This window comes from Tamandua tetradactyla, chromosome 8, assembly GCF_023851605.1.
Source record: "Tamandua tetradactyla isolate mTamTet1 chromosome 8, mTamTet1.pri, whole genome shotgun sequence".
NCBI classification, from domain to species: domain Eukaryota; kingdom Metazoa; phylum Chordata; class Mammalia; order Pilosa; family Myrmecophagidae; genus Tamandua; species Tamandua tetradactyla.
In genome coordinates this window covers 17,559,726-17,814,042 of record NC_135334.1, presented here as the reverse complement: position 1 = coordinate 17,814,042, position 254,317 = coordinate 17,559,726, and the positions used below count along the sequence as shown (strand labels likewise).

The 254,317-nt window shown below is 41.2% G+C and overlaps 3 protein-coding genes, 2 long non-coding RNA genes, 3 other non-coding genes and 2 pseudogenes across 9 annotated transcripts; 5 read left to right on the top strand and 5 right to left on the bottom strand.

Moving 5' to 3' along the window:
• Nucleotides 1-9,450: 9,450 nt before the first annotated feature.
• BSX (brain specific homeobox) lies at nt 9,451-13,340 on the bottom strand. The gene is made up of 3 exons (XM_077112020.1): nt 13,079-13,340; nt 10,935-11,131; nt 9,451-9,690 (listed from the first exon to the last, which is right to left on the bottom strand). The coding sequence occupies exons 1-3, from the start codon at nt 13,338-13,340 to the stop codon at nt 9,451-9,453; spliced, it is 699 nt and encodes a 232-aa protein (XP_076968135.1).
• Nucleotides 13,341-37,780: 24,440 nt separating this feature from the next.
• Nucleotides 37,781-37,884, top strand: LOC143645361 (U6 spliceosomal RNA). Its single transcript, XR_013157081.1, has one exon. It is a non-coding gene; the product is annotated as a U6 spliceosomal RNA (small nuclear RNA).
• A 23,365-nt stretch (nt 37,885-61,249) lies between these two features.
• LOC143643272 (eukaryotic translation initiation factor 1 pseudogene) lies at nt 61,250-61,591 on the top strand (annotated as a pseudogene).
• An 11,884-nt stretch (nt 61,592-73,475) lies between these two features.
• HSPA8 (heat shock protein family A (Hsp70) member 8) lies at nt 73,476-78,039 on the bottom strand. Its single transcript, XM_077112625.1, has 9 exons — nt 77,908-78,039; nt 77,009-77,218; nt 76,452-76,657; nt 76,104-76,256; nt 75,445-76,000; nt 75,023-75,225; nt 74,604-74,802; nt 74,283-74,515; nt 73,476-73,941 (listed from the first exon to the last, which is right to left on the bottom strand). Exons 2-9 carry the CDS (start codon nt 77,211-77,213, stop codon nt 73,756-73,758), a joined length of 1,941 nt encoding a protein of 646 aa, XP_076968740.1. The 5' UTR covers nt 77,214-77,218; nt 77,908-78,039; the 3' UTR covers nt 73,476-73,755.
• Nucleotides 74,887-74,981, bottom strand: LOC143645445 (small nucleolar RNA SNORD14). Its single transcript, XR_013157150.1, has one exon. It is a non-coding gene; the product is annotated as a small nucleolar RNA SNORD14 (small nucleolar RNA).
• On the bottom strand, nt 75,296-75,383 carry LOC143645444 (small nucleolar RNA SNORD14). The gene has a single exon (XR_013157149.1). It is a non-coding gene; the product is annotated as a small nucleolar RNA SNORD14 (small nucleolar RNA).
• A 218-nt stretch (nt 78,040-78,257) lies between the features above and the next one.
• Nucleotides 78,258-89,007, top strand: LOC143644092 (uncharacterized). 2 transcript variants are annotated; one of them, XR_013156503.1, is made up of 5 exons: nt 78,258-78,532; nt 82,958-83,000; nt 83,149-83,305; nt 86,668-87,433; nt 87,916-89,007. It is a non-coding gene; the product is annotated as an uncharacterized LOC143644092 (long non-coding RNA). The 2 variants fall into 2 exon arrangements; XR_013156502.1 differs by lacking the exon at nt 86,668-87,433 and having other exon boundaries at nt 78,329-78,532.
• CLMP (CXADR like cell adhesion molecule) lies at nt 79,583-196,924 on the bottom strand. The gene is made up of 7 exons (XM_077112623.1): nt 196,546-196,924; nt 119,695-119,852; nt 95,892-96,093; nt 94,922-95,089; nt 92,098-92,220; nt 87,854-87,995; nt 79,583-87,246 (listed from the first exon to the last, which is right to left on the bottom strand). Exons 1-7 carry the CDS (start codon nt 196,568-196,570, stop codon nt 86,949-86,951), a joined length of 1,116 nt encoding a protein of 371 aa, XP_076968738.1. The 5' UTR covers nt 196,571-196,924; the 3' UTR covers nt 79,583-86,948.
• On the top strand, nt 115,699-116,323 carry LOC143644091 (spermine synthase pseudogene; annotated as a pseudogene).
• On the top strand, nt 168,483-172,951 carry LOC143644088 (uncharacterized). Its single transcript, XR_013156501.1, has 3 exons — nt 168,483-168,759; nt 169,928-170,028; nt 171,343-172,951. It is a non-coding gene; the product is annotated as an uncharacterized LOC143644088 (long non-coding RNA).
• Nucleotides 196,925-254,317: the final 57,393 nt, after the last annotated feature.

The window sequence follows — 254,317 nt, the reverse complement described above, 5'->3', positions numbered from 1 at the left end:
TTGTTTATGTTATCACGCAAAATAATATTGCATCTATTTTATAAAGGAAAAAATAAACTACATATCCAATAAAATTTTATTTAGATATTTATTTCACTTTTAAAATATGCTCAAGTTAGGTCTCTAGAGTAGCTAAAATTTTTGATATTCAGAATTGTCCCTTCACTTTACTGCTCCCAAACTAAGTACAGTATTGTTTCTATTCTCTCTGGCTTCATTAAGCAAAACCACACATCTTTCTCACTAAGGGACAGACAAAATATGAAAGATCCCAATTTCCTAAACAAATATATGGTAAATGGAAAACAAAAGATTTTGAATGGCAGACTTTTCCGTTTTTTGTTTTTTCTTAACTCCCTGAATGCCTCCCCAGTCTGAAACATCCCCATTCTTCGTGTTTGGTTACCTAGTTTTGGCTCAGTGAAATAACTGGAAAGTTGGGGGCCTCCCAGAAACATTAAGAAAACATCACATTTGCAAGGTACAGTAAGATGCAAAATGAATAGATTTTCCAGCTCTTCCTATCCATTCACATAGGGGCTCTTTGAACAATATGAAGGGAGGGGGAAAAGAACGTGGTGGGTAGGCTTTATCTCCCTTACTGCCTCTCCATTGCCTTTTCATTTTCCCCTTGCAAACCTGGGCAATGTAAGTAATTAATTTTCAATAAGCTGAATAAATGGTCTTCCACTATGAAATAGCTTAAATAGGTTGAGAACATTACCATGAAATGAGCATTTCAGGCAAATGTATTTAGTGGAGTCCTGGAAATTTCTAAGATTTTTAGAAATATTCTTTCCTGAATTGACAGCTGACAACGACAAGCCCTAATACTGAAGCTATTAAATGGGCTTCTCAGAGCACCCTCTGTCTCTAGGGTCCCATATACTCTTGCAAGAAATATTTAAAATAGTAGAGATTCCTATGGTAAAGTTCACCAGTGGGGAAAAGAAACAGTAAAAAGTTAAAACCCAGAAAGTATAATCAGTTCTTTGGGGCACTGCCTACGTAAGAAAAAGTAGAGAGCCAAATGAATATTCAATGAAAAAGACCAATGAAGATCTCTATGCTAAGTACTTTAGGCTACAAAAGTACTCTTTCCTCTGGAGCAAATTTCTTTCCCAAGTTAGTCTTAAATGCTTTCTTTTTGTCAACCAGACAACTATCAAAATCACTGTCAGGAAGGCTGGTTTGGCCTTGCCTCATATCTCCATTCCAGTCACCTGGCAATGATATCTTTTCCCATTTCCCCTGCTTTCACACAATGGTGATACTTTGAAGCAGGGCTGATGAGGTCCCTAAATTTGTTATTTCTACTTAAAATTGATAATCTCCTATGATACAAACCTCAAGCACCTATTTTTAATGAAACCTTTAGATGAATATCAAAGAACTATTTAGCCATGTCTAATATTTTAATTAGATTATATTTTCAATTTAACCCATTAAACCTCCTTTGATGATCCCCATAGTTAGTGTTTAGCCTCAGATGCACGGGACCTTTTGATTTAATGAGAATTTCAGCTCTTCCAGCCTGCGCCTCTTTGTATACCTTTTATTTTGCTTGCTATAGAATTCAGTTAATTGAAGGAGTCTCTTACCATCACACATTAAGGAGTATAAATTAGCATCCCCATTCTGATTGAAAATGCAAGCAGACAGTTTTGCTTTGATCTGAGGATTGAGCTGAAGAAGGCAGCAGCCCTCTGAAAATGAGCTGATGGCCTTGTTATTGGGGCAAAATGCAGATGCGCCCATGTGTCACCAAACACTTAATGTCTTAATTGGTCACCTTCCAATTCTCCCTGTCCTGCCTGCATCATCCTCTTTAGGGTGTATATGTGTGTGCGTGTGCGTGTGCATGTGTGTGTGTGTGTGCGTGTGTGTTTGTGTTTGCTTGTCTGTATTTCTGTCTTGCTCTCTATTTCACCACTATCTAGGATCTAGATTTTAAATTCATATGAGACCGAGGAAAATGAGACAAAATAATCTCCCCCACCTTGGAATTAAAGAACATACTATAGAATTGTTCAGGACCTTCCACAAACAAAGACTCTTAAGGACTAACTGTAACTTCCAATATTCTCAGCCTGGCAGATCCCAAGCCATTGGTATTGTGTCATTTAATGTAACCTAGGAAGGTCTATTCTGGGTCTTAATAATGCAGCCAGACTTTTAGTCTGCTCTAATAATAAAGCAATTCTCCTCTACCCCAAATATGCAGATTTGTAATATAAATATTGAGGTAAAAGTCAAAACCTCAAAAGGGAAACTTGTGACTAAGCTAGGCAGGATGTCAAGGCACCAAATATTATTTCTTTTATGCCATTACAATAGCAGAAAAAAAAAAAAAAAGATAGTCTGGAAAGTAACATTGAGAGACTTGCCCAGAAAGCATTGTAAAAAAGAAAAGAACTTAAAAATAGAAGTAAAAAGGTAAGAAATTTAGAGGATCAACTCAGGAGGGACAAAATCCAAATAATAGGAGCCCCATAAAGAAGAATCAGAAAAAGAGGGATAGAAATCATCCAAGAATCAATTCAAGAAAATTCCACATTCCTGAAAGAAATGGCTCTCCACATGGAAAAAACTTACTGAGTATCCAGAACAGAGGGTGAAAATAGACTGACACCAAGGCATATAATTGCAAATTTTAGTATTTGGTTTCATAGAGACTATTGCACAAACTTCGAAAAAAGTACAATAAATGAATAAAAGGCACACAAAGAATTAAGGATCAAAATGGTTTAAGCTAAAAAAAACAATGGAATAATGCCTTCAAATTATTCAAATGATTCAAAAATTATTTTCAACTTAGAATTCTGTACTTAGCCAAAATACTGATGAAACGTGTGGTTAAAATAAAGATATTTTTATATAGGAATAATCTCAAAACATCTACCTCTCACATGCATATTCTCTAAAAGCTACAGAAGAATATGCTCCATCAAAATAAGAGTGTAATCCAAGAAAGAGGAAGCCATGAGACAAGAGTAAAGAGAAGACACCCCCACCCCAGGATGATAGGGAAGGAAGATGCATCGACAGAAAAGCCAGGATAGAGCAGACCAGAAGGCTCTGGGAGAGATTTCTTCAGGAAAGTGAAATTTTAAGAATAACTGAATATCTTGGGAGGGGAATAAACAGAAATGCTGAAGCATTTGGGATTAAACTTTTAAACAACGTGTGTGGAGATGAAAACCCGAATCTGTAACATTCAAATTAGAGAATTTTGGAAATGAGGGAGGAACAAACAACAGATGGGGCAAAAGCATAGAACACATAAAATATTTCTTTTTAGCTTTTTACTCATAAATTAATTCCTTTTGAAAATCAGCATAATGAATCACTCTTCTGTCCTCATTCCCGTTGCTTTCCACAAGTTACTTCCTATCCCAAGTCAAGCACTGAAGAGAAATAAAGACCATTTGATTCTTAGACTTCTGACTACAATACTGGCAAGTATATGCTGTTACTCTATTATCTGTTGCCATAGAGGCTAGGAAGAGAATGAATATTAGAATTATTCAGATAACCCGCAAGTATTATATTAGTCAATATTTTGAAACAACTCTCTTTCATATTCTTAGAGCAGAGATATATTCATGCAGAGTCATTTTTTTAACTAAAACTTCTCTAAATGTTTCACAAAGAAGCTTCAATCCTGAATTTCCTCTGGTAGATTCCATACCAGAATTAGAGCAATTCTTGTCACTTAAGAGGGTTCCCGCGAGTTTGAATTTTAACTTCCCTCCCTCTATTGCACGATGACTGCACACAACAGAATAATAAATACTCTGGAGTAGAATTGGGGTGGGATAAATAAGGTGGTGGAGGGGAGCATTCTAAATGAAACATCCTAAACGAAACCTTCTAGCTCCTATCATATGCAGAGATCACGAGTCTTCTCTTTGTCCTTGTGGTTGAAGAATAAAGACAGAGGTAGAGAAAATATGATGAAATTACAAAAAATGAAATTCCTTAGAAAGAGGCGTAATAACCCCTTTGTAGTGATGATGGTCAGGCCCAAGACTGAGTTACTTTTAATTACCCATGTTGTAACAGTTTTAGTCCTATGAAGGTTGAAGAACATTAGCACTGATCTGTTTCAATCTATATTGTAATTCGTTATCACTCTCTAATGTTTTTCATCCAAAATCTCAGGAGGTTCTTTCTCTTATCTCACATCCTCTCATCATTCTGAGCTGATTTATAAGGCATCCCCTCCTTTTTCAGATGCCACATAAGAAGAATAGCCAAAGAAAGATTGGGGTAGGTTGCCAAACCCACTTGTAGCTCCCCAATCCTATAAAGAGGATAAGAAGAGCAGGCTTATAGAATTACTGTAATTCCTGAAATGAACAGGCAGATATAAAACAAATGAAGGAGGAACAGTTGTCTGATGTTGGAATTCTTAGAGGGAAGGAGAAAGTGAAATTGAAAAGAAACATGTTTGTCAGGTGCGGGGTGTAGTTTACAAGCAGAAAATACTATGGCGAGAATCTGACTGGAGAGAAAACATAAGAACCACCTCAAATTTTCATCCCATTCCTACATATTTATTGGAATTATCTCTGACCTCAGTTTGTATTAGTACTGGAGCTCACCAAACTTATAGGCTGAATGATACTGAGCAGGTGAATTTCTCTGAATATCAGTGGTCTCATCTGTAATATAAAGAATTTTTAGAAGAGAGGAATGTCTAGAATAAGCAAATGTACAGATTTGCGGTACCTTCAAGATCATCTAGTTTATCACATTGGATGTATGAACCTCATTTAAAACATTCCAGCAAGCGGCTAGTCAACATCAACTGAAAGAAAATCAGGGCTAAGAAACCCAGTACTCCTCAGAAAGCTCATTCAAGTTTCAGAATGTTTTTAATAAGAAGTTTTTCCATAAATTTGATCTACGATTTTGCCAGATTATTTCCAGTTACAATTTTATTAATTTTTTTACACCTGAATTTGCTATACAGAATGCTCTTCTCCACATGCTAAGACAATGCATGAGTTCATGACAATGACAACAGTGGTTTAGCTGTAATATATACTCATTGCAATTGGCAAAGTGATTGTCAATTCTTAGTTCTAGTCTCAATTCTGTCACTGGCTTTGTGACGTTAGCAAGACACCCTTTATACCTGTATCTTAATTTCTCCACTTGTAATGTGACTGACTTAGATGTTATCTGACATTACCTTAGTCCTTGATACATCATGCTTGTTTCCATTTACTTTCTAAAATAAGGTGTTTGGGGCTTCTATAATGAATAAAAGGATATCTTAATTTTTCTTTACTTGCTTCTTTCTCTTAATTCTTAAAATTGTTATGAATATATTTACTTAAATTAGGGTGTATGAACTAAAATTCTATTCTTAATAGGATGACAAATTATTCTAATAGCAGAACTAGTTCCTTTTCTCCTAAAAGAAGATAGAATATAAGGATTGTAAGGATTAGAAGAAAACATACAGGATATTTAGCCCAACCTCCCATAAATTGAGAAATTCATAATAGAACATTCCTTATGTTTACTCTTCCAGTTGCTGCTTAAGCATTTCTGGTGAAAGGTGCTGAGCGTTTGGTGGATACTGCATGTTCTATTGATGGAGAGCAGCTCAGTCCCCAGCCTATGTGTTTGTAGAATAACCAATTAATTGTTTTTAATGTTGTGCTAAAATCTGTTTCTATTTTGCTCCCTTTAGTGTGGCAGAATAGATATACCCCTTGATACATAGTAGCTGTACAACCATTTCAGTACTCTCCCCAAATCTTTGCTTCTCCAAGCTAAAAAGCTCATACTTTTTTGTTGTTGTTCTCTACACACTTTACTATCCTGGTTCCGGCATACTGGATGAATTTTAGTTTGTCAACATCCTCTTTAAAATGTGATGCCAAAAACATAACATAAATATAAAATATTCCAATTAACTCATTATTTTTGTGCCTATATTGAGCCCAAATCAACAAGAGCAGAGAGTGACTGCTTCAAGTTAATATGTTTATTGCACGATTCTCTTAGCACTAGAAAGCATTCTGCTTGCTCTGTCTTCACATTTTTCTATTTTTAGTTATCAACTACATCAACGAGAGCCAGTGCTCTTATCTTTTAAGGAGGTGTCATGGATTCCCATTAATCATTTTTCAATGCCACTGTCAGCCAACACTGGCTGGATGGTGCATTGTCCATTTATTATGTTCCTGTGTCAGGTAGGTAGAAATACAACCAAAAGTCCCACTATGAAATGAAGTCCACCAGAACAAACACAGATCAAATTATTTATTACATTTATTTCCATGTGGGATGATTTACCCACCTTGGTTATTTTTAAGATGGTTTCTGGCCCTTCAGAAAACAACCTGTGTAAGTCTGTCTTTAATATGCCATAACGAGCTTGGTCTTGTTAGATCTTCACCACCAAGTGAAACTGAGTTGAGGCAAAAGCCTGGGTAATTCAGACAAAATAACTTTCCAGCCTATGAAGGCTTTGATCAGTACTGAAGGCTAAAACAAAAAGTGCTATCATGTTACATTAGATTGAGAATAAATTGTATCTATCTCCTACTATCCTCACTAAACCCTGTGTAAAAAAAAGAAATGGAAAACTGGGAGAACTTTGCTATTGAATTGTTTGCCGTCAATTTTGGGAAATATTGTCTGATGAGAAAACGGTCACAGCTGATGTAGCAAGGGACACAGTTCCTTCCCTCCTAATCCAGCCAGGAACAGTCACAAAGGAGGACAGCAAGGAGGGGAAATGAGCAGTTTCTCATGTTTAAACCTCGTAGGACTCATTCTAAAAGCCTCCAATCAGGCAGAGCTGAGCGTATGCTAACAGTGTTTGCTACTTACCTGCTTTTTCCAGAAAAAAAGTCCATGCACTACACCTAGCCTGTTCCTCGTAGGCCCAGAAAAAGCCCTGACATCTTGTGAAGAAAGAGATGAGAAAAGAGACAAAAATACCATGGGTTTGTGTTCACCATGTGAATTAAATGCAAACTGAATTTCTTCAGATGCACAGTGTTTCTACTCACTTAAATGATTCTTCCCAATTACCTTTTAATAGCTGTTCTTCTTGGGACTCTTTTGGCTCCATGGTCATGATCTTGTGTAAAATAAAAAAAAAAAAGTACTTACCCTTCCAGGTTACCAGGAACACTCTCATTCATAAATCACTTCCCTCTCACCCCCATAACCAAGTTTTTTGTCTTACTGTAAAGCCTTTGCCATAAACTCCTCCCTTAAAACTGATACTGTCATTATCTGAACAGGGAGGGAGGGGAGAAATCTGAGTTTAGACTTCCTTTTTTATCTCCAAATTTATACCCTCTAAATAAATGAGAGGGGTGTTCTTATAAGGTGATAGAGGCAAAATGCCAAACCAATACATTGTTAACAGAAGGAAACAAAGTATATTGCGAAAAGAAATGGAGGAGGAGTCAGAAAAGGATTTTTTTTTATACTGCTTCAGCTGTTAGTCCCAACTTCTTGGTAAATCCTTCAGTCTTGCTGAGCTTCAATTTCCTCCTTTATGAAAGAGATTATTTGTAATCCTTGTTCCCCATTCTTCACAAGATTGAAGGCTGATTACAGAGCACTACCAAAAATCTAAAAGGCGATGCAATGCTTATGTTTTTAAATCAACATGTTTGTCTCCTAAATGATACTGGTAAAGGCCCCACTCTGGCACTTTGCCTAAGTTAAATGTCGAAAACTGACTACTGTTACATTTACAGACTCACAGAATTTAGGCCCAGAGAGAGCTTTTGGATTCTTCCCCTTATTCGAGAAAAAAGGGAAAAAAAAAAAAAAAACTGAAAGATTCTGTGTAACCCAAAGAACCCGTGGTCTTTATAATTATCATTATTTTATTAGAACCCAAGGATCACATTGCCACACTCATTTCCTGGGCTCACTTACCTAAAGACACCAGAAGCACAAGGAAAATCAGAGGCTCAGCGCGCCTCTGACACATCTGCTATATTTGATAAGTGTGCTGGGTATGTGGTGTCTGCACAAATTCGTAGCCTAATTTCAACCTCCAAATATCAAGAGACCTCAGTTCCGGCAGCATTTCCCAGACTCAAAGCACTGTTTGCAGTGTCCTTTTCCACATACGTGGAACTCAAGGCCATTTATCAACCGATTAACAACAGAAAAATTGGTCTGGAAGGGACTGGATCTGTTTAATGAGAGGTTATTAGCCGAGTGCATTCCTCCAGGGAACAGGACACCGCCTGGGGCGTCCCGGAGGGGGCGCGCGTAAGTAGGAGGACTCTGTAACAAGCGTTCTTCGGAAATTCGTGCTCATTCCCGGTTTTGCCCGGCGAGCCTTTATTACCTAAAGAAATTGCAAACTCTGGAAGAAAATAGGAGTCCCCAGGGAAAGGAAGAGGGGGTAACGCACAGAGTCAAACAGCACCCCGACCCGCCTCAACAGTCCCCGAACAGGTGTCCACCAGGAGGGGGATGCGTATACACCCCTTCCAACTTAATCTTGCTAAAAACCCCATTCCCTAAAATGCCATGAGATATACGCATTTCCATTCACACTCCGTGGAACACTCATTTTTAAAATATCAGTAGCCCGTGGGACAAGGAAGAGTTGCGGGACAGGCGAGCAATAAGATCGGGAAGCAGAAATTGCTCAACCCAAGTTTCCCGCCACGCTCCGGGCGCCGCTCAGTTTTGAGGGGAAGGGAGAGTGGATAAATGGGTGGTGGCGCAGGTGGGCAGCACGCGCAGGTAAGGGTGCTGGGGTGCAGAACTGTGAGCTCTTGAGAGGAGCAGGGTTGGAAGATGGAAGTGCCGCGCGGAGAACCAGACGCACCGCGGGCGGTGTAGGCTAGTGGGAGGTCAGTGAAGAGAACCGCAGGAATCTGACCCGGGACTGAAAATTTGAAGGACCGGGTGGTGGCTTCTGCCTGGATCCCCGCGGATCAGACAGCCCCCTGATAGCCCGGCCCTTACCTGCAGCCAATCAGTCAGGCGAGGAAGGGCAGGGGGCCGGAGCAGAGAGGCCGCAGAACCCGGTGAACGGAGCTGGGAGCAGGGGATTGCGAAGTGAGGGCTCAGGGGTTCTAGGATAGCGGCGGAGGGAAACGTCCCGCACCCAACTGGAGAGCGGGGAGCCGGGTTTCCAGGTTGGGCGGCGGCACTGGGCATGTTCGCGCGGCTTCGGACGCCGGGAGCAGGACGAGCGAACCCGGGCGCACACTCTCCCCAGTAGGGGACAGGGCGGGCGGGAAGGGAGGGCGAGACGCCGAGTCCAGGGCGGCGCTGCCTCCGCGCGGCTCGGAAGGTTGACGGGTGGGTTTTGTTTGTCTTCTAGGAACCGACCTCCCAGGCCCGCCCAGGCACCCGATCCCCAGTCTTCGGCTCCCCGACGGCACTGCGCGAAGGTTCGGCGGTCTCCCCCCGCGCCGTCGGCCTCCGCGACCTGGCGGCTCAGAGCACGTGCGGCCCCGGGCCGAGCTCCCCCTCGTCCCCGATGTCCACCTCGTCCTCGGGCTCGGTCAGCACAAAGGGGCCGGCGGGCAGGCCCGGCCGAGCCTCGCCGGGGACGGCCTCTGGACCGTGGGGGCTGCTCTCCGGGCTCTCTGGCGGGTCCGGCGCTTTGGGCTCGTCTTGGCTTTTCCGCAGCTGCTTCTTATGCTTCATCCGCCGGTTCTGGAACCACGTCTTCACCTGATTTCGAGGAGGAAAAAAATTAAAACCAAGTCATTCATTCGGACCCGGGGTTACTGAGCTAAACTCTGAACGATTGTTGGGCGTTAGGAAAATGGACCGCAACCGGTTGTCAAATTATCCACCAGCTGTGACGTCCCCCCCCCCACCCCTCCCACCCCCACTTAACCTTGAGTTCTCACACCTGAGCTGCTCAGAAGTTCTTGTCTGGGGCTGAAAAAGAATCAAACATTGTAAGGGACCCAGGAGTAGTTGTCGAGACATAACGATAAGGATTAAAAAGGGGTATTATGTGTAATTATTTATAGTTATTAGTTAGAATTTTTGATACTAGGTGCCAGTGCAGACAAGTCTCTACGCTCAACTCCTGTTCCTCTGACTGGGACATATCTGGTCCGACATAATTTATGGACAGGATTATGAGACTCGAACTTGCAGTTTCTTATCACAGAGAAAATCAGTTCCGGGCCTGGCAGGGCTAATGACCTCAGGGTAAGTCGGGTTTCCAGGTACAAAGAATATGAGCGACAGAGGAAGTGAAGGTGGGAGGTTTGCAGTTGTGGATGAATAGCGTCTGAGGGAAGATGAAATAGTTCTTTCCACTCAGGACAGGGCAATAAGGAGGGGAGTGGAAATGAAGACATGTGGCTGGGAAAGAAATTGATTAACATAGGAAGGGAGAAAATATGAGAGGATCGTATGGAGACCACGACAAACTCTGAGGTCTATCCTGTAACCACTTTTTGAAGAGTGCTTTGAAAATTATTGCTTTTTTATTTCTTTGCGTTGTATATATATTATACTATACAATAAAAAAAAGTTTAAAAATAGGAAGGGGGAAAATAAACCTACCGGTCTGGGCTTCTCTCAAGATCAAAAAAAAAACAAACAAATTGTCGAATCTCTTATCAAATAAGTCTGATTACGGAGTAAAACTCTGATTAGAGAGGAGGGCCAGAAATTATGTCCTGGAGCAGTAATTCTCAAACCTAGCGTGAGAATCAGAATCACCTGAAGACTCCTTCCTTCATAGCCACAGCCCCACTGGAAAGATTTTGTTTCGGTAAGTCTGACTGCGTTGGGGGATCTGTACTTTCACTAAAGGATTTTAGGAGCAGCCTGGGACAAAGGGGGAGCGGAGTCATTTGCATCCCAAAGAAACTCCTCGGTGGATCCAGAGGGTGTTACGAGTTCAGGGAGAGGAGAGCGAGGTAGAGATGGGGCCTCCCTCCTCTCCCGCCCACCTGCGTCTCGGACAGGCTGAGGGCGGTGGCCAGCTCCACCCTCTCCGGTGTGGACAGGTAGCGCTGGATCTCGAACCTCTTCTCCAGGCCGGAGAGCTGCGAGTCAGAGAAAACCGTGCGAGCTTTGCGACGGCGGCAGTGCTTCCCCGGCAGCTCGGCGTGCGGGGGGTGCGGGAATAGCGCTGGCACAGGCACCCCTGCAGAGAGAAGAGCGGCCAGGTGGACAGAAGCCCGATCTGCAGGGAGCAACCTCCAATCACCACTTGGCCCTCAGCGTCTCCCTCTGCCTATCTCTTCCTTGCCCCAAAACCCCTCCAGCCCTTCCGCAAGGAATCCCAGGGCAGAGAAGAAAAACAGGTCGCAAGAGTAGCGCTTGAAGTTCTTCAACGGAAAGGCCATCTAGAAATACAAACCATAAACAGTAAGTAAAATGGAAAAGAAAGTTGGAAAATAGATCCAGGGCCCTTTAAAATGTCCTCTTGTAGAGACTTAAAAGAATTCCATAATTTCTACCAGCGCTGAGCCTCTCGAGCCTCGGGAAGTTTCCAGCAAACATCGGATGATCCAGGAGCTACCCGCACAACCCCCGGGGGTCTGAAGACCCTCGGCCCTGCTCCGGGGCAAGTAAAAGAGTGGATGTGATCTCACCTCCCACTGCACTAAAAAACAAAATAAAAATAAAGCAAAAACACCTTTCTCTTTGCCGAGAGCCTCCCATTTTCCCGTCCGCAGCCAAAGGGGCTAGAGCAAAATTCTCTGCCCGGAGCGGCTGCGAGGCGAGGGGCAATTCCCGCCTCGCACGTTTCCCTCTCGGTTTCCGAGTCGCGGTGAGGACGTTGCTCTTTAATCTTGTCCTCGTTCTTTTTCTTATTCCTTCCCTCCGCCTCCAAGGCCGGTGAAGGTGAAGGCGCTTTCTCCCTGGTCCAGTCTAAGGAAGCGTCTCTTTTCTTTCCTGCACCCCCGCAGTCTTGACTCTGCTCCTGAGCTGCACGGAGCCCGCAGAAGCTGCGACAGGCCGCTACATCCGTCCGTCCCGGGAAGAAACCAAAAGGAAGCCGCTCGGGTCATCGCGGGCTTCGGTCACTGCTATTGGCGGGGCGGGGGGGGGGGGGGGGCGGAAACACGGGTGCAGTCGAGGCTGTCGCGGCCCGGATGGCAAAGGCCGAGATGTGGACCTCCAGGCGGGCTTCATAATTGCCCCAGAGTCTGAATTTTACCGTTTCACAGACACTTCTAACTTTTGTACTCGATTCCAGTGCCCACGTTTCACAAACTCGCTTCACGTCTCTCCGCGGTCCCGGCACAGACCAGGGACGGTTTCCCGCCCAGGCTCTGATATGGCCTTTCGAAGAGAGACGGGAAAAATCAGGATATTTCTTCACACCTCCCTGTCGGAACCAGACTTTACTGGTCCCGCTTCTTTCTCGGCGGTGAAAGTTAGAATACTTTGGTGCCCGGCTCCAGTCGCGGGCAATTGGGGCAGAGGGGGCGCAGCCCAGCTTGAGACTGTGTATTAAATGCTAGAGTGTCAAGAAGTACTGCGTTTCTCCCGCCCTTTTTCCTTACTCTTCCTCCATTATTCGGACCGACCCAAATCTTCCATCCACATAACATCCTAAGCCCTCATTCACTTCTAAGACCCCGCAGGCTGGGCGATTGCTCAGAGCCGGAAAGGAGAAAGCCGGCCAGGCCAGAGCGTCTGGAGCTGGTGGGCTGAAAGGTCGAGCTACTTTCCACTGGGCAGGGATGGTCAGGGATCTCTCTCTGAGCCTGGAGAAGTGGAGGACTGGGATTGACAGAGGGGCGACGATGGCTCAAACAAGCACAAGAAAGGACCACTTTGAGGAAGCAGAGCACTGCCGGCCAAGGGTACCATCAGAACCATTCACACCCAGGCCTCCTGGCCAGGTCCATCTTCTCCGTCATAAAAAAAAAAAAAAAAAAAAAAAGTGCCAAGTGATGACAAGTGTTCCTTGGGCTGGCATTCCTCAAGGGAGCTCCGCCTGCTCTCAGTCCTATCCCAACCTTCCACTGTCACTTAGGAAAGGAGGCCGCTAAGCCAGGCCCAGCCAGCTCTGGCCTTTCCAAAGCTTCATCCTAGGCTTATTAAGGTCTGCGATCTCGCTCTGCATCCTGTTACTTACCCGAGGTGGTGAGGAAATAAGGGTGGTGGTGGTCTCCCTTGTGCAGATGGTGATGAGGGTGAGGAGCCAGGAGGGTGGGTGTGGGCATGAGGGGGTAGCCATAGTCTAGCAGAGGTACCCGGGAGGCCAGCGAGCTGGCGAAATGGTCGGGGGCCACCTCCCTCAGCGGCTTGGGCTTGTGCAGCAGGATGTCCTCGATGAAGAAGGACGTGGGCCTCTGAGAAGACGGCGGGTGCAAAGGGGAAGTGAAGTTGAGATTCATCTTGAACCGAGTGCCTGCCACCGGACAACGGCCAGGGACGAAGTGTGGGAAGCAGGCAGCTTCTCCGCAAGCCTGGTCGACAGCCCACGCTCTCCGAGGCTCGGATCTCCGTCGCTCTCACCCTGGCCTCGCTGCCCTAGGCTCTGGGGAGGCGAAAAGATGAGCTCTTGGGTGGGTTGGCTCTCTGTGTAGAATTGGCAGCTTGGAGAGGGGAGCCAGGAGAGCCAATGGCAAAGCTGTCAGCGGCGGAGGGGAGGGTGCCGCGGGCTCGGGGCGGGGCGGGGATCTGTCCGCGGTGCTGAATGCACCGGCCCTGGCGAGGCGAGAGCGGAGCAGGCGGGGTCCTTGTTCCCGCAGGTTTCTCGACCGCAACTTCTGCCCGGCCAGTGCAGGAGCCGCTTTGCTCTCAGACATTTTTAAAGAGAGCTAAAAGGAAAAAGTCTCTATCGTTGGGCAAACTCCTCTTTAGAAAGCATAAAACTTAAGAAGGATCTCAACGCAACAGGGATGAGGCACTTATTTAGGCCTTTGGGCCTAGGTTTTAAGAGTTTAGAGAGTTGGTACCACAAGCGAGGAAAGAGAGAGACCATATCTACCCGAACCAGCTTTAGTTGAGGAATGACTGGATTATTGAGGTAAATAAATAAAGAAATGATGATGATGGTGATGACAATAGAGATGGCATTCTTTATCTCATTTACATGGTGTACGCAGGAGAGAGTTGTATCTATTTTCATCAAGTAAATTGATCTTTGTAAATATGTGCAGAATCACCTCTTGTTCTACCCTCCACCTCCCCCTCAAATTTCCACTACTTTTTCCTTCACAACACTCACACAGTTTGCTAGTTCTCTTATATTACCCCCCTTTCAACCCAAGTCTCCAAAATAATTGTACAAGGTTTTTGTCTTCCAGTCCCCTTTCCAGCCTCATTGCGTTTCATCTCCTTCCCTCCCAATCTTTTATTTTTCACATTTATTTCCCTGGAGTCAATTTGCTAAAATTAAGGTGATCATCTACAGCACAGCAGGGGTAATTTCAGCTCGCATCTCTGAAAATTGCTCTAATTATTGATGTTAAACTCGGGGAAATTAAAAGAAGCCACTTCTCTTCCATCTCCCCATTTTTAAGCTCTAATTTGTTGAAATCTAGTCATCATCACAATTCCAATCACTACTGCTCATAGCAAAAGTGTTTTAATAGAGACTGAGTCCTCACAACCCATGCTATTAGATAATTAGAGGAGGTGTTAGAAAGCCAAGTGCTAATCCTTGGGTGCACGGGTAGGATTTCCATCTGATCTAGCAGGTAGAACAAATTAATTACCAGAATCAATTAGACCCCAAACTACAGTGCTCTAGGAAGTGGGAGCGTCATATTCCATACGGATGAACTGATAAATGGTAAATAGATGAGAAGAGTGAGAGGAAGGGGAAAGAGGGGGGGAAAACTTGAAAATAAGATCATGGCAAGTAGATGTCTAAATGAAATCAGAACACTGGGTGCTGGAATCTGAGGCATAATTGTTTTTAAGTTTACATTGATAAGAACTAAATAGAGACAGCAGGCAGCCATGGAAGAGAGGGAGGTAGTCGGTTTTCCTGGCGTGGGTCCCCTGATGTTTGTCCTGGACCAGTTATCTCCTGCAAGGCTAGGGGGAGATGGAGTAGATGGGTAAGAGGTGCTAGGAGTGATCGTAAAGCTTATCTTTAAGGTCTCCCACTTCCCTCCCAATGTGTGCTTTTAGGGTATCTGGCGCGCCGAATTCAAGCCCTCTTGTCTCCTAACACTAAAGGCTGAGTGGTCATTGAGGGCCGGGCGGATGTACAACCAGAAAAGAGCCCGCCTGTGCCTCCGCACTTCCTATACTTCATCCTACACGGACAGCGCACAGATTTGAACGCAGCTTTGGGGGCGGGATGTCAGCCTCGCGCTGGAGCGGAAACTAACTTCAGCCCCAGAGGCAGGATCCAAGAGATAACTGAATGTTCATCTGGGAGCAGAGACAATGAAAACGACTTTGGGTGACAGGTACCCTTGAACCAAGTCACTGCAAACCCACTCTCGGCACTTAACTTTGCATATTCCCAGACAGTGTCCAAGGGATGGCAGGATAGAAGGGGCGGGGGAGACCAGCTCTTTAGCCCTTAGAGTCCTTCTTGTTGCAGATACCCTGGATTCGGCGCCCTGTTTTTGCCCAAAACAAAGGCTGCCCCCTCAGATCCAGCTGCTGGCCGAGAGCCCAGTGGGGCGCGGCTCTTCGCGCTCTTGTTTTGCTAGTTCTGCTCACTCCGGAACTCGCGGTCCAGAGAACCAAGCGCAGCCAAGGGAGCCCTGAAGGCGTTTCTCTACGGAGCCAGCTACCCCGCCTTTGCCTAGGCCCCGGAAGGATCCTAAAAAAGGGAGAGAGGAGGAAGGGAACAGGTCTGCTACGAAAAGGGCCAATACCTCGAGGACTGCATGCGTTTTCCTTCTCCTTTCCTTCCTTTACAACATAGCTGGAAAAGCATGCTCCGTGGCTAACAGAGCAGACTCGGTTGTCCAGACCACACCAGATCTCTGGGGGCCGGAACCGGGAAGAGAGGATTCGAAATGGAGGTGGAGGCAAGGATTGCTCAGTCCTCCCCCTTATCCCTGAGGGAGACCCTGTTTTCCCAGGGCCCTCAGATAACGGCCGCGGAGGCTTGTATTTACTAGCTGCGGGACCTGAGCCCCGCCGGTGAATGAGCGGGCCTCGCAGATGGGTCTTTTCCTCGAAAGACATAATTCCTGATCCAGTCCGAGCCTTGCATACCTCTTGGAGCTAGGGCCCAGAAGCTCAGGGAAATCCTGACGCGGGAAAGTCTCTCTACAGTGACCCAGACTGCTAGCGCTCTTCCAAACACCAGTCCACATTTTCCACTGGCCTGGAACATTCAGTTTCCGGTGGGGTAAAGAGAGTCCCCCGCGGTGTGCAGCCCCCACTCGAGTTTCAATTCTGGTATCCTACGGTAAGAGGAAGAAGCATTCCTAAGCCAGCAGTTCCCAAGTAACAACACACCCCCAACCAGCCTCCCTCCCGCAGTCCTGGGGCCTGTTCATTCATTCAAGGGTGGGATATTCAAATTGCAGTGCTCCTGATGAAAGAGAACTAAATCCACCCAACGTGCTCACTCAGGACTATGTCAGTCTGTAATTCCAAAGCCTACATTTCATTTCTCTCTTGAAGTGTTCTATGCTGCCTTTGGCATCCCGATTCAAAACATGCTTCATAAAGTAATAGAAGGACCTAGAGCAAGAAATTAAAACTTTGAATGTGAGATCATGTGCCACTTCTTAATTCCCCAAAAGGTATGTAGTGGAATGAGAATGATCTTTAAATCACTCTCTTATTAGAGTTACAATATTTTCCCCAACAAACCCTGAAAGTGTAGCCAAATATATTTTAAAATCAATGAACTAACAAAATACCTTTTAAGTGCCTATCCTTCCATTCTAAATCATCCAAATTCTATTTCCAGATTCCACATGTAATACCCACTGACACGATGGACTTCAAATACTAGTACCAAATTGAATGCATAGTTTTGAAAATAAAGAAGCCGGTATATGTTGTGAATTTCTGGTGTTACAGATTATAAAGTCCTTTCAAACTATAATATGAGGTAAAAAGATGTGCTTGTAAGCATCTCCCAAATACTTGCAAATGCTAAGTACTGGCATATTTCTGTTGAAATACTGTTTATATTTTGTTTGAAACTACTGTTCATGAAGATAAATTTTTTTAAAAAGGTTCTTCTAATTCCCATTAACAGTAAAGTCAGGTTTATGTACAAAAACAGAAGGTTCAAAGGACCAAGGTGATACATAAACTTGAAAGGAAATAGAAAGAAAAATATTGGAAAGATGTTATTAAATAAACTTGAAATTGGAAAGGTCATTCTGTGCATAACGTAAAAATTTTAAAGCCATAAAAATATTGATAAATTTAACTATATTAAATTTTTAAAAATCCTTCATGGCAAAAATTATCATAAGCGAAGTAAGAAGACAAGCAACAAATTGGGAGAATTAATGGCTCATATTATAGACATAAGGGTAATTTATCTATTGTATGTTAAAAGTTCCTATAAATCAACAAGAAAAAAAATTAAGACCACATTTGATGGGCAGAGGATAGAAAGAAACAGTTCACAAAAAGGAAATATAAGTAGCTCTTAAACATTTGCAAAGATGCTACATCCCACTAATAATAAAACTAATGAAGTTTAACTATACTGAGATTATTCCTTGTATTTATCTGATTAAAAAATCAAAATAACCAACACAAAGAATGTAAATTGGTACAATCTCTATGGAGAATAATTAGATAATTTCTATCAAAATTGCAAAAGCACATTGGAATTTATCCAACAGATGTTATTTATACAACACCACTAAATTACACAAATTCAGAATGAAAGGTGCTCCAAGATATAATAAGTGAAAAGAGCGAAGTGCAGAAGTTTAACATTTCTTTGAAAGGGAGGAGAGGAAACTATACAAATTTGATTATATAACCATGTATAATTCTGGAAAGAGATATAAGAAACTCATAACAGTGAGTGACTCTAGAGACAGAGGTGCTAGGGATTTGGCGAAAGAGATTTTTCCCTTTAGACCCTTTTGTACTTTTTGAGTAAGACTCATATTAGACCCTTTTGTACCTTTTGAGTAAGAATCATATTAATATAATATTTATTCAAAATAAATAATATTAAAATTTCAAAAATTCAAATAGTAAAATATTATTTTATTACATTACATAAAAAATGTTCAAATCAAGTCACTCCACTTTTTTTTTTTTATGATTTTAGCCCTTCTTCCTTAGTTACCGGACCTACATTAGTTCATAGTTGTGTTTAATTGAGATTAGCCTATATGGTACTTTAAACTTTTATTCCTTGTTAAAGGTTCTACAGGATTCACAGGTGGTTCAGTGGGAGAATGCTCACCTGCCATGTGGGATACCCAGGTTAGATTCCTGGGCCATGCACTGCCCCCAACCCTCTCCCCCCCCCAAAAAAAAACACAAAAATTCTACAACCCTTTACTTTTATATAAATTATATGTGGTTTCAAAAAGTTGGTTGTACATCTCTTTCCATCCATAAGTTAGGCTTAATATCTATTAAATCACCTAAAGAATGTCCTTGAACAATGTTTCTTGACTATTACAATGAATGACAGTGCCATTGATAATAAGGGACTCCTTAAATTTATCGTGTGCATCATATATTTTGCTGTGCCTTCTCAGTTGAACCTCACATCTCTTCCTTTTTACAGATAAGGAAATGGAGGGTCACTTAGAGTCATGAGCACATGATCCCTTAGTTTGCATACCAAGATTTAAGTTCAGGTTTATCTCACCCCAGAGTTCACCCTTTCCTCATTCCACCACAATGCTTTGTTTTATTTTTCCCACACATACTATGCTAGTTTTAATTCTTTGAAAATCTAAAATAACTGTTGGTGAGGATGTGGAGAAAATGAAACCTTTTACACTGCTGGTGTGAATGTACAATGGTACCACTGCTGTAGAAAATATGTGGGTAATCCCTAATTAGTTATACAAAATTAGTGATGATCCAGTGATTCTCCTTGATTTATACCCAAAATTGAAAAAAGATATTCAAATAATTTTATACAAATATTCACTATAGTATGAGTCACAATACCCAACAGGTAAAAATAAACAATATCTATCATCTAATGAATGAATAACCAAACTATGTTATATCCATATACTGGATTACAGTTCAGCCATAAAAATGAAAGATGTACTGGTACAACCTATAATATGGGCTTATCTCAAAAACATGATAAGTGGAATAAGCCAGGTTTAAAAAAAGTCATATTTTTTTAAAATATTCTACTTATACGCACAGTCCACGATAGGTAAATGAATAGAGACATAAAGATTAATTGGTGACAGAGGCTGAAGGGGATGGGGAGTGGAGAGTGGCTCCTTTTGTGGATATGAGGTTCCTTTTGGAGAGGAAACTGCTCTGGAACTAGATAAAGCTGATGCACTATATTGCATAGGTACTAAACACCATTGACTATACTGTTTAAAATGGTTGAATTTATGTTATATGAACTTCACCTCCATAAAAATTGTGCAGATAAGTCTAAGCACAGTGATCACATGACTTTATTTAAAGTAATCCAATTCTCTAGAATAAAAAATATGCATTTTAACGTTTGCCTATGAACATGAACATTAATAGTTCTAAATTTTAACAACTATTTACTTTCTAGTATTTCTTTTTCATGCAAAAATGGTGCTTTTTAAAAAATAAAAAATAAAAAGAAACACTTGAATTCCTCTCAAGTGGCCAAATCAATTGTGAATGAAGTGGCAAAAAAATTATATCCTGTACTGTTATTTACTGCAATTTTTATATAATTTCCTAATCTAAAAACAAGTATAAAATTGGCATCCAATTTTGCTTAGGTAATTAAAAACATTTTTAATCTGTTCCAAAGAATTATGTGGCCTCTTAACCTACCACTCCCATCCTCCATTCTTCGTCTGAGTAACCTGATTTATTTTTGTCGTGTCATTAGGCATGTGGGAAAATTCGTTTTTCTTCATCTTCCATTTATTTTTATTTCCAGATTTATTTTCAGATACATTTGTTGGATAATTGTGGAATTCATCTTTTTTTTAGATAATAACAACTTTGATTGTCAAAACAAGACTTACAAATATAACAGATAATAGACTCACAAATGCAATAGATAAGTAGGCTTGAAATGGAGTCCCACGTGCTAAGCCCACGTCAGCAAACCAAAGCCTAACTAAGGTCCAGTCTCTTGTAAGTGCTCCTTCTTCCAGGACCTGAAACCTGAGAACAACTTATCATAACTTGCCAGCTCCATTTTTCTTATGTAGCTTAGGTTCCTCTAAGTAAAGGCAAAGCCAAGGAAAACTATCCTGCACTGATCAATAGTATTATTTTCTTTAATATTACCTTATTTTGTCTTTATAAGCTTTGCTCTTTCTGTCACTCTTCAGAGCTTCCCTCCATTCTCTAGATTGAATACTGCTTAATTCATGAATTTATTAATTAACGAATGTGTGAGATGCAAAATATTAATTTTTCATGGCTTTTTTTGGCTTTTTTTTTTTTCTTCACAGTTTTGATGATAGGATCTGAAGGTAACTGCTGGGGACCCTGGAGGCAAGACAGAGGGCGACCACTGAACTCTTTTGAGTTCTCTGTCCTCCCCACCCTCTCCAAGGGTGAGTCTTCCTCAGGTCTGAGCTCCATTCTTTTGTTGTTGTTGTTGCAGATTTTGAGATATATTCATATATCACATATTCCATGCAGTATATGCAATGTCTCACAGCATCACCGCTTAGCTGTGCAATCATCATCACACTTAATCCCAGACCATTTTTATTGCTCCAAAAAGATAATTATCAGATTTAAAAAAAAGAAAACCCAAACACTTTTTATCCCTATCTCCCCCCATTGCTGACTCCTAGTATTAGTGTGGTCCGCCAGTAACCGTTGATGAAATAAATTTAAGGTATTACTGTTTACTACAGTCTGTATTTGAAAACAGGTATTTTTCCCCATATACCACTCCATTATTAACTCTTTGTACCAGCATCATACATTTATACTAGTCCATGCAAGAACTTATAAATTTAAATTTATAGTGTTAACTGGTGGCATACAACTCCTTTCAACCAAGTTCATCTACAGTATACTAGTTCTTGTGGTACTGATAATCCACCACAGTGTTTTTGATAAGGAAACAAATAAAGCAAGAATGAACTCTGCTTATCCTTCACCTGGGATGGAACTTGAAATTATAGCCATTGATTTAAGAGGCCAGGCTCCCCAATTCTCATAGAGGGTTTGTAAATTCATAAAGTGATCTGCAAGGGCTAGATGCTAAAGCATATACATGCATCATGATCATTTCAAGATGATAAGAGCGGTATATAACCCTGCGGTAAACAAACAGGGCTTGGAGTCAGGCAGACCTAGTTAGAAACCTGGCTGCATCACATACAAGCTGTCTGACCTTGGAACTTTTGCTTAACCCCTCTAAGCACTATTGCTTGCATCTGTAAAATGGGAATAACAACAGTACCAATCTCATAGGACAATTCTGAGGAGTAATTAAGTAAATTAAATTACTTAATTACTTAATTACCGAGCAAAGCATTTTGCTCAGTGTTTGACACATAGCCAATGCTCAATAAGTAGCACTGCTACTGCTGTTGCTGCTGGTGCCGGTACTGGTGGGTATCTCTGGTAATACTGGTGGTGCCTGTACTGGTCCTGCTGGTACTGGTCCTGGTTCTGGTGGTGGTACCAGTGCTGGTCCTGCTGGTAGTGCTGGTGCTGGTGTTGGTGCTTGTGCTGGGCCTGCTGGTGCTGGTCCTGCTGGTGGTGCCGGAGTTGGTCTTGCTGGTGCTGGTGCTGGTCCTGCTGGTGGCGCTGGTGCTGGTCCTGTTGGTGGTGCTGGTTGCTGGTCCTGCTGGTGCTGGTCCTGCTGGTGATGGTGCTGGTGCTGGTGTTTGTCCTGCTGATGGTGCCAGTGCTGGTTCTGCTGGTGGTGCCAGTGCTGGTTCTGCTGGTGGTGCCAGTGCTGGTCCTGGTGGCCTGGCTGACTCATAAAGCAAGTTCAAATGACCAATACTGGAACCATAGGGCCGCCATGGACTCGAGTGATGAATGCATCCAACGTCATGTTTCTACATAAAAGTAAGCTTAAATAATCCCAGAAAGAGTTTCTTGCTGGGGGCAAAAAGAGAGAGAATGTACTAGGAAGGAGGTGAAGAGCACTCTGAAGGTTCTCCTAGTAGGAGTGAGGGATTTCTGTTTAGCTCTGAAGATACTTTAGAGATGATTTTAAACATCTTCCTGTGGGATGATTGCACTATTCTTCATGTCTCCACTTTTCTCCAGCCTGAGTTCAGAAACATTAAATTAGAAAATAACTTCAAGATTAGGCCTAAGTCTGTTTTCTTCTGGGGGTGAAAACTGGATCAAGCAAAGAAAATACATTGAGTGTCGATTATGTGCCTAAACTTTGCTAGATTCTGAGTGATGGGGTTTGGAGAGAAAAGATTAAGAGTGCAAGGAACAAAGTAATGCAGGAAAAACAATAAGCCTCATACTTGCTTCAAACATACACATCCTAAATACATGCAATTGAAAACATGCAACACAAACAAGCAAAAACAAAAAACAAGAACATCTCTGTGAATTTTACTTAATTAATATAATTTTTTTTTTTTTTTTGGTACATGGTCCAGGAATCGAACCCAGGTCTCCTGTGTAAAAAGCGAGCATTCTAACCACTGAACTACCCGTGCACTCTAATATAATATTTTCATCATTAAGGTGATAGAACTCAAATAGGAGGGAAATAATGTTAGGAGACAGTGAATCCAAGAGCTCTGTGATTTATTCAACTTAAATTTGAAATATTTATTGAACACATGCCTTGTAAAATGATAGATATGCATTTGGATGCTTTTTTTCTCAAAAGTATCTTGCCCCCACTTTTAGGCCAAGGATTTAATTTTACCTACTGTATTGATAATATTTTCCAATATACAGTACTGGGCTTTCTGAAAATTGACCTGAAAATACAACCATGATTGACATGAAAATATGTCTATGATTGACAACTATTTGACAGTATACAAGTAAAAGAAAAACATAGAGCTATTGCCCAGGGCCTCCCTATTGTCTGGGAGGTGGGAAGCTTGTCAGGATCATGTCTCTTGGAAATGCAGATGGCTGAATTTGGGGAAACCGCTTCAAGATTGAATTAAAACAGAGCCTCCACCTTCTAGTCTCGGTTCATATTCTCTTAAAGCCCGATTATTAAAAGTTTCTTTCGTATGTTCCTTTCCTGGAAGGATCTTCCCTCTCACTTCTCCATCTACACAGATACTCTCCATCCAAATCTACACCGACCCAGTTCTATTTTCCCCAGGAAACCACTCCCGTTCGTAATACTTTGTCATCATGGTATTAGCAGATAAATCACTCCCTGGGGGTTGGCATAAGCTAAATACCACATTGATGTATTTCATTTCATCTCATGGCCATGTTATTTTTTCCCAATTAAACTATACATCAATATTTCTCTATAGGTAATAATTCAGACAAGTCAAATTTATAAAAGATTATGAAGATTAAATTTTTCTCTATCCCTCTCTTCAAGTTAACCAGTGCCCCCTTTGCAGGTAATCATTATTATCAGTTTTTACGTATCCGTTCGGTGGTATTTGAAGCATATATAGATTAATATATATGCATTATACAGAATAATTTATATATGTGTATATATTCTCCCCATGTACATACATCCTATCCCCTTCTTTTTACACAAAGAGAACATATCATTTATTCTGTTTTGCACCTTGACTTCTTTGCTTAACTATTTTTTTGTTTGTTTTGTTGCATGATATAGCACTGTATGGATGTGCCATTGATTATTTAACCAGTTCCCTGCTGATGGTGAGGAGGAGGATATTCAGGATGTTTTCAATATTTTGCTATTACAAAGAATTCTGCAACAAGTTACCATGTACATACATAATTTTGCTCATGGGAAAGCTTATCTTTAGGGTAAATTCTTAGAACATGAACTGCTGATGAAATTTGTGATTTTGATATGCTTTGCCAAACTGTTCTCCACAGAGGTGGTATTAATTTATACTCCTATTGGTGCTTATTATAGAGCCCCAGGTGATTCTCATGCAAATAATCTATGTGCAATACTCTTTTTTTAGTAAGTCACTTAACTCTTGTGTTAGTTATTCTATCTGCAAAATGGGGACACTGCCACCTACCTCAGAGAAAATGTAATTAGTTTAGTTTTACATTTCAAGAAACTGAAGGTCAGAGAAGGGACTTAAAAACGACATAGCTGGCAGAAGATGTATTCAGGTCCAGGCTAGTACAGGTCCAAAGACTGTGTTCTTTTCGTGGAACCGCACTTCGACTTATATGATCAAATATACTGAATGGGTGAAGGCTTATACAAGACATGGGACTTAGGTTGGACTATCACGGATTGGTAGAATTTGTACAGGTGGAATAAAACTGTCCCATATAAAGAGAATAGCATGTGCCGGGTCAAGATGGCGGCTTAACAACGTGCGCATTTTAGTTTGTCCTCCAGAACAACTACTAAATAACCAGAAACAGTATAGAACAGCTCCTGGGGCCATGTCAGTGACCGGACACACAGCGTACCCCAGTCTGGACCAGCTGGGCCAGCTGAGAGCACCCCCCAGAACCCCAACACAGCAAGAAGACTCACCACCCTCCCCCTGTCTATGTGGGACATGACTCCCAGGGGTGTGGATCTTCCTGGCAGCGTGGGACAGAAATCCTAGAATGAGCTGAGATTCAGCATCAAGGGATTGAGAAAAAAACTCTAGAATGAGCTGAGACCCAGCATCAGGGGATTGAGAAAACCTTCTCGACCAAAAGGGGGAAGAGTGAAATGAGACAAAGTGTCAATGGCTGAGAGATTCCAAACAGAGTGGAGAGGTTATCCTGGAGGTTATTCTTATGCATTAAATAGGTATCACCTTGTTATCCAAGATGTAATGGAGAGGCTGGAGGGAATTGCCTGAAAATGTAGAGCTGTGTTCCAGTAGCCATGTTTCTTGATGATGATTGTATAATGATAGAGCTTTCACAATGTGACTGTGTCATTGTGAAAACCTTTTGTCTGATGCTCCTTTTATCTACCTTGTCAACAGATGAGAGGAACATAAAAAATAAATAAATAAATAAGATTTAAAAAAAAAGAGAATAGCATGTAAAAGTGCTCAGAGTTGATACAGAACAAGGTATATTTGTAGTTTACTGAGATTAACATAATGAGAGGGGAGATTGTGAGTCTAGGATTTGCAAGTGTGCTTAAGATTTTATTAACAGTCAGAAGAGATCACTTTTAATTTTGAGGACAGTGGGGGTGCAGTAGGGTGTCAGTGAAGGCTTATTGAGCTAAGCAATAACCACGGATGGCAATATTTTCATAAATTTTATCTCAAGTCTCTGTGTATGAGGGATTAGAAGAAAGGTATGGAAAAATCCAGACAGTGACTACTTGGTATTTTCAGAAATAAATTCATTCAGCCATTCAGTCAACAAACAACCATTCATTCATTCAATAACTATTTATGAGTCACTTTCTCTGGATGTCAACCATGAAGTAGTAGTTCAAAAGATATAAATATAAGCCCAACATGGTCTGTGTCTTTAAGGCTTTTCAAACCTCATGACAATGGCATGATCTTGACTGCTAACAGTCTCTCTGTTCCTCTTTTGCCTCTCCCTCCAATCCTTTCTCCACCAGCTGAAGTGATCATTTTAAAATGCAAATCTGATCAAGGTCAGTTCATGACTGACAAACCATTTGGTAGATCCCCAACTAAACTGTTTAATATGCCATATTCTCTTTCTTCTCTGTGTCTTAGTGTACGTTACCCTCTCTGCCAGCAACATTAATTGCTCTAGCTATCTCTCACACCCACGCTGGCTAGCTCCTGTAAAGTTCTCAGCTAAAATCTCACTTCCTCTTGGAAGCCTTCCTAGATGCCACGAGTGGGTCACAGCCTTCCTCTGTGCCTCCACACACTTCTGATATCATTGCATTTTTCTCACTGTATTGTAACTACCTGTTTAATTTTTTTTTTTTGGTCTCCATTTCTAAACTGTAAACTCTATGTTAAAGAGGACCAATTATATCCTAAGCATCTAAGGATAATGTCTGATACATGGCAAGGTCTCAATAAGTATTGACTACCTGAGTGAATGAACAGGTTAATAAATAGATGAAATAGTCACTAAAATTATCCAGCCTGGAAGATTATATCTCACTTGGGAAAGAAGCAAGTGTTTTCCACCATTTGTAAGATGGCATGAAGGCTAATTCCTGCTCATCTTTCCAACTCAATATTGAATGGGGCAGAGATCCTGGGTGGGCTTGGGGTTAGAATGACTGGTTATCAGATAAGAAGCTGTGGGGAGGGTGGTTGCTATCACAGCCTTTAAGCTTATTAAATTACACAAGTCTATAGTGCACAGGACTAAAACAGATTCAAGTGGGTTCTAGATCTGCAGGCTCTAACTACCTTGTGTATATAGTTCTTTGTATTTTTTAGAATCCTGGAGTGCCAAGACTGGTTGCACCTTAGAGATTTTTCTTTTTTGTATTCTTGTTGTACAACCAAGTTCCAGGGAGGGAAAGTGATTTGTCCAAAGTCATGGAGCAAATCAGTAGAGCAAAGCTAAGACTGGAAAACCTGTCTCTCTACATCTGGTGAAATGTTCGCAATTCATGGTTCCCAAAGGTACTGGACATTTTTTTAAAGAGCATCAGTCACAGACAGGTTTGCAGCATTTTTCATCATGTTGAATGTTTTTATTTATTAACTCAAAATCTCATCCTTCATTCACTTGCTCCTTCAATCGATATTTACTGAATGTTACTACATATCTTACACGGCCAGGTGCTGTAGAAAGTGGAAAGCTAATTCAGGATCCCTGGTCCTCATTTCATTTTAGCTGCACTGAAAATGTAATGTGTACGCAAAAAGTGTACTTTCAGTAAAATTATCAGGGGTAGGGCACCAAAGGAGTGCTCACTGCTCAGAGTGCTCATCATGCTTACTAAGGTTTTGTTCTCCCTTCAGATTTTCTCAAATTTCTTATTTTCAAATAATAGCATTATTATTTTCACTTAGTAATCAAAGTATTATGCTTTAAAGCCACTGCAGCAAACTTTTCTGCACATTGTTATGTCAAGAAACATCATATAAATGACAAAGATAAACAATATCTTAGAGATTAATCAAGTTGGGATTTATGAAGACAGAGTGATAAAGAACCACTAGGCTACGTGGCAAACTACAACACCCAGCACCCTTCCTGGCTAACCTATAGGCAGGCTTGTTGGAATTTCAAGTAGAAAGAGGGTTGTGGAGTCATCCGGCCTGGATCCAATCCTGCATCCCTGTCATTCACAGTTTATCTTAGGAAAGGGCAATCCATTCTGTTTTGGACAGGTGCTAATTATTTGACAGTCTTTCTAAACAAATTTTAAAATTAAAAAAAAAGTGAAATGGGGTGTGCCAGTCTGAATCTGTGGTGGACCCCAGAAAAGCCATGCCCTTTGATCCTCATTCAGTATTGCTGGGTGGGAGCATTTTGATTGTTTCTAAGAAGATGTGACCCACCCTATTGTGGGTGGTAACTTTTGATTAGATGATTTCCATGGGGGTGTGGCTCCACTCATTGAAGGTGGAGTTGCTTACTGGAATCCTTTAAAAGAGGAAACATTTTGGAGAGAGTACCTTTTGGTAGAGCCACATGAAAGCCAGCAGACGCCGCCGCCATGTTCTCCATGTGCCCTTCCAGCTGAGAGAGAAACGTTGAACGTTGTCGGCCTTCTTGAACCAAGGTATCTTTCCCTGGATGCCTTAAATTGGACATTTCTATAGACTTGTTTCAATTGGGACATTTTCTGGGCCTTAGAACTGTAAACTAGCAACTTATTAAATTCCCCTTGTTAAAAGCCATTCCGTTTCTGGTATATTGCATTCTGGCAGCTAGCAAACTAGAACATGGGGGAAACTGGATATTTGCATAGTGCCAAAGTCTCACCCTACTGTTTTATCTGCTATTCACAAACAGGAACATGCAACTTTATATGGAGGGAGCAGGCTGGCAACACTTTAACCCAGCAACCAACTGTAGTATCACTCATGGTGGGACAAGCAGACGTTATGTGACTGATGCTAACTGAAGCACACAGCATCAACTATCAAATATTCATACCAAAATGACCCACCTGAATCCAACCAGAACTTCAAGTTATAGAAGACCACAAAGGCTAGAAGAGCAAGTGAAATGAGACTGCATGGAAGCAGGCAAAACCAGGAGGTCAGGCACCTGTGGTAATTCCCCATTTCCTTCAATAAAATCATGCTATGAGAAAATGCTCTAAAACAAGGACTGTTCTGGAGAATTAAAGGACATAACCAAATACAGTGTGTGGTCCTTTATCAGATCCTGGTTTCAACAAACCAATCATGAAAGACATTTTTTGAGAAATTAGGAAATTTTAATATGGACTTAGCATTAAATAATTTAAAGGCACCATTGCTAATTTTGTTAGGCACCTAAAAAATTACGCCTTTAAATTATTATGTTATTGTGGATTTTTTTTTAAAAAGGTTGCATTTTGAAGTAATTGGGGTGATCTGTTATGACATCTGAATTTAATTCAAGGAGATGAAATAAATATGGCAAGGGGTCAATAACTGTTAAATTTTAGTGATGGATGCATCCTTACACTGTTTTCTTTATTTCTGAATAAAGAAATATTCATTAACATTTTTTCTCTTTAAAAAAAAAAACAGGAAGAGACGCGGTGCGGATACCAGTCAAACAAAAAGAAATTTAAACAATGATGAATGTTATTTTAAGCTCAGAACTCTGGGTCTAAAAAGCAACACAGACCAAAAGCTTTTAAGAGTCTAGAGAAGACCTTGTAGCCTGAGGTGGACAAGGACAGCTTCACGGAGGAGGCAGAGCTTGGATGAATGAAGCTGAAATGGGCATTGGCAGAACTGAGCACTTGTGAACCATGCAGGGTCCACAACCATAGCGGAGTCCAGACAGTTGCCAAGTTAAAGGCTCGCTCTCCTCCCACTGTGGGCTGCAGGAGGGTTGCTGGTGAAAGTAGCCCTCACATTTGGTACGAAAAGCTTTCTTACTATAGGTCTAGGGAGTGATCCTGGAGCCTGACTTCCCACTGGGCACTGCTCTAAACTCGCAGCCGAATAATCAGAGCTAATTACAAACACAAAGGGATGCTCATTTGCAAAGAGATGACCCCCAGCTACTTGTTGTACAAGTCCGAGGTCAACTCAGTCCGACTCAATTAGTACTTTCCCAATAGATCCAGTGACAGCCTCACCCAGCCCAAAGGCAGCCTCTAGTTCCAACCCCAGCAAAACCACACAGAAGCCTTTAAAAGCCAGGCGTGTGTTTTCTCTCTAGCTCCATGTTGACCATTTTTCCCTTAAGAACAATTTAGTGAGTCTACAGCAAACAAAACAACAGCAGAATGGACGACGTTGCCATTTATATGCTCTGACTAATGCAGCTCCTGATTTCCCTTCCAAATTAAATGCATTTCGCTTAGTACGTTTTCAACAGACGTTACTCATCCTGCGATTAATGAGTTTGCTGTGAAAGCGTACTTTGGTAGCAATTTGAAACAAAAGCGCCTTTACGTGACTGCGGCTTTGCTTCTCCTTCCCTCTCCATCTTGTCCTCTCGTCCTCCCCAGGGCAAATGCACCGCTGATGGCAGGATGGGGAAGCTGGAAGCCGCCGAGGGTTTTCTTCTATGTCACTACACTACATTAGGAATAAAACCTTCCACTTAAACACTTAAATGAAAACATCGAGACACTAATTTACTATTTGCAATCACATGATTTAAGCCAAAGCTGCCTTAATTTCCTTCCCATTTTGCTTCATATTCAGTGTGAGCCCACACTAGATTGGTCTATGAAAAGGCTGTCTTCGAATCACAACACTTAAGACCTCTTTCATTTTCTTTTTGATTAAATAATTGAAATTCCTGTCAGGGCCTGCACTTTACTGATGCACAGATTTGGTGTGTGAGGATAAAGACCACTTTTTGTTTGCTGCCTGGATCTTAAAAGCCAGCAGGCTTTACTTCAATGAGGGACTGATAAAATGGACCCACGCTATTCACCCATTTTACAGAAATTTCCTGTAGCCATTAAGTGATTGTTTGAGACAAATTACAGGAAGCATCTTCTCTCATTTAGCCGTCTTCATTCATCTGGAGGCTTCTGCCTGCTGAAAAGAGCTCAGCCTCTCCATTGCCAACTTCATCCATTAGGAAGAAGGGGGGGAACATGTGCATATGTACACGCAGACACAAACACATGCATACAAAAAACACATGCATACAAAAAAAAAAGTCGCTTAAAACTTCATTTGCTGCAATTAAAACAGCCTGAACATTCCATGATCGGCTATGGCAAGGGTACCCCAGATCAACAGCCCAATCCAACATGGCCATGGACCTCTGGTCTCCTGCAGTTGAGGCTAAGTGAATCCTAAAAAGAGGTGGGAACCCTCCCCAGTCCTACCATCCCATGACCCATTGATTCAGCTCAACAGCAGTAGGTATTTGTGTGGCTCTGCCCTTTGATCCTGGGCCCTGTAATACATGTAGTCTGACTCAGAATGTTTGTCTGTTTAAATTTAAATAATTTCACACATCCTTTTTGGCAAAGGTCTTGCAGGAAGAAAAGGAGCATTGCTTAATGCCTACCCAAGGAATGGTGCAAATGCAGTCCTGCTTGGAAGCCAAAGGAGAGGCATAATGTCCTTTAAAGATCCCAGCCAGCCAGAATTTCCTTTCTCTAAAGCAAAACTAACCACACTCATGTAGAGTAGGGGAACCTGGCATTTATTTCCCAATTGTCAAGTGAGGACAAGGATACTGGTCAACCTGGAGACTAAAACAGTAGCCTCCCAGCCTGACTTTCCAACTCCTACCAGGGCCCTTCCTTCCCCAAGTTGCTCCTACTTCTTTGTGCTCCCCCCAGGTATAATTTTTCAGTGTTTGAATCCCTTTTTTCCACTTCCAAGCCCACTGTTCAGCTCAGGAAGTAAGAAATATTACTCATGCAAGACTATTACCCTGAACTCTCAGGAGCAACAGTTAGAATCAAACAACCCTGTGAGGGTTTGAGGGAAAGGTGGGAGAAGACCAACACTGCTCTTACAATGACCATGGAGAATAGCGTCTGGCCTCTTCCACTCTCAACAAAGATATCACTCTTTCACTAAGCCAATGAATAGATGCATGAAAAGCAGACCTGGGTTTTAAGCCAGGGGACCTCTTCCTGGGGTGCACTTCCCTGTGTATGAAGAGAAGAAAGACCATCTCTCAGTGCTGCTGGTCAGCTACAATGACCTGATAGAAGAAAGAGTGCTTGAGATGTCTGATGGTTAGGTTCTGGTGTCAGCTTGGCCAGGTGATGTGCCCAGTTGTCTGGTCACGTAAGCACTGGCCTGACCTTGCTTGAGGATATTTTGTAGCTGGTTGATAAGCCAGAAAACTGGTGCATTAAATCATCAGTCAGTTGATTGCAGCTGTGCCTTATTACATCTGTGGTCAACTAAGGACATGTCTCCTGCACAACCAGTTGAAGAGTATTAAGGAAAAAAGAGAGACTTTTTCACTGTTACTTTATTCAGCAAGCCTTTCCTGTGGTGGTCATTGAGACCCTCCGTCAGATCTGCCAGCTTCCCAGCCTGCCCTACAGATTTTGGACTCTTCCATTCCTAATGGCTGCGTGAGACACCTTTATAAATCTCATATGTACAGATAGCTGCTGTTGGTTCTGTTTCTTAAGAGAACCCTGACTAATACAAGATGCTTTGAAGAGGTTTCTAGACTTGACAGTGAGGGTATAGAAAAAGTAGGCAAGGTGAGGTCATGTGGAAGATACCACATTACCAGGTGAACTGAAAGACTAGAAGTAGCACTCAGAAATCTGTCTCAGACAACCACATGGTACAAATACCACATTCACTTCCCACCTGTGCGATGAATCCCAATTCCTAGGAGAAGTCAGAATGCATCTGAGTCTTGTTCTGATTTCCTTCCATCTGAAATAACTTCAGTGCTTTGTCCATGGGAGCAGACAAGTGAGCTGGATTTGGAAATCCAGGGTTCCCAAATGCTGATCAGTGGACCATGCTGACACATGACAAAGTTTTATTAATTAAGATGAAATTGGGACAATAAGAATACCATAATGAATATTTCATAGAGATCAATTTATTTCACTTAATATTCTTTCTTTCTGAGACTACATCATTGGAATGAAAAGCTCCAAGACTTTAATCTTGTTCTCTGCTTTTTCTCTAACACCCAGAAGATAGCCTGCTACATGATAAACATTCAATAAATATTTGTTAAACAGATGAAGGAATGAATTATGTCCTTCCTGCTTTCCTGGTATTAAGATATCCTTTTGTCCATGAAATAGTATTGATAGTAAGTGGCAGAGTTTTGTGTTTTTTTAATGTCCTTCCTTGGAAAAATCAAAGTGTATAATTACTTTTCAAAAAATGTGTTGTCTACAATGTCTGAATTTGGGGATCTCTGGATCAGATGATCCATTAGAGATCATTTGCTCCTATGGTCCCTCAGACACTAAGTAGCAATGTGTTCAAGTCCAGAGATGTTTCCCTTCTGAGGTCTTTGAGCCAGAGAAGCCGGGGTTCAGATATTGGAAAACAATATACTGGCCATGCAGTTTTGGCAAATTACTAAAACTATGTTTTCCTCTTTAAAATGGGAAAAATGTTACCTCAAAAGATGGTGATGCCTTCAAATGAGAAAGCAATCTATGAAAGCACCCAGATTCTGGAACAAAATTGGTATACTATATATATATATATATACACACACACACACACACACACACACACACATTCTTTTTTTTTATTATTATAGCAGAACTTGTGCTTTTCCAGGACTGTGAAGGAAGGACTTTAAAAGTTGTCCCAGGGCCTGGCCACCTCAAGATTTTCTCAATCTTCTCTGGGAAAAATGCTCCCAATTCTAGATTAGTACCTGGATCCAGAATCTCTTTAAAGATAGCAAGAAAACATTCACTTCTAAATTGGGCACACTTGTCTGCTAGAGGAGAAATGGGAACACATTTTAATGGGATTAGTTGAGAAAAATAAGTGAGTTTTTTAAAGCTAAATGTATTTCATTTGAAAGATTTATGTAAAGGACTATTCTTTGTCATCTTTGGCATTAAAGCATTTTATTCTGTTACAAAATGATGATGACAGTAGATGATATTTGGTTCATTTTTAAAGTTGGTAATTTAAAGTTGTCAAAATAAAAACTGAGAATCTACCCTATTGTGTTTTGTTTCTTTTTTTCTTTTTTTTTTTTACATGGGCAGGCACTGGGAATCGAATCGAACCCGGGTCCTCTGGCATCACAGGCAAGCATTCCTGCCTGCTGAGCCACCGTGGCCCGCCCTACCCTATTGTTTTAAACTGGCCTAAGCCACTCTGGTCATCACAATTATCAGGCTCTTTTTTGTTTTTTAACTTTTTTTAAATTTCAAAGTACATTTTAACAGATAGTTATAGAACTGATTTCAAAGTTTGGTATGGGTTTCAGTTCCACAATTTCAGGTTTTTCTTTCTAGCTCCTCCAAGACACTGGAGACTAAAAGAAATACCAAGTCAGCAGTCATCCTCCTCTTATCAGGCTCTTTTTTATAGGTATGGGGAGTTTCCAGTAGTTGAGAAGGCTCTAGATTTCTCCCCCCATCACCTCACCACCAGGTAATATATTACAATGAGAGAGAGAGTCACAGACTAAATTCTGTGCACACCCATTAGCAATTAGATATATCCAGTTCTGTGAGCTCAATTATATTAAGACTCTACCCTTTTGCAGGGTTTCTCAACCTCGGCACTATGGACATTTTGGACTAGATAATTCTTTGTTGCATAGAGCTGTCCCACACATTGTAGGATGTTTAGCAGCATCCCTTGCCTTTACCCATTAGATGCCAATAGCACCCCATTTCGGTTTGCTAAAGCTGCCAAGATGCAATACACAGAAATGGGTTGGCTTTTTCAGTGGGGATTTATTAGTTACAGGTTACAATTCTAAGGACATGGAAATGTCCAAATTAAGGCATCAACAAGATACCTTCACTGAAGAAAGACCAATGGCATCCGGGGTTGTTCCTCTGTCACATGGGAAGATATCTTCTGGTCCTTCACTCCCAGGGTCCCTTGCTTTTAGGTTACTTGTATCCTTGCTTGCTTCTCCCGGAACACCTCTCTGAGCTCTCTGTGTCCTAACGGGTCTTCTCTTTACCATCTCCAGGGTGTTTTTCTCTCTCTGTGTCCTTTATGTGGTTTCATCCCTCTGCTCCCTGTCTTTGTCTCTCTGTGTTTTCTGTCTTTATTCTCTTCATAGAGGTCTCCAGTAAGAGGATTAAGACCCATGTAGAATTGGGTGGGTCACATCTCCATAGAAACAACCTAATGGAAAGGTCCCACCTACAATAGGTGTGCACCCACAAGAAGGGATTAAAAGAACATGGCTTCTCTGGGGTACATAACAGCTTCAGATCACTGCATACCCCTCTCCAGTTTTGGCAACCAAAAATGTCCCCAGAGAGTGCCAAATGTCCCTTGGGGTGGGAAGGGGAAACCAACTGAGAACCACTCTCTCCAACAAAGCATCTTATGAACAAGGTTCACTCAAGGTACATTCAAATCACTTCTCAACCAGAGCCAAAAAGCCCAATTGTCTGGAGGCTTCTTAATACATGACTTGGCAAAATTCTAGGAGTAGGGCACAGTTCTCAAATATTTAGGCTCCTCAGCTGCTTGAGGCACATTCCCTGTTCATTCAAGAATATGCCTGATCAATATTTCTAGCCAACCCACACATTTTGAGTAACACTCCTTTCACCAGTAATAAATCACTTCTAACACCAATTGCACAAAACAAAACTCTAGGGTTAATAGGCAGTAAAGACCTTTCAGTGCCATACTTCAGGGGTATAGACTTTTGATTAGAGACTATCGAATGCTAACCACCCCAGAAGAGTAAGGGAGATTATCACACTCTTTACAACTGGAGTAATTTTAAGTAAAGGCAATATGACAGCTCAATATAACAGCTATTTAGGTATCCTAACTCTATCCTGTTGTTGTTGTTATTATTATTATTTTAATGCTATTGATCCAAGAAATCCAAGAGCTGAAACCATTGCCCTATATCAAACCGCTTCTTTGTGAAAAGTATATTCAGATCTTCCAAAGGCACCCTTGCACTCAGAATGTTCCTGCGTGTGATTTGTAGCCAAATTTTTATAAAAACAAGTCCCCAGCCACTTTTCCCAGCTGACAGAAAGGATGGGTTAAAGCAGAAGTCTGCCTGAAGTCCATCTTGGGAGTGAATTGCATGATTGCCAAACAGAGTTTGTTTCTCAGAGAGTTTGTGTGTATAAGAATGCACAAGTTGCAATTAATTCCCAGCGAAATCACTCCTCAAATTAATTAGAAATGCAAAGTGTGAGTCTAAATGTTATGAGATTATAAAATGGCTTAATAATGGGAACAATGAGATTGGAGCATATGCATTCTGGCCATGTAAATATTTCATAACAGTGCCAATCTGATTTCATTTGCCTAATCATGCCATTGATATGCAGCCACCAGCCTGCAGATAGAAAGGCTGAATTGCAGCAGATCACCCTTCTAATGTCATAATTATTAATATTGGAGGGAAATGGAGTTGCTCCGCTCTGGTGGAAGCCGCTGGGCCTTTCGAATTGAGGTGGGGATGGCACTGCTGGGGGAAAAGGAAGAAGGTAATACCCCAGCCCCAACATCCCCATTCTGCTTGTTGGCCAGAAGCATTTAGGTAATTAGGCAGTTAAACAGATTAAAGCGATGGTAATGCTGGAGAGAGGAGTTGCAGGGCATAAATGGCCCAACTTTCAATCAAAATCATGTTGAAATACACACACAATTTGAGAAAAGATAAAAGCAGAGACTTTTGTGGCATTGAAGGATTCTTGTACAGGAGAAAGAGTTGCCATCATGCTGTGTGGGGGTGGGGGACTGAGTAGGGGTGCAGAATCTCCCCTTGTGGCTTCCTCTATTCAGTCAGCAGGTTCCATAGACTTTGTGCACAAATCCCTTCATTAAAGCATAGAAGCTGGCTTTCCCACTGACCTTTGAGAACGACTTCCCTTCATTTCCAATTCTACTGCCTTGGAACATTTATTTTATGTTAGCTCACAATCCTCAGGTGGGTGTTACATCTCCACTCCAAGGGTGAGGAGTGTCTAGTCCAGAGTCCTTTTGTTCTCTGTGCCCTCCTTGGCATTTAGTACAATACAGTAAATACACTGGCTTGGTTGCTCCTCCTGGCAATAGTTCTCACCTTTTAGCTGTCAGAGTTCAGAGAAAGGCTCTTACGTATGAAAAGCTAGACTGTAGCTTTGCATCCCGGTTCTGCAGTTAGCAGTGTGACCTTAGGCAAGTCACCTAACCCCTCCGAGCTTCAGTTTTCCCATTTGCAAAAAGATGATCAAAATGCCTGTCTGTTTTGTTGTGAAAATTATTCATAGAAGACAATGTGATATCATTACTTATTTTGTTATACACTGCCTCATTTTCAAAAGGCTCTGGAGCCACCAAGAACACTTCACGAAATGCAAATGCCATTGTAATGTTTAAAATGAATATTTTCAAGGTTGGAGTTAAAGTAATTCAGAACACAGGGGTAAGGAAGACAGAGTCTCTATTTTAGAACCACACATACTCTTTGAGACCAGTAGAAGAAAGGTTTATTTGGTCTGGAATGGAAGTTTTCTGTAGTGCATAATCTAATTCAACCTATCTGTATAGCTCATTTAAACAAATGAAACATAGGGAGCCCAGGATAAGAAAGAGGTCCCTTAATCCTGTATAGATCAATGCTTGGATACATCCTAGAGTATACTAACTAGATAATATAAAAAGTATTGGCAAAATCCCCTGAGGGGTGGGAGAAAGAATATGAAACTATTAAACCTTACCATCAGGGAATCCCCTGATACTGTGTCAAACTTTAAGGACATTCAAATCAATAGGCCATGCCCTCAATCATAAGACTTACTCTTGTGAAGTTTATACTGTAGGTAGTGGAGAAGATTAGACTACCTATAGGCATGCCTAAGAGTTACTTCTGGAGGACCTCTTTTGTTTCTCAGATGTGGCCTCAGTCACTCTAAGCCCAACTCTAACAGGTGAAATCATTGCCCTCCCCCCTACATGGGACATGACATCCAGGGATGAAAGTCTCCCTGGTGATGTGGGAGATGACTCCAGGGAATGAATCCATGGAATCAACAATTCCATCCTGACCAAAAGAGGGGGAAGAAGTGTAATTAATAAAGTATCAGTGGCAGAGAGAGTTCAAATAGAGTCGAGAGGCTACTCTGTAGGTTGCTCTTATGCCAGCTTCAGGTAGACCTTGCTACCTATGATAACCTGCCAACCCCCAACCAGGACCATTCCAGCCAATCCTAAAGAACACCTAGGGCAAGATATAAGATTCTGCAAGGGTTCCATGCACTAGAGTAACTTTCCAGAAACATACAACCTTCAGATGGGTCCCTGATCCAGATAAGTACTGAAACCTAGCCCAGCCTCTCCAGAACATCAGGTAGTTCCATCTCCCTACCCCATATTAGTGGCAGACCTTTCCAAACATGAAAAATTTAGAATGGCCATAGCCCAAACACCCCTAAAGAGAATATAGAGTGCTCACTTCAGCAGCACATATACTAAGATCGGAACGATACGGAGATTAGCATAGCCCCTGCGCAAGGCTGTCATGCAAATTCGTGAAGCGTTCCATATTTTTTTAAAATACAGAAAAAAAAATGAAAAGAGTTATGGAAAGATCAAAGGTGATGGTGGAGTTATAGAGAGAAGACAGGATTTAACAAATGAATATGAATGCTGAATCATTAAATTGATATCTCTTTTAGTCTCCAGTATTTTAGAATAGCTAGAAGTAAAAACTTAAAATTGTGGAATTGTAACCCATGTCAAACTCTGAATTATGTTCTACAACTAAATGTTGTGCTGTGCTTTGAAATTTATAGTTTTTTTGTATATATGTTATTTTTCAAAAAAAAGAAGGAAAAAAGTTATTTGTGATGATAAAAAAATATTTAAGCCCTCTAGCCTCCTATAATCTGGAGCAGCTAGAAGGAAAAATATGAGAGGATCGTATGGTAGCCCATGACAGACTCTGGGTTCTGTCCTGTAACTACTTGCTGAAGACTGCTTTGAAAACTATTGCTTTTTTATTTCTTTGCTTTGTATATATGTTGTACTATACAATCAAAAAAGGTAAAAATTAAAAAAATCTAAATTAAGGAAAATTTTTAAATTACACAAAATTTATAATAGCTCTAAGAGTTGCAGGGTTATAAAATTAATCTATAAACATTTCAGTTTTGTGGATCTATTTCCTTCTGATACTATTCAAAAGTATTCTCAAATCTCTCCATTTATGTTTATGAACCAAACAAATGCAATGGAAAAAAAAAAGAACATTTTCAACTGTATGTTTCTCTGCTTCCTTTGCCTCCAAATGGTCTCTTCCTTGCCAAAATGGCTATTACCTGGAAGCAAACAATTCCCTTTTAAAGAAAAATCCTTATCTCCAGGAATTCTCATCTTTAAGATCCACAGATTGGCATAGAATTATATTACATCTAGGCAGTGCATTTTTATGTGCTTGTTAAATATTGACTGTGAGGTTCACATAAGGTTCGGAGGCAAACTGACCACAGCCGGAGGAAGTGTTTTCAGGCACCAGCCTGGTGGGGGCCTGAAGTCAGATTTCAGCTCATAGGGGAGAGCAATTAGAAGGTCTTTTATATCTGAGGGACTGGGCAGGAATTGGAGGGATGAGCGAGGTGTGGTTTTGACAGCCACGGGAAGTTGGGGAGTTAGTGGCTCTTCGTTGATGGGACCTAAAATTTAAAAGCTGCTATAGTCTTGGCAGGGTTGTAACTGCTGGGGTTTTGGTGCGTACTGAGCGAGGGAGTTTATCACAAGGATGCAGTTGCCTGAGGGTGGATGCTGAGTCAAAGGGTTATCACAGAAATGCGGTCCAACTGCTATGTGAAGACCTAAGTTAAGACAAGCTGCATCACGGGAGTGGGAGAGGGGTAAGTTTGAGGGTCCCAGGGAATTCTAACATTGACTAAGCAAACTACTTAAAGTCTCTAAAACTCAGTATCCTCATCTGTAAAATGAAGATAATAATAGTCCTACATATAAATATTTAGTATGGTATCTGGCTCACAGAAGCTCTCTCTGTAGGTTGGCTATTACGATTACTGCTCTGATAATAATAATAATTATTATATAATTATCAACTAAGGAATGGATATATAAATTTGAACTCCAGGAAACCCGGAAGTTAGAATTATTACCACAATACAACTCTCAATTACCTTCCTGCTGTCAGACTGCATACATAACTGCAGATTGTTATTATATGTCCACAGCATTCAGAAGTATAAAATGTGTGCTACAGAAATAATAATCACTAACACTCATATGATACTCAATATGTACCAGGCACTGTTCTAAGCACTTTACATGTAGCTCATTTAATTCCTATAGCTACAATAGCTCTAATGAAAAGGGTCCTATCATTATTTCCATCTTACAGATGAAGAAACTGAGGCACAGAGATGCATATAATTGTCTAAAGCCATAGAGCCAATAAATAGTAGAGACAGGATCAAATTCTCATAATAGATGTCCATCTATGACCTCACAAGGTGGATGGACCACACTGTGCTGCCTCCTTACTGTAAATAAATTCACAAGAAAAGAAAAATTCTGGACCACTCCCTCTTTCCCCTTCCTTAGGAGCTAAGAGGCTTGCAGTGATGGACCCAGAGGGATTTTACCTGGCCAGCACGAAAAAAAAAAAATTGATTCCAAAAGGCTTTAGGTAAAATGTATGTATGCTTTAGGGTTTAAAGCAGACTGCCCACGCAGAATCGTGTTATACCTCCTTTATAACAGGGACTGGCCCCCGTCCTTGAGAACTTTCAAATGTGCAACCCTGGGCTCTCAGATATAAAAAGACTGGAGTCTGGCCATTTGGCTTTGAACCCGAGCAGTTCTGCTCCAATGAGGGGGAGTCAACCTTTGCCAATGGGATTGAAATGAGAAGCTGTTACACAGGAGAGGAATTTTCTTCTCCTCAGTCTTCTCCCAGGGCAAGAACCCTAAAGCTTGGGGAGGTTGGCAGAGGCTGCAGGGCGATGGGCCTTGCGTGCTTCTCTAGAGAGTTTGGGCTTTGGGTTATAGGTCGTTTCCCCTAATGGAAGACATTAACTTGCCTTTGCTTACCTGGATCTTTTAATGTCCTGTTTCCCCATTAAGCAGCTTCTTATTCCTGTGCATCTCCCCACTGCAGCCAGGTCAGAGCCTGCTTTCGGGGAACACTCCTTCTTGATGCTTGCCAAGTTTCTCCCAACAGACAAATGAGAGGTCAGGAAGACAGAGGCTTTGTGGTCTCTCAGCAGTAGCAGCTGAACTTCTTGCAGCTGGTGACTTAGCTCTCTGGACAAAGGGACCAGATGAGCGAGAAGGGACACAGTGAGAACCAGAGGTGGGGACGAGAATGTCCAGGCCCAAATCCTGGTTTCCCTTCTATCTAGTTGTGTGACCTGGGGCAAGTCCTTAAACTCTTACTGCCTCCATGTCCACCATTTTTAAATAGGAAATAGTAATAGATTTCTATTTTATGATGATTAAATTGAATAATCCCCGATCTCAAATTAATATTGATAATAATCCATTAATCTCAAAAAAACTTAGTTTTTATTATTTTCATTGCATGTAAATCCACCACTCAGATATCTCGGTAGTTCCTCCATTGCTGACCTCTGACTCCTGTGACCAACCGCCCTCTCCCTTGATTGCTTTCCTTTGGGCTGGAGAAAAAGGAGGGACTAAGCCCTTTCTTCCCCTCCCTACTCTTCTTTTGTGGGGCTATGATTAACAAATAACTAATTAGATTGAATAGGACAAAGATCCTAAAGCAGATGATGCTGTATGCAGAGGATGAAGTAAAAGAATTGGCTGCAGAAGGCTTGGGACCTACTCATAGAGTATGCTAATTGGTTTCTTGCTGATAATTTTTCACCCCTAAATGAACTAGACAGAGGGCAGTGCAGATGTTCATCTGCCTTCCAGGTGATCAGGCAAATGAATATCTGTTCAGGGAGAGGTGAGGATTGTCTTTTTGTTTTTGTCTCTCTCCAGAGGGTAAGTCATCTCATTTGTCCCAGGCAAATATCTAGTCCTTAGCATGTCTGCAGAGCTGGAGGAGATGACCTCTCTGTTTGTACAAGGACTCTGGTTCTTACACACTCTTGGGAAGTACAAGGGTCCTAGATGCTTGGGTAGGGTTGATAGGCTGAGAGTCATTTCATCTCGGAGGAGTCTGGGTAGAGGAAGGGGATAAGGCACTGGCCTTGGAGACAGTGAAAAGAGCTAGGCTGACAGCGAGAGGGGTCAGGCTGAACAATAGAAAAGGTGTCTCCAGGAATTCCTCCCTCCTTAGAACTCTTTCTTCCCTTGTGTCTATTATTGCCATGTCATGCTGGGATTTCTGAATCTGATTACATGATTGTGTCCTTGAGGGGAGGTGCTGCATCATATATAACATTAGCAAATATTTACAAATGGCCTACAATGCACCAGACGCTGTTCTCCATGCTTCCTCAAGTAGACTCATTCAAGTCTCACAGTGACCTGTGAGACAGGTATAATTATTATCCCCATTTGACATTTGAAGAAATTGAAAGGCAAAGAAGTAACTTGCCCAGTGTCATCTACAGATTCAACTGGGAAGCCTAAGTCCTGATCCTCTGTCCTCTTTGTATCTCAAAAACATGGTATGTGCTTAATGTATTTTATTGAACTAAGTGCAGAGTGCAAAAAAAAGGGTGATATGGATGCTGTAAGCATATAATAAGAAGTAGTTGATAAATCTTTGCTAAAGGAGTGACTCCCCCAGGCTCTGCCCAAGATGATTGGTTTAAAGCAGTGATCCTAAAACAGAGGCTACCCACCATGTGGAGAGAACTCTAGGAATGGGAAGGAACGCTGCAGACCTCACCCACTTGCTGCTGTAAATAAATCTCTGAATTTTCTCTTGTTTCCCTGATTTGGGTCACTGGAGTCTACTCTATCATCCTTCCTTTCCTTTCTTACTGTCACAACCTCTGTTCAGTTACTGGTTACCTCCCCCTCAGCTGATGAATGAATGACACCGGTCATCTCCTATCTCTCTGAACTCCAAATCACTACCTACATTGCTGCTAGACTCATTTTCCTAAGGCAGTTTCAGTCAAGTCAAAAATTTGCATTACTGGGTACTTCCAGATCCAAAGTCTTCAGCCTGGCATTCGAGACCTTCCACACCAAAATGTCACCCAACCTCAATCCCTGCACTCCCCCCAGTTCATATCCCCTAGCCATTCCCACTTCTCAAACACACGTCCGAGTATTCATGTCTTATCGCAGAGTTTTTCAAACTAGTGTTCTGCCTGTGGGGGCCTGTGTGGAAGAGTGTAATGGGAGGAGTGCCTTCAAAACAAGACAGATTCGAGATTTAAATCCTTGCCTGTCACTTAGAGTTGCGAGAACTTGGGCAAGCTATTCAATCTCTGTCTGTCTTCCTTATCAGTAAAAGGAAAATAACCACATCTTCCTTGCAGGAGTTTTGAGAGTTTAGAGATAACTCCTTTGGTTTATCTAACAAGTATTTGTTGAACACGTACTATGTGACAAGCGTCTTGGTAGGTACTGGCAATACGGCAATGATCAAGGCTTGGAGCTTGCCTTCCAATGAAGGGGGCTGGGAAACAGGAAACAAATCAGCACACATCTGTAGAGTGTCCAGTTCATGGGATATGACTCCCCGGGGTGTGGACCTTCCTGGCAGCGTGGACAAAAATCCTAGAATGAGCTGGAACTCAGCATCAAGGGATTGAGAGGGCCTTCACAACCAAAAGGGGGAAGAGTGAGATGAAACAAAATGAAGTGTCAATGGCCAAGAGATTCCAAACGGAGTTGAGAGGTTATCCTGGAAGTTATTCTTATGCATTAAATACATATCACCTTGTTAGTCAAGATGTAATGGAGAGGCTGGAGGGAACTGCCTGAAAATGTAGAGCTGTGTTCCAGTAGCCATGTTTCTTAAAGATGATTGTATAATGATATAGCTTTCACAATGTCACTGTGTGATTGTGAAAGCCTTGTGTCTGATGCTCCTTTTATCTGCCTTATCAACACAAGAGTAAAACATATGGAATAAAAATAAATAATAGGGGGAACAAATGTTAAAGTAAATTTAGATTGAAATGCTAATGATCAATGAAAGGGAGGGGTAAGGGGTATGGTGTGTATGAATTTTTTTCTGTTGTCTTTTTATTTCTATTTCTGAATTGATGCAAATGTTCTAAGAAATGATCATGACGATGAATGTACAACTATGTGATAATATTGTGAATTATTGATTATATATGTAGAACACAATGATCATATGTTAAGAGTGTTTGTATTTGTTTGTTGTTACAGTTTTTTTTAAATTTAAAAATTAGTAAAAAAAAAATTATGTGGTTAAGGATGTAGGATCTGAGTCAGCCTAACAAGGCCCCAATTTTAATTCTACATCCATCGCTTACTGAGAGTTTGGACAATTTGTTTTACCTCTCTGGACCCCAGGTTCTTCATCTATAAAGTAGGAACAAGAGCACTTATTTCACAGAGTTGTTGGAAGGATTAAGGGAGACACTAAATGCACAAGGTCTTAGCATGGTGCCTGACATATTATTAGCAAGCATGATTTCAAGGGCTCAAAAGGGCCTCCAACTCCAAATGTCGCTCGCCACCTGCAGGCTAGTGCCTGAGTTCTACACAGTTTAAGAATGGACTGAGGAGCCAGCAGGCTGGGTTTAGTCCTTGATCCCAGGGACTAGCAGTGTAGCTTTAGTTAAGTTCCTTACCCCAGGCCTCATCTTTAAAACGGGCATGGTGCTGATAGACAACGTTAAGGTCAATGTGAAGGGTCAAATAAGTGAATACATTCAAATACTTAGAATAGTGCCTACAATAGAGCAAATGCTCAATAAATATTAGAATGAATGCTTCGACCATCCCAGCTTCATCCCTTTGCCAAAGGTTTTATCCACCTGTTCACATTAGGGGAGAGGAAACCTATTCATCCCTGTTTGTCATTTACCCCGCAGTGAGGATGACTCTTTAATTCCTCCCTATTAAGTGACCGGCCTTCTGAAAGCAAAGGTGGCTAAGATAGGATTCCTGACCTCCAGGAGCCTTCAATTGGTCCAGTGGATAATCACGGCTAATACTTATGCAGCAACCTGCGGTCACAAAGTGCTTTCTCGCTTACTGCTCCACCAGTGTTTACAGCTCTGTAGTATGGATGTTATTGGTTCCACTTTGTAATTGAGGAAACAGGTTTGCTTGGCTGAAGTGACTCACTGGAGGTCACACGGGTGAGTGGCAGAGCGAGGCTGGTGTCTCCCAGAGAACAGGGTTTGGTAGACGGACGAGGACCAAGTACTTGGGATGCCAGCTGGAGCCCAGAGGTCAGTTCAGAAAGTGGAGGAAGGAGAGACCAGTGTCCGAGTAACAAGTTCCCACCAGCAGTGAAAGGCGAGTGGCTGAGTGTTGGTGGAAATGACCTTCAGGCCGACACTGGAGGACTCAGGGGTGGGGTTTTATCCCTCTCTGAGGCCTCCCCTTCCTCTTCCAATCATCTCCACCCCAGTTTTATCAAAGGTCAATTAAGCCTCTCTCTCCCAGCTGTATGAGGAGGCTGCACTTGTCATCCAGGTCTTTTAATTTCAGGCCCCCATTCCCTCCCTTGTTTAGCAGCTAATGAGTCCTCCCCTAAGTAGAGTCTTACAGTCCCTTTTGTGCTTTTAAATGGGATACTTTTAACCTGTTGCACCTTGTAATTAGGGGTATCCACCTAGACATATGCACATAGGAAGCATGTACAGGTGAGGGAGGCCAAAGTGGCTGGATCCCAAGACGATTATCCTTACATACATACATTAGCCATACATTCGTGTGTAACACACACACACATACACACACGGGACCATGTGCTTTTTGGGTGCATCTGTGCATCCTCGGGCTCTGTGCACCCTCAGGTTGGGTGGTCAGTTGTAAGGTAAAGTATTTGGCTGTAGGCTTATGTTCCAGTGCACTTGTGGAAAGAAGGTGTGCGTGCAGAGCTCCAGTTGTGTGTAAGTGTGTTAAAGGAAGGGACAATGGGAAGTAGGAAATAGCTGTGAACATCTACAATGCCTTTTCAAGGAAGTGATTTATTGTTGACACGCAATGCATGTACATGGTTCTAGAATCAAAATGTACCAAAAAATACGGTAAAAAACCCGTCTCCCTCTCACCCCTTCCCCAACCATCCACTTCTCTTCCCAAAAAGCAATCTTTATTACAGAGATATTCTATGTCTATACAGTATATGTTATAAATATTTTTTGTAAAGCAGTGATAGCTAAATGTACACATTGTTCTGAACCTTCTTCTTAGTATTTAAAAATAAATCTGTTCCCTTTTTATTGTCTTCATCATTGTTCAATATCTCTGTATATAGAACTTTTTATCTTTTTAATGACTGTGTAGTGTTTTGTTTTTGTACCATTATTGCTTAATTAACACTACTTTTATGAAATAGGTAGGCCCTTCTCATTTTGCTTTAAAATTTTTATCGCGGTAACATAAACAATGCAAAATTTCCCTTTTTAACCACTTTCATATGCATAATTCAGCGACATTAATTATATTCACAGTATTGTATTATCATCACCACCATCCATTACCAAAACTTTTTCATCACCCCAAACAGAAACTCTTTTGGTACACATTGTGCCTTATATCTTCATATCCTAACCTTCGCCTGTAACCTGTACTCTTCTTTCTGTCTCTAAGTGTTTACATAGTCTAGCTATTTCAATGAGCGGAATGACACATTATCTGTGCTTTTGTGTCTGACTCATCTCACTCAATTTTCTGTCTTCAGGGGTCATCCATGTTGTAGCATCTATCAGAAATTTAATCCTTTATAGGGCTGAATGATATTCTACTGTACAAATATACCACAATTTGCTTATCCATTATCTATCGATAATGCATCCATCTTTTGGAAATTATAATTAAGGCTGCTATGAGCATCAGTGTGCATATATTTGTTCAAGACCCTGCTTTCAGTATTTTGGGGTATATACTTAGAAGTGGAGTTGTCAGGTCATATGTAATTCTACATTTAATTTTCTAAGGAACCACTAATCTGTTTTCCACAGGGGCTGCACTGTTACATTTCCAACAGCAATGCATCAGAGTTCCAATTTCTCTACATCCTCATCAACACTCATTATTTTCCTTTCTTATTAAAAAAATTACAGCTATCCTAGTAGCTCTGAGGTGGTATCTCATTGCAGATTTTAGTTGCTTTTCCCTAATGCTTAATGATGTTGAACATCTTTTCATGTACTAATTGGTTATTTGTATATCTTCTTTGAAGAAATGTTTATTTAACTCCTTAGCCCATTTTTTTTAAAACTTTTTTTATTGTATAACATAACATGTATACAAAGCAAAGAAAGAAAAAAGGAACAGTTTTCAAAGCATTCCTCAACAAGTAGTTGCAGGACAGATTTGTCATGGGCTACCGTACAATCCTCTCAGATTTTTCCTTCTAGCTGCTCCAGAATATAGGAGTGTAGCCCACTTTTTAAATTGGATTGTTTGTCTTTTGTTGTAGAATTGTAAAAGTTCATTATATATTCCGAATATTAAATCTTTATGAAAATATTTCCTCTCATTCTGTAGCTTGTCTTTTCACTTTCTTGATAATGTCACTTGATGCCAAAAGTTTTTAATTATGAAGTCCAATTTATCTGTTTTTCTTTTGTTGCTCACACTTTTGATGTTATATCTAAGAATCCATTGCCTAGTACAAATTATGTAATTCATGAAAATTTTCTCCTATGATTTATTCTAAAAGTTTTAAGGTTTTAGCTCTTTATTTAGGCAATTTACTGAAGAGACTATTTTTTCCCCATTGCATGGACTTAGCACCCTTGTCAAAAATGAACTGGCCACATGTATTGGAGTGGCTAGAGGGAAGCACCTGAAACTGTTGAGCTGTATTCCAGTAGACTTGATTCTTGAACACAATTGTATAAGGATATGGCTTTTACAATGTGATTGTGTGATTGTGAAAACCTTGTGTCTGATGCACCTTTTATCTAGGGTATGGACAAATGAGTTAAAAAAAAAGAAAAGAATAAAAAAATGGAGGTGATAAAGGGTAAAAAAATGGGTAGATTGAAATATTGGTGGTCAATGAGAGAGAGGGGTAAAGGGTATGGGATGTATGTGTTTTTAATTTTTATTTCTTTTGCTGGAGTGATGCAAATGTTCTAAAAATGATCATGGTGATGAACACACAACTATGTGATGATATTGTGAGCCACTGATGGTATATCATGTATAGACTGTATATGTGTGTGAAGATTTATCAATAAAAATATATATTTTTTAATGTTAAAAAAAATGAACTGGCCATAGATGTAAAAGAGTTTATGTCTGAACTCTCAGTTCTATCCCACTTGATCTATTTGTCTGTCCTTTTGCCAGTACCATATTGTTTTGATTACAGTCATAGCTTCATAGTAAGTTTTGAAATTGAGAAATGTGAGTATTCCAAATTAATTCTTGTTCAAGACGGTTTCTTCCCATTTTAAAAATTACACTTTTCTCTCATTTTCCTTCTAAGGAAGCTTAGTTTTCTCTTAAGTATGCTCAGTGGAGGAACTCAGGCAACTCTAGACCCTGAAAATCCTGAAGACTAGGAGATGGGGGTGGTCATCAAAGGATCCAAAGGATCTGCCTTAAGGAGTATAAAGCTGCCCATATGACTGTAATTCTGGATTACCAGAGACTAAATATGCCTGAGATTCCATTATACTTCCTAGCATGGGCAATCAATTTGTAAACATTTATTGAGAACCACTATATTAGTTATCCCTTGCAGCATTAAAGAAAAGCACCCTAAAACTTGGTGGCTTACAACAATGACAGTCATTTATTATCACTCCTGATTTCTGTGAGTCATGAATATGAGAGCAGCTTGGTTGGGAGGTTTCAGCTCAGGGCCTCCCATGAGGCTGTAGTCAAGACACCGGCTGGGACTGCTGTCATCTGAAGGCTTGACTGGGGCTGGCAGGTCCACTTCCAGGGAGATTCACTCACATGGCTGAAAGGTGGTGCTTGCTTTGATGAGAAGGTCTCAGTTCCTCTCTGCATGGATTTCTCCACAGAGCTGTTTCAGTGTCTGTGGTCGGGTTTTTTATTGCCATATAACAAATTCTCACAAATTTAGGAGCTTAAAACAGCCCCCATTTACTATTTGACAATTCCGTAGATGAGAAGTTCAGACAGGCTCAAACGGTTTTTCTGCTTAGGGTCTTCCGAGGCCAAAATCAAGGTGTCAGCTGAGTGTCTCATGCGGAGACACTGGGAAGAATCTGCTTCCCAACATGTTCAGGTTGTTCACAGAATTCTTCCTGTAACTCTAGGACTGCAGTTCCCATCTTCTTGCTGGCCATCAGCTGCAAGCTGCCTTCAGCCACTCTCTAACCCAGACACTCCCTCCATCTTTAAGTCACTGATGATGCATCAAATCCTTCTCATGCTTCAAATCTCTGACTTCTGCCGCTAACAGCTGAAGAAAACTCTGTCTTTAATCACTCATATAATGATTAGGTTAGGCCACTCAAAAAATCACCATATCTGATTAGTAAACTTAATTATATCTAAAGATCTCTCTTTTATGCAACATAAGATAATCGTGGGAATAACACTGGGGAAAGGGGGCAAACATCATGGGGGCCATCTTATAGTTCTGTCTACCGTAAGTGTTCCCACAGCCTGGCATCTGACTACCCCCAGTGTCTCCAATCCAAGAGACCAAAGCAGAAGCTGCAATGCATTTCCTGGCCCAGCCTTTGATGTCAGACTGACACTTTCCCATATTCTATTGGTCACACAGACCAGCATGAACCAGAAGACGAGGAGGTGAGGATCACTGGGAACCACCTTGGAGGCTGACCACAGCCACCTTCCACGTGCCCACGGTCACGCTGGCTCTTACACATTACCCGGTCTCAGCGTAGCCTCACCTGCTCTTACAGTGGTCTTAATCTTTCTGTGTGCCATGAAGCCCTTTGATAGTCTGCAGTCTGATGACATCTATAGACTCTCTTCTCAAAGCAGTGGTTTTTGTTTGTTTGTTTGTCTGACATGGGCAGCTTCCGGGAATCGAACCCGAGTCTCCAGCTTGGCAGGCGAGAACTCTGTCACTGAGCCACCGTTGCCCGCCCTCAAAATAGTGTTTTTAACTGCATAAAATAAGCATATTGAAACATGGATAGTAACATATTTTTTAAAAAGCAGTTTGCCAGAACCCAGCATCACGGGATTGAAAAAGCCTTCTTATCCAAAAGGGGAAAGAGAGAAATGAGACAAAATAAAGTTTCAGTGGTTGAGAGATTTCAGAGTTGGGAAGTTATCCTGGAAGTTATTCTTATGCATTTTATAGATATCCTTTTTTAGCTTATGGTATTGGAGTGGCTAGAGGGAAGTACCTGCACTGTTGAGCTGTGTTCTAGTGCATTATATAACACCATCTAGAGGCAGGTCTACCAACAGTTCTAGCTTCAGTAACAATGCTGAATTTCAGGTAAAGGACTCCTGCCTTAGGAAGTCTTTCCTGAACTACTCTCCCCTTCCTTCCATCACGGCCATCAAGGAAGGTTAAATGCTTATCTATGTACTTCTATAGCACTTAATGTTTTCCCTTTCGTAGTACATATCGCAGGCGATTGTAATTTGTCTAATTCCTTTTTGAAACTCAAGACTCCTTGAGGACAAGATCTGCATATTTTTCATGGCTGCATCTATATTGTCTTCCCAATGAGTGGGACATGGTAGATATTCAATGTTTATTAAATGAAAGAATGAATGAACAAGTGAGAGGGACGGGATCTATGCGCCTCAGAGTCTTCCAGCCTCCTAGTCGGGCTAAGAAATACCTCTAAGTGGCTCCTCTGTGATCCACAGTAGTGTAAGTTTTGTGTCCAAAGAGTGGCTCAGATATTGCAGACAAATGGAATTTAAAAGGCAGAGATAACGTGGTGGACTGGTGTAGCTGGACCAAGGGGCTTGAAATGGACCAGAAAGAAGACCAAGAAGAGAGAAAAAGTGAAGAACATTGAAGCAAAGAGACATATTTCGAAAAAGCCAAGGAAGGGAAACTACTAGAAACATATGAAAGGGAGTATAAGTCTAGCCAGATTAAAACATTTTTCATTGCAGTATAATATACATACAGAGCAGCATAATACCAAAAGAGTACAGCTCAATAAAGGTTCCCAAGCTAAACACACCCCTGGAACTAGTACCCCAGTTAAGAAATAGAATACTTAAAATAAATTTAGCAGATTCGAATGCTGGTGATCAATAAAAGGGAGGGGTAAGGGATATGGTATGTATGAATTCTTTTCTGTTGCCTTTTTATTTCTTTTTCTGAATTGATGCACATGTTCTAAGCAATGATCATGATGATGAAAATATGCAACTATGTGATGATACTGTGAATTACTGATTATATATGTAGAACAGAATGATCATATGCTAAGAATATTTTTGTTGTTATATATTTTTTAATTAATAAAAAAATGATTAAAAAAAAAGAGATATAACACTACCATCCTTACAAAACCCCTCTCATACCCCTTCCAGTCACCCCCCCCCACCAGCAAGGGTACCAGTGTACTGACCTCTAATAGCACTGATTAATTTAGCCTGCTTTTGTACTTTATGTAAATGCAATCATACAGCTGTACTCTTTTGCATCTGACTTGTTCCATTCAACGCTATGTCTGTGGGATATAGCCATAATCTTAGGTATGGTTCTAATCTGTCCATTCCCGTTGCTGTATAATATTCACTCATGTGAATATGCCACAGTTTATTAATACATTCTATTGATGGGCATTGGATGGGTTCCACTTTTTGTTGCTCTGAATAGTTCTGCTGAGACTATTTAATAGATATCTTTGTGTACATATATATCACATTTTTTTCGTGAGTACAAACCTGGGAGTAGTGTTGCTGGCTCACAGGCTATACGGAGACTGAGCTTTTGTAAATACTGCTGAACTTCTCCCATCAACAGAGTACGAGACACCCTGTTGCTTCTCATCTTCACCAACACTTGGTATTGCCTATTTTCATTGTTCTTGTTGACCGTTATCCAATCACCATTCTAGATGTCCTTAATTCAGCAAATATTAATTGTGTCCCCACCACTCTGTGCTGAACGGTGCCTGGAACAATGTCCAGCACAGAGCAGGCATTCAATAAATATGTGGTGACTTCCCACAGGATGGAGATAACACCCACAATTAGACATGGGTTCGCCCTTCAAGGAGCTTAAAATGTCCATGGAGGGAAAGACCGAAGACTAGCACATAAATAACATAACACAGTTGGAAAAAGAAAAAAGTCCATTAGAGTGCTAGGAGAATTTGGATAAGGGAGACATCTTTTTCCCATTTAAAGAAAGACAAATCAAGGGAAACTTCTTGGAGTAGGTGGGTTTTGAAAGAAGAAATTAGGATGTAGAGGTGACGGAGAGCAGTGGTGGTAGCTAATATTCCAAGCAGATCGGACAGCAGGAACAAGTTACAGAGTATGCACACAACCTCAGACCTAGAAAAAACCCTTAGTATCTGGTCCAAGAACGGCAAACAGGTGGCCTTAGGGATATATTTCATGCCAGAAGTATTTTGCTTGGTATACTTGGTGTTTTGAAAACATTTAATTTTGCCTCTGTCAAATTTAGTTTACCCAACACGACTGCCTGCTGTCTTAAGCCCCTCCTCAGCTCCTCATGGATTTGCATTCTCTACCTGGCTTCTGAGAAATTTCTGTTTGAGACCATGGAGTTCAGTCCTTTCATTTTGCAGGTGAGAAAACTGAAGTCCAGAAAAAGCAAAGTGGCCCCTTGAGAAGACACTGAGAGTTTGTAGTGTAGTTTCTACACGAATTGCAGTCTCCTGGCCTCCTGTCTGATAGACCAAGGAGGTCAGGTACAGTTTTGGGGACGACCCCCTTGGCAGGTAAACCCAGTAGTACAGCTATCAGTTCTATGAACCTACATGTTTGTTTTTTCATTGAAAACAAGTTTTAATAAAAGGAAAAGAGAAGGAGCCCAAGATTTCTAAACAAATGCCCTGAGAGAAGCTAAGAGAGAAAGAAACGTCCAGAGACACTTTGGAGATAGCCACTGAAACCAGAAACCAGGAAAGACAGAAGGACCAACAGACATCGCCCTGTGCCTTCCCCTGTAACGGAGGACTCCTAGATGCCATCAGCCTTTCTTCAGAGTTGAGATATCTTTCTCTGAATGCCTTAATTTGGACATTTCCATGGCCTTAGAATTATAAGTTGTAACTTAATAAATAAATCCCAATTGAAAAAGCTAAAAAAAAAAAAAAGGGATTTCTGAGCAAAGAAGACAGAAGTGAAACAGTACTTTCTTTTTCATTTTTCCTAGAGCTGATCTGAGGCAAGAAATGTCTAGAAAGTCTCTCCCTTCTCAGAAATGTGACTGCTAACACAAATTCGAGAAGCCCTCTTTTAAAACGGTACTAAGCAGCCTTTGAAGCGCCACCTGGTGTCCATCTTCAGCACAAGAGAAAAGGAAAAGGGGTTGGTTTGATCCAGGTAGAAAACCTTCCTGCCATCAAAAGGTTTTACTTGGGGGCAGGCTAGTGTGGCTCAGCAGGCAGAGTTCTTGCCTGCCATGCCGGAGACCTGGGTTTGATTCCCAGAATCTGACAATGGCGGGGTGAGGGGAAGGTTTTACTCTGGCTGGGGTCAAGGCAGTGGGAAGTTCATGGAAGTGGGCTAGATTGAAAGCTCAGGACTTTGAAAATACTTGTGAGAATTCCTTCCTAAAGTACTAAAGAAACAGGGAATAGAGGAACATTTTTTGAAAAGTGAAATAGGACTGGAAGAACTCAGGATTTTAATCTGCATACAGGTTCTGGAGGATCTAGCCTGGGACACTTCTGACTGCATACCTTCCACATGCCCACGGTTGTGCTGGGCTCTTACACATTATCCAGTTCTCAGTGTTTCTCACTGTAGCCTCACCTTCTCTCCCAGTTGTCTCAGAAGGAGAAAGAAACAGTTTCATGTACATGGTGTTTTTCAAAATAGTCTTTCAAATATAAGCTGTTGACTTCATTACAAATTAATAATATAATCACAATAAAGGAGGTAGGGTAAAAAAATTAAGCTAAGTAACTTTGGACAATATTTTACCTGTATACTCTAAAGCTAACTACAAAAAGACTATACACAAATATTGTATTCTATTTAGTAAATTTGTTTTCATGGGGCTATAATTTAGCAATTCTGAAAATATATAATTTATAGAGTTGAGCAAATAAGAACTAGATTGTGAATAATCAGTACCAGGTTTTAACTTTTGGAGAAAAGAATTACAAGTAAGAAAGAGAGAGGCAAGAATGATAGTGATAGAAAAGCAATTTGTTACATACAAGGACTCCACAATAAGATGATTTCTCAGCAGAAATCATGGAAGAGAGAAAAAGCATTGGTATGATGTATTTAAGGTACTGAAAGAGAAAAACTCCCAGCCAAAAAACTCTTTACCTAGCAAAACTGTCCTTCAAAAATGAGGGAAAGATGAACATATTCACAGATATGCAGAAACTGAGAGTATTCATCAACAAAAGACCTGCCTTGTGGATATTTAAGGCAAATACTTAGAAATACTACAGAGAGTTCTGCAGGCTGAAAAGGTAAGACAGAGTAGATACTGTCTTATCTTCTTATCTTCAGAGAAGTATGAAGAAATGAATATTATTAGTAAGGGTAACTAAAAAGGGTAAAAAGAGAGACCAAAAAAAGAAGATATGACATGTAAAATCCAAAGGATAAAATGGTTGAACACTTCCTTTACAGAAATAACATTGAATGTTAATGGATTAAACTCTCCAATCAAAAGACACAGATTGGCAGAGTGAATAAAAAAGCATGATCCAACTATATGCTATTAAAAAGAGACTCGCCTTGGACCCAAAGACATAATTGGTTGAAAGTAAAAGGTTGGAGAAAGAGATTCCATGCAAATAGTAGCCAAAAAAGATCTAGGGTGGCTATACTAATACTGGCAAAATAGACTTTAAATGCAAAAATGTCGTAAGAGACAAAGAAGGACACTACACATTAATAAAAGAGGCAATTCACTAAGAAGAAATAACAATCATAAATATTTATGCACCTAATCATACTGGTCCAAAATACATGAGGTAAACACTGGCAAAACTGAAGGGAGAAATAGATATCTCCACAAAAATAGTTGGAAACATCAATAACAACACTCTCATCAATAGATAGAACATCTAGTCAGAGGATCAATAAGGAAATGGAGAACTTGAATAATATGTTAAATGAACTAGACTTAACAGACATATACAGAACATTATACCCCCAAACAGCAGGATGTACATTCTTCTCTAGTGCTAATGGATCACTCTCCAGGATAGAACATATGTTAAGTCACACACACAAAAAAAAGGCTCAATAAATTTTAAAAGATTGAAATTATACAAAGCACTTCTTTGACCATAATGGAATGAGGGTGGAAATTAATAACGTGGAGAACTGGAAAATTTACAAGTGCATGGAGGTTAAACAACATACTCTTAAACAATTAGTGGGTCAAAGAAGAAATTGCAAAGGAAATCAGAAAATATCTCCAGATGAATAAAAACGAGAACACAACTTATGGGATGCAGTGAAGGCAGGGAAATGTATAGCCCAAACACTTACATTTTAAAAGAAGAAAGCTATAAAATCCAAGATTTAATTGCACACTTGGAGTAGCTGGAAAAGGAACTGCAAACTAACCCCAATTCTTGCCAGAGAATTATACAAAAAAAAGAAATAAAATTCATCCAAATTGGAAACAAGGAAGTAATGTGTAGGGATCATGCCGATGACATGATCCTATACATAGCAAGTCCTGAAGAACTGACTATGAAACTATTAAAGCTAATAAACGAGTTCAGCAAAGTTCAGGATATAAGATTTTTAAAAATTAGCATTATACTGGCATAAGGACAGATGTGTTGATCCATGGAATTGAACTGAGAGTTGAGAAATAGACCCTCACATCTACGGCCAATTGTTTTTTGACAAAGCTGCCAAATCAACCTGAAAATAATAGTCTCTTCAACAAATCATGCTGGGAAAACTGGATATCCATATCCAAAAGAATTAAAGAGGACCCCTATCTCACGCCCTATATAAAAATTAACTCAAAATGGACCAAAGACCTAAATATAAGAGCCAGGATTATAAAAAAAAAATGTAGGGAAACACCTTCAAAATCTTGTGATAAGCGGTGATTCCTTCGACCTTACACCCAAAGCACAAAAAACTAAAGAAAAAATAGATAAATGGGCCCTCCTCAAAACTGATGACTTTTGTGCTTCAAAGGACTTTGTCAAAAAGGTGAAAAGACAGCCTACTTAGTGGGAGAAAATATTTGGAAACCATATATCCAATAGGTATTTAATATCCAGACTATATAAAGAAATCCTGCAATTCAACAATAAAAAGGCAAACAACCCAATTAAAATATGGACAAAGGACTCAGATATTTTTCCAAAGAGGAAATACAAATGGCTAAAAAGCACATGAAAAGATCTCAACATCACTAGCTATTAGGAAAATCTATATCAAAACCACAATGATGGGCAGGCCATGGTAACTCAGCAAGCAGAGTTCTCGCCTGCCATGCCAGAGACCCCAGTTCGATTCTCAGTGCCTGTCCACGTAAAAAAAAAAAAAGCTCAAACTGATATATTGCTTTGCACTTACTTGAATGGCCACTATTAAACAAATAGAAAAGAACAAGTGTTGGAAAGGATGTAGAGAAATGGGAACACTTATTCACTACTGGTGGAAATGTATAATGGTATAGCTACTGTGGAAGACAGTTTGGTGATTCCTCAGGAAGCTAAATATAGAACTATATGATCCAGCAATCCCTCTACTAGGTATATACCCAGAAGAACTGGGAGCAGGGATACAAAAAGACATTTGCTTATCTAAAATTGAGAATGTTGATGGGCTGTGGACTTTGGGCACTATACAAGATGCCTGATGAAAGCAGGTGACTGAAGAATGCACTGACTAAGAAATAGATTAGCAAAGGGTGGTGTATACTTTATGATCGAAGGTTGTGCTGCTACAAAAAGGAGCAAAGTCATGAGGCATGCAGCGATGTGAATGCACATGTGGGACATTTGGTGAGGCAAAATAAGCCAGAAACAAAAGAACAACAGTGGTATGGTCACCTTTAGGAAATGCTTATAAGAAAACAGTGGCCTAGATTGTAAGCTTTTCGAGCAGACACATTAAGTCCGCAGTGGTGATTTTTATTTATGGATTCTGAGAGGCTGTTTTATATACATATAAACCTGCCAAACCCCAACCAGGACCATTCCAGCCAATCTTAAATAACACCTGGGGCAATACATAAGCTTCCACAAGGGTTCCATGCACTAGAGTAACTTTCCAGAAACCTACAACCTCCAGATGGGTCCCTGGACCAGATAAGTCTTGAAACCTAGAGGGCCCAGCCTCTCCAGAACATCAGAGAGTTCCATCTCCCTACCCCATATTAGTGACAGACACTTCCAATATGAAAAATTTAAAATAGCCATAGCCCAAACACCCCTGAAGAGAGGGATAGAAAGATCAAAAGTGATGGTGGAGTTATACAGTGAAGATAGGATTTAACAAATGAATATGAATCCTGAATCATTAAATTGATATCTCTTTTAGTCTGCAGTATCTTAGAGCAGCTAGAAGTAAAAACCTAAAATTGTGAAATTGTAACCCATGTTAAACTCTGAACTATGTTCTACAACTAATTGTTGTGCTGTACTTTGAAATTTATTGCTTTTTTGTATATATGTTATTTTTTCACAAAAAAAAAAGAAGGAAAAGGAGGAAAAAAGTCAATTGTGATGATAAAAAAGTTTTTAAGTCCTCTAGCCTCCTATATTCTGGAGGAGCTAGAAGGAAAAAAATCTGAGAGGATCATATGGTAGCCCATGACAAACTCTGGGATCTGTCCTATAACTATTTGTTGAAGAGTGCTTTGAAAACTATTGCTTTTTTTTTTTTATCTTTGCTTTGTATATATGTTATACTATACAATAAAAATTAAAAAAAAAAAAAAAGACATTTGCACACCGATGTCCATAGCGGCATTATCACAATTTTCAAAAGATGGAAACAACCCAAGTGTCCATCAACTGATGAATGGGTAAACAAAATATGGTATCTATATATGTGATGAAATATTATTCTGCTATAAGAAAGAATGAAGTACTGATGTGTGTGACAACATGGATGAGCCTTGAGGACATTATGTTGATTGAAATAAGCCAGACACAAAAGGGCAAATATTCTATGATCTCATTAATATGAACTAAATATTATGAGCAAACTCATGGAGTTAATATCTAGAATATAGGTTACCAGAAGATAGAATGAGGGTAGGGAATGCAGAGCTGATGCTTAATTTGTGTAGGATTTTTAATAAAGTTGTAAATGTTTGGAAATGGATAGAGCATTATTATGAGTATGATTAACAGCACTGAATCATGTGTGATTGTGATTGATAGGGGAAGTTTAGAGCCAGGTATGTTGCTGGAAGGAAAATAAAGGATGAAACATAGGACAGTGTAACATAGTTAATCCTGTTGTGGATGATGAAGGCAGTTAATAGTACAAATACAAGCATGTTCTTCCATGAACTCAAACAAATATATATGTCACTATTACAAAATGTTAATAGGAGGGTGGTATATGGGAAAAAATACATCTAATGCAAACTATGGACTAGAGTTAACAGTAATATTATAATATTCTTCCATCAATTGTAACAAAGATACCACACCAATGCTGTGTCAATAATAGGGGTGTGTGTGTATGTGTGTGTATTTGTTTTCTTCAACTATCTAGTTATGTCAAGACTTGCTATGTCTATAACACTTCCCTGATCAACCAGCTTGATAAAAGGCAAAATGGAAATTATATTTCATTCTAGTGAACTACTGCCTTCTTTAAAAGCTCACAAAACTTTTTTTTTTGTAATTTATTCTAGGGCAGTTTATGTCCAGGATCAATTTTAATATTACTGGTCTATATTTTCCAGAATTTGCTTTTCCATCTTTACCTGTCTGTTGTTTTCTGGCTCCAATTTCATCCATAATTTTTTTTAACTAGAACGGACATTGCTTTCATGATCAAGTGTATCATATCAGAAATACAAACAGTTCTCTATCAGCCTGTTTTAGTTTGTTAATGCTGCTAAATGCAATATACCAGAAATGGTTTGGTTTTTATAAAGAGAATTTATTAAGTTACAAGTTCACAGTTCTAAGGCCATAAAAATGTCCAAACTAAGGAATCCGGGGCAAGATACCTTGACTCAAGAAAGACGGATATCTGTCACATGGGAAGGCACATGACTGGCATCTGCTGGTCCTTGTTCCCAGTTCCATTGTTTCCAGCTTCTTATGCCAGTGGTCTCCTCTCCAAACATCTGAAGGCCTTCACTTGGCTCCTCTGAGACAAAACTCTGGGCTCTGGCTTGCTTTGCATCTCGTGGGAAAGCACATAGCCCTGACCACTAGGTTCTGCATCTCCCAATGTTCATATCTAGACAACTGCTCTCTGTCAGCACTCCAAGCATCTCCGAATGGCTGCACTTCTCTCGGCTCTCATGCAAATGTTCTCCTAGCATCTGAGCTTCCTCCAAAATGTTACCCCTTTTAAAGGACTCCAGCAAACTAATCAATACCCACCTTGAATTGATGAGTCACACCTCCATCTAATCAAAAGGTCACACCCACAACTGGGTATGTCACATCTCCATGGAAACAATCCAATGAAAGTTTCCATCCTAAACAATAGGTCTGCCACAGATAGGATTAGGAAAGAAAACATGCTTTTGGGGGGTACGTAATAATTTCAAACCAACACACAGCCTCAAGTAATGAACAAATGTCCTTTCTTTGTTTTCCACCCTCTGCAGCTCCCAGTACTCCTGCCCTCCATCAGCTCAAAGAACTCAAACATCACCTTGCAGACACTTTCAGAGGCTTCCCAATTTCCTTCCACCATTAAACTCAGCTCTGTTTGAAAACCAAATCAAGAGAAACTGGGAAGATTTCATTACTCAATTTTACCCACCGCCCGTGTCTCCATTTCCTTGAGGCCCACTGCCTGGTTTTTAATGGGACCAACTCAGTTTATTTTTAGGCATATGGGGCCAGGGCTGATTTTCTGAACTGGTTTTCAGCACAATAGGGCAATTCTCATTTCAAATAAAAACCCCATCATGCCTTCTTCACCTGCTCAAAGATTCAGCCCCACCATCCCCATCTCCCTAAAAGCTTTCTGCAGTCCACTAAAAATATCCAATGTTGACAGATGCAAGCTATCAATACAGAGACTCAAGATCCCAGGGTGAGAAGTGGCCAGAGGCAAAGTCTTGATAAACAGCTCAAATTGGCTCTTACTCCACAGGTGACGCCTAGTTTATCTGGGTAATTGTAAAGGGCATTTTACAGCAAATCAATTAAATGAAAATCTTTTAAACCCTTTTTAAATGGGGGTTGGAAGGGGAGGGTGGAGAGGGCCAACCTTTGTAAGCTAACAGGTGATTTTAATTGGAACCAGCAGTGTTACACCATGTTTTTGACCCATTCGGTAAAGGCAGAAAAAGAAATCAATAAATTTCCATCAGCATTTGCCCTCCTGTAGTCTTATAAGTAGAATGGAGACACGAACCCCAGTTAATGGCTTCATCAAGCACCTCACTGATTCTCTAACAGAATTAAATAGGTTGCAGTTCTCACCATTGTCCTCTGCAGTTGAGATTCAAAATGCCCCAGTTGCTGGGTACTACAAAGTGTCATGGCAGTTACCATCCTTCTCTATACAAGCACAGACCCCAAGGCCCAGCCATGGCAGAGCCTCCTGAAGGAGGTCTCTCTCAGAGATACGAATCTGTGCGCTGATCCTTTATTCATAGTAAAATCCAGGAGCTCCAAGTTTGAGCCCTGAGAATTTTTCCATAGAGAATCCACAGACCTAAAATAGTCAGCCTCTTTGACTTCAACCATTTATTAGCTATGTAACCTTGGGTAAGTTACTTAACCTCTCTAAATCACTGTTTCTTCGTCTTAACACTGAAGAGAAATGATTCTAACCCTTGACCTCATTGGGTTGCCGTGAGATTAAAGGAGTCAATCTATTTATGGTCCATGCCAAGATTTGAACAAGTAGTTTGCAGAAGAAAAAAATTGAAATGGTCCTCCAACATGTGAGGAGAGACACTACCTCATTCATAATAAGAGCAATGCAAAATAAAACTATACTGAGATATAACTTCTCACCCATTAGATTGGCAGAAATCTCAAAGTTTGAGAATATATTCTATTGATGAAGCAGTGGGGAAACAAGCACTTGTGGATTCAAAATGACATCACCCTATTGGAAGGGAATTTGTGACTATCCAGAAAAATGACTTTTTTTACCCTAGTAGGTAAAAATCTAGCTAGCAGAAATTTATCCCAAAGATACACTAGCAAAACTACAAAATGATTTGTGCACAAGGGTAATCTCTGCAGCATTATTTGCAATTGCATACGATTGGAAACAATTCAAATGATTATCAGTAACTAGTTGAATAAGGTACAAGTCCATGGAATACTCCGAAGCTGTAAAAATTAATGAGAAAGATCTGTATGTGCTGGTGTGGAATGATCTCCAGGATACATTAAGAGAAAAAAGCAGCTCCGAGTCACTGAGCCACCGCCGAGGACTCAGCAGCCTCCCCCTCTTCATGCCCCTCACGTCCAGACACTCAGTTCCCCCTGCCTGCCTTCTCCCACCGCCGCCTTCCGCAGGCTGTTTCCACCGAGGAAAAGGAACGGTCTCGTATGTCCGCTATCCAGAACCTCCACTCTTTCGACCCCTTTGCTGATGCAAGTAGGGGTGATGACCTGCTTCCTGCTGGAACTGAGGGTTTTATCCATATAAGAATTCAACACAGAAACCGCAGGAAGACCCTTTCCACTGTCCAGGGGATAGATGATGATTACGATAGAAAGAAACTAGTGAAGGCATTTAAGAAGAAATTTGCCGGCAATGGTACTGTAATTGAGCATCCAGAATGTGGAAAGGTGATTCAGCTACAGGGTGACCAGTGCAAGAACATATGTCAGTTCCTTGTAGAGACTGGACTGGCTAAGGACCACAAGCTGAAGGTACGTGGGTTTTAAGTGCTTGTGGCTCACTGAAGCTTACCTGAGGATTTCCTTGCAATGAGTAGAAAATTTCCCTCCTGTCCCTTGTCACAAGTTTTAAAACCTCACAGTTTGTATAATGTAACCATTTGGGGTCTGCTTTTAACTTGGACTAGTGTAACTCCTTCATGCAATGAACTGAAAAGAGCCAAAAAAAAAAAAGAGGAAAAAGCAAGATGCAAAATATATGTGCATATAGAATGCCACCTTTTGTGTACACATACACATGTGCATTTGCTTATGTTTGCAAAAAAGAAACATTGGAAAAAATAAAAAACGAAGAAAGTGAGGGATAATTGGCAGGGACAGAGTTGGAAGCAAGATTTCTTTAAATATACTTTATAGAACTTGTATTTTGGAAACATTTAGGGGTCATATATGCAAAATATTATTAAATTTTAAAAATTACTAAAAATAAAAAAAATCTATTCAATTTGATGACATAAAAACTCAGAAAATAATTCTCTCAAGTAACTTTAGACCACAGTAATAGACTATATATCCTTAAAAGAATAAAGGCAAATAAGGTCTGCAAAGAAATTTAAATTCATTCAGTAGTCTAATCATTAGTAATAATATTAGCGTTATTAGTTTTAAACTATTTTATATACTGTGGAATAATGCCAATAAATAGTTAGAGTAATGTTGTCAGGAACCACGATTTTCTGTAAGAAAAAAGATATAAAGAATAAATTTTAAAAATGTTAAGAAAGATCTTGACAAATAGCTGTTATGCAATGAATCTTAGCACTTGTTTTTTTTTTTCTTTCTTTTTTGGAAAGAGCGTATCCGTCTGTAGAGGGTACAAGAAAAAGGGCCAGAATATTTTGAGTTTCCTTCCTTTGCTTGTGTGGCTTATACTGGGCATTAGTTACAAGCAACCAAAATAAACTCCAGTTGACTTGATTTGAAAAGACGACTTTATAGGGGGAGAGTTAGAATCAAAGGAAGTGCTGGACAATCATACTTTGGAAAGAGCAGAAAGCAGGGCAGTTTGGGGGCTGTTTTGGTTATCTATGGCAGCACAAAACTCAGTGGCTTAAAACAACAATGTAATATGTCTCATAATTCTGTGAGTTGACTGGGAGGCTGTTCTGTTGGTCTCCTCTGGACTCACTGGGGAATTGCATTCAGCTGGTAGGCAGACTGGGGCTGGGCCCAGCTGGCAAGGCTGGGAAGACTGGTCCTCTCTCTCCCTTATGGTCTTTTATCCTCAAGGAGGCTGAACTGGGCTTTCTCACATGGCATTGGGAAGCCTTCCAAGAGGGCGAGAGTGGAAGCTGCAAGGTCTGTCTTGGAAGCTGCACATCACTTCTGTCACATTCAAAGAACATCACGAGGCCAGCCCAGATTCAAGGGTTGAGGGAACTGATTCCACCTCTTAATGGGTAAGGCCACAAATAACTTGTGTCTATTTTTAGTTCACCGAAGTCCAACCTCTGGCCACAATCAAGAAGTAAAATCTGTTTCTATACTTCTTGAATCTGGACTGGCCTGGAGACAGGCTAGGCTCTGAAGAACAGAATGCCATGGAAGTTATGTTTTGCAACATCTGAGCAGGAAGAACTGCCCAACCAACTCGCACAATCAGGAGCAATAAGAAACGGTTTTAAGCCACTACATTTTGAGGTTGTTACACAGAAATAGAAAGCTGCTATAGGGACACATAGCAGCAGGAGTTTTGGAAATATCTGAGTTGTCATTAACAGGACCGCTCTACAGCCTGCTATTTAGGTCTCTTGGCTCCAAGACTGCTAAGTTTGAATCCAGTACTTCTGAACCCACCAGCTATGGCAGGGAGGTGAGAAGCAGAGTCACTCAGCACAGACAGGGTTGTAGGAGACACCCAAGTTGACATCTCCTGTCACCTCTACATTGGAGTTTGCTATCCCTGCTTCTAACCTCCAAAATCCCAGACCAGGTAAGATGACCTCTTGTTCCTCCTCTTCCTTCTTCTTTTTCATTCTTTTACTTTCCCTTTAGCACAACTGAAAAACTTTTCAAAAAATTTACCAAAACATCAAGAAGAAGAAAAGAGCTAAACAAAGAAAAACAAGAAGTATAAAATAAACTAAATAACAGGGTTTGGTGTATTAGCTAGGCAGTGATGCTAGAAAGGATGAATTCTATCAGTCCTCCCACCTCTTTTATCCTGAGAGTAATTTTGTCCTGTTATATATCCAATAGCATTTCAATAACTTGATCGTGCAATACACATGTCTGTTGAACATGGGCTATTCTGGGGACTTTGTATTTACAAATTCTGCTAAAGGAAATTTCATCTGGGGAGACAGCACTGCACAGTGTTAAATATTAAGAATCAAAGAATCAGATACACAAGAGTTTAAATCCTAGCTCTGCCTTTTAGAAACTACATGAGATGGACATTTTTTTTATAAAAAGTCTCTCCTTAAGCCACTGTTTCCTTGTTGGTAAATGGGAATAAAATCTAGTTCCTAACTCACAGGATGATGATGACTAAATGAAAGAAGGATGTGTGGTACTTAACATAATGCAGGCAAACAGTAAGTGCTTTAAAAAGATTTATTATTAAAACAACCCTGAGAACAGCTTCGAGCACAGGGATATGGTTCACTCATTTTAGTAGCCTCAGAATCTGTTACACAGATTCATAATGTGAATTGCCCAAAGTCAACAGGCCACACTGCCACTTCAAGAGCAGAGCACACAAATCTCTACACTGTGGCTTTCCCTTTAAGTCTGTTGCTTCCTAAGTGTTTGGATTGTACCTGACTGAGCATAAAGTCTTGGGAAGAAAGATTCAATCAAAGTTCCAAGACTGATTCTATTCCAGCCAAAGCTGAGTGTCTATCTCTCCTTTTCCCTGGGCCTGTGACAATCTCAACAAATAGGCTTTTAAATTAAGAAGTGATTTGGAATATAAGTGAGTGCATTTAAGATGATAACAGACAGAGAGATCCTAATGGCTGAAATATTTGTCATATCACAAGTAAACGGAGTGTTTCAGGGAGTCACTAATATAACTAATTTTTTCCAAATCCTCCTCTGCTCTGTGCGAGAAGATGAGGTCAGTGCAGGTTGAGCCAGCCTGGAGTGAGCAGCTGTCAGGGGACTGAAAACAATACTGATGGATGTCTGAGGCGGCCCCGTTTGTTTTCCTTGGGAAACCAGAGCCCAATTGTTCAAATTAAGCTGTGGCTGTCCAACAACCGGAGGCTGGTTGCTACAAATGAAAAGGTGGGGAGATGAATGTATAGCACCCACTGTCTCCCCCCAGAGAGGAGAGATATGCCTGTGCTTGGGGTTAGGTCCCTGGGTGGGGTGGGGATGGGTGGGAGGGGGTCTGAAGGGAAGGTGGAAATAATCTAATGTAACCCCTTCCTATTTGCAGACACACACACATAAACACACACACCTGCCATGTTTGACTCTGCAGCAAACCCAAATGGGCTAGTCAGACCACTTCTTGACATGCCCAGAGCCTGGGATTTCAATTAGCATGCTCAGTAGAACCCAGAAGCATCCTCTACTGTGGCCGCAATAACATTATGGGGTGTTGGTCACGAAATGAAAGGTGTGAAATAGGAGGATATCCTGAACTGAACGTCCAACATGACGGTCCTACTCAACTGGGCTTAAAGCACTGAGAGTTTAGGTGTGCAGCCCCAAACCTGACCCCACCATCGAATTTGCTCTACAGTCTGTGATGCAGAACAATTAACGGAGTGCAATAGATGATTTCTCAGGATACTTTGAAGTCTACAAATTCTGAATCCTATGCTTTTAGAGATGAAGTCCCTGTAATCTCCCAAATTGTATGTTTAGTTTTTAACCAGTATAACTGGCTGTTATAAAAACTTTCCTGAGAGTAATGATGCCAGGGTCGGTCCAGTTAGGAAACCAGAATTCACACTAGGAATTTCAGTGGAGGGAATGTCCTTTAAAAACTGGTCGAATAGGTATTGCAATTGTTTGGTAGTACCATCTCCCATCTCTCTCCCTTTTCTCATGCTTCCCTATTCTCTGAGAAACTATATTGAAACTAGGTCAATTAATAACCCTAAAATAGCCTCTAAGTGTTCAAGTGAAAGGAAGAGTCCACATCGCTTACTTTAAACCAAAAACTAGAAATGATTAAACTTGGTGAGAAAGGCATGCTGAAAGCTGACAGGCTGAAAGCTAGGCCTCTTGCATCAAACAACCAAGTTGTGAATGCAGAGGAAAAGTTCCTGAAGGAAATTAAAAGTGCTATTCCAGTGAACACATGAATGATAAGAAAGTGAAACAGTTTTATTGCTGATATGGAGAAGGTTTTAGTGGTCTGGATAAATGATCAAACCAACTGCAACATTCCCTTGAGCCAAAACCTAACCCGGAGCAAAGCCCTAACTCTTTCCAATTTTATGAAGGCTGAGATAGGGAATATTTCAACTAGCTTTTGAAAAATGAATAGATGACCAGGATTCCAGACCCACAAATCCCATCCTGAAAATTTTATTTTCCCTTGGCTCTGTCTAGGCCCATTCTTTGTAGGCTCTCTCTGATGGTTACATCTTGCAACACTTCTTACTACTTCAGTTTCAGGCATTTCCTTTAAACCCATTTATCTCTTTATGTATCCATTCTAATGAATTCAGTTCAATAGATGCTCTTAAAGTAATTACCACATGCAAAAACCCTGAGCTATAGAAGATACCAAGGTAAAACTAATTCAAAGTCTTGAATTTCTATGTTTACTTGCATGAATCCTGCTCTTCCTTCATCCTGTCTTTGCTGGCAGTTTTGTCATGGATAGGTTGGCATTCTCAACAAATACACTTTAATATGCGCATTATACTAAAACTCAAATTTGTTGAAAGGCATTTTGTAAAGACTAAAGCAAAAACATACTTACTGGTGGAATATTAAATGCTTTCCTCCTAAGATTGGAAACAATCAAGGATGTTGACTCTCACCATTGTGTTCACAGAAATGAAATGATGCAAAATGCCACTTGGGACTCTTTTAGAACTTTCTTAAACTCCTGATGAAATGTATCAGCAATGGGAGGGGGGTAAGAAGACACACTTGGAAGGGGCACTTTCCTTACCTCATACAAAGTCTTAGCCTTGCTCAAACACCTGAAACTCCACAAATGTATGTGACTTTTCTCTTTCACCTGCAGGCCTTTTAAATAGGCTGTTCTCTCTGATTAGTTTGCCCTTCCTTTCTTTCATCTGGCTACTGCCTACCCATTCCTCAGGCTCAGCTTAGGCATCTGTTCCTCCAGGTAACCTCCTTGACCCCCAAACCTGAGTCAAGTGGCCCTCCGTGGGGTGCCATAATTCCCTTACTTTGCCCATTCTCAACACTCACCAGTGTCTTGTTGCTATACATTTACTTCTGAATCCCCTTCCCCCTCAGTAGAGTTTAAGTTCTTTGAGAAAGTGCTTTGCACTCCTATGTATCTACAACTCCTAGCCCAATGATGAATGACTTACATGAGGATGGAATATTCCTATGGTAGGACTCAAAGCCACATGAGAAAGTTGCTGTAAGATCTCACACTTCACCCCCAGGCCTCCAGTGTCAGCTCTCAGCACAGAGTAGAACTGGGCACAGCCGCTCTGAGTGATTAGCTAGTCCCTTTGTCTGAAGAGCCAACACTGCCATCTGCTCAACTATAGCCTCTCCTCCAGTCTCCCCAAATTAGCCAATTCCCCTTCCCAAGTCCTCTCTGGGAGTAGATCGACCAGCTTCCCACTAAAACCACAGACGCGATAATAGGAGGAAAAAAATGAGGGTTGAGAGAGGACGGGTGGTGGCAACGAGATGAACGCAGCATAATGATGTGAACCTCGCCCTGGTCACCCCAGCCTGGGCTGGGGAAGGTTCATAGTTGATACCCATTAAAGGGCTTAATGAAATAATTATAATTCACACCCCAGAGCATCAAAGAATCAATACAGGGAACTTTGGGCCACTCTGGGGGCGGCATCCCACTGGCGTCCCAGTTGGGCGCAGCAGGCAGAGCCGGTGGAGTAAATGCAGTTGACATTGAAGTTGCATTAAAGGAGGGCAATAATAGATTAAAAGCTGCCTGGATCCTGGTGACTGACTGTCGATATCCTTTATTCCCTATCTCGCCCCAATTCGGCCCCCTCCATGCACTATTAGCCCAAATCGATGGGCTGTCAATTGACATCGGAGGCTGGAGCATTAATGCGAGCTCACAAAAGAAGCCCAGCTCTATATTACCACTCCTCTCGCCTCTAAATTACTACCTAATGCAGGCCGCAGGCAGCCTGTGACATGTTAACACTATACACGATTTGTTGGGATTGCACTAAACATTTCATAGCTAAAGATTTCATCAGAGACTTGATGACAGGAATAAACTGCTGCCCACGGGGAAATCACTGGGAATAATAGAATTAGACATTGTTTGGGAATCTGGAGGGACCATGAGCTGGTAGAGGGAGAGAGGGAGGGGAGCAGTGCCCACAGCAGGCGGCCTGTGGTGGGTGCGACTGTAATTAGAAGGCCTTGTTGTGGGTCCCACCGAAGAACAGGTATTTGCATTTGGTCTGGGGCTTACTTTCTGGTTTTGTGCAGGAGCAAGAGAGGGTATGCCACCACAGTGATAAGAGGGGATGTGATTAATTATATACTCACTGATCACTTCTATGACTCAGGTACAGAACTAGATGCTTTGCATATACTGGTTCATTAACTGTCAAAGCAAATGGAAAGGTTGAGTATTATCCTCCCTATTTCCCAGGTAAAGATTCTGAACTTCAGACAGACTTATTTGCTTAAGGCTACATACCTGCTAAAGGGCAGAGCAGGTCTCTTAGAGAAATACTAAGTCAACAAACAATGGAAAAGCTTTTGAGGAATTTTTCCAGCAGCTTTTTTAAGTGGTTACTTGCTTGCAGCCTGCGTTCTTTTTAGTCCAGCCTAATTTTTTTTCAATGCCTGGGTGTGGGACTTGCATTCACCTGGTTTGAGAATTCATGATGCCTCTAACTGAAGTCTAGAGATTAGGAAACAACAGTCCAGGCAGGATTTTTTTCAATGCCTGGGTGTGGGACTTGCATTCACCTGGTTTGAGAATTCATGATGCCTCTAACTGAAGTCTAGAGATTAGGAAACAACAGTCCAGGCAGGGTTACTCAATTCCTTCTTAGATTTCTATTGTTCCTCTTGGCCCATCTTCCCAATTACCAGCACACTCATGTGCATGTGCATACACACACACACACACACACACACTCATTGTGGGAAGCCAGATCTGCAACCTCTTTCCATTCCTTAGTTTAAAAAATATAAACAGCTTTACTGAGATACTTATTGAGACACAATTCACATATTGCACAATTCACCCATTAAAAGTGCACAATCAACATTTTCTAGTACATTCACAGAATTGTGTAACCATCACAATCAACTTTAGAACATTTTCATTACCCCCAAACACATCCTTACACCCATTCGCTGTCAGCTCCCTTTCTCCTCCACCAGCCCTAGGCAACCACCAGTCTACTTGCTGTCTGTTCGAAAAGATTTGCCTATACTGAATGTTTCATACAGATGTAATCATACAATATGTGATCTTTTGTGACTGGCTTTTTTTATAAAACATGTTTTCAAGGTTTATTCATGTTGTATCATGAGTCAGTATTTCATTCCTTTTTATTGCTGAATAATGTTCCATTGCATGTATATAGCACATTTCATTCATCCATTTATCAGCAGATGGACATTTGAGTTATAGCCGTTTTTTGGTTATTAATGAGTATTACTGCTATGAATGTTCATATACAAGATTCTGTGAGGGCATATTTTCAGGTCATGTGAATATATATGTATAGAATTGGAATTGCTGTGTCATATTATAAATCCTATGTTTAACTTCCTTAGGAAACACCAAACTCTTTCCCACAACAGGTGTATGAGTTTACATTCTACCCAACATTGAACAAGGGTTTCTATTTCTCCACATCCTCACCAACACTTGTTATTTTTCATTTTTTAAATAATAACTATCCTAGTGGATGTGAAGTGATATTTCATTGTGGTTTTAAGTTGTATTTTGCTGGATGGCTAATGATGGTGAGCATCTTTTCATGTGCTTATTGGCCATTTATAGCTCTTCTTTGGAGAAATACTCATTTAAAAAATTGGGTTATCTGTCCTTTTCAATATTGAATCTAAGAGTTCTTTATATGTCCTACATATGAATTCCTTATCAGACGTAAGGTTTGCAAATATTTTCTCTAATTACTTTTTTTCCACTTTCTTGATGGTGTCCTTTGAAGCACCAAAGTTTTTCATTTTTATGAAGGCCAATTTATCTCATTTTTTGTCGTTTGTGCTTTTTGTATCCTATCTATGTACCCCCTGCCTAACATATACAAGATTTGCAGTCTCATAAGACTCTGGGACTGGCTGCATTCTTGGAATATCCTTTGCTGTGACCTGGCTTCCTAGGACAGGCCTCCATTGCTCCAGACAGGTCCTGTCCCACTGACCTCTCAAGTGCAAAGCTGCACTGCCTTGGCTCACCCCACTAACTTCCAGACCCCAGAGGCAATCCAGAGACATCAGGTGATGATCCTTTAGCCTCATAAAGATTTCAGCAGTGCTGTTATTGCCAAATTATATTTGGCCATAGGTGCTCCAGGAAATCACCTCCTCATCTTATGTAACCCTAATGGCCCCCCAACTCTGCAAGGCCCAACTGTAGCAGAGATCCTGAGATCATCCTGCTAGACACTCTCACCCATCTCTGGAGTCATGATCACGACCATACCCAAAGGGAGCCCATCCTACCACTACCCTTCTTGTGTGCCCGCTCCACCCCTTTTCATTCATTCATCTATTTGGTGACTATGTACTTATAATATGCCAAACATGTGGAAGATACTGGTGTGTGGATGTGCCTGCATTCTCAGGTCAAGCATTCACATGAGTGACATCAGTCTCAGAAGTAGACCCTCAGGGGTGGGTAAGGGAAATGACACTGAGACTTAAAACACAAGTAGGTCAGGAAAGGCTATTTGTCTTTCCATTAATATATTTTTAACCACCTATGTTCCAAAACTCTGGCTGTAGCCCATCTCGCCCCATAAGTACCTTGAGGCTTCTACTCATCATACCCGCCAGTATGGCCTTTGCCCAGCTGGGAATGTTTTGCCTGGAAAATGTGAACGTGGATATTTTGCTGTGTTTCCAGCTAGGCAGTTGCAAAACAAAAAGCCCAGACCTTAACAAAAACATTCCAGCAGCTTCCCCCAGCTACACCAGTAGTCATTTTATAAATAGCTACTGCCATCTAGTGGACAAACATGTCCTTACACCAGTATACAGACAAATGAAAAAACTCAACCTTTTCTATTTATTTCCTACCAATTACTTATTTTTTTTCCTAGAATCGAAAAGTCCACTTTTCTTATGGGAGCACAGGGTCTGAGATATTACAAGCATTCAATAAATTTTGTTTGTGCAAGGGATTGTTTGCAGCCATTCTACTTTTTTTTTTTTTAACATTTTAAGTACATTAAGTGTGACACCTGGGAATAATTTGAATGCTGTGGCTTTGAACAGAAAGCTTATTCCCTTCTTGTACAAAAATGTAATAGTTACTGTTGAGTAAAAACCTGAGAACCACATTAATAAAAGTACATTTTAAGACAATCATATTTAAAACATACACACACCTAATCATGTTGCTGCCTGGTAAATTCAGCAAAAATCAGCACATAACTCAAAATTGGATCAGTAACTGACAAGTGAATTTTTTTGTATCCTTTCCCAAACCACTGCGCAAAATGAGACTGCTGTGTAGGTTATGTCATTTCTTACAACAGCTTCCTTACAATAATTCATGCAAAAATGAGATTGCTTTTGCCACCCTGTTTTTGTTGTTTGCAGACTTATGAATGCACAACCAGGTCATCCGACCATTCTTCTATTATAAAGTTGATGGGGAAGCAAAAGCCATCCATCAACTCCAAATTGAAGTGGTAGACTCTCCCTTTTCTTCTTTTATTTAAGCTAACAAGCAACTAATTTACAATACTTTTTTCAGGGTTTTCCACCACCATCATAAAGCTATTTCACTTTCTAATGTGACTTTGCAATTGTCCTCAATTCATCTCACCTGTGGTTCCTGCAGGCATTTGAGGATGGAACACATCTTACTAGTTTTAGTATCCCCTCAACTTAGTCCTAGCCTGCAGCTGGAACAGAAAAACAAAATTAATATGAGTTGCTGGGATCCCCAACTACCTGACTTCCACTTCCAAATGTAAATACCTAAAAAAAAAAAGTACTAAGGAGGTGACAGTGAACCTAAACAGGGAATTTCAGATGATCTCGTGGGACCAAGTTATTAAGCACATACTGCACGTGTGAGCAGTTTTTACAAAACTTCCAATTTCTAAAAAAAAACTCCAGAGTATGAATTGGAATGGTTTGTATTACTTGCATTATACTGAATGGATTTATCTGTTCACAAAGTACTTAATTTTCCTGTGTAGTAGAAGTCCAGGTTTAAGTTTACCAGAATTTGAATGCCTGGGTTCTCTACGCCGGCTGTGAAGTTTTGGAATTACTCAGCCTTGACATTTTATCCTCACCAGGAGTACTGAAGAAAATCTAGCAAGGTGTAAACGCCCACCCTCCCCATTGCTACACAGGTCCAGCAATGTAGTTTTTCCTATGTGTGTAAGACAGACATTTCAGTCCAAGTTATCCAAGTTTCACTAACTTCATAGATTTGAGAATTCAGTAGCTACCATTGAAACTTTCCATCAGCTAGACTGCTTATTTCTCACTCGTCCTCCAAAGTCCATGCCTGGTGCTATAATTCATGGGAAGACCCCAAATGTTAAAATGTTGACCAAGACAAAGGTACTTACACTGGTGTTATAACCCTTTTCAAGGAAAACCCTTTCAGTGGGAAAAAATTTACGGCCTTCAGGTAACACACTTTCTTGGCAGTGCCCACCAAACGGCGCCACTGTCTTTTTGAGTTACTGGGTAGCGTTGCTATTCAACTATATAATTTCGTCAGGCCACTCAAAAACCAATTCTGCAGGAGGCAGGGTATTCTGCCATGGGGTTTACCAAAACACTGCCACAATTCAGACCACCAGGTGGCAGGCTAACATCAAGCTACTGAACAAATTTAGCAATGAACTCTAATTCAATTCCCTGCCTTCAAGGCAGTGAAAAGGACATTTGCGATTCAGACCTCAGGCTTGAGTTTCGTAGTCAACTCATTTGGTTCTGATCAAATGTCACACCCGTAAGCAAGCCGGCAAAGAACCAAGAAAATGGGCCTTCACTCCTAAAGCAGCCTGGTGCTTTAAACTTATAGGAGCTAGACTGTTAGGTGATTAAATGACCTAACGATGAATGCGCAACATGTAAGATAAATAATGCCATTCTCTTCAAACTGTTAGCTGCCACTGGGTAATGCTACCATTCAGCCTCACTGAATCTGCACTGCTAAAGCTCCTTATGAGGACCATTCTCCATCACATCTCCCAAGTGACAATAGTCCCTTTGAAGAAATGACCTCTGCACTCTCAAAATTTGATTATACTAGCTGACTTGGAAGCCTGCCATATTTTCAGTGAAGTTTGACCAGCTACTTCACATTCTTCAAATTGGTTTGGTGTTCAAGACCCGATTACCTTCTCCTTCCATTTGAATTCACTGAGAGCTACACATTCCAATAACCTTCCACCCAGCTTAACCTTTAACAATGTATTCTTAGGTTAACTGGCTTAGGTTGAGAACAATGTATATGCTACATACCTGTAGCTTTTGTTAATCTCTTCACTGTCCTGTGACTCAGACCAGGCAGGCATTCCAACCCAAAAAAACCAAATGCTGCCTGTTGCTGCCAACCTTTTAAACATAGAATCATACAATTGTATTGTGCCAATTTTAAATAGTTTTATTTAAGACATTGCATTTTCCACTTACAATACAGTACTAATAAAGTGCAATGTTACATCCTTTCCCTGTGCACATATTCCGTAGTCAAGTATTAAGAATGCCCAGGAATTTTGTATAGCAGCTGAACTGCTACAGAATGTGCTGCAAATTTAGGTCCTTCAATTTTTTATTGTGGAACAATGCTGAAGTATGTGTGCCAATTGAATTTAATCAACCTCTTCAATGGTGGGTCCAGAAGACGCACCACCAGAAGGAGGTGCTCCACCACCAGGGAAGCCCCCAGGCATTCCTCCTGGCATGCCTCCTGCACTCTGGTACAGCTTGGTAATTATGGGGTTGCAGACCTTCTCCAGCTCCTTCTGCTGATGTTCAAATTCTTCCTTCTCTGCAGTCTGTGGAAGGAGAAAAATGCTTCATTAATGAGTTTTCCCTGGACATCTGGCAAGTTCCCTAGAAAGCATGCATGAGAGAGCCTTTTTAAGAACTTATATCAAGTGGGTTAAGGTAATAAATAATAGTACCACATTGAAATTCATGGCTACTCTACAGTCTTGGTCACTCAGACATCCAAGGAAGCTAATGTGCCAACACAAGTAAAATTCTGGTGGAAACTGCGAATGTTTGGACAATTCATCATTGTGACCCTTTGAAGTTAATAGTCTAGCTTGAACTTTGCTGATATTCTACCCACCCCTATATCCCTGCCATTATATGTCTGCTAGAAATTACATACCTGATTTTTATCAAGCCAATTAATGATTTCATTACATTTGTCAAGAATCTTCTGTTTGTCTTCATCATTGATCTTGCCTTGAAGTTTCTCATCCTCAACTGTTGCCTTCATGTTAAATGCATAAGATTCAAGTGAATTCTTGGAAGACACCTTGTCCCTCTGCTTCTCATCTTCAGCCTTGTACTTCTCAGCTTCCTGGACCATGCGTTCAATGTCTTCTTTGCTCAAACGACCTACGGAGATAAAAAAAAAAAATCAGTGCCTTAAGTCAAAGTCCTTTAAACCATCAGCCAGATACTTTCTATTCTGGCCAAAGCTTACCCTTGTCATTAGTGATGGTGATCTTGTTCTCTTTTCCTGTGCTCTTATCCACAGCAGACACATTGAGGATGCCATTGGCATCAATGTCAAAAGTGACTTCAATCTGAGGTACACCACGGGGGGCAGGAGGTATTCCAGTGAGTTCAAACTTGCCAAGCAGATTGTTATCCTTGGTCATGGCACGCTCACCTTCATAAACCTTAAGAGGGAACAGCAAAAATTACTACAAATTCCAGGCCTCTATGCCAGTGCCAGCCTTAAGCTCAAAGTTAGGGAATGCTGGTCGCTCAGACATCCAAGGAAAGAAATATGCCAACATAAGTCTTAAAGACTTCTAGTGGAAACTACGAATGGTTTTGGAATCCATCATCACAGCTAAACAAGTCTTCCCCAGTTTTGAGATAATATGGAATAAATACCTGAATGAGCACACCAGGCTGGTTGTCAGAATAGGTAGTGAAGGTCTGCGTCTGCTTCGTGGGAATGGTGGTGTTGCGCTTGATGAGAACAGTCATGACTCCACCAGCAGTTTCAATACCAAGGGAAAGAGGAGTGACATCCAACAGCAGCAAATCTTGAACATTTTCAGATTTGTCTCCAGATAAGATGGCTGCCTGGACAGCTAGATATAAAATACTGAGGTTAGAAAACTGCAGTGCAATAACCCATCTATCTCACTCATTCACCCAAAATCGCTCAGACATCCAAGGAAGTTTGGACCATCATTAGCCAAGCTTTTGGTGGAAACTACGAATGTTTAGGAACAAATCATCACAGCGAGCTGGTTTGCTTTGGGAGTCTGTCAATTCAGTTATTCAAGTTACAAGATTGTAATTGTTACCTGCACCATAAGCAACAGCCTCATCAGGGTTGATGCTCTTGTTTAGTTCTTTCCCATTGAAGAAATCCTGGAGAAGTTTCTGAATTTTAGGAATGCGAGTAGAACCGCCCACAAGGACAATATCATGGATCTGTGACTTGTCGAGCTTGGCATCCCTGAGGGCCTTCTCCACAGGGTCCAAAGTGCCACGGAACAGGTCAGCATTCAATTCTTCAAACCGGGCACGGGTTATAGAGGTATAGAAGTCGATTCCTTCATACAGAGAATCAATCTCAATACTGGCCTGGGTGCTGGAAGAGAGGGTACGCTTAGCTCTTTCACAGGCAGTACGGAGGCGGCGGACAGCTCTCTTATTCTCACTGATGTCTTTCTTATGTTTGCGCTTAAACTCTGCAATAAAATGATTGACCATTCGGTTGTCAAAGTCTTCTCCACCTAAGTGGGTGTCTCCAGCTGTTGATTTGACCTCGAAAATTCCATCTTCAATGGTGAGAATAGACACATCAAAAGTGCCACCTCCTAAATCAAAGATCAGCACGTTTCTTTCAGCACCAACCTGCCATTAGATAAAACTTTAATTAATCTCATTACCTAATCTGCTGAATGCTCATAAAACTAATCTTACAATAACTCCAACTGGCATCACAGCCACTACATACCTTTTTGTCTAAGCCGTAAGCAATAGCAGCAGCAGTTGGTTCGTTGATGATTCTAAGTACATTGAGGCCGGCAATGGTACCGGCATCTTTGGTGGCCTGACGCTGAGAGTCATTAAAATAAGCTGGCACCGTGACAACAGCATTGGTCACAGTCTGGAAATAAACAAAATTTATACTGTTACCTTAACAGCAAGATACAACAGGATTTACAGCACAATTCTGGCCCAGATGACACCAGAGGCGCATAACTGAGTCCTCTTGCCAGCCTTTTATTCAGCCCAAAGCAGGTCTGACCAGGGAACTAGCAGTGCCTGGCGTTGCCTGCCCCCTGCAGTACTGGGTGCTCACCTTCCCAAGATAAGCTTCTGCAATTTCCTTCATTTTTGTGAGAACCATAGACGATACTTCCTCTGGATAGAAACTCTTGGTCTCGCCCTTGTATTCTACTTGGACCTTAGGCCTGCCTGCATCATTCACCACCACAAAAGGCCAATGCTTCATATCAGACTGCACAACAGCATCGTCAAATCTACGTCCAATCAGACGTTTCGCATCTGAAAATCGACCAAATTAGTTACCCTAATTTGTCATATTGCCATCTTCAATAAAACCCAAACCCACAAATTACTCTAAATACCGACTACAGGTACTTACTTATTAACCCCAAGTTCCTATATTAAGGGGATTTGACCGATGGAGGTAAGGCACGATTTTCTACACCTCAAATCGTAATATATTAGGAAAGTCAGAGACCCCATTTATCCATTCAAACGTATTTTTTCCCTAAAGGTATTCATTCACAGGTAACTCATTCCACACATTAAGATACTTCACCAAAACCTACATTACTTAAAACAGATTTCCTACCCTCCCTAAATCCATGCCACGTGATTAAAATAGCTCACCAAAAACCGTGTTCGTGGGGTTCATTGCAACTTGATTCTTCGCGGCGTCACCGATCAATCGTTCGGTATCAGTAAAAGCGACATAGCTCGGAGTTGTTCGGTTCCCCTGATCATTGGCAATGATCTCCACTTTTCCATGCTGGAAGACACCCACACAGGAGTAGGTGGTGCCAAGATCAATGCCAACCGCAGGTCCTTTCGACATGGTTGCTGGAAAAAAAATGGCGGTGCTTTTGAAATCAGTCACTTGGAAGCGTTCGCCTCGCTCGCAGCGCTTTTCACAAAGAACTGTCCAGCCTGGCAAATAAAACTTGCCCTCTTCTACAAGGACTTGGAAGCCGCATTCGGGGTACCGTGCCAAGAAGAGCAGAACCACCCACCACCCAGGGCTAACGAGGTTAAGTCCTGAGGGTCTGCACTGCCGCTGAGCACGTGGTCTCAACTCCGACAGGCCAGAGCCTGCCCCTCCCCACAGCCTACTGTTCCGGGAGCGAAAGCGGCCTGTTTCTAGTTCCCGATCTTGGGCTTCTGCCAGAAAGTTTCTCTTTAAGGTTAAGGCTACCAGTGCGCAGTTTATGATGAAGTCGGGGGCAGGCCGCTGACAAAGGCCCTGCTAGTTGTCCTCCACCCGCGTCCCGCTCGCACGACAAACGGATTCAGCAGCGCTCCCACGACCACCACGCAGCGCCCCAGGAGCCTCTGCCGGCCTGCATTTGCCCTTCCTTCCCCCCCTACTGCAGCGGAAGCCGCAGTCGCCCCCCGCGTCGGGTAAAATTAAGGTACCCAGAAGAATTACCTCATACATCGTAAGCTAAGGGCTCGACTATACACCCAGCTTAGGCCCAGATCTACTTGCTTAATTAGCAATTCTGTAAAGTCATTAAGAACAGAAGACTTACCTTAGCGGAAGCCTGGCACGTAAAACAAAAACCCCAAAAGGTAGCGCCGCGTTCAATGAGACCGGTATCCGCCCGCCACCCTGTCTCTTATACCCGGTCTCAGAACCTTCCAGAAGGGGCCCACCCCTCCCGTTGCCCATCATGGTTCCCCCGACCAATGGGCGCCGGCCTGCCTCTCCAAGCCCCAATGAGTATCCTGGTTCTACTCCTAGGGCCCCGCCCACTCCCGCCCGCTTCCGACCCCGCCTCGCGATGACGCACTCACCGCAGCGTTCTGGAACTTTCATTCTCGCCCCCGCTCTCCGAACGGCCCCGGGAAAAGGGAGGGTGGGGCCAGGAAGAGCCCGCGCGCGGGAGTCCTCAGTCACCCTAGACGGAAGCGGGGTGAGGCGGGCGGCTACCGCGTCTGCGCAAGCGCCTCCAGAACGTGGCGGGAGGGGCCGGAAGGAGGAGGAAAGAGAGAGGAGGGCAAATTCGGAACCGACCAATAACACCAAGACTAGCCGCGATCGTAGCCCGCGCGGAAATTGGGGAGGAAGAGCGCAGGGCCCGAAGGGAGGGGCCGGGGCGCCGGGAGCCGGGTGACAGAAGACGGAAGTGGAGCGAGGACAAAATGGCCTTGAAGGTTCTTGCGCCCCTCCCCCACCCGAGCCCGCATTCTCTCCCCCTACTCTCATCCCTGGATTGAAGACGGTCTCTTCGGTCCTCCCAGGTTCCCCGTACTCACATTCCGTTGCTGGCCTGGCTTTGGCTTAGGACTTACTCAGAAGAGGTGGGATGAGGTTGCCGGCCCTAGGGCGCTTTTAGGGTAATTTGCTCAGGGACATCCAGATTCAGGGTTGGAGAGGGCCGCCGGCTCGCCGTGGCGTCTCGCCTCGGCTTCTGCGCTGGGTGGGGCAGGTCTGCGCCGACTGAGACAGGTTAGTCCAGTGGGCCTCAGCATCCTAGTTTCACTATGGTGGCTGGAGGTCGGTAGCCTCACTCACAGAGAATCGACGTCTCAGAAACCCAGGGCCCGATTCTGTGTCTCGACCCTCGGCGAAATAAATGGCCAAAATGCTTTTCCAAGCCGGGGCCCGTGATCTCTTCCACCTCCCTCGGAGAACAGAGAGCGGCTTCTTGGCCCAGCCCCTCCCCCACTCGCCCACTTTCCAGCTATTTGTAAAAGGAAAAAAATGGAAGCTAGCGAGTTTTTTTCTGTGTAAGTAACTGAAACCATTAGAAATTCCAGTTTCCAGTCGTCCCGTGTTTTCGGTTTAGACTTTCTGCCCCCTCCCAGCATCACGAGGTAATCTTTCGTGTCTCGACTTTTACCAAAAACGTAACGAGCCAACATGCGGAGAAGCTTTGAAAACATTAATGGCCTAGTGTATAAAATATTGGTACCTAAAACTAAATTGTGCCGGCATTTAGGACCTTGTCATTCAGGTAGCCTCTCAGTGCTTTGAACACTTTTCACTGTGTGGCCTTTCAAACAGGCAGGGCAGTAATTCCTATTTAATAGATTAATAGGCGCAGACTGGTGAAAAGATTTCTTAAGCTTATCCTAACAGAACTTTTAATAGTTGGGCTGAAATTAATCTCCAGACAGAAGGAAAGAGACCGTCAGAAAACGGAGGACACCTTGTCCTTGTCAATATGAAGAAAAGCCTGGAAATAGACTTGATGGCTTGTGAAGGGTGAATTTTTTTTTTTTTTTTGTAACTTGTATTTTGGGGGATATGTTGGCTTGGAGTCCTTGAAAGTATTTACTTAGCTTCTCCCCACCTCCCAAGAGTTATTTTTATTTGATGGTTTACAATCCGCAGTGCACAATGTAAAAGTGCTTTCATTTTTTTTTAGCTGATCACAGTTCTCTGAGGTATATGGTATTCATTCCTGTATCAGAAGAAAAATGAGATTCAGAGATATTAAGTTATTTGCTGAAAGATAATCTGTTAAACTAGAGTCAAACCTAACTCTTCTGATTATGCACTCTGGTCCTTTTGCTAATTACACTACAGTGTATTTTCGTTTTTAGAAACCACTTTACTCCAGCTCTGTAATGGGGAAAATGTGGGCTGTAGGAGGCTGTTTTCAGTTTCTGTCCTCTCTGGTCTTTCTTTAACCACCCAAGATCCAGCAGCTTGTTAAATACAATCTCTGAACTACAACCTACATTTTGCTGTTTTGGTACTAAACCCTGAACTACTTGTATTTTAGCTATTAAGGCAGTGAAGAATAGACTTTGTGTTAAATCCTAAAGACTTGGAAACCTTGGTAGCCTTAGTTTGAAGGATACCACCCAATAGCTTTCTGCAACTGTTGTACTTTTTAAAATCTTTACTTAAATTAAAGAAGGCAGAACAGTAATTTCTGATCACTCTCAAAATGTGTTCCAAGACTTGGACTGTTCTTGTTAAATAGAGTGATTCAGAATTTATATGTTTTGTTAAAATGCAGAATATGTCATACATCCTGTCTCCACCCTTTTAAACACACCCATTTGTTCAGAGTCCAAGATTAAAGTTTGGGTGCTTGAGATTGCAGTGGAGGAGTTTTCTGACTAGGGAATAAGGGTAATGACTAACATCTTTGAGAGCCTGTCATGCCAAGCACTCTTCCTATGTATTACCTTATATCATTTTCACCACAGATTTATGAGGTAGCAGCTATGATGGTCTCCATTTTGTAGATAAGGACGCTGAGGCACAGAAAGATTAAATGCCTTATCCAACCGTAGACAGTTTGGGTACAGAGTCTGTTCTTCACACATAGTGTTTTCAGCTATCTCCTATATTGATATTTGTATGAAAATGGAATCAGATTAAAATGAAAATTGGATGGTATGGCTTCTGAAGTCTCATAATGGTTAAACTTCTCTCAAACTGTGGTCTGTCTCTGGAGTCCTTTGATTAATAATGTGTCCATTCTTGTTTTATTTGCCTATTATACACAGTACGGTGGAGTGGAAAGAACATGGGCTTTGTTTAGAATCAGGCCTGAATTGGAATTCAAGCCATTAACCAGCTTTGTGGCCTTGGGCTCATTTCTTCAATTTTCTTTCTGTAAAATAATAGGTTCAGGGTTTTTTGTGAGGATTAAATGAGATAACATGTAAGATACCTAATGCTTTGCCTGGTCTCATGTCCAGTTCCTTCCCTTTTATCTGTAGTTCTTATATCTAGATATCAGAGGGTCCAAAGTTTGTTTTGTTATATCAGATTCTTAACAATATCCAGGGCCTATAAGATATAGATAACTGCTGTTCTAGTCCTTAACATTCAAAGCCAGTGTGATAAGGAAGATAAAATTAGGAGAAACAGGCTGGCACACCCAGTTTATTTGGGGGAAGGTGAAGAGTGGGAGAGTGCAGATAGGATATGATTGGATTTAGAACTAAAGTTTTTTTGGGAATAGCTTCTGGATAGAGCTACCAAAGTCTTCTCCAGAATTCTGGAAGAATAGGAAGAAGTCCAAGCCAGAATAAGAAAGAAAAACTAAAATTTTGTAGATTCATGGGTTTATTATGTCACTTCATGGTAATGATTTTGAAAGGAGTATTAGGGTTAATTGAAGAAACTTCTTTAAAGAGTGAGTTCCTGTCATGCAAATGGCAGGTTAATCAAGAGTAGAGAGCCCTTTGATTGTTTTCTCTCCAAAAAATTTGAGACCTAGATTTCCAAAAGATTACAAATGTAAGATGTATTAGGGTTCTCTAGAGAAACAGAATCAACAGGGAACACTCGCAAATATAAAATTTATAAAAGTATCTCATGTGACCACGGAAACGCAGAGTCCAAAATCCGCAGGGCGGGCTGTGAAGCCAACGATTCCGATGGAGGGTCTGGACGAACTCCACAGGAGAGGCTTACCAGCGGAAGCAGGAAGAACCTGTCTCTTCTGAATCCTCCTTAAAAGGCTTCCAGTGATCAGATTAAGCATTACTCATTGCAGAAGACATTTCCCTTTGGGTGATTACAAATGGAATCAGCTGTAGATGCAGCTGACTTGATCATGATTTAATTCTATGAAATGTCCTCATCTCAACAGACAGGCCAGCACTTGCCCAACCAGACAAACAGCTACCACCACGTGGCCAAGTTGACCAATGAACCTGACCGTGACATAAGATTAATTGAATAATTTGTGTCAGAATTGTAGTGAGATGTCACCAAATATACATTTTTAAAATAATATCAAAGAATTCATTTCTAGATCTTTACTTCAAAATCTAAGATACTACAAATTACCCTTCTTTTGCCCATTACAAGATACTACAAATTACCCTTCTTTGGCCCATTACATGACTAAAAGATGCAATGTGTACCCTGCTTGTCCAGACTTTAGTATTTACCACATTTTGTCAGGGAAATTTGAAACCAGAATGGCTCAAGCTCTTATTAATATTTTGGCTTTCTAACTGCAGCCAGATGTAAATTACTGCTATTGGAAGGATAGGATTCATAAAAATAATCCCCAGATCTTTTTCCTTGTTATGTCTTACTTTCCTAACCAGAGTATATGCTTCAGTGTGTAGTGCCTAATATGGTGTTTTACTGAGAGTAGAGTCCTTGCCATTGCTGTTTTATTACACTTATCCACAGGGCAACATGCTAAGTACTAAACATATCTTTATCTTCACAACAGCTATTTTGGTTGGATCATGTTATCCCCGTTTTCAGATAAGAAAGTTGAGGCTCAGCTAGATTAAGTTATTCAAGAACTCTAAATGAACCCCAGATATTCAGAATCAGAGCTATCTTTTTCCATATCTTGCGCTCTTAACTATGAGACTACTGCCATCTACTTTATGAATTTTTTTTTGGTGGGGGGGGGCAGTGCAGTGGTGCATGGTCTGGAAATCAAACCCAGGTCTCCCGCATGAAAGGTGAGCATTCTACCACTACTTTATGAATTTTAAGCTCTTATTGAAAGTTTTGTTGTTTAACCCCTGTGCTGTGTAAAGGAGAGGCTTTATAAATTGTGCTCTTTTAATTGAAATCTTTATCAGCGCTGTTTATAAGTAGCAAAACTGACTTTTCCTTTTTTTAACAACTTTTCCATCCAGGACTGGTGACAAAAATGAGAATACAAAAACATAGAAGGAGAAAGTAAGTCAGCCCTAAATAATTGTAAACATAATTACTTCTAAATGTGGGGTCCCTGCACTATTTGAGCTCTGTCAACATTTTTAATAAACTGATATGCCCTTAGCATCGTCAGAGAATGAACTCTATTGTGTTTTTTTTTTTTTGGCAGTCTCAACGTGGCTTAAATTTTTGCCTCAGAAGAAAGCCTGAGAAATTGAGCTTCTGAACCTTGATATGTTTGCGGTACTCTGTGCTTAACATTCAGCAGAAATTATATGCATTACATCATCTAGGCTCCATTACTTTACCATATCAGAACATCTCAGGTAATTATAAAGATGGAAATTCTATTGTAAGTTACAGAAGAAAGGAAAACTAAACAATTTGGACTTACTGTGTAAGTGAGCTAAGTGAGTTCCAGGTGTGTTGAAAAGCTTTCAGACAAAGTAGAAAGCAAAGGAAAGGAAGAACTGTAAGATTTGAGGACTTCAGGTAAGAAGATGGTGATTAGTCAGGACCTGGCAGTTCTGGTGGAATTTCCTAACATGGTGGCTAGGTTTGAATTGTGGCAGTGCTACTTAACATCTCAGATCCTTAATTTTCTCATTTGTAAAATGAGTATATGAATATCTCCTTCTAAGGTTGGTGTGAGAATGAAATTGAGGTAAGTTATATAAAGTACTTAGTATGGAGTGCCTGGCCCATGATAACGGTTCAGTAAATGTCCATTACTATTATTGCTGTAATATTATGATAAGACTTTTTTTTCAGATTTATTTGGACCCTTAGTGTGTACTTTTCTGTTGTCACTTATCTTCACCTTGGCACAAAATACTTGCTTGATAAATACTATTTGACTTTGATAAATGCCATAAACTCAGGAATTCTAAGATTCTTGGTATCTCCTGTACTTCTTAGCATCTTGCCATGGGCAAAAAAGTACTTGGCATATTTGTTGGTTTAAATCAATAAATAACAGATCATATTCAGTCTGAGTTCTGTTCGCAGCAAGTTAATAAACAAATTTCCAGTGCAGGTTATATGAGCTTCAGTCTTTCCTACAGAGACATTTTTACTTACTTAGTTTTTAATCGCTGATACAGATGCATCTATAATAAGTATTTGGCCTTTTTGATACTTAAACACAGTCCCAATTACAAAACAACTTAGATGTTAAAATTGAAATATAAGCAGCTTAACATCAGAAATGAAGCAAAATTGTTTAGTCTGCAGCAGCAATTCTGAAATTATTTTTATACAGTGTAACAACAAAGGCATTGACTTCATTACTACAGATTTGTTTGGTTTATATATTTTATTGAAATGGTTATTCTTTAGACATCAACATCATTCCATTTGCATCTTCCTACAAAAATTGTTATTCTACCATTTAGGAGAAATAACATTTATTTTGCTTTTCATTTGATTCATATTGAAGATCAAGTTTATTTTACTTGCAATATTAATTGAATATAGTTTGAACCAATAATGGCTTTAACTTTGTCTTAAGCCCAGAGCCTGTCATATCTGAATCCAAACACTTGACTCAAAGAGAAGGGTGCTATCACTGCTAAGACCCTCAGTACCTTATCTCTCAGAATTTTCAATTCAAATTTCTCAGTTTAGGTAATAATCTTTTTTGTGAATTTGTTGTAGATTGCCATTGTGAATAGATTTCCAAAATAATCTGTATATTCAGCTGGTATTTTAGGCTTTTTATAACTGACATCTTTAAATAATCTAAATGCCTCTCCTTCTCATGCAGAGGGGACTGATTCTTGCTTTCAAAAGCACAGGCAGAAAACCTTATGTTCAAAGATAGTAATGAGAAGAGCAAATTGCTAGGGATGATATAGCTGTAGCCTCCCTAATCCACTTGATTGACTTGGCTTAGGAACTCTAGGAATGAGAATTCTCAGAATTACATAGCAGAAGAAATAGGTTGCCTAGATACCATACTACCAGAAAAATAAAGATGTAGTTAGAGTAATGGGTTTTGTATCTTATAATGAGGCATTGTTAGTAAAAGAAGCTTCCCCAATATTCCAGCCCTCTAAAATGAAACTAGTAGTAGAAATTCTTAATGCTACTTCTCAATGTCTCATTTCCCACCTTTTTTGGAGAAAGATAAAACTCAGACTAAAACTTCATCCAAGAGCAAAAGCCTATATTTTAAAGGACTTTAGAAATACATTTGCACTATGTGTAGGCACTATTGTGATCATTAAATGTGGGAATGAAAAACCAAGGTGATGGGGCAGAATCTCGGATCAACCTTTTCCCATTAGCATATGATTCCGGTTTTAGAAAAAAATGCTTCAATCGTCATACTGAGCATTACTCTTTCTCTCCACTAGCATACTGCCTTTTCATAATAAAAAATATTCTGCCCTACCAATGGTGATCAGTTGACAGTTGAGGTTGGATTCTTAAGGGCTATTTCAGGTTTAGCATCTGTGCCATAGGTAGCAGAGTAGTCAAAATTATTTAAAAAGGCAAGTTATTGTGTTGGAGGCTGCTGCTTTTTTTAAATTTCTCAGACACCTTTCTTCCCCCGTGAATCAACATTTCAGATAGCTATCCTGGTGAATCACTTCTGCTAATTCCTTCCAAGATGCTGACATCTGAAATGTTAGCAGGTGCCAGCCCAGCCCTCCCCTGCCACCCACTGGTTACCCTCACTATCTCTTCCCAGTATGTTAGTATTCCCTTCCCTTCCAGTTCAGGGCTAGACTTTCTTGAAGCCTAGGGCTGGTAAAATACTGAAATCAGCTTCTCAGGAAGGATGAATTATGACATGTACTCACAGTGCTGTTAGGAATCATTGCCAATTCCCGATCTTTTTCCTATCGGAAGTCCCAGATTTACAACCTTCTCCTACAATAACAGAAATGGAGGAAGTTCCAAATATGATGTAGTACTAAATTTCATTATATGACCTCTTGACATAGTAAGAGAAAATTGGTAATCTCCCTTCTAGTTTAGTGTGTCTTGATTTGTGGTTTTACATCTTCTTTGAAAGAAGAGACTCTAATGGTATGTCAGATGATCTTTGTGCATCCCTAAAAGATACTTTTCTCCAGAAGACCTCCTTCTAAGGACATTCTTAAATTAGTATTTTCTTTTTCTACTGATATCCAGCAAGGAAGTCCTTAGAGACATCCGATTTCGATTTGAGGAAAATTCCACAATTATTCTAGTAGATATTACTGATATTTGCCAGTGATCCTCTAAACATCATTAGGATTGGAAGGGTTTTCAAGTCCCTTGTCACATATTTTGGAATCCTTTTTTAGTTTTTCTTTTAGGGTTTAATAAAAGTAGGAAGATGAGTAGTAGACAGAGTGGAAGAAATTCAGTTTTTCTTCTCCATGTCCCACTATTGCAATGTCTTTTGAAATTAAGATCCAAACTTTATCTCAATGAAGTCAAGTCGGAATGTTTCCTTTTAGGAAATTTATCAGAAGTGGTAAGCCTAGTACATGGTGCAGGTAGGTGTAAAAAAAGACTGTGGGTGCTGCTTGACAATCTGATTAGTTGCAGTAATCCAGTTGGTTTGCAGAAATGCATAGAAAATTACAGACAACCCCCCTTTTCTTGATAGTGGTGAATCAAAGTATTGATAGAAAACATTCCAGGTGAGAAGTTTTAAGTGTTTACCTCCTCTTTTCCCACCTTCTCACCACAGGTCCTGGTCAACAAATAGAAAGATTTGGACCCCTGTTTTCCCTCTGGTTAAAAGGCACAATGAGATGCCTCTTTGGAGATGATCCGCTTACATCCTTTTGCTTGTTTGGTGTCATACACGGAAAGTGCTCATCTGAATCCATTGCGTGCAAGGCTCACTGCCATTAAAATGACTTCTCATCTGGTTGGAGGGGCTTGTATGCTGGTGACTGAGCTCTGATGACTAGAAGACTCCTAATTCCCAGACTTATAGGAGAGCATGGGGATCAGATTCACTCAAATTCAGACAGTTTGGAAGGCTCTGCTCTGGCGGGGGATTGTGCTGGGTGTGGTTTCTCCTTTGGTCAGGGTAGCGTGGTGGACTTTCTTTGGTTCAGAGCCTTTCACCTCTGGCCCCACTAGGCTGTATGCGGGAGTGGCCAGCACTGGCTGGGGTGCTTCAGTTGACAGTGTCCGCTGGCTGCGTGAGGCACTATTTGCTGTGGAGTGAGTGGAGGAAGAACCAGACCGTGAGCTCTGAGAGCCTGAGGAAGAGGAGCTAGGTTTCACGAGGCGGGCTTTTGGGGCTTCAGCATCTTCTCTGAAGAGAAAACACAGCAAAGATAAAATTTAATACTGTCAAGCCTAAGATAGCTTCCATTATGGCTGCTTCTTTCTGATGGTTCCCAATAAATTCCTCAAGTTGTAAATCTCAGAAGTAACACTGGAAGGCAGCCATTAGGGAAATAGTCACTTTCCCATTTCTTGAGACTCAATGCTTGGCTTAGGTAAGTGTATGTGTTCTTAGCCCAGAGGTCAACCTTATTACTCTAGGAGGATATGGGTTTACCGTTGAAATGGTCTAGGCAGCACAGCTCGGAACTTGTACTTTGTCTGCCTAAACCCTTTCATGGCTCATAGGCTATGCTCATTCTTTATTGTATGCTGTTTATTAGTGGAAGTGAATGAGAAATGTTGTAGGTTTGATCTTTAAATCTCTTTTAGGTGTAGATAATTTTACAGTAAAGTCAAGGCCAACCAGGTCTTCCTGTCCCTGGGCTGCAGCTCTCTACCTATCAAAATAATCCTCTTAACAAATTCAAGTTTAAGAGGATACTGGGGACACTGACTCATGTGTTTGCTGATCACTATGGAGCTGGCCCTAAAAAGGAAGCCTCATGGAAGTGGGGTTTAAGAGGGAGGTTTACCGAATTTCATTAGGTCTTTCTTCTTCCTCATATCTCTCTTTGTCTTTCCTTCGAATTAACAGCCACACTAAGAGGAAAATCAGCAGAGCTCCAGCCACCATGCCTGTCACTGCTCCTGCAACCATGCCGATGCTTTGTACATCTGTTTTCTCAGAAGCAAAAGCAAAGAAAAACCAGACATAAGTTGGAAAATAGGAGCTCAAAAAACCAGCCCAGCAGGGGCGTGTCATGTCAGTGAAGATGAAAAAAGTGGGTGAAGTTAAGATAAATTTGGGGACTAGAGCTAACAGGACTTAGGCATTGCTTTCATATGGAAGTGAGGAGAAAAGAAAAATTTTAAATAAGTCCTAAGAACTATGTTAAATTGTTTTAGATATGGTGATATTGCAGTTATATGTATTTTTAAGATGCCTATTAAAATATGTATAGATGAAAAACAAAACAAACAACGACAACCAAAAAAAAAAAACCAAGCCTAAGACAGGGTATTTTAGGTTTTTATATCAATCTCCCTGAGTGGTACCCCATTGCCATCTGTGCTGGTTTGAAAGGAAGTATGCCCCCTAAGAAAAGCCATGTTTTAATATAAATCCCATTTCTTTAAAGTAGAATAATCTCTATTCAATGCTGTATATTTGAAACTGTAATGAGATCATCTCCCTGGTTGATGTGATTTAGTTAAGAATGGTTGTTAAACTGGATTAGGGGTTGACATGTCTCCACCCATTTGAGTGGGTCTTGGTTAGTTTCTGAAGTCCTATAAAAGAGGCAACATTCTGGAGAATGAGAGATTCAGAGAGAGCAGAATGACATAGCCATGAGAAGCAGAGTCCACCAGCCAGCGACCTTTGGAGATGAAGAAGGAAAATGCCTCCTGGGGAGCTTCACGAAACAGGAAGCCAGGAGAAGACGCTAGCAGATGATGCCGTGTTTGCCATGTGCCCTTCCAGATGAGAGAGAAACCCCTGACCGTGTTCACCATGTGCCTTTCCAGATGAGAGAGAAACCCTGAACTTCATCGGCCTTCTTGAACCAAGGTATCTTTCCCTGGATGCCTTAGATTGGACTTTTCTGTAGACTTGTTTTAACTGGGACATTTTCTCAGACTTGGAACTGTAATCTAGCAACTCATTAAATTCCCCTTTTAAAAGCCATTCCGTTTCTGGTATATTGCATTCCGGCAGCTAGCAAGCTAGAACACCATCTCTTGGTACATGACTTTATATTTTTTTGCAGTAGGGCTTACTGAATCCCAGATTTCACCAGAACTTGGCTCAAATTTTAGTGAATAAGTCTGGGTTGGTTCCAAAGATAGAACTGAGGCTGGGAGAGTTACTATGATATTTAAAAAATTTCTCAACCTTTATAGGCTAACCTTTGGGTAATCCTCTGGCTCTGCCAACTTCTCTGCTTCCTCTAACTTCCCCCTTCTATCAGTAAAATAAATAAAAGAAATATAAACTATCATGTTAGGCTCTGTGTGGCATAGCCACTGGATGCTAGAAATTTAGAAGTTAAGATAAATGTGATTTGCACATTAGCAACTCACACCTTTTCATTCACATACTAAATATTAAGTGGCTACACTGAGCTAGGGACTGTTCTAGGCATTGTGATGACAAAGTTCTTTCTTTGCTTGAGTTTTCATTCCAGAAGGTGTAAAAATAAACAAGTAAATAAAAATGATTTCAGATAATGGGTAAATTGTGGATGAGTGATATTTTTGAGGGATTGGAAAGGATATTCCTTAAGATTGGGTGATCAGGACTCCAAGGAAGTGACATTTGAGCTAAGAATCAAATAATATAAAAGACTATAATGTGATTATTTAGGGACAGAATATTCCAGGTAGCAGGAATAGCAAGTGTGATAAATGTGAGTGGGTCTGGAGCAAAGTGAACAAGACGTGGGGGTGGGGGGTGTAGGTCCTATAGGCCATGGTGGGGCTTCTCTCCGAAGAGGGGTGGAGAATACTATGATCCAGATTACAAGTGAGAAGACACACAATGGCTGTTACATGGAGAATGGATGTGGAAGAGTGGAGAGGAAGCAGGGAGACCAGTGGGGAGTCTTGGTGATGGTGACTTGGGCAAGGGTGGAAGTAATGGAGATCGAAGCAGGTAGATAGACATGGTCTATATTCTCGAAGTAAAATCAACACAATTTGCCACTTATTCTTGTCCTTGCTTTGTAAGAAAAAAATGACCTCTTAAAATAAATCACTTATTAAAGACATGGAAATTTTGGATCTCCTTGTTAAGGATTTTATCCCAGATCCCAAAGGGCTGAAGTTTATTTCACTTGAACGGTTTCAGTTAAGGAATACTGTTTTTCCTTCTGCCCTTCCTCTACCACACCTCATAATCTAGATGAACTTAATATAATGTCAGTTATTAGAAAAGTCTTTGTTATTCTGATAGTTTAAAATATTTGTCTTCTTATTTATGCTTATTGACTATTTGTTATTTGTTTTCTGTTACGTGCGTATTAAATTTGTAAGAAAAATTATCAGAACCTTGAAAATAGGCAAAAGAAGTTGGTGGGTGTTCTTTTAGTACAGCAGTTGGTTTGAGTTTTTATTTTTTGGGCAGTTTACAACTCTATAGAGGCAACTTGTCCAGTAATTGTCCAGTTGAACAGATGAGCCCAGAGATTGCAGTCTGTGCTTTGTAGTTTGGTATCAAACCCAACAATCTCATCTTAATATTTCTTTTTAAAATTGTCTTTCGTTTCTAAATACCTAATTTCTCAAATGTTTTTTGGGTTAGTTTTAACATCTCATTAGCTCCTTCATTAGTTAGTGGATTAAATAAAACCTTTCATTTTTCTGAGAATCAAGATTTTTACGTGCTTGAAAATGATACTTTAACAGCATTCTGTGGCCACTTCTATTTAGTTGTGTTCTCACTGATTTGAAAGAGTTCTTTATGCATTTTTGTATAGTTTGGTTATTAAACTTTGTATCCTTGGTGGTTTTTAAAATATGTCCACAAATTACTTGCTGCTTCTCCTTTCAGCAGGTAGAGTTTCTTTCCCCTCCTTTGGGTGTGGGCTGATTTAGTGACTCACTTTAATGAAAAGATTATGGCAGAAATGATGATATGTCACATCTGATGCTTGGTCATAAAAAAGCACTATAGCTTCCTGCTCTCTTCTGAGATCACTCACTTTTGGGAAGCCATGGCTATGTCAAAAACCCTGTGGAAATTCCCATGTGGGAGGAACTGAGGCCTCAGCCGTCAGCCACATGTCAGAAGCAGATCCTCCAGCATCTGCGAAGCCTGTGAGAACTCCCAGCTAAGCTGCTCCTGAATTGCCATTTTAAGAAACTAAATTTGGGGGTAAATTGTTACACAGCAATAGATGAACTAATATACACTTATTTTTTGTCTTAGATTTGTTCATATTGTTTTTTTTTTTCAAGATTCAATCCCTAAATTTTAAATCGAGCATGCTATTTATTGCACTTAAATAAATTCTTAACACCACTAGCATGGCATGAGGACACAGGCTTTGGTTCAAAAAGTCTAAAAGTTATCCAGTTGATCAAGGAAAGGAATAATAATAATAGCAAATAACATTGAATACCCTCTCTGTGTTCCTAAGCATTGGTAAGTAAATATGTTAATTTACTTGATTTTCACAACACCTCTGTGAAGTAGTTACTGCTATTATTGCTGTTTTAAGGAAGGGAAAACAAACATGGAAAGGTTAAGTAATATGCCCAATGTGCTGCATAGTTAGTGGTGGAGCTGAGATGAAAGTCCAGGCAGTTATCTGGCTCCCAAACTAATACTTTTAATCACCTTGCTTTTGTCTCATCTGGAACTTGGAACAAATCTAATTCTTGATTATAACGCACACATGCACGTGTGTGAGCAAGCAAGCACTCTGGGGAGGAGAGAAATCTTATATTGGTGCCTAGAACTGTAGGTGTCCTAAAACTAGCTGGGTGGGTTTTGGGTTTGAATTTGTTTTTTTAAGGCAGGTGTTTATTTAGTCCCCCTCTTGGACGTTGTAAATACCTTTTCATGGCTAGTAAGTTCACGCATTTGTAAATATAGAGTCAGATGCAGTTGTTTAATGGTGTTAACTACTACTGAATTTATTTTAGTGATAGCCATACCCTTCTGGAAATAAAGCTTTTGATCTGGACTTGATCCCTGTCAGAAATATCTTACACTGAACCACAATGACCAGATCAAATAAAAACTTCCTTCCCTCCATTGCCCTTGGATACTTACACTGTACCGTCACCCGTACCACACAGCTTTCCTTCCCAGCCTCATTGCCTGCTGTGCACTGGTAGAGTCCTGAGGAGGATACAGTGAGATTCTGCAGCAAAACTCGTCCAGGGTTGTCATAGTCTACACAAGGAGAAGGAAAGACTGTAAATTCCTTATAGGCAGGCTCTATGTTTATGTTTACTTTATTAAAGAATTTATTAGAATCCTGAGATTCTCTTATAAATACAGTTTGATAAGGATGAAATGATAGGAGAGATTCCTTTTAGAAACATGAGAAGGAAGGTGAAAAAAGTTTAAATTGCCATATATCCTCAAAAGTTACAAAAAAAATTGTGAACATTTAACAAATATTGATAGATATATATTCATATATTACATTTCTTCCTAATCTCTTTACCACTTTTTAAAAACAATCATTTTATTGTGAAAAGTAACATTATACCAAAAAGCAGTAAGTTTGAAAGCACACTGCAGCAATTGGTTGTAGAACGGATTTTGAGTTTGGTATAGGTTACAGTTCCACAATTTTAGGTTTTTCCTTTTATCAGCCCTGAGACCCTGGAGACTAAAAGAAATATCAATAAAATGATTCAGCAACCATACTCATGTTTTAAATCCTATCTTCTCTATTATAACTCTACCTACTCCTTTGATCTTTCTCCCAAACTTCAGGATATTTGAGCTAGGCCCGTTGTAATTTTTTCATGTTGTAATGGGCTGTTGATAATGTGTGTGATGGTTAGGTTCTGGTCTCAACTTAGCCAAGTGATGATGCGCAGTTGTCTGGTCAGGCAAGCACTGACCTGACTTGCTGCAAGGATATTTCGTGACTGGTTGATAAACTGGAAGGCTGATATATTAAATCATCAGTCAGTTGACTGCATCTGTGGCTGAGTACAACTGTGATCACTTAAGGCATAGAGTCCACAACAAGATAATCCAGTCAGTTGAAAGCTTTGAAAGAAGAAGAGAGATTTTTTCATGGCTTCTTAAGCCAGTGAGACTTTCCTGTGGAGTTTATCAGGACCTTCCATCAGAGCTGCCAGCTTCACAGCCTGCCCTATGGACTTTGGACTCTTCCATTCCCATGGTTGCATGAGACTCCTTTATAAATCTCATATTTACAGATATCTCCTTTTGGTTCTGTTTCTCTAGAGAACTCTGACTAATGCAGTTTGGGATAGGAGGATGGAACTAGTTATGGTTGTGAGAGATTGGCCCCTCTGGGTTTCAGGACTTACCTGGCCTAGGAACCCATCTGGAAGTTGTAGGTTTCTGGAAAGTAATCATAGTGTATGGAACCCTTGTAGATAAAGCCCACATGTTCTTTAGGGTTGGTAGAAATGATTTCAATTGGGGTTTGGCAAACCATGATAAATAGCAATATCTAGCTGAAGCTTGCATAAGAGTAGGCTCCAGAATAGCCTCTCAACTCTGTTTGAACTCTCTTAGCCACTGATACCTTGTTACAATGCTTTTCCTCTTTTTGGGCAGGAGGGCATTGTTGATCCCATAGTGGTAAGGCCAGGCTCATCCCTGGGAATCATATCCCACGTTAACCAGGGACACTTTGATCCCTGGATGTTGTGTTCCATGTAGCAGGGAGAGTAATGATTTCACTTGCAGAGTTGGACTTAGAAAGAGAGAGAGGCCACATCTGAACAACAAAAGAGATCCTCTGGAAGTAACTGTTAGGCACGCTTATAGGTAGATTAAGCTTCTCTGCTATATATATAAGCTTCACAAGAGCAGTATTGACTTGGGAGTCCATAATGTTTGAGACAGTATCAGAGGTTTCCCTGGTGGAAAAGTTTAATAGTTTGATATTTTTTCTCCTGTTCCTCAAAGAACTTTGCCATTAATTTTTAATTATCTGCTCAGCATACTCTGGGATGTATCTGAGCACTATACTAAGCTGTGCAGAATTACAAGCCCTCATTTCCATTGTTGGTTTCCTGTGTTTTGGTTGTTTAAATAATCTCCCCAAACATGTTGTATTAGATTATGTGCTACAGAAAAATTAGGTTTTGGACAAAATAAACCTCTTTTCTTTTTGTCTCACAGACTAAGTGAAGTTCTAAAATACAGGCAATGTCTTCCTTATGCCTCTATTCTGATTTACCTTAGTCCTGACCCAATTGGCTTCATTCTTATCTCTAATTAAAGCCTGATCTCTTTTTCAGTTTCTTTAACAGTGCTGTATGTGGCAATGCTGGCCTTCAGAAGTGCAGAACTCTTATTCTGAGTCTGAGGTGCCACATAGGTACCCAAAGTTCCAGGGAAATACCAGGTTATTCATATATAGAACAGCCCCTCAAAATCTAGAGATAACAATTACTGCCCCAGACTAAACATGACTGCTATAAGAGCTTACAATCTAGGCCCCAATTTTCTTATATTTTCTAAATGAAACCATAAAATATTTCCCCTTTTGTTCCTGGCTTATTCTGCATCACATAATGTTCCACAGGTTTATTCACAACGTTGCATATTTCACAACTTTGTTCCTTTCTGTAGCAGCACAATATTCAATCATATGTATACACCACGGTTCACCATGCTACTCATTGTTTCCTTCAGCCACCTCCATCTGTTGGGCATCATGTATAATGTCTAAAGTCCACAGTCCATTCTGTTTAGCACTTTTATGTGCCATTTGAGGAAAGAAAAATACAGATTCTTTGCCCCAGTTTCTGGGGGAAAAATGGAAGTTCAGCAGTATATTCAAGGTCACACGATGAGTTGCTGACAAAACCATATTTGAATTCATGGGTAGAACAGTATCCACTTGGTTCAGTAGACTGGTAGAAAAGTGACTTACCAATCCTTGATTTCGGAGGTAGATGTTCATCCTCTCCTTCTTTCTCCCGGATTCGCTTCCAATAGTACACAATGGGTTTTGTGCCAGAGGATGACTCACATTGCAAAGCCAGGTCGCTTCCCTCCGTCAAATCTCCTTCCAACTCACACTTGGGTTTGGATGGTTTCACTGACCAAAACAAACAAACACGATGATTGAAAGATTCCTCAAAACCAGATTCAATATAAGAAATACATCTTTTTGCATTTTCTAGCCAGCCACCTCTTTTAGTTAAATGGGCTGGGGATTCAGTAGTCTTTTGTTCCTTAGCTTCCCTTTATCCTGAGAAATTTGCCCACCTTCATCCCCTATAAACCCATATACCCAATTCCAGCTGCTACCGTGGTGCTGTTACTAATTTTCAGGAACTATTTGAGGAATTGTTCCCCCCCACCCTAGGGAAATATGTTGAACCAAGCGATACACAGGGATGATGTCAGGTGACACAGGAGGCAGAGACTGGAGTGATGCAGCTACAAGCCAAGGAATGCCAAGGATTGTCAGCAGCCACAAGAAGCTAGAAAAGGCAAGGAAGAATTCTCCTCTACAGGCATCAGAAGGAACATAGCCGTACTGACACCTTGATTTCAGATTTCTAGGCTCAAGAACTCTGAAAGAACAAATTTCTGTTGTTTTAAGCCACTCAGTTTGTGGTAATTTGTTACAGGCAGCCCAAGGAAAAGAATACTGCATTCAGTTATTAGAGGATATTTACATATTTTAATGGACTGTTATGACCAATCATGATGCTTTTTTCTTCTTTGACTACAGCTGAAATATGTAACACACACTTATTCCCAGGGAGCTGGACGAGGTAAACTCTGAACACATCAGGCAAAGTGTTGAACTTTATCCCACCATGATGTGATTGATTGTCCCTCCCAGAGATCTTATGAAGAGTTGCAGCATTGTCCTTGGCACCCTACTTTACCTAGTACTTTTAAGATGACATGGCTCCACACGTAGCGCCCTGAATTCTTCACCTTGCAGGTGTACCGGCCCTCATCACTTGGCTTCAGAGGCTCAATCTGCAGGGAGGCATCTCCTGCCAGGAAATTGGAAGCAAAGGCCACTCGGCCCCTCTGCTCCTCAGTCAAATTGTTGTAGACATGACGACTGGAGTAAGTGATCACCTGTGAGACAGACCAAGGCAGGATCAGGCAATGTGGCTCTCTCGCCTTCCTCTCCTGCTGATGCCAGGTGAGGAAAGGGATACTTGAAGGAGGACAGAGTAGTTAAGCCTGTGGCTGATTCTAAGACCCAGGAGACCTCTGTTCTAAATAAAAGTAAAAAGTACAGTATGTTTGTCTAGACCTTGCTTCTTCTAAGAATAACACCACCTCATATTTCTGAAGCACTTTAATTATGAAGCACTGATTATTTCATTAAGTGTTTAGAACCACTCCATTTTAAAAGTAAAGAATTTGAACATTAAATTACCTCTGCAAGGTCACACAACTGAGTTGCAGAATGAAGAAAAAGGTACATGGGAAAGGTTGTACATAGATAGAAGCACAGAATATTTCTGGAGAGACACACAATAGATGTTATCAATAATTGACTTTGAGGAATATTGAGAAGATGGAGAATAAGGGGGTGGGGGAGATTTACTTTTCCCCTGTATACCTTTTTACATTTTCTACCATTTACATGTGATCTTTTCAAGGTACACTACACTTGTCTTAGATGATTTTACATGCCATCTAACTTATTCTCACTTCAGTTTTTCCAAGAAGTTATTCCCATTTCACAGGTGGTAGAACCAGGATTTGAACATGGTATTCTGACCCCATTTAGTTCAGCGTTCTTATACACGTTACTTCTCTCCTGCTTCTTTTCCCGACTTGCATTCATTTAACCACTCTACTTTCAGAAAGTTTGGGTGTGAAGGGGGAAAAATGAAATGGAAAATTTAATTTGGTTGGTTCTTAGAAAAATCTAGAGACAGGGAGAAAGAGTTGGAGGAGTTAAGAAGGAGTAGAAGTTTCTGGTTAAGGATTACTAAGAGTAAACTAGATGGGAAGAACTAAAAATTTTCTTCATCCATCATCTTCCTTCCTCCTTTTAGTCATGAAATCATGCTTTGTTCTCCCTGTCACTCAGCAACCATATTCCTAATCTCATCAAACATCAGCAAACATTTATGGAATGACTTTCCCCTCAGGTCAGGAGGAGGCTCTTCAGATGAGTAAAGCACTCTTTTTGTCTTGAAGTAATTTACAGTCCAAAGGGATTATCAAGGAGAGAAGTATAAACCCAGAAAAAGGAACAATTAACTTGAAACAGTATCAGGGAGAATGTCCCAGAGAAGTTGGCAGCATTTGAATTAGGCCTTGAAACATGAGTAGTAGGAATTAGGAGAAAGAAAGAAGAGGGCTGGAGGGGGACGTTCCAGATGTATCCAACGGCACTGAAAAAAGGCCCACAAGCAGATGGGAGTCTTCCTTGCACATTTCCTTGCAGCTGTTCCAAATTGTTCCACTCTTCTTAAGACCTTAACCCCGTCTTCAATCACATGAAGCTCTGTAACTCGTCAAATGTTTTCCTGAAAAGATTGGGAGCCATCCAATCTAATGTCCCCCAGTTCTCCAGTTACCCTTCCATTATATCAAAACTCTTCAATAGCATCCATCATCCATTCTTCCCTTACCACTTTTCTGAGAAAATTATTTTTCTGTTCTCTGCATATTCTTTTTTTTTCCAGCAAATAGTTATGGAGCTCAAGTTTCAGGTGCTATGTTAGACATAGGGAAAACAAGCAAGAATAAAACACAGTACCAAAGCCTGGTGTGGTGTGCTGGTTGAAAGGATGTATGTCCCCTAGAAAAGCCATGCTTTAATCTAAATCCCATTTCGTAAAGGCAGAATAATTCCTATTCAATACTGTATGTTTGAAACTAATCAGATCATCTCCCTGGAGATGTGATTTAATCAAGAGTGGTTGTTAAGCTGGATTAGGTGACGGCATGTCTCCACCCATTTGGGTGGGTCTTGATAAATTTCTGGAATCCTATAAAAGAGGAAACATTTTGGAAAATGAAGGAGATTTGGAGAGAGCAAAGAATTCTGCAGCACCATGAAGCAGAGTCCACAGCCAGCGACCTTTGGAGATGAAGAAGGAAAATACCTCCCAGGGAGCTTCATGAAACAGGAAGCCAGGAGAGAAAGCTAGCAGATGACGCCGTGCTCGCCATGTGCCCTTCCAGATAAGAGAGAAACTGTGACTGTGTTTGCCATGAGAGAGAAACCCTGAACTTCATCAGCCTTCTTGAACCAAGGTATCTTTTTATGGATGGCTTTGATTGGACATTTCTATAGACTTGCTTTAATTAGGACATTGTCTTGGCCTTAGAACTATAAACTAGCAACTCATTAAATTCCCCTTTTTAAAAGCCGTCCTATTTCTGGTATATTGCATTCTGGCAGCTAGCAAACTAGAACACCTGGGAACTCAGTCTTGTCGGGGGTGGGGGGAATTGGGAGAAATGAGTAAGAGAAAATGAAGGTAAATTCTGTAACTGATAATGTACTTCAGTTACACTGCAGTTACACTTCAGCCACTTCAGTATTTGATTTTTTTGCTTTCTCTTCAGTTCAACCAAGACCACCATTGGGATAATTCTCACAACCTTATCTCTGTCTCCAACGTATTTTTAAGTTCCAGTTTCAAATTTTCAATTGCTTGGCTTCCTGTATATTTCTGCCCACTCCAATCTACCCTACACACTGTTGCCAAGTGAATCTTACTAATATAAAACTCACAGTTGCTCATTTCCAGCTCAGAAGCCCATAATGGCTCTCCACCACCTCTGAATGATGACCAGACTCTTCCTATTTAATCCATTTCACATACCTGGTTGCAGTCAAAATTATATTATCTCCCTTTCTTTAATGAGTTGTGCTTTTTGGTACTCTCATGCCATTGCTTGCTACATTTTTCTATTTATAAACTACCTTTTCAACATCTCTCTACCTAATGAAACCCTGTTAACTATTTGAAGTCTAAAATGAATATTTACTCCTTTTGAACCCTTCTGTCATATGACACTCAAACTGAGAATGATCTCTTTTCTTTGCTCTCACCCCCAGCATTTCTTTGCACTATTTTTATATGAGGAGAAACTGTAAACGACTTTGAATGAGCAGATAAGTTGCTGGGTGCCCATCCTTTGGGGTTAGCTGATTTTATGAGTTGTCTGTTGCCTTTGATTGTCTTTGGCTAGGCTATTTTGCATTCTGAAGAGATGGAAATTAATTTGTGGATGGCCCTGGTGATACAGATGTTTCCTGTCAGTAGCAGTACAGAGATCCCTTTTCATAGAGGTGCAAATGAATTTGGTCCAAAGAAGAATATAAATTCCATTAAGTCCTGTTCTCATTTGAACCAGTTGTAACAGCTTAACTGGTTCCAACATTAATTAATGAGTTAAATAAAATCTTTAATATGAATTTATTTTATATTAAATGAGTCTAATTTTACCTTTTTAAAAAATTATCCATTAACACTGGATACGTAACCAAGCCTTAAGTGTTAACAAATGATTATAGCTACTGAATCATTATATAGACAGTTTCTTATTTTTTAGTGTATTGTAGAATAGCCAAAAGTAAACTACTGAAATTCACAGAACTGAACTGTAACCCTGCCTTGATCTTTGATGATGATGATGCTTTAGTATGTAACTATGAAATTTTTACCTGTAAAGCTTCTTGATAACTCATGATTGGCCCCTTGTCTTATTTTACATCTTTGAAGTTTTGTGCTCATCTAGACAGCCCCTTAATGTTTATTAATGAAGGAACTTGAGTCAGCCCAGAACTAACCCACCCCAATGCTTTTTTTTTTTTTTTTCACATGGGCAGGCACTGGGAATCAAACCCGGGTCCTCTGGCATGGCAGGCAAGCATTCTTGCCTGCTGATCCACCCTGGTCTGCCCCACCCCAATTCTTAAGCCTTCTTAACTAGACAAAGCTAATTCTAACCAGAATTGGCCCTTCTGACATGTGCAGTAGCTTAAACCTAAGCCAGTAGGTGACCTATTATAATACTAAAATTGACGCCCATCATCATGTTAAGGTCCCAATTTTTAACATATGTTCTGTAACTAAGCATGTAATCAATCTGTGCATGCTCAATAATTAGATTATCTCCAACCTTGTCTTCTCAAGCCACTATACTCATTATCTTAAAACTGTCTTTGAGTACTATAAAAGTTTCAGAGTTACAGAATTTGAGAGAGACAGATCTGAGGCCCATTAAGCCTCCTGTTTTTACCTTGTGCTTTGCAAAAAAGCTCTTTTTCGTTTTGAAAACAATCTCAGTATCAAAGGATTGGTCAGTGTATATATTGGGCATAGTACCCATACTTTGGTATCACTTATAATATTCATTCCTTTTTATTTTTATCACCTCTAACACAATATCAAGCACAAAGTATGTTTTAAATAAATGCATTGAACAAGAACTAAAGGTAGGTGGTGTTTTACTCTGAGTTCTCATCTTTGTGTCTAGATACCAGCTACTTGGATTACTTAATTTTCCCTTTTGTTTTCTTACTTTTTTAATATTTTAACTCCCTCAGTGATCTTATCCAGTTTCACGGCTTTAAATACCACCCATATATGTATACAATTCCCAAATGTACAGTTCCAGTCCAAACCTCACTCCTGAATGTCAGATTCATACATATGATAGCACTCACTCAAGGTCTCCTTTGGGTATCTAATATCTCAGATGTAGTAGGTCCAAAACTAAACTCATCCAATTCCCATGCCCCCTCACATACTCTTACCCAAAACCTGCCCTGCCCACAGTCTTCCTCTCCTTGGTTGGTGGTAGTTCCATCCTTTCATATGCTTAGGCCAAAAACCTGGGAATGATTCTTGACTTCTCTCTTTTTCTCATACCCCAAATGCAGTCTACAGGGAAATCCAGTTGAGTCTATCTTCAAAATACATTCAGATCTAATCACTTATCCTGTCTAGTGCTACTATTGTAGAGGCAGTGGCATCTCTTGCCTGGATCTTTACTACACTAGCTTCCTAAACTGTTTTTCCTATTTCTACTCTTGCATTCTTATGGTCTGTTGTCAAAATATAAATCATATCATGTGATAAATAAAATCTAATAGGTCAAAATGGAGGCATCACACTAAGTCCCACATCAGCAAAATGAAAAACTTAAGCTAGTTTCTATTTCCTGTAAATGCTCAGCTTGCCCAGAAAATCAAATTTAAATATCACCAATCAGTTATCACCAGCTAATGTCTACATTTCTAAGCAACCACCTGCTCCCCACTTTGTAAGATCCCTATAACTAAACTGGAAAGTTAGTGTCAGCCAGTCAGAACATTTCCTCACCTGCTTCCATGTTTACCCTACATGAGCTTCTCCTTTGCACTCTCTTCAGTGGAGCTCCCTTCTGTTTTTTGAATGGGATGCTGCTCTATTCATGAATCATGCAATAAAGCTCCAAGCCTCTAAATTGCATGATTCTTTTTTTTTAATCATATCATTCCTCTGCTCAAAATCTTCTAATCCTTCTCCATTTCTTTCAGAGTAGACGTCATAGTCTTTTAATGGCCTGCAAGGCCTTACAATGGTCTGCCACCCCCAACTGTGACCTCAGCTATTATTCTTCTGGCTTATTCCACTCCAGCAACATTCGCTGTTCCTCAAACATGCTAGGCACATTCCCCCTTAGACCTTTGCATTGGCCCTTTCATATGCTGAACTCTCTTCCATCTAGTGAACTTCAGGCTACTTGTGCATCTCCTTCTTGTCTTTGCTCAAATGTCTCCTTCCAGTGAGGTCTACCTTGACCACCTTATTTAAAATTGCAGTCTGTCCCCCTGCCCTAGAATGCCCTATCCCTGCTGTATTATTTTCATAATACTTCATACCGTCAAAATGTATCATCTCATTTTCTCATAAATTATGTCTATCTCCCACCACTAGAATATATACTCCTCCAGGGCAAGGATTTTTTTTTTATCAGTTTTCTTCACTGATACTTCCCAAGCACCTGCAACAGATCTTGGCACTGTGGAAGCACAGTGTGGAATACACGGCTTACCATCCAAGTCCAATCTTTGCTCAGATTTCCAGCCTTATGTCTGGATAACTTTCCTTCTTCCCACCTTCCCTTCCCTCACATAAATATTCTCTAACCTAGTCATACTTAATTATTTGCTAAAACCTTCTTTGAAGAATTCACCTTGGCCTTCTGGAGGAGCTCAAAGATACTGTCCCCCTTCTCTCCCTTCACCCCCATTCCAATCAGAAGGAAATACTCTTCCCTTAGGAAGTCCTTCTTGCACTATTCTAATGTAGAAACTCAGTGAATTGAAACCTGAGACCCTAGCAGAATCCCGGCTAGGCAGGGATAATTCCAAGTAAGGGGATGAGGGTGATGGTGAGGGGAGTAGCCTTCAAGAGAGAATTTCGCTCTTATATCAAGAGAGGATTTTTGTCTACTCCAGCCTGAAGACCTGCTTTTCTTCTCCCTCCTGTTCTACCGGTAGGTGCCTGAGTTCATCTCTTGAACATCACCTTCATGCTAAGTGTATGAAGTACACTTAGTACACTAAAAGTAGAGTATGTATTTTTTCAGTCAAAAGTTCAATCTTTACTCCCAGGCAGATATTACGTCTTGAACTTCTGCATTCTTTTCAACAGAAACTGTACCTTAGGGGAGGATGGAAAGCTGCAGGTTGGGGGTGGGGAGTGAGGGAAGCAGTGGAGGGGAACCTTGGGTTCAAATCCTATCTCAAAAGCCATCTTGGACAAGGGCCTTCACCTTTTAGAGTTTGAAAGATTTAGAGTTCACAGCTTTTGGAAGTGAATTAGGGTCTGCTTTCCTCGTGTTTTAAAAAAAAATTAGGATAACAATGCTTATTGTATGGAACAGTGTTACCAGCTCAAGTAAGTTTTTCAGACATCACGCAGTATGGTAGAAGCTCTTCTTACTTTCTCATAAGAAAGGTAACTGACAAGGACAAGCTGCAAGCGAGTGCAAAGAATGGGAGCAAGCAGGCTCCTTTTATCTTATTCCCTAACTCAAAGGAGTCCCTCCCCCGGTTCACCACTGGCTGGCTACTTAGAAGTTACAATCTAGTCTCAGAAACTAGCTAATCGGAAATTCTGATTATTATCATAACTATCTTTTATCATAATTATTCACTTTAGTTTTTGACCAATCATGAATAAGGGTATCTTGAATCCTCCCTATTTGCATATCCGATTGCCCTTATAGAGAGGGATCAACTGAGTAAGCTTTATGCCCTAAGCAGCAATCATATTCTAGTAAAAATCCTTCAAGTAAACTTAACTCTTCATTAACATATGCTGATGTGGTTTCAGGGAAATGTGGGCCAGATTCGGGGGTTGAGATTTAAATTATTTTAATCAGAGACAAACAAAGGGACTTCCATACTTCCTTATTTGAGTGAGAGGAGTCCACCATCCCTTACACTATCCTCCCGATTTTACAGTTTATTTAAAGAATTCAGAGGGACGATGTGTATGAAATGGCCTAATCCCATCCCTCAATGACTGTCAGTGACTACTCTATGCCAAACTGTGTCTGGCTCAGGTTTACGAAGGTAAATTAGAAGTAGAAATGAGAATCCATCAACACAATGCAATATATTCAGTCTGGGATTTTTGGTCTTTATTTACCAAGACTTACATGGTATTTATTGTGTGCCAACTGTGCTAAAGCTTCACAAACGTAACTTTTTGAATTTCAAAAGAACAGCATGGTACAGTGAAAAGTTTAAGATAAAAATAAGGAAGCAAATCTCTTCAGTGAAACTCTTAGATTTGTTAAGGAAAATAAAATGACTACGTGCATTGGGCATTGCCAAGAGGGGATTCTAAAAGTGTAGCTGAGAAATTAAGAATTAACAAATGATTATGAGTACTGAGTCATCATACAGACTCAGTCATTATATGGAGTTATTATATAGATGTTTTTTATATTTTAGAATAGGCAGAAGTTAATACCTGAAATTACTGAAACTCAACTAGTCTCTCCTTGTTGACTATTGTAATAGTTAGTCTAGCCTGGTCTCAGTCCTGTGTATACTTACTACATGTAATGGTAACAATTCAATCCCCCTTACTTGAATCCATAAAAACACTGGGGGCGGGGGGTGGGGAGGGGGTGGGAGGGTTGCAGAGAACCCTGTGTGTGTTTGATATCAGAAGGGTCTTTTCTAGAAGAAGCTGACCTGCAGGGGCTTTCAGAGGAAATGGAATGCCTTCTCAGAATTTCAGATAAGCAACATGTGTTGATAAACCAGTCTGGGTCCAGGAAAGATAGTTTATCAGATTGGACAAACATTCCATATTAATCAATGAATACCTGCTCCCCATTTGTGAGGCCTCTCTATGTAAAATGGAAGCTTAATATCAGCCAATCAGAATATTTCCTCATAATGGTAGTACTATAGTATTTTTTGTTTGTAATTCCATTTTTTACTTCCTACTAGATCTAAAATGCAAATGCATAACAAGTAATGATAAACCAATGATTTTGGATTCAGTGTATAAATATGTAGTTTGTGACAACAAAAAGCTGGGAGGACTGTGCCATAGTGTCTCAGTAGCAGAATTCTCGCCTGCCATGCTGGAGATCCAGCTTCAGTTCCTGGTGCCTGTCCAAGTAAACAAACAAATTAACAAACAAACAAAAAGATACATAGGAGCATAGCTTGTCTATGCTATAGAAGTTAGATTGGCAGCAAACCAAACCGGATTGTTATACATTTAGAATGTTTAATTTAAGCCCCAGAGTAACCACAAGGAAAATATTAGAAAAATATGCACAGAAGGAAATCAGAAAGGTTTCTAAAGGATTACTGCAAAATATCAACTAAATACAAAAATAGGCAGTAATATAAGAAATGAGGAGTGATGAAAGTTAGAAGCAATCCAAATGTCCATCTACAGTTGACTGGATAAACAAAATTTGTATACCTACTGTGGAACATTTCTTAGCCATAAAAAGAAATAAAGTCCCAAAGTATGCCACTACATGAATGAACCTTGAAGACATCATGTTGAGAGAAAGGTCAAACAGAGAGACAATATATAACTCCAATTATAGCTAGGTATGCAAAGTCATAAAGACAGAAAGTGGAGTACTGATTACCAGGGACAGTGGGGAGGGGATATGGGGAGTTAATGCATAATGGATATAGGTTGTCTGAGGTGGTGGGAAGTTTCTGGTAATGAACGGGTGATTAGGATAGCTCAACATTGTGAATGTGATTAATCTCACTGAATGATATGTTTGGGAGTGGTTGAGATGGGAAATTTTGTCATATATCTGTTTTCACAATATGAAAGAAGAGTAAATAAAAGTATAATGACACTTAAATGTAACACATGATCTGAACTGGATCTAATGGAGAATAATAGGCTCAAAAAGTCACTGGGGCATATGAAAAGTTGAAATATAGACTGTAAGCTTTTTATCAATCTAGATTTCTTGAACTTGGTAACTGTGAAGTGGTTACATAAGTGAATACCCTTGTTCTTAGGAAATGTACAGGGAAGTATTATGTGTTCACAACAACCTACTCTCAGATGTGTAGAAAATAGTTAAGTAGATAAATAGATGATAGTTAGATGGATAGAGGATGTTTTAGTTTGTTAAAGCTACCAGAATGCAATATACCACAAATAGAATGACTTTTAAAAAGGGAATTTATTAAATTGAAAGTATACAGTTCGAAGGCTCTGAAAATGTCCAGATTAACACACCAGCAAGAGATTACCTTCACTCAAAAAAGGCTGATGCTATCCAGGCACCTCTGTCAGCTGGGAAGACACCTGACTGGCTTCTGCTGGGGTCTTTGGCTTCTGGACACCTCTGTCAGCTGGGAAGACATCTGACTGGCATCTGCTAGCTTTCTCTCCTGACTTATTGTTTCATAAGGATTCCCCAGGGGGGTTTCCTTCTTGATCTCCAAAGGTCTCTGGCTGTATGGGCTCTAAAGCTTTTACCAAAATGGTTCCTTCTTAAAGGACTCTAGTAAGCAACCCCACCTAGAATGGGTGGAGAGATATCTCCATGGAAACCACCTAATCAAAAGTTACCACCCAGAATTGGGTGGGTCACATCTCCATGGAAACAATAAAAAAGACCCCATCTAACAATATTGAATGAGGATTAAAGAACATGGCTTTTCTGGGGTACACAACAATTTCTGACTAGCACAGATGGATAATTAGATAGAAAGGAAGGGTGGAGGGAGAGAGGGGAGGGGAGGGGAAGGGAAGGGAGAAGAAGAGTTAAGTTACGGTAAATGTGGCAAAATGTTAAAATTGGGTGGACCAGGGTATCTGGTTGGAAGTAGGTTGGAATTCTCTGTGTGGGTTTTGTATTATTTTTATAACTCTCCTGTGAGTTAAAAAAAACAAAAAAAAAGTATTTCCTCACTTCTTTCTGCATTTGCCCAAATGAGCTCCCCATTTTCATCCCCTCAATGGGAGCTGTCTTCTACTTTCTGAATGTGATGCCACCCAATTCATGAATCACTATATAAACCTGTGAGATCCTAAAAGTACATGAAAAGCTTTTCTTTTTATCAGATTTAAGGCTGGGGCAGTGCAGGTTAAACTTGCTACAACAGGGTAGTTCCTTCTGCTGTTCTCCTGTATTTGGGGTGGGAATCACTAATTAGTCACTGCACCTTCCCATTGTGGCTGCGCATCAAGAGGAGTTTTAGGGGCCAGGGACTGGTTTCTATTTTATTCTTATGTCTTTAAATGCAAACAACCTTATGTACCAGGCTGTAGTCCATCTTACAGCTTTCTGTTTTCCTCCCAATCAGATAAGAACCTATGAACTGAAACCTACAACCTCCAGATGTCCTGAAGCCTAGAAGGCCCAGCTTCTCCAGAACTTCAGCCAGTTCCATCTCCCTACCCCATATTATTGGCAGCCCCTTCCAAATACCCCTAAAGACTGTGATAGAAAGATCAAAGGTGATAATGGAGTTATACAGAGAAGTAGGGTTTAATAAATGAATATGATTGCTGAGTCATTAAATTGATAATTCTTTTGTCTCCAGTATCTCAGAGCAGCTAGAAGTATAAACCTAAAATTGTGGAATTGTAAACCCATACCAAACTTGAAATCTGTTCTACAACTAATTGTGCTGTGCTTTGAAATTTATTGCTTTTGTGTATGTAATATTTTTCACAAAAAAAGAAAAAAAGTTGTGATGATAAAAAAATATTTATTCCTTCTAGCCTCCTATATTCTGGAGCAGCTAGAAGGAAAAATCTGAGATGATGGTGTGGTAGCCCATGACAAACTCTGGGATCTGTCCTGTAACTACTTGTTGAAGAGTGCTTTAAAAACTATTGCTTTTTTTCTTTCTTTGCATTGTATATATGTTATATTATACAATAAAATTAAGGAAAAAAAAGCCTATGAATTCTGTTCCAGAAGAATGCACATGCACAGACTATATTGCTAGTAATATCATAGGGTTCCTCAGGTTCAAAACCATCAGCTTTAGAGTCAGTCTGGAAAGAGCTAGTTTTCACAGCCCTTCTACCAGATACGGTACTTGCCGGTTTTAAAAGTTGGCATGGCATTGTTGGCCAATTTCTTGTTGCACTTAATAGGGAGGGAAGGTTTCTTGGGAGGTGGAAGGAGCTGACATCCAAGTGACAAACTAGTGGGACAATGGGAGAGAAGGAAATGCATCATCACAGGAAAGAACTGGAAGCTTTAGTACTTTATCTCCACTCGAGCTGAAGGGGGAGGCTCCTGATATCTGGATATGAGGAAAGTAAGCTTGGAACACTTAATAATCATTTAATCAATGTTATTTTCCTTTTTCTTGATTAGCCCACATTTTCCCCAGATGTATAATCACCTAGGAGGAAGGTGGTTGATACTTCCCAGGAAAAATGAAGAAATTGTAAGCCTAGAAGACTTGGTAAAGAGCCAAAGAACTTTTGGGTTTTGTGGGCTTTGGGAGGTTGGTGATTTGGAGATTCCAGCCACCCATTTTGGTCTGGGGGCTTTGGGATTCCTTTCTTGTGTATTTTAGTATTTAGGCTAGCATAAGGAGATAACTTTATCTTTAGAGGTATGTTTGACTCTGGGGAGCCTTAGGTGTAGATCAGAGTAGTAACTGGCTGCTTTGGATTGCTGGAAGCAGACTATGGCGGGGGCTTTCATACTTTTTTGATCCCAATTCACATTGTAACCCCCAAATTAAGAATTAACAAATAATTAAAATGACTGAATCTTTTTTTTACTTTTAAATTACTAGTTTTAAATTTGAATTTTAATTTAATTAATTTGTTTTTTTAAATTTTTATTCAAATTTAATATTTTGAATCAAAATATCCCTGAAACATGGAGAAATATATAAGGTGTATGGTAGCCTATTGAATAAAGGACTTGAAATAAACATGAACGTTAGAAAGAAAACAAAGCCAATTACCAGGTTGATAATTAAAGTGAATACAGAGCTACTAACCAAGATAGTTTTGTTTTTACTCTGGAAATCAGCTTTTAAAAAAAATGTTTTTATTATAGACAACGAACATACATTCTTGACATATAAATATTCTTGACATGGCTACAATCAGTGGCTCACAATATGTCACATAGTTGTGTATTCATCACCATGATCATTTTTTTGAACATTTACACCTCTCCAGCAAAAGAAAGAAAAAAGAAAAACACATACATGCCATACCCCTTACCACTCCCTTTCATTGACCACTAGAATTTCAATCTACTCGATTTATTTTAACCTTTGTTCCCCCTATTATTTGTTTATTTCTTATCCATATTTTTTACTCATCTGTCCATACTGTAGATAAAAGGAGCATCAGACACAGGTTTTCACAATCACTCATTCACATTGTGAAAGCTATATCATTATACAATTTTCTTCAAGAAACATGGCTACTAGAACACAGCTCTACAGTTTCAGGCACTTCCCTCTAACCCCTCTAATATACCAGAAACTAAAAGGGCTATCTATATAATGTGTAAGAATAACCTCCAGGATAACTTTTCAACTCTGTTTGAAATCTCTCAGCTATTGACATTTTATTTTCTCTCATTTCTCTCTTCCCCCTTTTGATTGAGGTTTTCTCAATCCCTTGATGCTGAGTCCCAGCCCATTCTAGGATTTCTGTCCCACATTGCCAGGGGGGCTTACACCCCTGGGAGGATGACTGAATCTTTATATAGATGTATTTTCTTACTTTCTAGTCTATTATAGAATAGCCAAAAGGAAATACATGAAATTATTGAAACATCAATGAACTGTAACTTAGATGCCTTGATCTCTGATGGTGATTATATAAATATATAACCTTTATCCAGTTACTATAAAAACCTTGTGACTGGCCCCACTTGTAACCCCTTATCCTGTTTTATAACTCTAGAGTCTTATGATCCCAAAGATAATGCCCTGATGTTTATTTTTAATGCAATTTTATTGAGATCTATTATATATTCACAAACATTAATCAGCCAAATTGTATAATCAGTGGTTTACAGTATCATCATATAACTGCATTTGTCATCATGATTTTTTGAACATTCTCATTACTTTAAAAAAATAAAAAGAATAAAAGTAAAAATAAAAGTGAAAAAGAACATCCAAAAAATCCCATAACCCTGCACCCATTATTTATTTATTTATTTGTTTGTTTATTTTTCTTGCTCATCTCTCCATGTGCTAGTTAAAGATAGTGTCAGTCACAGGGTTTTCACAATCACACGGTCACACCTTAAAAGCTCTATGGTTATTCAATCATCTTCAAGAATCAATGCTATTGGGATTACAATTCAACAGTTTCAGGTATTTTCCTTTAGCTACTCCAATACACCAAAAAAACTGAAAGGGGATATATATATATACTGCATAAGAATAACCTTCATAATGACCTTTTGGCTCTATTTGAAATCTCTCAGCCTCTGAAACTTTATTTTGTTTCATTTCTCCTCCCCCTTTTAGTCAAGAAGGCTTTCTCACTCCCATGATGCCGGGGCTAGGCTCATTCTCTGGAGTCCTGTCCCACATTGCCAGGAAGATTTACATCCCTGGGAATCATGTCCCTTGTAGGGTAGAGGGCAGTAAGCTCACCTGCAGAGTTGGCTTAGAGAGAAAGGCCACATTAGAGCAACAAAAGAGGTTTTCTGGGCGTGACTCTTAGGCATAATCAATTAGTAGGCTTAGCTGCTTCTTTGCAAGAATAAATCTCAGTAAGGGCAAACCCCGAGGTCAAGGGCCTGGCCCATCAAATTGGCAGTCCCCAGTGCTTGCAAGAATATCAGGTCTTCCCCAGGTAGGGAAGTTTAATATTTTCACCTTTTTCCTCAGTCCCTCAAGGGAATATTGTAGATGCTTTTTAATCATATACCCAGATTACTCTGGGGTGTACTGAGGCCTCCCATCAACCGGTACAAACCAACATGGCCTTACTCCTTATATAAGTTTCCATGTAATTATGGTGTCCAAATAAGATGACCATACAAGTTAGATTAGATAGTGTGCTACTGAAAATAAAATTTTGCACCAAATAAACATCTCTACCTTCTCATACACAAGTTGAAGTTTTAAAATACAGTCTATACCACTCTTTACCGTTTAGTCTGCTTTACCTTAGTCCTACCCAGGTCAGCTCCATTCATATCTTTAATTAAAGTCTGATCACTTTTTCAGTGTTTTTAGCAGTTGCTGTGGGGTAATATTGACTTTCATAGCTGCAGAACTCTAGTTCTGAGTCTCAGGTGTCATACAAATACCCGAAGTTCCAGGAAACGACCAGGATATACACAAAGAACTCAGCATCTCAGAATTTAGAAATAATAGTTACAACTCCTGACTGCTGAAAAAGTTTACAATCTAGGAACCTTTACAATAGGCCTTCACCCAATATGGTTTTGAATTCAATTCTCAGAGTTTGTACATTATAGTTAATCCATATTAATGAGGCATAATAGTATTTGTCTTTTCCTTTCTGGCTTATTTCATTCAACATACTGTCCTCAAGATTCATTTATCTAGTTGTATGCTTCATGACTTCAGTCCTTCTTGTAGCAGCCCAGTAGTCCATTGTATGTATACACCAATGTCCCCCCTTCCCTTCTTCAGCTAATGTACCCATAGGTCACTTCCATCCAACACTGCCGCCATAAACACCAATGTGCAAATGCTCATTTGTTGCCCTGCTTTCAGTTCCTCAAGTATGCACTTCATTATGGGGTTGCAGATCATATGGAAACCCCCTAATGTTTATTAATGAAGGAACTGGAGTCAGCCCAGAACTAACCCACCCTAATTCCTAAACTATCTTATTATACAAAGTTAAATCTAACCAAAATTGGCCCATCTGACATGTGCAGTAGCTTAAACTTTAACCTATAAGTGACCTGTAACTCATTATAATTCTAAAAATCATGCCCATCATCATATTAAGGCTGCAATTTTCTTAACATACATTCTGTGACTAAGCATGTAATCAGTCTGTGCATGCTCAATAATTAGATCATCTCTAGCTTCATCATTTAAAACCATTATACTAATTATCCTAAAACCTGCCCATCTTTTGTTTCCATAAAACTACCAGAATCCTGAAATGCAGAGGGACCAGCCTCTTCAGAACGTCAACTAGTTCCATCCCTCTATGCTATATTATTGACACCCCCTTTCAATATGAAAAAGTTAGAATGGCCATAGCCAAATACCGCTTAAGAGTGGGAGAAAAACCATAGGTAATGGTGGAGTTATGCAGAGAAGGTAGGGTTTAACAAATGAGTGTGATTGCTAAATCATTATATTGATATTTCTTTTAGTCTCCAGTATTTTAGAGCAGCTAGAAGTAAAAACCTAAAATTGTGGAATTGTAACCCATACTAAATTCTGAAATCTGTTCTACAACTGATTGTTGTGCTGTGCTTTGAAATTTATTGCTTTTTTAAATATATGTTATTTTTCACAAAAAAGAAAAAAAGTCGATTGTGATGACACATGCACAGTTATATGAAAAAAATAAAAATAAAGGAAAAAAAATTTAATGGAGAAAAAGGAGATAGCATCCAAGTAAGCACTTGACATCTTTGGAAAGATACCCAATTTCAAAATAATCTTAGAGAACAATTAAATAACTGTTAATAATATGGGGATTTCTCCCACACACACCTCTGACACAGATTGAGGCTTAGTTATAGTCCTGCAATTTTGGCTCAGTTTTCTTTTCAGATATATTTTTAATTCCTGATGCTTGCTTTTTTTTTTTTTTTTTAATTCTAAGAAATGTAATACTGAAACTAAGCGTGTACTTGTGGTGTGTTGGGAGAACAATGAACAGAAATCTAACTCTTGCAAAAAACAAAGAAACAAAAACATTGAATATATGAATTGCAGTTGTTGTGGGGCTGTTTGTTTTATGACATTCATAGTGGAGTTGTTCCAGGCCCACTTTTAGCGGGTGGGGATAGGTCAGTTTTTTCAGCCTCGTGTGGAACAGGTGGATCAGCTCAATTTTCAGGCATTTGTCCCACTTTATCATACCTGTCCTGGATTGAGAAACTGCCTGGAATGGAGATGGACACAGGCCCTGCTCTCAGAAGCCAGATAGAAGGGGAAAAGGTGAAGGGGTGGTACAAGAGGCTTGGTATGGAAATTGGAACATCTCTTTCCTAATTTTTCCATTTGAAAAATAAAGGGGAAGGTTTCTGGAGTGTATTCCTGGCTAAGCTTGGGGGCGGTGGTCACTCTTTGGAAATCCAGCTGTATTTCCATTCCTAGCACCAGGAGGAAAGCTCCAGAGTTCCAGTGGTCATGCTGTCAAGGCTGAAATTCGACTATTCCAGAGACTATTTTCCAGCCTAGACTTCTCACCCCCAAATGCTTCCTGCATACTCTAAGCATCCTACAGCAAAGGGGCTCAGATTGAAATGCAAAGCCAAACTTCTGGGTCACCCTAGGCCACCGGAAGTCTATTTTAAGTACATCTATTCCAACTTTCCTGCCTCCTGTATTTTCTCCCTCAACCCTCCTCACCTTCACTCCCAACACTCTGATAATTATAAACTGTTGGCAACTTTACCCCCTATGTATTTCTTATATCTGTCTTGATATCCCTACTGCCGAGGTGACTGTTGTTTAGGCCCTTATTGTATAGCCTTATTGTTGAAAAAATTATCAACACTCTGATAATTATAAACTGCTGGCAACTTTACCCCCTATGTATTTCTTATATCTGTCTTGATAGCCCTACTGCCGAGGTGACTGTTGTTTAGGCCCTTATTGTATAGCCTGAAAATGTTCAATCTTCTTGCTTTTTGAGTTGTCCTTTAAATCAGTGCTCCACAAAGTGCCACAGTAACCACTCTAAAATTCAAATATGTCCCTTTCACTCTTAAAATCTTTCAAGAACTCCAGGAAAAATTCCAAACTCCTAGTATGGTATGGAAGACCTTCCCTTTTTGCCCTTCTATACTAGCTATGCATGATTTTCCAGATTACTCCAGCCTTTGTGCCCATGCTTTTGTCTCCCATCCAAGTACTAACCAGGCCTGACCCTGCTTAGCTTCTGAGATTAGATGAGACTGGGTGCATTCAGGATAGCCTGGCTGTATACTGCCCCATGTTCTTGTGATTTCCCTTCCAGGCAATTCCTTCTATCAAGACTAGGATCAGCTGTGCCTTCTTGAAGAAAGACTTTCTTGACCTCTTCCCTCCTCCCATTATTCTTGGCCAGTGGCCGCTCCTTTGTGTTCATCTAGAGCACTCACTCTTCTCTATCATATTTATCTCTTAGTTCTGAAATTGTCTTTTTATGTATTAATCTATTCAACTAGCTCCTTGAGGATAGGGTGTGCATATAGTAGGAATCTAACAGCTACTTATTAAATTTAACGAGATTGCATTTGGATTTTTTTACAACTTCCAACAAGCTTTTTCCTGTATCATGGCCTTTGCGTAATTAGTTTTGTCTAGAACAATTTTCTCCCATATTTTCCTTAGTTCCTTCATAGTACATATTGCAATTTCAAATTATTTATGAAGATGGGATCTCGAGTGGTTAAGAGTACAGGCACTGCAGCCCCCAGTCTCCCATGGTCGGCTTCCCAGGCATGGCACAGGGCCTCACTGCACCATGGCAGCAGCACGGCACAGCACCCTCAACTTCATGTTCTACACCAAAGCTGATGACGAGATTATTCTAAAAAATCTCCAGTCCATTTTCCAGGAGCAGGGAATGACAGAGTCAGTGTATACCTGGCAGGACCATGGCTATTTAGCAACCTACACAAACAAAAATGACAGCTTTGCCAATTTGAGAATTTACCCACATGGATTGGTGTTGGTGGTTTGAAGCTATTATGTACCCCAGAAAAGCCATGTCTTTTAATCCTCATTCAGTATTGCTGGGTAGGATCTTTTTTATTGTTTCCATGGAAATGTGACCCACCCAATTGTGGGTGATAACATTTGATTAGATGGTTTCCATGGAAATCTGTCTACCCATTTAAGGTGGAGTTGTTTACTGGAGCCTTTTAAGAGGGAACCATTTTGGGAAAAGCTTTAGAACGAACAGAGCCACAATAACCAACAGAATCCACACAGCCAGAGACCTTTGGAGATGAAGAAGGAAAACATCCCCAGGGGAGCTTCATGAAACGAAAAGCCAGGAGAGAAAGCTAGCAGATGTCACCATGTCTCCTCCCAGCTGAGATGGAAACCCTGAACTTCATCAGCCTTTCTTGAGTGAAGTAACCTCTTGTTGGTGCCTTAATTTGGACATTTTTGTGGCCTTAGAATTGTAAACTTAGAACTTCTTAAATTCCCCTTTTTGAAAGATGTTCCAGTTTTGGTATATCACATTCCAGCAGCTTGCAAATTAGAATAGTGGGCCTTCAGAGTTCTGACAATGATGTACAAGACAAAGGAGAAATTGACCATCTTTTCAATAAAGTAAAAGAAAGAATGAAAGAATTGAGTCAGGACAGCTGACTCATTGTAGTGAAGTGATTACCACCCGTCATACTAGGAATTGCCATTGACAGATACTGGCTCACTGCTGATGGTGATGGGCACCTGCTCTTCTTTGCTAGCTGCCCAAATACAATATACCAGAACTGGAACAGCTTTTAAAAAGGGGAATTTAATAAGCTACAAGTTAACAGTTCTTAGACTGCAAAAATGTCCCAATTAGAGCAAAGATATAGAAATGTCCAATCTAAGGCATCCAGGGAAGGAAACCTTGGTTCAAGAAGGCTGATGAAGTTCAGGGTTTCTCTCTCAACAGGAAGGGCACATGGTAAACATGGTGACATCTGCTAGCTTTCTCTCTGGACCTCTTGCTTCGTGAAGCTCCCCTAGGGGCGTTCTCTTCATCTCCAAACGTCGCAGCCTGGTGTACCCTTGGCTTTGTGGCATAGTTCTGCACCTCCCTCCTTGTTCTCTAAAATATCTCCTCTTTTATAGGATTCCAGTAAACTAACCAAGACCCATGTAGAATAGGTGGAAACATGTCTCCATCTAATCAAGTTTAATACCCACAATTGATTAAGTCACATCTCCATGGAGATAGCCCAATCAAGTTTCCAACCTATAATACTGAATAGAGATTAGAAGAAACTGTTGCTTCCACAAGATTGATTAGGATTAAAACATGGCTTTTCTAGGGTACATAAATCCTTTCAAACCAGCACAGGCACCTGGTTGAGTATGACATGGGTGAAGTGGTATATGATAAAGACTCACCTTATGAGAACATAAAATTCTACACTCAAAGCAATCTGGAAATATTCTTATCCTCAATGAGAATGTTAACTTGGCAAAGAGTGAATTTGTGTACACCTAGGTGATCATGCGTAGTGGGAAAGACTTTGTCATTGGCAAAAACACTGATTCTGGGAGGCAGAGATGGGGACATAGTATGTTAAATAGTCAAACTGAAACTAAAGATGGTCACTGTGGTAAAGATTGGCCAAATGGTGATTGATGGGTATAAGAAATATATGCGGAAAGCTTGTGGTAATGTCTTAGACAATCTTAAAGGAGAATGCTATCAGGTTCTGATAAAAGACTGTGTCCCAGTACTGAAGTACACCAAGGAAAGCAGAAAGTTTGACTATTTGATTAATGATTTGACAACTCTTCCAGTCTCCATATCTCTGGAAGAAGGTTCCACGTGGAAGTTTCTCAGACTGATTCTAAAGGATGTTTAGGCTAAAGGATGATTAGGCAGCCTGGTGAAGGCTGTTCAATGCGCTGAACTCCTAGAATGTGGTTTTTATTACTTTTTATTTCTGTGTGGGTTTTTTTGTTTTGGTTTTGGTAGATCTTCAATTTGGATGTTGGGAAGAATGAACACATTGTTTTGTTCCTGAGAGAAGTTCTTGATAGCGTTTCTTGTCAAAAAAAAAATTGACTTAGATGTTAAAATTTGACGCTTATAAGAGAAAGAAAATGAATCACATCACTTCCATTAAAATTACAAAAGAGGAAAAAAAGAGTGCAGGCACAAGGACAAATATTGAATGATCTCACTGATTAGAACCAAAATAAGCAAACTCATAGAGTCAGAATCTAGAACATAGTTCCTCCAGAAGAGGGGGTGGGGATAGGGAGTGGGAAGTTAAAGTTTAAAATGTACAGCGTTCCTATTTGGAAGCATGGAAATGTTTAGGTAATGATGGTGGCAAGGATAACACAACATGTGACTGTAATTAGCAACATTGAAATATATATCTGAATGTGGTTAAAAGGGGAAGTGTTAGCTTGTGTATATGGTAACAGAATAAAATGTTTTAATAATCCATGGAACTACATTACGCAAACAGTGAACCCTAAGTTGAGCCATGGATTGTAATGAATAGCCCAATTATAGGAATGTGCTACCATCAATTGTAACACATGTTCCACACCAATGCAAGGTGTTGTGCTGGGGTGGTTTATGGGAATCCTGTATTTAATGCATATTTTTTTGTCTTGTAAACCCACAGTTTCTCTAATAAAGAAAGAAAAAAAAGTGCAGGCCCTGATGTCAGAATGCCTAATTCAAATGCAAAATGGTGGGTCTGAGGCAAGTTGCTTGTGTGCGCACACATGGATGTCTCAATTCTTTATTTGTGAAATGAGACTAATAATCCTAGTCACAATGATTGAAATAAATGAGCTAATATGTGCTAAACAATTAGAATTGTGCCTGGCATGTAGCTAACATGTATTGCTCTCTACTTATATTTATTTGTTTTCTTGTTTATTTAATGTCTTTTTCACTGTAAGCTCCCAGAAGACAGTTCACAGTTGTATTCCGGGTGCCTAGCACTTTACAAAGCATATAGCAAGTGCTAAATAAATTAGTGTAATCTGATTAACTGAATAAATGACAAACCTTACTTTAGAGTATCACCTGAAGACAAATAGGGACCCGTGACTGTTTAAAGTCTTATAAATGGCCTTTTCTCTATCAGCACATTAACTTCTTAATCCTCCTGTTCACTTGGCTGCTTACCCATGCGACTCTTTTCCTGTTGGTTAAGTGAAAACATTTGAGTGAAAGTTGGATGCGTGGAGTCCCTCTTGGATTGGTATTGGTGGATCATAGGTTCTTATTTACTTTGTTCAGAGCTGAGAGTATCATTTCTAGGCTAGACCAAGAACTTGTAATAAACATGGTCAGGTTAAGGTGACCTTGTTCTACAGAGTACACAAAGAACCTTAGGATAATACACTATGAAAACCTAATGACAAGGCAGCATCAAAATAACAAGGTGGGGCAGGCAGCTGTTTTAGCCAGTTTAGACTCCAACAGTGGTCCTGAAATTGATTTTCCCTGTCAACCTTAGCTTCTCCCACCATGAACATCTTGTGAAATTAGTGGTACAGACAGCAGGGAGGAAAGGACAACTTTTAATTTTTTAGCAGGGAAGGAAGAAAGCTCTGAAAAAGAAGGAAAGCCTAAAGTCAGCTTCCCTAAGGTATAGATTTTTTAGAATTTAAACTTTCTGTTTGGAATAATTTCACATTAGCAGAAAGGGTTGCAAAATAGTTCAAGGAACATCCATATACTCTTTACTCAGATTCACTTATTCTTAGCATTTTTCCTCCAATTGCTTTATTATATTCTCTCTCTCTTTACTTCTACTCACCCCCCCTCAATCTGAGCATAAGTTATAATCATGGCCCTTTATCCCTAAATTCAGTGTGTATGATTTAAGAATAGGGATATTCTTTTACATAACCCCAGTACAGGTAACAATTTCAGTAAATTTAACATTAATGCCATACTGTTATTTAACCTACTCTTTGTATTTCTATCAAATGACCAACTGCTGCTTTAAAAAAATGTTTTGTGGTAACATATGTACAACATAAAATTTCTCATTTTAACCACTTTCAAGTACACAATTCAATGATATTGGTCACATTCACAATGTTGTGCTCCCAACCACCATCCACTACCAAAGCGTTTCGATCACCCTAAACAACAACTCTGTACCATTCAACGTGAAACTCTGATAACCTGTAATCTACTTTCCGTCCGTATGGGTTTGCATATTCTAGATATTTCATTTAAGTAGAACCATACAATATCTGTCCTTCTGTGACTGGCTTATTTCACTCAATTCTAGCATATTTTTTAAAATTATTAAACTATTAACAAAAATATTTTAAAATAATAAATTCATGAATAAAGGGGGTGAAAATAGAACAGAAAACCTACGTGAGGAAAGCTACCTCCCACACCCGAGTGGAGTATGGTGGAAAGAGCATGGGGTTTTAAACCATTGAGTGATATTAGCAACTCATTTGGGTCTGGGGTTCATCATCTGTGAAATGGGGCTAACAGCCACCTCACAGTGTTGAAAGATCAAAGTACAGTGTGGTGTTAGGGGTTAGTAAATCACTGCCTAAAACCTGCTCCCTTCTTCCCTAATCTTGCCTCCACCTGCCACTCCTTCATAAAACCCATATTCCAAATGGCTGAGAAAACAGGGGCCACTACGACAAAAACAGCCGATATCTTAGTTCTCATTATCGGATAAAAGACCAGCCCAGCGGATCTTCAGGACGCAGACCACTACAAGTTCTGTTCACAGTGCCTGAAGCATATAAAAACCCATGGAGTGCCATGGCCCTATGCAACCTCAGTACTGGAGACCCAGGGGCCAGCTCATTTAGTTTCCAACTTTAGTTTTATGTCTTTGGCTGGCCAATTATATATGTGTTAAACATTTTCCTTCATGTCCCATACTTGTTCCTCTGTATCATGTTGTCACGTTCAACAAATCTTATAGGTCACGATGTTGTGCACAGCATAAGCATAGACAGATGGTAGTGGTTTAAGAGGAGCGAGAGACGCAGGCCCCTAGAGTAGCTGTTGGATTCTGGCCCACTCAGACTAGGGAATCAGCCCTGCACCTTAGTCCCCTTCTTAAGTGAGCACACTAATATTGCAGATTCCCACCTTGGGCAAATGCTGGATGGCTTTCCAGTAGGTGTTGCTCCCCAAAGTACATAGAGTCTCTTATCCTCACTACCCAAACACTTTTTCTTCTCTGTAGTTTTGTGTCTAGAACCTTTAAAGTATAAGCCAGAAGAAAAAGGCAATTCTAGCCCTTTCAGACCCAATGAAAAGGACCAGAAGAAGCTCCGAGGAAGACCCAGTGTAGTAAGGAAGGGGAGGAGGGAGTCTTGACTCTAGCCAGGTGTATACTTACCACTTTCTGGTTCCCTTCGTTATCAGTGAGCAGCCATTCGATATCCAGGTTGTCTTTTTCCGGGAGCCCCAATTGATGATGACAGGGCAAAGTGACCGTTTCTTCTGCCACTCTCTTGATCTCAGTGTGAGTCCCCAAGGTTCCAACATAGTAGGAAGCTGGAAGAGGAAACCTCTAATGAGTGACGCAGAAACTGGATAGCAGTGGGTGAGGAGCAAATTTAACAACACATGATTATTGGATGTTCCCATAGGCCAAGCACAATGCAGGGTGTTAGAAGAATCCTAAACCAGATATGTCAAAAGGCCCAGGTCCTCCACTAGCAGAATTCATCCCTTCACCCCACTGGATTACTCTCCTACTGATGTCTGTCTCTCCTGCCTTATTGGAATTCTATAAACCATGAAATCACTTAGGCCAACATTGAGCAGATGTTTCTCAAAGGACAATGCTCACAGAAATCATGCACAAAGTTGCCCAGTTCCTCATGTTCTTGAAGAATCAAAGCCATTTAAAGCCGGAGAAAATCTCGGAGATGGAACGTTCTTATTTTACAAATGAGGATCCTTACAGTCAGCCACAGTTGTTACTGACCAGTGGCATGTATTTAGGAGGATGAAGAGACAACTGTACACATTTTGTAATTTAATGGGAAATTAGTCATGATCAAAGGGCCATGGAAATGTAATGAAGAAAGAAATCATAGGTAATTAACTTTAGGGTTCAGGGAAATACTGTTGTAAATAGTATAAATGGTGCATGTAAATCAGCTATATAATGTTTAGCACTTAGTGCCTCTGAATCAGCTGTTTTTATCATTATCAAGGAGGTGGTATTTGATATGGGCTTTGGGAAATAGAATTCTTGTAGAATTGTACAGAGGGTAAAGAAAGGTGTTGAGATGGCGAGGTGGATGATGTGAATAAAGGCACAGGATTGGGAGGTTTGGGGGGATATTCAGTGACTGATAATAAATAGTTCAGCTTGGCTAGTGTGAAGAATAAATGTGGAAAATTACTGATAGATGAGATTGGAAAGGGAGGGCAGTTTATGTGATGGAGCTGCAATGGGCAAAATATTAGCCTTGTTTTAAGGAAGAAACATTTGGGAGCAGAGTGTAGAATACACAGGACCAAGAAGATGCTGAGAAAAGCCTTTGTGGAAAAGCTGTTAAAATTTTCCAGGTTAAGAGCTATTGTCCCAGGATAATGGCAAGGGTGGTAAAGAACAAAGGACAGATTGGGAAAGGCAATGTGGAAGTCAAAATTATAGAACACGGCGACTGACTGAATATTAGAGAGAGAGAGAAAGAGGATTCAAAATCAAAGATTGCTCTTTCTCTCTAAGCCCAACTCTGCAAGTAAAATCATTACCGTCACCCCCACCTACGTGGGACGTGACATACAGATGCGAGTCTCTCTGGCAACGTGGGGCATGAATCCCGGGGATGAGCCTGGCCCTGACACCATGGGGTCAACAATGCCTTCCTGACCAAAAGGGGGAAAAGAAATGTAACAAAATAAGGTAGCAGTGGCAAAGAGAGTTCAAATAGAGAGCTATTCTGGAGGCTATTCTTATGCAAGTTTACTTTTCAGAAACCTAAAACCTTCAGATGGTTCCTAGGCCAGATAAGTCCTGAAATCCAGAGAGCCCAGTCTCTCCAAGAACATCAACTGGTCCCATTTCCCTATCCCATATTGCTGACACCCCTTTCCAACATGAAAAATGTTAGAATCGGCATAACCCAAGTATCTCTAAAGATTGAGAAAAGTATCAAAGGAGAAGGAGGAGTTATAATAGAGAACTTAGGATTTAACAAATGCATATGACTACTGAATTATTATATTGATATTTCTTTTTAGTCTCTGGTGTCTTGGAGCAGCTAGAAAGAATTATGGAACTGTAACTCATGCCAAACTTTGATATCTGTTCTATAATTACGTGTTACAATGTACTTTGAAATTTATTGCTTTTTTTGTATATATGTTATATTTCACAATAAAAAATATTAAAAAAATATCAAAGATTGTTTTCAAGTATGTGTGACTGGAAGGACGGTGTCTGCATTAGCCATCTGGATTAGCAGTTTGGGTTTAAGTCTATTGAGTTCAGAATGCCAATGGGATGTCCAGGCAGAACTGCCCAATGGGCAGCCCTGTACACTTCCCCAGCCCACAGTGCCTTCTCTGTCACTGCAGATGCTCACACAGCAACCTGACAGTGTATGCCCTCTTTCTGGATAGAGAAAGCCACAGCACCCTGGACTTTGCTGTAACTATTCATTTTCTATTTCTCTCGTGCCTCACAAATAAAACTCTTGGAAGTGTTCCTATTCCATCTGCTCTGCCCACTCACCCACCCCCTCCCTGTGGATTAAACGGTGGCAGGTCCTTGAATTTCCATTAGTCATCGCACAAGACACTATATATGGGAGAAGGTAAGGAAGGGGTTGGCATTGTCCCCAGAACAGGTGCCAGGTCATAGGCTGGGTTTCCACTTCACTTCTAAGCACCTCTTAGAAACAGGTTCCCCTCAGAGACCTCTGAGCAAATGCAGGACTGCCTCCTGGAGAGGTGGGCTCCCACAGATAGTCCCTGCTTCTCTTAGGGACACACATTCTTTTATGCCCCTGTCTTCTTTCTTCCATTCTCTACAGTTTCATAGCACATGGTTTCCAAATATGAAACAGCCCTTTCTATTCAAACGAAAATTTCGAGTTACCCCACTTGGGTCTTCTCCCTCCATCAGCTAATATCCCTTTAGCCAATAGGATTGCAGTTTACTTTTGGCTTTCTTTACCTCTACCTCTCATCTTTTTTCCAGGAATGGTATCCTGTCAGCAACTTTAGATTCCTCCTTCCTATAATCTCTCTCTTAGTGCATGGTTAAGGCTTTGAAAATAGTGATTATTAAATCTACCATATTGATGACTGATGAGCTGATATGATGGGACAGCACCTATTCTAGGAATGATCTGTCTGGCATTCACGGTATACTTTAGCTCTGGATCCTTCTTTATCTCCTTCCCCAGTAATAAAGAAGCTCAGTGAGAAAAATGATCTCTTTCAGTCATTCACAATGAAACAACATATGGCCTCTGTGGCAGTTAGATTCAGTTGTCAACTGGACTAGGTGAAGGCACCTAGTTCTGTTGCTGAGTACATAAGCCAATGGTACGTGAACCTCAACTGTTGTTGATTACATCTGCAGTCGTGCCTGCTGCAATGAATGATGTTTGACTTAATTGGCTGGTGCTTAAATGAGAGAGCGCAACGTAGCACAGCCCAAGCCGCTTGGCATATTTCATCTCAGCCCTTGCAGATCAGCCCAGGCCTTTGGAGATGCAGAAAGAAATCACCCTGGGGAAAGTTGTTGGAACCCAGAGGCCTGGAGAGAAGGCCAGCAGAGATTACCCTGAGCCTTCCCACGTAAGAAAGAACCTCAGACGAAAGTTAGCTGCCTTTCCCCTGAAGAACTAATGAAATAAATCCCCTTTTATTTAAAGCCAATCCATCTCTGGTGTGTTGCATTCTGGCAGCTAGCAAACTAGAACAGCCTCCAAGCTGGACCAGCCCTAAGTGCCAGGGCTTGTGTGAAGTTTCCTCTCCTAGAGAAAATTCATTTGCCACTTCAGAAGGGCTTAGGAGCTGCTGAGCAGGTAGGACAACGAATCAATGCAAATAAGCTACCTCTTTCATCCCCTGTTCATTTCCCTGTATCAACTGATAGCAAACCTGTGAAAGGAAAATGGCTGCAGCTTTGCCCTCAGGGAAATGGAATGAGAAAGAGGGAAGCCGGAGAAGACAGTTCCACTCCACAGCAAGGCTGATTGGGCTGAATCCCTTGGAGGCATCCACCCAAAAAGAGGAGCAGGTGGATTCCCAAGCTCTGGGGCAAAGAAAGAAGCCCAGAGGTATCTGCGGGGCCTAAGAAGTACCCTTTGGGGCCAATGGGAGAAGCACTTTGTAGGGTGTTACCCACATTCTCAAGGCTCTAAAAAATTTCTACTTAGAATTTGAAACTCTAATAGGACCACCATTAAGTGGGCACCTCCTACGGGTTAGCACCACACTGAGCACTTTGTGTTTTCTCTGAATTTTCGTAACAACTCTGTGAAGAAAGTATTCTTACTCTAATTTACTGATGAAGCTTGAAGAGGTTAGCGACTTGCCCAAGATCATTCAGGTAGGAAGTGACAGAGCAGGGACCAGATCCCAGACCTGCCTCACCTGCTTTCACCAGTGTGCTCTGCTGGCCTGGTCCTCTCTGTATATATGACTTCTTAGATGTCTAAGTCTCCTATTAGCCTATAAATTCCTGGAGATTACGCAGTATCTTTCATTCCCATAGCACTTAGATCTGGTTCACATACTGTTCAATAAATAAATATTTGTTGAATTGATTAGAATCTAACCTTTGCTCTCATTTTACCAGTGAGCAAACTGAGGCTCAGGGATAAAAGAGTTGGGTCCAAGGCCCCACAACTCATTGAGTGCCAGGTAATAACTATAACTCACCCATCCTCTCTCAGTCCTTATAAAGGAGCTCCAGAGCAGCTGAGATGTTAGCCAGTTTGCACAGTACTAGGCCAAGCTTAGAAGAAGATCTCCACCTTCTGCCTCTGATTGCTTTCCACTGGACACAGTAAGGCTTAAAAATGAGATGGGAGCCAGGCAGGTGATGGTGGCTCAACAGGCAGAGTTTTTGCCTGCCATGCTGGAAACCCGGGTTCGATTCCCGGTGTCTGCCACACAGAAAAAAATAGAAAAGAAAAAGACAGGAGCCTCGTACTCCAGGCAAAGCTAGAGAGTCCAGCACCACTTTTTTTTTTTTTTCAAAAAGAGAAAAAGTAGTTTTTAATTAGTCGTTTAGCAGAAGATGAATAAATAAATAATAAATCTGCTTCCCCAAACGGCAGTAATTAAATGCAGTTTCATAGAATTAAATGATGGGCAGGTTTAGGATAATGAGCAGTGACCACAGATGATGTAATTATTAAGCACGCAGATTTATTAAATGCTCCATCACAGAATTTAGTTAAGGAGTTGGCAGCTTTAATATGATGCGGGGCACGATTTTTAGTAATATAATGGAGTTTGGGGAACTTGTAGGCTAAAGTCCCCTACAAGTAGTTCAAAGTATTAAACTACTGCACCCATCAGGTGGGCACACTTTGTTTAGATCTACTCTTGGTTATTAATGTAAGTTTTGACTTGGTGTGGTTTAGTTGTGAACTGACCCAAGACCTTTCATTAATAGACACTAGGGGCTGTCTTTACTGATTGCAAGACTCTAAAGTTGGAAAACAGGATAAATGGGGATAAATGAAGGTCAGTCACAAGGTTTTCACAATCCCAGGGGCAGAAGATAAAGGCTCTGCAATGACTGTCAGAGATCAAGACAGTTGTATCACAGTGTAGAAATTTCAGGTATTTCCCTTTCTACTCTAATATATTAGAAAGCAAATAGGAATATCTATATAAAGATTCAGTAATCAAAAGCCCAGCACCACTTTTGTGCAGACAGTAGGCACTTACTACACATTGAATAAATGAATGGGAAGAGTCAGCTAGGAGAGTTGCTGATTTAAGCCACTAGAGGGAATCAAAGGTTCAGATTTGTTTTTTTTTCTGTCCCAACAGTATTAGAAAAGAGCGGTGGGTGGTGGGTGTTAACGGAGAGCCAAGTTCTATTTATGTGATATCCAGAATTGAATACAGCAGGGAGGGGGCCACGCAGTGAATACACGTGTCTTTCGGAGGCAGGGCGCCTCAGGGTCTAAGCGCCTGTACCTCTTGAAATGCTGCATCCTTCCTGAATCTCGGTTCCCCAGTCTCCAGGAGGGCACCAGGATCCCTGTGTGCTTCTAGGGGCCATCGGTGCTTATTAATTCCTCCCCTGCTCCAGAGACTGGACTCTGAGTATAAACTCTCAGGCTTGGCAGTGCTGGGGTGGGGTGGTGGGGGTGGGGGACTGTGGAGCATGTCTGCTGCCTGCCAGCTGGGAGGAAAAGCACCATTCAGCCACCAGTGACTGGTGCTCCCTTAGCATTTAAGGATTCGCCTTCCTTAAGAAAGTCCTTGAAGATCATCATTTAACTTATGAGAAAAATGTGGTGTGGATAATCATATTACCTAAGACACAAAGTGGCAGATCAGCAAAGTAGGGGAATAGTCTCCATTGGGCATCTGGGATTTTGTTGTGGCATTTGACCCTAGCAAGAGGTGCAGGACAGCAGCAGTGGGACAGTGGCTGTTCCCATGTACACAAGCAAAATGAAATGCATTTATGGAAGCTGTGGCTTGTCCTACAGAACTCTGGCACTTAACAAAAGACCTCTGGGAACTCGGGAGAATTACCCTTACTGCACCATGGGAATTAAGCAAAACACTGTAGGTGAAGTGCCCAGCACAGTGACAGCAGCCAGGGTCTGCCCCTGCACTGTTAGCGTCTGTCCCCTACTCTACTCTACTAGAAGAGGAGGCTTTTCTTCAGGTCACTTCTGCCTATGTGCAATTAAGATTAATTTCAGATTTTACACTCTAAAGGGCATTTAGTTTTTATTAAAGTCTCTTGAACCATCAAGGAGCTGATGTAGGGGAAATTTTTAATAGAAACTACATGCTGTGTTTAAAATACCCATTTCTCTCTTGATTCCCTCGCAGAGACTTCTACTTCTCAAATACTTACTGAATGCCAAACATGGCCCAAGGCACCCCGGGCCCACAGCTAAGCTTGCTTGTGCACTCTCCGAAGGAATCACAAACCCAGTGCCTGAACTTTTGGGTAAGCCACAGTGCTTGGTGCAGAGGTGGCAAACAGCTGGATCGTTTTTTTAGAATTGAGTTGTTGTTTGCTAGACTGTGTGGAAATGCAGCTTACAAGTAACCAAATAAGGAGACATGCAGGTTATTGTCCCACGGATGTCAGGGATTGCAGCTATGACTTGAGCCCCCATGCACGGCTAGTGGAGGCGTGGAAACGCCTCCTTCCAGTGTGGGATTGTGCTCTTCTCATGGACCTGCTCTAGCCAACTGTTCACTTACCTGGATGGGAGCAGAATGGTCTTGTGTTTGGCTTTACATATCATTTTCAGGAAAGCCTCAGGTAATTAAAAATCATCGAACGACTGTCAGAAAAAGAAAAGGAACTTCGGAAGTCTTCTAATCAACCCCTCACAGTGTATAGATCAAAAAACTGAGGCCTAGAGAGAAGTGTCTCACCTGAAGGCCTCCTAACTTCTAGACCAATATATATAATAATATTATAATATATAGCTTATATATATGATTCCATAGGTGCACATGCACACGCATACACCTTCCAGACCATTTCTCGAATACTGTGTGCAAGTCAAGAGACAGCATGATGCAATGGAAAGAGTATGAGCTTTGGAGTCAGACAGAGCTAGATTTAAACAATGGCCATAAGACTAATTAGTTACCTGAACACTCTGGTCTTTTTTTTTTTTCTTCTCATCAAAATGAGAATAAAAACAGCAACCTTGAAATGTTGTAAGGATTACACATGATGTGTGAAAAGTGCCTAGCACGGGCAAATGATATATAGTACATAGTCAATAGGTGGTAGGTAATGTATTAATTGTACATGCCGCACTTTGAAAGGCAAGGAAAGCCAGAAAACGTGCTGAGGCAGGGAACCAGGATCGTAAAGAGTATGGAAGTAATTTTGCTTGAGGGAAAAACTTAATATTTGGCCATATTTGCTTTATCTCTCTCTCAGCTTCTTTTTTTTTCATGCACCAGCTGAAAGTAAGGGGCAGGCAGCATGACACTTTACTCTAAATATTTTAGCAGGCTTTTCCTAAACATAAAGGATGTCCTCTGCATAACTGCAACACCATTCTCAAGCCTAGGAAAATTAATTTAATTTATTAATTAAATTAAATGAAAATTAATTAATATTGCATGGAAGATCATTGCTGACAAGAGTGATTCAGGAAGACTCCGATGAAAAAGTAGGATTGAGCTAGTTGTAGAAGAAGGTCATGCTTTTTCTGCACAGAGCTGGGGGAGGATAAAGCATCAAGATGAGCAAATGGTGGGACCTGTCCTCTCCTGTCAGCTATCTTCAAACTAAAGAGCTTCCTTTACCAAGATTGAGAGACCTGTTTCCCTCCTCCCACAACTACCCCAGCTGAGACTAATCCCCCATGTTGATAACTGTGAACTAATGATGTTTTGTGTTATATGTCACATCTTTCCAATCCCAGAATCTCTCCTGCTAGCTGCCTTTATGAGGGACTGTATTGATTTATTAAAGCTGCTGGAATGCAATACACTAGAAATGGAACAGCTTTTATAAAGGGGATTTATTACGTTGCAAACTCACAGCTCTCTAAGGCCATAAAAATATACAAACTAAGACATCCAGGGAAAAATATCTTGACCCAAGAAGGGCCGATATCTGTCACATGGGAAGGCACATGGCTGGTGTCTGTTGGTCCTTGTTCCTGGTTTCGTTGCTTCCAGCTTCTGATGCTAGTGGTTTCCTCTCAAAGCATCTGTGGGCCTTTACTTGACTCCTCAGGGCCACAACTCTGAGTTCTGTCTTGCTTAGCATCTCATGGAGACTGCTGCTGGGCTCCAGACATCCTTGTCTAGGCATCTGCTCTCTCTGTTGGCACTACAAGAATTTCCAAGCATCTCTGTTGGTTCTGAAGCAACTGTTTTCCAAGCGTCTCTGTTGGTTCTTAGCTTTCTCCAAAGTGTTTCCCCCTTTAAAGGACTCCAGTTACTAATCAAGGCTCACCTTGAATGGGTTGAGTCACATTTCCATCTAATCAAAGGCCACACCCACAATTGGGTATGTCACATCTCCATGGAAACAATCCAATCAAAGGTTGTCGCTCTAAACCATAGGTCTGGCCCCACAAAATCGGATTAAGATTAAGTACAGCTTTTCTGGGGTGCATAATAGTTTCAAACCAGCATAGGGAATGAGAAAACCTCATTCACTAAATGATTGAGATGTTTTAATGTCTTCTTAAATGCAATCATATGTTTGACATCAGACAAAGCCTAAAACTTGATGGAATGAAGCTTGTGAGTTATCAGTATTATTTCAGACATCTGGGAATTCAAGTGTCCAGCCCGGTTATTTTTCCCCCTAGGAGGTATTTGTTCCTAGAGTCCCTAAAATGTATGGTGTGTGTCAAAGGATCAATGAGCCTTCAGCCAGCATTGAGCTTCCTCTTGCTTCCCAGATGGTGGGTTCCTTTTAGAGGAGGGGAGGGAGGAGGATAGGGAGGGAGAGGGGCAAAGGAGGCAGGTGAGGATGAAACAGGAAAGATGGAAGGGGAGGAGGAGGAGATGGAGGTGGGAGGATGTTGAGAAAAAGAGGGGACTGATTGGAGGAAGAGGAGAAGAGGAAGGAGAGAAAAGGAGGAGAAAAGAAGGGGGGTTAGAGGTAAGAAGGAGAGGAGAGGGATAAAGGGAGACCCTTGTAATGATGGAAGACACTTGGACATATTTTCAGATTTAACAGAGGCTGATATGAAATTATCAACTCGCCTCTTTTCCTCTCTGTGAAAACTGCCTCAATATAACTTGCATGTATTTATTCGCATTAAAAAGTCCTGTTGAGCTCTTCAACTATCAGATATGGTTCAGGGCAGATGATAGCAGTCTCTCCTCCCACAACCCCCTCAGAAGTTAACATTTAATAATACATTACATATTTCTTAACAAACAACAATCAACTAAGCTCATTCAAATGCAATGTCTCATTTGAGCCTGATGATGATTACTGGAGAGCTAAATTTACCAATGCCTGTTTAGAGAAGAGAAAACTGAGTATCAGAGAAAGAAATCAGTTTGTCCAAGGGCACTGTGGGGACTTGAGCCCACCTCTGATTTTTATCCTTTTCTCTTTCCCACAGTGAGGGTCACTGCCTTTACCTTAAAAGTGGCAGGTTGGAAACAGAGCTCGGGGTGACTCAATGGTGATGGTACAGAGCTAGGTAGCAAAGCTAATCTGATTGGACACACCTAAGATTAAGATTTATAATTATCTTCCTAGCTGGACTCCGGAGCCAAAAGGAAGAAAAAGTTTAATAGAGGCAAATGCTAGGAGTTGCAGCCAGATACAAGGACAGGATGGGAAAGGCCTGAAGGACCAGCAGACTCCATGAAAAATATTCTATCATCCTGATGGGCTGCTGAAAAGGCTGAAGGAGTCTGCAGTGGGGCAGCACTCAGCGAGGCTAGAAGTCCCAAACATGGGGCATAACAGCTTCATCGTTCTTTCTGCAGGCCAAACGAGCCTATCTAGAGCACCTGTGTTCTATTCTAGATGCCGTGAGTGGAGAGGGGCGTTGGCATACATGTTGGCACCCAGTGGGTTGGGACCCGGAGGTGGTGAGGTCTGAAAAACATATCGTATGAGGAACAGTTAACAGAATTGGAGGTTAAATGTTAAGGGGAAGGAAGACTAAGGAGCAGCATGACAGCAATCTTCCAACCTTTAAAAGGCTACAAAAGAAGGAATAGGTGTATTGCTGTTGTTCTGGAAGGCAGGATTAGGTCCAGGTGACATAATAAATTCAGCCATATTCAACATTTCTTTCCACTGAAATTATGTGATTCTCTTCATACAAATGAATTACTCCATTTGGACTTAGTATGTAGATAGTCTTGGCTGACTTGGTTGTATCATTTAGTGAGTTTTCCATTACTGGAGTCATCCAAGCAGGAGTATAGCAGAGGCAGGGAAAGAGATCTTTATATGTAGATGTTGGACTCAATATTTAAAATCCTTCTAACTATATATTCAATGAAAGATTTATTGAGGGCTTATTATATTCAGGGCACAGTCCTAGTGGAAAAGGATGCTAAGTTTAAGATACAAATGTTTTCTATTTTCTTTCATTGTATTTTGTTAACAATTAGCTTTTTTTTGGCGGGGGTGGGAGGATAGTGGGGGGTGAGGCATGGGTTGGGAATTGAATCTGGTCTCTCGCATAGCGAGCAAGAATTCCACCACTGAACTACCTGTGCACCGAATTGATTAGCTTTTACATAGTTTTTACAAGGGTCTAGTTTTGTTCCATTGTCAATACTACTTTTAAAGATTGTTGAAGGGCTCTTCAAAAGAGCTTAAAAGGAACTGGCCCATGCAACTGTAGCATTTCTTTCCTAGCTGTGATGGATGTTTTGTTCCACAAGGGGGCAGAATTGGCTTTTCAAGGTTTAGCTATGCTGAACCTTTAAGAGTTTTCTCATTATTAGTAATGAGGATTATAATTGACAAAGAATTAAAAACTACCTTGGATTTAATTTTGATAAGCACCTTTTTTTTTTTTTTTTTTTGCCATTTGTGGTTATCTGCTACATTTCCAACCATCTGCATTTGATTTTCAAAGTCCATGGAAGAAGTGGACTTTGAAAATCTTAGAAAAGATGAACTTTATCCAGGAAATAGAAACAGGCACATTTTAAGTAACATAACGTCATTGTTTTAACTTTTTCTAAATGAAACAGATGTTTAGTTCATCTTCAAAAGTGTCATCTCTTCCTGCTTACAGCCTAAGACCAGAAAAAAATAAATTTTAAATGCCAGACTTATTATGAAACAAATAAATTTCTAGGATGTTGTGAAGCGTCATCTCTAGGGAGTTGAAAAAAAAAGGCAAAGACAGAAGGAACAAAAATCTGTCCCAGATAGTTTAGGGTTGCTGCTGAGGAATTGGCAAAAGAATTCCTAAGGTCCTTTCAATCTTAAAGTTTCTTCTTTTTCTAGGCCTACAACTGAACTACAAAATCCTGAATTTCTCTGGCTATATGTTATCTATAATCTCCAACTTTGGTTAGCCGGGGAATTATCTCACCTTTAGCCCAACTTAATATTTAAAACTAGACTGCTGAGGCGGGCCGCGGTGGCTCAGCGGGCAAGAGTGCTTGCCTGCCATGCCGGAGGACCTCGGTTCGATTCCCGGCCCCAGCCCATGTAAAAAAAACAAATAAACAAACAAAATATAATAAAACAAGAAAATGTTTAAAGATGTTTCCCTTTCTTCCTCCCTTCCTTCCTTCCATCCTTCCTTCCTTCTCTCTGTCTTTCCTTCCCTTCCTCCCTTTCTCTTTAAAAAAAAAAAAAACTAGACTGCTGAAATATACATCAAATTACTTATAGTCCTTTATTATCGGAGATCTGAAACCACAGCAAAACTCTGCCTTGTGATCTTGATGGATCTTTAAGTATCACATTATTATTACTGTGTATCACAAGATATCCATGGCCACCAGTTTCTACACCTGATCTCTGATACTTCAGATTCTGGGTACCTAACAGGAGCTCCTAACGGGAGCTTTGCCAAAACAGCTGGCACCCAGAGGGAAGTAGCTGGGAGTGTACATTTGCTCAACATCGGTTCACCAGGTGCTACCAGTGATACGGAGATAAATTATTTCATCTTTTGTCTGTGAAGAGGTCACAGCCCAATAGACAAATAACACAAGACCCAGACAAGCCCATCTCAAGGCAGTGCGTGATAAATAGCGACTGAGGGTCAGAAAGTACTGTAAGAATTCGGAGGGTGAGGTCACTAAGGTGATCAGGGATGCTTCATAGAAAAGGAAGTTTTTAACCTGGACCATGATGACTAGGTAGAACTTTAGCAGCGATACAAGATAAGCGAGGACACTCTGGATAGAGGGAAGGGCCGCCTGACTGCTTAGCAGGCCAGTCACCAGGCTGGCCTCAGAGTTTGGCAGGTTGGAGCGTCACTGCGGACCCTGAGCCCTGATGAGTTCTCCAAGACTAATGGAGGGAAGGAGGAAGGCCAGTGGTATCACGTAATCAGCATGTCCCATTGGCCTACAGCCTGGGGGCTGACCATCTGGGAGTGATGTTTTATCCTGACTTCTCCAGTAATGATTGTTAGGGGAAGGACACTGAACTAGTCCATGGGACCACTCTGCCATTCAGATATACAGTGGCTGCCCCTCAGAATTCTGCCCTCATTATGTATTAAATGCATGTTCCATGCATGTGTTCATATTCACAGACACACGCACACACCTGTCCAGAGACCCCTACAAGCACACCCGTGTCAGTACACGGATCAAACAAGAATGTCTGCCTTTGATTCTGAGACTCTCAAAGAACTAGATCAGATGCTTACTTATTTCATTGACATGTCTATTTATAGCCTCTCTCTCATTCCAAACGCCAAGTCACCTTCTAAATCTAAATCTTTTATTACCTTCAGCAGGGAAATTTGAACAGAGGAGAGAAATTAAAAATAGACACAGACTTACTACTGAGAGGGCAAAGACAATTTTTAGGGATGCATGACGATGGAGAACTGGGATTATGTGGATAATTAAAATCCATTGATGAATTAAAACCTCAGTTCAGCCTTTGACTTTATCCTTTCCCCTCCACTATACTGAAGCTAAAAACAAAGAGAAGATGCCTGGATGAACTTCATCCCTCTCACTTCTCAATGAAGTACTGTGGAACATAAAAAAAGAATTGAGGGAGCTGTATTTTCTACTCACAGATGCATCACCTCCTACGTGATTAAAAATGATAGTGAGTACAAATTTGCCATCCCATATATTTTAAACCCCCCATATGGAAACATTTATTAATAATAGTCTAACAATTTTTGAGTGCTTAGTATGTGGAAAGCATTGTGCTATTTGATTTACACTCATTTCCATTTTTCATCTTCTCAACACTCCTTTGAGATAAGCACTATTATTATCCTCAGTCTACAGACAAAGACACTGACACCTGGAGAGATTAATTTGCCTGGGATCACAGTTGGTAAGGAGTAGAGCCAGGATTCTAATCCAGCCATTTTTAACTCTAAGGCCCTTAACATTAATGCTATATTACTGCCTCCCAGTAGATTCATTTAACACAAAATTTATTGATCTAGAGCTATGGTAATATTCTTGTAAGTTTTTTCAAAGCTTTTCATTATTTTCTTGATCATATGTAGAAATGTTTCTCAATTTTTCTTTACTTGCATACATATCTAAGTATATGTATATGCTCTCATATTTATATATAAAATCACACTCTACTATTATTAAGATAGGTTAAATATTGGCGTTATATTAAATAGTGGCATTTTAGGATAGGCTTTTAAAAACTAGACATGATGGACATAATGCTGAAGAAAGAAGGTAGATGCAAAAAAGTGCATTCTACATGACTCCCTGTATGTAAGGTACAGAAACAGAAAAAAGAAGTTGAGTTAGAGGTTAGCCTTAGGGGGAGGAAACCTTGAGGAGGATTTATAAGGTGCTGGTTACAGTCGATTTTTTGATTGGAGTGTGTGCTAGTTTGAAATGATGTATGTACCCTAGAAAAGCCATGTTTTAATCCTAATCCCATTTTGTAAAGGCAGCCGTTTCTTCTGATCCCTATTCAGTATTGTATGTTTAAAACTGTAATTAGATCATCTCCCTGGAGCTGTGACTCAATCAAGGGTGGTTGTTAAACTGGATTAGGTGGAGGCATGTCTCCACCCATGTGGGTGGGTCTTGATTAGTTTACTGGAATCCTATAAAAGAGGAAACATTTTGGAGAATGAGAGATTCAGAGAGAGCAGAACAACATAGCCAGGAGAAGCAGAGAGTCTACTGCCAGCAACCTTTGGAGATGAAGAAGGAAAACGCCTCCCGGGGAGCTTCATGAAATAGGAAGCCAGGAGGAAAAGCTAGCAGATGATGCCATGTTTGCTATGTGCACTTGCAGATGAGAGAGGAACCCTGAACTTCATCGGCCTTCTTGAATCAAGTATCCTTCCCTGGATGCCTTAAACTGTACATTTCTATAGACTTGCTTTAATTGGGACATTTTCACAGCCTTAGAACTGTAAACTAGCAACTTATTAAATTCCCCTTTTTAAAAGCCATGCAATTCTGGTACATTGCATTCCGGCAGCTAGCAAACTAGAACAGAGTGCTTGTTACTTGGGTAAGTTCATTTTGTGAAAATCCAAAAACTGATCAAGCTATCCATTAATGAATGTGCATTTTTCTGTATGTATATTATACTTGGCATTCATCATTTATTGTTGCATAACAAATTACCCCCTAACTTAGCAGCTGAGGACAACAAACATTTATTACTTCAGAAGTTCTGGGTACAGTTTAGCTGGCTGTATCTGGCTCAGGCTCTCTTATGAACTGGCAGTCAAACAGTCATCTGGGACGGTGATCTCATCTGAGGCTCAACCGAAGGTGGGGGCGGGGGCCTGGGGGATATCCACCTCCAAGTCCACTCACATGGTGTGGGGAGGCCTCCATCCCTTGCCACATGGGCATCTCTGCAGGGCTACCTCACATATGGCAGCTGGTCCCTCTCCAGGGCTAGTGCTCCAAGACAGAAAACAAGAAAGCACCCAAGATGGAAACCAGGGTGGTTTTATAATCTCAGAGGGTATATTTCACCACTGCTGTATAATCTCAGAGGGTACATTTCATCACTGCTGTTACGTTCTATTTGTTAGCAGCAATTCAATAATTCCAACCCACACCCAAGGAGAGAGAAATAACAGGAACCAGGAACCACTGAGGGCAATCTTGGAGGCCGCTTACCACATACTCTAATAAAAATTTAAAAACTTTTAACTCCCTTAGCCTCCCTACTTTCATTGATAATCATTGACTCAGAATAAAAAATGCTTTAACAATTTACTAGTTTTATTCATAACAGCAACATCCCTTGAGAGTAGGTTCCGACACTCATTCTTTCCATTTTATAGAAACGTAATAAGCTTGATATCACTGCTTTTGTTTGTATAGCATGTTTTAGATTTTGCAATTCTTTCTCATATTTATTTTATTTGAGTTTTGTTATGCAGAATAAAAAGGAACTATAGTTTAGTATTAGTTATCTGAAAGCCCTCCAAATATTAAATATTCCATAATACTATCTAACATTTATTGAATGATTACTATATGCCAGTAACTGTGCATTCTCTTTGTTTCTTTCTGTCTCACAGAGTCAGAACAACCCTATGAGGCCTGAAGGGTTTTATTACCTCATTTTACACAGCAGAAGCTACAGCTCAGAGAGGCTAACTAATTTGCTAAGATCTCAGAGCAAATAATGGGTAGGTTTATATCCAACAATGCAAACAGTCTGACTTCAGAACGCCTATGCTGTACAAACGTAAGCTATCATGTTGATACGTTTATAATACTATCCATATCACTTTGGTAATACACTTTCCAGCAATAGATAAAGCATCCATATGTCACAGGGAAATATTTACAAAAGCTGTGCCATCCTGTTCTCAGGGAAAAATGAACTATCTTTAAAGATTATGGCAGGTAGTATGTGAAAGACAGTAATCCCCTGATGGCACTTGTATCCAATATTAAAGAATGAGGAATGAGATGGTCTTTCTCCAAGAAACTGCTATTATTAACCTATGATTGCTTTAGAACAGTTTTTGAATAGATTCTTACTATTATGCTCATGAAAAGTTGACCATCTTCATCATACCATTCATTTAATGCAGACATTTTCAAAGGGTTTAAAAAGAGCTAGAGTACAGAAGGGTTCTTCAGAACTACAATATAGTGGGATTTGGGGGAAGAAACAGAGAAAATACCTACGTTCAATCTATTACTGTACAATGAAGAATTAACCTTACCCCCCAAGAGGGCTGGCCTTTGACCCCAGCTCTGTGCTCCTGGAACACCTTGCCTCATATGAATCTCTTTGTTTGCTTGGGGTCTTTGTTCTCTGGACAGTCTAACAATATGTTTTATGGACCACATCATATCAGTTCTGACATCTGGAAAACTGGAGACTAAAGGTATTAGCCTGACCTTTGGGAGGCAATGGAGACTTAAGGTCAGCCACTCAGGCAGAATGTGACCAAGCCCTAATAAAAACTCCGGACACTAAAGGCTTAGGTATGCGTCTCTGGTCGGCAATTTTCTGTGTATTTTATCATACATCACGGTTGGAAGGAGATGAAACCATCCACGATTCCAAGGAAGCTCTGTGTTTTGGCATATCCGTGACTCCACCCTACATATCTCTTCCTTTGACTGGTCCTAATTTGTATCCTTTCTCTGTAAGAAACCATAACCATGAGTATAACAGCTTTCAACGAGTTATTTTGAGTCCTCTTAGTGAATTACTGAATCTAAGAGTTATTTTGAGAACTCCTGAATTTACAATTGGTGTCAGAAGTGGGGACTTGTATAGATGTTTGTTTCAGACCTGTGGTTTGGCTGACTCCTGAATTCAAATTTCCTAAAAATCCCCAATAAATAATTTGGGAGGACAGTGTACTGTCTTCTATACTGTGGACATATTCTCAGCTCCATTTTTGAGAACAACTAAAATCTGTATCAGGGATTTTTTGTCCTCCTCCCATTTCCCCTGTTTAGCATACCTTTTGCAAGATTGGGCCCTTGACTGTGATACTGCTCATAATAATGCTGTCTCAACTTGTGCCAGATAGGACGTTCCTTTGGGAAATGGAACTGCTTGTCCTTGTACTCAGGATGCTTATGTTGGATTCAGGGTGGCCACATTCCTTCTTGAAAGTGCATCTGTTTCAACACTCTTTTCTCAATAGGATAGAAAAGGAGAAAGAAAGCTTCTGTTTCCCAGCAAGGAAGGTTCTGTTTCCAAAGAATCCTGACTGAGAAAAAGGTAACAGAGGAATGTGAAAGCAAGTCTCATTTGGAATGAAGAAACTGTCAGACACAGTGCTAATTTTGACCTTTGAAACCCAAAGAGAAAAAGTGTGCAGGTGTTTCTTTGGGTGTGTTGTTTGTTTTTGCAATGTCTCTTTCTCTTTTCCTTCCTTCCTTCTTTTTTTTTTCTTTCTTTCAGTCTTTTGTTCTTTCATTCTTTCTCTCTTTGCCAGGCACATTGTATTTAAGTTATTTTAGTATCAGACAGAGAAAAATAAATCATAGGGTTTCATTAAAGGGCTAAAGAAACCCTAGAGATGAAGCCATCATGACCAATATAAATGAAGCCCTGTTCTGCCCAGCAGATGCTTTCCTCCACCCTTGTCATGGTTAGGGACATGTGTCAACTTGGCCAAGTTGTGGTAGCTGTTTATCTGATTGGGGAAGTACTGGCCTGTTTGTTGCAATGAGGACATTTCATAGGATTAGGTCATGATCAAGTCAGCTGCATCCACAGCTGATTCCATTTGTAATCAGCCAAAGGGGAGTGTCTTCTACAATGAGTGATGCTAAATCTAATCACGGGAAGCCATTTAAGGAGGACTCAGAGGAGACAGGTTCCATTCCTGCTTTGGCTGGTGAGCCTCTCCTGTGGAGTTCATCCAGACCCTCCATCGGAGTTGTGGGCTTCACAGCCTGCCCTGTGGATTTTGGACTCTGCGTTCCTGCGGTCATGTGAGACACTTTTATAAATTTTATATTTGCAAGTGTTCCCTGTTGATTCTGTTTCTCTAGAGAACCCTAACTAATACAACCCTCATTTTTTTTTTTGCTGTGTTTGCAACTTGGAAACCCTACCGGAGACTGAAAGTCTTCCTTGGAAAAATATTTGTTTTAATCTTTCATTTTCTGTGTGGTCTTTAAAAGCCACCATGGTTTTAAATCTTGGAATCAGCTTTTCTGGGCATATTCATCGACCATCACAATGGCCTCCAGTTGTGACCTTTCTGGGGGCATGAACTCCACAGACAGAACTCTAGCAGAGATTGAAGATCTTGTACTTGAGAAATTGGTGGGGAGCCTTGTAAGGAGTGGCACAGGAGAAGATTTTCTTGACTGCAAGTGCCTTTGTCAACTGGTCAACTAACAACTTGAACATATATCATGTTCCAGCACTATATAGGGATTTTTTGGAAGATACAAGAGTAAATTAGCACAAAAATCCCTGCCCTCATGGCGCTTCCAATATAGTAGTAAGGCAAATGAAAACAGCCATAAGATGACACACAATTGGCATAGATTCTAAAAGCATAGGAGCTCAGAGGAGACGGCAACTGATGAATAATGAAAATTAGTGAAGGAAATAAGACTTCCAGTGTGAAGGATATTAGCATTTTGGGTAGGCAGGATGGGTGAGTGGTTGAGGAAAATTGCAAAGACAGAGAGGCAAGATAGAGTGCTGTATGTTAGAAGGGGAGTGAATTGATATTTGAAGGTTGGGTTACAAGGGAAAGAGGAAAGGCTGAAGGAGTAGAGAGGAGGAAACAATTCATTTGAAAGGTGGGATTTAGGAGATGGGGTATGACAGGTGGATTATGTACCCCAGAGAAAGCATGTTCTTAATCTCATTCCTGTGGGCGTGAATTCATTGTAAATAAGGCCTTTTGAAGATGTTATTTTTTACAAGGTATGGCCAACTGAATCATGATGAGTCTTAATCCTATAGAGAGAAAGCTATGAGGAGGAGTCAAAAGCCAGAAGTCCACAGGACCAGAAGAGAAAGAAGAGGACATTGCCATGTGGCAGTAAGCCAAGGAACCCAGGGATTTCTGGCCAGGCAGCATACTACTGATCTTGGGAGGAAGCAAGCTTTCTAGCCTGTGAAACAGTGAACCAATAAACACCCGTTATTTAAGCCAACCCATATTGTGGTATTTGTCTAAGACAGGGGGCGAGAAAAGCATCTGGCTAAATACTAGTTGAGCTGACCCTTAGAGAACAACTCTAATTTTCTGTCATTGTTTTAGTTTAACAATAGTTTCTTTTTTTATCTACAATTTCTCCAGTAAACCAACTGCCTTACCATTTCTTTTTTTTGCATGGGCAGGCACCGGGAATTGAACCTGGGTCTTCCGCATGGCAGGCAAGACTTCTGTCACTGAGCCACCATTGGTCTCACAGCCCTGTCTTACCGTATTTTGAGATTAACCCAGAGGCAAGTGGAAATCTAATACTGCCCCCACTCCCACCCCCACCAATTCCTCTTAAGCCTCTAGGCGTTTGGTGGGCTTTGGTGTCACAGGTGAATGAACTGGGATGGAAAAGGCCTTGGGCATAGTTTATTCCTTGCACAATACCATCTAGAAGCAGAGGCCAAGGAGGTCGAATCCCTGCTCCCAGAGACTGTGCCTCTACAATAATCTAATAGCCATCTATCAAAAGTTTTTTAGAATCTCTATCATGTCATGCCATTTCATATCCATCATTCATTCATTTAATAAATACCTTCTGAGCCCCTACTATATGTCAGGCATAGCTTGAGGTGCTGGGGATACAGCAGTGAACACAACCAATATTCTCTTTATTTTTTGCTTCTTAAAAAGGTGTGCTCATCTGAATATAGAATTGCCATACGACCCAGCAATACCATTGCTGGGAATCTACTCAAAGGAATTAAGGGCAAAAACTCAAACGGACATTTGCACACCAGTGTTTATAGCAGCGTTATTTACAATTGCAAAGAGATGGAAACAGCCAAAATGTCCATCAACAGATGAGTGGCTAAACAAACTGTGGTATATACATACGATGGAATATTATGCAGTTTTAAGACAGGATAAACTTATGAAGCATGTAATAACATGGATGGACCAAGAGAACATTATGCTGAGTGAGTCTAGCCAAAAACTAAAGGACAAATACTGTATGGTCCCACTGATGTGAACCGACATTCGAGAATAAACTTGGAATATGTCATTGGTAACAGAGACCAGCAGGAGTTAGAAACAGGGTAAGATAGTGGGTAGTTGGAGCTGAAGGGATACAGACTGTGCAATAGGACTAGATACAAAAACTCAAAAATGGACAGCACAATAATACCTAATTGTAAAGTAATCATGTTAAAACACTGAATGAAGCTGCATCCGAGCTATAGGTTTTTGTTTTGTTTTGTTTTTACTATTATTACTTTTATTTTTTCTCTATATTAACATTCTATATCTTCTTCGGTTGTGTTGCTAGTTCTTCTAAACCAATGCATATGTATTAAGAAATGATGATCATGCATCTATGTGATGATGTTAAGAATTACTGATTGCATATGTAGAATGGTATGATCTCTAAATGTTGGGTTAATTTCTTTTGTTCCATTAATTAATAAAAAAAAAAAGGTGTGCTCATATTCTGACAGGGTAACAGGGCCATGTGGAATCACAGGAAAATCATATAATCAGTATCATCTTGAAAGGCCATTTTACTAAATGGTAAATAATTTAAAACAATGCCCTATATTAAAAATACATATGTGGTAGAATTTAAAATTCATATGCATTTTAATATACATTTTTCCTTTTTTTTTGGCATGGGCAGGCACCAGGAATAAAACCCGGGTCCCTGGCATGGCAGATGAGAACTCTGCCACTGAGCCACCATGGCCCGCCCTTAGTATTCATCTTAAAGCTAAAGCAAGACTAAAGAAATGTCATGCTGTGGCAGGTTGTTTGGGACCAGGTCCCTACATGTATGCTCCTCTGCCTTTAAGAAGACTTTGGTGGCAAAGTTTGCAAAGCACTGCCCTAGTTAACAACCTCTAGTGTCCTCACTGCTAATTCTTTAGGAAGCGCATGTGAAAGCATTTATTCTTTTATTCATTTATCCATCCACTCATTAATTAAGTGTTTACCAGGTATCTATTCTGATAACCAGGTTTATGAAGATAATAGCAAGGAAAACAGAACTAGTCCCTTCCCTCATGAAGCTTATAATCATGTGAGGAAGATTCATAGGAATAAAAGAAAAATAATTATGAACTACAATAAATGCCATAAAGGAAAAGTACAGGTAATTCCACCTTTGGATATATTTTGCTTTCTTAATATCCCACACAGTGATATAGTTTAGATGATAGCGGAACTCTTCTTCCTTTTTAACATCTCCTTAACTTGTTCAAACCCCTCTTTTTTACGTTTTTTATTTTTATTTTAAAATAATTTCCATGTACATAAAATTTGCAGAAACAATGCACAAGGTCCCCATTAACCTTTTGCCCAGACTCCCTCTTTCAAGTTTGCTAAAGCTTCCAGAATGCAACATACCAGAAACAGATTGGCTTTTATAGGGGGGTTTATTAGGTTACAAATTTACAGTTCTAAGGCCATGAAAATGTCTATGTTAAGATATCTAGAGAAAGATACCTTGACTCTGAAGAAAGGCCGATGGCATCTGAGATTTCTCTGTCACATGGAAAAGCACATGGCTACATCTGCTGGCTCTTCTCTCCAGAATACTTTTGGGCTTCTGTGTGTCCTTGTTTGTTTCTCCTGGGGCATTTCTGTCTCTCTGCTTCTCTCCACTCTTTTTCATAAAGGGCTCCCAGAAAGGATCAAGACCCACCTTGATTGGGCAGGGTCTCATCTCCATGGAGTCAACCTAATCAAAAGGTCTCACCCAACAACAGGTCTGTCCCCACAAGATTGGATTGAAGGAACATGGCTTTTCTGGGGTACATAACAATTTCAAACCAGCATACTAGCAAATTATTAATATTTCTGGATCCTTGGAAATGATGCCCCACAAGCTCCTAATATCAGTGTATATTTCCTAAGTATAAGCACCCATTCCACACAATCACAGTACAACTTCCAAAATCAAGAAATTAATATTCATCCCACATTATCATCTAATTCACAAAAGCCCATTCAAAATTTCCAGTGAAGTCCTTTAGAGAGCCAGATTCCATTCCAGGATCAGATGATGTATTTTGCCATCATGTTATCTTTGATCTCCTTTAGTTTGGAACAGTTTCTCAATCTCTCCTTGTCCTTTATGACCTTGACACATTTGAACATTATAAGCTATGATAGTTAGGGGTTTGTCTAACAGCATTCAAACCCGTTTTGAACTTTTTTTAAAACTATTTTCTACTTCTTTTCTACATTGGTAAATATGACTTGCTGTGTGGAGGAGAAGGGGGTAGGACTAGGAGGGTAAGTCTCTTTCACTTTTAAAAACCAGGGCTAAACGCCCCCAGAAAGGAAACTCCAAGCTCAGATGGCTTCATTTAGGAAGAATAGTACCAATTCTACTCAAACTGTTTTAGAAAATAGAGAAGGAGGGAACACTTCCCAATGTAGTTTATCAGTATTACACTGATCCGCAAAACCAGACAAAGATATCATAGGCAAATGAAAGAATATCACAGACTGATATCCTTTGTGAACATAGATAAACTCATTCTTAATAAAATCAAATCAAGCAAAAAGTACAAAGAATAATACATCATGATGAAGTGGATTTTATCCTCAGAATGCAAGGTTGGTTTAACATGTAAAAATCAATCAGTATAATCCCCCAAATTTATAGACTAAAGGAGAAAAGCAGTATAATCATTTGAGCAGATGAAAGAAAAAGGATTTAACAAATTCAACACCTGTTCATTGTAAGAAAAATTCTCAGCAAACAGGAAGAAAAGACACCGTCTTAAAAAAACAAAATAGAACTATAAGTTAAAAGGTGAAAATTAATTAAAAATTTAGTCATTATGGGTACAATGTCATATAGCCAATATGGCCTATTTTTTTTAGACTGAATATAAAATATGTAGAGCTAGAAAGAATGTTGTGGAACTTCTCATGTGCTAATATCTAATTTTAATGAGCACGGCCTAAGAGCTCTCGAACATTGTCTCATTTTACCCTTAAAACAACCTTTTAAAGGAGAGAAGAAATTAGGGGAGGTTTTTATTTGATATTTGGTGAGGCTGTGTTTATCAGTTCTTTGTCTCTTTGGACTAGTGAAAATTGTCTAAAATTGAGAGTGCTGCTGATTGTACAACCAACTGAGGACACTGTAAGACACGGCTTATTTATTTTATATATTATCCATGATGCCAAATGGATGGAGGGGGCTGAAAGGTACAATGACTGAGAAGTCAAAAGATAAACTGTGATATGTATATATATGATGGGCTACTGTGTGGCTTCAAAAAGAAATGATATTGTGAGGCATGCAATGAACTGAATGAAACTCGGGGACAATATGTACTGCAAAAGTACACCAGAAACAAAAGAACAAATATGCTATAGTCTCTCTCAGAAAATACTTAGATTCTTAGTGACTGAGCTATATGTGTATAAGCTGGTATTTCCCTAGAACTTTGAGTACCTCTGTGACATCTAAGATTCAGAGTTGAAGTTCCGCAGTTCTGGAACTCAGTATTGCTACATAAAATAATGGTTAAAGTAACCAAAAAAGAGATCAGACTCAATTAGAAATAAAAATGAAGCTGATCTGGTTGGGACTTAGGTAAATCAGAAAACAGGGCAAAAGATGCTGGTGTATGTATTCTAGAGCTTCACCTATTGTATGTGGCCAAAGGCAGAGAGGGTTATTGTGTCTAGAACCTAAATTTTCTGTAATACACAATCCAAATAAACCTGTCTGGATAGCTCATTGAAACAACCCAAACCCATGGAGCCCAAAACTGGAACAAGGCCTTGTGATTTTGAATGGCTTAATGTAATACCTGGAGACACCATAGACTATGGTGGGCTGATAATTAAAAGTATTGGTAGAGTCCCTTAAGGGACTGGATTAAAAATATGGAACTATTATTTTTGGGAAACCCCTGGTGCTCTCTCAAACATTAGGGACTACCAAGCCCTTGATTTTGAAACTTATTTCTGTAGTGGAAAAGCTAAGACTACCTGTAATTATGCCTAAGAATTGCTTCCAGGGAACCTCTTTTGTTGCACAGATGTGGCCTTTCTCTCTCTTAGCCCAACTCTGCAAAGAAAATTGTTACCCACCCCCTTATTTGGGACATGACTCTCAGGGGTGAAAGTCTCCCTGACAATGTGGGACATGACTCCCAGGGATGAGCCTGGCCCTGGCACCATGGATAGATAGTACCTTTGGACCAAAGCGGTGGGGAGAAACGTAGCAAAACAAGATATCAGCGGCTAAAAGAGTAATACTGAGTTAAGAGGTTATTCTGAAGGCTTCTTTAAGCAAACTTCAGCTAGATATTGCTAATTGCCACAGTTTGCCAAACCCCAATCAACATCATGCCTATCAACCCTAAAGAGCACCTAGAGCTCTGAGACTACAAAAGTTTCATGCATTAAGTTTACTTTCCTGAAACTCATTCCCTCCAGAGGTTTCCTAGGCCTGATAAGCCCTGAAACCTAGAGGGGCCAGCGTCTCCAAGATTATCAACTACTTCCATCCCCCTAACCTATATTATCTATACCCCTCTTCAACATGAATACGTTAGAAAAGGCATAGCCCAAAGATCCTTATAGACTGGGAGAAGGATCAAAGGAGGAGGAGGCGTTATTACAGAGAAGATAGGATTTAGCAAATGAGTATGACTGCTGAATCACTATACTGATATCTCTTTAAGCCTTGTGCAAGTTTGAAACTATTATGTGCCCCAGAAAAGCCATGTTTTAATCCTGATGCAGTCTTGTGGGGCAGCCATTTCTTTTAATCCTGATTCAACGTCATAAGGTCGAAACTTTTGATTAGAGTATCTCCATGGAGGAGTCACATGTCCAATGTGGGTGTGGTCTTTTGATTAGATGGAGATGTGACTCCACGCATTCAAGGTAGGTCTTGATTAGTTTACCAGAGTCCTTTAAAAGGGGACGCATTTTGAAGAAATCTTTGATGCAGACGCTTGGAGAACAGTTGCTTCCGAGCTGACAGAAACAGATGTTTGGAGGTGCTTGGAGTGCTGCAGAATGAGCAGATGTTGCCATGTGCCTTTCCATGAGATGCTAAGCAAGCCAGTTGTGTCCCGGAGGAGCTAAGTAAAGGTCCACAGATGCTTGTAGACGAAACCACTGACATCAGAAGCTGGAAGCAATGGTACCAGGAATAAGGACCAGCAGATGCCAGCCATGCACCTGCCTTCCCAGTTGACAGAGGTGTTCCGGATGGCATCAGCCTTTCTTGAGTGAAGGTAACCTCTTGCTGGTGCTTTAATTTGGACATTTTTACAATCTTAGAACTATAAACTTGTAACTATTAAATCCCCTTTTTAAAAGCCATTCCACTTCTGGTATATTGCATTCCAGAAGCTTTATCAAACTAATACAAGCCTCCATTGCTTTGGAGGAGTTAGAAGGAAAAACCTGAAACTGTGGAAAGGTAACCCATAACAAACTCTGAAATGTGTTCTGGAGCTGCTTGTTGGAGTATACTTTGAAAATTATTGCTTTTTCTTTCTTTTTTTCTTTTTGTATATATGTTCTATTTCACAATAAAAAACAAATAAAAGACCCATAAATCGTACTATTTTTTAATCCCCATTTTACTGATAATGAAACTGAGGGTTAGAGATTCAAAGAAATTGCCTCAGGAAATACACCCAGTAAATGGCACAGCCAGTATTCAAACACACATCTGTCTGCTTTGGAGTCCAGGTTCTTAGCGATTGTTAACTACTATTTCTGATCTAACTACTTTATGTATAAATTGGGCAACACTGATGCAAGTTGATGGCAAAGCTGGGGCTGGAAATGAAGGCTTCTGATTCCTGAGGCACTGTTTTTTCCAGAAACTCTGTGCTACTTTCATATCTAATCTACCCATCCCTTCCTCTTCACCCAAACACACATTTTTCCTCCCTGGAAGCTCAGGGCCCAAAATACTAGAGAAATAAATATAACTTTGGGAGCCAGGTATTAAATTTCATCTCCCTGCTCTGTTTAGCATTCAAAACCACTAAGCCACAGAGAGGACTCTGCCCACACTCTGAAGACAGCATGTTAAAGAAGGATTGAGTTGAATCTTCCTTTCGTAGGAATGGGGATGGAGAGGATGAATAAAAGTAAGGAAAGAAAAAAGGGAGCAAAAAAAAAATTAGGGGAGGGCACGGCGAACTTTAGATGATTTTCATCTCTGAGAAATTTGAAACTATGGGTCCTGTCTAGAGGAGTCCAAAGGGAGTAAGTGCCCCAGGAAACCTCCAATTGGCCTTTTGTGAGCAAAGATCAATTCCCATCTTCCTCACTTACAGCCACCTGGACCTCAGAATTCCCTGAGAGGCGCTGGGAAGTGATCCCAAGGGCAGTGGGGCTCAGGAGTTTTGTCTTGTCCTGTGTGCAGGGTTTGGAAAAGTTAAAAAAGGAAGAAAAATTCTTTATAATCCAAGCAATGTAAATTCAGAAGAAAATGGCATGGGCTGGAGAGTGTCTAAGCAAGCCAGTGAGGAGAAGAGCAATCTCTTTTCCTTTAACCCAAGCTGATTCCCCTAAGTGTTGTTTTCATCCAGATGGAAAGACGTGCACCTTCCCCAGAAAGAAGCACTGTTTTGTGCATTGCATAATTCTTGGTATAGGAAAATGTAGAACAAGTATTTTTGGATGATGAGGGTTGAGCTGTTGAAAATGGCTGGGTAAAAAAAAGTAGTTCATGAGTCAAGAAATAGATTGCCAATCGAAAACTTCATTGACAATTGCTTCTAAACACCATCACAGTACCCATGTGTACCCGCTATTCACATACAGCATAAAAAGTGCTGTAATGCCTGGCATCATCTTTTTCTTCCCCAGATGGATTTCAAAAATAGGACTTAGATGCTCTTCTTTTTTTCCCCCCCCAAATAGTTGGGCCTATTTCATTTTAGATCTTTGTTCTCCTCCCTCAAATAGAAAGAGTATAGTAATTTTACTTGCCCAGTCAGTTCCATTAAGAAATACTTCCTGGCAGTCACAGGGAGTAGAAAATAATTATGGACAAGAATGTTTTGAGTCTTAGAGGGAATTCTTAACTACACTTAGATGCATTTTCTATAACTAAACAAAATAAATGGCAATAACAACAAAATAAGGAAGGCCCAAACTAACCTTCTCCTAGCTTTTAAAATATTAGGTTTAAAAATGGTGTGGAGAGTGGTTCGCTGAATGGGCTGGCAGTCAGAGTGGAGTCCGACTGTCATTTAATTATGTGGCCTTGAATAAGATCCTTAACTTTTCTAAACCTAGTTTTATATCTGCAAAATGAGCATAACAAAATGAGCATACTTCCCAGGCTTGATCAGGGTTAAACACAAGAACGTTCATTTTAGACCACTTAGCACATAGTATGAAGAATATATTAGAGATTATAAAAAATACAACACTGGAAAGAACCTAATAGTCCTAGGGGTGGGGGGGAGGAAGGGCGCATTTATGTAAGAAACCTTTAAGGAAGAAGCAGAACTGAACCCAAGTGCTGAGTCAGGGTCTCTGCTAGCCCAAAAAGTACGTACCTGTGAGCAAATTGCTGAAAGGTGTGATTTATATTTTCCTGAGGTCTGATTCAGTGTTACACAGGCTCACACTGCCGTGTGGGTAGATGGCTGAGTGATTAAGGCATTAGCAAAGAAATGATTCCTTTGGGAAATTATCAGATAGTTTTTTGGAGGGTCCATGAGGAGAAGGCTATTTCCCAAGTAACTGTTTCCCCATTGTTTCTTTTTTCCCTGGGCTCTGAGTTTATAATTGCCCAAGTCTGGAATTCCAGACTTGGGGCACAACCGGCAGATATGTTTAGGGAAAGAGGAGAAGTTTCCAAGAGCTTTAGTATAGAATATCCAGTATCTCCTTACTGGAAATGAGGCTGAAAAAGTAGGATAGGACCAGACTAGGAAAAGTTTGCAGAACGTACTAAGGAGATGTGTGTTTACCCTTGATGCATAGGTAATGGGGGACAAGGTGGGGGTGGGCAAGGCAATGGAGTTTTCTTTTTTTAATATATTTTTATTGTAAACAAACCTACAAACATTTTTAAAAAATATTTTTATTATGAACAATGAACAAACATACAAACATTCTTGACATGGTTACAACCAGTGGCTCACAATATCATCACATAGTTGTGTATTTATCACGATGATCACTTTTTCTGAACATGTGCATCTCTCCAAAAAAAGAAAGAAAAAAGAAAACACTCATACATGCCATACCCACTCCCTTTCATTGACCACCAGTGTTTCAATCTACTCAATTTATTTTAACCTTTGTTCCCCCATTATTTGTTTATTTCTTATCCATGTTTTTTACTCATCTGTCCATACCGTAGACAAAAGGAGCATCAGACACAAGGTTTTCACAATCACACAATCACATCGCAAAAGCTGGATTCACTATACAATCATCTTCAAGAAACATGGCTACTAGAATACAGCTCTACAGTTCCAGGCAGCAGTGGAGTTTTTTAAGCAGGGAAGGATGCATGCTCAAATTTGCATTTTAGTATCAGCCCTCCATTAGCAGGGCAGAGGAACTGCAGGGGGGCAGGGGTGGGTTTCACAGAGTCTCTGCAATCAATAAACAAATGAACTGCTTTTGACCCTGTGAAGTTTCCCTTTATCCCCATTCAACTCAAGAACAAAATACCTGAGGAAGTTGCCACCCATGCTTGCAGTGCTTGTGCTGAAGTTCTCAAGCTGTGAACTTAATGCTGTGAAAACGGCAACCATGATTGATACATCCCACGAACTATATATAGTTATGATCAAGGTTAAGAATTGACGGTGAAGACATTTGTGAATGAGGTGGCTGTCATATATATTTCCAAGATCAAAGCTAGGTATTTGGGCGTCTGAAGTAGGTGATTACTTTTTGAACTTCCACTGTAACATTTCACCTAGATTATCACTTTTAGGCAACACCTGCTGAAATGTAGGCACAAAATACAACTTCAGCTGATAATTTACAATAAGGGTTAAGAGAATCTTCCTTATGGCAGGCTAACAGCCTTCAGCTTAAGATGCGCGAGTCTGCAAACCGACAGGGTCTGCCCTCATTCCAAACTGGATGAGTAAACCTCACGTGTCCCGCTCCCTGTTCATGTAAGTTTCCATTCGACCCTTCACTTCTGGAAAACCAAATTAACCTTCCACGTTGGAATGCGGAGTTTTCATTGCAGGCCCTTTTATAAAGTTCACAGTGGCATCAAATTCAGAGGAGGCTGTTTCGGGGAGGAGGAAAGGAGAGAGGGAGGGAAGGAGGAGGAGAAAGGGCCGGAAGAGCAGGCAAGGTCCCAGAGGGGAGATGGCCATCGCCTAAGAATAAACAGTTTCACCAGAGGCTGTGCTCGGGACGTCTGCTCAGTGTTTGCTTTGGCCGGCACTGGCCAAGAGGTCTCAGGGTTGCATGCTCCCCAGAGACGGGAGCAGCCCCGAGAAGCCCCAGCCTGCAGCCAGTCGCGGAAGCTGCCCTGCGACTCCCGGAGTTTTATAGCAAGGGGAAGGCGGGGCCGAAAACCGTCCCCCGCGGGCGGCCTCCCCCAGCCGTCCCCGCCCTTCGCAAACAAAGAGCGGGTTGGGCGCCCGGGGCGGCCGCTGCGGGGCGTCTGCGCGGGCGGAAGGCGCCAGGCTCGGAGATGGAAACCACATGTGCCGGCGGTTTCCGCGAGCCCGACCCAGACCCCGGAGAGAAGCGGCCTCCGCTCTTGGCCTTGCCTTCTGGTTTCCAAAGTCAGAACTCCCTAAGGGCCCTAGACCACCAGCAAAAAGAGCAGTAAATTTTGTGTTTTTTTAATGTTAACGAAAGGGCTCCCTCCTCCCCCAGACTACAAAAGAGAAACGACTGTGTACCCCCAGGGACCCCACGTGGGCTCGTTGGGCGGCCGCTGTTGGGACCTTTCCCTGGATTTCTGCAGCTGTGGAGATGCCCTGAATCCATCAGAGAAGACAGCAAGGAGGGATGGATTTGGGGGGCTGGGGGGTGGAAGGGGGTGTTGGGGGAGGGAGGGAGGCAAATTTATCAAACTAGTATAGAATATTCGTAACTCCTTTTTTTAGATTAAACCTTTAAAACATCCAGGGCGAATACATACGTGTATTCTCAGTATTAAAAAATAGAGACACTCCAAAGCCTCCCTTGCCTTGTCTCCCTCAATCCTACCCGCCAAACACCCACCCAGTAATTTCTGTTTTTGTTTGTTGAACATCCTTCTAAATCTTTCTCACTGAAATTATGTGAGCATGTGTGGCAAATCGTGATTTATGAAGTCCCATGTCTCTTTGTACACATAAAAATACTAAACTTTGCTTCACATTTTGTGTTTAACAAAAACAGAGTTTTATTGTATGTACTGTTTGTTATTTATTTCAGTAATGAAAAGATTTCCATGCTGGAAGAGAGACCCGTTTCCAAATGGGAGTTATAATTAAAGGAGAAAAAGGCAATATGGAGCTATCAGGTATAGGAGGAGGCAAACTGGCCTGGGGGATGAAAACCAACCTTTCCTTCCCCGATTTTGTATTGCCTGGAGCTAAGAATAGTTTTTACCTTTTTAAATTGTTGACAAAATCAAAAGAATATTTTATGACACAAAATGATATGAAATTCAAATTCAGTGTCCATACATAAATTTTTTAATGCAATTTCATTGAGATATATTCACATACCACACAAACCACCTGAGGTATAAAATCACTGGCTCAGAGTATCACTACATAAATGTGCATACATCCCTGTGATCCGTGTCCATACATAAATTTTATTGGAACCCAGCCGCACATGTATGGGCTTCGGCTACTTTCACTCTGTGCAATGGCAGAATTGAGTGGTTGCAACCGAGACCCTGTGGCCCACACAGCCTAAACTATTTACAGAAAAAATCTGCAGCTCACCGAGCTAGAGAACAGTTTTCAAGTCAGGAACAGCTTATAAAGTTTAACAAGAGAGCACGATTTGGTTACAACACAGTTTCAGCCCACTCTTCTGAAATCTGGTTACCAGGGGCAGGAGTTTTAACACCCTTTGACCTTTAACGTGCGGCCCTGGTCACATAAGTGGCTGTGGGCAGTGACTTGCTCTCAAAATGGAGGAGACTGGGACTGGGCCCTGGGTCCTTACTGTCACCCCACACAGTAGACTATGTTGGCGGTAGGACAGACATTGCATTCACTAACAGTAAGGAGTTCACCATACAAGAATAACAGCTCCACAAAGTGAAGCTGCCATGGCCAAGTAAGGGAATTCAACCATTCTACTGATAATTGAGACAACCTGTGATTTCAATCCTAAATGAGAAGCTTCTTTCCCAGATTTTTCGGTGTGCTGAATTCTGCCAGGCCAGCAGGATGTTGTCTATGCAGTCCAGTTCACAGGGGTCATTGTCCGAGGCAGGCTGGTGGCACTGGCACTAACAGTCCTGTTGATGGTTTTAAAGGGCTGAGAACTGTGATGCAGAGTGATGGCCCAACCCCAGCCTCCATGAGCCTGATGGGCATGCTAGGACAACAGTCCCTACTGCCTTAGACCATCACTTTGCATTTCCCCTCTTGGTCTTCAGCCCTTCCAGGAGAAGACAATTCTGGACAGCAGCGCACATGGTTCCTGGCCAAGTGTAGGTAGCTCCCAGCTGCCTTAGTTTCTTCCTACCTTAGCCCTGGTTAGGGCCTGGGAAATGGCAGCGCTGGCTGTGCGGTTTATGTGAAAGGCTTATAAGCTTATAATTGTCAGACAGCCATTCCTATATATTTATTTTTTTCCTGGTTAAGTCCAGATATTCCTAGGAGGGATAATGATTCAGCCGTTATCTTGTATTTGTTGGAGGACAGAATCATACAGTGCTTAAAAGTCAGGGCACTGGAGTTAGACCGCCTGGGCTTGAAATCACACGCCATAAGTTAAAAGCTGTGTGACTTTGAGCATATTTATCTTCTCTGGTCTTCTGTTATAGGTTGAATTGTGTCTCCTAAAAACATGTTCAAGTCTTAACCCCTGGTCCCATGAATGTGACATATATATTTGAGATGATCTAATCCAATCCCTTTCTTTTTTTATAAAAGCAGTTTTATTAAGATATATCCACATACCATGCAGTCCATTCAAAGTGCACCATATATGGCTTTTAGTATAATCACAGAGTTGTACAAAGTACACAACCAATTTTAAAACATTTTCTTTACTCCACATAGAAAATCACCATACCCCTTAGCAGTCACTTCTCAGCCTTGAAAACCACTATAGACTTATCTAATTGTCTCTATAGATTTGTTTATATTTACATTTTGTATAGATGGAATCTTACATATGTAGTAGTTAGTGTCTGATTTCTTTCACTTAGGATAATTTTTTTTTATTAGAGAGTTGTAGGTTTACATAAAAATTGTGTAAATAGTACAGTGTAACCATATACTCCCTGTTAGCACTTTGCATTAGTGTGGTATCTTTGTTACAACTGATGAAATAATATTAAAATATTACTGTTACCTATAGTCCACAGTTTACATTAGGTGTATTTTTTCCATACACCACATGTTAGTTAGACCTTGTAATAGGGATGTACATTTGTATTAATTCAGGAAGGAACATCCTTATATTTGTACTATGGACCACAGTCATCATCCACAACAGGGTTCACTGTGTTGTACAGTCCCATGTTTTATCTTCTCACTTTCCTTCTAGTAACGTACACAACTCCAAACTTCCCCTTTCAACCACACTCACAAATTTAATTCAGTGCTGTTATTACACTCACACAAATTTGCTACTGTCACCACTACTCTTTCCAACCATTTACATTCAACCTGAATAGAAATTCTGCATCAACTAAGCATCAGCTCCCCATTCTCTACCCACATGCTATCCCCCGATAACTTATATTCTAGATTCTAACTCTGTGAGCTTGCTTATTGTAATTCGTTCGTATCAGTGAGATCATAAAATATTTGTCCTTTTGTGTCTGGCTTATTTCTCTCCCCGTGAGTGTGATATTACTTGGAAATAGGATCTTTAAAGATGTTACTAGTTAAGATAAGGGAAAACTGGATTAGGTTGAGCCCTAATCCAATATGACCAGTGTTCCTATAAGAAGAAGAAATTGAACACAGACAGAAATTCGAAGAGAGACACAGGAGAGAACTCCATGGATTGCTGGCAACCCACCAGAAGTTACAAGATGCATAGAACATGTTTAAGAGAAAGTGAGGCCCTGCCCACACCTTGATTTGGACTTTGAGCCTCCAGAACTGTGAGACGGTAAACTCCTGTTGCTTTAAGCCACCATGTGTGGAACTTTGTTACAGAAACCCTAGGAAACTAAGGCAGTCTCAGTTTCCTCTGTAAAATGGGGAAAAGTAGAGCATGTACCAATAGGGTAGTTGTAAGGATTCATAGAGATTGGTTATCATGTAAAGTGTTTAGTGCATGGCACATGGACCCACTCCATAAACATTGGCTCTTACTGTTTACTGATTCTTCGTGTAGTAGGTACCTGCTATTTGGGGAACTGATTCAGACACAAACTTGCCATCAGGTCACAATCTTGATGGGTAGACAGGTAACAGGTAAGGTCCACTACTCAGCTCTGTGAACATGCCCTTGTTCTTAAACTCTTGCCTTAGCTTAAGGGGCACCTCCTTCTCTAGGATTTCCCCCTTCCTGGTCCCTTTCATTGGCACTTCTTCCTCATGGTGTATCTGTGAATTTTGTGCCGCCCAAGGTTCCTTCTTTGACTCTCTTTTTTACCCCTTCCACCCTCTCCCTGATGTTCTTGTCACTTTCAAGGCTTCTGCACAACCACACGCTGATAACTTAAAGTCCTAATCTTTCCCTCCCACCCCAGACATCTTCCCCTAAGACCACTATACTCAGGCACCTCAAACTTAGAGGGTCCCAAACTGAGCTGTATTCCTCCTGCACTCTTGATCATATGGAATGATCTCCTGATGCAGATTCTGAGTCTGCTAGATTCCTCTCTCTTCCTTTGTCTCACATGCAGCCAGCTTTGGGTCTTGTAGATTCTGCCTCCTGAACACCTTTGACTTATCATCGTTATGTGGGCTCTTCAGAGTCTCACATTGCAGCATGTACTCTACACCCACTTCCTTTGTTTTAATTTAGATATTAGCTTCCTAACAATTCAGGGCCCCTGATATCTTACCTACCCTGCATCTCATCTGACATACCTCCGCTCGCTTGAAACAGAATGTAGCTGCTGATCCATCCCCACTGCCCTGCCATAGCCCAGACCTTCAAGGTCTTTACTGGGTTACCTCTAAAATGCACTCTTTGCTTCAGTTTTAAATTTTCTAATCTGTTCACTACTTGTCTCCAAACTTGTTTTTCTAGCATTGCCATTTTTTCTTTAGGGTACACTTCAACTTCTGCATGGTAAAAGACCCTCTGAGATCTGACTTTGCTTATCCAACCTCGTCCCTTGATGGATGTTTAGCTTCAAAAAATTTTAGCACTTTTGCAGCATGCAAAGTGTGCTTTGCTTAGGATAGAAAGGGCATATGACAAATTCAACACCAATCAGGAAAATAATTCTCTCCTCACAGAGAGAATGAATTTCTGGAAGGCAGACACTGTCTTTTATCCCTCTTTGTAGTCCTTATAATATGTCTACCTATTGAAGCAAACTGATTTAGGAGCCCCTGATCACAGTTATATCGCAGGGTAATGAAAGAATAGTAGGTTAAGTGATTCCAGGCAAGCCCCTCTTCTTGGTGAAAAGAGAAACAATTCAGCCTGATGCATTTGAGGCTTTCCATCATATTTCACTATCTTTTTTCTACAGCCAGATTTGTTCATTTAGCAGGTGTTTTGAGGGCCCTGCTATGTGCCAGGTGCAGACGCAGCGTGGGAGGGGCAGCAGGCAGGACAGGAGCACCAGGAGGGAAGGACAGGGGCCCTAGCAGGAATGAAGGGCAGGAATACCAGGAAGGAAAGACAGGAGTTCATGGGAAAGGACTGCTGGAGCAGTAACAGGGTGAAGCCGTGGAGAGGACCGAGCCAGCACTGTCAACATCTACCTAGAAACCTATCCTATGGAAAAATTTATTTCAGGTTTCTTTTCTCATTTCTGCAGCGAATCTGTAAAATAAAGTCCACATGTGAAAAACGCTGTCGCCCCATTATTCACAGTAGCCAAAAGATGGAAACAACCCAATCCATCAACTGACAATAGAGAAAATATGGTCTGTCCGTAGAATGGAATATTATTCAGCCATAAAAAGGAATGAGGTAGCGATACATGCCGCAGCTAGAATGAACCTTGAATGCAATGTGCTAAGTTAAAGAAGCCAGTGGTGATGGTTATGCAACTCAGCAAATATACTAAAAACTGTTGGCTTGTATACTTTAAGTGGATGAATTGTATGTGCATTATACCTCAATAAAGTGGCTAACAAAATGCTGAATTTTATTGTATGTAAATTATACTTTAGTAAAATGGATTAAACTGTTAAATTGTTTTTAATAAAAAAAAAAAGAAAGAAAGAAAAAAGAAAACCCTGCAGTGACCTGGTGGTCAGAGCTATTTGCTCTTGAGAGGTCCTTTAAGGGTGGAGATCTCCGTTAGGTTGAATTTACCTGATGCATTTGGAGCTGTCCTGGGAATGCCTATGAAGCCACCTACCTTTGGCCTCCAGTTCCTTAGCCTCTGCTTTTTATGCTTTTACTAACTCCACTGTGTTGATGTTCCTACCTGCTCACATAATGGCTGCATAGTATACTGAGTGCCGTAAGAGGTGATGTATGGGAGCGTAGCTGTACATATGTTCTCCCTGTTCCTGCTTAACAAAGTCAGGAAAGAATTGATAAATTAACTGTTGTTGAGATAATAGATACATGATGAAAAACAAATGTGTTACCTTTCCTAGGGAGTATTTTAACTTATTACATAGCATCTTCATTTCTAGCCTGTCTACTCATCAAAGCCAACATCCTATGTCTGCTTAAATTTTTGTAGTTCTAGTACCTCTCCCCTAATTCAGCCTCTTATTACTCCATTCCTGTTCTAATTTCTGATATCCCCCTGCCTCCTGCTTCTTCCTCCAAAGCGTTTCTTCATAAGGCTTCGGATTAATCTGCCCATAGCACAGTTCTGATTGTAGCCTTTAAATCTCTGGTCAAGCAGTTTAAACTCTCAACTCCAATTTCATTTAAGTAGTGGTTATAATGATATCCTGATGGTTTCGTTGAGTATTTGTGGTGATGCAAGTGAAAGCATGCTCACAAAAATCTTAATCATTGGAAGGTACTCTGCACGTATGTTGTCCTTACTACCATTTTGCTACTCAGCTTAAAATCCTTCAGGGGGAGAAAGCCTGTTTACAGTCCAGCCCTCCACACTCTGGTGTCAGCTTCTTGCTCAAGCTCTCCTCCCTCCTCTTCCACAAAATGAATGTTTCAGTCTCATAAGGCTGGTCTATTCTGTATCCTCTGAGCGTGACTTCTTATAGCTCCATCTGAACCATTTTCCATGCAGCGCCCTCCACCTGGAACGCCCTCTCTGCCATCACCAGTCCTTCCTGTACCCTCATCGGCTCCTACTTGCCTTTCTGGCTAAAACTCAGTTTCCATCTCTTCAGTAAAGGCTTCTGCAGCCACTCTGCTCTTGGTAATTCCTTGGCCCCCTGAGTTCCCTCTTCACATCCTACCACATACCTGGTAGGTGGACACAGCCACACCTTATTAGTGATATATAAGATTTACAGCACTTGATACATGCATGTGAATTGTTTCCTTCTTCAAACTGAATTCCCTTCTGGACCAGCCACCTTTATCTTAGCCTTCTTAGTTTCCTCCAAAGCTCAAACTTGGAAACAATTTGCCAACTACTTTTTCCCTTTGCCTCCTACCTTCCCCATCAATTTTTCCACGCTGTGATATCACGTATATCCCAGACTGCAAATTCTTAAAGTGTCTTCAGTTGTACATACTTAAGAGTTCCTGGTAAGGCACCTTGAGCTCAGCGGTAGTGTGAGAAATGCTTCTGCCTGAAGGGGAAGGATGTTGATGAAAAGTGTTTTGGCCACTGGGCCAAAACAGACTGGGCCCTCAAAGGTAGCTCTTTGAGGACGTTTGTTCTTTCTTTTCTAAAGGTTTTCTCTAGGAAACAAAACAGCACCACCATGAATCGTGTCTGACTGGACAGAGCAATGACATTAACTGTAATTGACATTAAAGCAACTCCCTGGATGCTGCTGGTGGAGCGCCCAGGGTTTTAGGGCGCGTGTTCCAGCGAGCTGACATTCAGGCTTGTCAGTCGGCGCTGACACCAAGCTCTCCTCCTCTCCCCCAGGCACAGAACAGCCTCTGGGATTTGGGCAAATCAGAGCTTCAGTTATTTTCTTCCAAGGCGGGAGGCCCAACCGAAAATTTTATCTCATCATTTTCTCTGAACTTCCTTTTCTTTTCAGCTAGCTCCTCCCACTCAGAGTCCTATTCCCCTGACCCCATGTGTGTCCAGAGACTGAGTTTTGCCCCTGAAAATGTTGGCTGAATTTAGACCAAGTATGCCCTTAATAAAGCAGAGGCAGGCTGGGACATTCAAAAGGAATTCTTCTATAAATGAAAGGGGAAACGCAACACAAACACACACACATAGAGAGCAGAAGAACCTTTATGAGATACTGGTTTTAAGCTATTTCTTAGGCTTTTTCTCCTCTGTTTCTTTACTGTTCCCTTCCAGAGAAGACACTGGGACTGGGCACCTGTCGTACTGACCATCTGCCTAAGAATGGGGTTGATGGCTGACCTCAGGATGAGCATGGAGTCCTCACATTACCCAGTGGTTATTCCCTGTGGCAAGACAGTCTGTGCTGAGTCATGACCTTCCAACCCCTCCTCTATGCCCGTAGGCTCAAGGGTGATTTCCTGGCACCCTATCTTGACTTGATTTCCACTAGAAAGGGAGAGTATGGGCCAACAAACTGGGAAAGACACAAAATTAGCCCCGTCTTTAAGCTTTCACAAATAGCTGTCATGGATTGATTTAGATCCCACAAAAAGATGTGAACAAGATATGTTCAGGTGAACCCTAGGTCCCGTGACTAACCCCATTTGGAAAGAGGATGTTTGAAGCTGTTATTAGTTAAGAGGAAGCCAGACTGGATTAAGGTGGGCCCTTAATCCAATGCGCAACCACACTGGCTTATAAATGGAGGAAATTTGAATCCAGTAAGAGAAACAGAGAGAGAGAGGCGACCACGTGATGGAGATGGGGGTTGAGCTATGCCGCCACAAGCCAAGGAATGCAACGGATTGCCTGTCAGCCACCAGAAGCCAGGAGAGAGACATTGAAAAGATTTTCCCCTTTACAAGGAATTATGGCCCTGCTGATACCTTGATTTTGGACTGTTTGTCTCCAGAACCACGAGGCAAAAATCGTCTGTTGTTTTAAATTAACTAGTTTGTGATCTTTCTTACAGTAGTCCCAGGAGGTGAAGACAATTGCTATAGAACTTATGGGCACTTTGACTGGTGGGACAGCTGCCCATGGGGCTCATGCAGGCAGTGGCCTGTTCTGGGACACTTGTGGGCAGTCCACAGCTTCCTGGTAGATTTGGAGGTCTTGCCCTTTGGTGCAGTCCATGCACTGGGAGCCTTGAGAAGGTGGATATCTCCCCCTGGAATCTCACAGTGTTAGGGCGGCAGGAACCTTAGATCTCTTTTCACATCAGACACGATGAAATACAGTATAGCATATCACATTAAATAGACTAGGTGGTCACTTAGAATGAGCAAATGATCATTGGTTTACAGTCTGGAAGTCCAGGTTTGAGCCCTGGTTCTATCCTTAACTTTCCTGAGTGACCTTGAGTCAATCTCTTCATCTTTATGGGTATGTAATATAGTAATTGCTTTGCTTTTACCAACATGATTGCAACTCAGTATGATAACACCAGTGACCTTCCAGTGATCCAAAGTTCCGATGAGCAGCTCTATTTGTCTGATGAAATTAATGTAATTATTTGGTGGTCAAAATTGTTTCAAACCATAGGGCTCATTGGGAGAAAAACAATAGAAAGAGTCCTTAAGTTGGAGACTACTATACTAGATAACAATTAAGTCCCTTCTAATGCTGACATTCTAGACTTATAGTCCTGTATTTTCATTGTACAAGGAAAATATGGGAACCTTGTGCAAGGTGTTGAATGTAGGAATGGGAAAGTGATAAGGGACTAGAGAAAGTTGATGTCACAAATTTGATGGCTGCTGTTTGTGACACAGCAAATTCATTCTTTTGTTTCATCCTGACAGCCATCCTATGGAAAAGATATTATTATCCTTATGAAGAATTGTTATCCAACTGATGAAGAAATGGCTCAGAGAGGTCTAGGATTTGCATAGCTTACAAGGATTTGACTCCAGCCCCAAGTCTGCTGGCCTTTGAAACATATGCCTTTTCCTGATACCACAATGTCTTTTTCTTTAAGATCATTTATTTTTATTTTTTAAACTTTTTTATTGTAAAGCATAATATATATACAAAGCAAAGAAATAAAAAAAGCAATACTTTTCAAAGCACTCTTCAACAAGTAGTTACAGAACAGAACCCAGTTTGTCATGGGCTACCATATCATCCTCTCAGATTTTTCCTTCTAGATGCTCCAGAATATAGGAGGCTAGAAGACTTAAAATTTTTTTTTATCACCACAGTCGACCTTATTTTCTTTCTTTTTTGTGAAAAATAACATATATACAAAAAAGAAATAAATTTCAAAGCACAGCACCACAATTAGTTGTAGAACATATTTCAGAGTTTGACATGGGCTACAAATTCCACTATTTTAGGTTTTTAATTCTAGTTGCTCTAAGATACTGGAGACTAAAGGAGATATCAGTTTAATGATTCAGCATTCATATTCATTTGTTAAATCCTATCTTCTCTGTATAACTCTATCATCACCTTTGATCTTGCTGTCCCTCTCTTTAGGGGTGTTTGGGCTACGGCCATTCTAACTTTTTCATGTTGGAAGGGGCTGTCAATAATATGGAGATGTCAATAACATCAGAGATGGAACTATCTGATGTTCTGGAGAGGCTGGGCCCTCTAGGTTTCAGGACTTATCTGGTCCAGGGACCCATTGGAGGTTGCAGGTTTCTGGAAAGTTATACTAGTGCATGGAACCCTTCTGGAATCTTATATATTGCCCTAGGTATTCTTTAGGATTGAGTGAAATGTTTTTGGTTGGGGGTTGGCAGGTTATGATAGGTAGCAATGTCTAACTGAAGCTTGTGTAAGAGCAACCTCCAGAGTAGCCTCTCAACTCTATTTGAACTCTCTCTGCCTCTGATACTTTATTAATTATACTTCTTTTCCTCCTTTTGGTCAGGATGGAATTGTTGATCCCACGGTGCCAGTATTTATCCGTGGAAGTCTTTTTTCTCTGCCACCACAAAGTCTTTTTTCTCTGCCCCCCAGTGGCTCTTGCCTCTGGGTATTCACATCTTTGGGCAGTCCCCTCTCACTCTGAATAAGACTGACCAGTGGTAACCAATAGGATTTGCAGAAATGACAGAGTGTAAACTTCCCATACCAAGTCATAAAACATCTTGTGGCTTCTGCTGTGCTCTCTTTAGATTGCTGTCCTTGAGAGAAGCCAGGTACTGTGGTGTGAGGATGATCTATGGACCACATGCCAGAGAACTGAGGTCTCTCATCACAACCAACACCGTGTGAATGCGTCATCTTAGAAGCAGGTCTTTCAGCCCCAGCCAGGCTTCATTTGCCTGCAGACCCACCTGACACCTTGAGTGCAAAGTCATGAGAAACCCTGAGCCAGAACCACCCAGCTAAGTTACCCTGAATTACTGATCCACAGAAACTGTGAGATAATAAGTGTTTATTGTTTTAAGGCACTGTTTTCTTTTTTTTGGGGGGGGAGCAGAGGGAAGGGGGTACAATTTGTTATACAACAATAAATATCTGACACAAGAAGTGAGAGAAAGGGCCATTTACCCCAATGCAGTATAGGGCGTTTTGTGTAGTTGGAGGAAGGAAGCACCATTTGTGAGACTTTAGCTGTGAGATGGAGCACAGGTAAAGCATCACAAACGATGCTTCCTTCCTCCCTGAATGAAATCATCCCAACCAGCAGGCATTCTGGAGAAGCCTCCAAGGATTTGGACACTTTCTTTTCAGGGCTCTATCCTTCGCCTTGCTAATAAATTATTTTGGTTTAGATATGGAATGACTGAGGTATACAGCCAAATAAACATTTGACAGCTTTAGGAACAGAAACACTGAGCGACACATTCACTCCTGGGAGAATGGAAGAATCACAGAGGTTAAAGATTTGCATCCAATTTCTCAGCTGGCTTTAGCTTTCCAAAACTAAAGGCAGGAACTTGGAGGGGTGTACTAGCCCAGCAAGGTGGAATAGTCTCCACAAGTTTAGGATTTCAGATCTAACTTCAAATCATCCTACTTCACGTGATTCTAAGAATGTCAGAGCTATAATGTCTTAGAAAAGACCCAGTACAACCTCTTTATTTCATGAATAAATAAATGAAGGCCCAGAAAGGTTAAGTCACTTGCCCAGGTACTCTCAGCATGTAAGTGATGGGGCAGGGACTGGAATCTGCTCTTTGGGTGTTAGGGGCAGGTTGTTACACTACCCTGCAGGGCTGGGAGGGGAGTGTGCAGCCATCACCTTTTTCTACGGGAGATTTTGTAATGGACCCTCCCCTCAGCCAGTGATTAAAGGATTTTTCCTGACCCTTCCTACCTGGTCAGTCCCTTCTGCACAAAACCCCCCGGTTTGGTCTCGGAGGTTTTTACGTACATCTCTCACCCCACCTGAAAAGTGCTCTGTAGTCTACCGCACTCCAGCAAAACTCTGATACAAAACACTTTCCCCACCCCCCAGGAAACCACTATCAGGTGGGAAGAGGGGTGTAAGGGAAGGTGCCCTGGACTGCAGCGTCAGTGGCTTGGGCTCTCTCATCATCCATTCGTCCACCCCCAGGAATCTTAGGCAAATCACACGTTGCTTCTCAGCCTCTAAGGGCCCTTCTAATTATAGCCTGCTGTCCCATCAATCAGAGAGAGCAACCGTTTTAATGAGTTAGCTGGCAGACTCTCAGTGCACCTAGATGATATAATGCTGCAATCTTGACAAAATGCCTCTCTCCTTAACAAGACTGTTTCAGAGCAAGAACAAGGGTGGGGGGAGTTCAGGCACTGAGGAATGTTTGAGTATCCGTCTACGCAGCTAGAAATCAGACTAAGGACTCCAGCAACAGTGCTGACTTGGTTGGACAGCTGTGTGACCATGGGGCGATGCCTCAACCTCCCGGGGCTTCAGCCTGCCCCTTATCCCCGCCCCACCCCTGTAAAAGGGAACTGCTCTCGATTTTCTCATAGGTGTTATTCTCCTGAGGGTATTATTTTAGTTTTGCGGTAAATTGTAAAGTCAGTGAGCTTACCTGAATATATGCAATCCCTCCAACCAGAATGAGCTCCTCTGTTGTCCTCGCATTGTGCTGAGTTAAATGCAGCATTGGAACTAGAAAGAGTTGGATTCCATATCTGCAGTGTCAGTTACTGGCTGTGTGAACTTGGACAAGTTACTTGAGCCCTCTGAACTCCAGGTGATTTTCATCTACAAAGAGAGGCACTGACAAAACCTAGCTCACAGGGTGGTCATTGTGAATTAACTGAGAGAATCACCAAATGGCTTAGCAGCGTGTGGCACAGAGGTAAGGCCCGGGTACTATTAGCCATAAATATTGCTATTTTATTTCTAATTTATTGAGCAGCCCTTATGTGCCAAGCCTTGTACTAGGCACTGACGATTCAATTCTAAAAGATATTTGTTCCCTTAAGAAGTTCCTGAAGTTGTGGCTCTAAATCCAGAAGGCCTGCCTCTAAGACATTTGGAAAATGTATGAAAGATCAAAGACGTTTTGAAGCATTATTGAAATGGATGTGCTTAATTTGGCTGTGTGTATGTGTTGAAAAAAAATGATTACAACAGTGTTTGGGAAACCAGCACAAAACCCCAGTATCTCCTGGGAATTATTCAATAACTACTTTCAGAGAGAAGATAAATATCAGCCTGCAAACCTTCCAGAATGTTCTTATACCAGATCACTAGATTAGCCCACGTGGGAGGCTGCAGCCATTGTGAAGGCAGAGGTGGGTGGCCCCCCTTCCCCCAAAATGAGGCAGCATGTTATGGAAAGGAGGAGGCTCAAAGCCAGTCATGATGGACTGAGTTGTGTCTCCCAAAAAAGACATGTTCAAGTCCTAACCCCTACTTCTGTAAATGGGAACTTATTTGTAAACAGGGTCTTTAAAGACGTTATTGGTTAAGATGAGGCCAAAACTGGATCAGGGTGGGCCCTAGTTTAAAATGACTGGTGCCCTTATAAGCAAAGGAAATTTGGACACAGCAAGAGGAAGACAGACAGAGAGAGAGAGAGAGAGAGAGAGAGAGAGAGACATGGCCATGTGACAGAGGCAGAAATGGAGCTATACTACCACAAGCCAGGAAACTCCATGGATTTCCTGCCACCTGCCAGAAGGCAAAAGGGAGGCATGGAACAAATTTTCTCCTTTAGGAGGAAGCATTGCCCTGCTGCCACCTTGATTTTGCATTTCTGGCCCTCAGATCTGTGAGAGAATACATTTCTGTTAAACCAGCTAATCTGGGCGAGTTTGTTACAGCAGCAGCCCTGGCAAACGATGGCCCAGATGCTGGCAGACTACGGTGATGCCCTCCAACCAGGTGAGGGAAACATCTCGGTGTGTAACATCTGAATGCGAATGCAAATGTGTAGCTTCTGGAGTCAACAAAAACTTAGAATTCATGTGTGCATTTGTTATAATTGGTTATTATTTATATTAGCTGTTCGCTGCTACCTTGAGATAGCTTGAGATAATTATCTCAAAGTTAACAGAATAGGGGATGGTCAGCTGACAGTTACAACAGAGTGAGGTAAGTGCTATGGAGGAGAACAGCCGAGGTGTGCCAAGGGCTCACAGGAGGGGCAGCTACGTGGGTCTGGGCGAGGGTGTGGGAAGCTTCCAGGGGAGTATGAGACCCTAGTCTGGAAGGGTGAGGTGGGCCTTTCCACATTGTCTGCAAGCACTCTCAGTCGATTAACTGTTGCTTTAAAGGTTGTTTTCAGTTTCTAGCTCCAAAGGGGAAAAATGATGAAATTATAAAAAAAATTCTTTTTTAACATCTATCATGTTTGTTTGTCATTAAGACCTCCTGCCCGGTGATGATATTGGTGGTGATAATTTTATTTTTACAACAAGCCAGTAAATGCCAAGAGAACCACAAAATAGACCCTTGTGATAAAAATTTATTTTAATAATACAGCCGTGCCCTCATCAACTTGATTTTTTTCTGAGAAGGCAAATACTGATATTTGGGGAAGGACAGCTGTGAGCAGCATTTCTTTGCTGCACTTTTTAATCACTTCCTAAATCCTGCCTCATGTGAACACTGTTTCCATGAGCATTCAAGGGAAAATAAGCTATGCAACCAAAGATCTTTGGGGACAGAGGTCACGCTGAAGTGTTGGTGGTGGCTCAGGTTAGAGACAGGGTTGTGATTTACCAATTTCCTAAGAAGGATGGAATGGCTTGGTCCTGCTTCACTTCTTACCCTTGGAAATCTCCTCCATTGCTACCCTCTTATTTATTGATCAAAACAGACAAGTTTAGGTTTCCTTGGTGTAGTGGTTTGGACACATGCACCCCCAAAAAACATGGTCTTAAACTTGATCCATTCCTGTGGGTGTGAACCCATCGTAAGTAGGACCTTTTGATGAGGTCACTTCAGTTAAGGTGTGGTCCAGTTCAATCAGAATGGGTCTTAATCTTATTACTGGAGTCTTTTATAAGCAAATGAAATTCAGGGGCGGTGCTACGGTGGCTCAGTGGCAGAATTCTCACTGACCATGCTGGAGATCTGGGTTCAATTCCCGGTGCCTGCCTATGTTTTAAAAAAATTTTATTTTGAAAAGAAAATGAAATTCAGACACAGAGAAAGCCACAGAGGGACCAGCAAGGAGCCGAAGGTCAATGGAACCCGGAAGAGAAGGGAGAGGTCAAGAGAGGCTGCCACGTGCACTGCCCCATGACAGAGAAGCCCGGGACCAAGGATCACGGTCAGCCAGCCCCAGAAGGCCGGTCTTCAGGAAGAAAGCATCATCGTGATGATGCCTTGATTTGGGCTTTTTCCTGGCCTCAAAACCATGAGCAAATAAATTCCCATTGTTTAAGCCAACCCACTGCGTAGTATTTGCTTGAACAGCCCAGGATACCAAAACACTTACTTGTCTTTCCTCTGACAGTGACACTGAAAGGGGGCAGGAAAGGCATTCACTTGTCTAAAGGTGTTACTGAGTGTCCTCGCAGGGCCTAACCCTGTGGCATTTGCAAGAGCAGTAGGTTAAGATCTAACATAAGTTATTAAGGACCTATTTGGGAAGGTAGATGGAGCAAATAATGTAATCCATTCAGTACTTATCAAGCCCCTACAACCCGCTAATCGAGTGGTGCTTAGCTGGCATGTGATTTTTTTTTCCCCTTCATTCTTTAAATATAGAATAGCTGGGCCTTCCCTCTGGAAAAGTGGTCATCAAAGAGTGGTTTTCCCACCAGCAGCCTCAACCTCACCTGGGAACTCGTTACAAATGCAATTTCTAGGCCTCTGTGGGTGGGGTCCAGCAATCTGGTTTAGCCAGCCCTCCAGGTGCTTCTGATGCAGCTCAAGTTCGAGGAATCCCCCCTTCCCACCCCACCCCCCAATTCCATAGGCCTGGTATAGGATGTGGGGGGTGGGGCCCCGGCATATTTACAAAGCTCCACAGCCAGGAGTGGGAACCATTATATAACTGGAAAGATGGAGGCTTTGACGAGAGCATGGCCCCTGACATGAAGGAGCCCACCATTTAGTGAGACCTAGTAAACCCACCCAACAGCTCCACGTGGGCCAGAGTGGGCTGTGGGGAGGTTCCTGGAGAAGCAGGAGATCTCTGTGGGCCTCAGAGCAGGATTTAGAGGGGCTGCAGGAGGTCTTTTAGACAGGATAGAGGGGCAAAAGGGCCATGGGCAGGAAGGAGGGGAAGAGCACGCAGCAACCTGCTCCTTACTCTGAGCCCTGCAGAAAGCACCCATTTATTCATTTAACAAACATGTCAGAGTGTCTGCTCCTGCAGCTGATTATGATTTACAGCTTACTGATATCCAAAAGGATTTGAGGTGGTTTACAATGTTAAAACACATCTAGAACAGGGACATAAATAATCCAAATAGAACAGACACCCATTAAAAGGAGCTGGGAAATGGATCTTCCAGGCACCTGGGATGCATTAATTGTGGGCTTGCTGGGAGCCAGACACTGAGAAAGGTGCTATGGGGTTTACTCAGAGTGACGAAGGAGCCTACAGTCCATCAAGAAGATAGAAGTATACATAAATAACCATATTTGGATGCAGAGCTATGACAGTTTAAAGACAGGGGAGAGAGTTTCCAGCTGGGCAAGCAGGTAGGCAAAATGTACTTAGCCTTGCCTTAAAGGATGGAGAGTATTTGGGGGTTGGGGGTTGGGGGAAGGGGAGGTCAGGACCACAGTTGAAGGAGGGAAGGTGCAGCAGGAAGAAGGAGTATCCACAAAGTCCTCAAGAAGTATGGGGCCCTGTACTTCACTGGAGATTAACAGTAGGCCAAGTCAATGGGAATTGTAAGCGTTCCGCTGAAGAAGCTGGGGCTCAAACGTAAAAAGTCTTAACTTCAGCTAGAGAAATTTGTGTCCAGTTTGCTAGACACTGAGGAGGCATGGCAGGTGTTTGAGCATCAGAGTGATGTGAGGGAAGTTGTTTTTGGAAGATTAATTCAGTAGAAGATGTAGGATAGAGTAAAGGGGCTGCACTAAGAAGGGAGACGACTGAGGAATCTGAAAGCCTCAGTCTAGACTAGCTAAGGGAGGGCCTGGTTGGTGCGGGACACCAGTTGGAGTGAGAGAAAGCAAGATAGTTGGAAGTGAGACTGGATTTGCTTGACGTGAGTCTTGGGACCCTCATTCCCGGGATCTCCCTGGGAGCTTCTTAGAGATGCAGAACCTCAGGCCTCATCCCCGACCCCTGCGGAGTCAGATCCCTGGGTGATTTGTAAGCACCTTAGAGTTAAAGAAGCTCTGGTCTGCAGGGCGTGGCAACTTACTAAATGTAGGGAGTAGGGGAGGGAGAAGATTCTAAGGTAATGCCAGAAGCTTTGAGAGTTGGGTCATCGGGGCTGGGGCTGGGTGGAGAGTCAGAAGAAGTTTGCACTGAGGTGGAGAGGACCAGGTCGTGACCAGCTCCTGGGTTTCAGGACCAGTAGCTAGAGGGGTACTTGGGGAGCCAGAACGTCTCTGCTTAATTTTTCTCTAAATCACTGTCAAATAGAGCCCCTAAACAAATCACTATGTACTCATGTGATTCTCGCTGTAAACTGGAGAGATGGCAATGTTACCCAGTTTTGAAGGGTCATTTAAGGACCCGGTTTTATAAGAAAATAAATCCAAATTTATTAACTGCCAACAATAATGATAGTGATATGACTGATATTTACTAAATGTTTGCTCTGTTCCAGGTGAAGTAGTAAATAATTTATTTCCATGTAAATTAGTACTAATAGGCCCTTTTCCATTGTAGATTTTAAAATTTTTACTATTTATTTTGTTTTATATTTTTCTGTTATAGATTTTTACTTCTTTTATAACATATAATATCTCTGCATTCATCTGTCTCCCTCCCTCTTCTTGGTTTTCCCAGAACTTAACATAGATACTTACAATTGGTAAGAACTCATTAAATTAAAATAAAAATTCACATTAAACCAATCAGGTGAGCGTAGCTATCGCATAGCACTTGAAACTTTCTGATGTTTTGGCACATGTTGCATTGCGCTTGTTTATGTATCTGCCTCCTATGGGAAGAAACAAGTTCCTGAATTGTACCCAGTGTCAGACCTACAGGAAGTGCTCAATAAATGTGGATGCATTCATAAATTTGTAGTTTGCACTAAAAAGGTTTTTAGATATGAAAATGAACTCCTAAAGCAAATCAAAAGTGATCTGAGTATATCCACAGAATTGAAACTAACCAAAGAATGCTGTAACATAATCAAGTCTATTTTAATTTGACCGAGGGAGAAAGAATGTCATAACCTCTTCAAAGTTCTAGAAAAAGGAGCAGGAAAAATTAGATTTTGACAGCATTTCCACACTGAGCCTGGGACTGGCTGTCCTAACGATAAAAACAGACACCTCTTCAGACTAGAGGCAGATTCCCCAGTAATCCCAGTTTGGGACGGAAGCGTCCTTTCTTCTGGGCCATAGCAACCTCTAGTTCACATATCCCTCAGGACGGAGTGCTCTGAACAAATAATTAACCCCAGGATAGCTGCCCAAAACAGCCTAACAGAGGAGAAAGAAGTTTGGAATCCCAGCTCCACCACTTGCTAGGTCTGAAACGTTGAGCCATTTATTTGACCTCTCTGACCCTTAGTTTCTTTTTCTATAAAATAAATATAAAATGAATCTCTTGATTATGAACACTATAAAAACAAACTGGTGTGTAAAGCCCCTATCCCAGTATCTGGCATCTAGTACAAGAATATGAATCCTTGTCCATCCCTGGTCACTGTCCATCCTTCCCAACTCCCCCAACACCCCTTTTATGCTTAGCAAGGACAATAATGTTATTCTGCAGCCCAGTAGGCAGATGCCTGGAGGTCCATGGGTGTCCGTGGTGACTGCTTACCCGTGGTCTCAGCAGCCAAGCAAGCCTTCCTTCTTTTAGCATCATTATTGGCAGTTTGCTGACTTGTTAGGAATTCATACAATGGGTTTGGAGGACACTGTCCCATTTTTCCAACACCAAGTCTCCAGGCTCCCTTTCAAAACCCTCTCCTTAATCATTCGTCATTCTAGGGACCAAGAGAGCATAAGGTCTACCTAAAACCCATATCATCTTATGCCTTCTTCCCAAAACAGATACCACGGAGAATTAAGGAGATGCAAAGACGGGATAGAACTTGCTGTAGGGCCACCTCCAGAGTGGACTGTTCACCATGTCAAGCCACCATTCCCCATATTTCTTCCTTTCCCAGGCTCCGTTCAAAGTGTGTTGCTTCCAATATGCATAAAAGGGTTCTGAATTAAATTTCAAGGGGAAATCAGAAAAAATCAAGGGAACAGGGACTGAACTCCTTATCACCAAGCTGTATGGACCTTACCCACATTAAAATTCCACTAAAAATTCATGACCCGTGGTCATACTCTTTTCCCGGCATCCTACCCTCTGCCACCCAACTTGCTCCTACCCCACAGGCCTGAAGGGGGAGCAGCTGAGCTCAAGTTCCAGGAGTTATGTAGTGTTTGGACGTGGGGAGGTTTCTAGTAGTTACTGCCTGCCTCTCCACGTCCAGGTGCCTCTCCTCCAACTCATCTCTTTCGCCCAAGGCCGGGGTGACACCCTCTTCAGAGGGATTGACTATAAATGGTCATCAGGGGGTAGCAGCCAGAATGCCAAGAGCTCCAAGCCTGACAGAGCTTGTGTGTCAGCCTGACAGCTTCAATAGCCCAGAGTCTGCAAGGAATCCCAAACAGCCCTCGTTACTTCCTTCCACAGGACGCCCGCCCGCCTGCCTCCCTGGCCTTGTTTAAACAAGATGAGAGACGGCTGTGTTTGAACTAGAAGGCCAGTGGCCTTTCCCCAGTGCAGGAGAACAGGTCAGTAAGCCATCGCTCCACCTGAATGGGAACTGCTTTCCTGCTTGTAGGTCTCCCTGCCTTTCCAAAAAGCTGGGGGGTGTAAGAGTTTCATCGTCTCAGAAGCATGCTTCTCAAGGGGAGGCATGCCCATGACTAACCCAGCTCGTTTGGATCTGAGTTGTTATAATCGTAGCTAGCAGGATTGTGAGCCAGGGCTGGCGCTCAGTCCTTTGGGGTCAGCACCTGGTACATAACAAATGATGGTTATGATCATCAAGAATTTTCTAGACCACCTTAAGAGGAGGCATTGTTATCAGTCCTCCTCCCGCTTTCTTTTTTTTTGCTCTGCTCCGTCCCTCCAGCATCTTCACCTTTCCTACAGTCCTCTGGTCCTGGAGTCTGAGAGGAGCGGGTTAGAGGAGATCTTTGGTCTTCAGACACGCTGGATTTGAAGGGCCACCATAAGAAGGGGAGGGGCAGAGTAGAACTTAACCCCAAAAGCACCACAGTGTCTATTTTTGCAGCCCGAACATGAGCTGCCCAGCCCCTGCAGTGAAGTTTCCTCACACTCCCGAGGCAGCTGGGCTCGGAGTGGGAATGTCGGGAGGAGGTGCAAAGGGGGAGGGCTTTTGCTTTGGCTGCAAGGGCCTCCGGGACTCCCAGGGGAATCCACAGGCCTCATATATATTTATGTGAACTTAAGATGCTAATGAGTGTTTTGGAGTCGAGGGCCCTGCTGGGTTTTGTAAGCAGTTGGGCCCACTCCTAACACAATCTTCTTTATCTGCAGGCCTTTAGGTTCAAATTGCAAATTTCGGTTGGGAAATGCAGCTGAGATGGAAATTTGCCCAGGCTTATAGCACAATCACAGTGGGCTCTGGGAGAAAGTGGAGCCACCTACCCTCTGCTTCCTCAGACAATCCGGAGACGGCTAGATCTAGTTAAGATCAACTTGTCTATCTTTTAGTCTCTAAGGTCAATGTCCGGGTCTTCCTAGATAGGGAGGTGGCGTTTTTGCTTTTTGTTTTTCAGCCTGTTTTTTTTAAAACTTTTTTATTAATTAAAAAAATTAACAAACAAAACATTAAGATATCATTCCATTCTACATATACAATCAGTAATTCTTAATATCATCACATAGTTGCATATTCATCATTTCTTAGAACATTTGCATCGATTTAGAAAAAGAAATAAAAAGACAACAGAAAAAGAAATAAAACGATAACAGAGAAAAAAAAGATTATACATACCATACCCCTTACCCCTCGCTTTCATTTACCACTAGCATTTAGCCTGTTTTTAAGGCTCTGCTTTATCCCAATCATTCCTCAGCTCCGGTGATCATAACCCATGGAAGTTCCTCCTTTTGGCTAACTGATATCTGTCTTGCTGCCTATGAAGCCTGCCTTTTCTTGCTGCGCTTAAGAGTGAAGATCAGCTCACAGTGACCCTGCAAAGACTGTCTGCTTGTCATTAGTACTCGCTGCTGCCTCCTGTGACCCAGCTGGGACACCAGTGTCTTTATTCATCATTGGGCAACTCCTCTGTGCCAAGCCCTTGGAATACCAGGACAAATGCGTGTCAAGCGTCATCCTCACAATCATATGGTCTGATGTGAGGAGGGCTCCAACGGGGAGGAACATGTGATATTAAAATACGGTTATTCCATCAGAATGTGATTTTTGCTGCTACAGTATGCCAAACTCCAACAGTATTCCTGAAAACTGTAAAGAATACCCTGGGTTCTATCTAGGATGCTATGAAAATTTTACCTAGTAAGTTTTCGAAACTTAAAGCCTCCAGATGCTTCTATGCCTGATAAGCTCTGAAACCCAGAGGTAACAGGCTTTCCAAGAATCAACCAGTTACATTCCTTTACCCCATAATGCCGACACATTATGTTTCAGCACAAAGAAATTTGAATGGTCATTGTCCAGATATCCCTGAAGATTGAGAGACTGATCAAATGAGAGGGAGGAGTTGTAACTGAGAAGTTAAGATTTAACAAATGGCTATGACTACTGCCTCATTATATAGGCACCTCCTCTTAGTTTCTAGTGGATTAGAGCAAACAGAAGGAAATATTGTTGAACTGTAATCCAGTAGCCTCGATCTTTGATAATGATTGAATAACTACATAGCTTTCTTCTTGTGTCTATGTGATTTTTAAAACCTTGAACTGACACCCCCTTTATCCAGGGTATGGGTAGATGAGTAATAAAATAAAGTCATGCAAGAAATAATAATAACAGTTTGGGAATGTGGAGAAACAATACTCCTATGTAAACTATGGACAATAATTAATAGTCCTACTTTAATAACTTTTCATCAATTGCAACAAATGTAACTACTGTTAAAAAAAAATAGTAGAGAGTGGACCACGGTGGCTCAGCGGGCAGATTTGTCACCTGCCATGCCAAAAAAAAAGAAGAAGTAGAATTACCAAAACAGTGCCATCAGTTGTGACAAGTTTTCCTCACCAATGCAAGTGCCGGTGGTAGGGAGGTATATGGGAATCCTGCACTTTATACATGATTGTTCTGTAAACCCACAACTTCTCTCATTAAAAAAATCAATAAAAATACCCCAAAATGTGATATTTGCTAAAACAAAGCTATTAGTAAAGTATTTGGGGAGTACAGCAAACAGCAACCAGCTCTACTTGGGACTGATGGGCAAGCAATCACAGAAGGGCTGACCTCTGAGCTTGGCTGTAAAGACCAAGTAAAAATTTGCAAGGTGGGAAAGGGCATTAACGAACAAAAGAAAGAACATGCAGGAATTCCAGGATATCTGAAAGCCTATGGTCTGAATGAGGAGCAGCAGGTTATACCAAGGAGTTTGAATCCTGTCTTCTTGTCTAGAGACAATAATTAGTCAAGGCTGCATCCCATCAGCTTAGAGTCTCAGGAAGATGACCCAGGAGTCGGTGCAGGGCAGGGCTGGGGCGGGGCTGGAGCTGGAGGAAAGAGGCTTGGGAGGTTTTGTGCACTAATCTAAGCAAAGAACAAAGCCATTGAAGGGCCAGTGGCATTTATATGTTTAAGCAGTTTTTTAAAGTAGCATTTTAAAAATGAAAAGCTATACATCCTTATACAAAATTTGGAAAATAAGGACAAAACTCACGAGGAAAATAACAATTGCCTAACATTTTGGTTCAGATTTCCTTCCAGCCTTTTTTCTATGCATTTATATATTTATGCAGTAGAGATCTTACTATACATAATAACAAAGTTTGTGGCCTTTTTGTTACTTAAGAGTATATCATGAGTACTTATCCAAATCATAAACATCTTTTGTAATCTATTTTAATAGCAGCACAATATTCAATCGTATGTGTTTGTGAATCGTAATTTACTTAGCCACTTTTCTATTGTGGGACATTTAGTTTGTGCCAGTATATTTGCTACAATAAACATTTTTGTATATACCCTTTTGTACATTATACTTGGTTATATTCTTAACTCAGGTTCCTGAGTGGAATTATCAGGAATTTTTTTTTGTATGCTGTATAGTGGGGGTCATTCATTTTCCATGTGAGTTTCCCATTATTGCAGCACCATTTGTTGAATATTTTCCCCCTCCCTTGGGAAATGCACGTGCCAGGAACCCAGGTCTCCCACATGGCAGGAGAGAATTCTACCACTGAACTACCCTTGCATCTCCTAGGGAATGTTCTTTGTGTGTGTGTTTCTTTTTTTCTTTAATATTTTTATTGGTAAAACAACATACAAACACAACCACTCTGAACATAAGTACATTCCATACTTGGTATACAATCAATGACTCAAAATATCATCACAAAGTTGTATATTCATTACCATGATCATTTCTTAGAACATTTGCATCACTCCAGAAAAAAAAAAAAGAAAAAACTCACACATAGCATACCCTTACCCCTCTCTCTCATTGATCACTAGTATTTCCATCTACCCAATATATTTTAATTTTTGTTTCCTCTATTTTTTTTCTATACTCCTTATCACTCCCTTTGATTGATCACTAGTATTTCTATCTACTCAAGTTGTTTATTTATATTTACTTATTTTTGGGTGCATGATCCGGGAATCAAACCTGGGTCTCCGGCATACAAGGTTAGCATTCTACCACTGAACCACCCGTGCACCCAGTTACTCAATTTATTTTAACATGTGTTCCCCCTATTATTTGTTTATTTTTTATCCATATTTTTTACTTATTTGTCCATACCATACATAAAAGGAGCATCAGACACAAGATTTACACAATCACAGTCTCATTGTGAAACCTATATTATTATACAATTGTTTTCAAGAAACAAGGCTACTGGAACACAGCTCTAGTTTCAGGCTCTTCCCTCTAGCCCCTCTAATACACTATAAACTAAAAAGGGGATATTTATATAATGTGTAAGAATAACCTCCAGGATAACCTCTTGACTCTGTTTGAAATCTCTCAGCCACTGTCACTTTTTTTTGTCTCATTTCTCTCTTCCCCCTTTTGGATGAGAAGGTTTTCTCAATCCCTTGATGCTGGGTCCCAACTCATTATAGGATTTCTGTCCCATGTTGGCAGGGAGGTTTACACCCCTAAGAGTCATGTCCCACTTAGAGACGGGGAGGGCAGTGAGTTTGCTTGTCATGTTGGCTGAGAGAGAAAGGCCACATCTGAGCAACAAAAGAGGTTCTCTGGGGATGACTCTTGGGCCTAATTTTAAGTAGGTTTAGCCTATCCTTTGTGGGGATAAATTTCATAGGAACAAACCCCAAGATTGAGAACTCGGCCTGTTGTTTGGTTGTCCCCACTGCTTGCAAGAATAATAGGAACTCTCCAAATGGGGAAGTTGAATTTTCCCCCTTTCTCCCCATTCTTTACCATTTGGCATGATACCCATTTGGGATGCACTAGATGTCACATCATGTACCTTTGGATACAGAACAGGAGCTTCATTCTCTTCTATCATTATCCTCTTTTCCTAGACTTCCCCAGAATAGTTACCAGTAAGAGCAGAGATGGTTTGCTTTAGCCCCATAAAAAATAGTAATTGTCTAGGAAGGATGGTAGTACAAGGATAATCCTATAATGAGCTATGTGTCACCTGTGGTTTGGGGGTTAGCCTGTGCCAGCCATGGTGCTGGTATCAGTGAGACCGTGGGCAGTCACCCTATGGGGCTGCCTTTCCTGTGGCTGGAGCCACTATGTAGGCTGGATTCTGGGGGGAGTCCCTGATTCTGTCCTGTTATTCCTATAACATTCCATGCTAGTCAGCCCATAGGGCAGCTTATATTTGTAAAGCCTGGTCTCTGTGTGTATGTGCCAAATGGGGGCCTGTGCAACATAACCCTACAGTGTCCTGACACCCTACAAAAGCTTTTAGTGCATCTGATCTCATGTCAGGAGTCAACGTGGTAGGGGAAAGAGCAATAGGCTTTGCAACAAGATACCAAGACAGTTTCTGATTTTGGTCAAGTTTCCTTTTCTTTTTGTTTTGAACATTTGTATGACACCAGAAAAAAGAAAGAAGAAACTCATACATACATATCATACCCTTCTCCACTCCCTCTCATTGACCACTAGTATTTCCATCTATCCAATTTATTTTAATCTTCGTCCCATTATTTGTTTATTTTTTATCCATATTTTTTACTCATCTTTCCATACCCTGGATAAAAGGAGCATCAGACACAAGGTTTTCACAATCACACAGTCACATTGTAAAACTATCATTATACAATCGTCTTCAAGAAACAAGGCTACTGGAACACAGCCAAGTTTCTTGATCTCCATGTGACTTACCTTCCTCTTCTGTAAAATGGGTGTTGGAATGCACATTTTGCAGATAAGGAGACTGAGGCTCAGGGATAAGTAACTTGCCTAAGATCACATAGCAAGTAAATAATGGAGCCATGCACAGCTCTCCACCCCCCGAGCAGATTTTAAAAATTCCAGCCCTAGGAATTTAAACTTCTGTAAACCTCGTGCTTTCCACCTGAGGTGGATGCCAGCACATTGTCCATCAGAGTAAAGCTCTTCTTCACTTCCTTAATGCTCTTCCTACTACAATACCAACTCCTTGGGCGGGCCACGGTGGCTCGGCAGGTAAGAGTGCTTGCCTGCCAGGCCCGAGGACCCGGGTTCGATTTCTGGTGCCTGCCCATGTAAAAAAAAAAAAAAAAAAAAAATATATATATATATATATATATATATATATATATACCAACTCCTAGTCCTCTCTTTCGCATCTGATTGTCTTGGAATAGGAAACAGTTTGAAATTTTTTGTTGGCTATTATAGATAATAGGAAATTCTAATTATTTCCTTTTTGGCTATTCAGGGAAGCAGGATGGTTAACAGGAAGAGATGACACAAGCCAAGACTGTCTGGACAAAACTGCATTCTATCCTGAGTCTGACTAAAGCACTATCTCCCAAAATATATTCCACATCTGGCTATGACATTGGGTCTCCTTGTTTTGCTAAACACTGAGAAAATAAATAACAGAGCTTCTCACTTGCTGCCTCCAGCCTCTCTTTGAGGACATGTTTGGTCTCTGGGGAGACTTTTTGCAATTGATGAACTTCCTTGTCTATCTATCTTCTGAAGAAGGCCCTTCTGTCTGCAGGCAATGTCCTAGAATCCTCTACATTACACTTAAGGCTTAGCTGCCGTGAATTTTCATGTTTGTTTGTTTTTTTTGCATGAGCAGGCACCAGGAATCAAACCCAGGTCTCTGGCACAGCAGGCAAGAACTCTACCTGTTGAGCCACTGTGGCCCGCCCCCATGAATTTTCTTTAATCTAGAAACAAGGAAGCACTTAGGATTTTTTTTTAAAAAATTGGTTATTTAAGGGTTATTACTTAATTCATTTTCAATTACTCAACCCAGTGTTTTTTCCATTGGCTGAAGCCATCTGGTTTGTGTTCATTGTGAAACACTAGTGGGATGTTAAACTTTTGAAAGTACAGGCAGGGAAGTGGGGGCAAAAAGCCTCTCTATTGCAAAAATGGTTGCTTTCCTTTTGTCTTCCCTGCCCCCAAAATGCAGCTGGAAGTTCTTTAGCTTTGCCTGGATTGCAATTTATTTAGGGCATTGTATTTATTGACAAAGGCTGCAAGCTTATGAATCTCAGTTGTACTGAGGACAGAACTCAGGGCAAAATGTTTGTCACTAGATCGCGCATAGAAGAGCTTACTCTGAAGGACCATGTCCTAGGCTCTAAATCAGGTGAAAAGTTTAAGGTTCACAGATGGTTCTCCTCCTTGGGAGTTAAGTTAGCTCCTAAGGTCTTCTTATCCAGCAATTCCTTTCCACTAGGGTGGAAACTAGTGCTGCCAGTCCCATGAAGATATTTTCATCATTTCACAAGAGAGAAAGAAAACACATTGAGGACATAATAACGTGCATGTGTGTAAAATAGAGATAATATTAGTAAAATACTTAGGGCAGTGCTAGGCATAGAACTAGCATTCAACAAATGTTAACTGCCATAGACAGAGGCGCCCATGTGCAGATGTCAGCTCTCTTTTTTTTGTTGCTGCTGCTGAAAGGTCCTTGCTCGTTAGAAATAATTTTGATAGTGGGATGGTGGCTTGTATTTTCTTTACTGCCTATAGTCAGCAATATTTAAAAAGTGGACACCTGATTTAATTCTCCAATTTATTTTTGAAATTTTACCGGTGTCTGAAGTACAGAAGTCAGAGAGATGCTAATCTATGTATGTCTACACTTCAAATCAAATCTTGTATAATCCATTAGTGAATTCCTTTTCAAGTGACCTAAGAAACCTTAGCCATTTGGCCTTTCCACATGCAGTCCACCACAAGGTATGGATATCTCCAGAAGGGAATTTAGACTAGTGGTCCACAGCTACCACTACTCTGTTGATTTGAACAAGCAATTGCCCACTTGCTGCGATCTCATCTCTCCTAGCTCAGATCTATTCTCTCCCAGTTAATAAGATAAGCAGACAATAAAACTGCTTATCTTCTCTTGGCTCATTAGCTCATGATGATACTCCTGGAGACAGGGACCTCTCTCCCCTCAGAGACAACAATCCCTGCGATTTCCTTACAATGGCCAAGCTGTCATACGTTTCTCACCTTGGCTGTGAATTAAACAGTCTATGTTGAGGGTATAGTGTATGCATCTCCTTGACTGTATCTCATCTGAGTGAAAAATCACCGTTTTGGATGTATTATACTAGCGCTTCATGTGTGGTGTGTGCTTTGAAAGACACTGTTATGGGTTGAATGGTGTCCCCCCAAAAAGGCATGTTCATCTCCTGTCCTGTGAATGTGACCTTATTTAGAAATGTGACCTGATCTTTGAAGATGTGATTAGTTAAAATGAGGCCAAACTGGATTGGGTTGAGCCCTCATCCAATAAGACTGGGGTTCTTATAAAGAGAAGGAAATTTGGACACAGACAGACAGAGAGAGGGAAGATGGCCATTTGGAAATGGAGGCAGAGATTGGAGTTGTGCTGCCCACAAGCCAAAGAATGCCAGGGATTGTCGGTCACTGCCAGAGGCAGCACAGAGGCCTGGAATAGATTCCTCTCTAGAGCCTGAAGAGGGAGCCTGGCCCTGCTCACCTTTGTAGGCTCCTTTGGTGGAAGTTTCCAGGAATGGAGAGGCTTCTGTTCAGAGTAGAAAGTTCTTCCAAATCAGAAGAACTATTCTAGAGTGGACTGGGCTCTTTGTAAGTTTCAAGCTTCCTGTAGTTTGCACAAATGAAGGATGGATGATCATCTCCCGGAAGGGGATTTCTGCTAGGTGGAACAGACGGACTTATAAAAGTTTTTCAACAAGTCTATATTTTAATGGCCTGCAGAGATGAGCTGATGCTCATTATTATGAAGAGTAGTCAGAGGGAATTTGGTAAACATGAGGTAAAGGCACTTCTTTCCCATGAGGCAGAGAGAATATTAGTGGGTACACTGGAGATTACACATCTAGATAGTTGAGTGTTTGTGCTAGAAGGAAGTTTAGAAACTTTGGAAGTTTCACTCTTGCCTCTCTAAACAAGAGCTATCTTGCCCTATAATGGGAAGGCCCAGTGTCAACCAAGTATCCTGGCTTTGCTCAACAGGGAGGCTGGCAAGTATCATGGCACCCTTTCACAATCTCTAATTTAAGTGGATACATTCCTGCAAGCAATCTTTGAAAATATGTGCAATGCTTTAAAATTCTGTGGGTTGCTGGGCCAAGAGCCAGGACAATGGGCTGGAGTCCCAGCTCTGCCATTAACCAACTATATGATCTTAGGAAAGCCACCTAACCTCTCTGGGCCTCAGTTTCTTTCCTTCTCTCTCTCCCTCTTTCCTACCCTCTCTTCCTGCTTCCATCTTCCATTTCTTCCTTTTCTTCCTGTGAGGTGTTCCCCATGGACCAGTGGCACTGGCATTGTCTAGGAAATTGTTGGAAATGCAGAATCTCAGGCCCCACTTGCTCAATCAGAATCTGCGTTCTGACAAGATTCCCCAGGTGATTCATAAGCGCCTGAATGTCTGAGACGCACTGATTTAGCTGACTTGGATAGTATATTAATTTATGGCACCAGGTCTGGATTCAGACTGCCTGGCTTCAAATCCTGACTTCATTGTTTTCTAGCTGTGTAACCATTAACAAGTTCTTAACTTGTGTAACATTCACTGCCTTCATCTGTAAAGTGGGGATCCTACTTGGTAGGGTGTCACAAGCATTAAAGGAAATTAGGTCTATATAGAGCTTTGCACATAATAAGGCTCATGAAATGACATTTTTCATTTCTGAAATTTCTCTGTTGCTATGCATGCCATACAGAAAAGAACTTAAGTATTTACTCATGGTATATTTATTAAGCATCTTCTAAGCTTCAAGGATATGGAAGTGAGCAAACATAGACAAAGTCCAGGCTCTCACAGCAAGAACATGAACAGAGGTGAAAAAGAATATTTCAAATCGTGATAAATATTAGGAAGAAAATAAACCAGGGTAGTATGATGGTGACTGGGCAGAGGTTCTGAGTAGACGGGTGGTTTAGGAAACATCTCACCAAGGGAGTATTTGCCCTGAAACCTGAAGAGCAAGGAGCCAACCTTGCAAAGATTTGGGGAAAGAGCATTACAGGATGAGGGAAAAATAAGTTCAAAGACCCCCGAAACAGAAACTACATTGGCATCTTCAGGGGTTGAAAAGAGTCAATGGTCTGGAAAGAGGTTGGAAGGGAGGTGGTGGGAGACATTAGAAGCTAGAAAGGGTCCGAGTATGTCAGGTCTTGTAGGCATGGGAAGAAGATCTGGCTCTACTCTAAGTGCAAGGGTATAACTGGGAGCAGAGGGAGAGAAGCAGCATTTGAGGCTGGGACTGGGGAGGGGGCTTGCAGGTGAGGGTGTGTGTGTATGTGCAGGTTAGAAGGTCTCTGGTTCCACCTATAGAACTTTTTGTTCAAACCTCACCATCAAGAGCAGCCAGCTCACACTGCCTGCACTTAGAAAGAACTTGAGCAATTGGATCTGCAGTTCTCCCGCAAGGGAACACTGCAGGGCTCTACAACTGTAGAACAGAAAGGTACCCCAGAAAGTGAGTTGCCCAAGGTCACTTCTCAACCTCACCTGAGGTTTATCCAAAAATTGGTTCATAAAGTATGAATATGTTATTTCCTAAGTGACATTGAATAGCTATTTCATAACCATCTCTACTCCACACCACACCTTGAGCCCTTTCACCTTCTTTCCCTTCCTATCCCCAGGCTCTGGGTCTCCAGGTTCCTGCTCCCTCACCCACCGCCTGCTGCATGCCCTCCAGGGACTGCACACTGTCTCTCCTCAAGTCACAATGTTCTTGTTCCACCCTTGGCTGAAGTAAGAGCTTCCAGCACAACTATCCTTTTCTAAAACTCCCATTTCACTTATGGTTTGTACCAAACATTTCGGCATTTGACTACATTCTGTCTACATTGTTCTCCCATTCGTTTTCCTCTGTCGGTCTGATGCGGACCAGGGTAAACTCCCGAGGTCTTTGGGTTGCATCCAGTCCCACCCTCGCCCACAGTATCATGCACCCAGCAGTTGCTCTATCATTGAAATCCGTAGCTTTTTTGGTAGGATCTACCTGCAACTAAGTCCTTTGAGATCCCAGGAAAATAACATGCATAGAAGAAATTACTGTTATAAAGCCAATCTAGGTCAGAAATATCTCCCCATATTATGAGAAAAATGACAGTTTGATTCCTTGATGTCAGGGTGGGATTAACGTCACAGGAAAATTCAGCTTTGTCTGAAACAGGTTTAAAAGAGTGGACGAACACATTCACCTTGGGGCCTGCCTATCACTCCCTTCCCCTGGCTGCCCTTATTTCAGAGCTCCCTATAGGCCTGTGACGGGGAGAGAATGAAAGTTGAGGAATGTAGGTGTTCTAGTTTGCTAGCTGCCGGAATGTAGTATACTGGAAACAGAACGGCTTCTAAAAGGGGAATTTAATAAGTTTAGAATTTACAGTTCTAAGGCCGAGAAAATGTCCCAATTAAAACAAGTCCATAGAAATGTCCAAACAAAGGCATCCAGGGAAAGATACCTTGGTTCAAGAAGGCCGATGAAGTTCAGGGTCTCTCTCTCAAGTGAGAAGGCACTTGGTGAACACAGTCAGAGTTTCTGTCTCAGCTGGAAAGGCATGTGGTGAACACGGTCAGGGTTCCTCTCTTCTCTGGAAGGGCACATGGTGAACGTGGCATCATCTGCTAGCTTCTTCTCCTGGCTTCCTGTTTCATGAAGCTCTCCAGGAGGCGTTTTCCTCCTTTATCTCCAAAGGTCACTGGCTGGTGGACTCTCTGCTTCGTGGTGCTGCAGCATTCTCTGCTCTCTCTGAATCTCCCTCTGAAATGTTTCCTCTTTTATAGGACTCCAGTAAACCAATCAAGACCCACCCAAATGGGTGGAGACATGTTGTCACCTAATCCAGTTTAACAACCACTCTTGACCAAATCACATCATCCAAGGAAATGATCCAATCACAGTCTCAAACATACAGTATTGAATAAGGATTATTCTACTTTTATGAAATGGGATTTTGATTAAAACATGGCTTTTCTAGGGGGCATACATCCCTTCAAACCAGCACAGTAGGCTAGGCTTCTTTTCATTTGAGGCTGCTCTACAACCCTAGAAATACAAATATATTTTCCTAACTTGCTTGATTCTGTTATTTTAATATCTCACAGTCAGGGTTTTAGTGCAAAGAGATGAAAAGGTGGCATGCTGTGGCCATTTAAAACACTTGAGCATTTGCTTTGATCCAGGTCTACTCTGAGATAAGTCAGAGCCCAGAGAAAGCATACGGAAGTCTCTTCAACAAATGGTGCTGGAATATCCATTTCCAAAAGTAGGAAGTTGGATCCTCATCTCACACCACATACAAAAACTAACTCTATCAGTGGTAGAATTCTTGCCTGCCATGTGGGAGACCTGGGTTTTATTCCCAGCCCAAGCACTTCCCAAAAAACAAATAAAAACACAAAAAATTCAACAAATGCTGCTGCAGGATCCTCACATGGAAAAAGAATGAAATGTGACCCCCACCATACAGCATACAAAAACAACAACAACAACAACAAAACTAACTCTAAACAGATCAAGGACCTAAACATAAGAGCTGAAACCATTAGAAGAAAACATGGCGGGGGGGAACCTTATAACTTTGCATTTGGTAGTGATTTCTTAGATATGACACCAAGAGCAGGAGCAACAAAAGAAAAAATAAATGAATTGAATTTCATCAAAATTAAAAACTTTTGTACATTTAAGGATACTATCACAAAACTGAACTATAACCTACAGAATAGGAGAAAATAATTGGTAACCATATATCCGATAAGGTTTAATGTCCAGAATACATAGAATGCTGCAACAACTCAATAACAAAAAGGCAAATAACCCAATTTAAAAATGAGCAAAGGACTTGAAAAGACATTTCTCTAAAGAATATATATGAATGGCCAATAAGGATGTGAAAAGATGCTCAAAAACACTGGTCATCAGGGAAATGCCAATCAAAACCACAATGGGATAGCATTTCACACACAGTAAGTGTTTGCAAGGATGTGGAGTAATTGGAACCCTTATACATTGCTGATGGGGATGTAAAATGGTGCAGCCACTATGGAAACCAGTTTGGAAGCACTTCAGAAAGTTAAAAATAGAATTACCATATGACTCAGCAATTCCACTTCTTGGTATATACTCAAAAGAACTGAAAGTGGGACTTGAACAGATATTTGAACACCAACATGTATAACAGCATTGTTCATGATAGCCAAAAGATATAAGCATCTGTTCATTGACAGACGAATGGATAAACAAAATGTGGTATATCCATACAATGGAGAATTATTCAGCCATAAAAAAGAATGAAGTTCTGATGCATGCCACAACATGGATGAAACTTGAAGATATCATGTTGAGTGAAATAAGCCAGAAACAAATAGACAAATATTGAATGACCTTGCTTACAATGCCCAGAATAAGCAAATTTTATAGGAATAGATTATATTACAAGGCAGGGGCAGTTACTGCTTAATGGGTGCAGAGTTTCCATGTGAGGTGATGAAAAAGTGAGCGTAATGGATGTTGTTTGATGGTAGCATAATATTCTAAATGTGATGAATACCACTGAACTGTACACTTGAAAGTGGTTCAAATGGGAAATTCTGAGTTGTATGTATGTTACTACAATAAAAAGTAAAAAAATAATGAGGCATATGGGAGTTGGCCAAGCACCTCCTTATCTGCAGCACAGATTCAATTACTTTTGTTTATGTCCCAAGCAAGGTGTGACCAGGGGGAAGGATGGATTGGCTCATGGGTAAGAGCTTATTTGCAAATCTGGGCCAGGTTCTGGGTCAAGCGGCCAGGCACCAAACAGGAAAACATGTAGTTTTGAAACTTAATACTTAATACTTCCTGAATACCTAATAGTCTCATTATCCCTTCAGTAGATTACTGTTAGGGGCCACTCTTTGCCAAGCATGGTTCCCGTTATATCCTTTGTCTTCAGTGCTTTTATTTCATGGTCAAGTTCCCTGGCTCCCCAAGGACTGCCTGCTGCTGTCCTTGCACATATGCTTATTCAAAATACAGAATCTCAGGCCCCATCCCTGAGTCACAATTTGCATTTTAACAAGATTTCCAGGGAATGCAAAAAGTGTTTGAGGCCTCTAGAGCAGACCTCACATCTTGTTTTGGCAGGAATTGGAGCAAGGGGGAGGTGTCCCTGAAAGATGTGACCTGGGAAAACATTAGCTTAGCTTAGGGTCAGGTGAGAGCGAAGCCCTTGGGAAATAGGGGGGCCTCTTATCAAAACTGGAGGGTGGTGAGGTAAGAACTTGGAAAGGTGGGAAAGGATGACAGAAAGGACAAGAGGGAACATTCAGAAGATGAGCTTCATGTATTAGCTAATCTAACTTGAACGGTTAGTTTACCTGAATACCATAATTACATGGTAATGTGTGAGATCTTGTTGGTTGGTACAGGTTAGTTTGGTGCCCTGTTATTTCCCAGAGTAAACGAAAAAGTATTTGCAAAGTTTCCTTGGGATGCTGGGGAGAAAGGAGGAAATATTAAACTTTCCCAACTGGGGGATTCTTGACATTTTCACAAGCAGTGGGGGCAACCAATTCAATAGGCTGAGCTTGCCCCTATGAAGTTTATTTCTGCAGAGAAGAAGCTAAGCCTATTGATAATTATGCCTAAGAGTCACCTCCAGAGAACCTCTTTTGTTGCTCAGATGTGGCCAGTTTGGCAGGTGACCTTACTGCCTCCCCCACCCTATGTGGGACATGACTCTCAGGGGTGTAAAAATCTCCCTGGCAACGTGGGCCAGAACTCCCAGGATGAGCAGGGACCCAGCATCAAGGGATTGAGAAAGCCTTCTTGACCAAAAGGGGGAAGAGAGAAATGAGACAAAATAAAGCTTTAGTGGCTGAGAGGTTTCAAACAGAGTCCAGAGGTTATCCTGGAGGTTATTCTTATGCATTACATAGGTATCCCTTTTTAGTTCATGGTGTATTGGAGTGGCTGGAGGGAAGTACTTGAAACTGTTGAGCTGTGTTCCAGTAGCCTTGATTCTTGAAGATGATTGTATGAAAACTTTGTGTCTGATGCTCCTTATATCCAGGGTATGGACAATATGAGTAACAATATAATAATAAGGGTGGATCATGATGGCTTAGAAGGCAGAGTTCTTGCCTGTCATGCCAGAGACCCGTGTTCAATTCCCGGTGCCTGCCCATGTAAAAAAATAATAATAATAAGGATAACAAATAAATAAATAATAGGTGAAGATAAAGGGCAAAAATTAGGTAGATTGAATTACTGGGGGTCAATGAGTGGAAGACTTATGGGGTATGGGGTGTACGAGTTCTTTTTTTTTCTTTTTATTTCTTTTTCTTGAGTGATGCAAATGTTCTAAAAATGATCATGGTGAAGAATACACAACTATGTGATGAATTAAAAAAAAAGGTTTACCGAGTTCACACTTGTTCTTTTTCTCCCTCTCCCCCCTCCTTCTCTTTCTCTCTCTTATTAAGTGCCAGACCTAGGAGCAGGCCATGCTGAAACAGAGAGGGAAAAAGAGCAAGAGGAAGGTAGGGTGAAGGCAGCAGCCATGGGAGGGATTATCACCTGGATTCCTAGGGCATGGGAAGCTGCAAGGCTCCGGGAATGGGGCATGATAGGCAGTGGAGCAGAGACGGTAGTTGCAGAGAGGTGGCCTCCTTTCCAGCTTCTCCTTCATTGAGGAGGGAGAAGGGGGGAGCAAGGCAGGAGCCTACTGTAGCCCTTGATTAGTCAGAGCACAGGTAAGCAATGGAACTTCTCCAGAGTTAAGCAGACGGAGACCCGGTCTTCCCTAGAAGCAGAGACTCTGCTTTCTGGTTCAAGAATTCACTCTGAGTGGGAATTCTAGGTCCTCAGAAATCTGGGACACTTGGTTTAGCCCTCTCAAACAGTGGGGGTGGGGAATGAATCACACTCTTCACTGTTCAGGTCAGTGGAAAAAAACATAATTCTCTTCTCACCTTGAGGTTTTCCTTACCTCCCAAATTTAAAAAGGAGATACAATTCAACACATTTTGAATTTGGGTGTTGGGCTCACTGGGTTCTAATTTTGGAAGGACAAATGACTGCCTGAGAAGTAGAGAATCTAGGAATGCAGACCTCCTGGTTAGACCAAACCCTCAAAGACCCAAGTAGATCTTGGTCCCTGTTTTGGTGTGTTAAAGCCGACAAAAATGCGATATACCAGAAATAGGTTGACTTTTACTATGGGGATTTATTAACTCACAATTTACAATTCCTAGGCCGCACAAAAAAGGTCCAAATTAAGGCATCAACAGGATGGTACCAGTGAGCTTGGGCTCCTTTTTCACGTGGTCATGCCTGCTGGTCCTTCTCTCCTGGGTTCCATTGCTTCCAGCTTCTGACTTCAGTGGGTTCCTCTCAGCTTCTATGGGACTTTTTTTCTGTGAACTTCTCTTAATGTCATCTCTCAGCTTCTCTATGCATTTTATCCTCTCATAAAGGACTCCAGCAAGAGGCTCCAGACTCACCTTGAGTGAGGCGGGTCACATCTCAATTGAAATAACCTAATCGAAAGATTCCACCTATCATAGGTCTACACCCACAGGAATGGATTAAAAGAACATGGCCTTGAGCCTCCAATCTCGGGTTTGTCCATATGAAACTTAATCCCGCAAGGATAGGCTAAAGCCTTCTTAAAATTAGGCATAACAGTCACCCCCAAGAGAACCTTTTCTGTTGCTCAGATGTGGCCTCTCTCTCTCGGCCGACACAGCAAGCAAACTCACTGCCCTCCTCCTCTCTACGCAGGACATGACTCCCAGGGGTGTGGACCTTCATGACAACGTGGGACAGAAATCCTAAAATGAGCTGGAACTCAGCATCAAGGGATTGAGAAAAGCTTCTTGACCAAAAGGGGGAAGAGCGAAATGAGACAAAATAAAGTATCAGTAGCTGAGAGATTTCAAACAGAGGCGAGAGATTATCCTGGAGGTTATTCCTACACATTAAATGGATATCATCTGTTTAGTTAAGTGTAATGGAGAGGCTGGAGGAACCTGCCTGAAAATGTGGAGCTGTGCTCCAGTGGCCATGTTTCTTGAAGATGATTGCATGATGATATGGCTGTCACAGTGTGACTGTGTGGTTGTGAGAGCCTTGTATCTGATGCTCCTTTTCTCTACCTTATCAACGGACAAGTAAAACATGTGGATTAAAAATGAATAAATAATAGGGGGAACAAATGTTCAAATAAATTTAGTGGGTTGAAATGCTGGTGATCAGTGAAGGGGAGGGGTAAAGCGTATGGTATGTATGAATTTTTTTCTGTCTTCTTTTTATTGCTTTTTCTGAATGGATGTAGATGTTCTAAGAAATGCTCATGATGATGAATATACAACTATGTGATGATAGTGTGAGTTATTGATTATATACCAAGAACGGAATGATCATATGATAAGAATGTTTGTGTTTGTATGTGGTTATGTAACATAAACGAAAAAGAAAAGAAAAGAAAAGAAAAGAACATGGCCTTTTCTGGGGTATCTAACAGCTTCAAACCACCGCAATCCCCAAGGGACTGTCCAGGTGTCAGTGTGCTGCCACTCATTCCTGTCTTTCCCGGATCAGCAGTGAAGCAGATCTTGGCTCATGTCTTCCATTTTGCTAGAGTCAAGCTGAACAGCCAATGGGAGGATGCTGTACCGTACCTTGGAAAACTCACGTTTCTGACCCATAAACTAGGGATAATAACACCTGCCTCCCAGGTCATTGTGAGGATACAAGAACTTACTTGTATGAAAGTCCTTGAGTCCCTAGTAACTAGGACTCAATAAAACATCACTTGACGCTGAGAGCAGAAATAGCCAAACAGTCAGCTGCCCAGGCTGCAAGTTGGCACAGGCATTAGGGAGCCTGCAGCAGAAAGGACAGAGCCTGGGAAAAGAAGGCTTCCATGCTCAGGGCTAAACAGCTCAGAAGGTTAATCTCCCAGAGCAGGTGCAGACAGTTGGGGCACAGATGGGGTCTATGAAACTCCCCGAAAGCCATCTGGGAAGTAGTCTGCAAGACAGAGAAGCAACAGTGGCCGAAGCCCCGAGGGTTGGACCTGATGTCCTGGTACCAGCTGACTTCAAGTTGACTCTCCAAATATCCATGGGTGGACCCTCTCTCAGCAGGGACAGTCACAATAATAACTATAGCGATTTATTAACTGTTTAACATGTACCAAAGAGGTCAGTTAATTTCTTTCCATGCATTACCTCATTTAAATTATGCAACAGACCTGTAGCATGTTATTTGTCCCCATGACAGGTGAGAAAATGAAGGTTAGGGAGCTGAAGTAATGTGCCCGAAGCCACACGATGATTACGTGGCCGAGCCAGGCTTCAAGCCAGGTTCTGAGGACCCCAGAGGCCCAGCCCTTCCAAGGGTTGCTACACTGCTGGCCTATGAAGAAGCTTTATGTGCCTTCCCCCACTCTTCCCTTGAAGAGTGATTGGAAATAATTGGAACTGTCACTGGAAGTAATGAGAAGTGACAGAGGTTGGGTTAGAAGGCCTCTTGCTCCAAGTCTGAACCACAGCCACAGACCCAAGCCTAAATTTAAACGATGAAGTCACAGAGCAATTTCCCTCTCAGGGATTTGCTTTTTCCTTTTTTTTTTTTCCTTTCCTTGAAAAGAACTAACAATATGTCAGGGACTGAGTCTCTGTTCAATACGATAGCTTTCTTCTGGAATAAAAAATAAAACATTCCTTCCTGGCTTGATCCTGTTTACTGTTTGCGTAAAGGAAGATGATTAAACCTTGGGTGAAGAGCCCACTGTTTTTAATCCAGAGATCCAAACTCACTGATGTATTTCTTTCCTAACATCCTACAAGGGGTGAGGAAATAGAGGCAGCTGCGTAGCTGGCTGTGTGTTCTGACGAAGAATGAGACCATAACTTTCAAGGGGCGAGGACATGGGGAGGCTCAGTCCTTCCACGAAGCATCAGGACAAATGCCAGGAACACGTACTGTTTAATCAATCTGGGGGTCAGCCATCAGCCCACCAGCTACTGATACAGCATCCACTTCACTAATGTTCAAGTGCTCGGAGAAAGAGGGCAATGGCAGCCGCCGTGCCTGAAGACTTTTGCCAGAGGAGCACCCTAACGCCCAAGAAGGCGCATCATTAAGTTGCTTCCTCTTTGGGACTCCAGAAACCTTGGTACTTTCCTCCATTTTTTCATATATCTGTAATTCTTTGTGACTATCTCGCCTGCTGCTGGCTGTGAGTTTTTTCCATGGTAAGGACAGTGCCTTCTTCATTACTGGAGTCTTAGAAGGAGCTGAGTATTGTTTTGTGAGTGAGTCAGTAGGAGTGAATGAAGTATGAGACGTTGTAGTATGGATTTGTGCGCTACAGAAAAGCCTAAAAGGGTGATCAATGAATGAGCTGCTGCTGCGGTGCCTGAAAGAGAATGAGCTCGGAGAAGCTGCTCTATAAACACCAGGAGGCTGGCTGTCCTAGCCTCCTTCTCATCCTCTGTCATTTCTGTTTCTCTCTCTTCCTCCTTCTCCTCATCTTTCTTCTCCTTTTGTGACCCAAACTCCCCCGATTCCCTTTGCTTCCGCTTTTCTGAAAAATCTCCCGTATTCCATACCGACTGGAGAACTATCCTGAAGACAGTTGCTCCTCAGTGTGAGCACAGAGGAAACCACTTTCTCCCCTGCCTTCCAGGGAAACAAAGCAGCATTCAATCTTATCGCCACCAGACTTTGGCTCCACACACCAAGTGGTCCGACTCACTGCTGCTAACAAAATAAAGTTGTTGTTGTTTTTTTTTTTTGTATTTCAGCATTCTTCCCCATTTTGGTCTCTATGATGCCAAAGGAAATAAACTTTCATTTTTCCAGAACGCAGACAGTTAAGCTCAGAGAACCAGGATTTTGTGTGTGTGTGTGAACAACCTGCACTCTTTTTTTTGGAAACCAAGTGAAACAGGAATTTAACCTGAAAAAGCCACATGTAGGGCAAGTTCTGCCCAATTCGTACACTTTCGCTGGTCATGGCCTTGGGGTCATGAGCTAGGATGGGGCGCTCGTGCACCTCTCCCCAAAATAAGGCGACATCTCCACAACACACACCTTGAGCAATACCTGAGTCTTCTGACTATTTAGAAGGAATTGGCAATCCGTGTATAATATATGCAGTAATTCTGAGTTATAAACAACAGTCATTAACCCAAATAAACTATGTCTTAACCATTCGTGAATGGAATGGGGGGAGGGGATGGGTGATAAATCTCCTAACACAATTTTCCACTCCGGGGTTCATCCTTCAGCCTGACCCTCTTCTCCTTGGCCAAACAGAGGTGTGGATTTCAGAGCAACTATTCTGTGCAGCCTGGTAAATGGAGGGCAATCCAAGGTCCTGGGTTGGTATTCTGACTCAGCTGTTTACTAACAGGGTAAACTTAAGAAGTTCACTTTACTTCTCAGAGCCTCCGTTTATTTATCTGTCAAATGGAGTAATAATGACATTTACTCTCTGAGGTGGTTTGAGCAGGAGAGAAGGTATGCTAATGTACTCTGCAAACTATTAAATCCCATACAAATGTAAGTAATTAACCATCTGTCTACCCATAGAGTCCCCTCCCAGGTTAACCAAGGTCAGGTTAGTACTACAAGTGGGCTAATAATACATAATTCTCATGTCAAAACCCAACCACAGTCCATATATATATGCAGACTGCAAGGGATTTGTCAAGCTGTACATTTAATGTGCATACTTTATTTCATGCAAATGATGCCTCTATGAAAAAAAAGTAGAAGAAAATACTTAACATTTGCAAATAGTTTCACACAAGAGACCCTTTACACTGAAGTTTATTTGGGGTTGTTTTGTGGGCACAACCCACAAAAGGATGAGGTCCTTTGGTGAGGTATTTCAATGACTAAACTTACTGGGCAGGGGACCTGGCCTGGATGGTGGTCCGGGGCTAACAGTGCATCAGCGCAACTGCAGGAGGGAGGTGGTAACTGCTCTCTTCACATGGTTAGTGGACCCTTCGGGTGTCCCTTATAACCACATGCAACCAAACGCCACGAGCGCCTGAAGAAACAGATAAACATGGTCTCGCCCACGTGTCCCTGATCAGAATCACATCTACATCGGCAGGCAAATTCTCAGAATTAAAAAAAAAATCAGTGAGGCAGAGGACAAAACAGGTCCAGAGTGGATGATATGCCCAGGGTAATGCAGCAAAATCCTGAAGGCCGGTGTCTTGGAGCAGCTAGAAGTAAAAATGAAAGGTCGTGGAACTGTAGCCCATACCAAACTTTAAAATTTATTGTATAACTTCTTGTTAAAATGTACTCAGATATTTGTTTTTTGCTTTTTTGTATATATGCTATTTTTCACAATTAAAAAAAAAGTTAAAAAAATTATGAAGACCCTAAAGCTATTGATTTCCAGTATTGTTCCTTTTTCTTGAATAAGCCAGACATCATACATAACACTGCAGAAGTTTCCAGGATTTCCAGTTATGATGGCTACATTGAAATGTTACGACATCTGCCCTATTTTTCAGGCAACGTCTCAACATAAAATCCAATGCCAATTATTCAGCATTTAGCTCATTTAACTGAAGCATCTGAAGAGCAACTGTGATCTTGGAGCTTAACCACATGAGCTGAAAAGGAGGGAGAGACATTTTTCTATTTCAAGAATGTGTGATAGCATAGATCACGGAATTAGAGTTTTAGTCTGTGCCCTTCTACTAAGCCAGCTGTGTAACCTTAACCCAGTTTCTCTGAACTGCAGTTTCTTCTTCATGATAAAAAAAGGCTAGGTCTAGTTTAAAGGTTAACTTGGGTTCCAAGGAAGGGTGTCAGGAGGTCAAAGGATCCCTAGAAATTGTAGGCAACATTTGATGTATATGTGTCTTTTCCTGGGGAGTGGAGTCATAATTTTCACTAGAATCTCAGTAAGATCTGGGGTCAAAATTTTAAGCACCACTGACTTAAATAGTTTCTAAGCTTTTCCTCAGTTCTGACAATCTCTGACTCTACCCTTTAAAAATGTCTGTCTGGTTCATCGTCATCAGGTACATTCACGAAAAATAAACACATATGTACACTGCCTAGCCGAGCACAAGACAAATACAAGAGGAGACAAGACATGAGCCTACTGGGAATTTATCACTATGATTACCATTAACTTTAATGTGGGAAGATGAGGGTATTATGAAATTCTACTAGACCTGCCATTACATTACAGACTGACGGTTACGCATTCAAGCTTTCCTCAAACTCATTTTCTGGGCAGCCAAGTTCTTTTTATATCCTGGCAGAGGTGTCAAAGAAGGCTTTTGTTCATCCAGTACTAACATAGTTGATACAACAAAGTAAGTTTGTATAACAGATATATTACCTGGTCCTTGTCCACATAATGTTCTATGTATAATAATAACAATAATAAATAATGGACTGGTCCTATTTACGTTAAAGGAAAAGGAAGCATAGAAATGAATTGAATTAAAACTGGGCTCTTTGCAATTTTGTTGAGCCATAGTCAAAGAGTAACAATCCTTCAAATCATTCCCCTCTTTTGACCTTAAATGTTCTGCATTTCAAAAATCCAGTTCTCTTGACAAATAGCACACAAGTTTTCAGCTTATGCATCATCCTGAAAGTGAGGTGCAGATGGGTGAGACACAGTCCCCAACTTCATGGAACCGCTACTCTAATGGGGAAATTAGATAGGCATTCAGATCACCATAATAAAAAGTAGCATATGAGAAGAGCTAATGGAATTCAAATGAAGGAAAGAAAGAGAACATTCTGTTAGTAAAATCATGGGAGGGTATATGAAGGAAGAAGCATTTGAGTTGAGACTTGCAGAATGAATAAGATTTTGCGGTAGAGAGTGAGAGGGCATTTTTGGTGGGAGGATTATCATAAACAAAACACAGAGCCAGAAAGCATGGAGCATGTTTAGGGCACAGGAAGTAACCAGGTTCCCTGTAGAGTTGGCTCAGGGGTAGGGGAGAGTAAGAGTGGTAGAAGTGAGGGTGAGGGGGGTGTGAACGATATTGTGTAAAATCTCTAATATCAGAACGAAGTGTTTCTATTTCATATCATAAGCAATAGGGCTACTGTAGGTCTTTGGAAGAAAGAAAGAAGATCATAGAGTTACAGTTTTGAATCCAAGTTTCCTTTCACTTTACAGATAGGGAGTCAGAACTAGAACCCAGAGAGCTTGCCAGATTCCCAAATACAAATTTTTTGCATTGGACCAGCTGCCTCACCAGGTGACACTGGTAGGAGTGAATAGGATGTAGGAAAGTCTAGAGAGAGGAGGCCAACATGGGAGCTGTAACAGAAATACAGGAGAGAATAACGAGAACCTGAATAGCAGGGGAAGTGGGGAGGAGTGATGGTCAGAGGTGGGGCTGGGGCAGAGTTGCATCCAGGGAGTCTCCCTTGTCTTCCCTCCACGGGGCTCAGAGCACTTCTTGTTCATTTCCATCAGGGAGGTGGGACATTTGACTGGACTGACTGCAAGCCCAGCAAGCAAAGAAGTCAACTGCCCAATGCTTGTTCTGACTATGAACTTTCAGCCCACCTGGTTCATTTGAGATACTGGGCATTCTCTAAGAACAATGAGGGCAGAAAACATGCCGGCCACGATTAGAAGCAGCCCTGAAACAGTCCATTTGAGGGTCCTGTAGATAATTTTAGGAAGGATTTGAGCAACTCAGTCTTTCCATTTGGGCTTTGCTAAAGTGCTCAGGCATACCCTGACTCAAGTCCACTTTGCAAATAAGGATTACATGCAGCCCACAGAGTTGCTTCCCCTATGGGCTGCTGAGCCATGTAGGGATGTCAGACACCTGGGGTTCCCTCAGTGTGGCTCCCCTCACATGCCTGTCTCAGGTCAGGGCTCCTGTCTCATCCCTTGTCCTGACTACAGCTCATGTCCTCTGTGCCTACTTACTTGAACAGTTTAATCACCTCAGAGCTGGGATGTCATGAATCCTAGTAAGTCTGACAAAGGCACAAATGTGTCAGGCACTTACTAGTAGGTGTAAATGACGAAAATCCAGTTGTGCAAAATTCTAAGCCAGTAATTCTCCTTTTCTTTTCTACATGACCTTTAGTCTGCAACAATTTCATAAAGACAGAACCAAGAAAGAAATCTCAAGAGGTATCTTCTATGATAAAGGAAGAGTATCAACCCAAAAGATTGTTTAATCATCACATATGTTAGGCACTCCATTAAAGAAAAGCCAAATGAATCAAAGGCATCTTTTGATGTTGGTCAGTTCTCCTTTCTCATGAAATTAAAAGGATGACCCTTCACCAGCGTTCAAGGATTGGCATGCCAGCTGATGTCAACTGGCCCCTGTAGCCAAAGCCACTTTTCACTTTCCACTGTAAACTGTGCCCAACACTATGCTGGTATAGAGCAAGTGCTCAAACCCTGTTAGTTGTGTTTCCCTTCCACAGGCCGTTCCTACAGAGCAGGGTCATGCTGAAATCTCATACTCTATGGAGAGGACTGACCTGGACTGACTTGTAAGGGTCCTTCGGTAGTGATGGAAGGCTGAATAGCAAGTGCTCTCGAGAGGTAGACAACCCCACCCATGCTGATTACCAGCTTGAAGCACTGAGCAAGTTACCTGACCGCTTTACACCTTGATTTCTTCATCTATAACATGGCTATAACAATAGCGGGTAGCAAAGAGGGTGTCTGTGAAGAATAAATGAGTTAGCAAGCAAGATAGAATATATAAAGTGCTCAGCATAATACGTATGTAATAAATGTTAGCTTTTTAAATAAGGCACCTTTCAGGTTGACTCTATCAAACCTCTAGAGAGAGGTAGCTTAGTGGTAGAGGTCAGGAAAGGTGAGAAAGTTACCATTCAGATATGTGACATGTGCACAGAAGCAGTATTGAAATACTTGGCCAATATCTAAGAGCTTAGAAAATAGTACCTCGCCCACCTGCCCTATTTGAGCAATACTTTTGGCTAGTTTGCCTCTTTTATTCTTCCATTCTGGGTGGGTGAAGTGGACATGCACACAGCCGGGTGTCTTTGCAAGGGTTCACTAAAAGAAGACAGAGACTTCTAGCCATCTATTTCAGGGTGACTTTTGAGCGCTTCTTCACTTTTATTTGTGGTTCTTCTAAACAGCAGACCCTCTAAAACTGCTGATGTTTTAAGCTTGCTGAGCTTAGACGATTCTTAGAAACCTCTAGTTTTCTTGTTTTAAGTGAAGGACTGAAGCCCTGGCAATGAATGAGTTGTCCAAGGTCACCCAGCTGGCTACTCAGTGCAAAGCCAGGGCTAGTTCTCCTGGAGCCCAGAGCAAAGCTCGCTCTACCACACCTGCCCAGCTCTTTGATTTTCTTAGTTCTGGCTCATTTGTGGTTGTATTCAGGCTGACCCCTAGCATCCCGGGGAGGATATCAGTGACTTCCTCAGCCTCCCCTCTTCCAGGCCCGGGCTTGTCGGCGCCTTTCCTGCCCCTGACACTGTAGGTATTCCTTCTCCCTCCTGCTGGCTCCTGCCCACACACATCCCTGATGTGTCCTTTCTTGCAATCCTGCCCACTTCCAGCCCAGGCAGGTCAGCCTGTGCCTCAGGACTTCCCAGACATGGGAGACCTGCCTGGGGTAGTACCCAAAAAGGAGACACTGAGGGTTCTTTTCTTTGTCCCAGACCTTGTATGTGAAAAACTGGTTCTTGGTTCATTTTTCTCTATCCTTCTCGTCCACTCCAGTTTTCCCCCCTCTTCCTCCCTCCCTTTGCTCAATCTGCCCCACCTTGCTCTTGGTCTTCTATTTTCTTGCTCATGTTCCTGTTTTCCCATTTTCTCTCTCCTTCCCAGTCCTTTCCAATTTCCCCCCTTTCCTCCCTTCCTAGTGCCATTTTCAGCGTGTGCCACCTTCCTGATTCTTCTTGGCCTCTGCCCCCTCCCGCCCTCCCCCTTTTTTTCCCTCTCTACAGTCCCTCTCCAGCCCTGTCTCTTCCCCCATTCCCTTCCTCTTACCCTTCAACACATCTGTTTGTAATCTGAGTCCTTTGAGGCCTGTTTGAAGCAAAAAAGCTCCCCCCTGCCCTCAGGAACCTGGCACAAAAATTCCTGGATAAACCTTCCCTCCCTCCCCCAATTTCCCCGTTTTCTCAGATATTCCTGAAACTAAATACCATCCTAAAAAGGACCCTGCACACCAAACAGTTCACGGCCAAACTCCACCAGAAGACTCCCTCCTCCCCTCCCTCGGCAGCCTGCTGGAGGGCCCAGATGTTTGAGACATTGTCGGTGGCCGACTGAGCTGCCCTCGCTGCCCAGATGTGCTCCCCCGTTGCAGGGAGGCTGGGACAGATGGCTCTGGCTCACTGCAGAGGACTCGGGGACAACGGTTCGGAACCAGTGGGTATCTGCGCCTGGTCGGAGGCCTGCGTTTGTCGGGGCCATGCAAACTCCCGCCTTCCCCGAGGCACTCACCTAGCAAGAGGAGGAGAAGGGACATCCCGATTCCCGTTGGCGGGCGCTTCCCGGCTCAGCCGCTCCCTGGCTCCGCGGCGGCCAGGCGCAGCCGACCGATCTTCCGCGAGCTGGGCGCGGTGCTTCGGGGCGCGCGCGGGGTGGCTGCAGCCATGTGCGGGCGCGGGAGTAAATCCCGCGCCCCTCGTCCCTGTTGCCCCGCACGGCGCGCTCCGGCCCTAGCGCAGCCCTGCGTCCAGGGACTTCCCGCGCTCGCCCCACCGGCTCGTGCTGGGACCCAGCGGGGATCAGAGTCAGGGAGGGAAAGGAGAGGCGGCAAGGCGCTCCCGCTTCGTGGAACACTTTTCCCAGTTTGGAAGAAATAAGGAATGAAGAAAGAGAGGGGGAAAAAAAAGAGTGAGCTGGAACCACATGGTTGCCTCCTACCGGCAGCCCCTCCCTCGCTCCCTCCCTCCTGCTCGCTCCCTCCCACCCACGTTTGGGGTTAGCTGGGGCGGGGGTGGGGGTGGGGGCGATCGGCCGCCCGAAGCGAGTTGGCCCACAGGCAGGGCTTCCCCCTCGGGGCGGGGAGCCAGGGCAGAGAGCGGGGTTAGGGGCCTCCAGGGGCGGTGTAGGATGGACTTGGTGTAAGAAAGAATCGGTGACATTCTGCCAAGGACCAGAGATGGATGAGGCCTTGTCAATTCCTCTCTGGTTCTGTTCTCATTTTGTCCGTCTCTCTACGTCTCTCTTGCATCTCTTCTTCTCGCGCTCATACAACCCTCTCTGCTTGCATTTCTCTCATGAATACGTCGCTCCTCTCTTCCACCCTCTCTCTCCATTTCTTTCCTATTTACATTCTCCTTGCCTCTCCTTTCTCATATCCTCGCTCCTTTCCCTTCTTTTCTCATCCCTCTTTTCTCCTCCCTTCTCCCCTCCCTGTCTGGCTTTGTTCGTCTGAAGCCACCAGACGACCGACCATTTATTTAGACAGTGAAGTGGCCAAGTGGGCGAGCTGACAATCAACCAGTTCGGTTGTCCCCCTCCGACTCAGTTCTCGGTCTTTGGTGTCCCACGACAGGCTGAGCCTCCCTTTTGGCTTTTTCTTGGCCCCACGCTTTTGCTCGTTGTCTTTCTGCTGTCCACGTTCGCAGTGGCTCAACCGAGCCATCAACCTGGCGGAGTGGGGACCCGGAACTCGTTCGGAACCCGACCTGTTAGGCAGCCTTGGTGCAAATTGCTCTGCACGTGGCGCCGGCCAAAATCTGCACCACCCCCTTTCGGAAAGAAAAGAAGGCAAAGGAAATGGAATTCCGTCCGTGCTAGGGCGGGCGCTCTGCGGGCGCCAAGGAGGCCCGCGGAGGGCTGTATGCGGGCGGCCGAGGGGACAGAGGGCGCGGCTCCAGGAGTGAGGAGCAGCCCCACGCGTCCCGTCGCGTCTGCTCCTGGGCCTGCCCTCGGGGGCCTGCAGCTCAGCGGGGACAGGAGGGGGCTGCAGGGGGAAAGGGCAGGGAGGGTCGGGCTCCGGTCTCGACTCCTGCGAGCTCGCGTCCTGCACGTGTGCCCTGGCGCCCTTTAAAGCCCTGGATGTCCCTAGAGCAGAGACCTCTCCCTCGGGCCTACTGAGGTAGGTGGATGCAATCGTTCACCTTCAGCCTTACTTGCGCCGGTCGGGGAACCTGGGGTGCAAGCTCAGAGAGGCCGGGCAGCTGTGGCTGTGAAGGAGATTAACCTCTAGGGCTGGCGGGCTGCTGGGTAATACGTTTGTCCCGTTTTGCCATTCCTCCTTAGAACCCAGGAGCTGTATAGTAAGTACTCTCTAATTAGCGAATCCTTCCCAGTTGTAATGAAAAGCAGTCCCATTTTACAGATGAGCAAAGCAGGGCCCAGAAAGGTTATGGGACTCTACCAAGGTCATTATGAAGCAAAAGCATGATTTGTTCTTCCAGCTTTGGGATCAGCTTTAGAGTTGCTTTAGTAGAATATCAGTATTTATTCACTTATTCACTCTTTCATTCAATACCATTTATTAAAGCAGCTACTCTGCACCAGATACTACTTTAGGTGTTAAGGACACAAAGTGAATAGACAGACCTTGGTAGTTGGTATTTTTAAAAAATGTGTAACTAATATGACATGGACACAAACTATGGCTCAGGAGCCATTTTAATATTATTATTTTATCCAATTCTGACAATGCTAAGGGATGGGCATTTTTTTTAATTTCATTTTAAAGGTGAAGAACTGTAACCTAGAGGGCTTACATTTAATCTTCCCTGGGATTACAAAATATTAAAGCCAGGTCTCTGACCCTGGAGAATATTTTCTATTCTACACTTCTCTTCTAGTAGAGGAAATGGCAATATTCATAGCTATAGTTTAGTATAAGTGTTAATTCTTCCTAGAGGCTAGGAAAGGTGGGAGGGGAGCTTCATAGAGAAGGTGTTTTGTTTTGTTTTTTCAATTTCACCTTAGATTTGTAAAAAGAAATTTTGCATTAATTTCAGACTTAGAGAAAAGTTGCCAAAATAGTATAAAGAATTCCTGGACACGCTTCACCCACATTCCGCAAATGTTAATTTTTTTTTTTTAAATTTATAAAAGTATAAGTACAAGTCTTATACTTTTTAATTTCTCTCTAGAGGAAGTGTTTTTGCAAAAGTTTTTAAAGCTCCATCTCTATCCACTGGAGGTCTCATGGACCTGCTGACACTACTATGGCATATTGCGTGAGGGCTGGTGTGCACATGGAGACAGATGTGTGTGGGTGAAGGCTGACGTGTGTTATGTGTGTTAAAGCAGCATTGCTCAAGCTGAAGGTAACGCGATGCCTTCAGCTCCAGGTCATTAGTCACCAGTACAGGAAATGATTAGACTGGGCTGAGACTGGGTCATTAACACTAGTTTTCCCAGATCCAAGATATCCAGCACATACATTTCTTGGGGATGACTCTCCCTGAATCTGAAGCCTCTTTTCTGTGGTTGAGACTCTGTGGGCCAGAAAGCCAAGTGCCTCTGGCTCAGAGGTCAGAACCCACTGCCTATGTACCCGTGTCCCACGTCACCTGGGCTGAGCACCATGGAGGGGCCAGAGGCAGGCGGCCCTCCTTTACAGTGGACCTCTGAGTAGTGGGGGAGAAAACATCAACATGCAAAATGTTTCAAAAACAATTCAAGACAGTTATGTAGTTAAGTGCCAGAATAAATTATCCTGACAATAAGAAACATTGAGAATTCCAGGAAGGAGGGAGTACTGTAGGCTGAGGAGATTGGGAGAGTTCCTTGAGGAATTCTTGAGCCAGACTTTGGGGGAAGAAGAGAATTTCATTAGATTAGAGGGGCTGGGGAGGGTATTTTAGGTGGGGATGGGACTTGGAAAATCATGCCTGTTCAAAGACAAGGAGTTAGGAATAGAACCTCTCTTAATAAATGGGGAGATGGGGGCCTTGGAGGAGGGTGGTTAAACAAGTATAGAAGATATTTGGAAGAAAGATTAGACAGGGTTAAGTCTTTGGTCACTGTGGGTAGGAGAGGGAGTAAAACAAAAGAGGCACTACGGGTGATATGTGATCTAATGTCTTGGTACATATAATAAGATCAAGAGCCAGAACTTGTTGAGCTTCTAGTATATCCTAAGGGTTATAAGCATCATCTTTAAGATTCACAGTAACACAGTACAATGAGGAAACCAAGGTTCCAAGAGATTAAATAAATTGCATAATATCCCATGGTTAATGCGTGATTGAGGCAGGATTTAAAGTCAGATCTCTCTTATTTCAAAGCCATTGTACCTCAGTCTTTTTCTTTCTTTCTATTTACTATAGCACTTGATTTTTCCTTATACAACATGTTGCTGGAGCCTAATGGTCTCACTCGTCAGTAGCAAACCCAGGTTATTTTTGTCATCTCTCAAAGATTTGAGAATTGTGTACCTCCCAAAAAACCTCACATAAATTAAAAGGACAAATAAGTGTACATTTGTAAATGCAAACAATTTTCCAACTGAGGGCAAGTAACAACCCATGGTATTCTGGCAGGAAAACATCTAGTAAGGAAGAAAACTAGGTCCTAAGGCTTAGTCATCTGCATCAGACCAACAAAACAGAAATGATAACTGGCTCAGGTGCTCTTGCCAGCCTCTAGATAAAGCCTGGAATAGTTAGCTCCTACAGTAATAACCTGCACAGATCAAGGAACTGATGGTCAAGCAGACTCACTAAGCAATGGATTTCTGTTCCATACCTCCTCTCTGTCACAAAGTGGCCAAGTCACAGGTACTAAGGGTTTAAACAGAAGATACATATAGGGAATTAAACATATACCAGGGGAACAAGTAACTTGAATTCTAGGTCAAAAGCAACGACGTATTCTACAATCCAGTGTTGACATCAAATGCAGGCTTCAAAGACAACTTTCTTTTCAAAGCCTTACTCTGGTTTTATCAGGCTACCATGGTATGTATGGGTTTGCCAGGGCAAATCTAAATTTCTGAATTAACTCATGTGGCAGATGCTACCCATCTGCTTGCAGCTCATTTAGAAGCATTTGCAGTGCACATTGGAAGGACCTGACTCATTATACTCTTACTTGCTGATCAATATCTGCTGGAAGGTGGAGAGGGAGGCCAGGATGGAGTCCCTGATCCAGAGGAAGTGCTGGAGCTCAGGGTTGGGCAATGATCTTATTTTCCTTGTGCTGGGCACCAGCGCTGTGATCTCCTGCATTCTGTTGGCTCTGCTAGAGTATGTGGTGGTCCCACCCAACAGAACTGTGTTAGGCATATATCTTCCAGAAGTCCTCATCATACTTCGTGATGGAGCCGAAGGTGGTCTTGTGATTGCTGTAGGATTCTATAACTAGAAAGGAGGGCTAGAAGAGGGCCTCCAGACACCAAAACTACTCACAGTCAGTGGTGATCACCTGACTGTTGGGGAACTCGTTGCTCTTCTCCAGGGAAGTCAATGATGCCCAGAGTGATATTGGTTACTTATCTTGGATTTCCTGCTTCCCCACTCAATCATAGTGGTGAAGCTGTCACCTATTTCTGTTTGGATTTCAGGTAGTCCATCAAGACCAGGTGCAGGATGGCGTGGGTCAGGGTTTGTCCTCATAGATGGGCATGGTGTAGGTGATCCCATCTCCTGAGTTCATTACAACACTAGTGATGCCACTGGAGACATACAGGGACAGCATGGCCTGGATGGCCATGAACATGGCTGGGGTGTTGAAGGCCTTGAACATGATCTGATTCATCTTCTCCTTATGGTTCAGGGGCACCTTGGCCAGGAGGATGGGTGCTCCTCCAGGACTTTATGCAGCTGGTTGTAGAAGGTATGGTGCCAGGTCTTCTCCATGTCATGCCAGGTAATGGTGATACGGTGCTCAGGGTCAAGATGACCCTTTTGCTCTGGGTTTCCCCACCCCCATAGCTGCTGTCCTTCTACTCTATGCCTACCATGATGCCTCTGTATTGACAGTGCCCCACAATGGCATAGATTTGCACATGTTGGAGCATGGCAATTTCCTCTTCCATTGCAATCTGTAGCAGTTGGAGAGTGGTGGCCTTGATGGAGGAGCAGGACCAGGAATGGGGAAGAAGACAGAGCACAGTTGACAGTGGTGTGCTTCATTATCTTTGATGGTCCTATTGATAAACTAGAGAAATCAGGTCAGTTAACTCATTAGGAAGGGAAAGATGAGTTTAATTTGAGATATGGTGACTTATCCATCTAGCCATCTGTCCTTCCATCTCTCCATGCATCTTTCCTTCTATTCTTTTTCTCAATTCATAATTTGGCAAATCCTAATTAAGCACTTACTTTATGCCTTGCACTGGGAAGTCAGTGATGAACCAAGCAAAGTTGTCCTTACTCTCCAAAAGCCTATGGTGAGTTAAGAAAGATGGCTAACAAACAAGCAATCACACTGTAGAGTGACAAATACTATGGTAGAGTGCAGAGAGCTACAGAGATTACAGCAGGACCTTATAACTAGTCTAGGAGTTGTAAGAGAAAATGCCTGGGGCAAAAATTACGTCACCTGATGGGGAGGGGAGGGTGGGGTGGGGGGAGAAGGGAACTCTGTGCTACTGTCTTATTTCATAGGCTACCTGGGAACCACGGTCCACACCTTTTAATCCTTTTGAGCTTCACTATTAACCTATGCCCAGTTCTCATGATGAAGATACATACTCATGAGATTATTTAGGAAAAGGCAGATGTGGGATAATAGAGCTCGGGGCTAAAGGTCAGAAAATTGGGCTGTATGGCTTTGAATAGGTCACTTAACTTCACTGCACCTCGCCTTCTTCTTTTCCTAACACTATTAGAAGGAAAATGTTAGATTAGAATGAAGGTGCCTTCCAAGGTGTCTAGCATGTGGGAGCCTCTGTCCATATGTGTTTCACCTAAAATGAGAACTGAGTTCATAGGATTCCATTCCCCATAGTAAAAACAGCCAATTCCTGTTCATTTTCCTTTGTCTTAAAATAAGCTTATCTTTATATATGCTTTCCTTTCCTGCAAGAGTGCTTCTCCAACTTGGGACTTCAGTGTATTCTTTCTTTTTTTATGACTGGACAGTAAGAAGCTCCAGCTGGCTTTCAGGGTCTTAACTGGACAACCTGTATTGAGGCTGTTCCTGAGGAACTGTGTATGCTAAGAGAGGTTGAAGAATAAGGATTTTTCCTCACCAAGGTGGAGAAAGCTGTTCTCTGCCCAAAGGACCTAGGGGTGGGTTAAGAGCAGCCAAACCCTGTTAAAGTCCACACATCATAAGGGGACAGTCCCAGCTCTGATATATGTGGTCAGCTGAAGACACAGGGATTTAGAGCGACTGGTGTTTCCTGCAGGACAGTTGTCAGTGGAGGAAAGGTTTCTGCACCCATCTGCATGCCGGGACCCCAGATACACAGGCCTGTCTTGAGACTCCAGTGGATTTTTTTAAGTGGTTTTATTTACAAATTGCACAGTCCATCCAAAGTGTACAATCAGTGGCTCTTGGTATAATCACAGAATTGTGCATTCATCACCACAACCAATTTGAGAATATTCGCATTGCTCCAAAAAGAAAAACCCCATACCCCTTATATGCCCCTATTTTGACATTGGAATAATATTTCAACATTCCTGTTAACTACAGACCTTAGCTTGTGTTAATTATATATTTTCCCATCTACCACCCTATTATTAACATCTGTAATAGTGGCATACATTTGTCCTAGTTCATGTGAAAGCATTCTTATATTTGCACAATTACCTGCAGTCATCCACGACAGGTTCACTGTGTTATCCAACCCCACATTTTATCGTGTAGCTTTCCTTCTAGTGACAGACACCACCCTAAACAGTCCCTTTCAACCACCCAGTGGGGTTTTGAGAAGACAAGAAGGAGAGTCACGACCCAAGATAAAAGAACAGAGAAGGTTTACAACGCTGCCGAGTCTAAGACTTTGAGTAGGGGTCTTTGCTCAGCAGACCACCTTCTTCCCTTTGGTCAGCAAGGACCGTCCTCAGAGAGGCAGCTCAGGCTTTGGAGGAAGAAAGGCTGCTTTTGAATTCCAACTGCTCTCCTTACTGGGCCTAATGTGGGCTTGTTTATTAACCTTTCTCTGCCTATATATCTATTTTTCAACTGTAAAACGAGATTTCTCATGTGGTTATTGGGAAGGTTACATGAAACTTTATGGAAGGCACCTAGCACAGAGCATATAGGTACTCAACAAAAGTCAGCTTGCTTTTCTCTTCCCCTATAATTAATGCAACAATACATACCATGACTCAAGGATGCAATGTAACTGGATCGGCAGGGGGGGCACTCACCTCTCAATGGACAAGAAGATAAATAGCATCTCCTTTCTTTAAGGGATGAAGTCTAGAGAGAAGAAAGGGACTTCCTTAGAAATGCACAAAACAAAAGTAGTAGTGAAGAGTATTCCCTGTACCTCTCCCTTCTTCGCGTCATTCCCTACTCTGAACTGAGAATGAAAACAGAAGGTTTTTCTTTGGTTAATAATTACCCACAAGACCGGCTGTCCTGAGGAAGCCAAATGGGACAAGAATAAGACTGAGCACTAAATTTCAAACCATTAGCTTGAAAGGGATATCACAGGTATGCAATCCCACTTATGTTATTGGAAAGAACACAGGCTCAGAGAGAAACAGCGATAGCTAGTTGGTGGCACTGAATTTATAAGACCCTTAGCCTGACTCCTAGTTCAGTACTCCTGCCACAGTCCCATGCTGGCCCGCTGTGATCCCTGAGTGACATATCCCAAAAGGGTGACCAAACTCCCACTTGGCTTCTTTCTGCAGCCAGAGACCTGTATTGCACAGATGAGTTTTCTGAGAATCCAGCAGCATGTTCCCTTCTATTGACATGCAGTCACATGGCAGAGAGCAGAAGCCTCCAAATCAGAAGACAGAAATAGTTTAGATCTTTTCAGCTGGAGAAGGACAACTTGCTGTCTCAGTTACCACGAGTCCTCATGGACTTTTCATTCATTCAGGCTTAAAAAACACGTTCCTGCCTGTTAGTCCACATTAGTTCCACCTCTGTGCAGCTGTGGTCTCCACTATCAAGCTGTGAGTCCCTTTTGATCTAACTTCCTCACGCAGTAGGCTGAGACCCAGCTCTGGGATGTGCTCTCTCACGGTCACACTCAAGTCAGAAGCAGAGCCAGGCCTGGAAACCAGGTTGCCTAGCAACCAGCCTCATCGTCTTTCCAGCAGTGGAGAAGGTTGTCACCCGGAGTGGTTCTGCCTCTTCCTGAAAAGTCAGAAATGAGGACATACCACTCTGTGGTGTCTACTGGCAGAAACAGGTGTGACAGCCTCCAGGGAAGAGCTGGGAGGTGGAGTGGGGAAGGGGGGTGCTCTCTAGTGATGGATGAAATTCAGTCCCAGCCACAGAGCAAAACCGAGGACTGTACATGCAAAACCTGAATCTGCCTCTGATGTCCTGGGGGGAAGTCATGTATTTCATGGGCTGGCATGCCAGGAGCTGTCAGCAGCTGATCGCAGCTGCTCCATGGCAGACTGTTGGCTTTGGTGTCCAGGCTGGGCAGAGGGGAGTGGAGAAGACACTTCCCACACACCTTTCTAATCCCCATGCACACACAAATTTGGGACTAGAGACCATTGTCTGGCAGACATTGGGACGTCTTCCCCGACTGTGCTAATCCCAGGAGATGGGTGAGGTTTTCGGTGGGGTGGAGGAGGGGAAATAGAGTGTGAAGAGTGATATCAGGAGTCCAAGATTGAGTCATTCCTGCCACTGGCACTTACCAGCTGAGTTATCTTGAACAAATTTTTTATTAACTATTCTGAGTTTCAGCTTATTTTTTTGATTCCTGGTGCGGGAATCAAACCTGGGTCTCCCACATGGAAGGCAAGCATTCTACCACTGTGCTGGTTTGAAAGGATGCATGTACTCTAGAAAAGCCATGGTTTAATATTAATCCCATTTTGTAAAGGCAGCCGTTTCTTCTGATCCTTATTCAGTATTGTAAATTTGGAACTGTAGTTAGATCTCCCTGGAGATGTGATTTAATCAAGAGTGGTTGTTAAACTGGATTAGGTAGAGGCATGTCTCCACCCATTTGGGTGGGTCTTGATTAGCTTCTGAAGTCCTATAAAAGAGGAAACATTATGGAGAAAGAAAGAAATTCAGAGAGAGCAGAGAAGAATGACAGCCATGAGAAGGAGAGAATCCATCAGCCAGCGCTTTAGAGATGAAGAAGGAAAACGCCTCCCAGGGAGCTTCATGAAGCAGGAAGCCGGGAGAGAAAGCTAGCAGATGACGCTGTATTTGCCATGTGCCCTTCCAGATGAGAGAGAAACCCTGACTGTGTTCGCCATGTGCCTTCTCTCCTGAGAGACAGACTTTGAATTTCATCAGCCTTCTTGAACCAAGGTATCTTTCCCTGGATGCCTTTGATTGGACATTTCTATAGACTTGTTGTAATTGGGACATTTTCTTGGCCTTAGAACTGTAAACTAGTAACTTATTAAATTCCCCTTTTTAAAATCCATTCTGTTTCTGGTATATTGCATTCCGGCAGCTAGCAAACTAGAACAACCACTGAACCACCCGTGCACCCGAGTTTCAGCTTTTTTAAACACAATTACTGTGGATATATATAAAACATAAAATTTCCCATGTAAGGCATTTTTAAGTATACAATTCACCGGCATTGGTCACATTCACGATGTTGTGCTGCCCTCACCACCATCCATGACCAAACGTTTTCATCACCTCACACAGAAACTCTGCACCTGTTAAGTGATGACTCCCCATTCTCCACCTCCTCCCAGTCCCTGGTAACCTCTCATCTATTTTCTGCCTCTATGAATTTTCTTAGAGCTGATATTTCATATAAATGAAACCTTATAGTATCTGTCCTTTTCAGTCTGGCTCCTTTCACTTAGCATAATGTTTTCAAGGTTCATCTATGTTGTAGCCATTCCTTTTTACAGCCGAATAATATGCCACCATATGATATATACCACGTTTTATTTATCCATTTGTATGGACGCTTAGGCTGGTCCCACCTTTTGGCTGTTGTGAATAATGCTGCTATGAACACTGGTTTACAAGAATCTGTTGCAAAACTTGTTTCCAATGTTTGGGGGTATATACCTAGATGTGGGATTGCTGGCTCATAGGGTCAATCTACGTTTAACTTTTTTTTCTGTTCTAAAAGTAAACACTCTGCCTTTTCCTCTCCACCTATCACCTAGGCAAACTCTACTCTACTTTCTGTCTCTGCAAATTTGCTATTTCTAGACATCTCTTATAAGAGATACAGCATTTGTTCTTCTGGGTTGTTTCTACGTCTTGGCTTTTGTGAATAACGCTGCTATGAACAACGGTGCGCAGTATCTGTCTGAGACTATATTTAACTTTTCGAGGAATCACCAAACTGTTTTCTTCAGTGGTGGTGCCATTTTACATTCCCACCAACACGAATCTCTTATTTTTATCTAAAGAAAATAAGAATAGTAGTGCTTTATAAACTCTCATGTTCTTTATGAATGGGAGGTAAGAATTACTAGGAGCGTGACATTGTAGGAATTTGTATGACCTAGTTTGAATTGATCATTCTTGTCTGAGTCCTGTGTTCTTCAGCTGGAGTAGAGAACGAGTCGATGAAAAAGCATTTAGCAGGCTTCCTGCAGCCAGGCCCTGACACTGGCTCATCCAACCCCTATTTTCAGCACCCTCTCTTATCCACCTCCCCCGGAGAGGCTCAAGTGGCAAAATACTCATTTTCTGCTCTCCCTTGCCCTAAACCACGCCCGTTTTACATAGGTCTAGCCAGTGAATCAGGCAGAAGGGAAGACTCATATGGGAAACATTTGCTTTATACCTTGTACAAACTGGCCCGGGATTCTGCCTCTAAGGGATATCTAGTTTAGGATTCAGTTTAGAGTGGGAAATATCATATGTTCATAAATAACCGTAACACTGATATGAAACAGCCATTAGCTGAAGAAAGGCACAGAGGAAGTGCTGTAGAGTTTAAAAGCAGGAAACTATTTCTTCAGTGTAGTGATCAGAGACTGCTTCGTGAGGGGAGGTGGCAGCTGAGGTAGCTAGGACCTGGGTACCCAAGGTTGGGGGCTTCAGACATCTCCCCCCAGATCCCATCTCACTAGCCCAAGCTTCCCTACCACACCAAAACACATTATGGGGAATTTAGCAGTTCTTGCCCGGTAATGTGAATTTAACTCTAAACATGATAAGATATCATTACATCTTGTACTTATAGAGTACTTTTCTTTGAAGCCCTTAAACAATACACTCTAACTCATCCTCTGAAGTAGGCAGGGGTAGACAAAGCATAAAGATGGAAGCCCACAGGTGTGAAGTGACTTTCTAAGGTCTTATAATTGTTTAGGAAGAGAGCCCTCCAATCTATTTGGCCTTATCTTCCTTCTTAAAACTCCCCACCTAGGGCCAGCCACGGTGGCTCGGTGGCAGAGTTCTCACCTGCCATGCTGGAGACCCGGGTTCGATTTCCGGTGTCTGCCCATGTAACAAAACAAAACAAAAAACTCTCCACCTCTCCCTCCTCCTGCATGGATTTCACACCTTTGCCTGCGTGCACGCACACATGCACGCACGCACACACACACACATGCATCTTGTAGTTATGGAGAGAGGCACATTTACCTAACATGCACCCATATAATGCATTGTTCCTCTTGTTGAAGATCTATGAAACTCCTGTGAGTAAGGCGTGTACTCAAAGCTCATTTCCCCAAAGAGTGAGTCATGGATTTGCTCAAGTTATTCAAATGATTTCCCTGGTGACCCGTACAATGCCTTTGTGAGATCCCTGGCTGGGTTTACTGGCATCTCAGGTGGAAGCCACCCTGGTTTTCCAGGCCCAGTCTCTCACTCTGAAACACACTGGTGTTTAAAAAAAAAATTCACATCATCCACCCCTGACATCAACTTCTTTTAAAAAGACATGCTCCTCAACTGTCTAGATGAGATGGGACCTAGTTCACCTTTGAGCTCACCAGGACAGAATTAAATTAGACCTCAAACCAGAAGACCCACATTCAAACCTGTGTTCTGTCTCTTAGCTGTTCAATCTTGTTCTCACGGAACCTCCTCTCCCTTATTTTTGATGGCTATAGCAACACTACTTTGATTACTTCTCTGGGCAGATATGAAGACCTGATTAGATGATGTATGTGAATGTGTTTAGCAAACCACAGAACACTATAAAGATACAGAAGATTTTTAGAGATGATAAGATTCTCTCTGGGACCTCCTGTAATACTTTCCAACTTTTCTTGCCAATAAGTTCCTTCTATCCCACCTAAATTCCTTCTACTGCTGTTTTGGCTGGCTTAGAAATAGTCTTTCTGCTGGGACACTTCCAAACCCCCAGTTTAGAGATCTTTCCTTCCGGCAGGTGTCAAAGACGGTTCCATCTGGCAGGAACCATGCAGAGCCATTTGGAACCACAAACTTTTGGGACCAAGGACAGAATTCCTCTCCAGGTCCAGTTTAGTTTGCAGATTCCTGGCTGTCATAGCAACCTCAAAAGCAAAGGAGGACTGTTTAGTGTACTCTTTGGCTGCGGCCTGGGCTCAGAATGTACTCAGGTTGACCCAAGTAAACAGTGTTCACTGGTAAGTATTCTGTGCCTCTCCCCGCAAGCTCAAGGAAGGGAGAGGAAGGGACCTCGGCAGCCCCTGCCTCTGGCTGCAGGGTCTCCCTGTCTGGCATGGCTCAGCTCTGTCAGACCTAAAATCGGAAGACGTTTCCGGAAGAGGGCTACTGGGAGATGGAATTAACTAAACTCAGCAGTGGAAGCAAATACCTGTGCCCTGTGTGAAGATGGCTTGGGGAGGGGGTGGCTGATGGCATTTCCATGGTAACTTCACGTATCCTTCTAAGGCATCAGTTGTGCTTTGCAGACGTATCCAAACACTTGCAATCAAGGATCTTTATCTCTAGGGCCTATGTGAGAGAACTAAAAATGGTAATGATTAGAAAATGTTATTGACTTCACAATATAAAAAGAAAACCATAAACTGAAATCAATAAGCTCCTCATTAAATATCAAAGATGAGTTATGTCAGATTCATTGATTGTTACATATATTACTTACAAGATTTTTACATATTTGAAAACATTTGAGAGGCTAGCTTTTTAACTTATTGCAAGATTTGCTGATGATGTGCAGTGATTGCCAAGAAATCACTAGTCATATTTCAAAAGTAAAATTATAAAAAACACTGCAATATTTTTACAGTAACAAAAACGTTAGTGTGGGATTGGGATATTTTAATATGCTTAGTAATGTGGTTTGAGGCTTCCAAAAGGCCTGGGAAAGCCTAAAAACATCCCTGCTTAAGGTTTATACATTTTTTAAAGAAATATTTTTATTTGGAAATCTTTACACACACACAGTCTATCCATAGCATACAAGCTATGGCTCACAATATCATCACATTAAGTGTGTATTTAACACCATGATTATTTTTAGAACACTTACATCACTCTAGAAAAAGAAATAAAAAGGAAAAAGAAAAGAAATAAAAAGGAAAAAGAAAAAACTCATACATCACACACCCCTCAGGCCCCCTCTCATTGACCACTAATATTTCAATCTACCAATTTTTTGTGCCCCCTTGTCACCCCCTATTATTCATTTATTTTTTGCCCTTGTTTTTTACTCATCTGTCTATACCCTGCATAAAAGGAGCATCAGACACAAATTTTATACAATCACATGGTCACATTGTAAAAACCATGTAATCATATAATTGTCTTCAAAAATCAAGGCTACTATGCAGAAGAACAAAGGAATGTCAGTACTGCAGGGTGTTGAAAATAGATGGCAATTAGTATTTTAAAACTTTAACTGATGTGTGACACTAAAGGAAAAAATGTTTATTTGGTACAGAATTTATATTTTGACAATTTCCTAATATAATTTATGTGCATTTCCTAATATAACTTATGTGGACAGCTTAATTGAACACCATAGTACTTGGAACCTTGAGTAGGACATGAGAGTTTGTAGGTTTGTCCAGAGTGATGCCCCAATAAATCCCAGAGTGATTTGAACAGTGAATAAAAAAGTATTTGCAAAGTCCCTTTGGGGGAGTGGTGAGAAAGGGGGAAAATTCAACATCTCCTAGTGGAGAATTCTTGATATTCTCACAAGCAGTGGGGACAACCAAAATAATCAGCTGAACCCCCAACCTTGGGGTTTGTTCATATGAAACTTAACCCCTCAAAGGATAGGCTAAAGCCTACTTAAAATTAGGCATAAGCGTCACCCCCAAGAGAACCTCTTCTGTTGCTCAGATGTGGCCTCTGTCTCTCAGCCAACACAACAAGCAAACTCACTGTCCTCCCCCTCTGTACGTGGGACATGAGTCCCAGGGCTGTGGACCTTCCCAGCAACGTGGGACAGAAATCCTACAATGAACTGAAACTCAGCATCAAGGGATTGAGAGGGCCTTCTTGACCAAAAGGGGGAAGAGCAAAATGAGACAAAATGAAGTGTCAGTGGCTGAGAGATTCCAAACAGAGTTGAGAGGTTATCCTGGAGGTTATTCTTACGCATTAAATAGATATCACCTTTTTAGTTAAGGTGTAATGGAGAGGTTGGAGGGAACTGCCTGAAAATGTAGAGCTGTGTTCCAGTAGCCATGTTTCTTGAAGATGATTGTGTAATGATATAGCTTTCACAATTAGACTGTGTGATTGTGAAAACCTTGTGTCTGATGCTTCTTTTGTCTACCTTATGGACAGATGAGTAAAACATATGGATTAAAAATAAATAAATAATAGGGGAAACAAATGTTAAAATAAATTTAGTAGATTGAAATGCTAGTGATCAATGAAAGGGAGGGGTAAGGAATATGGTATATATGAATTTTTTTTCTGTTTTCTTTTTTATTTCTTTTTCTAAATTGATGCAAATGTGCTAAGAAATGATCCTGATGAATACAAAACTATGTGATGAAAAAAAAGAATGTTCATATTATATGTTGATTGGTTTTATTAATAAAAATTAAAAAAAATAACGTGTCAATGGCTGAGAGATTCCAAACAGAGTCGAGAGGTTATCCTGGAGGTTATTCTTATACATTAAATAGATATCACCTGTTTAGTTAAGGTATAATGGAGAAGCTAGAGGGAACTGCCTGAAAATGTAGAGCTGTGTTCCAGTAGCCATATTTCCTGAAGATGAATGTGTAGTGATACAGCTTTCGCAATGTGACTGTGTGATTGAGAAAACCTTGTGTCTGATGCTCCTTTTATCTACCTTATTGACAGACGAGTAAAACATATGGATTGAAAATAAATAAATAATAGGGGGAACATGATCATTAAGAAATGACCATGATGATGAATATGCAACTATGTGATGATAGTGTGAGTTATTGATTATATAACAAGAACAGAATGATCATGTAGCAAGAATGTTTGTGTTTGTATGAGGTTAGGTATCATAAATTAAAAATAAATTAAAAAAACCAAAGGTACTGAAGCACAGTTTAGCAGTTTCAGGTACTTCCCTCCAGCCACTCCAATACACCATAAAATAAAAAGGGATATCTATACAAAGCATGAAAATAACCTCCAGGATAACCTCTCAACTCTTTAAAATCTCTCAGCCACTTAAACTTTATTTGGTCTAATTTTTCTCTCCCCCGCTTTGGTCAAGAAGGCTTTCTAGTCCTATGATGGGAGTCCAGGCTTGTCCTGAGAGTCCTGTCCCACATTGCCAGGGAGATTTTATACCACTGGGAGTCATATCCGACGTAGAGGGGAAGGCAGTGAGTTTACCTGCTGAATTGGCTTAGACAGAGAGGCCATATCTGAGCAACAAAATGACACTTAGGCATAAGTATAAGTAGACTTAACTTCTCCTTTGCGGGAATAAGCTTCACAGAGGTGAGCTCCAAGACTGAGAGCTCAGCCTATTGAATTGGTTGTCGCCACTGCTTGTGAGATTATCAGGAATTCCTCATCTGGGGAAGTTGAATATTTCTTTCTTTCTTCCCAGTCCCCAAAGGGGAATTTGCAAATAATTTTTAATTCACTGCCCAAATTACTCTGGGATATATTGGGGTATCACACTAACCTGTATATACCAACAAGATCTCACACCCTACTCAAGATTCCATGTAATTTTGCTGTTCACAAATGACCATACAAATTAAATTAGATAATGCACTACCCAAAATATAAATTTTGCAGCAAATAAACATCTCTCCCTTTAGTCTCACACAGAAGTTGAAGTTTTAAAATATGGACCATATCACCCTTTACCCTGTATTCTGATTTACCTTAGTCCTACCCAATTAGCTTCATTTATATATCTAGTCAATGTCTGATCACTTTTTCAACTTTTTAAACAGTTGCTGTATGGGATAACACTGACTTTCATAGCTTCAGAGCTCTAACTCTGAGTCTCAGGTATCACATAAATACCTGAAGTTTTAGGGAATGATCAGGTTATGCACAATTAACTAAGTATTTCAGAATTTAGAAATAACAGTTACGACTCCTGAATATATGTGACTGCTGTAAGAGCTTACAATCTAGAATGCTTTACAATAGGCCCCAACCTGATAACCCATGCTCTCGACTTCAGTTCTTCAAGTTTGTATATTATAGTTAGTCCACATGAGTGAGGCATGATAATATTTGGCTTTTTGGTCCTAACATTTCATTCAACATAAGTCCTTAAGGTTCATTCACCTACTTGCCTGCCTCACAACTTCATTCCTTCTTGTAGCCGCTCAGTAGTCCTCAGTTCCCCCTTCCACCCCTCAGTTGTTGTACCCTAAGGCCACTTCCACCCATTGCAAATCATGAACACCAGCATGCAAATGTATATTCGTGTCCCTACTCTCAGTTCCTCCAAGTATGCACCTAGCAATGGGGTTGCAGGATCATATGGTAACCCTACCCCTAGCCACCTGTGGAACCACCACACTGCACCTCTCAGTTTCCCTACCTATAGTGAAATTGGTGAATAAATGCATCTCTTTCTCCACATTTTCTCTAGCACTTATTTCTGTTCATTTTTAAAGAGTTTTATTTACACATCATACAATCCAACCTAAGTAAATAGACATGCCTTTGCCACCATAATCTATATGAAGACATTGCCTTTTCTTCTGCAAAGAATCTGTACCCCTCCTTTATATCCTCTGCTTGTTGACATTTAGTTTTGGCTTAATGCCTTTGTTATGTTCGGTGGAAGTGTATTACAATGTTACTGTTGGCTAGAGACCCCAGCTTGCATTGGTTGTATTTTTCCTGTAAACCATTCCATTGGTTCTCTTTCATGCAAAAATGTTTTTTTATTTGTACATTTAATCACCATCATTGTACACTCTAGGCATTCCTAAGTTATCTCATCTCAGTCTTTATCCTCTATCTTTCTTTCTGGTGTAATAAGTTCCCCCAGCCCTTCTCGAACCTCAACCATTCTCATATTCAGTTTCATTTAGTGTATTTATATTATTGTGCTACCATCAGATAGTGTTGTGCTATTCATTTCTAAATTTTTACAGTATTTAAAATGTCCTGTTGCACGTACTGTATTCCTTCAGCACCAAATGCCAGATCTCTACCCTCTTCCTATCTCCTAATAACCTGTGTTCTTGTCTTTTATTGAGAAATCTTCACACACATATTTCTATACATGGTGTACAATCAGTGGCTCACAATGTCATCACACAGTTGTGTCTTCATCACCATGATCATATTTTAGGACATTTACATCACTCCAGAAAAGAAATTAAAAGGAAAAAGAAAAAATGTATACATACCATATACTTTACCCTTTCCTTTCATTGACTATTAGTGTTTCCAAATACCCAATTTATTTTAAACTTTGTCCCCCTATTATTTATTTATTATCCATATTTTTTACTCATCTGCCCATACCCTGGATAAAAGGAACATCAGACACAAGGTTTTCACAATCGCACAGTCACATTGTAAATGTTGTATACTTATACAATTGTCTTCAACAATCTAGGCTATTGGAACACAGCTCAACAGTGCCAGGTACTTCCTCTAGCCACTTTAATACAGTCTAAACTAAAAAGGGGTATCTATCTATTGTATAAGAATAACCTTCAGGATAACCACTTGACTCTGTTTGAAATCTCTCAAGCCACTGAAACTATTTTGCCTCATTGCTCTCTTCCCCATTTTGGTCAAGAACATTTTCTCAATCTCTTAATGCCGGGGCCTGGTTATCCATGGCTTTCTGTCCCAGGTTGCCAGAGAGATTTACACCCTTAGGAGTCATGTCCCATGTAGGTGGGGGGGGGGGGGGGGCAGTGAGTTCACTTGTCGTGTTGGAGAGAGGCCACATCTAAGCAACAAAGAGGTTCTCTGGGGGTGACTCTTAGGCCTAATTTTATGTAGGCTTAGCCTACCTTTTGCAGGAATAAGTTTCATAGAGATGAACCCCAAAATCAAGGGCTCAGCTTATGGATTTGGTTGTCTTTACTGCTTGTGAGGATATCAGAAATTCTCCGAATGGGGAAGTTGAATATTTCCTACTTTCTCTTCATTCCCACAAGGGGACTTTGCAAATAGTTCTTTATTTACTGACCAAATCACTCTGGGATTTTTCAGGCATCTCACTAACCTGGACAAACCAAGAAAATTTCATTACCTATTCAAGATTCCGTGCACTTATATGTTCAACTAAACTGACCATACAAGTCAAATTAGGAAATGCACTCCCCAAAATATAAATTTTGCACCAAATAAACATCCCTCCCTTTAGTCTCACACAGAAGTTGAAGTTTTAAAATGTGGATATCATTCTTTACCCAGTATTCTAATATACCTTAGTCCTATCAGATCAGATTTATTCATATCTCTAGTCAATGGGTGATCACTTTTTCAACTGCTGACTTTCATAGCTTCAGAGCTTTACCTCTGAGTCTCATGTGTCACCTGTACACCCGAAGTTTCTGGGAAAGACCATGTTATATACAAATAGCCCAGTATCTCAGAATTTAGAATTAACAGTTACACCTCCAGAATATATGTGACTTCTCTAAGAACTTACAATTTAGGACCCTTTACAATAAGCCTCAACCTGATAACCCATGCTCTCGATTTTATTTCACAGAATTTTTATATTACAGTTAGTCCATATGAATGAGGCATGATAATATTTGTCTTTTTGTTCCTGACATTTCACTCAACATATAGCTCATAAGTTTCATTCAAATAGTTGCATGCCTCACAAATTCATTTCTTCTTGTGGGTGCTCAGTAGTCCATAGTTTTCCCTTCCATTCCTCAATCATTGTACCCTTAGGCCACCTCCATAAATTGTGGATCAGGAACACTGCCGCCAGAAACACCAGTTTGCAAATGCCCATTCTTGTCCCCACATGTAGTTCCTCCAGGTATATACTGAACAATCAGGTTTCAGGATCATGTGGCAAACCCACCCCTAGGCTCCTACGAAACCACCCCACTGCCCTCCAAGGGGCTGTACCTCTTATTTCCCTAATGACAGTGAATAGGTACATCTCTTTCTCTGTATTTTCTCTAGCACTTGCTTCTCTCTGTTCATTTTAAACAGTTTAATTCACATATCATACAATCCAGCCTAATTGTATAGACATGCCTTCGCCACCATACTCTATCTGAAGACATTTCCTTTCTTCCACAAAGGATCCATACTCCTTTCCCAACTCCCCCACCTGTTGACATTTAGTTTTTGCATAATGCCTTTGTTACATTCAGTGGAAGCATATTACAATGTCACTATTGACTATAGACCCTAGCTTACATTGATTGGACTTTTTCCCATTTACATCTATTTTCAACACCCTGCAATACTGACATTCATTTGTTCTTCCTCATGCAAAAACATTTTTAAATTTATACATTTAATCACCATCATTGTATACTCTAGGCCTTTCTAAACTATACCATGTCAGTCTTTATCCTCTATCTTTCCTTCTGGTTTCATATGTGCTCCCAACCCTTCTCCCTCTATCATACTCACATTCAGCTTCACCCAGTTTACTTTTATAATTGTGCTATAGCCAAGTAGTATTGTGCTATCCATTTTTGAATTTCTACAGTTAATCCTATTGTACAATCTATATTCCTTCAGCACCAATTGCCCAATCTCTTTCTTATTTCTATCTCCTGATGATCTGTATTCTTAACTTCAATTCTCCAAGTTCACTCATTAATGTTAGCTCATATTAGTGAGACCATACAATATCAGTCTTTTTGTTTCTGGCTAATTTCACTCAACAGTCCTCAAGAACCATCCATGTTGTTACATGACTTCATGTTTCATGACTTTATTCTGTCTTATAGCTGTGTAATATTCCTTCACATGTATACCACAGTTTGTTTAGTCACTCATCCATTGATAGACATTTGGGCTGTTTCCATCTCTTGGCAATCATAAATAATGCTGCTATAACCATTGTTGTGCAAATGTCCATTTGTGTTCTTGCCCTCATGTCCTCTGAATAGATCCCTGACAATGAGATTGCTGGATCACATGGCAATTCTATACTTACTTTCCTGAGGAACTGCCAAACTACCTTCCAGAGCAGTTGCACCATTTTACATTCCCACCAGCAGTGGATAAGTGTGCCTTTTTTTCTCCACATCCTCTCTAGCACTTGTCATTTCCTGTTTTATTATTTTTTTTGATAATGGCCATTCTAGTGGGTGTGAGATGATATCTCATTGTGGTTTTGATTTGCATTTACTTAGTAGCCAATGAAGTTGAGCATTTTAAATGTGCCTTTTAGCCATTTGTATTTCTTCTTCTGAAAAGTGTCTCTTCATGTCTTTTGCTCATTTTTAATAGGGTTGTTTGTCTTTTTGTTGTTGAGTTGTATAATCTCTTTATATATTTTAGATATTAAACCCTTTTCTGATATGTGGTTTCTAAATAGTATCTCCCATTGCATAGGCTGCCTTTTACCTTCCTGACAAAGTTCTTTGATGAACAAAAGTGTTTAATTTTGAGGAGATCTCATTTATCTATTTCTTTGTTCAGTGCTAGTGCTTTTGGTGTAAGGTCTAGGAAACCATCTCTGATTACAAGAGTTATAATATATTTCCCTACATTTTATTCTAAAAGTTCTGTGGCCTTATTTCTAAAGTTTAGGTCTTTGATTCATTTTGAGTTAATTTTTGTATAGAATGTGAGATTTGGATTCATTTTCATTGTTTTGCATATGGATATCCAATTCTTCAACACCATTTCTTGAAGAGGCTTTTCTGTCCCAGTTGAGTTAGCTTGATCACCTTATCAAAAATCAATTGTCCATGACTCCCAGGGGTGTGGGACAGAAATCTAGAATGAGCTGGAACTCAGCATCAAGGGATTGAGAAAATCTTCTCAACCAAAAGGGGGAAAGCGAAATGAGACAAAGTAAGGTGTCGATGGCTGAGAGATTCCAAAGAGTTGAGAGGTTATCCTGTAGGTTAGTCTTACACTTTGAATAGATATCACCTGTTAGTTATAAGGTGTAATGGAGAGGCTGGAGGAAACTGCCTGAAAATGTGGAGCTGTGCTCCATTGGCCATTTTTCTTGAAGATAATTGTATGATGATACGACTGTCACAGTGTGACTGTGTGGTTGTGAGAGCCTTGTGTCTGATGCTTCTTTTGTCTCCCTTATCAATGGACAAGTAAAACATATGGATTAAAAATAAATAAATAATAGGGGGAACCAAATGTTAAAATAAATTTAGTAGATTGAAATGCTGATGATCGGTGAAGGGGAGGGGTAAGGGGTATGGTATGTATTAATTTTATTCTGTTTTCTTTTTATTTCTTTTTCTGAATTGATGCAGATGTTCTAAGAAATGATCATGATGATGGATATACAACTATGTGATGATAGTGTGAGTTATTGATTATATAACAAGAACAGAATGATCATATGATAAGAATGTTTGTGTTTGTATGTGGTTATGTATCATAAATTTAAAAATAAATAAATTAAAAAAACCAATTGTCCGTATATGAGAGAGTTTATTTCTGAACACTCAATTTGATTCCATTGATCAGTATATCTATGCCAGTATCATACTGTTTTGACCACTGTAGCTTTGTAATATATTTTAAAGTCAAGTAGCATGAGACCTCCCACTTCATTTTTCTTTCTCAAGATATTTTTAGCAACCGTGTTGAAGGGATCTGCAATTGGCATTGATCTTGGCACCACCTACTCATGCATGGGTGTCTTCTAGCATGGAAAAGTGGACATAATTGCCAGTGATCAGGGGAACTGAACAACTCTGAGCTATGTCACCTTTACTGATACCAAGTGATTGGTGCTGCTGCAAAGAATCAAGTTGCAATGAACCCCACAACACGGTTTTTGATGCCAAACGTCTGATTTGGCACATATTTGATGATACTGTTGGTCAGTCTGATATGAAGCATTGGCCGTTTGTGGTGGTGAATGATGTGGGCAGGCCTAAGGTCCAAGTAGAATACAAGGGGGAGACCAAAAGTTTCTATCTAGAGGAAGTATCGTCTATGGTTCTAACGAAGATGAAGGAAATTGCAGAAGCCTATCTTGGGTGAGTGCACAGTACTGCAGGGGGCAGATTTAGCTGGAGGTGGCAATGCCAGGCACTGCTGGTTCCCTGGTCAGACATACCCTGCTTTGTACTGATAGGGAAGAGGGAAGGCAAGGTGACTCACAGTTATGGAGCTGTGGCATCATTTTGGCCAGAATTGTGCTGTAATTCTATTAGATCTTGCTGTTGACAAGATAATTGAGTATAAATTTTGTTTTGTTTCTTATCTCTAACCATAACCAATGCTGTTGTCACAGTGCCAGCTTATCTTAATGACTTTCAGCACCAGGCTACCAAAGATCCTGGTACCATTGCTGGCATCAATGTACTCAGAATCATCAACGAGCCAACTGCTGCTGCTGTTGCTTATGACTTAGACAAAAAGATTGGTGCTGAAAGAAACATGCTGATCTTTGATTTAGGAGGTGGCACTTTTAATGTGTCAATCTTCATCATTGAAGACACTCACTTAGGTGGAGAAGACTTTGACAACCGAATGGTCAACCATTTTATTGCCAAGTTCAAGCACAAATATAAGAAAGACATCAGTGAGAACAAGAGAGCTGTCTGCTGCCTCCATAGTGCTTGTGAATGAGCTAAGCATACCCTCTCTTTCAACACCCAGGCCAGTATTGAGATTGATTCTCTGTATGAGGGAATAAACTTCTATACCTCCATTACCTGTGCCCATTTGAAGGATTGAATGCTGACCTGTTCCGTGACACTTTGGGCCCCACAGAGAAAGCCCTCAGGGATGCCAAGTCGGACAAGTCACAGATACATGATATTTTCCTGGTAGGTGGTTCTACTTGCATTCCCCAAATTCAGAAACTTCTCCAAGATTTTCTCATAAACCCTGATGAGGCTGGTGCTTATGGTGGAGCTGTCCAAGCAGCCATCTTGTCTGGAACCAAATCTGAAACATTCAATATTTGCTGCTGTTGGATGGCACTCCTCTTTTCCTTGGTATTGAAACTGCTGGTGGAGTCATGATTGTCCTTATCAAGCACAATATCACCATTTCCACCAAGCAGACTGTGTTAGTTAGATTCAGTTGTCAACTTGGCCAGGTGAGCATACCTAGTCTTGTTGCTGAGGACATAAACCAATGGTGCGTGAACCTCATCTGTTGCCAATTACATCTGCAGTCAGCTAGGAGGCGTGTCTGCTGCAATGAGTGACGTCTGACTTAATTGGCTGGTGCTTAAATGGGAGATCGCAACGTAGCACTGCTAAGCAGCTCAGCATTCCTCATCTCAGCACTAGCAGCTCAGCCCAGGCCTTTGGAGATGCAGAAAGAAGTCACCCCAGGGAAAGTTGTTGGAACCCAGGGGCCTGGAGAGAAGACCAGCAGAGACCATCTTGTGCCTTTCATGTAAGAAAGAACCTCAGTGGAAAGTTAGCTGCCTTTCTCTGAAGAACCAACAAAATAAATCCCCTTTTATTAAAAGCCAAGTCCGTCTCTGGTGTGTTGCATTCCGGCAGCTAGCAAATCAGAACACAGACACAGACTTTCACTACCTATGTTGACAAGCAGTCCACTCTGCTCATTCAGGTTTATGAAGGTGAGTGTGTGCCATGACCAAGGTTAACAACCTGCTTGGCAAGTTTGAACTCACTGGGATACCTCCTGCCCCCATGGTACTTCAGATTGAAGTCACTTCTGACATTGATGCCAATGGCATCCTTAATGTGTCTGCTGTGGATAAGAGCACAGGAAAAGAGAACAAGATCACCAACACCAATGATAAGGGTTATTTGAGCAAAGAAGACACTGGGGAAGTGTGGTTGATATTTTACCCCTCAATTTACGTTAAAACTTTCATGATATATATTAAAACCATAACATACACTGCTTTAAATTAAAAAAAAAACCTGTATTCAATCATAAAAAAAATTGGTACAAAAAAAAACAAAGGATGTTGAATTTTGTCAAATGCATTTCTGCATCAATCAAGATGATCATGTGGTTTTTCTACTTGACTTATTGATATGGTGTATTACATTAATTGATTTTCTTGTGTCGAATCAACATAACTAAGATAAATTCCACTTCATAGTGTAGACTTATTTTAATGTGCTGCTGGATTTGATTTACAAGTATTTTATTGAGGATTTTTTTTTTTTTTAGTTAGCAGGTGAAAAAAACTCCCTAATTGTACCACAGAGACTCAATTGTTGAGGATTTTTGCATCTATATTCATTAAAGAGATTAGTTTGTAATTCTTTCCTCAATGTTTGGTAGAATTCACAAATTTGGGGGAGTTTTTTTATGATATTCAATTTCTTGTGATTGGTTTGTTGAAGTCATCTATTTCTTCTCAAGTCAGTATTGGTTGTTCATGCCTTTCTAGGAAGTTGTCCATTTCATCTATGTTGTCTAGTTTATTAGCATATAGTTGCTCACAGTATCCTCTCATTACCTCCTTTATTTCTGTAGAGTCAGTGGTTATATCCCATCTTTTTTTATTTTATTTTTTTTTGCATCCTCTCTCTGTCTCTCTCTCTGTCTTTGTCTCTCTTTTTTTGTCAGCCTAGTAAAGGGTCTATTGATTTTAATCAACTCTGGTTTTGTTGATTTTCTCTATTATTTTTAAATTCTCAATTTCATTTATTTATGCGCTAGTCTTCATTATTTTTTCCTTTTGTTTGCTTTGGGGTTAGTTTCCTGTGCTTTCTCTAGTTCTTCCAAGTGAACAGTTAATTCCCCGATTTTCGTTCTTTCTTCTTTTTAGATATATGTATCTAAAGCAATAAATTTCCCTCTCAGCACCCGTTTTGCAGCATCCCATAAATTTTATATTTTCTGTTTCATTTTCATTTGCTTCAAGATATTTCATGATTTCTCTTGTAATTTCTTCTTTGACCCACTGGTTGTTTAAGACTGTGTGCTGTAGCCTCCATATATTTGTGAATTTCTGGCCCTCTGCCTATCACTTAAAAAAGTATTTTTATTGAAAAATATACACACATGTACACTTCAACCATGATATACAATCAATGGCTCAAAAATATCATCACATAGCTGTGTATTCTTTACTATGATTATTTTTAGAACAATTGTGTCACTCCAGAAAAGAAATAAAATGAAAAACAAAAACTCATCATCCCATGCCTCTGACCCCTCCTTCTCATTGACCCATAGTATTTCAATCTACCCATTTTTTTAACCCTTTATCCTTCCCTATTATTTATTTCTCTTTTATCCTTATTTTTTTACTCATCAGCCACAGGTTTTCACAAGCACACAGTCACTTTACAAAAGCTATAGAGTTATAGAGTCTTCCTCAAGAATCTAGCCTACTGGAACACAGCTCAACAGTTTCAGGTACTTCCCTCCAGTCACTCCAATACACCATAAACTAAAAAGGGATATCTATATAATGCATAAGAATAACCTTCAGGATAATCTCTCGACTGTGTTTGAAATCTCTCAGCCACTGAGACTTTATTTTGTCTCATTTCTCTCTTCCCCTTTTTGGTCAAGAAAGCTCTCTCATTCCCATGATGCTAGGTTCCAGCTCAATCTCAGGAGTCAGGTCCCACGTTGTGAGGGAGATTTACACCCCTGGAAGTCATGTCCCACATCGGGGGAGGGTAGTGAGATCACCTGCCAACTTGGCTTAGAGAGAGAGGCCACATCTGAATAACAAAAGAGGCTCTCTGGTGGTGGCTCTTAGGTATAATTATCAGTAGACTTAGCCTCTCCTTTGCAGGAATAAGCTTCATCAAGGAGAGCCCCAAGATCGAGGCCTCTGACTATCGATTTCCAACTTCATGCCATTATGATCTGAGAAAGTGCTTTTGTATAATTTCAAACTTTTTAAATTTATTGACACTTGTTTTGTGACCCAACATATGGTCTATCCTTGAGAGTGATCCATGAGCACTTGAAAAAATGTGTTTACTACTACTGTGGGATATAATATTTTGTAAATGTATGTTAAGTCTAGTTCGTTTATTATATTATTCAAAATCTATTATTTCCTTATTGATCCACTGTCTAGATGTTCTACCCATTGATGAGAGCAGGGAATTGAATTTTCCAACTATTATTGTAGAACTGTCTACTTCTCCCTTCAATGTTGTCAGTGTTTGCCTTATGTATTTTGGAGCACTCTGGTTTAGTGTATAAATATTTATGATTTCTGTTTTCTTGTTGAATTGTCCCTTTTATTAATACATAGTGTCCTTTCTTGTCTCTTTTAAGTGTTTTACATTTGAAGTCTAATTTATTGGATATTAGTATAGCTACCCCTGCTGTTTTTTGGTTGTTGGTTGCATGAAATATCTTTTCCCAATCTTTCACTTTTAACCTGTTTTTGTACTTGGGTCCTGTAGATAGCATACAGATGCATTTGTTTTTAATCCATTCTACCAGTCTAAGTCTTTCAATTGGGGAGTCTAATCTATTAACATTTTTTTATATGCTGTATGGTGGGGTCACATCTTATTATTTTTCCATGAGTATCCCATGATTGCAGCACCATTTGTTGGATTTTTGTTTGTTTGTTTTGCTTGTTTGTTTGTTTTTTTTTGGGAAGTGCATGGACTGGGAATCAATCCCGGGTCTCCCACATGGCAAGTGAGAATCTACCAGTGAACTACCCTTGTACCTCCTTAATCCACTAACATTTAATGCTATTTTCTTCTACCATTTCATCTTTGGGATTTTATATGTTGCATCTATTTTTTTCCTCTTTTTACCTTTATCTGTAGTATTCATTTCTACACTCTTCTCCAGACCTCTCTCTCTCGCTCTTGTTTTTTCCTATCTGGTTCTAGTAGTCCCTTTAGTATTTCTTGTAGAGTTGTCCCTTAGTCATAAATTTTTTTAGTGACTGTCCAAAAATATTTTAATTTTTGCCTTGTTTTTGAAGGACAGTTTTGCTGAGTATAGAATTCTTGGTTGGCAGTTTTTCTCTTTAAGAATCTTAAATAGATCATATCACTGACTTCTCATCTCTATGTTTTTTCTGTTGAGAAATCCATAAATAACCTTATTGAACTTCCCTTGTATGCAATAAATAGCTTTTTTCTTGCTGCTTTCAATATTCTCTCTTTGTCTTCGACGTTTGACATTCTAAGTGTCTTGGAGTAGGTCTATTTGGATCTATTTTCTTTGCACTACCCTGCGCTTCTTGGATCTGTAATTTTATGCCTTTCATAAGAGATGGGAAATTTTCAGTAATTATTTTTGTCCCTTTTCTCTTCTTTTCTCCTTCTGGGACACCCATAACATGTATATTCATGCACTTCATGTTGTCATTCAGTTCCATGAGACCCTGCTCATATTTTTCCATTCTTTTTTCTCTATCTTTTTTTGTGTGTCAGGTTTCAGATGCCCTGTCCTCTAGCTTACTAATCCTTTCTTCTGCCTCTGAAATATGCTGTTGTAGTCTTCATCGTTTTTTTCATCTTTTCTATTGTGCCTTTCACTCCCATAAGTTCTGCAATTTGTTTTTTCAAACTTTTGAATTCTTCTTTATGTTCACCCCATGTCTTCTTTATATCCTCCCTCAACTCATTGATTTGATTTTTGATGAGATTTTGCATGTCTGAACATCCTGAATTAGTTGTTTCAACTCCTGTATCTCATTTGAAGTGTTGGTTTGTTCCATTGACTGGACCATATCTTCAATGTTTCTAGTATGCCTTGTTATTTTTTGCTGGTGTCTAGGCATTTGATGTCTTTAATTAGTTTATTCTGGAAGTAGTTTTCACTCTTTTACCTAGGATTTTCTTGCTGGATGGCTTTGTTCTCTGTTATTTGGCATTCAGTTCAACTTATTCTAGACCTCTAGTATAGGTTCTATTTAACTGATCAGAATTTTTCAGCTCTTGGTTTTCTGTTTCTTGCCCTGCCTATATGTAGCTTTTTTTTTTTTTTTGAGGTAAGTCTCCTTAGATATGATCAACCCATCAGATTTTCCCAGACCAGACAGGCCTGTGTCTCAGGAGGAGAGAGTAGCCATCATCAGTTTTTCCTGAGAGTGAGACCCAGCAGGTTGTCAGACTTTTCTATGAAGCCTCTAGACTCTGTGCTTTTCCTATCTTGCCCAGCATGTGGCAGTTGTCTGCCCATGACTTACCACCTGCTCAAAGTGATGTGGTACCTTTAATATCAGCTGATTCTCCCTGATGGGGGTACAGTTGAGACAGAGATGAGGTTGTAGAATGGCTTTGACTGCTTCTGTTTTCCAGCCCCTGGGGCCTGAATTCTCTGGAAGAAGGCCTCCACTTGAGCTGGGTCCCACCCTTCTTTTCTAGGAGAAGATATACCCTTTGGGGAATTAGCCCCTTTCAGCTGACTAGTTACTTTGTCTTTCAGACATGCTTTAATTGTGCCCTTGCCTGGGGCAGTGCTGGGGCCTAAGTGTCCCCAGACTCTGTGTGCCCCATTTTCCTGGGGTTTAGCCCTTTTCCAGTATTTTGTGCCATCCAACTCAAAAAACCTCTTTTTTTTTTCTTTCTGTCAGTTCTGCCCCCTCTCTGCTGGGACAAAACCTCCTGGTTCCTTTAGTGCTTACTCCAGGTTTATCTGTGCTTGGGGCCTGTTTTCAGTAGTCAAACTTGTTAATTAATTCCACAATTGGAACTCGGTTGAGCTAAACCCCTGCTGCTAGTAAAGTCTGTTTCCTTTCCCCTTGGGGAACCAGCCTGCCTTACCTATGGATGAGGCCACTGACCTCCATGGTTTGGGGGACTTATAGTCCTGTGTGGGATCTCAGCCAGTCTACCTAGTCCAGACGATTTTTCCTTCTAGCTGCTCCAGAATATAGGAGGCTAGATGGAATAAAGATTTTTTTATCATCACAATAGACTTTTTTCTTTTTTGTAAAAAATAACGTATATATATATATAAAGCAATAAATTTCAAAGCACAGCACTACAATTAGTTGTAGAACATATTTCAGAGTTTGACATGGGTTACAATTCCACAATTTTAAGTTTTCACTCCTAGCTGCTCTAAGATACTGGAGACTAAAAGAGATATTAATTTAATGATTTCAGCAATCACAGTCATTTGTTAAATCTTATCTTCTCTGTATAACTCCACCATTACATTTGATCTTTCTATCCCTCTCTTTAGGAGTATTTGGACTATGGCCATTCTAGTTTTTTCATGTTGGAAGGGGCTGTCAATAACATGGAGTAGGGAGATGGAACTATCTGATATTCTGGAGAGGCTGGGCCCTCTAGGTTTCAGGACTTACCTGGTCTTGGGACTCATCTGGAGGTTGTAGGTTTCTGGAAAGTTATCCTAGTGCATGGAACCTTTGTAGAATCTTATACATGGCCTTAGGTGTTCTTTAGGATTGTCTGGAATGGTCCTAGTTGGGGTTTGGCAGGTTATGATAGGTTGTAATGTTTAACTGAAGCTTGCCAAGAGCAACCTCCAAGGTAGCAATCTCTCGACTCTATTTGAACCTCTCTCAGCCACTGATACTTTATAAATTACACTTTGTTTACTCCTTTTGGTCAGGATGGAATTGTTGATCCCACGGTGTTAGGGCCGAACTCATCCCTGGGAGTCATCTCCCATGTGGTGGTGGGGAGTTGAAGAGGATTGACTCCTTTTTAAAAGAGAATATAAACTCCATGAGGACAGGGAATAAAAAAAAATCTTATGGAAAATTTCAAACTTCAAAAAAGTGGAGAGAGTATATTCTGTCATGCTGTTTCAATGATTAACCATACGAGGATGTCTGTTTCATCTCTACCCAATAGTCCCTCCCATCCTCCATCATTTTGAAGCAAATGGAGAGAGATATTTTACATGCTCTTTTGATCTTTTATTTTGCAATCCAACAGCCCCTTTGTTGGTCATAAAAGCAAACTCTGAGAATGGGAAGAAAGGATCAGGAAGAATCATCAGTTTACCTCTAATTCCTTTTATAAACACAAAGAGGCACTCATGAATTTTGCTTCTTCAAAATGTTATCAAATCTGTGAGCAAAATATGCAGACACTAAACAAACGGAAATACATAAAAAGCTCTTCTCTGGATGAGTTAGAATCAGAAGGGCTGTAATCTGAGCTTATTATTAGAGTACTTTCTGCGGCAGCCTGGGGTTAACACTCTGGAGAACAGAAATATGTGGTTGAAGGGGCTCTACCATCAGAACTGGAAGGCTTGGAACGTGGGTGGTCTCACAAGTCACAGATTTAGGAGAACCTGACTGCTCTTGGACTCCAACCTCCTCACTGTCTCAGGGAAATCTCCCTGTTTTGAGTCTACAGTGTACCCCTTCCTTGCCCGGCCCACTTCTGCCGCTTTATCTCCTCACCCAACCATGAAGCAGAAAAATGAAAGGAGGGAAAAGAATGACGATGGAGGAATTCTGGTCATAAATCTGGAACCGATTAGTCCTCCGAGAAGCAAGAAGGGATCAGGCTGAAGACACATAGGCGGGGGTGTGAAAAGAAAGAACTGCAGAGATGTTCGGGAGTAATGCTGGCTTTAGAGTGGAATTTCTGTACAAGGCATCTGAGATCCCATCCAAAGGGTCCTGGTTCCTGAAGTGCCAAGAGGCCTTCAGAAAGGTGTGAAATCTCCTGGCAGCAGCCTTCATCATCTAGATATCATGAACAATATTATATTAAGATGCTAACATTACAGTGCTTCTCAAACTGGGGTATGTAAGCCTCTTGGATTATGGGAACCACAGAATAAATATGGGATGTCTTGAAGGAATTCAATTTTTAAAAACATTTTATTATAGTAACACACATATATATTGTATGCACACATAAATTACATCGATATAAAATATATATACATATATAATTTATCTTAACCATTCTTAAGTGCATACTTCAATGGCATTTACATTCACAATTTAGTGCTACCATCACCACCATCATTTCCTAAACTTTTTCATTACCTCAAACAAAAACTCTGTACCCATTAAACAATAACTCCTCATTCCTGCCTCCCACTGGGCCCTGGTAACCTCTACTTTACTTTCTGTCTCTATGAATTTGCTTAGTCTAAATATTTCATATAAGTGGAATCATGCAATATTTGTCCTTTGTTTCTGGCTCATTTCATTTAGCAGAGTTTTCAAGGTTCGTCCAGATTATGGTTTTATGAAAACTTCATTCATTTTTTGATGAATAATATTCCATTGTATGTACACATCACATTGTGCTTATTTGTTCATCTGTTGTTAGACACTTGGGTTGTAATGGAATTCATTTTTATCCAAAGCGTTTTTCTGGGGGGAGGAGGGAAAAATGTTATTTTTAAAGTTAAGACAGTCTTGGGCATATGATGCAATAGAACATAAATTTTCATAAATTTATAAAGATAAACACAAGAATTTTAAGAAATGTTCCAATTCCAGCGACTTCTTTGGGGAGGTATTTTCCTGTTTCTGCCATTGGAGGGTAACTTTGACATATGCCACCCTGATGCTCCAAGGGCAGGTACAGTCTCTGCCCATCTTACTTGCCTGCTCTCATTTCCTGTGAGCCTGTGTGCCTGGCAGTTTTATGTTCTTTTTGGATGGGTTCATGCTCTCCTTTCTCTGAGCCTTTGTTCAAATTCTCATTTATGTCTGGGACAACCCCCCATATCTTGACAGCCACATCACATCTCCACTCTCCTTATAATGGAATTCAAGGTCATTCTTTACAGGAAGATCTCCCTGACTAAGCTAAAAGAACTGACTCTCAAGAGAGAATCTGAAGGAAATACCAGGCTGAGGATGCCAAAACGACTAAACATCTGTGCAGTTTTGTATAGGACTTAACAGCATACCAAACTCTCAAATGCACGCCCTAATTAATAATCATATCAACCCCATGATGTATACAGGACACAGATATTTTTTTGTGACTTAACATTTCTTTTTATTAATTTTTAAATTTTTTAAAAAATACCAAAAAACACCAAACGCAAACATTTGTAACTTTTGATCATTCCATTCTACATATATAATCAGTAATTCACAATATCATCACATAGTTGCCTATTCATCATCATGATCATTTCTTGGAACATTTGCATCTATTCAGAAAAGGAAATAAAAAAAAAACAGAAAAAAATTCATACATACCATACCCCCCCTCACCAATCACCAGCATTTCACTCTAAATTTATTTTAACATTTGTTCCCCCTATTATTCATCTTTATTCCATATGTTTTACTCATCTGTTGATAAGGTAGATAAAAGGAGCATCAGACACAAGGTTTTCACAATCACACAGTCACATGGGCACAGATTATTTTTAATTCTCATCTATTGGTTAGGCAATTGAATCTGAGGTTAAGTAACCTGCCTAAGACCACACAACTAGGAAGTGATTCTTTTTCTTGTTGTTTTTTTTTACATGGACAGGCATCGGTTATTGAACCTGAGTTGCCTGCATGGCAGGCGAGAACTCTGCCTCTGAGCCACCGTTGCCGGGAAGTGATTCTTTTAACTCTGTAAAGAAAAATTATCCCAAACTTGGAATAAGGCAAGAGGGAGACCCTTGCCGTAAACAACTTCTCCTTTTAAACATTTGCTTCCTTTTTTCCTTTTAAAAACCCTTGCCTGTCAGACGCAACTTGGGACACGACTGAATTTGCACACCCCAAATTGCAACTCTGAGACCCCAAATAAACACATTTGATGAGTTTGCTGTTTTGTGGTTAATACATGAGTTTCCTTTCTCTTTCCAAGGTGTGGAGGAAATCATTAATAAGTTCTTGGCAGGCTGGGCCATTGAAGCATCTTTGAGTGATGGAGTTAGTGCTTCTGGGTGACCTGCTGAGCCAGGTCTGGGTCAGAAGGGTTAGAAGGGATGATTTTTTTCTTTGACTTAAAAAGGCAGGGATGCTTGGTGGGGTTCTCCAGCCTCCTTTCTGCCAGCTTCTTTGGTGGGTATCAGCATGAGCGAAGACGATGGTGGTTTGACCTATGCTTTTTCAGTGTTGCTTAAGAATTTGGGGTTTATACGGCAGCATCAGGGAGCCAAGTTCCATACAAGGGTGGGAGGGCGTTTCAAGACTTTTGTCCAACACTTTCTCCCATCCATATTCTTTATTAAAACTCTAGATAAAACAAAAACAGTCTAAGTTCAAAAATTCAGGTACAACTCCCTTCAGTCTGTCATAGACTTCTAGCTTAAGAATAAGCTTGATTTAGATGGAAATGCTGGTGATTGGTGAGGGGGAGGGATGGGGGGTATGGTATGTATGAACTTTTTTGTTTTCTTTTTCTTTCTTTTTCTGAATAGATGCAAATGTTCCAAGAAATGATCATGATGATGAATAGGCAACTATGTGATGATATTGTGAATTACTGATTATATATGTAGAACGGAATGATCAAAAGTTAAGAATGTTTGTGTTTGTTTGGTGTTTTCTTTTTTTTTTTAATTTTTTTATTAATCAAAAAAAAGAAAAGAAATTAACACAACATTTAGAAATCATTCCATTCTACAAATGCACTCAGTAATTCTTAGTATCATCACATAGATGTATGATCATCATTTCTTAGTACATTTGCATCGATTTAGGAAAAGAACTAGCAAAACAGCAGAAAAAGATATAGAATGTTAATATAGAGAAGAGAATTAAAATAATAATACTAAATATATATATATATATAAAAAGGAAAAAGAAAAAAAACAAAAACAAAAGATACAAACACACAAACAAACAAACAAAAAACCATATTTCAGGTGCAGCTTCATTCAGTGTTCCAACCTAGTTACATTACACTTAGGTATTATTGTGCTGTCCATTTTTGAGTTTTTGTATCTAGTCTTGTTGCACAGTCTGTATCCCTTCGGCTCCAATTACCCATTATCTTACCCTGTTTCTAACTCCTGCTGGTCTCTGTTACCAATGATATATTCCAAGCTGATTCTCGAATGTCGGTTCACATCAGTGGGACCTTACAGTATTTGTCCTTTAGTTTTTGGCTAGACTCACTCAGCATAATGTTCTCTAGGTCCATCCATGTTATTACATGCTTCATAAGTTTAGTCTGTCTTAAAGCTGCATAATATTCCATCGTAGGTATACGCCACAGTTTGTTTAGCCACTCGTCTGTTGATGAACATTTTGGCTGTTTCCATCTCTTTGCAATTGTAGATAATGCTGCTATAAACACTGGTGTGCAAATGTCCATCTGTGTCTTTGCCCTTAAGTCCCTTGAGTAGATACCTAGCAGTGGTATTGCTGGGTCGTAATCCATTCTGCCATTCTATGTCTTTTGATTGGGAAATTCAGTCCATTAACTTTTAGTATTATTACTGTTTGGATAATATTTTCCTCTACCATTTTGGCTTTTGTATTATATATATCATATCTGATTTTCCTTCTTTCTACACTTTACTCCATACCTCTCTCTTCTGTCTTTTCGTATCTGACTCTAGTGCTCCCTTTAGTATTTCTTGCAGAGCTGGTCTCTTGGTCACAAATTCTCTCAGTGATTTTTTGTCTATAAATGTTTTAATTTCTCCTTCATTTTTGAAGGACAATTTTGCTGGATATAGGAGTCTTGGTTGGCAGTTTTTCTCTTTTAGTAATTTAAATATATCATCCCACTGTCTTCTAGCTTCCATGGTTTCTGCTGAGAAATCTACACATAGTCTTATTGGGTTTCCCTTGTATGTGACAGATTGTTTTTCTCTCGCTGCTTTCAAGATCCTCTCTTTCTCTTTGACCTCTGACATTCTAACTAGTAAGTGTCTTGGAGAACGCCTATTTGGGTCTATTCTCTTTGGGGTGCGCTGCACTTCTTGGATCTGCAAATTTAGGTCTTTCATAAGAGTTGGGAAATTTTCAGTGATAATTTCTTCCATTAGTTTTTCTCCTCCTTTTCCCTTCTCTTCTCCTTCTGGGACACCCACAACACGTATATTTGTGCGCTTCATATTGTCATTCAGTTCCCTGATCCCCTGCTCAAGTTTTTCCATTCTTTTCCCTATAGTTTCTGTTTCTTTTTGGAATTCAGATGTTCCATCCTCCAGTTCACTAATTGTAGCTTCTGTCTCTTTAGATCTACCATTGTAGGTATCCATTGTTTTTTCCATTTTTTCTTCTTTGTCCTTCACTCCCATAAGTTCTGTGATTTGTTTTTTCAGATTTTCTATTTCTTCTTTTTGTTCAGCCCATGTCTTCTTCATGTCCTCCCTCAATTTATTGATTTGGTTTTTGAAGAGTTTTTCCATTTCTGTTTGTATATTCAGCATTAGTTGTCTCAGCTCCTGTATCTCATTTGAACTATTGGTTTGTTCCTTTGACTGGGCCATATCTTCAATTTTCCGAGCGTCATCCATTATTTTCTGCTGGTGTCTGGGCATTTGATCAGATTTCCCTGGGTGTGGGACCCAGCTGGTTGAAAGCTCTTTCTGTGAAATCTCTGGGCTCTGTTTTTCCTTTCCTGCCCAGTAGGTGGCGCTCGTGGCGCTCGTCTGTCTGCATGGCAGTCGGCCCGGGAAACCGCGCGTGGAGGCGGGGGTCGCTGGCCGCCGCGGCTTGGGAGAGTGCCGGTCCTAATTGCCCAGCTGGCCCGAAATGCCAAGCGTGACGGGAGGGCCCCGCTATCCAACGTTCCCAGTCAGACCGGGAAGCCACGTGCGTGGAGGGGACCCCAGTTGCCAGCCGCCCCGGCCGGGAAAACGCGCGCCCCTCGGGTATCTCACCGCAGCAGATTCTCCCTGCCCGTTCAGCTGTTCCAGAATGATTTGGTTTTTGAAGAGTTTTTCCGCTGTCTTTTTGGTCTCTGTCGTGACTCCGGGAGCTGTTTCGTATTGTTTCTGTTTCCTTAGTTGCTTTTCTGGAGGAGGAACTAAGACCCGCGCGTCTTCTCCGGAACTGTTTGGTGTTTTCTTGGTATTTTTTTTAAAAAAAATCAAAAAATTAATTAAAAAAAAAAAAAGAATAAGCTTGACTCTTGTTAGTCCCTGGAAAGGGAGTTTATGGTTTCTGGAGCCAAAGGGCTATGTCAGTATACCAGGGTGGTCCCTTATTCCATCAGGAATGGAAATTAAAAACACGCCAGCTACTCGCTTCAAATAAAAATATGCCAGCTACCTGCCTAGTTCACTCCCACTCATAGTAGCAGCCAGAGATTTCTCCCCGCTCCTCTTTTACTCTGGATTTATTGAGCTTAGTCCTCTGAGACATCCAAATCACGCCTCTCTTTTTACATTGCTCTTAACCGGAACACTGGCAGATGAAGGAAGAAGGGAGACAAATGCCAGGTCGGGACTGCAGGCCTTGAGCATGCGCACTCCATTCTTCACAGCTTTTCCGGACACACCCCCAGCTTGGGCCCCTTTTGCTTTCCAAGCTCCTTCTCCTGAATCAAGCCTGGTTGCCTCTTTCTGGATTGACCCGTTCTCTCTCCTCTGCGTGCTGTCCCACCCTCTGCCCTTGTTGCCCCCAGCCCTGTCCTCCCACCAGTCCCAGTACAACTGCATATGTGGACTCTGACGCCCTCTCAAAACCTTCAGATGTCACCTGTCTTAGTTTCCTGGGCCACTGCAACCACGGTCCATAAACTGGGTGACTTGAAATAAATTTATTGCCTTACAATTCTGGAGGCCAGAAAGTCCAAAATCAAGGTGTTGGCGGGGTTGTACTCTCCCAAGCTGTAGGGTATCATCTGTTTCCTGCCTCTCTTGGCTTTTGGTTGCCCCAGGCTTCTTTGGCTTGTAGATACATCAGGCTACATTGTCGCATGGTCGTCTTCTCTGTCTGTGCCCGGATGTCCTCTTCTTATAAGGACGGAAGTGGTATTGGATTGAAGGCTGACCCCTACTCCAGTGTGACCTCATTTTCATTTCACTTCAGTCTGTAATGACCTGATTTCCAAAGAAGGACACATTCTGAGGTGCTGGAGATTAAGTTTCAAGATATCTTTTGGGAGGACCCATTTCAGTCCCCAACAGTATCTGACTCACAAAAGCCCATCAGGATGCCCTAAGAATATGAAGTGACAACAAAAAGACAAACAACCCTATTTAAAAATGGGCAAAAGACTTAAGTAGACATTTCTCCAAAAAAAAAAAAAAAAAATACACAAAAGGCCAAAAAGTACGTAAAAAGATGTCCAATATCTTTAGCGAGCAGGTAAATGCAAATCAAAACCACAATGAGATACCATTTCATACCCACTAGAATGGCTACTTTTTTTTTTTGAGGATTAGAGCTTTATTCATGTGATTGACTTCAGGCCCCAACCAAAGCCATCAGGGGAAATCCTCTGATACTATAACTTGCTCTCAACCAACCTTCAGATGTCAAGGTTCATAGTAAAATGTGTTTGATTTATGTCTTGAGGTACTTTGAGCCTCTAAATCTTTGAAAGAGTATTTTACACTCTCACTCTGGGTTGGGAAAGGACCGCCATGAAGGCTCACATAAAGTTGCTTAATGGTCACTTCAGACTCCTTGTTTCTTTAGCTGAGCACCTCCTCCTATCAGTGGACTTTCTTCAGAAGATTTTAAAAACAAAACCCTACTGTGATGTGAATTTCTGCCTAGTTGTCGTAAGATTGACTGGGTCACTGTTTTTCATGCTAAGTTCTGAGTATTTTAATAGGTTCTTTGGAAATCCCTCAAAATCAAAAGGGGTGAGTGAATGGAACACCCTGCCCCATTTTCAACACAAGCAGTCCTGTTTTTCTCTGTAGAATGGTTATCATTTTAAAAAAGTAAGTGTTGGAGAGGATGTGGAGAAATAGAAACACTTGTTCATTGTTACTGGGAGTGGAAAATTGTACAGCTACAGGGGAAAGGAGTTTGGTGATTCCTCAGAAGGTCAAATATAAAATTACTATATGAACTGGTATATATCTAAAATAATTGAAAGCAGGAACTGGACCAGATGTTTGCACACTGATGTTCAGAGTGACATTATTCGTAATTGCCACAAGATGGAAGCAACTCAAGTGGCCATCAACAGCTGAATGGATAAATAAAATGTGGTCTGTACATACAATGGAGTATTATTCAGCTTGGAAAGGAACAACATTCTGATACATGTGGCAACATGGATGAACCTTGAAGACATCATATTGAGCAAAATAAGCTAGACACAAAAGGACAAATGGTGTATGATCTCACTGAAATGAAATAGTTAGAACAAACAAATTCACAGAATCAGAAACTAGAATAAGAGTTACCAGGAGTCAGGGTGGGGATAAGGAATGGGGAGTTCACTCAATTGTGTGCAGCATTTCAGGGTGATGGAAAAATTTTGGTAATGTATAATGGTGATGGTAACACAATATGGTGAATCTAATTAACACCACTGAATTATATATCTGAATGTGGTTAAAAGGGGAAATTTTAGGTGGTATATATGTTGCTAGAATAAAAATTTAAAAACAATAACAACCATAGGACTGTACCACAAAAACAGTGAATAAAGTTACCACACTAATGCAAAATATTAAAAATGGGGGTAGGTATTGAGAACTCTGTATTCTGTGCATGTACAATCTACATGTAAATCTACAACTTCTCAATTAAAAACAAACTATCCCCCCCCCGAAAAAAAAGAATATGTAATAAGAGCCCCAAAGTGTTAGGTGCTGGGGAGATGAGGGTTAAAAAAATAAAAGCCCTGCAAATTCATAGAGACAGAGAGTAGATTGGGGGAGGGGCAGGGGGAATGGGGAGTTATTGCTTAAAAGGTACAGGTTTCTGTTTGAAGTGAAGAAAAAATTTCAGTGCTGGAAGGTGGTGATGTTATGCAGCTTGTGAATAAATTAATACTGATGAATTATACAATTAAAATGGTCAATTTTATGGTATATATATATGTATATGTATTACTACAATAAGGTTTACAGAAAGAAGGAAAGAAAGAAAGGAAGGAAGGACGGAAGGAGGGAAGGAAGGGAGAAAAAGATAGAAAAAAAGAAAGGAAGGAGGGAAGGAGGGAAAGAAGAAAGGAAGGGAGAAGAAAATGATCAGGGAAAGCAAAAAGATCATTTCAGATATTGATTTAACAACAACAACGAAAGAAGTACGTTGTTGGCCTTGAGGAAGTCCCAGGCGCTCTGCCCTCAGCTCTGGCCTCTGTCTGAAGTGTGAGGCTCCCACCTTCGAAGGAATCCTACCAAGAGTTTAAGAGAAACATGATTAGTGGCATATGAAGAGGAATCTATGGAGAAAGTGCAAAAGAACCAGACATACTTAATCAGAAAATAGCAGCTCGAAGACGTGTTGACAGTCTTCTTTGCCCTGTCTTCTCAGGTCATAGATTCATCTTAGCTCATTTCCCCATTCTCATTTATAGTTATGCCAAAGGTAGGCTTCAAGTACCTGGGCAGCATGCTGTGGTGGAAAGAGCCTGGTACTGGGAGAAGGGAGCCTTGGCTTCTAACCCAACCCATGGATTTATTATGTGACCTTAGGCCATGCCCCAACTGTCCTGTGGAATCAGCTTCTTCAGGAAATTGCCCTCCCTACCTCATCAGGATATTGTGAAAAATCACTATGTGTCTGTATGAAGGTGTCTGAATATATGTACATGTAAATACACATATGCAATAAAATATGTATGTACATACATACATTTTAATTTTTCATCATAAGTACATCATTACATTAATGAGCATCCCTTATATATCAAGCATTGCATTAGGCCTTCCACATCTTTCACATACATTATTTTGTAGATTCTCACAATATTCTTGCAAGGTGAACAGTAGTTATGTCCTTTTTCACCTGTTTACCCTGACTCTGATATTACAGATGAGAAAACCAAGGCCCAGAGAGGTAAAGCAAGTTACTCAAGTTGGCAGGGAATGTTTCTTTTGTGCTGTAACCAGCACAATACCATCACAACAATAATGATTTTGATAGCAATAATGATGCTTCCCCATGTGGCTACGTTTCTTACAGCACTCTCTTCCCTCATCTGGAATATTGTCTCTGCTTGTAACACAGGAGGTCAGGCTCTAAGATACCAGCTGATTTAGTTTGTTAATGCTGCCAGAAATGCACTACACCAGAAATGGGTTGGCTTTACTATTTTTTTTTTTTTCACATGGGCAGGCACCGGGAGTCGAACTCGGGTGTCTGCAATGGCAGGTGAGAATTCTGCCACTAAGCCACTGTCACACCACCCTGGTTGGCTTTAATAAAGGGAATTTATTAAGTTACAAATTTATAATTTTAAGGCCATAAAAATGTCCAAACTAAGGCATTTGGAGAAAGATAGACTGACTTCAGAAAGGGCCGATGATGTTTGAAGTTTCTCTGTCAGCTGGGAAGGCACATGGTGAGTCTGCTAGCTGTCTCTCCTGGCTTCTCATTCCTAATGGCTACCCCTGGGACATTTACTCTCTGCATCTCCAAATGTCTGTCTGTGTCAGCTCTGAACGTTTTTCCAAAATGGTTCCCTCTTAAAGGATTCCAGTAAGCAGATGATGACCCACCTTGAATGGGTGGAGACATAGCTCCATGGAAACCATCTAATCCACAACTGGGTAGGTCATATCCCCACAGAAACAACTTAATCAGAAAGATCCCACCATACAATATTAAATCAGGATTAAAGAACATGGCTTTTCTCGGGTACAAAACAGTTTCAAGCTGGCACTTCAACCTGCATTGAATCCGCTGTGTGCTGCTCAAGTGGTTTTTGGCTACTCTCCTGTCTTGTGATGGGATCGGTAATGGGGAAAGATTTGGTTGTGGGAGGGAGAGCTGGGGGGCAGTCTTTTCCCAAGGTGCTATGGCAGCTCCTAATAACGTGTTAATTAGTGGAATTCTGGTACGCACCAGGTGACGTAAGTGCAAAAGTCACTTATAAATATGATGACAACATGGGTGACATTTTCCAGTACAAAGAAGGAAAAAGTGTCTGTTGGTGGGGGGTGGGGATGCAAAGGTAGTTCAGTGGTAGAATTCTCAGCTGCCATGTGGGAGACCTGGGTTCGATTCCCCACCCATGCACTTCCCCTGACACTCAACAACAAAAAAATTCAACAAATGGTGTTGCAGTAATGGGATAGTCGCAAGGAAAAAGATGTGACCCCTACCACACAGCATTAAAAAAAAAAGAAAAAAAGGTATCTGCTGGGGGGGTGACAAGTGTTAGAGAATGCACAGTAGCAAGGGCCCTGGGGACAGGGGCCCCATGCAGTCTTCATTAGTTGGGACTGAGATAGTGCTGAAGAGCTACCCAAATTAAGTGAATTCTTCCAGTGGCTTGCAATACTGAATCTGAATCTGTTTGGGTTTCCATCTACTCTCTTAACCCTTCCTCTTTCCCCACTCCTTGGCCCAGCGTGATATACTTTGCTCTGTCCCAAATACATGTGCTAGGCTTTCCTACTTTTCTGCGTTTGCTTAAGTTTGCTGAACAACTTGGAATGCCTCTTGTCTCCTTCTTTTCCAAATATGTAAATTTTATTCTTCCTTCAGGACTAGTGCAAGCCTCTTTTTCCTCCATGAAGTCTTCCCTAATCTGTTCTGTTGGACATGCACATAGGACGTTCTTTATTAATGAAATGGTCCTTAATTTTCCAAGTTGACATGTACTTTCTGAAGGTTAGGTTCATATCTGTTTCATCTTTGTATTTCCAGTTACTTGATGAATGAATGAATGTACTAATCTTGAAAAGTGCTGAATTGTGTATGGCACTAGGCTGAAAGGTGTGTTTCGGAAGAATTACATTTTGTTCTAGTTTGCTGGCTGCTGGAATGCAATATACCAGAAACGGAATGGCTCTTCTAAAAGGGGAAATCTAACAAATTGCAAGTTAACAGTTTTCAGGACATGGAAATGTTCCAATTAAGGCAAGTCTATAGAAATGTCCAATCTAAGACATCCAGGGAAAGATACCTTGATTCAAGAAGGCCAGTTAAGTTCAGGGTTTCTCTCTCAAGTGGAAAAGCATATGGTGAACATGGTCAGGGTTTCTCTCTCTGCTGGAAGGGCACAGGCAAACACGGCATCATTTGCTAGCTTCCTCTCCAGTTCCTTGGCAGGCGTTTTCCTTCTTCATCACCAAAAGTCTCTGGTTGGTGGACTCTCTGCTTCGTGGTTCTGCAGCATTGTCTGTTGTGGCTTTCTCGTGGCTCTGTCATTCCTCTCTGCTCTCTCCAAATCTCCCAGCTTTCTCTCTTGTTGTTTTCTCTGAATCTCTCTTTTATAGGATTGCAGTAAAATAATCAAGACCCACCTAGAAGGGGTGGAGACACGTCTCCACCTAATTCAGTTTAACAACCACTCTTGATTGAGTCACACCTCCAGGGAGATGATCTAATTAAAGTTTCAAGCATACAGTACTGAATAGGGATTAGGAGAAATAGCTGCCTTTACAAAATGGGATTAGTATTAAAACATGGCTTTTCCAGGGTACATATATCCTTTCAAACTGGCACACATTTATCCACTTTTTATGTAAACATTTAAGCATGTACTAGGTTTAAGATTCTCTGCCAAAAAATAATTAACAACAGAAAAATATAAATAACAAAGAAAAGAGTACACTGTCTCCATGAAAGTCATATTAAACCAAAGCCAAAAGTACCTGCATTTTATGGGTTTGACAAAGGAGGGAAGGGTAATTGTGATGGAAGCTGCAATTAGGAAAAAGAGTTTCAAGTCTGAGCCAGAGGAGAAGGTGGACTGACTGAAAGAGAGGAGGTTGTTGAATATTGATTGCCATTACACACACACGCACAGTGGACTTGTTCTCTGGGAGCCTTCCTGTGCAGCAGGAAACCATCCCCTTGACCTGTAGATATCTACTGAGCAAGAACTGGGAGTTGGCCTTAAGACAATGACATATTCCTTGCCCTTGAAGAGTTCATGGTCTAGAGAGAGACAAACAACTGAGAGACCTGACAGTATGTCCACAGAAGTGTGCTTGGGATACTCGGGGAACAGAGAGGAAGAACTCTCAATGCATCTCAGTGGGCAGGGAGGCTTTATAGAGGAGGTGGCATTGGAGCAGGGCCTTAGCAAGCTGTGTGGGGCAGGGCTCAGAGTACGGGATCAGGCTGCCAAGTCTGGAGCCAGACTGCTTGGAATGGAATCTGATTCTGCTGTTAATTCCTGGTGTAATTCTGACTTGTGACTAAGCCTCAGTTTCTCCCTCTATACAATGAGATAATTGCATTCTCAATGTTGGCTTATAGTAAAGGATTAAAAAATGCTGGCTGCCATCGTCAAGGGATCAGTGGAATTTCATTGCCAGACAGAGCATTTCTAGGCACACAAGAACTTTTGCAAAAGCATAGAATCACAAAGTAGAAATGTTATGTTCAAGAAGCTATGTAGATAATAAATTCATCAAGACACAAATACCACCCACAATATATATGGGGCACATTTAAATATTCATGGAAATGTCATTTCTTTCTGAGCCTTCTTTTATTTTAAATGGTAAAAGAGATGTATTATTCATTGAATGTTATTTATATTTCAGGTACTTTCACATAGTTACCTCTCTTGATCTCTGTGAGGTAAGCTTTTTAAAAAATATTTTTATTGAGAATTCTTCACATACATATAATCCATAAATGGTATACAGTCAGTGGCTCACAATATCATCCCCAAATTGTGTATTCATCACTATGGTCATTTTTAGAACATTTACATCACTCCAGAAAAAGAAGTAAAAAGAAAAAATTCATAACCTTTACCTCTTACCCCTCCTTCTCCCTTACTCCTCTTTCTCATTGACCACCAATATTTCAATCTAACCAATTTTTTTTTACCCTTTATGCCTCTTATTATTTATTTTTTATCCTTCTTTTTTACTCATCTGTCCATAACCTGGATAAAAGGAGCATCAGACACAAGATTTTCACAATCATATGGTCACATTGTAAAAGCTATATAGCTATACAGTCATCTTCAAGAATCAAGGCTACTGGAACACGGTACACTTCCCTGCAGCCACTCCAATACACTATAAACTAAAAAGAGATATGTATATAATATATATATATAACTAGAGTAACCTCTCTGCTCTGTTTGGAATGTCTCAGCCACTGAAACTTTATTTTTTCTCATTTCTCTCTTTCCTCTTCTGGTCAAGAAATTTTTATCAATCCCATGATGCCAGGTCCCAGCTCATCCCAGGAGTTCTGTCCCACATCACCAGGGAGCTTGATATCCCTTGGAGTCTGTGAGGTAAGTTTGATTATATCCATTCTATAGATGAAAGAACTGAAGCTCAAAGAGAAAAAGCAGCTAAAGTATAAGTCCTCAGCTAGCAAGTACTAGAGATGGGACTTGAACCCAGGGCTTTAAGCCCCAGAACTTTCTACCACACCATATTGCTTGGTCAAAGTAAAGTGAATTCTCAGGAAAAAATAGACAAAGATATTAGGGAAATTCTCATTTCAGGCTCAGAAGGTTCTCAGAAGAGATGTTTTTTCTCATGATTCTTCCTCCTGACCTTTTTCTCTCTCATCTCCAGCTGAAGACCGGAGAGGCTGTCCCCTGCTTTCAACTGAGTCACTTATGAGATTTCACTGGGCAAACACTGAAGAATCGACCTGTAGTGGGTTAAAAGAGATATTCATGTCCTAATACTCACAAACGGTGAATGCTACCTTATTTGGAAAAAGGATCTTGGTGAATGTAATTAAGGATTTTGAGATGAGGAGGTTATCCAGGTGGGCCCCTGTGGTATTAGGTTCAGGTGTCAACTTGGCCAAGTGAAGGTGCCTAGTTCTATTGCTGTGGACGTGAGCTAATGGCATGTGAATCTCATCTGTTGCTGATTACATCTGCAGTCAGCTTGGAGGCCGTGCCTGCTGCAATGAATGATGTTTGATTTAATTGGCTGGTGCTTAAATGAGAGAGCTCAACATAACACAGCAAAAGCAGCTCAGCATACCTCATCTCAGCAGTCACAGCTTAGCCCAGGTCTTTGGAGATGCAGAAAAAACTTTCCTGGGGAAAGTTGTTGGAACCCAGACGCCTGGAGAGAACGCCAGCAGAGATTGCCCTGTGGCTTCCCACATAAGAAAGAACCTCAGTTGAAAGTTAGCTGCCTTTCCTCTGAAGAACTATTTATTCGTTAACTAAATAAATCCCCTTTTATTGAAAGCCAATCCTTCTCTAGTGTGTTGCATTTCAGAAGCCAGCAAACTAGAACAGCCCCCAATCCAATGATAACCTTATAAGAGTGAGGCTGAAGGAAATTATGTGAACAGAAGAGGAGACCGGGGGATGCAGGAGATGGGGCATGGCAGGGGGTTCCTATCTGGAGGGTGGAGATTGAGATGGATTGTTGTTCTCTACCTCAGCAGCTGCACTTTTCAATCATGGGGTGGATTGAGGGGAGCCTCTTAAATTTCTAATGCTCCAACCTGCATCCCAGACCCAGTAAATCAGACTCTCCAGTACTTCCTAAAACCCGTGAAGTGTTTTCAAAACTCATGAAGTTTGAAAACTAGTATTCTAGGCCAGTGCTTCTCAAATGTTGAAGTGTGCTCGAATCAGCTGGAGATCTAGTTGAAATGAAGTTTCTGATTCAGAAGTTTGGGAGGTGGGGCAGTGAGGAGTCCAGATTCTGCCTAACTAATAAGCCAATCCTGTAGGGTAACGACTACAGGAAGGGGCTGAAAGACTCTCAAAAGTGCAGACTAAAACTCGTTCCTTGTGTTATGACTATCAAGTCATATTGACTCCTGCCACCATAACTGCCCTTTGGGAGAAGATTCGATTTTAGAGCTGCTAAAACAAATGACCAGAAACTGGGTGGCTTAAAACAGCTGAGATCTTTTTCTCTCGCTGTTCTGGAGCCAGAAGTCGAGGTGTAGGTAAGGCCATGCCTTCTCTAAAGGCTGTTGGAGGAGAACCTTTCCTTGTTTCTGGTGACATCTCTTAGTTTGTGGCAGCATCATACTAACCTCTGCCTCCATCTTCGCTCTTCCTCAATCCCCAACCTCCAGATGGGACCCCCCTGCCATGCCCCATCTCCTGCATCCCCCCCATCCCACCCCTACTCCAAACTGACTTTTCATTGAAGATTCAAGTGAAAGTGTCTCCTGATCCACTCAGGAGCTGTTTTTTGTTTGTTTGATTTCCTTTCTTTTCCATTTTTTTGTGATCATCACCTTCCATTGCCAAAACTTTTTCATCATCCAAAACAGAAATTCTTTACCCATTAAGCAATAACTTCTCACCCTCATCCCAGCCCCTGGTAACCTCTCATCTACTTTCTGTCCTTAAGAATTTACTCACTCCAGATACTTCATAGAAATGCGCTCATACAACATTGTCCTTTTGTGTCTGGCTTATTTTACTGATCATAATATTTTCGAGGCATGTATCAGAACTTCATTTCTTTTTTATAATAATATTTCATAGTATGGATAGACTACATTTTGTTTATTCCTTTTTTATGGCCTAATAATATTTCATGGTATGGATAGACCACATCTTGTTTATCCTTTCGTCTGTCAATGGACAATTGAATTGTTTTCAGCTTTTGACTATTGTGAGTAATGTTGCTATGAACACTGGTGTTTGAGATGTTTGTTTAAAAGTGGCATCTAACAAAGGGTTGGCAGGTTAAGCAGATAGTTTTTCTCTAAGGAGTATCAGAGTTGAATGATTTTGCAGGTTGCTGATTACAGATTTCCAATTTGGCTCTTAAGTAAAATGATAGTTTATAGATATATAAAACAGCCCGAGCCTTGAAATTTTTTCTAGCGTGTTGTTGAAGGAGGGGAGAAGCGAGGATGAAAGTCTGTCTAGCTGTGCGGACTCTGTGAATTTGGTTCTTTGGTTCTATGTGGGGAGGATAGAAGATTCCTAAGGGATCCAGTGACATTGGATTACTAGAAAGTGGATAACTCCTTTTTTAACCTTTAATTTTGAAATAGTTTCAAACGTTATAGCAGAGTTACAAAAATGTACAAACTCCATAAAGAGAACCCTAACGTATTCCTACGCCCTGATATCCAGATACGCCAATTTTGGCATTTGCTAAGTCTTTCTATTGATTCATCTATTTATCTGTCTCATCTATTGATCTGTCTCAATCCATTGTCTGAACATTTGAGTGTAGGTTGCATACATCATGCTCCTTGAATGCTTATTACTTCCATGTACATTTCTTACAACCAAGGATATTCATTTTGTAACCACATTGCTATAAAGCATACAATCTATATTCCAGTATTTTCATACATCCCAGTAATGTCCTTTTGGGTTTTTTCTCCTCCTTTGTTAGATACTGTCCAGGATCATGTATTGCATTTAACTGACATCTCTTTAACTGTTCTTTGTTCTTTTTTTTTTTTTCCAGTTGTGGGAACATATATACAACACAAGCTTTCCCATCTCAATCCCTCCCAAGGAAACCATTCAGTGTGGTGCTACCCTCATCACCTTTCATTTAAACTTTCCCTTCACCCCAAACAGAAACCCTGCACTCTTTATGCATTGACTCCCCACCCCCAGCAAACTCTACTCTGTGGACAATTCTCTTGGCTTGTATTGTTTTCTTTTGCAGAGCTCACTGGTATCCTTTCACAAATGAAAGTATCTCACTCTTATTGAAGCACTGACTTTGGGTCAAGTGAGATGGACCATTAAAAGCAGGGACAATGCTCATAAGTCACTCATAGAAATTAGACTTTTTGAGAGCAACTGTGTAAAATTATGCTTAAGTAGTAGGCTTGAAATCAGCTAGAGGTTTAGAGATTATTAAGTTGTTTCTTAAGGGAGGGGGATTGCCTTTTCCTTTAGTAGTAATCTCCTGTTATAAATGGAAATCTTATATTTCACTGATACAAAGCAAGGATGAAAGCAAAGCAGGAAGTCAAGAGACACATGGACAGGAAAGAGATAGGAAGGAGGTGGAAAAGATGACCAAAAGAGAAGGAAGACTGGAAAGGAGCACTGGATAGAGGCAGGGGATAAGACAGAAGAAGAAAAAAGTTGCTTGAAAAGTGACGTTAGGCCGTAGGTGGTTGTGATTTCTGAACAGTATTGAGCAGAGGCCAAAAATAAGCTTTTCATTCAAGTTTTCCTCATTCACTTTGGGAAGCCATTCCAGGAGAGAATTTTATTGTTCAGGGGTTCTTTGCGATTAACCCACTACATCGCATAGCATACACAATCTGCACCAACAATGTAGCATGTGGGTTGTCTCTAGTTCCTTGCAGTGAATAAATTTTGTGTCCCCAGGTAGATTGTGGGAGCCTTCAGAGAAGGTCCAGGACGCTACACTTCACTTTATTCCCTCTGCTGGGCAAGTCTTTCTGCTCCTCTACCCACATCCAGAAAATGGGGTAAATAGAGGAGCATCGTCTGAGCTGGAGGCTCCTGTGTGGATGGCGAACCCTGAGGTAGAGGAGGCCCGTAACTCCAGCCTCTGTACCCCACTTACCACACAACCTCTGAGAAGCTCAGCCCCACCAGCCCAGCCTCCTGGGTGTCGGGGGGGGTTGTTCGGTGGACGGGTTTGCTTTAGCCTGACCAGCCCAATTCTTGGCAAACTATGGCTTCTTGGAAACCCTCATAGGTGTTGATATATATTAATAAAAATCCTATAAGCTATAATTAGTCTACCTTTGATTATGCCCGTGGGGCCTATTGATTTCTCATTTGACACTTTCTTATCAGGTTGCGTACTTCCAGAAGGCTTATAAAGCTATTTCTTCTGGGCCTCTTAATGGCTCAGTTTCTGGTGTAGGTATCTTACAAAGAATAAACATGATCAGGACACCTGCCCCCCTTCCACCCTTGCCCTCTAAAATTGCTGGCTTGCACTCTTAACTATGCACCTCCCTCCATCTCAGGAAGAGGGCTTCCTTTTCTTTTATTTTCTACTTTTTTTGCAAAGACATGAACGAAGCTTTATTGAGCAAGAGCAACACGCATGTGGGACAGAGCCAGAAGCAGCACCTACCTGAGGGATGGGGCCCATGGAGTAGTTTATATGAGCTATCTGGGGCTTGGGCTGCCTTGGGAGGGGGAGGGCAGTGCTAGAAGGGGCTTCAGAGTTGGTGCTCTTAGACACGGCTGGCCAGTTCAGCTACCACAGAAGCAGACTGTTCATCAGTGGACGTTCCATGGCTAGCTTAACTTGTTCTTTCTGGCCTTGTGGTTCCTGTAGCTGAAGAAACATCTCGGGCATGCAGGGGATTGTGGGTATGTTAAGTTGGAGCAGCTTTTCAGCTGTTTTCACCGGATCCTCAGTCATCTCGGTTCTTCCCTGGATAACATGGGTGCTCCAGCAAATCAAGATTGTTAGTGCAGTCTTTAACCATCCTGTTTTCACATTTCCTCCTTTTGGCTGAGAGAGTCTCAAGACTTCCCAAAGACCATGGGGGATCATCTTTTTGTTCAAGCTTTGGTAACCTAAGGAGATAGCTGAGACAAAAAAGAGACTAGTGGCTGTTGTTGGGCCACTAAGTCTGTGAGTCACCTGAGGATTGTAGTCACCTGCCAAAGAGAAGCAGGTGCATACGCATAAGCAGGGGGAGACCAGGAGATATCCCAAGCACCTGTGGCAGAAAGCCCTTCATGGATTTCCAGAGGTCCCCTGGACAAAGGCTTATGTTGGGCAACCATGTGACCTGTTTGAAGATTTTCGGAATGTTCGTCTCAACCTGTCCAGAGGTGTTAACCCAGGTACAACAGGATGTGCTGGTAATGGCTCATACACCTCCTTTTTCAGCTGAAAGGAAAGTAGCTGCACTGGCTAGAGAATTTAAGGAGATTTGTAGGCCTTGAAGTGCCTCACCAGTCTGCTAGGTGAGGGTTTCAAGCGTACAGGTAAATTTAGAGAGCATCTGTTCATCATAGGCAAAGCTACTGCCCAGGATGGCTTCTGTTCCAGCAAGAATGGCCCAGTGGCTCTTCAGGACTGGTTTGATTTTGTGTGGATCTCAAAGTTTGGGTATTTGAGATACTCAGCTATATAGCTCCCTTTAAAGAGTATACGATTAAGGCAGGGGAACATGAGAGCTCCTTGAGAGCAGTTGCAGAGAAAGACATATCCAGGAAGCAAGGAGACGTAGCAGCACAACGAGGGAGACTTAAGAGAGAATCCATTCTAAGGGGGGACTACTGTGGATTACATTGAGTGCAGCTGGAAATGAGGGAAGAGGGTCAGAGCCTAACAGCTCTATGTCTTGATTGGCAGAGCCTTTGGTTTGAGCCTCGGTAAGACTTAATATCCGACTAGTGCATTTATAGTGGTTCTGTGGCTGGCATTTGATAGGGCAAAGAGTCAGTCAGCCATCAGGAAATAAGTCTAATTTTTCAGCTGGCTGGACAAGGAAACAGGGTTTGTGCTCTGAGATTAGCATTTGTGTGTGTGTGTGTGTGTGTGTGTGTGTGTGCATGCATGGGCAGGCACCAGGAAGAAACCCTGGTCTCTGGCATGGCAGGCAGGAACTCTGCCTGCTGAGCCACTGTGGCCTGAGATTAGCATTTTTAACTTGCAGTAAGCGAGGCACAAAAAGTGTGTTGAAGCTAGGTATTTGGGGCCAGCTGTAAATGCTGGTGATGGGATCCCCATTAGGTATGGCATCAGAACTTTGGGGGTTGGCATGGCAGATCCAACATTCAGTTATTTTCTGCAGTAGCTGCAGTTTGGGATAATTGGAAAATAGCATTATTAGCTCAGTAATGAAACAGTGGGACAGGGTAACAAGATAAGGAAAATAATTGAAGGGTTTGAAATATGGCTATTGAATATGAATTCATAAATGAGAATGGCTTAGCTTAAGGAGAATAGATATGGAATGTCATGCTTACTAAAACCCAGAGACAGGTAGAGATGCTGAACGCAGCCATAGTGAGGTCAGCAAGGGTCTCCTGGTTCCCTGGGAGAATGACTGCATTTGAACTGACCAACAAGAAAAAAAAGATTTTGAGTATACTCAGTCCACATCCGGGATCTTGGGAAAGCAGCTACTTCCAATGTTGGCAGCCTCCCTTCAGCTTTCATCCAGGGTCTTCAGAAAGTAGTCTGCTTTTGATGGCAGTGGCTTCTGAAGCTTGCTAAGTCAGAAGTCAGGTCTCCGGTGGGTTTGGAGGTCCAGGCAGGGGGTGGAGCTTTCTTTGGAAGTGACAGATGTAACCCAAGAGTTGATGCCTCTCAGCTTTACTATAGTGAGAGTGGTCAGGAGATCTAGGGATGGTCCTCTCCAGCATTGCTTGAGGGAGAGTTTTCTTACATGACGTGTCCAATATACCCAGTCGCCAGGATGCTCTGGGAGGTCTGGGGCCACCGGTGGACCTGTGGAGAAAGACTTGGAAACAGGCTCACTCCCGGTGCTGGGGAGGATGGATCTCAAGAGCTCGAGCAGGTACTATGTTCACCTCTGGGGCAGCGGCAGGCAGGCCATGGCACTCTCATTCGGATCCCACTTCTGACACCAGAGTTGTCAAAGTCAGAAATAACCGAGGGCCTTGCAGCCACTGCATGAGGCGGGGGCATGCCAGTCTTCCTTTTCTTGTTGGGAGCTCATGCCTCCACCTCTGCCCTGGACCCAGCCCCTTCTGCCTCCTCTGGGACCACCCTTCATCCTTGGTCTCCACATCCTCTACTTCAACCTCTCCTTCTCCACTGGACCCCTCCCTTAGTGTATGTATCTGCTTATGCTCCTTTTATTTAACAGAGTTCCACACTTCTCTGATCCCAAACTCACCACCGTCTCCACCACCACCTTCTCTTAATACCCAAGCTTTTGGGAAGAGGAGGTCACACTTGAAGTTTGTACATCCAGAATGCTTTTCTTCTTTTTTTCTGTAAGTAGGGATCCTTTTCATCCTTGTTTTTATTTCTTTATTTCAAAGTAAAAATGATGATTTTATTGATTTGTTTCTGCTCATGAAGCAGTACATTCTCATTGAAAAAGTGACAAACTATTGAACTATGCATTTAAAAATGGCTTAAATGGAAAATTTTATGATATATATATATACATCACCACAACTTTAAAAAAGCCTAGACAATACATAAAGAAATCAAAGAAAAAACATTAACTACCCCAGAATTCAGAAATAATTGCTCGAGACATTGTTGGATACTTTGTCAGCAGCCATTTTCCTACATTTTTTTCGGTAGTAAAGTTTAGATGTCTGCCTCATCCCCCACATGACACAGTGAAATTTCCAACTTGGTTAAACAAACTTTCTTGAACCTTTTGGCCTCAAGACCCAATTCACTCTTAAAAATTTATTGAAGTCCCCAAAGGCCTTTATTTGCATGTTTTATATTATCGGTATTTATCATATTGGATATTAAAACAGATAAATTTTGAAAATATTTATTAGTTAACTTAAAAATCACAATAATGCATCGGTTACAGGTTAACATAAGTAACATTTTAATGAAACAATAACAAATAAACATATTTCCCAAACAAAAAAATAGTTGGTGGGAAGGGTGTTGTTGTTTTACAGTTTTGTAAATCCTTTTAGTGTCAAGCTTCATAGAGCGTTGGATTTTCATATCTGCTTGTGCATTCAACCTGTCACGATGTTATTTTTGTTAAATACAGGAAGAAAATTTGGTCTTACACGTAGGTGATCAGAAAAGGGAGGAGTATTTCCAAAGCTTTTAAATATAATTGCTGATATTCTGATTTGGTATTACATCAAAACTCAAAAAGTGGTAGTTTCATATCAAGGAACTTTGTGTACTTTCTGTATGCTTGTGAGAGAATGTAAAAGGCAAAAGACATTAGTCTATAAATAATTGTTGCTATGTGCTTTGAAATTTTTTTTATATATGCTATTTTTCACACAAAAAAGTCAATTGTGATATGCACAATTATCTGATGATATTGTGAACCATTGATTGTACACTTTGGATGATTACATGGTATGTAAATATATAATATACGTCAATAAAAGAAAAATAATTGTTTTGAAAAAGACATGTTAGTATTATGAAAATAGTTTTAGCCTCACAGGCCCCTGATAGGATCACCCTCAGGGATCCTCCGAGAGCGCCTGGAGAACCACTGGTCTAACCCAGAGGTACTAGTCCCTTTACCAGTGATTTGGAATGGACAAGTGACTCAATTCAGACAAATGAGACATGAAGGGAATTCTTCAATATACTTGGAAACGTTCCTTCAAAGATAAAAAGGGTCACCAGGGGAGTCCACGCTGCTTCTATGGGTCCCAGTCAAGGCCATGTCTTTGTGCGGACTTGGCTTTGTAAGGGTGACCAAGGGTGGTGACGGGGATGATGCCGAGCCACAAAACTAACCTTAGTTGAGCCACCTTGACTCTGGAAAAGGACTTAGTCTAAAAGGACTTAGAGTTTTGTGAAATTAATTTTGTTTAGGAGGGAAGGAAAGCAGGGATGGAAGGAAGAAAAGGGAGGGAGATAGGAAAGAAAGGAGGAAGATAGAAGGAAAGAGGGAGGAAGGGAAGGAGAAGGAACATTTTGGGAGATAACCTTTCAGACCTTTTTCTAAATGTTTATACACAGAAGCTGTTATTAATCTCTGTGTAATACCTGGTGTATCTCAATGATTAATAGGATTAATAAGTGTTCTTTGAATTAATGAATAAATAGATGTGTGGTGCTTATTGACTGACAACAATTTCCTCTTTTGTTCTTCATGAGGATGAAAGAAAACAGATCACTTTAGGAATCATAACAGGTTTCCTGGGTGCCCGAGATAGAGCTACGCAGAAGCTGCAAAGAAGGATAGTTCCTTTGTTTCTAGACAGTGAATGTTACTATCTTTCCAGCGTTTTGTATCCTGAAGGAAATCAGGCATTTGTTTAATTTGACATGATGCTATTAAGAGTATATGATAATTTATGCTAATATTGTGATTTATAGTTTACAAAGTGCTTTTATGATTTCATGATTACCTCAGCAATCAAGCTGTGATGTAGATATTATTATTTCCCTTTTAAAGATGAGGAATGGAGGACAATGAGAGGGCATGAGAGGCTCGGTTCAAGGTCACACAACTCGTCAGTAGAACCAGGACTAGAATTTCAAGTCTAGTGCTGTGGGTTGAGCTCCAGGAAACTCTTCCAAAGGGGTTGTCATCACGAGAATTTGTCTGGTGACCCTGGGTAGGAAGAGGAAAGAGGTGCAGAGAAAACTAGCCCTTTATGCTTTGCCCAAACCCTACCACCCTGGGGAAGTTCAAGGACCAGTGAGAAAAAATGGCTCTGTTGATCCACCTCAGTTGAATGGCACTCAAATGAGTTCACCTGGAGGTGATCTCTTCCGCTAGACTGACGGTGTCATAAAAAATGGACGAGGTCAGGGACATTTCCCACCTGGAGCTCAGTGGGAACTGGCAAGTGTCAGATAGGAAATTTCTCACTGCAACCCATGGCCTTCTGCTGACCTGGAATTTTAAGGCTGCAACCTGGAAACAATCCAGAATTAAATGTTGACGAATAACTCAGGGAGAGAAAGTACATAAAAATGCCTGAGTATGACAGCAGCAAAGGGACTTGGGTCTTTACCCGCAGGATGGAGTGGAAAACAACCTAACCAGGGCCCAAAATCTGTTTTCTCTTCTGACTCTGTCACAAGAGTCAGTTCTGTTGTGTGACTCTGGGCAGGTGGCTTACCCGTTTCTAACACTGTGCCCTTACTTCAAAAAGATGGTGTGAGTTAGTTGGTCTTAAGGAGGAAAATGCAAGAAGCCTTCACATAAACTTAAATCCTCAAATCATTTTCCTTAAAAAAAAAAAAAAAAGAAAAAAGAGATTGCAATCTCATACATGAGATGTTGAAAAAAAAAATCCAAACCTGCTGCCTTTGTTTTTGTTTTTATTTTTACCTAAACATTGACATTGACATATATTTCCATCTCCCTTACATCATGCCTGGCGACTGCTCTGCAAATATAAATGTTTTGGGATGACTGAATGTGGTGGCCTGATATTATGGAAAAAAAAAATTGGAGTCAAATATACCTGGCTTCAATTCCCAACTCCATCATTTACCAGCTGTGTGAATCTGGGCAGTATCTTGGCAATGTCATCCATAAAATGGGATTGTTGTGAGGTGTAAGGATAATTTGTGTGGGTTCCCTAGAGCCCAAAGCCAGTGGTCCCAGGCTGGTAGCTGCTGTCTGTATCATGGGGTAGTATAAATTCCATCTGAGAGCTGTAGGACAGAAAAGTGTAATCCCTTCATGTTGCTGGATTCCTGGGGAAGAGTATTTACATAGGGCCTGGAAAGAAGGTACTCGGTTTGGTAGATAGAGATGGGTACAGAGATGGGCACTACAACTGAGGGATGGTGAGGGCATGGAGGCAGAAAGGTACAGGGATTGTGGAGGGGAGAGAGATGAAGAAAGAGATGGAAAGATCAATTGGGGCTGGTGTTACAGGGTACGGAATGACAGGGCCTTTGGACTTTCTCCTGTAGAAAAAGGGAAGTTGTTGGAGAGTTTGAGCCACGGAGTCAGCAGTTTACGATGTTACATTCTATCTGGCAAGTTTTGGAGGAGTGCCCAGTAGCCACAACTCAGAGAAAAGATGGGTTACAATTTCAGAGATGGTTTTGAAATGGCTTTCCTGGAATTATTCTGAACAGATGTTATGGTGCAAATAGCTGACATGCTCTGTAATGCTACGTCCATTCTAAACGTCTTGCAAGAGAGAGGTTGGAGTCATCTGGGGTAAGGGTGGGGTTGAACAAGATGATTTAGGATAGATGTTCAGGGGGAGGGAAATTCATGTACGAGTGTAGAGCTCTTTCACTGCTGTGGAGTTTAAATGGATGAGTCATATAAGATGTTGAATGTGGAAATGTGGTCTGAATCTTCAGGGACCCAGGAGACAAAGCAACGGTATTTTAGCCAAAAAGCAGCAAGCTCTTTAGCCCTGAGTTAACATTGGTGCCGAGTAATGATCCTTGGGTACTAGGAAAGATGAGTGGGAAAGGGAAATCAAAGAAGGGGTGAGCAAAGAGGAAGGAAAGGGGGTAAAAAGAGAAAGGGGTTGGAGAGAAGAAATAAGAAAAAAAAAAGTGAGGGCTTGAGTTTTGTTCACACCACTGGCCAGTCCTGGTCTCAGCCAGCCACTCCAGTTGGCAGAGAGAAGGTCTGAGATGCTAGAGTAAGACTGTAGTCAGTTTAATCTTTTTTGGCTGTAAACAATTCAAATGGAAAAATATTGGATGAGAATAAACTGGCTTGGTCTGGATGGAAGAGGCCTATTCATCAATCTTTGAGCTTTTTCACTTCTGGGGATTGTCACCCATGTCAGATCCATCTGGACGTGTCTGCCTTTTTTTTCCGAATGCCTTTGCCAGGAAGAATATTAATGTATTTAGGAGCTAAGAAACTGGGACACAAAGGAAAGAAATCGGTTATAAGCATCAGATTCTCCCTTCTTCATAAAATCCAAGGGTTCTTATGGGATCATTGGATTTGTTGCATAATTCATTTTTCATTAATTTATTCATTTGCTCAACAACTATTTAATAAGGGCTTGGTGGATATCTATGACAGAGATAGGCTCACACCCTAGAAGAAGGACACTGGAGAAGATACTGCAAGACATTCCCTTAGTTACATTTCTGGTAAAAACAACAACAAACACCCCCCCACACACACACAAAATTACCCTCCTGGATTCCTTTTTATAGCTCTCTACAAGTCTACCTTTCCCTGTTTCCTCCTCATTCCTCCCCTCTACATGAAAACCTTCTGCTTGAAAGTAACTTCCAGCCTAAATAATCCCACATCTTTAGGAGTCAGCCTTAAATCATAAATTCTTTGGTCTCACATCGCTTCCCATTC

Coding starts and splice junctions, on each gene's coding strand:
- BSX (XM_077112020.1), bottom strand. CDS start 13,340: ATGAATCTCAACTTCACTTCCCCTTTGCACCCGCCGTCTTCTCAGAGG. Junction 11,132..13,078: donor TTATTTCCTCACCACCTCGG/GTAAGTAACAGG, acceptor TTCTCTCTGCAG/GGGTGCCTGTGCCAGCGCTA. Junction 9,691..10,934: donor TCAGCCTGTCCGAGACGCAG/GTGGGCGGGAGA, acceptor CCTCGAAATCAG/GTGAAGACGTGGTTCCAGAA.
- HSPA8 (XM_077112625.1), bottom strand. CDS start 77,213: ATGTCGAAAGGACCTGCGGTTGGCATTGATCTTGGCACCACCTACTCC. Junction 74,516..74,603: donor CACCATCACTAATGACAAGG/GTAAGCTTTGGC, acceptor TTATCTCCGTAG/GTCGTTTGAGCAAAGAAGAC. Junction 73,942..74,282: donor ATTGGCTTGATAAAAATCAG/GTATGTAATTTC, acceptor CTCCTTCCACAG/ACTGCAGAGAAGGAAGAATT.
- CLMP (XM_077112623.1), bottom strand. CDS start 196,570: ATGTCCCTTCTCCTCCTCTTGCTAG. Junction 95,090..95,891: donor TGTCATCTTAAAAGTACTAG/GTAAAGTAGGGT, acceptor TGTTTTGGTCAG/TGAAACCATCCAAACCCAAG. Junction 92,221..94,921: donor ACCTCCGAAATCAAGGATTG/GTAAGTCACTTT, acceptor CTCCTTGTGTAG/ACTATGACAACCCTGGACGA.